General features: G+C 42.1%; 2 protein-coding genes across 5 annotated transcripts; both read right to left on the bottom strand.

Moving 5' to 3' along the window:
* Positions 1 to 94,798: 94,798 nt before the first annotated feature.
* On the bottom strand, positions 94,799 to 184,166 carry nomo (nodal modulator). Its single transcript, XM_072560172.1, has 31 exons — positions 183,792 to 184,166; positions 180,552 to 180,641; positions 179,542 to 179,587; positions 175,665 to 175,765; positions 174,744 to 174,847; positions 174,580 to 174,652; positions 172,603 to 172,755; positions 171,480 to 171,617; positions 166,896 to 166,985; positions 165,306 to 165,411; positions 159,597 to 159,747; positions 159,289 to 159,466; positions 158,208 to 158,349; positions 155,061 to 155,192; positions 154,823 to 154,959; positions 149,566 to 149,653; positions 140,264 to 140,327; positions 140,073 to 140,168; positions 135,970 to 136,179; positions 133,010 to 133,092; positions 126,276 to 126,432; positions 124,914 to 125,040; positions 123,415 to 123,528; positions 122,692 to 122,819; positions 120,601 to 120,742; positions 111,921 to 112,004; positions 108,775 to 108,885; positions 106,817 to 106,918; positions 106,564 to 106,683; positions 101,394 to 101,486; positions 94,799 to 96,777 (listed from the first exon to the last, which is right to left on the bottom strand). Exons 1-31 carry the CDS (start codon positions 184,149 to 184,151, stop codon positions 96,646 to 96,648), a joined length of 3,852 nt encoding a protein of 1,283 aa, XP_072416273.1. The 5' UTR covers positions 184,152 to 184,166; the 3' UTR covers positions 94,799 to 96,645.
* Positions 184,167 to 187,538: 3,372 nt separating this feature from the next.
* On the bottom strand, positions 187,539 to 287,299 carry abcc1 (ATP binding cassette subfamily C member 1 (ABCC1 blood group)). Of its 4 annotated transcripts, none has more exons than XM_072560168.1 (32): positions 286,989 to 287,292; positions 266,135 to 266,311; positions 264,601 to 264,726; positions 258,025 to 258,162; positions 252,425 to 252,550; positions 247,798 to 247,859; positions 246,084 to 246,215; positions 245,737 to 245,961; positions 241,489 to 241,666; positions 240,457 to 240,618; positions 238,305 to 238,397; positions 236,204 to 236,407; positions 232,253 to 232,399; positions 231,053 to 231,140; positions 229,514 to 229,583; positions 227,682 to 227,808; positions 224,061 to 224,237; positions 221,517 to 221,684; positions 221,258 to 221,423; positions 219,550 to 219,579; positions 215,810 to 215,870; positions 214,447 to 214,594; positions 211,988 to 212,195; positions 206,399 to 206,709; positions 200,321 to 200,520; positions 199,919 to 200,045; positions 196,851 to 196,952; positions 194,684 to 194,830; positions 193,752 to 193,910; positions 193,472 to 193,638; positions 191,775 to 191,969; positions 187,539 to 188,014 (listed from the first exon to the last, which is right to left on the bottom strand). In XM_072560168.1, the coding sequence occupies exons 1-32, from the start codon at positions 287,028 to 287,030 to the stop codon at positions 187,906 to 187,908; spliced, it is 4,572 nt and encodes a 1,523-aa protein (XP_072416269.1). In that variant the 5' UTR covers positions 287,031 to 287,292; the 3' UTR covers positions 187,539 to 187,905. The 4 variants fall into 4 exon arrangements, 3 of the variants coding, with proteins under 3 accessions (XP_072416269.1, XP_072416268.1, XP_072416272.1); XM_072560167.1 differs by having other exon boundaries at positions 245,737 to 245,964; positions 286,989 to 287,291; XM_072560171.1 differs by lacking the exon at positions 219,550 to 219,579 and having other exon boundaries at positions 245,737 to 245,964; positions 286,989 to 287,291.
* Between the last annotated feature and the right edge of the window lie 1,059 nt (positions 287,300 to 288,358).

The following is a 288,358-nucleotide window of genomic DNA, read 5'->3' as shown; positions in this document are numbered from 1 at the left end:
TAGACTATGCACCAGGAGCAAAATGACCTGTCACTCTCTGCATGAGTTGGCTCCATTATGTCTAACTAACAATTCAAACAGAATACAAATTATGGATTAAAATTGAAATATTTCTGATTTAATTAGAAATATTTATTTCATGTGGTTAAAACAAGCTTGATTTGCTTTGCAAATGAGAAATGCTCAGCTATTATATCCCCTGTGGATGACTCTTCCAATACTTGACTTTGTATGAATTAGGAATTTACATAATAAGGAATATGAAATTATGTGAAAATAGCTCTTCAAAAGAAGCATTGTAAATTATTGTTGAACATGAAATTCGATCCTGCTTTTCAGTTTTAAGGAAACAATGCTACATATGAAATTATTCTACAGACTAAATGATGGCAGCAGTAGTGAACAACGCAGTTTGCATACAAACACATAAAAAAACAGCTGAGATTCAGAGTGATGTTCCAAGTTATATTGCTATGATTAGAATGGTAAATCTATTTAGATTAGATTAGATTAGATTCCCTACAGTGTGGAAACAGGCCCTTCGGCCCAACAAGTCCACACCGACCCTCAGAAGAGAAACCCACCTAGACCCATTCCTCTACATTCACCCCTGACTAATGCACCTAACACTATGGGCAATTTTAGCATGGCCAATTCACCTAACCTGCACATCTTTGGACTGTGGGAGGAAACCGGAGCACCGGAGGAAACCCACTGAAAATTACTTTTAAATTGCTTTACTTACTTTTGTCGAAATAAGTTTTCCCAATGAAAGACTCCTGTCATTTCTTTGTTCTCCTAACTTTGAGATTAGGCACTTTTCATGCCCAACATTTGACACTGAGAGAGTCATAGAGGTGCACAGCACAGAAACAGACCCTTTGGTCCAACCCGTCCATGCTGACCAGATATCCCAACCCAATCTAGTCCCACCTGCCAGCACCCAGCCCATATCCCTCCAAACCCTTCCTATTCATATACCCATCAAAATGGCTTTTAAATGTTGTAATTGTACCAGCCTCCACCACTTCCTCTGGCAGCTCATTCCATACACACACCACCCTCTGTGTGAAAAAGATGCCTGTCAGGTCCCTTTTATATCTTTCCCCTCTCACCCTAAACCTATGCCCTCTAGTTCTGGACTCCCCCACCCCAGGGAAATGACCCTGTCTATTTACCCTAGGCCAGATGCTAGCAGGTGGGACTAGATTGTTAAAAATCACACAACACCAGGTTATAGTCCAACAGGTTTAATTGGAAGCACTAGCTTTTGGAGTGCTGCTCCTTCATCAGGTAGTTGTGACCACAATCACCTGATGAAGGAGCAGCACTCCAAAAGCTAATGCTTCCAATTAAACCTGTTAGACTATAAACATTTTTAACATTGTACACCCCAGTCCAACACTGGCATCTCCAAATCGGGACTAGATTAGGTTGGGATATCTGGTTGGCATGGGCGAGTTGGACCAAGGGGTCTGTTTCCCTGCTGTACATCTCTCTGACTCTATGACAATGCCCCTCATGATTTTATAAATCTCTATAAAGTCACCCTTCAGCCTCTAATGCTCCAGGGGAAACATTCAGCCTCTCCCTATTGCTCAAACCCTCCAACCCTGGCAACATCCTTGTAAATCTTTTCTGAACCCTTTCAAGTTTCATAACATCTGCCTGATAGGAAGTTTTTTTTTATATTAAGCTACACATGTAGTATCAATGCATTCTATTTCTTAAAAAAAATCATTTATATAACACCTTTGACTACCACCAGATATCTCAAAGCACTTTATAGACAACAAAATAATTTCTGAAATTGCTATGTTCCCAGTTGATTTTATTACTGGGCAGGTCAAATCTCAGAGTGAAATCTTTAGATTTGTTTTGGTTTTAACAGCTGGTCTCTCACTAACACGTAAGCATGCCTTCTGTCAATTTTGTATTAACAGTAAAACAGAAGTTTATGAGCCAAAATAAGTTAAAACAAGAGAGTTAACCAATCTATTTACATGAAACCCAAAGTTAATGATTTTTATCATAATCCCACAAATCCCAAAAACATCCATCCAATACTCAAACTGCTCTTGGTCAGAAGTCACACCACACCAGGTTATAATCCAACAGCACTCCAAAAGCTTGTGATTTCAAATAACCCTGTTTGAAAAATCTGGTGTCATGTGACTTCTGACTCTGTCCACTCCCGTCCAACACTGACACCTTCATATCAAAAGTACTCCATATACATTACTCCATATACTCCATACACTGTACTCAAGTACGGAATCCCTTTCTTTAACATCTCAATAGGCATAATTTAACAATGAATTCAACTCTTTGTCGAGAAAATTTGTTAGCCTTTTCCTAGAGCTTAAATATACCTGAGCTTAAATATTCTCGGCTTCAAATAACCTCTTCATGGTTTTATCGAAACACCTCTGTTCTGAGATGATCAATAAATTCCTTATTCTAAGCTAATCCAGTATTAACGAATTTAACTCTTCTCCCATTTTCATGATTTGGAGATGCCGGTGTTGGACTGGGGTGTACAAAGTTAAAAATCACACAACACCAGGTTATAGTCCAACAGGTTTAATTGGAAGCACACTAGCTTTCGGAGCGACGCTCCTTCATCTGGTGATTGTAGAGGGCTTGATCGTATGAGCCCATTTTCATGAACTCAGCTGTACACATCCAAGAAATTCAGCAGAAGTGCCCAAAGCTGAAACTATAACTGAAAGATCTCTCTCTAAGATGAGAGTGTCCCCTTTAAAAACCAAGTCCAGAAATTTGCAACAGGCTTTGATGCACAGTTGTTTACCTTACTCAGTCGTTATCATTCCTAATGTGCTCAAAAAAAATATTATTTTTGAAGGCTACCCCACACAAGCTACTTTAAAAGAAATCAGCATGGCTACAGAAATACTTAGTTAATTATTGTCTTCAGACACATAGAAAAACCCATATGCCACTAATTCAAAATCCAAGTTTAAAATAGATAATATTAAAAATATATATAAATTACACAGTCTATAATCACACAGCAGGCACGTTAGCAACAGTTAAGGTGTATATTGACAGGCATATGAACAGAAAGTGAACAGAGGATTAGAATCCATGCATGGGCAATAAGTACCAGGTCTAAATAAGGAATAAGAATTCATGCAGGCTTGGTGGGCCGAAGGGCCTGTTCCTGTGCTGTATTATATGGTATTATATAATGCAAAGTGTAGTCATTATTGTAATGTAGAAAACATAATTAATTTGCACACAGGAAACTCCCTCAGTAATGAGATCAAAGACTTTTTGTGTGATGTTGATTGAGGGATCAACATTAATGGGGACATTGTTCCTCTTAATGGGCAATATTTCATTATTGAAAAAGAAACTTCCAGTCCTATTTATTGGGTTCTAGATGACTCTCTGATGTTGAATTTAAATGGTTTTTACTTTTAAAAGTTTTACTTCTTTGATAAGCCCCAAAACCAATGGGCAAATGAATTGGACCTTTATCAATTCAGGACAGAGGTTATCAATGAAGTGATTCCTCTCGTCCCTTCCTTGACTTTACTTCCACAAAGCTCTGGGCAGAACTGGGAGCTCAATACAAAAGCAGACAATTTCTCACCTCTGGTATCTCACTTCAGGTATGTCATCCTGGAGCTGCACTGCTCTATCACCTTGTCCCTTAGTCAACATGACTAACTTAATGTCTGGTGCAAGTTGCTGGGGATGTGATGTCTCCAGCTTGGCCAGCATTTATCACACAATCCCAACTGTTCAGAGGGAGCTAATATGGATCTAGAGTCACATGTAGGTCAGACCAGGTAAGGACAGCAGATTTCCTTTCCTAAAGAGCAACAGTGAACCAGGTGTGTTTCCCTTCCACAAAACCAATACAGTGCAGATGATTGAAAGAAACTGGAAATACTCAGCAGCTATCTGTGCAGAGAGAAACAGTTACTGTTTCAGGTGAATGGGCTGTTTCCAGCAATTTCTATTTTGATTCCATCTGCCTTTAGAAACGCAGAAACAGAGAAAACAAGAGCAGAAGTAGGTCATTAATAGGAGTATTCACATTCATTTATACATTGTAACTACACTTCATAAACAGTCTCAAGAACAGAGTGTAGGACCTCACTGAGTGACTTCTTTTCTCCTTTCTTAAAGGAGCTACTGAAGGACTCCAGGATCAGATACTCAGTTTCATGTTTCGGAGTCAGCATCCCTTTAAAGAATGCACGCAAGAGACCAAGGTGACAACTGACAAGCTGTGCCATCTTACCAAAGGGAAAAAGGCAGCTATCTGTTGATGGCAAATTTAAAACAAAAGACAGGGCTTTAGAAATTGAACGTTCCTTTTTTTCAAAAACACCTGCTTGTTCAAACCGACACAGAACCAATTTTGAGCAGCAAATAAAAGATTCCATTCCGCAAATCAAGTGGGTAAAAATGCCAGTGTGGTTGAAATGAAATGAAGATAAAGAGGGAGTCATGAGGCGGAGGTTTCAGTTGAACAGACAACAACACATGACTATGCAGGAAGCTGACAAAGTCAAGTGACCATGAAGAAAAGGACAAATAATTTTAGATTCTTATTTGTTCTAGAGTTTGCATCGGGTACTTTTAAAGAAGATGAGCTATCCATACATGTCAGTATGTGTCCATCAGCAGAAAGAATAGTTCAACTCATCCATGTAAAATCCTGATGGCCAGTGAGAACAAAGCAGTAATTTAACAAATATGTCTGAAACTGCTCAAATATTACTTTTATTAGCACAATTATATAATTACGACTAGAGGAGAGTAAATGTTTTTAATCAATCTGCTCTTTTAATCAATCTCTCTTTTAGGCCAGAACTGATTGAGACATATAAGATTATGAAAGGATTGGACACTCTGGAGGCAGGAAACATGTTTCCGCTGATGGGTGAGTGCCGAACCGAGGACACAGCTTAAAAATACGGGGTAGACCATTTAGGACAGAGATGAGGAGAAACTTCTTCACACCCAGAGAGTGGTGGCTGTGTGGAATGCTCTGCCCCAGAGGGCAGTGGAGGCCCAGTCTCTGGATTCATTTAAGAAAGAGTTGGATAGAGCTCTCAAGGATTGTGGAATCAAGGGTTATGGAGATAAGGCAGGAACAGGATACTGATTAGGGATGATCAGCCATGATCATATTGAATGGTGGCACAGGCTGGAAGGGCAGAATGGCCTACTCCTGCACCTATTGTCTATTGTCTATTGCTTGTATATAAATACAATACTTACAGACTCCCTATAGGGCTGAAGCAGGCCATCTGGCCCATCAAGTCCACACTGACATCCAAAGAGCATCCCACTCAGACCCACCCCATCCTCTGCAATCCCACATCCAATCCACCCTAACCTGCACATCTTTGGACTGTGGGAGGAAACTGGAGCACCAGGAGAAAATCCCCATAGACACAGGGAAAATGTGCAAACTCCACACAGACAGTTGCCCAAGGCTGGGATTGAACCCAGGGCCCTGGTGATATGAGGCAGCAGTCCTAACCACTGAGCTACCATACCACATGATAAACGTGATATGATTTTCTATGTTTCTGCAAAAATGAAATGGAGAAATTATATTTTCTTCTGAAATTCTAGATTTTGTTTTATGAATGGATTTATGAATATCCTGCTCAATAGTGTAACTGTGAGGACAATCCTGGATCTATTTTTGAAATAAGCATTTCTGAAATATACTTTGGTGGTTCATTTCACAATCTGATCTCCCTCACTGAAACCCAAGACACTGTTCCTGAACAGAAATGTCTTAACTCATTCACCAATTAGCATTAATTTCTGGCTGTAAGATATTGCCTTTAGTTCAGATGTACTCTCCCCAACCATGGGTCTTATGGAGGTGTCGGTGTTGGACTGGGGTAGACAAACTCATGTGATGAGGGACTAGTGTCTCAGTGGTAGTGTCCCTCTGGGCCAGCAAGCTAGGGTTCATTAAACAAAGAACTGGTGATGATGCAGACCAGAAACTAACAAAACCAGTCAGTGTTGGAAAAACTCAGCAGGCCTGGCAGCTGCTTATGGAGAGAGAAACAGTAAGTCCTGTGTCTATTGAAGAAGGGTCATTGAGCATGAAACGTTAAAACTGTTTTTTCTCTCCACGGAGGCTGCCAGACCTGCTGCGTTTCTCCAGCAATTTCTTTATTATATCATATGACAGCAAATAGGAACAGGAATAGGCCACTCAGCCCTTCGAGCCTGCTTTGACGGCTGACCATCCAGCTCAGTCCCCTGCATTAAAGATTTTGTACAGCATGCAAAATTCCTCAACTTACTTGATTTTCAGATCCAGATTGAATGAAAGCACGAGTCAAAGAGTGTGGTGCTGGAAAAGCACAGCCAGTCAGGCAGTATCCGAAGATTCTCCTGCTCCTCGGATGCTGCCTGACAGGCTGTGCTTTTCCAGCGCCACACTCTTCAACTCTGACCTCCAGCGTCTGCAGTCCTCACTTTCTCCTGATACAAAGCGTGGACCAGGTTTCTGTACTGAGTAAGAATCACTTCTTCTTAAGTAATTAGACTCTAGCAATGGGTAAAGGGTTTCAGGCTATTGGCATACAACACTACTGATTAAAACTCTAATCCCTTTATAGACTCTCCCTTACACACACACACACCCACACACACACCCACACACACAAACAGATACACATAGACAAAGCCTACACACACACTCACAGAAACAGATATGATGTGGAGATGCGGTGTTGAACTGGGGTGAACAAAGTTAAAAATCACACATCACCAGGTTATAGTCCAACAGATTTATCTGGAAGCACTAGCTTTCAGAGCGCTGCTCCTTTATCAGATAGTTATCCTGATGAAGGAGCAGCGCTCTAAGAGTGAATATTTTCAAATAAACCTTTTGGACTATAACTTGGTGATGTGTGATTTTTCACTTCACAAACAGATAGGCGCACACACACACATACATTTTCAATTTTTAGCACTACTAATTGACCTGATCTTGTCTGGGGAGTGTGGGGACTATTCCAGAATATCCTCTGCCGTTCAGTGAAAAGGTGTTCCTGTTAATTTCAGATAATGCCCCCTGTATCTAGAGCCCCACTGTCAGAGTTAACCAAATAACCGTAAACTTCTGATCAGGTCTTAACACCAAACCAATGACTGGCTGCTTCCTTTCAAAACAATTAGGAATCTTAATTATGTCATTCAATATCTTCATTTCCACAAAGACAAAGGAACTCTCTGGTTGCTCAAAGACAGTTGATGTCCATTGGCATCCCATTGACTTTTCCCTAAACTAAAAACAAATGTCAGCTTCTTGTAGCTTGAATTCATTTTTATCAAAGGCCATTAATCCTACAACAAAATCGCTTTATCCAAATCGGATCAACATCCATCATCCATTCTCTTCACAAATTGGATTTGTGACCTTTCCTCCTGACTTCTGGTATCCAAAGTTAATTATGGTTATGCTCTATCATACACTTGTCACTTTACAGATAAATCCAGAAAATAGTCTTCCAGCTGTGATCCCAATAAGATAGGGGGAGTAACACGAGGCAGCAGGGAAGAAAGAAAGTCAATACTTTTGTTATGATTACTGCTGAAGAAGTAGATAGATTGACAGTGAGAAAGCAGATTACCCCTGTACCAAATGATGAATAAATGACAATGACCTTGAACTGCCCACTGTTCACACAGATTAATCTCTGCAAGTTTGTAAACATGTGAGATTAATAAGACAGGATGTACATTTGACTTTACACACTAGAGCTTTGTACAGCCAGATGGAAATGAATCTGATGAAGTTCAGAGATGCAAACATTTACCTTCAGTCACTACAACCTAAATACATATAATCTCGATGTAGCTGCTAGTGACAGTATCTTCCTTGTAAAGTTTAATCTCACTGATCTGAGTTTCTTTGATTGTTACAGTACTCCATTTAAAACAACATTTATGCAAATTATACAATTGTTGAAGCAATTCTGAGATATACAAACCGGTAGGTAGCTGTCTCATGGTTTTACAAGTCTCACTCCCTCGCTCTTTCTGTTATCTCCTGTGCTGCTCAGCAATGCTCCAAGATCTCTGCACTCCTGCACATCACTGAGTCTAATCACTCCACCAATGGTAACTGCATCTTCAGCTGCCAAGGCTCAGAGTCTGGAATTTACTCTCTGAAGCTCCCTCTCCATTGTTAAAACTTACCTCTTTAATCTAATGTTCCCGAATTTGTTCCAATAGCTCCTTTTGAGACTTGACACCAAATCTTGTTTAACAATCACATTCCTGTGTGCACCTGATCTTGCCTGACTATGTTAAAGTGCACATAGTTATTGTAGCTGGATTCCTTTGGTTGCGGTTCTGTTGGTGGTAGATTTAGAGATTTTGAACACCATGAACAGGGGCAAAACAGAATCAAAGTGAAGGGGAAACTAGCTTTAAATCTGGTGAACACCGCATGATTAATACTTACACTGGGAGGGTTGTCTTACGAGGAGAGGGTGGACAGGCTGGGTTTGTATCCACTGCAGTTTGGAAGAGTCAGGTGCAACATGACTGAAACCTATCAGATGCTGAGGTTGACAGGGTGGACGTAAAAATGATGTTTCCCCTTGTGAGAGAATCTAAAACCGGGGTCATGGTTTAAACATAAGAGGTTATGTGAAATAAGTCCACAGGGGGTGGTATCCCATCACCAAGACCTACATTATTAACACATGGAGAGGCCCTGACACGGATCCAGCTCTCTCAGAGCCTCCCCCTGACCCTCCTGTTTCTACCTGTCAGCCAGGGTTCCCTGATTGGATCAGGTTAACAGCCCCAATCAGGGAACTTGTACTTTATGAGATCCACCTGGCTGATCTCATTACAAACACTACATCACCCATTAATGAAAGAATAAGGAGAAATCTTGTTCTCACAGCAGATCCTGAGCCGTTGGAATTCTTTACTTTGAAAAGTGTTGGAAACAGAATCTTTGGCCCCTTTTATGGCAGAGGTGAATAGATTCTTTCTAAAGAAGGAGATGAAAGGCTGCTGGGGATTAGATCAGATCATCTGTAACCTTATTGAATGGTGGAATAGGAGTGTAACAACCTGATCCTGATTCTAATTTGTTTTCCAGGATGCAGATATAGTGATAAAGGTCATAGAGTCATAGAGATGTACAGCACGGAAACAGACCCTTCGGTCCAACCCGTCCATGCCTACCAGATATCCCAACCCAATCTAGTCCCACCTGCCAGCACCCAGCCCATATCCCTCCAAACCCTTTCTATTCATATACCCATCCAAATGCCTTTTAAATATTGTAATTGTACCAGCCTCCACCACTTCCTCTGGCAGCTCATTCCATACACGTACCACCCTCTGCATGAAAAATTTGCCCCTTAGATCTCTTTTATATCTTTCCCTGCTCACCCTAAACCCATGCCCTCTAGTTCTGGACTCCCCGACTCCAGGAAAAACACTTTGTCTATTTATCCTATCCATGCCTCTCATGATTTTGTAAACCTCTATAAGATCACCCCTCAGCCTCCGATTCTCCAGGGAAAACAGCCCCAGCCTGTTCAGCCTCTCCCTATAGCTCAAATCCTCCAACCCTGGCAACATCCTTGTAAATCTTTTCTAAATGCTTTCAAGTTTCACAACATCTTTCCAATAGAAAGGAAACCAGAACTGCACGCAATATTCCAACAGTGTCCTAACCAATGTCCTGTACAGCCTCAGCATGACCTTCCAACTCCTGTACTCAATCCTCTGCCCAATAAAGGAATTATCAATCTTGGAATTCAGATTTTCAAAATAGGGGCACAGGGAGTTTGATTTCACTTTTCTGAGAGTAACTATTTTATAAGAGCTTTGAAAGTCATTTAGGATAGTGATATAAATATATCATTTACAAAAAAGTACACGATCAAGTTAAGTGGCTAGCAGGTACCTGTGGTGTTAATTGATGAAATGCTTATACTGCTAAGTTTATGATCGATGGAGAAAATAAACCCAGGGCTGGTAGTGTAGTTTCCACTTAGGTTCAGAGGCATGAAGTTTTCAGGTCAGGAGTATAGTGTCCTCCTAGCAGGAGATGTTAGTTTGTGAGTCAGTTGGTTAGTTGCCAGGGTTGGAAGATTTGAATTATCAGGAGAGGTTGAATAGGCTGGAGCTGTTTTCCCCATGGTGGCAGTCCAGAACTAGAGGGCATAGGTTTAGGGTGAGAGGGGGAAGATATAAAAGAGACCTAAGGGGCAACTTTTTCACACAGAGGGTGGTACGTGTATGGAGTGAGCTCCCAGAGGAAGTGGTGGAGGCTGGTACAATTGCAACATTTAAAAGGCAATTGGATGGGTATATGAATAGGAAGGGTTTGGAGGGATATGGGCCGGGTGTGGGACTAGATTGGGTTGGGATATCTGGTTGGCATGGACAAGTTGGACCGAAGGGTCTGTTTCTGTTCTGTATATCTCTACGACGCTATGATAAGTCGCCAAGCTGTGTGAAGTTTTCAAGTTGTCAAAACTGAAATGTGGTTCAGGGCCACAGAGTGAGAAAAAAGTCATGAAACTGTCCGGCAGTCCAACAATTGGAAAGAGTCAGTTGAGTAAGAAATTAAAGAGTTAAGGTGGGAGTAATTGTGTGGAATTAAGTATCTGTAAAGAATAATACTGTGTCACTTTAATTTGTTGTTTGTATTAAGATCTTTCTATGCTGCCATAGCTATGTATTCAGCTTTCTTTGGGTTTTTTTTCTCCAATAAACTTTTGTTCTCATGCTAAGTAATTTTGGCAGCCTCTTGTTCAGTGACCCATCACCACAGTGACCAAATGAAAAATATTACATTTATAAACTGGAACAGGCACAAGCGGCTAATTGGTCTATTCATGTTCTTGTGTTCCTATGATCTATCAAATCAAGTTTCACTCTGGGATCTGATTCTCCCAGGTACCATCAGGTTGGGATCATGACAATACTCATTGGAAAATGTATTCTGCATGACCGAATGACATCTTCCAGAACAGATTCTTAATTTCCATTCAATCAAAGTCAGAACGAAACACAATTGCATCAAGCCATACAGTTCTTATCCGCATTTCCGAGCCAGGGCAGGTTAAATGAAGACAGATTTAATCATAGATTGCTCTTTGTGCATCGTGCAGCTATTAAGAGTATTAAAGCCCTCACCTTATTGCAGCTGCCCTGTTTGCAACGCTTGCCTGTAAATCTCACTTTATGCTGTTCACTATTTTCATAAGTAGACTTCTGAATTTCTAATCTTGAGATTCAGCCCAAAAGTTTTAAGGTCAAATAATACTACTGTTACTTTCAGTAAAGTTTTAAATTTATCGAATTCTCAAACATTTTAAGCCCATCGTCCAAGATTCACGTTCTGTCTCTGTTTGCCCCTCTGTTGTGTAAAACAGGAGTGATGATTAAGATCAGTCTGACATCAGAAAGTCACAGGAGGTACAGATAGAATTTTGAACATGGTTGGAAGAATCAATTTCGAGTTGATATTAAGTGAAATCATTTAGCACAAGGTTGAGATCATGCTTAATGAAAAGTCATTTGCAAAACAGTTGGATATTGATTTAGAGGGAGGATGAAAAATTGCAAGTCTTTCAGGATGATTAATCCATGTTTGGCTTAACGTTCAACCTTGCCATGTATTTGTTTATGTACAGTTTACATTTTTCATTTGTTTGGTTGGTCTTAAACTACTGTGGCAAACGATTTAATATTTAACTATTTAGTAGCCATTAATAAGTTGCAAATCTCTCTCTCTTCCTTCCAGCTAATGTGGATGAAGAGCAATAATTATAATGTTAGCAGGTCTGGCAATATCTGTGAAGAGAAATCAGAGTTAAGGTTTCATTTGCTAGCAGCCAGATCTGAAATTCTGCTTTCTCCCCACAGACGCTGCCAGACCTACTGAGCTTTTCCAGCAATTTCTGGTTTTGTTTCTGATTTACAGCATCTGCGGTTCTTTGGGTTTTAAATAATTATAATATGATAGATAATTGCCTCAGGCCTATTGGAATCTATTTTTGGAATGCATCCTCTGTAGTTTATTTTCCTTAAAGGCAATTAGGGATGGGCAACAAGTACTGGGCTAGGCAGAGACACCCACATCAAACAAAAGTATATTTTTAAGAACAACATGAGTTGGTAATTGAGTTGGTGTAAGTTCCATGGCGAGCCCAGGCATAAACCAGGAAGTTTTTTTGATTTTCTACATGTACAGAGGTATCCATGTTTTGCCTGAGTAAAATACGTGGCTGAGACAAGACAAGGTGTGCACCTCACTTTAGCAGGCCCTTTATGTTGCAATGTTGTGAACAAAATGGGTGCAACACAGATATGTAACAAAATCAGAAAGTGCTGAAGAAACTCAGCAGGACTGGCAGAATCCACGGACAGAAAGCAGAGTTAACATTTCGTGTCCAGTGACCCTTCATCAGGACTGGACCCGAAACATGAACTCTGTTTTCTTCCCATGGTTGTTGCCAAATGGCCTGTTCCTAGGCTGTAAATTTTCTTTGTTCTTTGCTCTTTCTTCGATAGTATCCCTTGGAATCGATCTGATTCTACCATAACATGATAGAATTCACCCTGTATTAGAGAGGGAGAAGCTGGAATCAGGTTTAACAATTGAGTATAGGTAACTACAAAGGCATGATGGAGGAGCTGGCCAGAGGTGATTGGAAGGGGAGCCGAGCAGGGAAGATGGTGGAGCAGCGATGGCAGGAGTTTCTGGGAGTAATTCAGGGGCACAGCAGAAACTCATCCCAAGGAAGGAGATACATACCAAGGGAGGACAAGGTAACCATGGCTGACTTGGGACAGCATAAAACCAAAAGAAAATGCATACAATGTGGTGAGGGTTAGTGGGAAGCCAGAGGATTGGGAAGTCTTTAAAAACCATCTGAAATAAGCAATAAGGGGAAGAGATGATGAAATATGAAAGTAAGCTAGCTAGTAAAATAAATGAAGATTGCAAGAGTTTCTTAAATACCTAAAAGGTAAGAGGGAGGCAAGAGTGGACATTAGACTACTGGAAAATGATGCTGGAGAAGCAGTAATGGGGAATAAAGAAATGGCAGTGGAACTTTGCATCAGTTTTCACAGTGGAACACATCAGCAGCATACCAGAACTTCAAGAGAGGCTGGGGGGCGGGGGGGGGGAAGGTGGGTGATGGGCAGAAGTGAGTGTAGTGGCCATCACTAAGGAGAAGGTGCTGGGAAACTGAAAGGTCTGAAGGTGGATAAATCACTCAGACCTGATAGACTACAGCCCAGAGTGCTGAAGGAGATTGCTGAGGGGATTGCAGAGGCGTTGGAGTCAGGGAGGCCCAGAGCACTGAGAAATGGCTAATGTAACATTGTTGTTTAAGAACAGAGGAAAGCAAAAGAGAGGAAATTATAGGCTGATTAACCTGACCTCAGTCACTGGTAAGATTGTAGAGTCTGTTCTTAAGGATGAAATTGTGTGGGACTTGGAAATGCAGGGTAAAATAGGACTGAGATAGCACAGCTTCATCAGGGGAAATCAAGCTTGACAAACCTGTTGGAATTCTTTGAGGAGGTAACGAGCAAGTTAGATAAAGGAGAGTCAGTGGATGTGATCTATTTGGTTTTCCGGAAGGTCTTTGATGAGGTGCCGCATAGGAGGCTGCTAAGTAATATAAGAGCCCATGGTGTTAGGGACAAGGTACTGTCATGGATAGAGGATTGGCTGACTGGAAGAAAGCAGAGAGTGAGGATAAAGGGTCCTTTTCAGGATGGCAGCCGGTGATTGGTGGAGTTCTGCAGGAGTCAGTGTGGGGACCACAGCTGTTCACATTATACATTAATGATCTGGACAAAGGCAGTGAGGGCAGTGTTGCTAAGTTTGCAGGTGACACAAAAGTAGATGGAGGGACAGGTTTGTTGAGGAAGTAGGGATGGTGCAGAAGGACCTGGAAAGGCTGGGAGAGTGGGAAAAGAAGGAATATAATGAGGGAAAGGGTGAGGGTAAGGGAGGAAGAATAGAGGCACAGACTATTTTCTAAATGGGGAAAGGTTTCAGAAATCTGAAGCACCAAGGGACTTGGGAATCCTGGTCAAGGATTCTCTTAAGGCTAACCCGCAGGTTCAGGTGGCAGTCAGGAAGGCAAATGCAGTGTTATCATTCATTTCAAGAGGGCAAGAATACAAGAGTAGGGATGTACTGCTGAGTTTGTATAAGGCTCTGGTCAGACCGCAGGAAGAACATTGTGAACTGTTCTGGGCCCTGTATCTAAGGAAGGATGTTCTAGCTTTGCAGGGGGTCCAGAGGGGATTTACAAGAATGATCTCGAGGATGAAGGGTTACTAACATGAGGAGTGGTTGAGGACTCTGGGTCTATACTCGATGGAGTTTAGAAGGATGGTGGGGATCTGATTGAAATCTACAAAATACTGAGGGACTTGGATAGAGAGGATGTGTAGAAGGTATTTCCACTACTTGGAGAAACTAGGACCCGGGAGCACAGCCTCAGAGTGAAGGGATAACATTTTAGAATTGAGATGAGGAGGAATTTCTTCAGCCAGAGGGTGGGGAACCTGTGGAACTCATTGTCGCAGAGGTCCGTGGAGCCCAGGTCACTGAGTGCCTTTATGACAGTGATAGATAGGTTATTGATTAGTAAGGGGGAGCAGGGGTTACAGGGAGGAGACAGGAGAATGGGGTTAAGAAACAGATCAGCCATGATCGAATGGTGGAGCACTCTCAATGGGCGGAATGGTCTCATTTGCTCCTTTATCTTACGGTCTTATGGCCTTTATATTCAGAGGACTGGAGTACAGGAATGCAGGTGTTAAGCTGCAGTTATGCAAAGCCCTAGTTAGACCCCACATAGAGCACTGTGAGCAGACCTAGGGACCACACCTTAGGAAGACCTTGGAGGCAGTTCAAGGTCGGTTTACAAGAATGATACCTGAACTTCAGGGGTTCAGCTATGAAAAGAGACTTTACAAATTAGATCTGTTTTGCTTTGAACTAGAAGGTTAAGGGGTGATCTGATCGAAGCTGATAATGTATTAACAGGAAAAGACTGGGTAGATAAAGGTAAACTATTCCCACAGGTTGGGGATTCCAGAACTATGGGGCATAGTCTGAGAATAACAGCCAGACTATTCAGGAGAGATGTTAGGAAACACTTCCACACACAAACGGTGGGGCAGGTTTGGAAGTTTCTGCCACAAACAGCACTGATGCTGGATCAGATGTTCATTTTAAATCTGAGATTGATAACCTTTTGTTAAATAAATGTATTAAGGGATATGGTCCAAAGGCAGCTATATGGAGTTAGTCCATAGATCAGCCATGATCTCATTGAAGGGTGGAACAGGCTCAATGGCCGAATGGCCTCCTCCTGTTCCAGTGTTCCTCACAGTTTATAACCTCATTATCGGATCAGTTGGAGTGCACCAAGCAGCCTCACTCTAGGAATCATTGGGATTGGGACTGCAGCAGTTTATTGTATTGACTGGAATTTTGCCAGATTTGGTTTGTCATGTTTTTATAACAGCAGAGAAACAAAGAGAGTAAGGAAGAAATACCGTTGACAAAGAAAGTCTTTGGAGCGTCCTCATCAACCTTCGAATGACATCCATTGACAAAGACTGAGTGAGAGGATCTGGCAAAGCAGACAATCCTAGCTTAGAGGTAGACTGAAATGTTGCAAGTGATTTCAAACTTCAATTAAATCATTCCGTTTTCACCCCCTCAATCTGCATTAGTGTTATGGCATGATTGTTGTCATGTCAACAGCAGGATTTGATGGGGCTTATCTTCAATGGCCTCAAGTTGTTTCAAATCCCTCACTTCGTAATCTGGAAGCTTGGGGCCACATGTTCAGAAATGAAAGTCAAGGCCTTCAGAATACAGAAGGACATTTTTTTAAAGCGAGTTTGTTCATAAACAAGCAGAAGACACTGTCTTTCATGCCCTCCCCCTCCCGCCAGTGTAAATTTAAACACACAGAAAGATTGCAGCTTTATCTCATCGTGTTCCATTGCGAAATGAACACCCACCTGAGTCCAACTTCCATCGATAGGAGATGTGGAGATGTCGGTGTTGGACTCGGGTGGTTAAAGTCAGAAGTCGCATGACAGCAAGTTATAGTCCAACAGGTTTATTTAAAATCATAAGTGTTTGGAGTGCTGCTCCTTCACCAGCCAGCCAATGAGAAAGAATACCTCTCCACTTTGAGCCAGATGTTGGTGGTATTGATGGTAGCCGTGATGTGGAGGTGCCAGTGTTGGACTGGGGTGGACAAAGTCAAAACTCACACAACATTGGGTTATATTTTGTTCACAAAGCACACAATCTGTAGACAGTCGGTCAATGTGGCATTTTATAAATTCCTACTTTGGAAATAAAATCAGTCTGGTTCCAGTTTGAGACACAAACAGACTCGAAACATGACCTCACAACGAAAACGCATTGCCTGATCTGAGGTGTCACCCTAATTCTGATAAAACCTGAACTTATTTCGGGACAGTGACTTGAATGAAATTCTGGGATTTACATATTAATCAATTGAAACCTGCACCTCCATTCCAAATGATTAAAGACTTAATAGCCATCTAGGCTTGTTCAATACATTCACATCAGTTGGATGACCCTTTGATCTTTTACTATAAATTCAGTGTCCAATGTATTCTCACTCACGAGCTGCCTGAGGAAGGAACAGCGCTCTGAAAGTTTGTGGTTTCAAATAAACCTGTTGGACTATAACCAGGTGTCATGTGACTTCTAACTTTGTCCAATAGGAAATTAAACCTCATGACAGGAGATGCCAGTGCCCTGAGTGATACTGTTACAGATCCCAACTCAATATGACCGGGAAAGTCAGAATGTACGCTGTTTATTTCCCTTCAACGTGGGAAAATTGCAAATCCTTGAAAACAGGCACCTACCGTTTTTTCCCAAAGAAACTGAACAGCAAAATGAAAACAAAATCATAAACACTGGAGAAACTCAGCAGGTCCGGCAAAGAGAAACCGAGTTAATGTTTTGGGTCCAGGCACTGAAGACACAAGACGCTAACTCTGCTTCTGTCTCCACAGATGCTGCCAGACCTGCTGAGTGTCTCTAGCCCTTTCTCTTTTTGCTTCAGATTTCCAGCACCCACAGTTCTTTGCTTTAGTTTGTGGAGTGCATCTGCTGACCTTGTGCTAACCTCAGCGATAAAACAGAGAGTACCAGAGAAACTCAACTGGTCTGCCAATGTCTGTGGAAAGAGAAACAGAGTTGTTAACGTTTCAAGACCAATAAAACCAAAAGGCACAGGAGCAGATGCAGGCCACTCAGTGCAGCAAGTCTGTTCCACCGCTCAATGAGATCATGGTTGACCTGATAATCCTGAACTCCACTTCCCTGCCGTTCCCCCATAACCCTCGACTCCCTTCCTGATTAAGAATCTGTCTATCTCAGCCGGGAATATACTGAATGACCCAGCCTCGACAGCCCTAGGTGATAGAGAATTCCACAAGTTCACTCCCCTCTGAGACAATACATTCCTCGTCATTTCTGTCTGAAAGGAGAGACTCTTTATTCTGAGATTATGCGTTCTGATCCTAGGCTCTCCCACAAGGAGAAATAACTTCTCCACACCTACCTTTAATACACCCTTAATACACCTAAATACACCCTTGATATACCCTAAATAGACCCCTTATACACTCTAAATACACCCTTAATACGCCCTAAATACAGCCTTAATACGTCCTAAGTACACCTTAAATACATCTTACATACACCCTAAATACATTGAATGGAAGAGGTTAACCAGGGAAAGAGTAGGGCCGTTTAGGGACCAAGGAGGAAATCTGTGTGTGAAGCCACAGAATATTGGAAGGGTGTTAAATGAATGCTTCTTTTTGATCTTCACTCTGCAAAAGGAGAAGATAGGTACAGAATTCAGGAAAAAGGACTGTGAAGATATTGCACAGTTTGACATATGAAATGGGGAGGTTTCGGAGGCTCTGTTAAGCTTAAAAATGGACAAGTCCCCAGGCCCAGTTGAACTGCATCCCAGGCTGGTGTGGGAGGTGAGGCAGGGGCGCTGACACCAGTTTTGAATTCCTCTCTGGCCACTGGAGTAGTGCCAGAGGACTGGGAGATGGCTCTTGTGGTTCCAGTTTTTAGGAGGGTTAGTAGAAATGAATGAGGAAATTATAATCGGGTGAGTGTCATGTCAGTGGAAGGGAAATATTGGAGAAAATTCTGAAGGAGCGAATTAATACCCACTTGGAAAGGCATAGGTTAATTAGGGATAGTCCACATGGCTTTGTCAGAGGGAGATCATGCCTAACAAAGATGTTAGATTTTTTTGGAAATGTGATCAAGTGTGTGGATGAGGAAAGTTCAGTCAATGTAGTTTATATGGATTTTAGCAAAGTTTTTGACAAAGTCCCACCTGGGAGACTGATTGAGCAGGTTAAAGCCCATGGAATTGTGGGAAAATTGGTGAGATGGATCAGAAACTGACTTAGTAACAGAACATAAAGGATCATGGGAGAAGGCTGTTCGAGCGACTGGAGGCTTGGGTCTAGCGGTATTTATATCAGTGCAGATTCAATGGGCCGAAGAGTCATTTCTGTGCTGTATAAATCAATGAATCTATGAACCCTGTCAATCCTCTAAGAACCTCCTTTATAATTTCTCTCTTTCTGCACAGATGCTGCCAGACCTGCTGAGATTCTCCAGCCCTTGTTGGTTTTATTTCAGAAATCTCCACCATCTGCAATACTTTGCTCTTACGTACACTTACAGTTGGTTGAGGCCACGCATTTTTTTTTCCTCTCTTCTTGTAAGCAACAGCTGGTGATGAGTGCCAAGTGCTTCCTGATGATAGAGCTCACCATTGGTTATTGTATTGGCAGGAACTGCCTCACCTCTGGGCAATGTTCCCCACCTCCCCCCTCCTTCCCACTGACTCTTGGAAAGGGTTGATCTCACTCTCATCAGCAACCAGACTTCAAACAGTTAATTACACCGTTTGCCGTTTCTCTCTGATCAATCCATAAAATCCGCTATGCTCAGATGGGGCTAATTTTCAGACACAGTGAAATACAGTTGTCACTTGGCCCCAGCTCTTAGCTCTTATTAATCCAACTGTGACTCTGAAGATTGTGCCCAAATCCCATGGAGTTTGTGCTTGCTGCTGACGAACAGTGACTCGACACTAAAAGTGAAGTAACTGTAAATGCAATTATTGTCTTTATTTTTTAAATTAAAAAAACCCATCTTCGCAAACGCGGAAGAGTGAAGGCTTATTCTTGACCTCAGTATTTTGACTTTTAGACGTCAAGCTTTTTTTAAAATAAAATTCAAACAACGACTGATCATTGGTGAGCTTGGAGCTGACCTTATAATATTGCCGACCTTTCCGGATCATTCTGTAGCGCTCGACCAATGAAGCAGCTATTTTGTAAGAAATTGCCCACCAAGGTAACAGAGCAGGCTTCTGGATTAGTGGTGCTGGAAGAGCACAGCAGTTCAGGCAGCATCCAAGGAGCAGCGGAATCAAATGCTGTCTGAACTGCTGTGCTCTTCCAGCACCACGAATCCAGAATCTGGCTTCCAGCATCTGCAGTCATTGTTTTTACCTAACAGAGAAAGCTTGCCCTGCCTTTAATCAGGTCATGGAAGATCCATTTGTAACTTTAAATCCACATCCCCACCTCCCGCTCATAACCTCTCACCCCTTTACTTGAACAGAATCTGACTTTAAGATATTCAAAGACAATATTCAAAAGCGGTCCTTCCATAGGTTTTTCAGGAAGAGCGCTCCCAAGTCACATGATGCTCTGAGAGAAAGGTATTTACCTCATCTCTGATCTAGATGACCAGAAGAAAGAGGGACAGAGAAGGCCATTCAGCCCCTCAAGCCTACTCCACCATTCAAATGGATCATGGCTGATCCTACTTTCCTGTGTTTTCCCCGTAACCTTCAGTTCCCTGACTGATCAAGAATCTACCTCAGCCTTAGTGTATACCCAAGGAACTATTTATTCAAAGTTTGTGAGAAGATTTGTAGCTCGGGTGCTCGTTGTTGTGGTTCTGTTCGCCGAGCTGGGAATTTGTGTTGCAGACATTTCGTCCCCTGTCTAGGCGGCATCCTCAGTGCTTGGGAGCCTCCTGTGAAGCGCTTCTGTGATCTTTCCTCCGGCATTTATAGTGGCCTGTCTCTGCCGCTTCCGGTTGTCAGTTCGAGCTGTCCGCTGTAGTGGCCAGTATATTGGGTCCAGGTTGATGTGTTTGTTGATAGAATCTGTGGATGAGTGCCATGCCTCTAGGAATTCCCTGGCTGTTCTCTGTTTGGCTTGTCCTATAAATGGTAGTGTTGTCCCAGTCGAACTCATGTTGCTTGTCATCTGTGTGTGTGGCTACTAAAGATAGCTGGTCGTGTCATTTTGTGGCTAGTTGGTGTTCATGGATATGGATGTCTCCAGAGTTGAGTGCCATGCCTCTAGGAATTCCCTGGCTGTTTGGGTTTAGGTTCAATTTGCGGTAAGACTGTTGCATTACCGCTTCTGCTATGAGTCCAGAGATGGGTGAGCCCATGGGTGTGCCGTTGATTTGTTCATATATTTGGTTGTTGAATGTGAAGTGTGTTGTGAGGCACAGGTCCAGTAGTTTGAGTCTTTGTTGATAGGTTCAACGTCCTGTTGTCTGTTCTGTATGTCCAGCAGGTTGGCTATTGTTTCTCTGGCTAGGGTTTTGTCGATAGAGGTGAACAGTGCGGTTACATCGAATGAGACCATTCTTCCTTGTCTATGTGTATATTTCTGATGATGTCCAAGAATTCCTGTGTTGACAGTATAGAGTGTCTGGATCCGCTGATCAGGTGTTTCAGTTTCTGCTGTAGTTCTTTAGCCAGTTTGTGTGATGCTGTCCCATGCAAGGACTGCACAAAACATTACATAGGACAAACAGGAAGGCAGCTAACGATCCGTATCCATGAACACCAGCTAGCCATGAAACGACATGACCAGCTATCCTCAGTAGCCACACACGCAGATGACAAGCAACATGAGTTCGACTGGGACAACACTACTATTATAGGACAAGCCAAACAGAGAACAGCCAGGGAATTCCTAGAGGCATGGCACTCATCCACAGATTCAATCAATAAGCACATCGACCTGGACCCAATATACCAGCCACTGCAGCGGACAGCTGGAACTGACAACCGGAAGCGGCAGATTCAAACCACTATAAATGCCGGAGGAAAGATCACAGAAGCGCTTCACAGGAGGCTCCCAAGCACTGAGGATGTTACCGAGACAGGGGACGAAACGTCTGCAACACAAATTCCCAGCTCGGCGAACAGAACCCCAACTATTTATTTTTAAACCGAGACCCCTGGTGCTTGATTCTTCCACAAGAGAAAGCTTCCTCTTTATGTTCAAACTGTCACGTTCCCTCAGATTTCTGTGAAGTCGTCCCTTACTCTGATACGAGCTCAGTGTGTCCAACCTCACCCCTCTAAACACATACAGCCCAGTCCAGGTCAGGCAGTATCCAAGGCACAGCAGAATCAACGTTCCAGGCATGAGCCCTTCATCAGAAAATGTGGTGGGGGGAAGGGGCCTGAGAGATAAATGGGGAGCAGGATGCTGGTGTGAGGGAGCTGGGAATGCGATAGGTAGGTGAAAGTGAGGGGGGGTTGAAGGTAATAGGTCAGAGCAGAGGGTGGAGCGGATAGGTGGGAGTGAAGATGGACAGGTAGGATAGCTCAAGAGGGCGGTGCCGAGTTGGAGAGTTGGATCTGGGACAAGGTGGGGGGAGGGGATTGAGGAAACTGGAGAAATCCACATTGATCCTGTGTGGTTGGAGGGTCCTAAGGCGGAAGATGAGGTGGTCTTCCTCCAGGCGCCGGGTGGCTAGGGTTTGGCGGTGGAGGAGGCCCAGGACTTAAATGTTCTTAGCAGGGTGGGAGGGGGAGTTGAAGTGTTCGGCCACAGGGCTGTGGGGTTGTTTCGTGCATGTGTCCCAGAGATGTTCCCTGAGACAATCTGCAAGTTGGCATCCTGTCTCTTCTCTGTAGAGGAGACCACATCGAGAGTCTCTTCGACATTGGGGAGACAGAACGCCAACTTGCAGAACATTTCAGGGGACATCGGATAAAAGCAAATTACTGTGGATGCTGGAATCTGAAACCAAAAGAGAAAATGCTGGAAAATCTCAGCAAGTCTGGCAGCATCCGTATGGAGAGAAAAGAGCTGATGTTTCGAGTCTAACTGACCCTTTGTCAAACCTTTGACACCTGACGCCTGGAGGAAGAACGCCTCATCTTCCACCTTAGGACTCTCCAACTGCACGGGATCAATGTGAATTCACCAGTTTCCTCATTTCCCCTCCCCCCACCTTATCCCAGATCCAACTCTCCAACTTGGCACTGCCCTCATGACCTGTCCTACCTGTCCATCTTCATTCCCACCTATCTGCTCCGATGTATCACCTTCACCCCCCCACCTTCACCTATCTAACACATTCCCAGCTCCCTCACCCCAGCATCCCGCCCCCCCCATTTATCTCTCAGCCTCTTACCCTTCCCCCCACCCCCCTGCTCCCCCCGCCACATTCCTGATGAGCTTATGCCTGAAATGTTAACTCTCCTGCTCCTTGGATGCTACCTGACCAGCTGTGCTTTTCCAGCACCTCACCTAACAAATCAAACCGCAAACTGGAGAAACAACAGCTCATCTTCTGCTTGGTCAGCCTGCAGCCTGGAGGACTCAATAACTCCTTCCCCATCCCCCGACTCCCTTCCCAGCCCCTCCCCCCTCCGTTCCACTCCTCCCAGCCACCAACCGGATTCATTCCTCCCATTGACCAATCAGGTTATACTCTCTGCCTGTCTTCACCAATCCCCACTTCAGCACCCTGCCCCCACCACCCCGTTTATCTGCAGCTCCCCCCACACCCACCCCCAGTCCTGAAGAAGGGTCACACCTGAAACATTGCCTTCTCCACCTCCTGATGCTGCCTGGCTTGCTGTGTTCTTCCAGCCTCCTGCCTGTCTACTTTGAGTTGGATGGTCAGCCATGATCGTATTGAATGATGGAACAGGCTCAAAGGGCCGAATGGCCTACTCCTGCTACTATTTTCTCTCTCATTCTCTCTCTAGACCACAAGACTGATGCTTCTAATCCCTGGTGTCAATTCCCTGGTGTCTTCAAAGCTCATCACTGACTGAAGTCACTCCATTTAAATTGAAGACTTGCGTTTGCATAGCACCTTTTTACACAGCTATTGGACACTTCAAAGGACTTGACATTTTTTATTTCAAAAATATACTTTTTCATAAAATAATTTGATGGTCTGTACAGTTGGTCATGCCATACATATGTAAACATTTACATACAGAGATCAGAATTTATCATTTTTATATACAGGTCTGTACGTTTATCAATCATATGTCCATATATTTAGCTGAGGTGTCAGCAGAGCCTAACTGACTGCGTGGGCCCCCTGTTCTTCTTTAGGCAGGCAGATGTTACACAGTGGTCTTTCCCCACCGTGTCTTGGCTGCAGCTGCCCCAAGCTTCAGCGCGTCCCTCAACACATAGTCCTGGACCTTGGAATGTGCCAGTCTGCAACACTCAGTCGGGGGTCAACTCCTTCAGCTGGAAGATCAACAGGTTTCGGACCGTCCAAAGAGCGTCCTTCACCGAGTTGATGATCCTCCAGGCACAGTTGATGTTCGTCTCGGTGTGCGTCCCAGGGAACAGACCGTAGAGCACGGAGTCCCACGTCACAGCGCTGCTCGGGACGAACCTCAACAAACACCACTGCATTCCTCTCCAGACTTCCTCTGCATAGGCACATTCCAGAAGGAGGTGTGTGACAGTCTCGTCACCCCCACAGCCACTTCGAGGGCAGCGTGCGGTGCAGCTGAGAGTCTGGGCGTGCATAAAAGACCAAAGGACTTGACTTTTTTTTATTTCAAAAATATACTTTATTCATAAAATGATTTGATGGTCTGTACATTTGATCATGCCATACATATGTCCACATTTACAAACACAGATTCGAATTTATCCTTGTCATTTACAATCCTGTGCATTTTTCAATCTTGTACATATACATATATTTGGCTGAGGCATCAGCAGAGCCCAAAAAAAACGTCCGCATGGGCCCCCTGTTCTTCTTTCGGCAGGCCGATCTTACACGGTGGTCTTTCCCCACCGCGCCTTGGCGGCAGCTGCCCCAAGCTTCAGCGCGTCCCTCAACACGTAGTCTTGGACCTTGGAATGTGCCAGTCTGCAACACTCGGTCGGGGTCAACTCCTTCAGCTGGAAGATCAACAGGTTTCGGACCGCCCAGAGAGCGTCCTTCACCGAGTTGATGATCCTCCAGGCGCAGTTAATGTTCGTCTCGGTGTGAGTCCCAGGGAACAGGCCGTAGAGCACGGAGTCCCGCGTCACGGCGCTGCTCGGGACGAACCTCGACAAACACCACTGCATTCCTCTCCAGACTTCCTCTGCATAGGCACATTCCAGAAGGAGGTGTGTGACAGTCTCGTCCCCCCCGCAGCCACTTCGAGGGCAGCGTGCAGTGCGGCAGAGAGTCCGGGCGTGCATAAAGGATCTCACAGGCAGAGCCCTTCTCACCACCAGCCAAGCCACGTCTTGGTGCTTGTTGGAAAGTTCTGGCGATGGGACTTGACAGCCAATGAAGTTCTTTTTGAATTGTAGCCAGTCTGGTCATGAAAGTAATTAGGGTTGTATGCATAGCAAGATCCCACAGGCTTTGAGGTACAAGTGACTGGGTAACCTTTGTGTTCCTCTCTAGGACCAGACTGCAGAGACAGGAAAGGCAACACACACCGAATAATTCGACAGCCTGAGGTTTAAAGTTATTTCTGAAAGGTTATCTACCATGTTTGAGAATTCCGATTGGCTCTAGAGATCTCATACTGTTTTATTTTACAAATCTATATCAAAGTGTGGACTACTTCCTAATTGTCGGAATTGATTTTAATCATGGCCTAACGGAGATTTGTGCAGCTATTTATGCTGGAGCAGTGTGAATGTGTCATCTTTACAATCTGAGTTCCTTTCCCAATGTATTCCGATGCAAATCCTGTCCAGCTCAGCTGCAACATCTGCTTCTCTTCGATAAGATCCAACTTCCCGATAATCACACCTCACCTCCATTATTCATGGGACTGCCTGCTTCCCTCAAACCTGGAAACAAAACACTCACATCTCGGAACACTGCCAGTGTTTTACATTTGTTGAAGTTTTCTTTTTTTTGAAAAAGTTGTCTGAAGAACAGTGGTCTAGAAACCTAGAAACATCCATCATTGCTTACACAGGTTTTTGGGATGGAGGAGGAGAGAGGTCAGGAGCAGGGTGCACAGATTGGTTTCTTTCTGTTTGAATCAGGATTTTAACATTTTCTTCAAAACCGAGCCCAAAATCCCCTTCAAACAACGGGACACATGACACCCCTCCAGACTCACTCACACGCACACACAGACACACACAGATATACACACACAGACACACACACACACACACAGATACTCACAGACACATATATCCACACAAACTCACACACATATACTCACAGATTCACACACACACACACAGATACTCACAGACACAGACACATACACAGATACTCACAAATACAGACAGACAGACAGACACACACACACACAGGTACTCACAAACACAAACACACACACATACACACACTCTCCCACACACAGATACACACAGACAGATACTCACAGACACATGCACACACACATACACACACTCTCACAGACACACACACAGATGCAGGCACTCTCACACAGTCACACACACACACACACACTCTCAGACACATACACACACACATTTACACACACAGACACACACAAACACAAACACACATAGACACATACTCACACATACATAAACACACACAGACACAAACACACACACATCCACCGACACAGATACGCTCCACACTGCTCCACCCTATTGGATGAAAGTGGGTACTGTAGATGCTGGAGATTAGAGTCAAGATTAGAGTGGTGCTGGAAAAGCACAGCAGATCAGGCAGCATCCGAGGAGCAGGAAAATCAATGTTTCAGGCAGGACCTCTTCATCAGGAAACTCTCCACCCTACTGGAGCTTAGAAGACTTAGTAGAGCACAAATACTGGCACCATATGCTCCGTACGATTGCTCGGGTTTAATGGCTGTGGATGACTTAGTCCTGCTGTCTTTGGCATTTAGTGGTGAGGACATAGCCCTATAATGGGACTCCCTAATGGGACTGTGGGTGTACTTATCCCCTTGCCCCAGAAATGATGAAGGTACAGACCTCTATGATCCTCTGCTGATGAGAGCAGATGTTTTGGGGTTAGACGACTCTGGGTACTGTCCCAGTGCCCTCACGGGCACTCAACAATTTTTGGGAGGTTGATATAATCTAGGACAACATTCCCACCTTCACTCCAGTCAAGGTGCACTTGCTGTCCAGTTGGAGGGGCTTGAAGATTGAGGGGTGGGGGGGGGGGGGGGGGAACAGAGTACAGGGGGATGATGTCAGATACTGCTCAAGGGGAAACAGCTCTGAGCATCTTTGAAGGGTCCCCTTTTCCCATATAGAGGACCACCATTTAGCAGCTCCTATCAGTTCCAAAGAAGGGTCACACTGGACTCAAAACGAAACGTTACCCCTGCTTCCCTTTCCCCAGACCTGCTGAGTTTCTCCAACACTGTTCTGAGTTCCTCCTTTCACCAGGAGCCCTGACTCCATTCCCTTTAAAGTTCTGCTGTCTTCCCCCTGTGAGTGTTCCTGAGACCCTGGCTCCCTCCTCCATCAAGACCCCAATGCCCCCTTGGTTCTCCCTACCCTGGCGATGGCCTCAAGCCCCCTCCCCTCCCTGATGATAGCCCACTCCCGCATGGCCTCAGCCCTAACCCCCAGGCTGTAGCTCCAGGGCTCTGCTTGTAGTTCCAGACTTGGCCACTGCTGGCACTGGCACTGCTGGGTCCACAAAGTCACTGACCATTCAGATCAACAGGGGCAGGATGTCCACCCCATCCCCCACCAATTAACAATCCCTGGGAGCAGTACACACAAGGAGACATGACTTTAAAGTAAATGGCAGGAGGCTTAGAGGGGATTTGAGGAAGACCAGAGGGTGGTGGTGGTAGTTTGGAATGCACTGCCTGGGACGGGGCTTAAGCAGGAACCTTTAAAAACGACTTGGATGAGCACTTGAAATGTCACAGCATTCAAGGCTATGGTCCGAGTGTGGGGAAGTTAGATAGTGTCGTGTAATGTATTTTCAGCAGTACAGACTTGTACTATATGATTCGAAGATTCTATGAAAAGAATTTGCAGTGATTGACACAGGCATGTTGTCTGCCAAGTCTTTGGTTGGGAAGATGGGAAAACCCACCATCTAAAGTATCTCGCCCATAGGTCTGGATCAGGATGAGGACCTAGTGAGGAAACTAACAGCGGTCGAGTTCCCAAACTCTTTGGTTTCAGATCCTTGATGTGTCCTGTCTTGTCCACACTCACACAGGAGTCATGTTGAGGATGCCATGCTAGACCGAAGGAGCTGGCTATCAGAGAGGTGAAGGGCTGTTTCTTCACTATTGACCACAACATGGGCAGCGCGGTGACTCAGAGGTTAGCACTACTGACTCACAGCGCCAGGGACCTGGATTTGATCCCAGCCTCGGGCGACTGTGTGTGTGGAATTAGCACGTTCTCCCGTGTCTGCGTGGGTTTCCTCCGAGTGCTCCGGTTTCCTCCCACACTCCAAAGCTGTGCAGGTTGAGGTGGATTGGCCATGCTAAATTGCCCGTAGTGTTCAGGGATGTGTAAGTTAGGTGCATTAGTCAGGGATACTTGTTGGGCCAAATCCACTATAGGGATTCTATGAAAATCTTAACTATTGTTGCAAATAGTTGTGAGCACAGGAAATTTCCACTGCAGATTCATCATTGACATTCAAGAAACAAAGCATTGAAACTTAGCTTTCCTGATCAATAATACAAAGCTTAGAATTACCCAAACAGAACTGAAATCTCCAATGGATTTCAACTCAACTTCCAGCTTTTTTCCCTAATATTTACCCATTAATCAGCAAAAATTGAAACCGAGCACAAATCCATTTACACGTTAAGCTGCGTACAAACTATAACAATTTTCTTTTCAATGCAGTAATTTTACTTGATACCATTTCACATACAATACTATGCATTTCCAACTCCAACAGCTCCAACTCCTTCCTCATCCCTTTGCACTCAACTCATCCCCAATCTTATTTTACTCCATGTTATTGGTTTCAAATCTCCATTGTCCCTTTGTTGTGTGATACACTCAGCCACCTCAACAATATAACACAGGATCAGGCCCTTCGGTCCTTCTAGCCTACGCTGACACATTTTGCCCGTCCATACTAAAACAGTCTTCCCTTACAGGATCCGTATCCCTCTATTCCCTTCCTATTCCTGTATCCGTCCAGGTGCTTCTTGAATGCTGCTGTTGTGTCTGCTCCCACCTTCTCCTCTGGCAGGGCCTTCCAGACACTCACTACCCTTTGTGTGAAAACCTGCCTCGCACACCTCTTTTAAACCCCCTCTCCCTGCACGTGGAACCTGTATCGTTCAGTAAGTGACCCTGGGGAAAAAGCATCATACTTCCCACTCTATCCCTGCCATTCACAATCTTATAAACTTCCATCAGGTTGCCCCTCAGCCTCCTGCGTTCCAGTGAAGGTGTGGTACTGTAAATTGATTTCTCCAAATTCTGTCTTCCACAGTTGAGCTCAGTTGGGTATAGGAATAGGAGGGTTTAGAGGGATATGGGCCAAGTGCTGGCAAATGGGACTAGATTGATTTAGGATATCTGATCAACATGGTCAAGTTGGACCGAAGGGTCTGTTTCCTTGCTGTACATCTCAATGACTATGACCTTTGTATAGAATGTATAGAATCCCTACAGTGTGGAAATAGGCCCTTCGGCCCAACAAGTCCATACTGACCTTCCGAAGAGTATCCCATGCAAACCTGTTTCCCATTACTCTACCTTTACCCCTGACTAATGCACCTAACCTACGCATCCCTGAACACTATGGGCAATTTAGTTTCTGAGTTGCTGTAATTAAATTCCAAAGGGAGATCTCTGAGCTAAAGTTGGACATGAGAGAGGAGTGTTAGGTCAGCCTAATATTCAGCTCCTTAGCCTTCAATGCCATTGGACAGGATTTCCAAGTATCGCAGTCACCAAAGATGTGTCTACCTAATTTGTGACCGCACCCCCACCAAAGAGCAATTGCATCTATTCTGTATCTGGGCAGTGGCAGTTAATGTGGTGCAGTGGTAGTGTCCCCATGCCTGGACTGGGATGCCCTGGTTCAAGTCCCACCTGTTCCAGAGGTGAGTAATAGCATCTCTGAACAAGTTGATTAGGATAAATAGGTTAAATAAAAACGGTTTAAAAATCACCTGGAGTTTGGTTTGAGGCTGCAGTTCTGAAAGTATTAAATTGCTATTAATTATCCTCCATGGACAAGGTACTGAGTAACAAAATGTAAGATAACTTCCTGTGTGAAAGATTGTGAACAGAAACTCCACCTTACAGATTGCTGGGTTAAAGCAATGTTTATGAGATTGTGCTCAGTTATACCAATAATGTTAACCTGAAGAAAGCTGAGTTAGGGAAAAGATATTTTAGTTTTTGATTTATATTCTCTAATTTTGCATTCATACAATAATCCAGTGAACTCATTTATATGTAAATTATGTTTTAGTTTTACAGTTGCATCTAAACAAGCATTAATAGCCCTTGAGATTAGTATTATCTCGCTCTCATGCCTCAAAATTATTTCGTTAACAAGTAATTATCTTAAACCACACTTTACTAAACAGCTCCCAAAGGAAGGCCCAGCAAGAGAGAGCCATGATTAGTCTGGCAGGCACCAACTGCTGATCATGGCATTTATTTGTTTTATTTTTGCCATGTAAACACTAACAAAGCATTAACACTAATGAAAATTAAACATGCATCTCACGTGTGTGTGTGTGTGTATCTATGTGTGTGTGTATGTATCTGTGTGTGTGTAGGCATGTATGTGTGACCATGTGTGCACACCTCCACATACATCATCTACTTTATCCATTGCTCCTGATGTGGTCTCCTCTAGATTGGGGAGACAGGATCCCAACTTGCGGAATGTTTCAGAGAACATCTCTGGGACACATGCGCAAATCAACCCCATCATCTTGTGGCCAAGCACTTCAACTCCTCCTCACACTCCACCAAGGACAGGCAAGTCCTGGGCCTCCTCCATCGCCAAATTGTAGCCACCCAGCGCCTGGAGGAAGAATGCCTCATCTTCCACCTGGGGACCCTCCAATCACACAGCATCAATGTGGATTTCACCAGTTTCCTCATCTCCTCTCCCCCCCAGCTCATCCCAGATCCATCCCTCCAATTCAGCACTGTTCTCTTGACCTGTCCTACCTATCCACCTTCCTTCCCATTTATCCGCTCCACCCTCCCCTCTGACCTATCGCCATCATCATCAACCTATTGCATTCCCAGCTACCTTCACCCCCAGCCGCAACCCCCTCCCATTTATCTTTCAGCCCCCTTGGGCCTTCCCCCTCACATTCCTGATGAAGGGCTCATGTTTGAAATGTTGACTCTCCTGCTTCTGACCTGCTGTGCTTTTCCAGCATCAGTGTGTGCGTGTGTGTCTGTCTGTGTAGGTGTGTTTGTATGTGGGAGTGTCTGTGTATGTGTGTGTCAGTCTGTGTGTGTGTACGTGCATGAGTGTGTGTGTATTTGTGTATGTGTGCGCATGTGTGTATGAGTGTGTGTATGCCTGTGTGTATGTGTCTGTATGAGTGTGTGCATGTGGTGGGCAAAGAAGAAAGGATAAGGTTATGCTTTTGTCAGAATTTTCCATTAAGTTTAAAAATGATGTCATTCAATTTGAAACTAGGATCTTAAGTCTAGACAAATAGCAAGTCTGAAGGTTTGGAGGTAACATTGGCTCTGGTGGACTAGGAAATAACATTAAGAAGAATGAAAATACACAGGTGATGGTCATTATTTAAAGAATTAATATTCGTTTTACCGTAAACATGCCTTCCTTTTCAGCACAGGAAGCCAGCTGGACGTGTGAGTCAGCCTTGACTAACAAACAACATTAAAAATTGTATTGGATTAAACAAGGAGGCTTTTAAAGTCACTAAAAAGTAGAAGATTGGGAGTATTTTAGCATTCTGAAATGGTGAAGTGAAGAATAAAATTTGAATGTCAACTGAAAACATAAAACGGGTTGTAAAAGCTTATATTTGTAAAAGGGAAATAATCAGCAAAGTCAAATGTGCGTTCATTGCAGGTAGAGTCTGGAGAATTTATAATCTCCTAGAAATTATAGAGAATTTGGGGACCACTCAGAATGAGAAACTGAAAGAAAGTGCTATTAGTACTTCAAAAACTCGTTTCCACGACAACGACCACATCTCAGTGACTGCCTCCAGCTCTGCCCTCTCCCAAATGGATTCCACCTGACATTTCAGCCATCATCTTTCAAATCCACAAAACACACTCAGTGCCATGGGCTACCACATACTCTCAGTCTCTCTCTTCGTCAGCCTCACACCATCTCAAAACTTCTAGCCCCCACTTCCATTCCACTCCTCCCTCTCATTTAATGTTTCACCAAGAAAGATGTTCGCCTCCCTTCCAGATGAAGAGGAATGCAAGTTCCAAAAACTGAAAGGTACCCATTCCCCTGGATTCCTCCTCTCCTCCCCCTCTCCCTCCCTCCCACTCCCTCCCATATCTAATCCCACTGCTTGCTGTCTGTTCACCATACTCTCTGACCTTTCCCTTGTTTTACTCCTTTACACAGGGGGAAGGGTATGGGGACTGAGTGTGGTGGTGGGGGGTGGGGGTGGCGTGAACAGTGGTACACTGGCTGCTGAAAGCTCTCAGTAAGTGTAGATCACCGGGATATGATCGATCCCTTTGCGATCCTGTAAAACAAACAACCACCAATCAGAGACCCCCTCCTGAAAATTCATCCACCTGTGAAAAGCCAGAGTGAGGGGTTTGAGGAGTGGCAGTAATCTGAAGCAGTTGTGCCAATTTGGGGGGCACAGGGAGATAGGATAACGACCATCAGATGCCATGAGGTTCTGTGACGGGTGTTCCTAAGATTGAAAGGTGTGGGCTGACTCCAGTTAATAATTTAATGAGACACTTTGTAAATTCCACTTGTTTCAATCAGCCAGATTACAGCTGGCGAGTTTGAGGCGGTAAAATAATGCTGTTTGTTTTATGTTCCAATCCCCCTTGCAATTATTTAAAAAGATAACAATCCCCGTAAAACAACTAAAAGAAACCTGCTGTAGGAGCAAATTACTGCAGCCGCTGGAATCTGTACTGAAAACAACAAATGCTGGAGCTCACAGTGGGTCAGGAAGGATCCATGGAGAGAGAGTAAACTAACGTTTCTAGTCTCAATGACTCTTTATCAGAGCTGACATGAAGTGTGGTGGGGAGCAGTGTTCCTGCTCTAGTTGTGGGGGCCGTGGTGGTAGGGTGAAGCGTGCTGGGGGAGAAAGGGTGTTGGTACGATTGTGATCGGAAAGTGAGAATGGCAGAATGATTATGTGTCTAATTGCCAGACTGGAAAGAGCAGACAGTCGCACTGCAGTGGCAAGAGGGGAGAGAGGACACAGTGACAAAAAATGTAACAACTAAAGCTACAAGAAAGGGAAGAAATGGGAGTCGATTCGCAATTTTAAGGTGTTCTAGATTTCATTCATTTAAATCTTATGAAACAAAACCTTTTAAAATCATTATAATTAGTCATTAATTAACAAATGAAGAATATTTTAAATAAAAAATGTACCATTTGCAGGAGTCTCCAGGGTACAAAAACACCCCAGGTATCCACAAAGTCTCACATTAGCTCCCACATGGTGATGTAACCAGCTACAACCTCACAATCTTCTCAGTACAGCCTCCGACCTGTAGAAATCTTCATTTCCTATCCAACCATTTCAGTTTTTCAGTCAAAGAACATATTTCATCCAAGGCCCCAGAGTTAATCCCAATGGGATGAAGTTTAGGAATACTGCTTCCAGGCCCACTCCAAAGAATCCCCAGAGACTTCCTTATCTGACCCCTTAAAATGATTTGGTTGGGCCTGGACAGCAGCAATGGGTTATATTGATTCCACAATCCCTCACACACACACACATACACAGACACACACATACACAGACACACAGACACACACCACACACACACAGACACACACACACACACACACACAGACACAAAGACACACACCACACACACACAGACACACAGACATACACACAGACGCACACACACACAGACAGACACACACACACGCATAGACACACAGACACACACCACACGCACACACACACAGACACACAGAGACACACACACAGACACACACAAACAGACACACACAGACACACACAGACACACACACACACAGACACCCACCACACACACAGACACAGACACACACCTCATACACAGACACACAGACACACACACACACACACACACAGACACACCACACACACACACACCACACACACACAGACACACACACACACAGACACACACACACACCACACACACAGATACACACACACACACAGACACACACACACACATAGACACACACACACACATACCACACACAGACACACACACACACACACACACACACATAGACACACACACGGCTGAACCAGACATCCTTCTGGCGACGTGCAAGATATGGCAGAGGTTTGGGAAGTTATTCACCTCAGGGCCCGTTGTGTTTTCTTACAGTATCTTACCAAATTCACTTCATTAACTACCAGCCCCACCATCTCGTCCGATATTAGGGGCACCCTATCTTACCACACAGCAGATATCCCAGAACTCAGCGGCACCCTAATCCCACACGGTCTATAAACCCCCACCCGTGGGTGCAGAGGGGCTCTGTCACAGCAGGCAGGGGGGTATTGGTGCCCACTTTGGGGGCAGGGACCTAGAGCAGCTGCTGGACAGGGAGGGGCAGAGGGTGGGTTTCCTCTTTCCCCAGGGACCAGCAGAGGAAACCCCGACACCAGCCCATGGTCAGCCTGGGTCCAGGGTACTCCCCCCACCCCGAGGTCAGGGCAGTCTCTGTGTCGGGGAAATGGCCAGCGCTGGAGGTCACTGACCTTCCCCACTCCCCCCAGGGGCAGTGCCATCATCTTCTCTCCTTCACCCCAATCCCTCATTCTGTCCTCGACCCTTCGCCCTCATTCTGTCTCCAACCCCTCACCCCTCACCCCTCACCCTCACCGTCACTCTGTCTGTGACCACACCCACCTCCCAGCAAGCCTCCTGCTCTCCCCTTCTCACTGCCTCCCCCACCCCCCCCTCAGTCCCTCACCCACCCCCTGGCAACCACTCCCCCTGCCTACCCACTGTGCTGCCCACTCACTCACTCCACCACCCCCCCCCCCGACCTGCACCAACCTTCACAGCTGGACCCATCGCCCACTGACACTGCCCTTAATACCCGCCTCTCTCTAAGCCGGAAGGGGCAGAAGACTCAGGACAGGGAATGGGCTGTCCAACATCGTCCCTGAGCACTGCAGCGTTACAATGAGAGTTGCGGAGGCAGCCCGAGGGGCAGCATTGAAGGGCAGAGTGGCCTGTAGGTGGATCAGAGATGGGCTCTGAGGGCTGATGGAGGCTGGCACATGTTAGATACCGATGTCCGTGGGTGTGGGGTGGGTCTGGCTGGTTCCCATGGATTGGGCCCAAGATCGTAGAATCCTGACAGTCTGGAAGCAGGACATTCAGCCCATTGAATCCACACTGACCCTCTGAAATGCATCACACGCAGACCCACCTTATCCTTGTAACCCTGCATTTCCCACAGCAAACCTACCTAACCTGTGGACTGTGGGAGGAACCCGGAGCACCCGGAGGAAACCCATGCAGACACGGGGAGAATGTGCAAACTCCACACAGACAGGCACCCAAGGCTAGAATTGAACCCGGGTCCCTGGCGCTTGTGAGGTAGCTGTGCTAACCACTGAACTACCATGTGGCCCAGTGATTCTGATGTCCAGTGTCCAACATAGAGGCTGTGTGGAGCAAATTGCACATTTAAGTATACTCAGTGACCTGGCCCCACAGCATGGCAGTGAATTCCATAGATTCCCTCCTTTCTGGCTGAAGAAGTTTCTCCTCATCTCCGTTATAAAAGGTCTTCCCTTTCCTCTCAGGCTGTGCCCCCGGGTCCTAGTCTCTCTGACCAATGAAAACATCTTCTGTCCCACTCTGTCCAGGCCATTCAGTATTCTGTAAGTTTCAATCAGATTCCCCCCTCATCCTTCTAAATTCCATCAGGTATAGACCCAGAGTCCTCAAATATTCCTCATAAATTATAGTGACCTCAATCTGCAACTCACTTCTGCCTCATCAGAATCTCATCTCGACACTCAGCAGATATATAAACAATGTTGTGTGTTGATCTCAGCACCAAGACTGACCTCAGCAGACTTCTGCTGGATCCTTACCCATCCCACCCTTGCCCAGGTCACTCAGGCACCTATACAATTGCGCCTACATCCTCAGCTCTATGTCCAGAGACCATCTTCAACACCAGGAGCTGTTCTGAGATTACCAAACAGAAAAACTGTTCCAGCAAAGGTCTTTTCTCGAGGGTTGAGGAGTTCAAAACCAAGGGGCGTAATTTTAAGGTGAGAGGAGATAGCGGATTTCACAAAGATTTGTAGCTCAGGTTGAGGTTGTGGATGTAGGTTTGCTCGCTGAGCTGGAAGGTTCATTTTCAGACGTTTCATTACCATACTAGGTAACATCTGAAAGTGAGTCTCCTGATGAGGGCTCACTGAAGATGTTACCCAGTATGGTGACGAAACATCTGAAAATGAACCTTCCAGCTGAGAGGTCAAAGATTTAAAAGGGACCTGAGGGGCAACGTTTTCACACAGTGGGTGCCAGAAGAAGCAGTAGATACGACATTTAAAAGATATTTGGACGGGTACATGAATAGGAAGGGTTCAGAAGGATATGGGCCCAACCCAGGTGAGTGAGACTAGATTAATTTGGGAAATTTGGTCAGCATGGATGAGTTGGACTGAAGAGTCTATTTCCATGCTGTATAAGGCTATCATTTGACAACTTTGCTTGTTTTATAGAACATGGAACAGTACACACAGGCCCTTCAGCCCTCGATGTTGTGCTGACCTTTTATACTACTCTAAGATCAAACTCACCTAAATACCCTTCATTGTACAATCATCCATGTGCCTATCCAAGAGTCACTTAAATGTCCCTAATGTCTCTGACCCTACTATCACCACTAGCAGTGCATTCCACGCACTCACCACTCTCTGTGTAAAGAATCTACCTCTAACATCTCCCTTAAACCTTCCTCACCTTAAAATTATGCCCCTCATGACAGAAATTTACGCCCTGGGAAAAAGTCTCTGGCTATCCACTCTATCTATGCCTCTCATCATCTTGTGTATCTTGATCAAGTCACCTCTCATCCTAAGACCATAAGACATAGGAGCAGAAGTAAGGCCATTCGGCCCATCGAGTCCACTCCGCCATTCAATCATGGCTGATGGGCATTTCAACTCCGCTTACCCGCATTCTCCCCGTAGCCCTTAATTCCTTGTGACATCAAGAATTTATCAATCTCTGCCTTGAAGACATTTAGCGTCCCAGCCTCCACTGCACTCTGCGGCAATGAATTCCACAGGCCCACCACTCTCTGGCTGAAGAAATGTCTCCACATTTCTGTTCTGAATTGACCCCCTCTAATTCTAAGGCTGTGTCCACGGGTCCTAGTCTCCTCGCCTAACAGAAACAATTTCCTAGCGTCCACCCTCTCCAACCCGTGTATTATCTTGTAAGTTTCTATTAGATCTCCCCTTAATCTTCTAAACTCCAATGAATACAATCCCAGGATCCTCAGCCGTTCCTCATATGTTAGACCTACCATTCCAGGGATCATCCGTGTGAATCTCCGCTGGACATGCTCCAGTGCCAGTATGTCCTTCCTGAGGTGTGGGGCCCAAAACTGGACTCAGTACTCCAAATGGGGCCTAACCAGAGCTTTATAAAGTCTCAGTAGCACAATGGTGCTTTTATATTCCAACCCTCTTGAGATAAATGACAACATTGCATTCGCTTTCTTAATCACGCACTCAACCTGCATGTTTACCTTTAGAGAATCCTCAACTAGCACTCCCAGATTCCTCTGTACTTTGGTTTTACGAATTTTTTCACCATTTAGAAAGTAGTCCATGCTTGTATTCTTTTTTCCAAAGTGCAAGACCTCGCATTTGCTCACATTGAATTCCATCAACCATTTCCTGGACCACTCTCCCAAACTGTCTAGATCCTTCTGCAACCTACCCACTTCCTCAGTACTACCTGCCTGTCCACCTAACTTTGTATCATCGGCAAACCTCACTAGAATGCCCCCAGTCCCTTCATCCAGATCATTAATATATAATGCGAACAGCTGCAGCCCCAACATTGAACCCTGCGGGACACCGCTTGTCACCGGCTGCCATTCCGAAAAAGAACCTTTTATCCCAACTCTCTGCCTTCTGTCAGACAGCCAATCCTCAATCCATACCAGTAGCTCACCTTGAACACCATGGGCCCTCACCTTGCTCAGCACCCTCCCGTGTGGCACCTTATCAAAGGCGTTTTGGAAGTCTAGGTAGACCACATCCACTGGGTTTCCCCGGTCTAACCTACTTGTCCCCTGTTCAAAGAACTCCAACATGTTTGCCAGACACGACCTCCCCTTACTAAATCCATGTTGACTTATTCTAATCCGACCCTGCTCTTCCAAGAATTTAGAAACCTCATCCTTAATGATGGATTCTAGAATTTTACCAACAACCAAGGTTAGGCCAATTGGCCTATAATTTTCCATCTTTTGTCTTGATCCTTTCTTGAACAAGGGGGTTACAACAGCCATCTTCCAATCATCCGGGACTTTCCCTGACTCCTTCTTCACTCCTAAGAGAAAAGCCCCAGCTCCCTCAACCTTTCTTCATAAGACACACCCTCCAGTCCAGGCAGCATCCTGGTGAATCTCCTCTGCACTCTCTCTAAAGCTTCTACATCTTTCCAATAATGATACGACCAGAACCAAACAAAATATTCCAAGTGTGGTCGAACCAGGGTTTTATAGAGCTGCAGCATAACCTCACAACTCTTAAACTCAATTCCCTGCTAATGAAAGCCAACACATCATACGTATTCTTAACAACCCTATCAGCCTGGGTGGCAACTTTGAGGAATCTATGGACATAGACTCCAAGATCCCTCTGTTCCTCCACACTGTCAAGAATCCTGCTTTTAACCCTGTATTCTGCATTCAAATTTGACCTTCTAAAGTGAATCACTTCACACTTTTCCAGGTTGAACTCCATCTGCCACTTCTCAGCCAAGTTCTGCATCCTGTCAATGTCCCATTGCAATGTACAACAGCCCTCCACACTATGCACAATGCCATCCACCTTTATGTCATCAGCAAACTTACTAACCCAACCTTCCACTTCCTCATCCTAGTCATTTATAAAAGTCACAAAGAGCAGAGGTCCCAGCACCGATCACTGCAGAACATCACTGGTCACCAAATTCCAGGCTGAATACTTTCCATCTACCACCACCCTCTGTCTTCTATGGGCCAGCCAATTCTGTATTCAGACAGCCAGATTTCCTGGTATCCCAAGCCTCCTTACTTTCTGCATGAGTCTACCGTGTATACCACGCTAAAATCCATGTATACCACATCCACTGCTCTACCTTCATCAATGTGTTTTGTCACGTCCTCAAAGAATTCAATAAGGTTTGCCCCTAACAAAGCCATGCTGACTATCTCTAATCAACTATGGTTTCCAAGTAATCATAAATCTTGTCTCACAGAATCCTTTGCAATAATTTGCCCACCACAAATGTAAGGTCTGTAATTCCTAGGATTATCCGTATTCCCTTTCTTGAACAAGGGATTAACATTTCCCACCCTCCAATCATCTGGCACTACCCCAGTGGACAGGGAGTATGCAAAGATCATCACCAAAGGTGCAGCAATCTCTTCCCTCGCTTCCTGTAGCAACCTAGGGTATATATCATCTGGTCCAGGGGACTTATCTCTCCTTATGTTTTTCAAAATTTCCTGCACATCTTCCTTCCTAACATCAACCTGTTCTAGCATGTCACTCTGTTTCACACTGTCCTCAGAAACATCAAGGTCCCTCTCAGAAGTGAAGACTGAAGCAAAGTATTCATTAAGGACCTCCCCTACCTTCTCCGACTCCAAGCGCAAGTTCCCTCCACTATCCCTGATCAGTCCTACCCTCACTCTGGCCATCCTCTTGTTCCTCACATAAGTGTAGAACACCTTGGGGTTTTCCTTAATTCTACCCAAGGCTTGTTCATGCCCCCTTCTAGCTCTCCTCAGTCCATTCTCCACTTCCTTCCTGGCGACCTTGTAACCCTCTGGAGCCTTGTCCGATCCTTGCTTCCTCAGCCTTAAGTAAGTTTCCTTCTTCCTCTTGACTAGATGTTCCACATCTCTTGTCATCCAAGGTTCCTTCACCCTACCATCCCTTCCTTCCCTCAGTGGGACAAACCTATCCAGCACTTGCAGCACTTGCTTCCTAAACAACCCCCACATTTCTGTCCTGCATTTGCCTGAGAATATCTGCTCCCAATATATGCTCCACAGTTCCTGCCTAATAGCATTGTAACTCCCCCTCCCCCAGTTAAATACTTTCCCATACTGTCTGCTCCTATCTCTTTCCATGAGTATAGTAAAGGTCAGGGAGTTGTGTTCACTCTCACTGAAATGCTCTCCCACCAAGAGATCTGACACCTGATGTGATTCGTTGCCAATCACCAAATGCAAAGTGTTTTCTCCTGTTATCTCGATTCTTCATGTGTTCTATCAGTAGAAGATGCAGTTTGAACAAACATCACTGTATCTGGGAGAAAGAATGAGCTTGCAAGATTTCAGACTCCACCATCAAGATCTTTTCAATAAACTCTGTTTTGCTTTATTTTTGACAAGTTGGAATGATGAACCGAAGAATTAGATTGATATACTAGCTTTGTCCAACACAAGTTATTTGTTCTTGAGTTAAAGTTGAAAGATGATTTCTGATCAGTAATGGAATTCATTAAACAGAAGCACAGAGAGGTATCATCAAATGGCATTCAGTCAGATACAGTTTGCTCAGAACTGAAATAGGAGATTGCTCAGATAATTTCACAATATTGCTAAAAGATGAATTTACTTCTGTCATAATTAATAAATTGACAATTTAGTCATTTTTTGGATACAATATCAAATTATATTGAAAACAAGACACAAAACATTAAATGTCTTATCGCTGCACAATGAAATTTATGTGTAATTATGCAACATAAATGTATGAATTGATATGGACACTAAACCAAATCTCCTGCATACTGATAGATCAGATGCAAACTTATTTGAGTGCGACAATGACACATTACATACATCAACAAGACTTGGAAACAATACTGGATCAAAATTGTATTTCACTACATGCCTTTCTTCACATTAGGGTTTTTTTGTTTATCTGAAACATCTACAGTCAGGAACAGCAGCATATATTCCTGTAACCTAGCAACTGAATTTATGAGCCAAAGATTATTTCCATTAGTTGGATTGGCAGAGGATTGTAAAAATGGTTTTACTGATGAACTATTATACTGAGGAGAAGTAAGAGATAGTTTAAAAATAAAAGCATGGGCCTGTATGAATTCAAAGAACAATCAAGATTCTGCCAACTGCCGCAGATAATGGAATATATTCTCTTGAAAATGTAATGGTGACTGAGAGACAAACCTGTTATTAATGCATAAACTGGCATGTTCCTTGCAGTGAGAAAGAGAGAGAGAGAGACTCTGTGAATCATGGTCAATTTGTGCTTCACAAAAATTACATCTTGCATCGAACTGTTTTGTGATTTTCACACACGTTATCGCAATCGACCATTAAAGTCACCACAGAAACAAAAGTCTGCCAACTAACAGTGTAAGCTTTCTTTTAACAATATCGTAAGTGTCCATGACTATCTGCTAACCTCCCTTAGCTAGAATGTAAACAATTATAAACGTGGAGTTCTTACATCTTCTGATGACGAATTGTTCATGTGGAATTTTAAAAATATCATATTTTACATTTTGAAATACTTTCCTTAGTTTTGCTTTTAGTCTATCTTCCCTTTCTTTCTTTCTTTTCTGATTTCACCTCCTGCCTGACCTTCCTCCTGTTTATTTCTTAGTCCCTTATAGAAGTGGATATAGAGTTTGTCTTGCTTTTCCCCAGTCTCCCAGCTGCTCTGTTATCCCTGCAGTATTTTCATGAGTTCACAATTCCAGCAACTTTGTCAGTGCAAGGATATCAAAAACTTGAGCATGACTGAGAGTAGTGTGGACCTATTAACAATGGAGTCAAGATTAGAGTGGTGCTGAAAAAGTTCAGCAGGTCAGGAAGCATCCGAGGAGCAGGAGAATCAATGTTTCGGGCAAAACTGTGCTTTTCCAGCACCACTCTAATCTTGTCCCTGATCCCCAGCATCTGCAGTCCTCACTTTTGCCTATTAACAATGGATGTGAGTAATAGTGAAATTGCAAAATCAGAAAATAACAAACTTACTGAATGCCTATTTTGCATGAATCTTCCAAGAAGAAGATGAGAATCATGTCCCAGAGATAGAGGAAAAGCTAAAATGAATTCAAGGTGGATGAACCCACTGAGTTCAAAGAATGTTAAAAACTTTAATAGAAATGATAATGGGTGAAGGTGATCAAATCTCCGTGACCTCTAACCCCAAGTATAAAATAATGAGATGACACCTTTATAGATATTTGTGTTAGGATTACTGTTTTTAGCTTCCCAAACTCTCCGGATTCAGGAAATGTCCTTTGGATTAGAGCTGGAGAGATCAACCAGTCATATAATCCTCTTGGCCCAATATCTGTCATGGTGAAGATAGTACAGGGTCAATGCTGGGAGGATGTTCCCCCTCATGGGAGATTCTACTACCAGAGGGCATAGTCTTAGAATAAAGGGCATCAATTTAAGGCTGGGATGAGGAGGAATTTCTTCTCTGAGAGGGGTTGTGAGTCTTTGGAACTCCTTGCCACAGGGAGCTGTGGGGGCAGAGTCCTCATGGATATTTAAGGCTGAGATAGATTCTTGCTTAATTGAGGAATCAAGGGGAAAGGGCAGGAAAGTGGCCATGAGGAATGGGGGTCTGACAGAGATGACGTCTGGAACCATAGCTTTTCCATTCACCATATACATTCATCAGCTGATGAAGGAACTGAGGGTATTGTTGCTAAGTTTGCAGATGACAAGAAGATAGGTGAAGGGACAGGTAGTGTTGAGGAAGTGGGGAGGCTACAGAAGGACCTGGTCAGGATAGGAGAGTGGGGAAAGAAGTGGCAGAGGGAATACAATGTGGGAAAGGGTGAGGGGATCCACCTTGGGGGCAAGGATAGAAACATTGTCTGTTTTCTAAACAGTGAAAGGCTTCAGAAATCTGAAGCACAAAGGGACTTGGCAGTCCTGGTTCAGGATTCTCTCAAGGTTAACCTTTGGATTTAGTTGTTCGAAAAGCAAATACAATGTTAGCATTCATTTCAAGACAGTTAGAATTTAAAATCAGGGATGTACTGCTGAGGCTGTATAAGGATCTGGTCAGACTGCTTTGGGAACATTGTGAGCAATTTTGGCCCCTATCTAAGGAAGGATGTTTTGACCTTGGAGAGGGTCCAGAGGGGGTTGACAAGAATGATCCTGGGATGAAGGGCTTGTCCCATGAGGAGTGGTTGAGGACTCTGGGTCTGTACTCGTTGGAGTTTAGAAGGATGAGGGGGATCTTTTTGAAACTTAGAGAATACTGAGAGGCCTGGATAGAGAGGATGAGGAGAAGGCATTTCCACTAGTCGGAGAGACTAGGACCCAAGGGCACAGCCTCAGAGTGAAGGGGTTTTACACTGAATTGAAATGTGGAAAAATTTCTTCAACCAGAGGGTGGTGAATCTGTGGAACTCATTGACAGTTAATAAGGAACTCAGTGGCCTCAGCTTTATTAATAGGGGCATACGTTACAGGAGCCGGGAGATGAAGATCAACTTAAAGATCAATGTGGGAGAAAGTAAGGACTGCAGGTGCTGAAGATCAGAGACGAGAGTGTGGTGCTGGAAAAGCACAGCAGGTCAGGCAGCATCCGAGGAGCGGGAGAGTTGACGTTTCGAGCATAAGATCAATGTGATGCGTCTATATATGAAACTACAGGAGATGGGAGAGATACTAAATGAGTACTTCACGCTGGTATTGTCTGTGGAAAAGAGGAGGTACTGGAGATCTCAAAAAGCATAAATCCCCAGGACCTGATCAAGTGTATCCTCAGATCTTGTGGGAAGCTGGGCTCCAGCAGAGATATTTATATCATCGACAGCTACAGGTGAGATGCTGGAAGATTGGAGGGTGACTAATGTGGTGCCTTTAATTAAGAAAGGCTGTAAGGAGAAGCCAGGGAACTATAGACCACTGAGTCTGACATCAGTGGTTGTTGGAGGGGATTCTGAGAGACAGGATTTACATGCATTTGGAAAGGCAAGGACTGATTAGGGATAGTCAACATGGCTTTGTGTGTGAGCAATCATGTCTCACTAACTCGATTGAGGTGTTTTGAGCATGTGACCAAGAAGATAGATGAGGGCAGTGCAGTAGACATTGTCAAATTGAATTGAATTGAATTGAATTTATTGTCACGTGTACCGAGGCTTTGACTTGAGAGCAATACAGGCAGGTCACAGAGTTAAGCAGCATAGATAAGTAAATAATAGGTAAACAGCAGCAAAAACAAAAACACAGGGACAGGCGAATGTTAAGAGTTTGTGAGTCCATTCAATATTCTAACAACAGTAGGGTAGAAACTGTTTCGAAACTGGCTGGTGCGTGTTCAGGCCATAAAGTCTATCTGGACTTAGTAAAGCCTATGATAAGTAAGGCCTATGTAAGGCCTTCAGTAAGGCCTATGATAAGTATCCACATGGTAGACTCGTTAATAAAGCTAGATTACATGGAATATGGATATAAAATTAGCTTGAATGTAGGAGACAGAGTTTGGTAGTGGAGGGTTGTTTCCTTGGACTGATGGTTTGTGACCGGCAGTGATCGCAAGGATCAATATTGGGTCCACCACTGTTTGTCGTTTATATAAACGATTTGGATGAGAATTTAGGAGGCATGGTTAGTAAGTTTGTGGATGACACCAAAACTGATGATATAGTGGACAGTGAACAAGGTTATGTAATAGTACAACGATCAATTGGGCCATTGGGCTGAGGAGTGGCAGATGGATTTAATTTGCACAAATACGGTTGTTGCATTTTTGGTAAGATGAACAAGGCAGGGCTTACACAGTTAATGGTAGGGCCCTGGGGAGTGTTGTCGAACAGAGGGACCTAGAGATTCAGGAGCATAATTCTTTGAATGTTGCATCACAGGTTGATGAGGTGGTGAAGAAGGCATTTGGCAAGCTTGTCTTCATTGCTCAGACATTGACTATAGGAGTTGGGATGTTGTAATGCAGTTGGTGAAGCCACTTTTAGAGAACTGTTGACAAGAAGGATATTATGAAATTGGAAAGGGAGCAGAGAAGATTCATAAGGATGCTCCTGGAATTAGAGGGATTGAGTTATAAGAAGAGGCTGGGACTTTTTCACTGGAGTGTAAGAGGTTGAGGGGTGACCTTATAGACGTTTATAAAATTATGAGGGGCATAGATAAGGTGACTAACAAAGGTGGTTTCCCCAGGGTAGTGGAGTTCAAATGGTTTAAACAGAGGTGGGCCAAATGCAGGTCAATGACATTAGTCCAGTTTGGGAAACCTGGTCAGCTTGGATGAGTGGGACCGAAGGGTCTGTTTCCGTGCTGTATGATTCGATGACTTTCTGAAGGTGAAGTTGAACTTACACAAGACAGTGTATGGACCCCTGGCTGGAGTATCGTGTACAGTGTACGGACCCCGGCTGGAATATCGTGTACAATGTATGGACCCCCGGCTGGAATATCGTGTACAGTGTATGGACCCCCGGCTGGAATATCGTGTACAGTGTATGGACCCCGGCTGGAGTATCGTGTACAGTGTATGGACCCCCGGCTGGAGTATCGTGTACAGTGTATGGACCCCCCGGCTGGAGTATCGTGTACAGTATATGGACCCCCGGCTGGAGTATCGTGTACAGTGTACGGACCCCCGGCTGGAGTATCGTGTACAGTGTATGGACCCCCGGCTGGAATATCGTGTACAGTGTATGGACCCCCGGCTGGAATATCGTGTACAGTGTATGGACCCCCGGCTGTAGTATCGTGTATAGTGTATGGACCCCCGGCTGGAATATCGTGTACAGTGTACGACCCCCAGCTGGAGTATCGTGTACAGTGTACGGACCCCCGGCTGGAGTATCGTGTACAGTGTATGGACCCCCGGCTGTAGTATCGTGTATAGTGTACGGACCCCCGGCTGGAATATTGTGTACAGTGTACGGACCCCCGGCTGGAGTATCGTGTACAGTGTATGGACCCCCGGCTGTAGTATCGTGTATAGTGTATGGACCCCCGGCTGGAATATCGTGTACAGTGTATGGACCCCCAGCTGGAGTATCGTGTACAGTGTACAGACCCCCGGCTGGAGTATCGTGTACAGTGTACAGACCCCCGGCTCGAGTATCGTGTACAGTGTATGGACCCCCGGCTGGAGCATCGTGTACAGTGTATGGACCCCCGGCTGGAGTATCGTGTACAGTGTACAGACCCCCGGCTGGAGTATCGTGTACAGTGTACAGACCCCCGGCTGGAGTATCGTGTACAGTGTATGGACCCCCGGCTGGAGTATCGTGTACAGTGTACAAACCCCCGGCTGGAGTATCATGTACAGTGTACGGACCCCCGGCTGGAGTATCGTGTACAGTGTACAGACCCCCGGCTGGAGTATCGTGTACAGTGTACAGACCCCCGGCTGGAGTATCGTGTACAGTGTATGGACCCACGGCTGGAGTATCGTGTACAGTGTATGGACCCCCGGCTGGAGTATCGTGTACAGTGTATGGACCCCCGGCTGGAATATCGTGTACAGTGTATGGACCCCCGGCTGGAGTATCGTGTACAGTGTACGGACCCCCGGCTGGAGTATCACGTACAGTGTACGGACCCCCGGCTGGAGTATCGTGTACAGTGTATGGACCCCCGGCTGGAGTATCACGTACAGTGTACGGACCCCCGGCTGGAGTATCGTGTACAGTGTACAGACCCCCAGCTGGAGTATTGTGTACAGTGTATGGACCCCCAGCTGGAGTATTGTGTACAGTGTACGGACCCCGACTGGAGTATTGTGTACAGTGTATGGACCCCCGGCTGGAGTATCGTGTACAGTGTATGGACCCCCGGCTGGAGTATCGTGTACAGTGTATGGACCCCCGGCTGGAGTACTGTGTACAGTGTACAGACCCCCAGCAGGAGTATTGTGTACAGTGTACGGACCCCCGACTGGAGTATCGTGTACAGTGTACGGACCCCCGGCTGGAGCATCGTGTACAGTGTACAGACCCCTAGGCTGGAGTATCTTGTACAGTGTATGGACCCCCGGCTGGGGTATCGTGTACAGTGTACAGACCCCCGGCTGGAGTATCGTGTACAGTGTACAGACCCCCAGGCTGGAGTATCTTGTACAGCTGTAGATGCCACATAATCGGAAAGATGCGAGCATGTTGGAGAGGGTACAGAAGAGATTTGTAAGACCGGTTTCAGGAATGAGGCACTTCAGTAATGAGGATAGTTTGAAGATGTTGAGATTCTTACCCTGTGGAGGGAAGGAAGCTGAGGGGAAGATTTGATGGAGTTTTTCCCAATCATGTGCAGGCTGGACAGTGGGTAGGGAGAAACTGTTCCCACTCGTAAAAAACATGAAGGGCAGATATTCAAAGTGATGTGAAAATGAATCCAGGGTGTATTTAAGATAAAAAAAACCTTTTCACCCAACAATTGGATAGAATGTGGAAATGTGGGGGAGGCAGGTTTGACTGAGGCATTCAAGAGGGGCATTGGATGGTTATTTGGGCAGAAATGGTGGGCAGGGATTTGGGGAAAGGCAGAATTGGCTCTAGGGAATAGAACTACTGCAGGTACAATGGGCTGAATGGCCTCCTTCTGTGCTCTCACAATCCTGAGATTCTGTGATCAACTTCAGTAAAAAGTATCTAGAAACTGCAGTTGTGGTCCAGGGCAGGTATCAGATAGATTTGCCAACCCAGCTCTGTCTCAGCTCTCTGCGATTTCATCCTGTTTGATTCAGAAGTTGTTAGGTCCTTCAGCCCTCTCACACTCCTGAACCTGCACCCCCCCCACCTCTCCCCGCATCAACCCACGCCCAAGAGTGCACCCACCATCCAACCCCATACCCCTCACACCCCAATCCCACCTCCAGGCCAAATCTTTAACCACCCCTCCCCCCACTTGACTCAACCCTCTTATCTCTAAGACACCACTTCCCTGGTGATGCTGCTGAGTACAGAGAGCTGCTGGCACCTGCCTGGCAGCAGTCATACTGGAGTCCTTCATTCCTGACTGGCACAAGGTGAGGTGGCCCTTCCTGAGAAGGGGTAATACTGGGGGTGGGGGATCTCACCAGCACTCCAGCGGGCATGTGAGACCCCCTATTACCCTGGAAGATTCAGTCCAACTTTTCCTATTTGGCAGGATGAGGTTGAAATAGGGAGCTCAATCTGACGCTCCAGGGAGGAGTCTCACAAACGTCATTCTCAACTGTATCTGCCGTGTACTCCCCCCACCAGTAGGCAGCCCAACATTAATTTACTGAGTGATATAGTCTACTGTTTCTTCAATAGTGCAATCCAACAGACCACATTGTAGAGCACAAAGGGTTCATCAAAACCAACTGCTCTAGCAGTTAGATTGCCAATAATCGCTCTCTGAAGAATTACATTAATGTTCCAGAACACAAAATAATTCACTTCTTGTTCGATCGACTTCTGTCTTTCCTTATTCCCCAAATGTCAGAGCCCTGTGATGGCATAAGGACTTTAATAAGGACCAGAAACAGAGAAGGAATTGTCAAACAAAGAAAGATGACCTCAAGAGAAGTGGGAATATTAATTTAAAGGAGAAGCAAAAAGACAGATGTGGAGGACAAGCGAGAGAGTGAGTTGTTTTAAAACAAGGAATCATCTTGTACAAGAAATTTAGTTTTAAATCCATTGGAACTGACTGTTGTTGTATTCAAGAATTAGACCATAAGGAGCAGGAGAAGGCCATTCTCACCCTCGAGCCTGCTCCACCATTCAATAGGATCATGGCTGATGCAACATTCCTCATGTCTATTTTCCTGCCCTTTCCATGCAACACTTGATTTCCTTGATTGATCAAGAATCTCTCTAACTCACCCTTCAATACACACAAAGACTCTGCCCCCACTGTTCTCTGTGGAAAGGTGTTCCAAAGACTCACAATCCTCTGAGAGAAGACATTCCTCCTCATCTCAGTCTGAAATTGGTGCCCCTTTATTCTGGCACTGTGCCCTCTTGTCCTAGACTCTCCCATGAGCAGAAAACATTCTCATAGTTTGTATCTCTCTCTGCGCATTGAAAATGTCTTCAACAGTGAACCAGCAGAAGCACAATTAAGGGGCACCTTTAGAAAGATCATCATAAATGCAATTAACAAAAACAGTGAAAGCAACACAAAAAGCTAACATTCAATTAGTCTATACCTTAAGCGAAGCTTTATTTCACGAATCTATGTAAACACTCGATATTCATTCCCAGTCACCTTACCAAAATCCCCAAGGTGCAAAGTGAACCAAAAATAGCAAGAATAAATTTCTATCTCATGCTGTAGATCCACAAAATTATTTTGACTCATTATGATTTGAGTTTTGCACACAATTACATTTTCAGTGGGTGGAAAGTGATGTGTAATTAAATCATGTTTATAATTCAGGCAGAATATAGACACAAAGTAAATAGCATTGCAATAAATTAAACCCTTACCTTTTGTAATGGTATTGAAATTTGTAAAATGTCATTGTTAATTCAAATCTCCTGTGCACACTCAAATGTACAAAATAAAGTTACTGAAATAGAGGTGCCACAGTCTATTAAAATTGTACAATTAACATAAAATCAATAGATTCATCCAGATAATAGATCGTTTGACTATATCCTGCATGACTGTATAGAGGCTTCATTTGGAATACAAGTTGCTGACCACTTTTTAACTGCTGAAATAAGTTAGACTGTCAAACCTTACACTGGATTTATAGTGTTTTTTAATGAAGATAAGCTATCAGGTCAAAGAGTCATATAGCATGAAAACAGACCCTTTGGTCCAACTCACCAATGCTGACCAAATTTCTCAACTCAACTTATCTCATTTTCCTTACCCCAGACCCCACACACCAGGGGTTATTATCATTTGGTCTGCTATTACAAACCACCCATTGTTAGTCACTAATTGTCTACTAACAGCTATTCATTCTCCCATTGACCAACCAGGTTGTACCCTCTATCTGTCTTAGTGGCTCAGTGGTTAGCACTGCTGCTTCACAGCATCAGGGACCCAGGTTCAATTCCAATCTCGGGTGACTGTCTTTGTGGAGTTTGCACATTCTCCCCGTGTCTGTGTGGGTTTCCTCCGGGTGCTCTGGTTTCCTCCCCCAGTCCAAAGATGTTCAGGTCAGGTGAATTGGCCATACTAAATTGCCCATAGTGTTAGGTGCATTAGTCAGAGGGAAATGGGTCTGTGTGGGTTACTCTTCGGAGGGTCGGTGTGGATTTGTTGGGCCGAAGGGCCTGTTTCCACACTGTAGGGAATCTATTCTAATCTATCCCGCCCCTACCACCCCGTTTATCTGCAGCTGTCCTTACACCCACCCCCAGTCCTGAAGAAGGGTTATGCCTGGAACGCTGATGTCTCCACCTCCTGATGCTGCTTGGCTTGCTGTGTTCTTCCAGCCTCCTGCTGGTCTACCATCCATTCTCCTAGGCAGATCGTTATCCACTCCCTTGTCTGCCCTACTATTCTTCCCTCTCTTTGGGCTCGATCCCCACCTATCATTGACTCCTCACCCCCTCCCTTCCACTCTATCTTCTGCATAAAAACCAACTTTTTCCTCACTACCATCTGTTCTGAGGAAGGGTCACTGAACCCAAAATGTTAACTCTGCTTCCTCTCCACAGGTGCTGCCAGACCTGCTAGTCTTTCCAACAATTCCTGTTTTGTTTCCCATTTGCCAGCATTTGGCCCAAACCCCTCTAAACCTTTTCTATTCATGTAGCCATCCAGATGCCTGTTAAATGTAGACTTGAGATGTTTAGACTGAATTAGTGCTGAAGCGTGAGTCAGAACTATGTTGTATTGAAACATTTTCTCTGTGCAAAAGGTTTTAACCACATAAAGCATAATATTGAGTACAGTTCTGATTTCTTATCAGAATTATTTAAAATAAAAACATTGTAAAATTGCCATGAGTGCAGTTTGCAAGTTAATGCTTGTGCAGAGCTAAGAGATGAAGTGTAGACAATAAAACTCACTGAATGCCAGTAGAGCTTTAATGCTCCTCAAGACAAGGATTAAGGGTGAAAGCAAAAACAGAAAATATCGGAAATTCTCAGCATCACAGAAATGGAGTGAGCACGTGATGATTTCAAGTGTCATGTTTTGACTCATACTCAGATTGACAAAGAGAATGCTGGAGGAACTCAGCAAGTCCACTAGCAATTACGCAGAGAGAAAAACAGTGTCAATGTTTCAAGTCCAGCTTTGTTGTATCAGACTCAAAACATTGGCTCTGTTTCCCTCTCCCCCGGATGCTGCCAGACCTGCTGAATTTCTCCAGCAATTTCTGACTTTGTTTCCAATTCTCGAACAGAATCAACTGTACTCAACATTATACTTTGGCTGTTAACGAACAGCAGAGATGACTTCATGGTAACCCTCTCTCCCTCTCTCTCTCTCTTCTGATATTGCCAGACCTGCTGAGTTTCTCCAGCATGCTCTGTTTGTTTCAGATTTCTAGCGCCTGCAGTATATTGCTTTTACTCAAGTCAACAACAACTTCAGTAATTTGTCTCTCTCCAGTCACCTCCAGTCTATTAGCTTTCCGAACTATTTGCTGGACCTGTACTTTTCGCAATTCATGCACTAGGACGCTCAGATCCCTCTGCATCTCAGAGTCTGATTGTCTCTTTGCCATTTCAAAAAGGAGCCTATTTCCTAAATAATAGGTTTAATGGGAAAAGATGTCTAGCCTGCCTGTCCTGAGTTGCTGAGTGGATGGAGAAGGTACCTGTTGTTTCAGATGGAAGGGAGCGGGTTGATGTGATTTGTTCAATGCTGTGGGACTCAGGGCCACAATGGAACCCTGGACTGTGCTTCATCTTTCACTTGCAGAGTGAAGGGAGTCTGATGCCAGGGGCTTCTCCTGTTGGTACAATAATGCAGGTTGTGCGACATTACGTCCATGTCCATGAGTTTGGGTTCAGGACAGATTGATCAAGAAGACGGAGTTGTCTTCTGGCTTGGGCTTCTTTCTAACATTCTTTCTTATATATTAAGACTCAACACTGCAATACATAGTCATCAGAAAAATACCACCATCTAATCTTACTGCTACATTACTGAATGACTGTTAGACAAACACCACCTCCTAACGCTGATCGGTTCACTCTAACACTTCTCCCCATGTGGCTCGAACCTTGACATGGCTAGGCCTCTGCTTCAATCTCTTCTCCTTGACTCTAACCACACTGGAAAAGCGCAGCAGGTCAGGCAGCATCCAAGGAGCAGGAGAATCGACATTTAGGACTCATGCCCGAAACGTCAATTCTCCTGCTCCTTGGATGCTGCCTGACCTGCTGCGCTTTTCCAGCAACACATTTTCAGCTCTGATCTCCAGTATCTGCAGTCCTCACTTTCTCCTCCAACCACACTGTGCTATTTACACCCAGTGTGCACCATGACATCATCACAAAGTTGGCCCAAGGTCCTGAAGCCCAAACAGAATTTGATGTGGGCTATTTATGTCTCATTTGATGCAGGATTCCGATCATCTGACAGTAGCTTGATGATAATCTGCACTTGGGGTCTTTGCTGATGTTAATTCATCAACAACGTGTCCAGCCAACATCATCAAGATGATGATCAAATGCCCAAACGTGGTCTCTGAAAAGCTCTAAAGCCCTGAATGAGGTTGATTAATCTAAAGTGTGACAGGGGTAGCTTCATTGAAACATGTTTAGAAACAATTAGTGGCAATAATTTGGGGGAGTGTTCGTTGATCAGGAGAGATGAATCATGAGGAGTCAGATAACCCTCTCATCTGTAAGTATCTTGTCATTCTGTCTTAACTCCAAAGCCCAGAACAGCGTATGAAGCTTTCTGGTACAGAACTAATATCACGCCTCACTTTAGTCATACCATTCACCTATTACACATCAGAATGACTTGCTATTCAAAGTACATTTCTTGTTACAAATATTTCTACTTGAAATACTCTAGCTTTCTAAAAGTAACCAGTTTCAATCCAATAGGTTAGCAAATTGATTATTTACATCAAGATCCTGTTGCGAACAGAATTAATTAATTAATTAAAATGACGAGTCCTGCTTTAATTTCTGCAGCTTTTCAGTGAATCCTGCATGTAAAGCTGAGACTGGAGCAACTGCCTCCTATGGGTAGAATAATGGAATACAGTCCTCTGTGTTGATTTTTGCAGTTCTGGGTCACAGCTACAGTGTGGAACGTAGCTACAGAACTGTGACCTCCAGGGCTGGGGCATTATCTATCTGTTACACCCAATCCTGTCTTCAAACAAACATACATCTTGCTGGTCAGTAGGTAGCCCAGATCAGGTGAAGGGTCAGTGGGCAATCGTTGAAGGGTCAGGAGCAGTCTTTGTTGGTGAATTGGAGGCACTTGAAGCAAGGATCGCTAGCTCAGAGCTGCTGGTCACTTGGTATTTAGGAGCAGGAGAGGAACCCTCCCCCAGAAAAGTGCTGCTGTCACAGGCTCCGACCAAGGGAATTCCAGGAGACAGTAAGTGCAGGGAAGTGTTGGGATTTAGGCTGAGGATATCGCTGCACAGTTGGGAGACTTCAATTACAGCAAGGAATGAAAACAGCTTAAGAATTCAAGAAAAAGGAGCAGGAGTGGGTCACTCAGCTCCCTGAGCCACCTCTGTCAGTCAGTGAGATCTTGGTTGGTTTTCTAATTCAACAACATTTCCTGGCATTATCCTATTTCTTTCAATGCTTCTGGTCTTTTGAAAACTATTGCTCTCATTCTTAAACACACGAAATGACTGACTTTCCAATAGCCCTCTGGGGCAGAGGATTCCAAAACCTCACCACTTTCTGAGAGAGGAAATTCCTCCTCATCTCTGTTGTAAATGGCCTATCCTTTACTCTGAGGTGGTGCCCCTGGTTCTAATCCTCACCCCCCCCACCACCCAGTTGGGGGGAGGTGGAGTCTTCCTGCTCCTAACCCCGAATATCCCACATTTCAATGAGATCACCTTTCATTCGGAACTCTGAAGAATAAAGACCCAGTCCATCTCATTGTTCCTCCTCAGCTGATCCCTCCCCCTCAGGCATTACATCCCTGACCCTTTGTTGTAGTTGAGGTAAAAACAATGACTGCAGACGCTGGAAATCAGATTCTGGATTAGTGGTGCTGGAAGAGCACAGCAGTTCAGGCAGCATCCAAGTAGCTTCGAAATCGACGTTTCGGGCAAAAGCCCTTCATCAAAGTCGCTCAGTGGCAAGTATATCTTAACATAGGAAGGAGAGCAACGCTCCACCCACTGCTCATGGAGTAGACACATCAAGACTCTATATAATTACATGATGGGGAGATGCTGGTGTTGGTGTGGGGTGGACAAGGTCAAAAATCAAATGACACCAGGTTATAGTCCAACAGATTCATTTGAAATTGCAGAGTCCCCTCCTTCCTCTGGAGTGGTTTGATAGAGAGGAATAAGACACAGTCACCTGACTTCACTGATAATGAATCCAAACTTGTATTTAATCATTGTTTCATTTTTGCATATCTGTAGAAGCTCTCACAGTCTGTTTTTTAATTTCTCACTAATTTGATGTCACCCTATGACCATTGTTAAAAAAAATTAGTGACTGTAACCTAAATTTGGCGTTCAGGTGGAGGATCATAACAACGGTTATGTTAGTCTTGTTACACTGCAGCATGCCTTTGATCTGACAGTGAAACAGACCCCGTGGCAAGGGACTTTTATAGCAATGTGCCCCACCTGCCCTATTCATTTTTAATCCAAGCTTCCACACGAGTTGTCATTAAAACTATCCCAGACAAAGTTTTCGAATTTCCTAATTAACTGCAGTTGACACCTTTGAATTTTCTTAAAATAAAATAAAAGGAAGAAAGATAAATGCTGCAGATCTGGGACAAACCCAGAGAATATTGGAGAAACTCAGCAGGTCTGGCAGCATCTGCGGAGACAGAAACAGAGCTAATGTTTCAAGTCCAGCAACTCTTCATCAGAACCGTTACAACTGAGAGAAAAAGTGACATGTTCACTGAAGATGAAGTTGAGGAGCACGTGGTGGGGAGAGGTGAGTGGATATGTGGAGATGGAGCCAGAGAGAGAAAGAGAGAAAGAGAGATGAAAGGTATATGTGAACAAGGAGATCATTAAGGTGGAAGTGGGTACTGCAGATGCTGGAGATTAGAGTCAAGAATGTGGTGCTGGAAAAGCACAGCAGGTCAGGCAGCACCCGAGGTGCAGGAAAATCAATGTTTCGGGCAAAAGCCCTTCATCAGGAATTCCTGATGAAATGTCGATTTGCCCGAAACATTGATTTTCCTGCTCAGTGGATGCTGCCTGACCTGCTGTGCTTTTCCAGCACCACTCTAATCCTGAAGGAGATCATTGAGGCTGCCCACACGGGTGGCACTGTTGGTATCTGGCAGACTATGCTCTACATTGTGCCAGCTCTCAAATACCTCCTCCTGTCTTCCCCTGACCATGACCCCACCGTGACACATCAGGCCACTAATAAAGTCCCCCCGTCCCGCACAACTCACGTCTACCTCCTTCCCAAAAAGCCACAAACAGCACTGCCCAGGCTGACCTGTTGTTTCTGCCTGCTCCTGCCCCACACCACTCATCCTTTCCTACCGAAACGCGGCCTTTTCTCCCTTGATCCAGGCCCTTCCCACTTACATCCGTGATTCCTCTGGTACTTCACGCCAGTTTGCAGGCTCCAGCTGTCTCCTCTTTCCCATGGAGGTGCAATCCCTTTACACGTCCAGGATGGTCTCAAGGCTCTCCTCCACTTCCTGGAGCAAAGGCCTGAACATCCCCACCCACCACCACCCTCCCCCCGCCTGGCCGAGGAGATCCTCACCCCAAACAACTTCTCTTTTAACTCCTCTCATTTTCTTCAGGTCAGAGGGGTAGACATGGGTACGTGCGGGAGCACCAGTTAATCCTGTTTCTTTGTGTGATATATGGAATATTCCTTCTTGCAGTCCTATTCTGGCCCCCACCCACAATTCTTTCTCCAATGTAGCAATGTCATCATCGGTGCTGCTTCTCTTTCTTGTTCAGAATTGAAAAGATTCATCAATTTTGCTCCCAATTTCCACCCTGCCCTCACCTTCACCTGGTCTCTCTCTGTGATTCCTCCCTTCCTTTCCTCGACATCTCTGTTTCTATTTCTGGGGATAGACTGGCCACTAATACTCACTATAAACCCACTGACTCCTGCAGTTACACGGACGATACATCCTCACACCCTGCCTCTCATAAAGTCTCCATTCCATTCTCCCAATTCCTCCGTCTCTATCACATATGTTCTGAAGAGGCCAACTTCGACAAGGGAGCCTCTGAAATGTCCCTCTTCTTCCTCACCCGAGGATTCCCTAGTGCTATTGTTGACAGGGCCCTCAGCTGGGTCCGACCCCATCTCCCACACTTCCACCCTCACCCCCCTCTTCCCTCCCACAATAGCGATAGGGTTCCCCTTGTCCTTTCCTACCATCCCACCAGCATCCAGAGGGTCTTTAGCTGCTGTTTCCACCACCTCCAGCAGGATGCCACCATCAGACACATATACCCCTCCCTTCCCAGGTCCACCTCCTGCAAGGACCATTCCCTATGGGACACCCTGATGCACTCTTCCTTCACTCCCAACACCCCCATCCTGCACACAGCCCCACAGCACCTTCCCCTCCACCCTGAAGGTGTAACAGCTGCCCATTTCCCTCCTCCCTCCTCAGTATCCAAGGGCCCAGGCACACCTTCCAGGTGAAGCAGTACATTACCTGCACTTCCCACAATCTAGTCACAATGTGGTCTCCTCTACACTGGGGAAACAAAGTGGAGACTGAGGGACTGCTTCCCAGAACATCCACGTCCTGCCCGTGAAAAAGACCCTGAGCTTCCAGTTGCCGCCCCTTCCATACCCCACCCTGTTCCCCGGCCAACATCTCTGTCTCAGGCTTGCTGCAGGGCTCCAGTGAAGCTCAGCACAAACTGGAGGAACAGCACCTCATTTTCCACTTGGGGATCCTTCAGTCTCTGGGATTGAGTTCAATACCTATACAGCCTGATTCCCACCTTCCACCCTACACCCAGTCCTATCTTGACATGGGTTGCTTTTTGCACAGGCACCCATTCTCACCTACCCCTTGGCCCAGTTAATTCATCAAATTGACCTTGTTTGTTAAGTCTCTGTACCTTGGTACTTGTACCTAAGGCGGGGTAGTGTCTGGTGATATTATACACTTTTCACAGTACTCCTGTCGTTCTGTACTTGAGTACAAGTGACAATAGAAACCCAATCAAATCAAATCAGTGTCACAGCCGCAGGGAAGATGCAGAGAGGGAGAGGGTGAGAGAGATCAACACTAACATGTGAAGGGTCCATTCAAAGGTCTGATAACAGCAGGGAAGAAGCTGTTCTTGAATCTGTTTGTACACGTTTTCAAACTTCACAGGAGGCTCCCAAGCACTGAGGATGTCACCCAGACAGGGGACAAAACATTTGTAACACAGATTCCCAGCTCGGCGAACAAAACCACAACAACGAGCACCCGAGCTACAAATCTTCTCCCAAACTTTGATTTCCACCTCTGTAAGTGCTTGTGTCAACTCCTCCGCCAAGTATCCCACCCTTACCCTTTTTAACTTGACACTCAACTACTCTAACATATCGGAAAAGTGAGGACTGCTGATGCTGGAGATTAGAGGCAAGATTAGAGTGGTGCTGGAAAAGCACAGCAGGTCAGGCAGCATCCGAGGAGCAGGAAAATCGACGTTTCGGGCAAAAGCCCTTCATCAGGAAAATGATGCTGAGGGGCTCCTGCCCAAAACATCGATTTCCCTGCTCCTCGGATGCTGCCTGAACTGCTGTGCTTTTCCAGCACCACACTATCTTTAGTCTAACATATGCCTGGCTGGACACTGTTGGAATATTGCGTGCAATTCTGGTCTCCTGCCTATCGGAAAGATGTTGTGAAACATGAAAGGATTCAGAAAAGATTTACAAGGATGTTGCCAGGGTTGGAGGATTTGAGCAATATGGAGAGGTTGAATAGGCTGGGGCTGTTTTCCCTGGAGCATCGGAGGCTGAGGGGTGACCTTATAGAGGTTTATAAAATCATGAGGGGCCTGGATAGGATAAATGGACAGCCTTTTCCCTGGGGTCGGGGAGTCCAGAACTAGAGGGCATAGGTTTAAGGTGAGAGGGGCAAGGTATAAAAGAGACCAACGGGGCAACCTTTTCACTCTGAGGGTGTTGTGTGTATGGAATGAGCTGCCAGAGGAAGTGGTGGAGGCTGGTACAATTGCAACATTTGAAAGGCATCTGGATGGGTATATGAATAGGAAGGGTTTGGAAGGATATGGCAGGTGGGACTAGATTGGGTTGGGATATCTGGTCGGCACGGACGGGTTAGATCAAAGGGTCTGTTTCCATGCTGTACATCTCTATGACTCTGTGATAGCCTCCAGGAACTGGAGATCACCCAAAGCGCTGCTGACCACAACTTCACTTGGAGGCAAGTTCCATTTCCCATCACTCCTTTGCTCAATGACCAATAATTACTGGTCAGTGCATCAATACTGCAGTTGGGAGCTCATGTTGTGGCTGCACAGGACTTTAGTTCGGCCACTTTTGGAATATTGCATGCAATTCTGGTCTCCCTACGAGAGGAAAGATGTTGTTAAACTTGAAAGGGTTCAGAAAAGATTTACAAGGATGTTGCCAGGGTTGGAGGGTTTAAGCTACAGGAAGAGGCTGAATAGGCTGGGACTGTTTTCCCTGGAGCGATGGAGGCTGAAGAATGACCTTACAGAGGATTATAAAATCATGAGGGGCACGGATAGGGTAAATAGACAAGATCTTTTCCCTGGGGTGGGGAAGTGCAGAAACACGGGGCATAGATTTAAAGCGAGAGGGGAAAGATATAAAAAGGACCTAAGGGGCAACCTTTTTACACAGAGGGTGGTACGTGTATGGAATGAGCTGCCAGAGGAAGTGGTGGAGGTTGGTACAATTGCAACATTTAAAAGGCATCTGAATAGGTATATGAATAGGAAGGGTTTGGAGGGATATGGGGCCAACTGCTGGCAAATGGGACTAGATTAATTTAGGATATCCGGTCGGCATGGACAAATTGGACCATAGGGTCTGTTTCTGTGCTGTACATCTCTATGAATCTATAACTGGCTCCCACTCACATGACATCTTGAATTCCCACCTCTCAAACCTGCCTTTGTCCCTCCAAGGCCCTTCCTTATCTCTGTAACTTCCTCCATCTCCCCAACCCAAGTCCCTCGGTGCTCCTCTAATCCTGGCTTCTCAAATGTTCCCAGTCATAATCACTCTGCCACTGGTGGAACTGCTTCTGGATTAGTGGTGCTGGAAGAGCACAGCAGTTCAGGCAGCATCCGAGGAGCAGTAAAATCGACGTTTCGGGAAAAAGCCCTTCATCAGGGATAAAGCCTGAAGCGTGGAGAGATAAGCTAGAGGAGGGTGGGGGTGGGGAGAGAGTAGCATAGAGTACAATAGGTGAGTGGGGGAGGGGATGAAGGTGATAGGTCAAGGAAGAGGGTGGAGTGGATGGGTGGAAAAGAAGATTGGCAGGTAGGACAAGTCCGGACAAGTCATGGGGACAGTTACTGAGCTGGAAGTTTAGAACTAGGGTGAGGTGGGGGAAGGGGAAATGAGGAAACTGTTGAAGTCCACATTGATGCCCTGGGGTTGAAGTGTTCCGAGGCGGAAGATGAGGCGTTCTTCCTCCAGGCGTCTGGTGGTGAGAGAGCAGCGGTGAAGGAGGCCCAGGACCTCTATGTCCTCAGCAGAGTGGGAGGGGGAGTTGAAATGTTGGGCCATAGGGCGGTGTGATTGATTGGTGCGGGTGTCCCGGAGATGTTCCCTAAAGCGCTCTGTTAGGAGGCGTCCAGTCTTCCCAATGAAGAGGAGACCGCATCGGGAGCAACAGATACAATAAATGATATTAGTGGATGTGCAGGTAAAACTTTGATGGATATGGAAGGCTCCTTTAGGGCCTTGGATGGAGGTGAGGGAGAGGTGTGGGCGCAGGTTTTGCAGTTCCTGCGGTGGCAGGGGAAGGTACCAGGATGGGATGGTGGTTCGTAGCGGGGTGTGTACCTGACCAGGTAGTCACAGAGGGAATGGTCTTTGCGGAAGGTGGAAAGGGGTGGAGAGGGAAATATATCCCTGGTGGAGGGGTCTTTTTGGAGGTGGCGGAAATGTCGGCAGATGATTTGGTTTATGCAAAGGTTGGTAGGATGGAAATGTGAGCACCAGGGGCGTTCTGTCCTTGTTACGGTTGGAGGGGTGGGGTCTGAGGGCGGAGGTGCGGGATGTGGATGAGATGCGTTGGAGGGCATCTTTAACCACGTGGGAAGGGAAATTGCAGTCTCTAAAGAAGGAGGCCATCTGGTGTGTTCTGTGGTGGAACTGGTCCTCCTGGGAGCAGATATGGCGGAGGTGGAGGAATTGGGAATATGGGATGGCATTTTTGTAGGAGTTAGGGTGGGAAGAGGTGTAATCCAGGTAACTGTGGGAGTCGGTGGGTTTGTAAAAAATTTGAGTGTCAAGTCCGTCGTCATTAATGGAGATGGAGAGGTCCAGGAAGGGGAAGGAAGTGTCAGAGATGGTCCAGGTAAATTTAAGGTCAGGGTGGAATGTGTTGGTGAAGTTGATGAATTGCTCAACCTCCTCACGGGAGCTCGAGGTGGCGCCAATGCAGTCATCAATGTAGCGGAGGAAGAGGTGGGGAGTGGTGCCGGTGTAATTACGAAAGATCAACTGCTCTACGTAGCCAACAAAGAAACAGGCATAGCTGGGGCCCATACGTGTGCCCATGGCTACCCCTTTGGTCTGGAGGAAGTGGGAGGATTCAAAGGAGAAATTGTTAAGGGTGAGGACCAGTTCGGCCAAACGAATAAGAGTGTCAGTGGAAGGGTACTGTTGGGGACGTCTGGAGAGGAAAAAACGGAGGGCTTGGGGGCCCTGGTCATGGCGGATGGAGGTGTAGAGGGATTGGATGTCCATGTTGGGGGCCGGGGAAACGGAAGTCTTGGAGGAGGTGGAGGGCGTGGGTGGTGTCTCGAACGTATATGGGGAGTTCCTGGACTAGGGGGGATAGGACAGTGTCGAGGTAGGTAGAGATGAGTTCAGTGGGGCAGGAGCATGCTGAGACAATGGGTCGGCCAGGGTGGTCAGGCTTGTGGATCTTGGGAAGGAGGTAGAACCGGGCAGTGCGGGATTCCCGGACTATGAGGTTGGAAGCTGTGGGTGGGAGATCTCCTGAGGTGATGAGGTTCTGTATGGTCTGGGAGATGATGGTTTGGTGATGGGGGGGTGGGGTCATGGTTGAGGGGGCGGTAGAAAGAGATGTCCTCGTGTTGACATTTGGCTTCAGCGGTGTAGAGGTCAGTGCGCCAGACTACCACTGTGCCCCCTTTATCTGCTGGTTTGATTGTGAGGTCGGGATTGGAGCAGAGGGATTGGAGGGCTGCGCGTTGTGAGGGTGAGAGGTTGGAGTCGGGGAGGGAGGACGACAGGTTGAGGTGGTTAATGTCCTGGCGGCAGTTGGAAATGAAGAGGTCGAGGGCAGGTAATAGGCCAACGCGGGGTGTCCAGGTGGATGCAGTGTGTTGGAGGTGGGCGAAGGGGTCCTCGGAAGGTGGGCGGGAGTCCTGATTGTGAAAGTAAGCTCGGAGGCGGAGGCGACGGAAGAATTGTTCGATGTCACGTCGTGTATTAAATTCACTGATGCGTGAACGGAGGGGGATGAAGGTGAGTCCTTTGCTGAGGACTGATCGTTCATCCTTAATGAGGGGGAGGTCTGGGGGGATGGTGAAAACTCGGCAGGGCTGGGAGCTGGGATCTGGTGTGGGTGTAGAGCTGGGAGTGGGGGTGGAACCTGTAACTGGAGTGGGTGTGATGGTGGGGGGAATGGGGGTGGAGTCATGAGCAATGGTGGTGTTCCCCTCAGGGTTCTGGGGGGTGGGGATAGTGACAGTGGGGTCTGTGGGGGGGCGTGTCAGCAGAATGCAGGTGACTGCCTCCAGTTGCCTGTACCCCAAGGTCTGTGCCTATTACCCTCTCCTGCCACCTCTCCCACCGTCCTCCACTTACCTCGCTGTCACTCTCCTCTTTCAGGACACTCCTTAAAGCCTACTTCCTTAGCCAGCATGATGGCTCAGTGGTTAGCACCAAGGGACCTGGGCTTGATCCCACCCTCGGGTGACTGTCTGTGTGGAGTTTGCACATTCTGCCCGAATCTGTGTAGGTTTCCTCCAGGTGCTCCGGTTTCCTCCCACAGTCCAAAGATGTGCAGGTTAGGATGGATTGTCCATGGGAAATTGCCTACAGTGTCCAGGGACGTGCACGCTAGGTGGGTTAGCCATGGGAAATGCAGGGTTACAGGGCTAGCATGAGGGTATGGGTCTGGGTGGGATGCTTTTCAGAGGGTCAGTGTGGACTCAATGGGCTGAATGGCATTCTTCCACACTGTTGGGATTCTATAATTTTAAGTTGTTTGTCATCTGGCCTGAAATCTCCTCAAGTGACCCAACGTCATACTCTGTTTAACACCTGAAGACAGTTCATTACATAAAGGTGTTGTATAAATATAAGTGGTGACTGGAAAGCATTGTAAATGGTTGCAGAGTGTAGATTGAAAGATGTACATGAACAGAACAGGACACATTGATTGAAATACTACACAAATTTACATGAAACTCAACAGCTCTGATATTCAGAATAATTAATCGGTCTGAAATTCTGTAATTTTCTCCTAATTCCATCTTATCCTTGGTGAAGAAACAGCATGTGACAGAAGATTTGCAAAAATGGAATTGAGAGTGATTTGTTGCTGAGTGAACGACTTTCCAATACAAGGGCTTCCAACACAAGGACAGAGTCCCAGCTGGGAAAATGAAAGCTCTCTTCAGTAGACTAAGAGAAAGAAAGATTAACCTATTTTCACTTTGCCTCTGGCTATTGTCATCACTCAAGAGCAAACACATTTTCACACACACTCAACATTTCTCCTTGGCCAATTTGCCACTCAATCCACAGAGAATGAAGAAATCTGTCCTCAGGGAAGATCAAACGCAACTAATCTTGTTTTGTTTGGAAAAGAGATGACTTTAAGATTACCTCATTCATAGCTTCCAAATTTCCAGAAAAAAAGATTGATCATTGTGCTTCAACACAAGAACTATAGTCAGTTCTCCTCTTATGTGACGGTTGTGCTCTTGCGCAAACCCACATTATAGAAAAACCGCGCTTTAGAAACAGTGTTTAGAGTGTTGGTGATGTAATCGTATTACGGCCAATAAATCTTTTAAAGTTTGCACTTTAGAAACAGTGTCTCCAGTTCTTCAATTGCGTTACAGCAAATTTGCATTGATAAAACGTGTGTTAAAGCAGAATGCCCTGGACTGGTGAAGCGTTTAAATGCAGGGAGACATATTAAAAATGGGGAAGTAAGGAGGGAAATGGAGGTAACTTTTCCACATGGAGGTAACGAGAACACAAATAATTGCAAAGATCAACATGGAACTTTGCTAGGCACTTGCATGTCATAGAGTCAACCAGCCCATTGTAATGCAGAGGAACATCTATATTCCTGAGTGGGCTGTGGCTAATTACTTACAACCATAGAATCAGACAGTACAGAAGAGGCCCTTCAGCCCTTTGAGTCTGTACTGCACAAAAAATACACTACAACCTTCAGAACTCCCACTTTCCTACACTAGACCCATATCCTTGAATGTTATGACATTTCAAGTGCTTGTCCAAGTACTTTTTAAAACTTGTGAGGTTTCCCATCTTAACTCTCCTCCCAGGGAGGCGAAAGTGAGGACTGCAGATGCTGGAGATCAGAGTCGAGAATGTGCTGCAGCATCCAAGAAGCTGGAGAGTCGACGTTTCAGGTAAAAGCCCTTCATCAGGAATGAGGCTCTGAGCCGAGGGGATGAGATAACTGGGAAGGGGTGGGGCTGGGAGGAAGATATCGCACTGTCAGCTAACCTCACCCTAGCCCCACACCCCCCTCCCATTTATCTCTCCCCTCCCAGGGAGTACATCCCAGACTCCCACCATCTTCTGGGTGAAAATCCTTCCCTCAAATCCCCCCTAAACTTCCTGCCTTGTACTCTAAACATCTGCCCCATGTTCTTGAGTCTTTGACTTGTTACTGATCTATAGTCTGGTGAGGCCTTGCGCTGGGAGCACAATTTTACCAATATGTGGTGGAGGCTGGTACAATTGCAACCTTTAAGAGGCATTTGGATGGGTATATGAATAGGAAGGGTTTGGAGGGATATTGGCTGGGTACTGGCAGGTGGGACTGGTCGGCATGGACAGGTTGGACTGAAGGGTCTGTTTCCATGCTGTACATCTCTATAACTCTATAAGACCATAAGATAGGAGCAGAATTAGGCTATTCAGCCCATTGATTCTATTCTGCAATTCGATCATAGCTAATATGTTTCTCAACCCCATTCTCCTGCTTCCTTCTTGTAACCTTTGATCCCCTCACTAATTCACGAACCTATCTATCTCTGAAATATACTCAGTGACTTGGCCTCCACAGTTCTCTGTAGCAATGAGTTCCACAGATTCCCCACCCTCTGGCTGAAGAAATTCCTCCTCATCTCAGTTCTAAAGGGTCGTCCCTTCACTCTGAGGTTGCGCCCTTGGGTCCCAGACTCTCTTATTGACAGAAACATCTTCTCCACATTCACTCCGTCAGTATTCTGTAAGTTTCAATCAGATCCCCCTCACCTTGTAAGCTCCATCAAGTATAGCCCCAGAGTCCTCAACTGCTTCTCATGTGACAAGCCCTTCATCCCCAAGGTCATTCGTGTAAACCTCCTCTGGACTCCCTCAAACCCCAGCACATTCTTCCTTAGATACGGGACCCAAAACTGCTCACAATATTCCAAATGCAGTCTGACCAGAGCCTTCTCCAGCTTCAGCGATACATCCCTGCTCTTGTATTCTCGCCCTCTTGAAATAAATGCTAACATTGCATTTGCCTTCCTAACTGCTAACTGAACCTGCAGGTTAACCTTAACAGAATCAGAAACTAGGACTCCCAAGTCCCTTTGTGCTTCAGATTTTTGAAGCCCTTCCCTGCTTAGAAAATAAACCTCTAATCTTCCCACGAAAGCACATAACCTCACACTTACCCATCTGGCCCTTCTTTCCCCACTCTCCTATCCTGTCCAAGTCCTCCTGCAGCCTCCCCATTTCCACAACACCACCTGTCCCTCCATCTACCTTTGTGTCACCTGCAAACTTAGCAACACTGCCCTCACTGCCTTTGTCCAGATCATTAATGTATAACGTGAATAGTTGTGGTCCCAACACTGGCCCCTGCGGAACTCCACCAATCATCGGCTGCCATCCTGAAAAGGACCCCTTTATCCCCACTCTCTGCCTTCTGCCAGTCAGCCAATCCTCTATCCATGTCAGTACCTTGCCCCTAACACCATGGGGCTCTGATCTTATTTAGCAGCTTCCTGTGTGGTACCTTGTCAAATGCCTTCTGGAAATTCAAATTGATCACATCACTGGCTCTCCTTTGTCTAACTTGTTCATTATCTCCTGAAAGAATTCGAACAGATTTGTCAGGTGTGACCTCCCCTTGACTAACCATGCTGACTCAGCCCTATTTTCCCTGCACTTCTGAGTACTCCACAATCTCATCCTCAATAATGGACTGTAAAATCTTACCAATGACCGAGGTCAGGCTAACTGTGTTCAGACTGAGATCAGTTTCCTGTCTTCTGCCTCTCTCACTTCTTAAACAGTGATGTTACATTGGCCACTTCTCAGTGCTCTGGGCTCCCCGCTCCCTGACTCCAGTGATTCCTGAAAGATCACCACCAATGCCTTTACAATTTCTATTGGTATCATTGCTGGACTATTAACCCAGAGACCTGGATAATGTTCAGGGACCCAGGTTCAAACTGTGGCAGGTGGTGGAATCTGAATTCAATACAAACCTGGTATTAAAAGTCTAATGATGATAATTAAACTATTTTCAATGTTGGGGAAAACCCCATCAGAAACCGCCTTCTCAACCTGGTCTGTACTATATGTGACTCCAAACACACAGCAACGGGGTGGACTCTCAACTGCCCTCTGGCAATTAAGGATGGGTGATAAATGCAGTCAGTACCACTTACATCCTGTAAATGAATTAAAAATCCCTTTCTTTGGGCACATGTTTAATGCCAGCTAATGTGACATCCACTATAACACTTGACATTTTTACATCTAACCACGATGTATTTCTGAAGATTAGATTCGATACAATTCCAATTACATTGGAGAGCTGTTAAATACTGTAATTGCTAAATACCATGAAAGGTTCCTGAAATACATACAAAGAATTAGCTTGACATTTCGTTTGCAGTTAATTTGCAGATCTTAGAAGGAACATCAAAATATATTTCAGATTTCAATTTCTAATGCAATATGCGATGTCAATGCCCTTTGACAGACAACTGGCTGCACCCATGATTAATTATTAGAGAATGTCAGAATCTGATTAGCATCAAATATGGGCAGGCAACTCGAATCCTTGCAATTAAAATCACTGCCTCACGGCACCGGAGACCCAGGTTCGATCCCAGCCTCAGGCGACTGTCTGTGTGAAATTTGCACATTCACTATGTGTCTGCGTGGGTTTCGTCCAGGTGCTCCAGTTTCCTCCCACAGTCCAAGGATGTGCTAGATGGGTTAGCCATGGCAAATGTGGAGCTATAGGGATAGGGTGGAGTGCTGTTTGAGGGTCAGTGCAGACTCTACCTGCACTGTACAGATTCTCTGATTCTAAAATCCTAAATGTAACTAAAGACCTGAGGAAGTATTTGTAGACAGAGCAACTTGTATTCTATCCAACAGATCAACACTTCAATTCCATCGATGTTGATTCAGCGAACCTTACTCATTCAGGTCCGAAAGCCTCACAGTTCTCTCTTAAAGAAACTGAAAGGCAAACAGAAGCAATTGAAATTGAAGGAATATCATTGCTGACCTAAGACAAGCACATTGGCCACTATAGGGAAGAGTTTGTAATTTGCACAAACTTATGTTCAAAAGTTTCCCTTTTCTTTTATATACACATCAACCATTCCCTTTAGTCAATGACACAGATAGGACAACAAGCAGAACAGCTTGGAAAGGAACTCTCTATATCGTTTTGGAGCCTAGCATTTCCAAATAAAGAGAGCCAGGAGGATTATGTACAGTAATTGCACAGCAGGGAACAAAGTTTATTACAGTTGTGAAAAAATGCAATTCTCACAGGCACCAGGGATAAGAAGAAACGAGCTGATTTGTGAAAGCTACAGTTGCAATTTAACAGCAAACAGATGCTTTCAAGCCATATTTTAAACAAATGAGTTGGTGACATCTAAAGGCTGTGTAAGTGTTGTTTTGTAGTTTGGAATAAAATTTGACAAACCATTTGTTAAACATGGGGCTGTTTTAATTGTTGTCTGCAACTCAAATATCACAAACAAGCCTTTTGCCCTTTAAATCTTTTCTAAAATCTGTTTCCACCCTTTCCCAATAGCCTTGAACCATCCAGGGAACAGGTCCCTGGCTACTTACAACTGTCTATCATTTGCTTGGGTGAGTTTAGACAGTGACAGCTACCAGATTCAGATTGGCAGCACCGTCCAGAGCTGCTATCTTTCAAATGAAGTCAGACGACACCAGGTGTTATGGATGAGGCCAGACCTCTCAAAACATTCTTAGGTAGTCAGCCCTAGACCTAACATCGCAATTTGCTTTGGTAAGTGCACAGTAAAAATTACCCGGAGTAACATAGCTAGTCTGACTACGAGATTTTAAAACAGACGAAAAAATGTATTTACAAAATTACACAATGAAACGCAAAGAACAGAATAAAGAGCCTCTAGAGGACTCAGCCTATCCAACTCGACTTAATTATGCTGTTCCGAATACACACAACAGTCCCAATAAGCAAACTCCCTTTAAAAACCAGTATAAATGGAACACATTCTTACAGGTTAAAGTTGAAGAGCAGAAAGAGAGAGAGTTTCCACACAGCTCACTATTGAGCTTCCCAATTCAAGACTGAACTAAAAACCTGCACAACTCAGTTAGAGAGCTGACCACTCCCCTCTCATTATACAGGTCACTTCTAAAGCATGACCACTTTGGCCTGAAGTCTCATCTGTTTACATATGAACAAAAGGCCTCTCAAAATCCTTTCCATCTCTGTACCAAACCGGACTGATTGGATTCCGGCCCTGGTTTATTGCCCCTCTGAAAAAAAATCACGTTCAGAGTCTCCCTGAGCCAAGGAACAGCTTTTAGAAAAAAAAGGGACTAGCTTTGTGACACAGATTATAGTCCAACAGCTTTGTTTGAAATCACAAATCAAATAAATCTGTTGGATTATAACCTGGTGTCGTGTGACTTCTGACCCTGTCCATTCCAGTCCAACACTGGCACCTCCACAGCATGTATTTCAGGTGATACTTCTGTCCAGTATGGAGGGTAATGATGACACGGGCTATTTGAAGGAGAATTGAGTTCTTTCTCTCAGCCCCCTAGTGAACAGCCAATACCAATAATGCTGATGAATTATCCATTAATCTTCTCACAGTTTTGCCGACTATACTGCCTGCAAATTAGCTGTCACACATTTCTACATAAACAGTGATTATATTGGTTTAATTAATTAGCTACAAATCATTCTGAAGAAGTCATGGGCATTGCCTAGATGCAAATTCCTTCTCTTTTCTCGGCTTGAAATTCGATGTTTGACAAGTGAAGAAGTTGAGAAAAGTTCATTCCCATTGATTTTAAACAACTTAAAAAGATGACTGAAGATATGAGTGATTACAAGTCAAAAAATGAACATCTCCACAATGAAAGGGTTTGATGAATTGCACTGTGGAATAATTTAACCTTTCCATTTTTCCAATTCATACTGAAATTCCTGTTAAGAAGAAACCCCTCATTGTTGTTCCAGTGTGCACACGGGATGAACATTCACACTGGGAGTGTTATTACTCAGCACCAAGAAAGCACTGAAGCTTTGAGCACATCCATTATAGGAACATGATCAATCACATTTATAATGTTTCTGCTTGTCTAAAGTTACAGAACCAGTGAAGAAAAGAAATCAAAAGAAAATATATCACTGGAGTTCAAACCTTGAATAACAGAAAAACAATGTTCAGTCTCTGTTGCCTAAAACAAAGCATGAAAACTATCAAATTTATTTCATAATTTAAGTAAATAAACTTTGGCTCATTTGAGACCCATTCACATGCATCAAGTACACAACTTCAAACTAAGCCATTGAGCAACTCTAGACAGAGTCATAACTCTCTCTACCACCACCACAACTGCTGCTATTTATCTCATCGACTGTTCCTCAGTTTTGGCAACTCAAATTCAGAACCATTTTCCAATCCAGCCTTTCCTACCATTCAGGGACCTCCTTCACCCTCTTAAATTGGACAAGTTCACCTGGTGTATGACTGAGATTATCTTTGTCAGAACTGACTCCTCCGTCTAAAACTCTACAATGTCCCCAATACATTAACTTGGATCTGATTTACCACCCTCTGAGAAAAAGAACAGGAAATGGCATCACCAACCCAAGGAAACTCAAACATATAAATAGAGGTCATGATTTGGAGATGCCGCTGTTGGACTGGGGTGTACAAAGTTAAAAATCACACAACACCAGGTTATAGTCCAACAGGTTTAATTGGAAGCACACTAGCTTTCGGAGTTACCACCTGGTGAAGGAGCGTTGCTCCGAAAGCTAGTGTGCTTCCAATTAAACCTGTTGGACTATAACCTGGTGTTGTGTGATTTTTAACTATATAAATAGAAAGTGGGCTACACCACCAGTGCTTCATTCGGAGGCTCACTGAAGATGTTACCTAGTATGGTGATTGAAACATCTGGAAATGAACCTTCCAGCTCAGCGAGCAAACCTACATCCAGAACCTCAACCTGAGTTACAAATCTTCTCAAAATTCGCTCTCCCCTCCCTTGTTTGACCTTCCCAGAGTTACCCTGAAGTGCAAGGTTCAGCACATAAAACATCGTCCTAAAGTCATCTCAGCCCCAAGGTGTGAGGAACTAGGGGAATTCTCTGCTCCAAGATTGAGGAGCCAGATCAGTCACTATCCCTCAATCCTCCCACTCTCCACTCCCAGCTTCCCCTCATTCATCCAACACTGACTCTCTCACCCCATGCTCCCTCCCATCTGCCCCACCATCATCTCTCCTCCCCCTCCACTCTCAATTCACTCAATTTCTGCATACTCAATAATTGGTACTTACCTCGCATGTTTGTCAATTTCATTAATGATTTGGAGATGCCGGTATTGGACTGGGGTGTACAAAGTTAAAAATCACACAACACCAGGTTATAGTCCAACAGGTTTATTTGGAAGCACTAGCTTTCGGAGCACTGCTCCTTCATCAGGGAGCTGTGGAGCAGGATCATAGGACATGGAATTTATAGTAAAAGATCAAAGTATCATGCAACTGAGATCTTGTCCTATAAATTCTGTGTCTTATGATCCTACTCCACAGCTACCCGATGAAGGAGGAGGGCTCTGAAAGCTAGTACTTCCAAATAAGCCTGCTGGAGTTAAATCTAATATCATTAATGGCATCCATTCTGGTATCTAAGTAAATTGAGAATTCCCATGGTCATATACAATTTACCTTATCATAACCCTGCAATGATTTCAGTCTAATAATCTTATGTTTTGCATTTTTCACTCCAGTATTTCAATCTCCTTCTCCTTTCTCCCCCCATTCAGTTACTCACTCCTTTTCAGCTTAACCTCAGGAACTCTCTCTCTCCCTCTCTCAACCTCACCATTTCATTTCATCTTTGTTTACCTGGAAAAGTCCTCATGAAATCCTTCATTTTTGACAAAGCTCACAAACACAACTCTCCCACAATGACTCTGAAACATTTGGAGATAGCAAGGTCATTCTGCCCATTGAGCCTGTTCCATGTTCACTGGGATCATACAGAGTTCTGAGGAAGGATTGCTGGACCCTTAAACATTAACTCTGTCTTTCTCTTTCCACAGACCCGCTGAGTTTCTCTAGCATTTTCTGTTTGTTTCAAATTTCAAGCATCTATAGGATTTCATTTTTATTCATGAATAGTATTCATCCTAACTCCATCCACTCACCTGAGCTCCAAATGCATTCATACTGTCAACTAGTTAAAAAAAAGATCAAACTTAGGCTGAAGGTTTTCAATGGAGCTGGTATCTACACTTTCCATGGCAGAGAGTTCCAGGCTTCTACAACCGTTCACGCTCTCCACAATGTTCTAGATTGAGTTTAGGGTTCTTTGTCCTAAGGCCAGAATTGATTGCAGCTGCGAAGCTGTACGTATTGTTACTCTGTGCACGTTGGTGAGACCACAGAACAGCCTGCTCCAGGTCAAAGTTAAAAATCACACAACACCAGGTTATAGCTCAACAGGTTTAATTGGAAGCACTAGCTTTCGGAGCACCATTCCTTCATCAGGTGGTTGTGGAGGACACAATTGTAAGGCACAGAATTTATAGCAAAAGTTTACAGTGTGATATAACTGAAATTATACATTGAAAAATACCTTGATTGTTGAATCTTTCATCTGTTCGAATACCATGATAGTGTCACTTCTTTCATGTGTAAATCACAAAACGTTTTTTTTTAAAGTTGCATTCTCAGGTTAGCTGTTAACAATGGTGATAGCTAGACAACATGTTGAAGGTTCTGGATTAGTGGTGCTGGAAGAGCACAGCAGTTCAGGCAGCATCCAAGTAGCTTCAAAATCGATGTTTCGGGCAAAAGCCCTTCATCACGAATAAAGGCAGTGAGCCTGAAGCGTGGAGAGATAAGCTAGAGGAGGGTGGGGGTGGGGAGAGAGTAGCATAAGAGTACAATGGGTGAGTGGGGGAGGGGATGAAGGTGATAGGTCAGGGAGGAGAGGGTGGAGTGGATAGGTCGAAAAGGAGATAGGCAGATAGGACAAGTCCGGACAAGTCATGGGGACAGTGCTGAGCTGGAAGTTTAGAACTAGGGTGAGGTGGGGGAATGGGAAATGAGGAAACTGTTGAAGTCCACATTGATGCCCTGGGGTTGAAGTGTTCCGAGGCGGAAGATGAGGCGTTCTTCCTCCAGGCGTCTGGTGGTGAGGGAGCGGCGGTGAAGGAGGCCCAGGACCTCCATGTACTCGGCAGAGTGGGAGGGGGAGTTGAAATGTTGGGCCACGGGCCGGTGTGGTTGATTGGTGCGGGTGTCCCGGAGATGTTCCCTAAAGCGCTCTGCTAGGAGGCACCCAGTCTCCCCAATGTAGAGGAGACCGCATCGGGAGCAACGGATATGTTGAAGGTGTTAGCCCTGTGTTCTCTGTCTATGCCATGATGTTTAGATTGATTCTAATCTAAGAAGTGAGTTATCAGAGTTTTACATGAATTCATGCAGTTTTTGAGCAAAGTACAATGTAACTCTGCAAGTACAAATTCACCCCACAAAATATTTGTTTATGTGTGGAACATGGGTCACTGCATCTGTGTGTGTGTCTGTCTGTCTGGGTTGGGGGGTTGTAAGTGTGAGAGAGAGTGTATATGTGTGTGTAGTGAGTATAGCGTGTCTTAAGTCTATGAGGGGTGCATGTGGGAGTGTGGGAGTGTGTGTGTATGTGTGTCTGGGGTGGGGGGTTGTGAGTGTCTGTGAGAGAGAGTGTATATGTGTGCGTGAGTGTAGAGGTCTCAGTCTCTTGAGAGGATGTCTGTGTTGAGTGTGGGAGTGTGTGTGCGTGTGCGTGTCTGTGTATATGTGTGTCCGTGTGTATGTGTGTGTATATAGGGGTGTGTGTGTCTGTGTATATGTGTGTCCATGTGTATGTGTGTGTATATAGGGGTGTGTGTATGTGTATATGTGTGTCCGTGTGTATAGAAAGGGGTGTGTGTGTGTGTGTGTGTGTGTGTGTATACTGCAATGGTGGTCACATGAACTCAAGGTCCCGGTTGGACTATAACCTGGTGTTGTGTGATTTTTAACTTTGCACACCCCAGTCCAACACTGGCACCTCCAAATCATGCTCTAGGTCAGACAGAGTGCAGCCCCTTAGCACATCAAAGGCCTGAGGCCACAGTAACAACATAGGTTCACCCAAGAAGTTCATTGACATTACCATCATCACTACCTCGACACTTTCACACCTATCAACTCCTTTTGAAAATCCAAAACCCTGAATCAGAATCCCCCTTTGACCTTCTAAACACATCAGGACGAAAGCATTTTATAAATATGATTGTGTGATTCTATGAAATATAAATTACTGCTTCTCAGAGTCAAAACTTCAGCCATCCATAAATCAAATTGGATAGCAATACTTTTTTCATTTTTCTTACATTTTTGATTCTTTATTTCGTGTCCTTTTGTATGTTTTTCTTTTTAAACTGTTTATCATTTGCATTTTTCCGATCATTGATTCAGCCATGGGCTTTTATCCCTTGATTTGTAACCGACTGTAGGCAGAGGTGGGTACTGCAGATGCTGGAGATGAGAGTCATGATTTGAGTAGTGCTGGAAAAGCACAGCAGGTCAGGCAGCGTCCGAGGAGCAGGAAATTCGACATTTCGGGCAGATTTTCCTGCTCCTCAGATGCTGCCTGACCTTTTCCAGCACTACTCTTAACCTTGACTTGTACCTGACTATGTTTGGGTTTTCATTCTAGCTGTGACCTGGTCGGTATTTCTAGTTTTTGTTTAAGCACCATAGAATCCCTGCAGCACAGAGGAAGCCATTTTGATCCATCCACTCTGCACCAACCTCCAAACAGCATCCGACCCAGACACACCCTATTCCTGTAATCCTGCACTCCCATGGTTAATCCATTGGCCATGAGCATACCCCTGGACACTATGAGCAACTTCCCATGGCCAATCTACCTTAAGTGCACAGCTTTGGACTGTGGGAGGAAACTGGAGCACCAAGAGGAAACCCACGCAGACACGGGGAGAATGTGCAAACTCCACACAGACATTCGCCCGAGGCTGGAAGTGAACCCGAGGGGTCCTTGGCGCCGTTTTGTTTATTACTGCTATGGAAAAGAAGACATCTTGGATTTATATAGCATCAATTATGACTTTGTGCCATTTGAAATCTCTTGGCAAGCAATGAAGCCATTTTAGCTTCTGGCAGCTGTTGTCATGAAAGAAACACAGCAGCCAATTGTTAAATGACAGGCTCCCACAGACAGGACTGCAATAATGACCTGCTAATATGATGAGTACTTGTCAAGGCACCAGGGAGGACTGAATTAGTGCTGGGTGTAATGATATTATAGCTTGATTTGATTCGTTGTGATGTGGAGGTGCTGGTGTTGGGCTGGGTAGACAAAATCAAAAGTCACATGACACCAAGTTATAGCCCATCAGGTTTATTTAAAAATCGCAAGCTTTCGGAGCATTGCCCCTTCTTCAGGTGAAGACTTTGTGTTGTGTGACGTCTGACTTTGATTTGATTTGTCATATATACTTGAGAACAAAACTACAGGAGTACGGTGAGAAGTAGATAATGCCACCACACAAGGTACAAGGTAAAATCTTAGGAACAAAGTTAAAAGTTAAATATTGCAATCATTATATTATAGCGTAAAGCATATAAAAAAATGCACCAAGCAGAGTGTTATGAAACAGGGTAAACCCCTCTGTTAATTTTAACTCAGCCACACAGAAAAGATTTACCCCATGCAGTAATCTGTGGAAATTTGAGAGGCCAAGAACTAATTAAAGTAAAAAGTAACAAATTTATTTTTAAAAGTATAACAGAGAATAATTAACTAACAACTACTTACAACTCCTTCCTCTAACCTATTCTTTGCTTTCCCTTCTATAATACTAGTCCGATAAAACCCCTGAGTAAGATTTACCAAAAATTCAAATTTCAAAACCAGGCAGCTGTCGAATTTTCACTTTGTATTTTCCTCTGAAGAATTTCTTCTTAGGATTTCTCTTTCACAGGTCATTGATAGATAAAGGTACCTTTAAGAGAGCTGTGTTTTGGGCAGTCTGTACATAATTGGCAGTTCTCCCGCAGCTGTTCAGGTTTCCCCAGTCTTATATCCCCAAACGATCGGACTGTGTCATTGGCTTTTAATATTGTCAATATACTAAATTCAAATGGGATTGGAGTCTGGTATTTTTTGGGGTATAATTTAAACTGAATGGTCCAATTCAAATTTGTTTTTGTCTCCTGGCAAACAGCTACTCTAGCTGCTGGATCAAAAGGTTACATTGTTCAGAACACTTGGTGCTGTCAGGTAGCTCTGCTAGCTTTTAACTTTCTCAAAAGTACAGTACGCTTCTATAACTTCATAACAAGAGTGACTGCTTCAAAAGCAGTCCCACACCATCACTTTGAAACACCTCTTGATATTTTGTCTGACAGTATTTGGGAATTTGCATGAGGAACCTAACTACATTATAAAGCTTCAGCTTAGCAATTCACTTATTCCAGAAATTGTAAGGATCTTCAGATAACTCATTGAATTTGGTTATTAACGACGAGACCCTTTTTTGTTTAACCATGGAACAGCATTTCAAACAATTAAGCTTCCCAATAATTATCTATGTCATCTATTTCTATGCTTATGTATTATCCTCTATAAGGCCATTAATGTTAGTAAATTAAGTTATATTTTTATATGGCAAGCACAAGAGTTGCTTCACTTGCCTTCTGCAATCCATTTGAAAATGGCCAAAATATCTGCACTCTTAATACCAGACTGTGTGATTCACTATATTTAATTCCAGGGATAAAAGGATTATCTTATGAGGACATATGGAGCAAGTTAGCCCTATTCTCAATAGAGCGTAGAAGACTGAGGGGAATGCTAATAGAGGTATATAATATGCTAAGTGTAAGTAACTGGATGTAAGTTTGCTCAGTGAGCTGGAAGGTTAATTTTCTGATGTTTCGTCATTATACAAATCTTCTCAAAAATCACTAATGCTAAAGGGAATTAATAAAGCAGATGTAGAGAGGGGGCATTCCTTCATGTGGGTCAATTAGAATGAGAGATAATCATTTTAGGAATAGGGGTGGCAGATTTAAAACAGAGAAATTGCTTCTTTCAAAGGATCATGTATCAAGAGATTTCACAACCTAGAGTACAGTGGACACCAGGACAATAAATACATTTGAGGAGGAGATAATTTTCTAATTAGTAAAGGGTTATGAGGAGCGGGCAGGAAGGTGAAGAAGAGATTAGTCATGTTTGTATTCAATGGTGGAAGAGGGTGAATGGCCTAATCCTCCCCCTGGCTCTTATGTTCAATTGTCCACGAGGGTGGATAGTGATCACCCTGTATCACTGAATCCAAAGATAGGTTGTGCCAATGTGTAAACAAGAGCTGAGCAAGGTTATGTCTAATGGACACGGCCATGTAGCTGTTCAGAGGGCCTGTGCACGCCTGGTGTGCCAATGTTACACTTTGGGAAACCCCCAACCTTGTGCACATCCCTTGCAGAGCTGCACAGCCATCAAAATAATCCGAGGGAATGTTGTAAACAAAACCTGAAAATATTTAAGGCGGCACGGTGGCACAGTGGTTAGCACTGCTGCCTCACAGCGCCAGAGACCTGGGTTCAATTCCCACCTCATGCGACTGTCTGTGTGGAGTTTGCACATTCTCCCCGTGTCTGCGTGGGTTTCCTCCGGGTGCTCCGGTTTCCTCCCACAGTCCAAAGAGGTGCAGGTCAGGTGAATTGGCTATGCTAAATTGCCCGTAGTGTTAGGTAAGGGGTAAATGTAGGGGTATGGGTGGGTTGCGCTTCGGCGGGGCGGTGTGGACTTGTTGGGCCGAAGGGCCTGTTTCCACACTGTAAGTAATCTAATCTAATCTAATCTAACTTCAGCATTAAATTACAATATAGCATAATCTTACTCACTTCAATATTTTGTCACCATCATATCAATTTCCTAAACTTTCCAAAAACTACAGCTACACAGCAATGTATCATGTTAGAATGGGAGAGTGTGAACACTAAAACCTGTGGTAAGTTTGTTCGCTGAGCTGGTAGGTTTGTTCTCAAATATTTCATCACCGTGCTAGGTAACGTCATCAGTGAGCATCTGGTGAAGCACTGGTGTTCTGTCCTGCTTGTCTCGGTCTGCTGTGGTCGGTGATATTATTTCAAGTTCATTTTCTGAGAGATTGGTAAATGGGGTTCAAATTAATATGTTTGTTCATGGAGTTCCAGTTCGAATTGACAAATCATTAACAACCAGGGTGCAGACAGTCTGGTGACTTCAGGAAGAAGACATGAGGAAAACTATGGCAAATATTCTATCAAATGCACATTTATCCTCATTTACATTCGACTTGATACTTTTCTTGTACATCCAATCTGTATGCAATGTAAAAAATAAATAATTGTTTAGTACTACAGAATTTAAGCACAACTGAAAAAAGACAGGAGGTTGAAGCTTTCCATTCAGGGTAGAGGAGTTGAAAACTAGAGGGCATAGGTTAAAGGTGAGAGGGGAAAGATTTAAAAGGGACCTAAGGGGCAACTTTTCATGCAGAGGGTGATGCATGTATGGAATAAGCTGCCAGAGGAAGTGGTGGAGACTAGTACAATTACAACATTTAAACAGCATTTAGGTGTGGATATATTACTAGGAAGGGTTGAGGGGATATGGACCAAATGTTTGCAAATGGGACTAGATTATTTGGGATAGCTGGTCAGCATGGATGAGTTGGACCAAAGGGTCTATTTCCATATGATTCTATGATTTTGTTTTATCAGGACACTCATGCAAGAACACCAACTGGGAAAGGGACCAACAATGAGAAAAGGGTGCTGACTGGTTGGACTATAGTCAGCTTGATAGATTCAGAAGCAAGTGAACTCAAATTTTATCAACCCTTTAAATTATTGCTGCTTTTAACATGTAACAAAATGCCAAACATTTTTGCAAAGGAGAACATAGAATGGTAAGATGTCATGACATGGGGGTGAACCCTTCTGCTAATTAAAGCACCACCCAGAAAAGCTTACCTTGCTGATTGGGGGCAGAATGGGCCCTCTATTTTTTGTCATTTACATAAATGATTTGGATGCGAGTGTAAGAGGTACAGTTAGTAAGTTTGCAGATGAATCCAAAATTGGAGGTGTAGTGGACAGCAAAGAGAGTTATCGCAGATTACAACAGGATCTGCACGAGATGGACCAGTGGGCTGAGAAGTGGCAGATGGAGTTTAATTCAGATAAATGCGAGGTGCTGCATTTTGGGAAAGCAAATCTTAGCAGGACTTAAACACTTAATGGTAAGGTCCTAGGGAGTGTTGCTGAACAAAGAGACCTTGGAGTGCAGGCTCATAGCTCCTTGAAAGTGGTGTCGCAGGTAGATAGGATAGTGAAGAAGGCGTTTGGTATGCTTTCCTTTATTGGTCAGGATGTGGAGATGCGGTGTTGGACTGGGGTGTACAAAGTTAAAAATCACACAACACCAGGTTATAGTCCAACAGGTTTAATTGGAAGCACACTAGCTTTCGGAGCGACGCTCCTTCACCAGGTGATTGTGGAGGGCTCGATCGTAACACAGAATTTATAGCAAAAATTTACAGTGTGATGTAACTGAAATTATACATTGAAAAATTGATTGTCTGTTAAGCCTTTCATCTGTTAGAATACAGTGACAGTTTCACTTCATTCATGTGTAAATCACAAAACCTTTTTTTTAAGTTGCATTCTCGGGTTAGCTGTTAACAGTGGTGATAGCTGGACAATATGTTAAACGTGTTGGCCCCCTGTGTTCTCTGCTGAAAATGTGTTGCTGGAAAAGCGCAGCAGGTCAGGCAGCATCCAAGGAACAGGAGAATCGATGTTTCGGGCATAAGCCCTTCTTCAGGAATGAGGAAAGTCTTATGCCCGAAACGTCGATTCTCCTGTTGCTTGGATACTGCCTGACCTGCTGCGCTTTTCCAGCAACACATTTTCAGCTCTGATCTCCAGCATCTGCAGTCCTCACTTTCTCCCCTGTGTTCTCTGTCTATGCCATGATGTTTAGAGTGATTCTAATCTAATCTCTGTTATCTTACTTTTTAGATTAGAATCAATCTAAACATCAGGTCATAGACAGAGAACACAGGGGGCCAAAACCTCAACGCAGGTCCTCCACCTCCGCCGTTTACATCTCTTCCCACCCTACCTCTTGCAAAAATGCCATCCCATATTCCCAATTCCTCCGCCTCCGCCGGATCTGCTCCCAGGAGGGACCAGTTCCACCACAGAACACACCAGATGGCCTCCTTCTTTATAAGACCGCAATTTCCCTTCCCACGTGGTTAAAGATGCCCTCCAACACATCTCGTCCACATCTCGCACCTCCGCCCTCAGACCCCACCCCTCCAACTGTAACAAGGACAGAACGCCCCTGGTGCTCACCTTCCACCCTACAACCTTCACATAAACCAAACCATCCGCCGACACTTCCGCCACCTCCAAACAGACCCCACCACCAGGAACATATTTCCCTCCCCACCCCTTTCCGCCTTCCGCAAAGACCGTTCCCTCTGTGACTACCTGGTCAGGTCCACGCCCTCCCTACAACCCACCCTCCCATCCTGGCACCTTCCCCTGCCACTGCAGAACTGCAAAACCTGCACCCACACCTCCTCCCTCACCTCTATCCAAGGCCCTAAAGGAGCCTTCCACATCCATCAAAGTTTTACTTGCACATCCACTAATATCATTTATTGTATCTGTTGCTCCGATGCGGTCTCCTCTACATTGGGGAGACTGGACGCCTCCTAGCAGAGCGCTTTAGGGAACATCTCCGGGACACCCGCACCAATCAACCACACTGCCCTGTGGCCCAACATTTCAACTCCCCCTCCCACTTTGCCGAGGACATGGAGGTCCTGGGCCTCCTTCCCCGCCGCTCCCTCACCACCAGCCGCCTGGAGGAAGGAAAGCCTCATCTTCTGCCTCAGAACACTTCAACCCCAGGGCATCAATGTGGACTTCAACAGTTTCCTCATTTCCCCTTCCCCACCTCACCCTAGTTCCAAACTTCCAGCTCAGCACTGTCCCATGACTTGTCCGGACTTGTCCTACCTGCCTATCTCCTTTTCCAACTATCCACTCCACCCTCTCCTCCCTGACCTATCACCTTCATCCCCTCCCCCACTCACCCATTGTACTCTATGCTACTTTCTCCCCACCCCCACCCCTCCTCTAGCTTATCTCTCCACGCTTCAGGCTCACTGCCTTTATTCCTAATGAAGGGCGTTTGCCCGAAACGTCGATTTCGCTGCTCCTTGGATGCTGCCTGAACTGCTGTGCTCTTCCAGCACCACTAATCCAGAACCTTCAACATATATTGTCTAGCTATAACCATTGTTAACAGCTAACCCGAGAATGCAACTTTAAAAAAAAGTTTTGTGATTTACACATGAAAGAGGTGAAACTATCTCTGTATTTTAACAGATGAAAGGCTGAACAGATAATCAATTTTTCAATGTATAATTTCAGTTACATCACACTGCAAATTTTTGCTATAAATTCTGTGTTACGATCGAGCCCTCCACTATCACCTGATAAAGGAGCGTCGCTTCGAAAGCTAGTGTGCTTCCAATTAAACCTGTTGGACTATAACCTGGTGTTGTGTGATTTTTAACTTTATTGGTCAGAGTATTGAGTACAGGAGTTGGGAGGTCATGTTGCAGCTGTACAGGACATTGGTTAGGCCACTGTTGGAATATTGCATGCAATTCTGGTCTCCTTCCTGTCGGAAAGATGTTGTGAAACTTGAAAGAGTTCAGAAAAGACTTACAAGGATGTTGCCAGGTGTTGCCAGGGTTCGAGGATCTGAGCTACAGGGGGAGGCTGAACAGGCTGGGGCTGTTTTCCCTGGAGCGTCGGAGGCTGAAGGGTGACCTTATAGAGGTTTACAAAATTATGAGGGGCATGGATAGGATAAATAGACAAAGTCTTTTCCCTGGGGTCGGGGAGTCCAGAACTAGAGGGCATAGGTTTAGGGTGAGAGGGGAAAGATATAAAAGAGACCTAAGGGGCAACATTTTCACATAGAGGGTGGTACGTGTATGGAATGAGCTGCCAGAGGATGTGGTGGAGGCTGGTACAATTACAACATTTAAGAGGCATTTGGATGGGTATATGAATAGGAAGGATTTGGAGGGATATGGGCCGTGTGCTGGCAGGTGGGACTAGATTGGGTTGGGATATCTGGTCAGCATGGACAGGTTGGACCGAAGGGTCTGTTTCTGTGCTGTACATCTCTATGACTCTATTAAATGGTCCCAAGAATGTAAGTGGTTTGTGTTCCGTGTACATGGCTGTCTCCGACATATTGTTTATCACATAAGGGCGGCACGGTGGCACAGTGGTTAGCACTGCTGCCTCACAGCGCCAGAGACTCGGGTTCAATTCCCGCCTCAAGCGACTGACTGTGTGAAGTTTGCACATTCTGCCCGTGTCTGCGTGGGTTTCCTCCGAGTGCTCTGGTTTCCTCCCACAGTCCAAAGATGTGCAGGCCAGGTGAATTGGCCATGCTAAATTGCCCGTAGTGTTAGGCAAAGGGTAAACGTAGGGGTATGGGTGGGTTGCGCTTCGGCGGGTCAGTGTGGACTTGGGCCGAAGGGCCTGTTTCTACACTGTAATGTAATCTAATCGAAACATTAAAATGTTGTAAAGCCACTACCAAACTCAATAATTCCTTTTGATGGCAGAGTATCTTCTCTGGTGGGTGTTGAGCTTCTTTGGAAAGTAGCCAACTGGCCGTTCAATTCCATCATCATCTTCCTGTAGTAGTACAGCCCCAACTCCTATATCACTAGCGTCAACTGCAACTGTGAAGGGGTTTAAAACCTGATGCGGTGGTTAATCCTGCTTCTAAATTCTCAAATACATTGTTTTGTCTTCCAAAATTTTGTGTTCTTCTTCAGTAGAACATCGAACGTTACAACACAGTACAGGCCCTTCAGCCCTCGATGTTGTGCCGACCTGTGAAAATAATCTGATGTCACTGTTCCAGTATTATCCATATGTATGTCCAATGCCCATTTAAATGCCCTTAACGTCAGTGTGTCAACTACTGTTGCAGGCATGCCATTCCATGCCTTTTACTTCTCTCTGAGTAAAGATATGACCCCTGATATCAGTCCTAGATTTATCACCCCTCATTTTAAAGATATGTCCCCTCCAGTTAGCTTTCACCATCCGAGAATAAAAGGCTCTCACTGTCAACCCTACCTAACCCTCTGATTATGTTATACATCTTGATTAGAGAGAAGGTTGAGAGGTGACTTAATGAAAACAGCCTCAGTTCCCTCAGCCTTTCTTTGGAAGGCCTTCTTTCCATACCAGGCAACATCCTGGTAAATCTCCTCTGAACCCTTTCCAAAGCTTCCACATCCTTCCGATAATGCGGTGACCAGAACTGTACGCAATATTCCAGGTGTGGCCTTACTAGTGTCTTGTACAGCTGAAGCATCACCTCGTGGCTCCGAAACTCAATCCCCTTACCAATAAACGCCAACACACCATATGCCTTCTTAATAAGTGCTGGAAGAGCACAGCAGTTCAGGCAGCATCCAAGGAGCTTCAAAATCGACGTTTCGGGCAAAAGCCCTTCATCAGGAAAGCCCTGAAGAAGGGCTTTTGCCCGAAACGTCAATTTCGAAGCTCCTTGGATGCTGCCTGAACTGCTGTGCTCTTCCAGCACCACTAATCCAGAATCTGGTTTCCAGCATCTGCAGTCATTGTTTTTGCCTTCTTAACAACCCTATGAACCTGGGTGGCAACCTTCAGGGATTTAAGCACCTGGACATCGAGATCTCATTGCCAAGAATTTTACCATTAGCCCAGTACTCGGCATTCCTGTTACTTCTTCCAAAGTGAACTACCTCATACTTCTCTGCATTAAACTCCATTTGCCACTTCTCAGCTTAGCTCTGCATCTTATCTATGTCCCTCTGTAACCCACAACATCCTCTGGCACTATCCACAGCTCTGCCGACCTTAGTCTCATCCACAAATGTACTAACCCATCCTTCTATGCCCACATCCAGGTCATTTATAAAAATGACAAACAGCAGTGGCCTCAAAACGGATCCTTGCAGTACATCACTAGTAACTGAGCTCCAGGATGAATATTTCCCATCAACCACCACCCTCCGTCTTCTCTCTGCTAGCCAATTTCTGATCCAAATCGCTAAATCACTTTCAATCCTGAAACTCAGTGTTTTGTGCAATAGCCCACCGTGTGGAATCTTGTCAAACGCCTTACTGAAATCCATGTACATCACATCAACCGCTTTACCTTCATCCACATGTTTTGTCACCTTCTCAAAGAACGCAATAAGGTTAGTGAGGCACAACCTACCCTCCACAAAACCGTGTTCACTATCCCTAATCAAATGATGCCTTCCCAGATGATTATAAATCCCAGCTCTTATAACTGATTCCAACACCTTACCTTACCTTACACCAAGATCTATTAGCAATGCCACCACTCTGCTAAAGCTTGGAACAAACATCCGGTAGAATTTGTTTTGTCCCAAAAATTGAAGCACCTTTCTTTGAGGATGGTCAATGGCCTTTGTCTTGGCATTCCTTGGGGTCAACCTTCCATGACCGACATTGTGTCCTAAAAACATCACCTCTGCCTTCGTGAATTCTGTTTTCTTTAAGTTTATTAACAGTTTTGCTTCTCGTAATTGTTCAAATAGCTCTGCCAACTGTACCATGTGATCTTTCCATGACTCGTTAAATATCACTATATCATCCAGATAAACTGCACAGTTTGTTAATGCTGCCACAGCTGTGTTCATGAGTCTTTGCAATGTGATTTCTTCATTCCGAAGGACATTACTTTGAATTGACATAACCCATTTGGGGTTAAAAACGCAGAAACTTCGTTTGCCATCTCTGATAAAGGCACCTGCCAATAACCATGTAGTAAGTTCAACTTTGTGATCTAGCTGGCTTGCCCAACTTGCTCTATACAGTCCTCCAATCTTGGTATGAGGTCTCAGTCCAATCTTGTTACAGCGTTTACTTTCTGATAGTCCACACAAAATTGTTGAGTCCTGTCAGGTTTGGGAACTAACATACTTGGCAAAATCCACTCACTCTGACTCAGTTCGATGATATCTTCATTGAGCATTGCCTCCACCTCCTTCTAGACCTGTGTGGCTTTGAAAGGATTAAGTCTGTAGAGGTGTTGCTTTATCGGAACAGCATTCCCTACTTCCACCTCATACACAATAGAATTACTCCTCCCCATCCTATTCCTGCATATGTTCTCATACTGCTGCAAAACCTTTCAACTGGCTTCATTGCTCCTGAGACAGATAGTTCACTAACCTATCCCATTCCTCAAGGACTTCCTCATTGTTTAACATATTTTGAGGTACATCAAACTCCATGACATCTGGATTTCACTCTCTGTGGGGCAGTAACTAACACGTGTTTCTCTAGTTCCCTGTCTCTATTGCAACAAGGTTTCAACATATTCACATGACATACTCAATAGTTTTTTTTAATATTCAGCATCTACCAGATAGTTTACCTGACTTAACCTTTTCTCAATTGGATAGGGACTACTAAACCTTGCTTTGAAGGGACTTCCTATCACTGGTAACAATACTAATACATCATCACCAAGGGAAAATGTCCAAATTTTAAAGTATTCATCTGCCACACACTTCATTCTATGCTGTGCTCTCTTTGGGTGCTGTTTAGCTAACTCATCTACCAGATTTAATCTTTCCCTCACCTCAGATACATAATCCAAGTATGAGATTTCTGACTTTGATCCTATTAATTTCAAAGGCCCTCTCACTTCATGTCCGAATATTAACTCAAATGGAGTAAACTGATTTATTTGGGGCATATCTAATGACAATACGAATGGGATACCCTTTCCTAATCATTCAGGTAATCCTGACAGTATGCTTTTAAGGTCTTCGGGGTCTGATGCCACCTTTCCAAAGCTCCCTGGGATTCAGGATGATATGCACTTCATTTAAAGTGCTGTATACCTAAGTTATCCATGACTTCCTTATACAGCCTAGCAGTAAAATTAGACCCTTGGTCCGACTGAATCTCTCTGGGTAGCCCATATCGAGTGAAGAAAGCTACTAACTCCTCTACCACTCATTTTTTTGTCGTAATACTCTGTAATGGAATTGCCTCTGGAAATCTAGCAGACACATCCATTATGGTTAGCAAGGACTGGTTCCCACTTTTAGTTTTAGGAAGGGGACCTACACAATCAATGGTAATCCATGTGAAAGGTTCTTTGAATGCAGGAATTGGCAACAAAGGGGCTGGTTTTATTACTGCCTGTGGCTTACCTACCATTTGGCATGTATGACATGTACAGCAAAAGTTAACATCCTTGTGCATGACAGGCCAATAGAAGTGCTTTTGTATCTTAGCCTGAGTCTTCCATACACTTGGGTGACCTCCTACTGGTAGTTCATGTGCTACCCATAATACTCTTTCTGAATGCTACTGGCAAAACAATCTGGTGCACTTCCACCCATTTCTCCTCTGCACTAACCTGCTGTGGGCTTAGGATTCCATCTTTAAGATAATAACCCTCAGGAATAAATCTGACTCCTTTTCAGAGTATGCATATATATCTTTTATTGTCTTGTCTTTCTGTTGTAAGTCCATTGACCTTTCAGGACTAAACATTTCTGTCTCTCTGCTAGTTCAGGTTTTTCCTGCACCATTATGTCAAACAGAGTGTCCGCTAACTGAATCTCAACTCCTTCATCTTTCTCTTTAGTTTTTGCTTTGTCCTGTGACAAGTGATCGTGGGATCTTGTTACTACACAATCTGGGAAAACTCCAGGGTATTCTTCTTTTAACTCCTCAGTTCCCTGGTCTTCCTTTGGCTTCTCCATAACAAGGGATGTCACTCCCACCTTGGATCCTGCTAAATCATTCTCAAGAACAAACTGTACTCCTGGAACTGACGCTCTGTCAATGACTCCCTCTGCTACTTCCCCAGTCTTGAGTTGGCACTCCAACCTGATCTTACATAGGGGAACAACACATTTGTCTACCTATCCCACAAATTACCACTCTCTCAGGTAACAGGTCAGAAAAAGTGCAAATACGTTTACTTCTCACTATTATAGACTGGTCAGATCCTGTATCTCTCAAAATTGTAACTTTTTTTCCCTTCGCCACCTGTGCTTTCTGAGTAAACTTTACCCACAAGAAGTGAAGTCTTTAAAGAGATCAGACATTAATTCAATACCCAGCCCCTACCTAGGATGTGCACTCTCCTGCAGTCCGCAACTTTTCTTGGGGTTTCCTTTGCTACTTTCACTAATGCCACTGGCTTAGCCTCTTTTACCATATCTTTTCCCACAGTGCTTTTCCTTAACGACCAGCACTGTGACTTTACCTACTGGCAGTGAAAACACCTTTTCCCAGTGTCCTTCTTAAACCACCAGCACTGTAATTTTCTGTGTCCCACTCCATTACGTGGAAACACCTGAGGCCCTTCAACTCCTTTCCACCCTTTGGGCTTCTTTTGTAACCTGTGGCAAACTGTTATCAGTGTTCTCTACTCTTTGTTTTGTAGTATGGGATCTCCCCTTCTCCCAATTTCTATCCCTCACAGGATGACGTTCTTGCCCTAAGCTAAACTTTGCCTTATGAACCAATGTATATTCATTTGTCACCTAGGCTGCTCTTCTAACTTCGTAAACTTTCTATTCATCTACATGAATTCTGATCATCTCTGGGTGTGAGTTTTTAAACTCCTCCAGCAGAATAATCTTACAGCCTCATAGGTTTTTATCTATTTTTAAGGGCTGCACCCAACTATCAAAATTACTAAATTAAAAATCACACAACACCAGGTTATAGTCCAACAGGTTTAATTGGAAGTGAATTGTCAATCACTTGATGAAGGAGTGTCGCTCCGAAAGCTAGTGTGCTTCCAATTAAACCTGTTGGACTATAACCTGGTGTTGTGTGATTTTTAACTCTGTACACCCCAGTCCAACACCGGCATCTCCAAATCATCAAAATTACTATATTTGATTATTAATATTTAATTCTTTTGAACTCAACATAAGCCTGACCTGGTTCCTTATGTTTCTGAACCGTTGTCTATACACTTCTGGTACATTTCATAAGCATTCAAAACAGTAAGTTTGACCTCTGCATAATCTCTTGACCCTTCATCTGACAGCACAGCAAATACCTCACTAGCTCGGCCTACCAGCTCAGTCTGAACCAGCATTACCAGCATGACCACTACATTTGCCTCACCAGTTTTTCAAATGAAATAAAGAAGGATGCAACATCTTTCTCATCAAAACGTGACAATATTTTAACCTACTTGTATACATCACGAGCTTCTCTCTTCATCTCCATCCTGTTAACTTGACTTTTCTCACTAATTTGCAACTTCCTTCCTCCTCTTTTTCTTTGCTCATCTAAGAACCTTCTCTCCCTTTCCTTCTCCTCTCTCTTCTTTCATTACTCTTTTTCCCCTTTCTTTATCTTCTAACTCCATTTTCCTCAATTGTATTTAAGTTTTTCTAACACTACTGCACTAGTCCATTTCTGATACTCCTTAGTGCTTGACTAACTCCATTACAATTTCAACATTCCTTTTGTCCCTGGTTAGACCCAATTCTAACCTATGTGCTAATTCTAAAGGAATGACCTTTCTCTGTCTTTCTAAACGTTCTTGGCAAATTTGGCAATCATCTTCAAAGCCTAGAACCTTTTTAGCAACCTTAAGAGCCATTTCCCTCACTTTTAATTTAAGAAACCACAAGCAACCAAAATTAAACAAATTGTCTAATCTATGTTTTACTTAAAGATCTAAGACACTAGTCGGTGAGTGTTTAAATCTGCTGGAACTTTTGTAGCCCAAATCTGTTCAACTCTGTCCAAATCCCAGACTGGGACAGTCTAAATCTGTCCAAATCACAGAGCAGAGGCCCCAAACGGTTACCACACAGGAGTGAGCCCTTCTGTTAATTAAACCTAACACCCAGAAAAGCTCAGAGTAGAGTGTGGGATGCTGGAAAAGCACAGCAGGTCAGGCAGCATCCGAGAAGGAGAATCGACGTTTCAGGCATAAGCCCTTCATCAAGATTATCTGCATAATGAAGGGAACATTGATTTTCCTGCTTCTTGGATGCTGCCTGATCTGCTGTGCTTTTCCAGCACCACACACACATCTCTGATCTCCAGTATCTGCAGTCCTCACTTTGTCCACCCAGAAACTGATGGCCAAGTTTGGTACCCATGGGAATGGTCTCAACTAGGACCTTGGGTTCATGTTACACTACAGGTGATCCCACTGCACAATACACACTCTCTCATACACTCCTACCTACTCACACACCCATGCAGACCCTCCCTCATACACAAGCTCTCCCTCATATGCACACACATACACACCTCACACTCAAACCAACACACACACACCCTCACACATACTCCATCACACACTCACTTAACCAAGCTTACATAATCACATATTTACATACCCACTCTATCACGTGTACTCACATGCACCAATCCGTTGCTCCTACATGTGCACACATATAAGCTTATGGGTGAATTTGTTTTTGCAGAATTACATTTTATTTTGCTCAAAAAATGCATGAATCCATGTAAAAGTCTGTAAAACTATACAGAGGGATTTGTCAGTCTGACACAGATTTGAGACACAGACAGACTTCACATCTATTGTTTACAAAGCTGAGCTGTCTTGAAAATGTAATTTAATAGTTGTTCTGGGATTTACATAGCAAAGAACTGAAACCAGCATATCCCACAATGAAAGATGAAAGTTTTAATCTAAGACTGTTTACTGTATCACATCTTCATGACACTGGATTCCTTTGGCTATGAATTCTGTGAGCATGATCTTAACCTCCACAACTACCCGATGAAGGATCAGCGCTCCGAAAGCTAGTGCTTCCAAATAAACCTGTTGGACTATAACCTGGTGTTGTGTGATTTTTAACTTTGTCCACCCAGAAAAGTTCATCTCGCCTGATAATCTGTTAAAACATGAGTGGCAAAGAACTCCCAAATTCCAATATTTAAAGAAAATGTCAATTTATTCTTTAACTCTAAAAGTGAACATTAAAACAACAACTATTCACAATTCTTCCATTAACTGATTATCTTCCTCCAACTCTGTTACAATATGCTGTTCCAATAAAACTCTTATTAAAATTACATCAAATTAATTTCAAAACCACACAGCGGCTGTCATCACTGGTATCTTTCTTCTGGCTGAGTCTCCCAGGGTCCTCGTCTTGCTTCTTACTGTGAAGTTGTTGCATATGGAAAGGTACCTTTGACAGAGAGGGTTTCAGTCTTTTGGGTCTCTCTCTCTCATGATGGCAGTCACACATATCCCCCTCTTTTCAAACATTCACTTTACGAAAAACCTACATTAGTACCTGTTTTTGCGAATCCAAAGAGGATTTTCACTTTTAAGAAAAATGGTGATACTTTTTCCCACAAAAATCATGCACCTTCACTTTATGTCATTTTCAACTTTCGAAAGGTTTCCTGGGAACGCTCTACTTTCAGTAGCGGGGACTACCTGTATTCTGATTGACTTTCAAACTGCCTGCCTTTTTTTATACCCCTAACATCGGATTGTCTCTTTGGTTCAACGTTGGCAAATGATAAATTCAAACTCCACTGGGTTTTAGTATCCTGAGGCATAGTTTAAACTGGTTAAATTTGAATGGTCACAACAGCAACCAACTCAGGTGTCTACTTCCCAGCCAAATTTCAATTTTCCATTACACTGAGACTGCTAGCTAGTCAAATGACAGGTGCTGGTAAGCTCTCAGTGCAGAACAGCATTCACTTTCACTTAAAAATACAGTGCACACCTTCAACTTCATAACAGAGATATAGAGGCAAGCCAGATTGCATCTACCACGGCAGCTCAATGGTTAGCACTGCTGCCTCACAGCACCTCGAATCCGGGTTCATTTTTAGCCTCGGGTGACTGTCTGTGCAGAGTTTGCACATTTTCCTCACGTCTGTGTGGGTTTCTGCCCACTGTCCAAAGATGTGCAGGTTAGGTACATTGGTCACATTAAATTGCCCATAGTGCCCAGGTAAGTGCAGGTTAGATGAATGAGCCATGGAAAATGCAAGGGTAGGAGGTGAGGCTAGGTGGAATGATCCTCAGAGAGTTAGTGTGGGCTTGTTGGGCCAAATGGCCTGCTTCCAGCTGTAGGAATTCTAGGATGATGACTTTAAAGTATCAAATCTTTTAAAAAATTCTCATCATGGTTTTCATTCTGCCCCATTTGTTGGTACCTACACATAGCCTTGCCACTGCCCAGGATATATTGTTATAGTCAAGCTTTGGTGAGTATAATCGGTAAATTATAAAACTTATACTGAGACGTGACATACCTGCAACAATAACGTGTAGTGGATGCCGGTAATTTATACTAACAGGCTCAAAATCCTGCACAGGGAGAAAGTGAGGGCTGCAGATGCTGGAGATATGTGTAAGCTAGAATCCATGAAACATGTGCCTATGGCACACTCAGCCTGTGCCCCACTCAGCCTGTGCCCCAGATATGACAAGCATCATTAAGATTCCAAAACATGTAAAGGATGGAGAGTCCAATAATATTGTGACAATGCAAACACTCAGCCCCATTATAAAATGAGCACTGCATGGTAGACTCCTTTAACCACTTTGTCCAATTTCTGTCCACTTCAGTTATGTAGCAACAGATGCCTTGTTTACCCAGACATGTCACTTTACAGATTTCCCATTTGTAAATGGTTAGCAGAACAAAGGAGCACTGCATATTTGCCATCTGGCCAGAATCCCCAAAGAGCAGGGCATTATCGATTGACTATTCAACCACACCATTTGGGGCAGCAGAGTGGCTCAGTGGTTAGCACTGCTGCCTCACAACACCAGGGACTCCGGTTCAATTCTCCCCTCGGGTAATTGTCTATTTGGAGTTTGCACATTCTGCCTGCGTCTGTATGGGCTTCCTCTGGTTTCCGTGGTTTCCACAGTTCAAAGATGTGCAGGTTAGGTGGATTGGCCATGAGAAATTAGGGATTGGGTGGGTGCTCTTTGGAGGGCTGGTGTGGACTCAATGGCCGAATGGCCTGCTTCCACACTGTAGGGATTCTATGCTAAACATTTAGTGCTATCTTCAAATATTACCAGATCCCCTTGACTTGTCAATGCACCTGAACCTCTGGATTCCTTGGGACCAGCCTGTTAAAACAAAGTTGGCAGGTTAAAGAACTGATGAACTCAAATGTTACCAACCCTTCCAGTTCGTGGTATGTTGTGATCTACATCAGTGTATTGTGCTGGCTATCTCTAGGCCAAGTGTTTTCCTGCTGGTTGACTGTTGAATCCTAGTGGTCTACCTCCAAGGACAGATATGAGTGCAGTTTTGGTTTGTGCCAGGTCAGTCAATACAGACTTCCAATGTACTGATGCAATTACACTATCCAACACCCCTGTAATCAACACAGCAGGACTGCTGGATTGAGCAGATATGAGTTTGCCAACTTTAATCACCATAAATCTACACTTTCTCATTCTATTTCTGTATGTCTGTCCTCAACACGGCCAGTGATTTAAACACAGCAGGTTTCTTTGGAGTCCTGCATTCATTCTGGAAGCTATTCTGGAGCCTCGAACCTTGGATAAGGGATCCCTGCTGCAGAGTGGCCACACATGCGCACAATGAGGATCTACAGCTCCATTATGCACAGTGTCTTCATCATCTATAGCAGCTGCTCATCTCTCAAAATTTGGAAGTGTTGTGAGATCAAATTTCTGATCATTAGCTGAAAATGACTTCAGGTTGGCCAGTTGGTATGTAGATTATGGCTCTTCCAACCCCATTTCCCTCCCTAAGGGCATTGAGAATCTACTGACAGCACGTGGACTGCAACAGTTCAAGAAGGCAGCTCACCCCCACCTTCCTGAGGGCAATAAATGGTGGCTCAGACAGTGACATTGACAACCCATGAATATACTAAAAGAAATACCTGCTTTTAGTCTTCATTCACATTCAGCATTTCTGGCATCATCCCTGTAAATTTCGTCTGCATGCTTTCCAGTTTAACAACATCCTTCCAAAGCAAGGTGACCAAAACAACACAATACTCCAAGTGCAGCCTCACCAATTTCCTGTAGAACTGAAACATAATTTCCCAACTTCTATACCCAGTGTGCCAAAAGCCTTCTTCCCTACCCTGTCTACCTGTGACTCCACTTTCACAGCACCGTGCACCTGAATTCCAAGGTCCCTCTGTTCCACTACACTCCTTAAGGCCCTACCATTCACCATGATACTCTTCTCCTCATCACTATTTACAATCCATTTTTGAATCATTTATGGATGTACTGATCAATCCCCCTGCACTCAAGTCTCAAGCGTTTATATATTTCTCAAACAGCAGGGGCCCCAACACTGACCCCCTGTGGGACCCCACTGGATCCAAGTCACAAAACCGTCCCTCAGCCATCACCCTCTGCTACCTATCACTCAGAACTGTGGATCAATTTTCCAATTTTCCAAATTTCCTTGGATCCCATGGGCTCTTACTGTCATTATCAGTCTCCCATGTGGGACTTTATCAAAAAGCTTGTGGAAGTCCATGCAGACTGCTCTGAATGCATTGCCCTCAGCTCTAAGTCTGGTCACCTCTTCAAAAACTTCAATCAAGTTGGTCAGACATGACCTCACCTTAACAAAACCAGGCTGACTGCTCTTGATTAATCCCTGCCTCTCCAAATGCAGAGTAATTCTATTCCTCAGAATTACTTCCAATAGTTTTCCCCACCACTGAGGTTAGACTGACCGGCCTGTAATTTCTTGGTTTATCCCTTGCTCCTTACTTGAATAACGGTCCCACGTTAGCTGTCCACCTATCCCCTGGTACCTCCTCTGTGGCCAGAGAGAAACTGAAAATTATTGCCAAAACCAGATCTCTCTCTCAAGGTCACTCCTGGCATCTGAGTGATGATTAAATCCCATGCATTACTGCGTCATCCTTGCTGGAAGATACAACCACAGAAATATAGTGAAGATATAACACAGCAACAGTGAGGTTATGTCAACATCTATACTCCACATAAACCAACACTTCTAGTCCCATTTACATATTCGATTCCCAACTACCCATCAACCACTCTTCCTTCATCTACTACGTTAGTCAATTTTATCTAAAATGTTGACATTGTTTATGCTTTACCTGCAACCATAGAAGTGAATTATACAACCTCAAATTTCTGATGAAAGTTTCTCCTGCCTTTTGTGCTAAATTGCTTCCATTTAACCTTTTGCTGATGCCACCCAACTACAAAATGTCCGTTGGTATCATGTTTGAACCTTTCAGAACGTACATTTCTCTCATGACAAAGGACTTACATTTTCCGGTCTATTTCTTGATACCAGGCAGTATTCTAGTGAATCTGCATTACACTCTCTCTCACCTTGCAATGGCAGAAAAAGACAAAACAGGACTTAAAGTTATTAAATTCTTGGCCTTTATATTTCACAGTTCTTCAGTTAGAACCTGGCACACCATTGACCTTTTATGGCTTCTAAGTTAAGTGCTGCCTTTGATGTTCTGTAAACCTCTATAACCAAATCTCTCTGTCCTTGGAGTGCTAAGATTCTTCCGTTAAAATAAATACAAAATACCCCCCACGGATGCTGGAGACCCAAAATAAAACCAGTGCATTGGAAAAACTCTGCAGGTTTGGCAGTATCTGTGGAGAGAGAGAGTTAATGTTTCAAGTCGAGTTTGACTCTTCTTCACTGAAAGGAGCTGGAAGACCGTTTTTTAAATATATGTGCTGTAGACCGAGGGAGAGGAAGAGTGTGTGGAACAGACTGCAGGGTGGCCTATTCCATTCCCCATTTAACCAACAGATGTTCACAGTTTACACTCATTCTCAAGAATGGTTCTGGTAAAACCAACCAATCTGACACCATCCTTTCACATTCCATGAAAATGAATGCACCCAGACATTACAGAAATAAGCCATTTGGCTCATTGAGTCTGCTCTGCCATTCAATAGGACCATGATTATGATTATCCTCAACACTACTTTTCCCCGTTACCCAAGTTCCCTTACTGATCAAAAATGTGTCAATCTTGGCCTTGAATATACTCAATGGCCCAAACTCAACAGCCCTGTTTTGTAGCTTCACTAGATTGACCCTTTGTTCCCCATTATATCTGATGCTGCTTCTGTCATGCCCTCCTGCGCTCTTTATTACACCAGGGATCGACTCCTGGCCTGATAGCGATTTAGGTAAACACTGTGCCATGAGGTTGCTGTGCTGATGCTGCTGATGGTACCCATAGCTGACCAGGTGAGATGTTAAATCGGTCAACGTCTGTTGAGAAGGTGCTGTTGAACATGGAGGACAGTGATTAATCAGCTGAGGGAGGCTGTGACAACCAGCAGACATCTCCTTTCTGATGTTCGAACTGGAGCCATGAGATTTTATGGGGTCTGCAATCAATGCTGAAGACTCCCAAGATAACTCCCTCCCAACTGTATATTATTGTGCTGCCACTTCTGCAGTGGGACCGGACAAATCCAGGGATAGTGATGTGTTGCATAGGAACATAAGTGCGACTGCATGTAAGGTATGATTCCCTGAGTATGACTCGGTCAGGCTGTTGTTTGCCTAGTGTGAGAGACAGCTCTCCACATTTTGGCAGATGTTTGTAAGGAGGACTTTGCGGGATCAACAGGCCATGGGCTCCCGTTGTTTTAGTCAAGGCCAGGCAGTTCATCTTGTTTCAGTCCCTTCTTTACCATGGTCCATACAATGGAGTGGCTTTCTCAGCTATTCCAGAGACAGTTAAGTATCGACCACAATGCTGAGACTGGAGGCTTCCTGAGGAACAACTAGATAGGTTTTCATGATAATCAACAATGATTTCATCATTAGACTTTGAATTCTGGAGTCATTTTTTATTTTACACCATCTGATACAGTGAGATTCAAACCCGGGTTCCTGGAACATGGATCTCTGGATTATTAGTCTAGCAACAATACAACTGGGCCATCACCTGCCCTTATTCAAACACAATAATTCAAAACTCGGCTACCCATATCTGGACTCGCAACATTTCTGCTCATCAATCACCTGTGTTCACTGGTTTACATTAAGTCTACATTTTAAAGTCTGCATCTACGTTTTCCAAACCCTCAAAAATGTGGCACTCCTTATCTCTAATCTCCTCCAGCCCTGCAGAACTCCAGGATATCTGCATTCACCTAATTCTGGCTCTTGGGTATTTACAAATGCAATTACCCACCATTGATGGCTGTGCCTTCAACTGCCTCCTTACACTCTCAACCTCTCTCAAGACTTTCTTAAAACCATTAGCAACAAATACTGGCCTTGTTTTTGACCAGACTGATCATCTTCCTGTGTGACTTGATGTCTTATAGATAAGAGCAGCTCAAATGTGGCTACCCAAAAACTGACAGCATCTGAAAAGCTGATAATTTTATAATCATCCATGCCTCAATTTTAATTGAATGCATTTTCTTTCAAAAAATACTTAACTGGACAATTGCACAAAGTGTCTCCAGGCTAGTTAGTATCTTTGCCATATTACAAACTGCTCCATCCCCCTCACCAAATGACCTCTGACCTCCACCTTACCTACTCTAGTCCAAACTAGCCAACCTGAAATCTCGAAATATCCAAAATCTGGCACTGGCCCGGTCCTGAGGGTGCTGGATGAATTGTAAATCCCTGTATTTTGTTTTATAACACTCCTGTGAAGCACCTTATGATGTTCCAGTACACTAAAAACGCTGCACAAATGCAATACAAATACAAATCCCTGCTCCTCACCTTCTCAAGCATTTTGCCAGCAAACTAAAATGCAAAGAATTTCAAGATAAAATCCATTGCGTGGTCTTCAGTCACAGGCTCGGTTGTGTAACAGAATAAAACAGATTTACAATAAACCAAGAGGCCAGTGGACACTTCCCAAACAGACAAACTAATATTTCAAAAGATTTCCTGTGTCAAAGTGAGATAACTCTTAAGGTTTTAACTGAAGTGAGGTGACAACCCTTGCTAAATTGAGAAGAATTGATCCAGAATCTCACTGTTCACCACGGAAGCAAAACTGTGACTTTTTTTAATGTAGGATTTGACTCCTTTCAGTTTGCTTGTGTGTTCAATAAAGCACCACAGCTGTTTGTCAAACACTCACATTTTACCACATATCAAAATGGCTCAGTTCAAATATACAGTACATTATAAAACAGGCATCATTGATTGCATGGCTTTGCTTTTGATTGAGTTTGAACAACAATGAAAATAAATTAACATCTTTTCTGATCAAAATTCAGCCCAACTAATGTGTTTCTTAAATCTTTAAATTCCGATCATGGATCAAAAACATACATATGTAATCCCAAATTTTAACATAAACAAATTTTAGTTCAAATCAGCAGAGGTTAGCAGTAAAACTCCAGACTCGAAACTTGTAATGACGAACAATTAACAATCCCGGAGGATAGGTGAAGTAAACAAACCAGATAATGAATGACAGACCTTATAAACGTGCAGATCTGACATAAAGCCCAGCCACTTCGTTCACACGTATTCATCTGCATCTGGTCTTTACAGGTATTCATCTGCATCTGGTCTTCACACGTATTAATCTTCATCTGGTCTTTACAGGTATTCATGTGCGTCTGGTCTTTACATGTATTCATCTTCATCTGGTCTTTACAGGTATTCATGTGCGTCTGGTCTTTACAGGTATTCATGTGCGTCTGGTCTTTAGCCTTTTGGCTTGTCTCTTTGCATCCTCCTGGCTTGCACCATCTAAACCACCCTGACTGAGTGCCCTCACACCCTGTAAGCGATTTATCAACTGCGTTAGCAACGGGATCAGCTGCAGAGGAAAAGGGAAAGGCACACCTGTTATTACTTAATACAACTCAACTGATATAAATGAGAATGAAGTTTAAATTATGAAATTATAATTTAAATCATACTTCAAATAAAGAGGAAGGTTATCAAGTAATGAGTTAACTTACAGCAGATTAAGTATTAGCAGGAAATCCTAATGGTAAGCCAGGATTCAATAAAAACTTAAGTAGGATTCAGCTCCTCAAGTCTGCTCTGCCATTTAATACAATCATTGCTGATCTTAATTCAGCCTCAACTCCATGCTTTTACTCATGCTTGGTAAGAAATGGGCTTGTTAGGGAAAAGCAGGGCTCACAAATCTATCCAGTCTTTGAGAGACTGGTAAAGATGGTTGATGAGAGTACGGCAGTTGATGATGTCTCTGTGGACTTGATTGAAACATCTAACAAGGTCTGTTATGATAGGCTGGTCCAGAAGTTAAATTGTATAAAATATTGGCTTGGTCATAGGTGACAGAGGTGAGCTGTGGAAGAGTGTTTTGCTGACTGGAAGTCTGCTGCCACTGGTGCTCTGCAAGGATCAGTACTGGGACCTCTGTTGTCTTTAATATATATAAATGATTTGGATGAAAACGTAGGTAGTCGGAGTAGTAAACTTGCAGAAAACACAAAGTTTGGTGGAGCTGTGGGTAATGAGGAAGGTTATCAAATGATACAGCAGTATATAGATCAGTCGGAATGTTGGGCGGAGAAATGGCAGATAAAATTTAATCCAGGCAAGTGTGAGCTGATGCATTTTGGGAGGTCAAATTCAACAGAAAAGTCTACAGTAAATGGAGGGCCCTTAGAAGCATTAATAACAACACAGGGATTTGGGGTCCAAGTGCATAGATCCTGAAAGAGGCAACACAAACGGTCAAGGCATGCTTCCCATTATCGTTTAGGGCTTGGAGTATAAACATTGGCAAGAAATAATAAGCTGTATAAAACTTTAACTAGGCCACATTTGGAGTATTGTGTGCATTGAAGAATGTGGAAGGTTTCAAGAAGGTGCAGAAGAGGCTTACCATGATGTTAGGTGAAAGTGAGGACTGCAGATGCTGGAGATCAGAGCTGAAAAATGTGTTGCCGGAAAAGCGCAGCAGGTCAGGCAGCATCAAAGGAGGAGAATCGACGTTTCATCGCATCATCGCATACATCGTATCATCCTTCATCATTTCCACCACCTCCAAACAGACTCCGCCACCAAGGATATATTTCCCTTCCCTCCCCTATCAGCGTTCCGGAAAGACCACTCCCTCCACGACTCCCTCATCAGGTCCACACCCCCCACCAACCCAAGCTCCACTCCCGGCACCTTCCCCTGCAACTGCAAGAAATGCAAAACTTACGCCCACACCTCCCCCCTCACTTCCCTCCAAGGCCCCAAGGGATCCTTCCATACCCGTCACAAATTCACCTGCACCTCCACACATCATTTACTGATCCGCTGCACCCGATGTGGCCTCCTCTATATTGGGGAGACAGGTCGCCTACTTGTGGAACATTTCAGAGAACACCTCTGGGACACCCGGACCAACCAACCCAACCACCCCGTGGCTCAACATTTCAACTCCCCCTCCTGCTCCAGCAAGTGCATGCAGGTCCTTGGCCTCCTCCATCACCAGACCATGGCAACACGACGCCTGGAGGAAGAGCGCCTCATCTTCCGCTTAGGAACCCTCCAACCACAAGGGATGTATGCAGATTTCTCCACCTTCCTCATTTCCCCTCCCCCCACCTTTTCTCAGTCCCAACCCTCGGACTCAGCACCACCTTCTTGACCTGCAATCTGCTTCCCGATCTCTCCGCCCCCAACCCCTCTCTGGCCTATCACCCTCACCTGAACCTCCTTCCACCTATTGCATTCCCAACACCCCTCCCCCAAGTCCCTCCTCCCTACCTTTTATCTTAGCCTGCTTGGCACACCCTCCTCATTCCTGAAGTAGGGCTTATGCCCGAACGTCGATTCTCCTGCTCCTTTGATGCTGCCTGACTTACCATGACGTTGCCTGAATAGGAGTGTATGAGCTATAAGGAGAGGTTGGACAAACTTGGGTTGCTTTCATTAGAACATCAGAGGCTGAGGGGTGAGATGACAGTAGTAGACAAAATTATGAGAGGCACTGTTAGAGTGGATAGTTGGAGGCTTTCACCAAGGGTGGAAACTTCAATTACTAGGGAGCATAGGTTTAAGGTGAGAGGGGGAAAAGTCTAAAGGATATATGTGAACAAATCTTTTTTATAGAGAGGGTGGCTGGTGCCTGAAATGTGCTGCTCGGGGAGCGGTAAAAGCAGAAACGATAGCAATATTTAACAAGCATTTAGACAGACATATGAACAGGCAGGGAATAGAAGGATACGGACCACGTACAGGCAGATAGGATTAGTTTAGAATGGCATCATGTTTGGCACAGAGATGGTAGGCCGAAGGGCCTGTTCCTGTGCTGTGCGAATCTATATTCTTTCATTCCAGGAAAGAGTACAGAATCTCACAGCACATGAACATACCATAAACTTTCCATAAGCCTTTAACCCATTACCAATTAAAAATCTGTCCATCTCCTTAAATTGACACAATGTTTCTGCATTCCATCACACTTGAAGTTGTAGTAACCTCCACAAAATAATGTAGAGGAAAGATCTCAGAGGGTTCCTTACGTATGACAAAATTGCATTTCTTGCAAATAATCGTGACAAGAATTCACTATTGTGACCATGGCAACACTAACTAAAATAATAAGCCTAACGGAGTGAGTAAATGAATTAAAATGCTATGAATTTATTTTTCTGTGGCCTAAATATTCACCAAACTATGGAGAAGGGTTAAAAAAAAGCTCACTGAAACAAAACAGCATAATGTATTATATGAATTTATGACTGCACATGACACAGTAGATAAGAGCTCCATGGTTTGCTAGGAAAATTAATGCCACGTGAAATTAGACTGCACACATCGGTTTTTTTAAGATCAAATGTGGTACAAATGAAATACATCCACCGTGTGCAAGATAAGATTACAACAAAATCCCCTTTTCTGCCACAAATCAGCAACAAACATTTTAAAGCCCCATCACTTCACAATCCTGAAAATGCTTTCTCAATCCTTGTACAAAAAAATGTGAGGAACTGTTATTAAGGGTTCATATGTGGCTCACCAAACCAAGCAACTGTATTAAATTAACAATTTCGCAGATCTTTGTGCTAATACCATTATTTGGGGATAGCACAACACATCATTTTGTTGATGTTTTTTTGAAGACGGTGGTCAGATATTGATAGAGAAATAACCGGGTCACAGCTCCAATGCTGCTGCCATTGTACTTTGAATGATTCCCACTAAAAACAAAAGTCTTGCTAAATATATTCTTAATCCTACCCTGTCAATGAAATTCACAAAGAGAAAGGGAAAGTCCCAAACTTTTCTGTTATTGGGCACACAAATATTTGATTTGATTTATTATTGTCACGTACCTAGGTACAGTGAAAAGTTTTGTTTTACGTGCCGTGCAGGCAGATCACACCATACAAACTGCATCAGGGTAATAGAACAGAGCGAAGAATATAATGTTACAGCTGCAGAAAAGGTGCACAGACAGCGAAATCAACATGAAACTAAAAATTTGACAGATCCATTCAGAAGTCTAATGTCAGCGGGGAAGAAACTGTTTTTTTCACAAGTAGGGTATACGGACTTCAAAATAACTGGTGCTGGAGAAACTTAGCAGATCTGGGAGCATCTCCCTACGCTCTCTTCACAGATACTGCCAGAGTTTCTCCAGCACTTTCTGATCTATAGCAATGGTAGTACTTTGTTTTTATTATAGCCTATACTGGCTGTAGTATTATTTGCCCACTCTTCTGGTAAATAGAACTTTCCAATTTGTTAGAAATCGGAGATAATCCAAGCAAGCAGACACTCATTTCATCAATAAGAACTTGGTGCAAATTAGTTCAAATATATTCGCCAGTTCGGATGTGAAAGAGTCAGTAGCAGAAAGTCCAAGTACAGTGTAATATTATCTGTTATGATGATACCTAATCCACTACATCAGTTCCTTGTATTATTATATCTCTGCCTTTTGTGCAGAATCAACTCCCACAGAGTCTTTTTTGGAATAATTCAAGCGAATGACTGAATTAATAAACCTACCAACTTAGGAAATTTTTTCAATGTCCTCCCAACCCACACTCACGGGTAAAAAAATCAAGAGAATCTGACATTTGATGACAACGTTAAAATACTTATTTTGTGACCCACGCTTTAGTCGAATAAGCTCCAGTCATACTTAATGGAATTACTCCCAACAGATTATACATTTGTCAACCTACTGTGGAAAAGCATTTGTTTCCTAATATTCTGGACTAATTTGGAAAATTCATATTCCTATTTGATTATTTTATGCAGCTAGCTTGAAATTCTATTTGCATTATGTCATGAATGATTTGCATAATACTTGTGTACAAATGTTAATAATTTCCAGTAGTAGCCTTTTTAAAAACAAACATTATTATTTTGTACATGAAAATACTGAATAAAATGGTCATGTGCTGTCCCCAGCTGCATACAGCCCCGATATAATTTGATGGGAAACTTTACCTTGTCATGATTGTAACCAGCCAGAAGCAGGAGCAGAGTAAGAGGCAAGGCAATGTATGATCCCTGGGCAACATCCTGCTCAGCAAGCCTTCTCTGCAACAAGACAATGTCGCACAGTCAGATTACCTCCTTTCTTCTTCTTCATTAGAGTTATGCAGCACAGAAGCAAACCCTTCAGTCCAACTCGTCCATGCCGACCAGATATCCTAACCTAATCTAGTCCCATTTGCCAGCATTTGGCCCATATCCCTCTAAGCCCTTCCTGGACGTATTCCCATCCAGATGCCTTTTAAATGTTGTAATTGTACAGCCTCTGGCAGCTCATCCCATACATCTAACATACAAAATAATCAGAGGGTTAGACAAGGTGGACATGGCAAGCCTTTTTCCAAGTATGGGGATGGCAAACACAAGGGGACACAACTTTAAAGTGAGGGGAAATAGGTATAAGACAGACGTCAGAGGTAGTCTCTTTACTCAGAGTGTAGTAACGGTATGGAATGCTTTGCCTGCATCAGTAGTAGATTCGCCAAGATTGAGTGCATTTAAGTCGTCATTGGACAGGCAAATGGACGTACATGGAATAGGGTAGGTGGGATGGGCTTCAGATTAGTATGACAGGGCGGCGCAACATCGAGGGCCGAAGGGCCTGTACTGCGCTGTAATGTTCTATGTTCTATTTAACACGCTGAAAAAGTTGCTGCTTAGGTCCCCTCTAAATCTTTTCCCTCTCACCTTAAACCTATTCCCCAATGATTTCAAATAAAATTACACTGAGCTAGTTATAAGCCTGAGATCCTAAAAGACATTTTTGCTTGTGTACATGAGAGATTTAGTTGCACAGCATAAAAACAGGCACGGAACTACCAACTAAAGAAAAGTGACTCTCATAATGTTTCCTCTACATATACACCAAAAGTAACAGCTTTAAAAAATGCACAGAGACCTGTCCAAGTGGGAGAATGAAAGCATAGTTACACAGATGTCATTATAAATCAAAAATCCATTTGTGTAATGTGCAGTGGAACTGATTTACTTTGACTGTCATAAACTCACATTAAAGCACAATTCCTTCACAGAATTTCAGTAATTCCCACAGAAATTCAGCACTTTTCCCTCAGTGACACAATTACTTAGTCAGGCCACCACTCCAATGATGGAAAATGTCTCCAGAACTATTCTCGTTGCTTCCAAACCAAATCAGACTTAACAGCTCATCAAAAAGAAAAACTCCAAAGTTTAATAACAAAATCATAGCTGCAACCTCATCAATTCTTCCTTAAAATGGAACGTACACTGGCAATAGTCTACACATTTTGACAATGACAATAAAAACAAATTATAATCATAGCTAAAGATGACAGTTCATGGCTGTTTACGGACTTCAATATAACATAAATCCAGTTTGTTGATGTCGTTTTAAAGTCTGTTCTCAGGATATAGGTCTCGCTAGCAATTATTGCCCAGTCCTAACAAACCCCTCACAAGGCCCATCAACCCCAAAATTTGTTTCCCCCACCACTGCTTCCATCTCCCTCTCTAGTCACTGACTCAAGCTGCATTGTACACAAACTTAGCATCCCAGCTGAAACAAAAACAGAAACTGCTAGGCAAACTCAGCAGGTCTGGTAGCATCTGTGGAGAGAAAGCAGAGTTAACACTTCAGGTCTGGTGACCCTACTATCTGACCCTGGTCTGAGATTCCAACTCCAAATCATTTCAATTGCCACAACTATGCTTTCTCACTTCTGAAATATTATTTTCTCTGCTTGTCCCTCAGCTTACCTGCTGCTCAAACCTTCAAATCCTGGATTTGCTTACCTCTAAGCTCCAATGCTATCCAGCTTACCTATCATTCTCCCTCCACAAACCTAAACTTAGCAATTCCTTTGATGCTAAAATCACCACATATTCGGTTGAACCAGCACTGCTGTTGCTCAGTACTAACTCTTGCCTCCTAAATGCTTCCAATTGAAAACACAGTTGGCCTGAAATTGGTTTGTTTTCCCTTAACTGTAGAAGATTAATTTGAAATGTAGGTAAGACAAATGCTAACAATGGCATTGACAGTCTGTAAGACAAATTAAATGTGTTTGAAATTGCAATATCAAAAAGCACTCTTACAAAGTAACATGGAAAAAAGCAAATGTCAGTATTCCAGCCACTTAAGAGCTGCGAAGAGCTGCAGAGATCTCGAAATAAAAACTGGAAAAATGCGGATGCTGAAAATCAAATAAAAAACTAATTGCTGGAAAAGCTCAGCAGGTCTGGTAGCATCTGAGGAGAGAAATCAGAGTCACTCTGACCTGAAAACTTTAACTCTGATTTCTCTCCGCAATGCTACCAGACTTGAACTTTTCCAGCAATTTCTTTTTTTTTGCCGAGATCTCTTCTGGAGGGCAGCAAAAGAAGGAGTGATTTAGACATAGTTGGATAATAGATGTCACAGAGCGGCTGCAGGAAAACTATAGTGGTTATGTGAGGACAATTCAGGTAAAACAAGGGTTATACTGTGACAGCAACCCCCGAGCAGGATCAATTGCTGAAGATTTAGAGGTAATTTGATTGAGGTGTTTGAAACTCAAAAAGGATTTTGATAGCTTTTCAGAACCCACCCCATTTTGTCTCATGGGATAAATTGAAAACAAAGGGACACCACTTCAAATTTGAGCTAGACCATTCAGAAGAGAAATTAATAAACACCTTTTCACAAATTGTTGTAAAACTTAGGAACTCACTCCTGCACAATGGAAATGGATGGGAAGGCACAGTTGGCGCTTTCGGCAAAGGTGACAAGGGATATTGACCAAAGGCAAGTCGATGGAGCTAAGATGGACGGGTAAAATAATTTGGGAGCAAGCCTGATTGGTCTGTTTCTGCACGTGGTTATCCTGAAATGTTTATCCTCATGCTCAAGCCCCTCACCTCCCCATCTCTGCAACTCTGAGAAATCTGTGCACCTTCAACTGTGGGCTCTTGTCCATCCCCTTTGTAGCTCATTCCACCACTCAGCCCATAACCTCTGTAACTCTCCTCCCTCCCCCCACCTACACACACACACACACCCCTCTTTCTCTCAAACTCACCAGGATTTAGTCATATATTCCAATGATTTCTTTTGGCTCAGTATCAGAGTGTGCCTGCTTAGGATCTTCTGCAGGACTTTGGGATGTTTTACTGTGATCAAGGTGCTAAATAAAGTCAGAGATGTACAGCATCTTCGGTCCAACCCATCCATGCCGACCAGATATCCCAACCCAATCTAGTCCTACCTGCCAACACCCGGCCCATATCCCTCCAAACCCTTCCTATTCATATACCCATCCAAATGCCTTTTAAGTGCTGTAATTGTACCAGTTTCCACCACTTCCTCTGGCAGCTCATTCCATATATGTACCACCCTCTGTCTGAAAAAGTTGCCTCTTAGGTCTCTTTCCCCTCTCACCCTAAACCTATGCCCTCTAGTTCTGGACTCCCCGACCCCAGGGAAAAGACCTTGCCTATTAAACCTATCCATGCCCCTCATAATTTTGTAAATGAAGGCAAGTTGTTGCTGAAGGTGGTACTGGATCTTCTTCTCGAGCAATCCGATACCATGGAATGACTTCCTTGGTCAGCACAAGAGGATAGCTAAGAGTCAACCTTGCTATAACGTAGAGCTGCAGTCAAATGCAGAGCTGATTGGAAAGCTGATTAATCTTTTTCTACAGGACATTAGTGAACTACATGTTTTCTACAACAATCCTGCAGCTTCCTGGACACTAATTCAAATCAGTCCTGCTGAATTGACCATCAAAGTAGATCAGGAAGAATGAGCAAAGTGAATGGTCAGGACTTGGTGCACATTTGAGGATACAGACAGGAGTGATGTAAATGAGCTAAAATTTATGGAGGATGGAAGGTGGGAAACTGGCTAGGAGAGGACTGGAATAGTTGACTCATTGGTATCTTAGAGTTTTGGAAATAAGATTAATGTCTGAGCCTCCTGGCATTAAATTTAGTCTGTACAAACTCACAGCTTTACCACAATTGACAGTCACTTTCTTAACTGCTACTTTTAAGGTGGCACTATCTGAAACGGTTTCCTATGCTCAAGAAGAAAACAGCAGCATAAAGCCAACATAAAACTATTTAAAACTACTGTAGTGAGACTAACATTTATTACGATAACTGAATCATTTGCCGAATGACCTACTGACAAGAAATGAGATTCTGCTTAAAAAACACTGCTTACTGAGTTTAGTAAAATTCAATGCGGTGTGTTAAAGTTAATTAGGTGACAGCAGATTCAATTAAAATAAAACAGGACAATTTAGCCTTTACAGTCTGCAAAACAGATTTCAGTTTTAAATTTAAAAGTGAAGAAATGCAGTGTACACCTAGTTAAAGATCACAGCTCAGTAATTATTGCAATAGTTTGGATTCAATTAATTTTGTCCTCATCAGAGTGCAATGCTTCAAAGTAACACATAAACAAGTATAATTATCTGTCAATGTTAACTCAAAAGCATTTCAAAAGTTTTCTACAATGAATTGCCATGGATGTCGCCATTAAATATGGATTCATGTGTTTAATGTTGGTTAGATAGAGGCCAGGCAAAGGTTTTTACACTAGTTTGATTCCATCTCACACACCACCAACTCTAACCACACGGATTACCTGCTCCTAACCCTGCCATACCATAGATTAGAAGCATAGAATCCCCAGTATGGAAGCAGGCCGTTCAGCCCATCGAGTCACACCAACCCTCCAAACAGCATCCCACACCAACCAACACATTCCCCTACACTATCCCTGTAACCCTGTATTTCCCATGGCTAACCCACCTAACCTATATATCTCTGGACATTATGGGCAATTTAGCATAGCCAATCCACCTAGCCCATACATCTTTGGATTGGAGGAGGAAGCCAGAGCACCCAGAGGAAACTCACGCTGACACAGGGACAACGTGCAAACTCCACGCAGAGAGGTGCCTGAGGTTGGAAGCGGACCCGGGTCTCTGGTGCTGTGAGGCAGCAGTGCTATACACTGAGCCACTATGCCACCCTAATAGGTAACGACACCCTACTGTAACACAATATCAATACAATATCATACTAGATAACAACGGGGAAACAAGTTAATTCACATGTTCTTAAAAACAATTATCTTTAATCACTGACTTACCGAAGGGCTGAACATAAGGGTAATGTGTTTATGGTAGCCAGTTGCACTAAAGGATATTTGAGGTAAGATGTACTCATACAGTGACTTGGGCAACGTCGACTCCAAGGCCACTACGTAGTTCTGCAACAAATAAGCAATAATTTCATTCCTAGATAAAGTTGGACAGAAATGCGTTTCTGAGGCCAAAAAAAGTGTTTGCATTCATTTACACAATTTAGCTAAATACTGTTCACTCGACAGAAAGCAAACATACCTCACCATCTCTTAACAATGGTGGGAAATGGAAAAAAAGTGACTGTCCCAGCGATACCGTTTGAATAGGGTTATCCAGGTTTTCACTTTTATACAGCACCACCTGAATAAATTAGAAATATACTTTATAGCCCATGTTTAAAAAAGATTACATTTCAAATATTTGTATCATTTACAATACTCAAGAGCAACTCGGGATGGGGAGTAAGTGCTGGGCTGGCCAGCAAGGCCCACAGCCCATGAGTGAATTTCAAAACACTATGCTATAGATTTTTAAGATCTATTAAGTTGGACAAACTGACCTATCAAAACGTAGCAATTTAGGTTAGAACAACAGATTGGACACTAGATGTGCGATAGAGATAGCACCTCAACCTGAGCTACAAATCTTCTCAAAAAACTCACTAGATGTGCAATACACAATGCCACCGGAAATTTCACTCCATATCTACACAATACACCCTCTGTCACCCACTTTTGGACATCATAGATCATGAGACAGATCATAAGACATGGTCATAGAGCATGGAAACAGACCCTTCGGTCCAACTCATCCATGCCAATCAAGTTTCCCAAACTAAAACCAGAATCCCTCTAAACTTTTCCACTCATGTACCTGTCCAAATGTTGTAACTGTACTTGGCAGTTCATTCTGTTTATGACTAACCCTCTGTGTGAAAAACTTGTCCCTCACATCTCTTTTAAATCTTTCTCCTCTCATCTTAAAAATATGCCCTCTAGTTTTGAATTCCCCTACCCTATTCATCTTATCCATGCCCCTCATGACTTTTTAAATCACTACAAGGTCTCTCAGCCTCCTACGCTCTAGTGAAAAACTTCCCAGCCCATCCGGCCTCTCCTTTATAACTCAAACCTGCCAGCCCTGGTAACATCCTTGTAAATCTTTTCTGCACCACCCCTCCCCCAACCCCATGAGTCTGCTCCACCATTCGATCATGTTATTGATATGTTTCTCAACCCAGTCTCCTGCCTTCTCCCTTTCGCCCTTGATCCCCTTACTAATCAAGGACATGTTTATCTTTGTGTGAAATACACTCAGTGACTCGGCCTCCACAGCAATGAGTTCCACAGATTCCACACCCTCTGCCTGAAGAAATTCCTCCTCCTCTCAATTCTGAGCAGTTCTCCCTTCACTGAGGCTGCCCTTGGGTCATTGTGTCTCCTACTAGTGGAAACATTTTCTCCACATCCACACTATCCAGGCCTCTCAGCATTCTCTAAGTTTCAATGAGATACTTCTAAACTCCATCAAGTACAGACCCACAGTCCTCAACTGCTCCTGATATGACAAGCCATTCATCCCCGGGATCATTCTTGCAAACTTCCTCTGGACCCCTCATCCTGGAAAGTGGGGAGAGAAAACCAGAAAACAGCAATCGTAAGTTCTCTGTATCCTGTCTCTAAGAAACTAAATAAAAGAATTCCTTTGATGAAAAGATAAGACCGGGTTGTTTAATTAGCTGAGTTAAATCCTACACAGAAAGGAAAACTTGCCCAGACCTCTGGGGAGAAGTGAGGAAGTGGTCCAGGCGAACCGGCTCTTCAAAGCATCAGCAAAAATATGATGGGCCAAATGGCCTCCTTCTGTGCTGAAAATGGGTAAAGTTGCCACAGTTTTATCAGACCCTAGGGCTGCTCTCCTATTAGACAGAAATGACTGGTGCTTTTCATACCCAAGAGTCACCAAGCCCCAGAGGGAGTTTTGGGGGGGGGGGGGGGGGAGGAGGGAAGAGGAGGAGGTGGGGGGCAGAGGGTGAGTGAGGTTGAGAAGCAGAGTTCCGCATGATAACCTCAGCTGGTGCAGGAGTTGAACCCACACTGTTGGTGTGACTCTGCATCTCAAACCAGTCATCCAGCCACTGAGCTAACCGACTCCCAACCATTCTATGATTGCGAACTGGAGGAATCAGAAGAGAATGCAGCAGTAATCTGACATACCCGTAACGTAGAAAGGTGTTCAGGTGAGGTGATAACATTGCCACTTAAATCAAACTGATTAATCTGTCGGAACGCTAGAATATTCACACCTTCAATATCACTGCTGTCAACCTGAACAAAGGAAATACAGAGAAAGTAGAACAGCTGGGTTAATGTTGTTACTATTGTTTTTCAGCTTCAGTATGATTAACAAAACAAAACTTTATCCACAAAAGCACATAAAGGCAATATTTATTCTGAGAGTAATCTCCTGTGGAAACTTTTAAAATTAATGATAGTAATTAGACAGGCATCGTTCTACATTTTAAAGTAAGCATTTTGAACAGATTTATAAATCTAAATTTTACATCTAATGAAAGTAAGATAATGCGGATACTGAAAATCTGAAACAAACGCAAAGTGCTGGAGAAACTCTGTTTCTCTCTTCACAGTTCTGCAGAGTTAACATTTCATGTCCAATATGACTGGACTTCAGAACTGCTTTTTACTGGAACTGAAAAGTTTACTGTTTTTCTCTCTCCACAGAGGCGACCAGACTTGTAGATTTTACATCTACAGTATTTATCATGGATCTTCAGATTCTGGTCAGGTTAGAAACTGTGCCAGTCCTCAGCCAGGAGGTGGCAGAAGTGAGAAACTGCACAGATCCACAACAATAATATGGAGATATGAGGGCCACTCCCGGCACCACATTAAGGAGCGTTTCAAAAAGAACCTTACGTGGAAGTTTCTTCAGAAGCTTCCAACAATCCCGAAAGCACCAACGGTTCTACAGCTGCAGCACATGTGTTAATTTCAGGATGCTTGAATACAACTAATGCAACTTCTGGTGGAGTCGGCCTTAAAGCCAGATACGAAATAGCTTCGGTGTGAGTTTTAATCAGAAAAGTAAGTGGGACAACACGGTGGCTCAGTGGTTAGCACTGCTGCCTCACAGCAACAGGGTCCCAGGTTCGATTCCAGCCTTGGATGACTGCCTGTGTGGAGTTTGCACATTCTCCCTGCGTCTGCGCAGGTTTCCTCTGGGTGCTCTGGTTTCCTCCCACAGTCCAAAGATGTGCAGGTCAGGTGAATTGGCCATGCTAAATAGTGCTAGGTGCATTAGTCAGAAGGAAATGGGTCTGGGTGGGTTACTCTTTGGAGAGTCAGTGTGGACTAGTTGGGCTGAAGGGCCTGTTTCCCCACTGTAGGGAATCTAACCTAATCGAATCTAACATTTAGGTCAGTCCAAGTTCAGACGAACAATGGGGAGGGTTAGCACTGATGTCTCACAGCGCTAGAGATCCTGGTTCAATTCCAGCCTTGGGCAACTGTCTGTGTGGAGTTTACACATTCTCCCTATGTCTGCTTGGGTTTCCTCTGGGTGCTCCTGTTTCCTCTCACAGTCCAAAGATATGCAGGTCAGGTGAATTGGCCATGCTAAATTATTCATGGTGTGGAGATCAGGTACATTAGTCAGGAGAAATGTAGAGTTATAGGGTAGTGGAATGGGTCTGGGTGGGTTACTCTTCGGAGGGTCGGTGTAGACCTGTTGGGCCAAATGGCCTGCTTTCACACTGTGGGGATTCTATGATATGTTATGATATTCCATGAATACAGAATCCCTACAGTGCGGAAAGGGGCCATTCAGCCCAACAATTTTGTACTGAACCTCCGAAGGGGCATCCTACCCAGAACCCCCCACCAATCTATCCCTGTAATCCTGCATCTACCAAGGCTAACCCATCTCGCCTGCACATCCACAGACATTATGGGGAAATTTAGCGTCGTCAATCCATCAAGCACAAAACTTAACATAAACAAAAACAGAAATTGCAGGAAAAACTCAGGAAACCTGGCAGCATCTGTTGAGAGAAAACAAAGTTAACATTTTAGGTCGAATTCTGAAGTGAAGAATTGAAGAAGGGTCTCTGGACCCAAAACATTAACTCTGATTTCTCTTCACAGATACTACCAGACCTGCTGAGCTTTTCCAGCAATTTCAGTTTTTGTTTCTGATTTCTATCAACCGCATACCTTTGGACTGTGGGAGGAAACCAGAGCACCCAGAAGAAACGGGTAGAATGTGCAAACTCCACGCAGCCAATTGCGCGGGTCCCTGGCACTGTGAGGCTGCAGTGCTAACCACTGAGCCACCATGCCATTAGAGAAGCAGAAACCTGTTGCCAAACGGTTATTATCAGCAGATCTTTGTTTTTGGAAACGCAGCAGTATATGCTGACTAATGTTGCTATTCAGTGGGAAGGAAGGTAAAAGTGCAAGTTATTCATCAGTCACATGTCATACATATGTGGGCAGTATGATAATAGCAGCTAATCCCCTCAGGGAAAGTGGAAGTGGGAGTACAGACAATTATAGTCAATGGACTGCAGGTTGGCTGCAGATGTCCTTATAGCCAATGGCACAATTTCTTAACTGGCTTCCTAGTTGGACAGCACAGACAGACAGTGAGACCATCACCATTGTCACTGTCAGGCAGCTATGACAGGGCCTGGTGCTATAATGGCAGAGGTAACAGCCCATTCTGATGCGTGAAAATTCCTGTGACAGGCTTTACAATCTTGCATTACAGCACCATGGTTCATAAACAATCTCTCTCTATCAATTTATTCAGGTCTGTGGTGCAGGACACAGCATAGCGAACACAGAGACTCCCTAAGTTCCAATGCCTGCATAATGAGGATTCTCTTTTAATATTCTCTCATTTGTGTCCAAAGTTGCAATTAATCAGAATTTTGAGGAATTAACATTTGCAAATCTTTTAGAATTCAGATGATTACATTTTATGAGCAGAATTCTTCTCGTGTTCTTTAAAAGATTAATTGACAAAACAAGATCTGAAATTTCAGAGAAAGAAATGGCTTAAAACTTCAGGCCCAGTCCAGATATACAGTTCAATTCCATCCTAAAAAAGGTCAGCTTATGTTTAAATAGTTCATATAACTCTAAGCCATTTTGTCTGCAACCACTATTAAGGGATCATGTATAACAGCAGGAATACATGCAGCACTGCAGATCTCTGCTCAGTTCTCCGGTTTCCAAAGATCCTTTTCACTCAATCACTACAGCATGAAACCAATCTCAGAACTTCAAAAATGTGGTTAAAGCCTTAAACATAAACACAAGAAATTCTATGCTCGACTAACCTTGACAGCACGATACTGGGGTAGTGCTCTCTCTATGTGGTCATTGCCTTCAACTTTCAGCTGAATGTGGTACACACAACTGGGCTACAGAGAAAAGACAGGCAAAGCATTCAATCATTCAATATTCTTTTCAAAAGCTTTCAAAACTAGGCATTTAACATCACTAACTAATTCAATTGATAATTCACGGAAGAAATTTTAAAATGCTAAAGATGCAGGGACATTTTCACAATGCATTTAAGCTCCAACCTACGTGATTTATATGCATACTAATTATATTAACTTATTTATTTTATATAATTTATCTTTAGAGTTTGGATTCTTGAATTTGAATGAGTAGCATTGGGTTTTCTGAGTGTCTGAAGGTATTTAATGATTAACTTGTGTGTATTTCTGTAGCTAGAATTTTTTTTAATTGAAACCCAGTGAGAGAGAAAGGCTTCCTGGAGAGCAATGGGGTTTTGTGTACATTAGGCGAATTTTACAAGTAAACAAGGTAAACTGCTGTGCATTAGGCTCCAGTTGGAAGGTCAGGGCTGATTATTTCCCTTTGATTAGGAGAAGCACTGATGGCTTAAAAATATAAAGGTCTTTTTACACAGTTTGAGCAGTTCATAGAACATAGAACAATACAGCACAGAACAGGCCCTTCGGCCCTCGACATTGCGCCAACCTGTGAACGTTTCTCAGCTCGTCCCCCTACACTATCCCAAAATCATCCATGTGCTTACTTAAGGATTGTTTAAATCTTCCCTAATGTGGCTGAATTGACTACATCAGCAGGTAGGCATTCCACACCCTTACCACACTCTGCGTAAAGAACCTGCCTCTGACATCTGTCTTAAATCTATCACCCCTCAATTTGTAGTTATGACCCCTCGTACACTCTGACGTCATCATCCTAGGAAAAAGACTTTCACTGTCTACCCTATCTAATCCTCTGATCATCTTGTATGTCTCTATCAAATCCCCTCTAAGACTTCTTCTTGCCAATGAGAACAGACCCAAGTCTCTCAGCATTTCCACATAAGACCTTCCCTCCAGACCAGGCAACATCCTGGTAAATGTCCTCTGCACCTTTTCCAATGTTTCCACATCCTTCCCGAAATATGGGGACCAGAACTGTACACAATATTCCAAGTATGGCTGCACCAGCGTTTTGTATAGTTGCAGCATGATATTGCGGCTTTGGATCTCAATCCATCTATGAATGAAACCGAACACACCGTATGCCTTCTTAACAGCACTATCTACCTGGGTGGCAACTTTCAGGGATCTATGTACATGGACTCCAAGATTCCTCTACACATCCACCCTACCAAAAATCTTTCCATTGACCCAGTACTCTGCCTTCCTGTTATTCTTGCCAAAGTGCATCTCCTCATATTTGGTTACATTGAACTCCATTTGCCACCTCTCAGCCCAATTCTGCAGTTTATCCAAGTCATCCTGCAACATATAACATTCTTCCAAACTGTCCACTACTCCACCAACTTTAGTGTCATCGGCAAATTTACTAATCCATCCACCTATGCCTGTGTCTAAGTCATTTATAAAAATAACAAACAGCAGTGGTCCCAAAACAGATCCTTGTGGCAAATCACTAGTATCCGGACTCCAGCTGAATATTTTTCATCAACTACCACTTGCTGCCTTCTCTCAGAAAGCCAGTTTCTACTCCACACTGCTAAATCACCCTCAATCCCATGCCTCTGCATTTTCTCCATAAGCCTACCATTTGGAACCTTATGAAAGGCTTTACTGAAGTCCATGTATACCACATCAACTGCCCTACCCTCATCTACATGCTTGGTCACCTTCTCAAAAAACTCAATGAGGTTTGTGAGACATGACCTGCCCTTGACGAAACCATGCTGACTATCTGAAATCAAATTGTTGCTTGCTAGGTGATTATAAATCTTAGCTCTTATAATCCTTTCCAAAACTACAACAGAAGTAAGGCTCACTGGTCTATAATTACCTGGGTCATCTCTACTGCCCTTCTTGAGCAAGGGCACAACATTTGCAATCCTCCAGTCCTCTGGTACCAAACCTGTAGACAATGACGACTCAAATATCAAAGCCAAAGGCTCTGCTATCTCCTCCCTAGCTTCCCAGAGAATCCTCGGATAAATCCCATCCAGCCCAGGGGACTTGTCTACTTTCATTCCTTCTACAATTGGCAACACCTGTTCGTAACTAACCTCAATCCTTTCTAGTCTAATATTTCGTATCTCATTTTTCTCCTCTACAATGTTCTCCTTTTCCTGAGTGAAAACCAATCAGAAATGTTTGATTAGCACCTCTCTGATTTCCACAGGGTCCACAATCAATTTCCCACTTCTATCTTTGACTGGCCCCATTCCTACCCTAATCATCCTTTTATTCCTCACATACCAATAGAAAGCTTTAGGGTTCTCCTTTATTCTATTTGCTAAAGACTGCTCGTGTTCTCTCTTTGCTCTTCTTAACTCTCTCAGTAAATCCTTCCTAGCTGATCTGTAACTCTCCCTCACCTCATCTGAACCATCTTGTCTCATCAACACACAAGCCTCCTTCTTCCACTTAACAAGAGATGCAATTTCTGTAGTAAACCATGGTTCCCTTACCTTATCACTTCCTCCCTGCCTGACAGGGACATACCTATCAAGGACACGCAATATCTGTTCCTTAAACCAGCTCCACATTTCCATTGTCTGCATCCCCTGCATTTTACTACCCCATCCTATGCATCCTAAGTCTTGCCTAATCGCATTATAATTGCCCTTACCCCATCAATAACTCTTGATCTGTGGTATCGCTAAACTAAACGTAACTGAATTATGGTCACTCTCTCCAAAGTGCTCACCTACCACTAAATCAAACACCTGGCCTAGTTCATTACCAAGCACCAGATCCAGTGTGGCCTCCCCTCTTGTGGGCCCTTCGACATACTGTGTCAGGAAACCCCCCTGTATACACTGGACAAAAACTGATCCATTCAACACACTAGAGTTATAGCATTTCCAGTCAATTTTGAGAAAGTTAAATTCCTCCATAATGACCCTGTAGGGTTCTACAGCTCAAGCTGGGTGTGTAAAGCAGTTTTTCCTGAGAAAGGGAGCAAATAGTTTCAAACTGTCAAAAATAGGTTACCTTAGTATAAGAAATTTAATTTCAAAGTTCCAGACCAGAAATCATAGAATCATAGAGCACAGAAACAGACCTTTCAGTCCAACCAGTCCATGCCAAACATAATCCCAAACTAAATTAGTCCCACCTGCCTGCTCCATATTCCTCTAAACTCTTCCTATTCATGTACTTATCCAAATGTCTTTTAAATGTGCCCACATCCACCACTTCCTCAAGCAGTTCATTCCACATGCGAACCACCCTCTATGTAAAACATTTGCCGCCCATGTCTCTTTAAAAATCTCTCCCCTTTCAACTTAAAAATGTGACCCCAAGTCTTGAAACCCCCCACACTAGGGAAAAGACACCTACCTTTAACCTTATCCATACCCCTCATGCCTTGAAGATTATTTGAAGCTGAGAACATTTAACCTAGGTTACATGATGAATCATGAAAGAAGTTATCAGATTTTTGTGACTGGGAATTAAAGCCACAGCTAAATCAGAGAAGAACATTTTCGTCTGGTGAATGAGTACTGCAGTGGGATGCTGCTAGGAATAATGGAGTTTTATTTTTACAGTGTGTGTCTAAATCTTTAAATGTGTAGTATACGTAAATAGTTTGGTTTATTCTATTAATTATCTTTTTGCAAAATAAACTTCTGCTTGATCGTCAAAACCAAATCTGCAGCATTGTGTGTTAATGTTTCAGTGAGAAAAAACCCTGTTAAAACCCTAAAAAAAAAATCAAGCTAGATTTTCAGTCCGGATTCCAACTTGCCCAGTAGTAATATCACCCAGTATCACAATAGTAATACCAATGCTAATTTGGAGAATTGGGAAGCAGGCATAGTCATTATTTACAACAGCTTTTGCTCCTGCTGCTGGGGAGGTTTTAAAATAATGTGGCAGGTGGCTGGGAACCAGAAGAGAAGACAAATAGACAGCAAAGTGGAGAGTGGAGACTGTAAGAATCATGAAGATAGCATTAATAAGAGGAAGAGTAGGCAGACAGCGTGTGAACGCAAAAGAACTGGTGGCCTGAAGTACATATACTTTAATGCAAGGAGTATAGTGGGTAAGGCAGATGAACTTAGGATTGGTGCCTGGGAGTATGACGTTATTGCAATCACAGAGACTTGGTTGAAGGAGGGGAATGATTGGCAACTAAATGATATAGATGCTTCAGACAGGACAGGGAGGGAATAAAAAAAAAGAGGGGGGGGGTGGGGCGGGGAGTTGCATTGCTGGTCAGGGACGATATCATGACTGTGCTAAAGGAGGACACTATGGAGGGCTTCAGTTGTGAGGCATTATGGGTAGAGCTGAGCAATAAGAAGGGTGCAGTTACATTGTTGGGACTGTATTACAGGCCTCCCAACAGTGAGCATGAGGTCGAAGAAGAAATAGGTAAACAGGTTATGGAAAGATGTAGAGACAACAGGGTACTGGTGATGGGAGATTTTAATTTTCCTAACATTGACTGGAATACACTTAGTGTCAGAGTCTGGATGGGGCAGAATTTGTAAGAAGATTACATGAGAGTTTTCTCGAGCAGTATGTCAATAGTCCAACAAGGGAAGGGGTCATATTGGACCTGGTACTGGGGAATGAGCCAGGACAGGTAGTAGATATTGCGGTGGGGGATTTCTTTGGGAACAGTGACCACAATCCTGTAAGTTTTAGGATACTCGTAGACAAAGATGAGAGTGGTCCCAGGGAAGAGTACTAAACTGGGCCAAGGCCAATTACATCAAAATTAGGCAGGAGCTGGAAAATGTGGATTGGACACAGCTATTTGAAGGGCAGTCCACTTTTGATATGTGGAAGGCTTTCAAAGATAGTGCAGGATAGGCATGTCCCTTTGGAAAGACAAGATTCGTGAACCGTGGAGGACAAGCGAAATCGTACAACTAGCAAGAGGAAAAGGGAAGTGCACATAAGATCCAGGCAGTTAAGAACAGAACGGGCCCTGAAGGAATATTGGAAGAGTAGGGCCAGTCTACACGAGGAATCAAGTGGACTAAAAGGGGTCATGAAATAGCTTTAGCGATCAGAATTAAGGAGCATCACAAAGTCTTTTATTCTTATATAATAAGCAAGCAGGTAACTAGAGAAAGGATTGGTCCATTAAAGGATAAGGAAGGAAGGCTGTGTATCGAACCTGAGAGAATGGGGGAGATTCTGAATGATTACTTTGCATCAGTGTTCAATGAGGAGACGGACATGATGAATGTTGAGATTAGAGATAGAAGTTTGATAACTCTGGATAATGTTGACATAAGTAGGGAAAATGTGTTGGGTAGGCTGAGGTTACTAAGGTGGACAAATCCCCAGGACCGGATGGGATCTATCCCAAGTTGCTGAGGGAAGTGAGAGAGGACATAGCTGGGGCCCTGACAGATATCTTTGTAGCATCCTTAAACACAGGTGAGATGCCAGAGGACTGGAGGGTTGGTCATGTTGTCCCCCTGTACAAGAAGGGTAGTAGGGATACTCCAAGTAATTACAGACCAGTGAGCCTGATGTTAGTGACGGGAAAGTTGCTGGAGAAGGTACTGAGGGATAAAATCTATTTATGTTTAGAAAAGAATGGGCTTATCAGTGATAGGCAACATGGTTGTGTGTGGGGGAGATCGTGCTTTACCAACTTAATGGAGTTCTTGGAGGAAGTGACCAAGTTGATAGATGAAGGAAGGGCTGTAGATGTCACATACTTGGACTTTAGTAAGGCGTTTGATAAGGTTCCCCATGGTAAACTAATGGAGAAAGTGAAGTCACATGGTGTGCAGGGTGTTCGAGCTAGATGGATAAAAAACTGGTTGAGCAACAGGAGACAGAGAGTAGTAGTTGAAGGGAGTTTCTCGAAATGGAGAAAGGTGACCAGTGGTGTTCCACAGGGGTCAGTGTTGGGACCACTGTTGTTTGTGATATACGTAAATAATCTGGAAGAGGGCACTGTGGGTATGATCAGCAAGTTTGCAGATGACACAAAGATTGGTGGAGTAGCAGAAACATAAGGGACTGTCAGAGAATACAGGAGAATATAGATAGACTGGAGATTTGGGCAGAGAAGTGGCAGATGGAGTTCAATCCAGGCAAATGTGAAGTGATGCATTTTGGGAAGTGTAATTCTAGAGCAAATTATAAAGTAAACAGAAGAGCCTTGGGAAAAGTTGATGAGCAGAGAGATCTGGTCCATTATACCCTGAAGATTGCTGCACAGGTAGATAGAGTGGTCAAGAAGGCATATGGTATGCGTGCCTTCATTGGACAAGGTATTGAGTATAAGAGCTGGCAGGTCATGTTAAAATTGTACAAGACATTGGTTCAGCCGCATTTAGGATACTGTGTACAGTTCTGGTCGCCACATTAACAAAAGGATGCGGATACTTTGGAGAGGGTGCAGAGAAGGTTTACGAGGATGTAGCCTGGTATGGAAGGTGCTAGCTATGAAGAGAGGTTGAGTAGGTTAGGTTTATTTTCATTAGAAAAAAGGCGATTGAGGGGGGACCTGATTGAGGTCTATAAAATCATGAAGGGTATAGACAGGGTAGAGGTCACGCTTTCAAAGTGAGAGGTGAAAAGTTTAAGGGGTAGACACGCAGCAAGTGCTTTACACAGAGGGTGGTAGGTGCCTGGAAGGTGTTGCCAGCAGAGGTAGTAGAGGCAGGTACTGTAGATTCATTTAAGATGCCTCTGGATAGAGCATGAGTAGGTGGGGAGCAGAGGGATACATAGGCTTAGGAATTGGGCGCTGGTTTAGACACTGGATTTGGATTGGCTCAGGCTTGGGAGGGAAGAAGGGCCTGTTCCTGGGCTGTAAATTTTCTTTGTTCTTTGTACATCTGCAAAGTAACATATCTCAAAGCTAATTTTGCCATGAAGATCCTGCGAATCTGCTCAGCTGTTATTCCATTTCTTTCATGACAACCAGATATGTTTGGCAAGTCTCAGCAGGGAGACAGCACTCTATGAGGTAGAGTTAAATGATTCTGAAAAGAACTCAATTGAACATTTTCATATTTTGAAGATAGTTTAAAGTAATGCATTAGTCGAGCATTTGATTTCCTTATTACTCTGTTGGATTCATTTTCTTTGTGTGTGCTCATATCCATGTAAACTTCACCATTAGATTCAGCTTTACAGCTCATCTGATATACATCACCTTTTCAAAGAAACAGAGGTACAATAGCAGGACAAACCAACTTCATTAAAAATGTATTTATTAATTCTCCACACGCTATTTGTTATCAGTGTACAAGTTTCCAAATTTTTGATCAAAAAGGACATAGGTTTATTTCTGGAAATGATTGACAAAACACTATGGTAACTGGAAACCTGAAACTTTTTTTTAAAAAAGGTGGAAATGAAGCAGGTTGAGGAAAATATCTGGAGAAAAAATAAATATTTAATGTACACATCTCTAGACCTTTTTTGAAGATCTGCAGGAAATGAGCAATTAGCAACTTATCAGCAAGAAAGAAAGAACATCTTTTCTCCTTTTCCGCACTCCATGGATGCTACCTGACCTGTGTTTTTCCAGCATTTTGTATTTTTAATTCTTATAGAAACGTCAATTTGCTGTGAATTCAATAAAAGAGATAGGGAGAGAGAGCCCAAACCCAAACAAACATTCTTGGTAGTGTAGATGAGCAGAAAGATCTCGGTGTTCATGTACATAGATCCCTGAAAGTTGATAGAGTTGTTAAGAAGGCATACAACGTATTAGCTTTTATTGATACCAGGACAGAGTTTCAGAGCCACGAGGTCATGCTGCAGCTGTACAAAACTCTGGTGCAGCCGCACTTGGAGTAGTGCGTACATTGAGTCACCACATTATAGGGAGGATGTGGAAGCTTAGGAAAGGGTTCAGAGGAGATTTACTAGGATGTTGCCTGGTATGGAGGGAAGGTCTTATGAGGAAAGGCTGAGGGACTTGAGGCTGTTTTCATTAGCGAGAAGAAGGTTGAGAGGTGACTTAATGGAGACATATCAGATAAACAGAGGGTTAGATAGGGTGGACAATGACAGCCTTTTTCCTCAGATGGTGATGGCTAGCACGAGGGGACATAGCTTTAAACTGAGGAAAGATAGATGTACGACAGATGTCAGAGGTAATTTCTTTACTCAGAGAATAGAAAGGGCATGGAACACACTGCCTGCAAGAGTAGTAGCCTTGCCAGCTTTAAGGGCATTTAAATGGTTACGGATAAACATAAGGATGAAAATGGAATACTGTAGGATAGATGGGTTTCACAGGTCGGGGGCAACAGAGAGCCAAAGGGCCTGCACTGCGCTGTAATCTTCTATGTCACAGAGTCCTTCCCTATAGGTCAACATTGTCAGGAGGTTCATGTGATCAAGTTCCACAGCCGGTCCCCATATAAAGAACACTAAGAAAGCAGTGACTTATGTTACTGTGTTCATTTTGAAACACACAAACTTGTCATTATTTTGACACATTATCAAATTGGGCAATACATTTTCCAGGTGCATAAGAAAGTGCTCTTTCATAAACATTTTCATCATTAAATAAACCTATGAGAGTTAAATAGTTAACTCTTACCAGTAGACCACGGAGACGGAATTTTCCATCTTCATCAGTCACTGTATCCTCTCCATAAATGCTACAATCATTCTGGCCAACAGCTTCCACTGCAATTCCTTGCTCAGGTTCCCCATTTAATGAGGATACTGTTCCATAACAGCTTTAAAAAAAAAGATGTTTATTTTATGGTAATATTTCAGATTACTGGCTGCACAGAACTGAATGCCTTTTTCAAATGCTATTATACACCTTAAGAAAAAACATCCCAAGATCACTGTTCCTGCAATTTCTTTTGAATCCTTTACAGAGCTTTTTCACAAGCTGGAACAAAACTGCGCAACATGCAAATCAACACACCATTTGAACATCTTGCTACAAAAGTCAGGAATAGAACTGGTTATTTTCCTGGGTTTACTTAATTTTGTTAGTAATGTACTTTGACCAGGTGTTTTAATGCTGAACAGAGGCTTTCAAATTGTAACAAGAGAACAGTGATCAACATAACTACTACAAACATTACTATGTCGATAGTAATGATAATTTAATTCGACCCAAAACTAATCATTTGCTTTTCTTTATTCCTTCATGAGATGTGAGTCACACCAATAAGGCCTGCATTACTCATTACTAACTGACCTTGGGAAGGTAATCATAACAGCCTTCTTAAACCACTGCAGTTCATCTAATGTTGACATGACCACAGAGCTCTAAGGGAGGAAGTTCTATGATTGTGACTCTTTTGATATGGAGCCTTTAACACTGTTAAACACCCCAAGGGAGCATTACCAATCAGAATGTGACACTGAGCCACATAAAAAGTTAACAGGACAAACGAGAAAAGCTTAGGCAAGAAGATAGGTTTCGAACATCTTGCTGGTGAGGTTTAAAGAAAGAAATTCCATAGGATAAAGCACAGACAGTTGAAGAAAGAGCTTTCAACAGGTGTACTAAAAATCTAGAATACACAAGGGGTCAATTTATTTATTCTGTAGCTAAATGGGTTCAGCTTTCAAAGGTGAACTTGTCAGAAATTATTTTCTCATCCTGTTTAAGCGTACTACAAACCTTTCCCACATGAAAGACATTCCCCAGGCTTCCACTGAAGATAAGTACTCAGCAGTTCATGACAACAGCTTACAGTGATTTTCCAGCTCATCCCCACTGGATAAGATCTCCGTTCTGCACAGCAGAGATCACTGTACACTGTGCAGAGCAGCAGCCTGTGGCCCTACTGATTGCTGGTATTTCACAGGGATATACAGGGTTCACTTCTATTCATACAAAACAGAGTGTATCTCTCAGACAAAGCACAGAGTTGCATTTATTTTAAAATGTTCCACTCCAGCCCAGCTCTAGGAAATGGAGGTTAACAATCATTTTTATGGAACATATTTCATGGTTTTAACACATTAGAAACAAAGATTACATCAAGTTCAATCATAAAGCATTAAATAAATTCTGCAATGGATGTAGTGTTAGCTTAATGCTTATAGCTAATTTTCACTATAATCAGTAATGTAATTCACTTTAATATTAGGGAATTTTTCATAATGAAATGTAAGTCTAGATTAGATTCCTTACAATACGAAAACACACCCTTCGGCCCAACAAGTCCATACTGACCCTCCAAAGAGTAACCCACCCAGCCCCATTTCCCTCTGACTAATGAACCTAACACTATGGGCAATTTAGCATGGCCTATTCACCTGACCTGCACATCTTTGGACTGTGGGAGGAAACCCATGCAGACACAGGGAGAATGTGCAAACTTCACACAGCCAAGGCTGGAATCGAACCTGGGACCCTGGTGCTGTGAGGCAGCAGTACTAACCAGTGAGCCACCGTGTCACCCTACAGCACTGTGTTTACCTACAGCATTTTATTTTTTTAAATCTTATTCTGCATGAAAATTTGCATTAGTGCAGCAGCATACCAGACTGCACCCCTAAGCTGTTCTAGTTGTTCCTTATTCCTTTACAGAACACACCCACAAAGGTCTGTGCACTAGAACCAACACACCAACTTCTGACAACAACTTGTCTATCATACAGGAAACATGTCCAAAAAGACATTCAGATAGAGAATATATTTCTCCCTTCCCTGACAAACCTGTACGCAGTCCGATAGCCCGTAATCTTGATTTTAAGAGTTTGTCCCTCTTGTATTTCGATCATTTGTGATGCAGGCTCAAAGCGAAACTCCTTCATCATGGGTTTGAAGTAATACTGACCAGGACTCTAAACACCAACACAGAATACAATTACAATATGCAATTATTTAGCATTTGAATGGAAAAAAAATTAAAGAACAGTGGTAGAAGTTTGCATTTTATGTCCAGTACTGATCAGGCTCCATGGTATACGAGCCAACGGCTGTTACAATTTCATTTACACAAATACACTGAAAAGAGAATGGGTGGTAAAGTGCGCTAGATGATTTTGCAAAAAACATTATTCGATTTTTAAGATAATGATTTTCTCTCTCTTATAGAGTACCAAGTGAAATTAGCCCATATAGACTCAACTCAGTCCTTAATAAGCCACAATTAGACAGACAGACTGGCGTTGTGAGAGAATTGGTGAGGTGTACTAATGGACACTCCTCTGAGGCTGGAGAAGGCACAATGTCACACCAATGTAATGGGAGCTTCATTGTACACCTGATCCAGGCTGTACACCACTTCAAACCCTCAATTGGACTCTGACAACAGAAGTAAAACAATTCTCCATTTCCTACCTCCATCAAAATGTTTACATAAAATATAGAGAATAATCTCTAACCAAATTTAGAATTGAATAACTTCACTTTCTGATGAAATAAATTAAACATTACCAGGTTTGCAAAAGTGAGCATGCCATTCTCTTGGGTGAGCAGGTTAGAACGGAATTGTCCTCCACTAAGAGACAAAAGAACTCCGGCAAGGGGTTGATCATCTTCAGTTTTTATCTGGTTATATAAGAGTATATTCCATTTGTATCATTTTAAAATGGCAGTAAAAAGAAAATTCACAATTCCAGGAATACTACTGACGTTACAGTAAGAGTTATGCCAATATCACAATTAATCACTTGTATTAGTCATTATCATTAACATTATCATTATCATAATCTGGTCATTATCATTAACCAGATTAGCTCGAGAAGACACATTTGTTTGTTAAATAGGTTGACAGAGTCTGTTGGCACTAATCCCCACATGATCTTTAAATACAAGTTGTTAAAATTGAATGCAAAAACAATCTAAAGAAAGTTGATTTTATTTGGATCAGGATGTCCCAGGATGTGCTTTACAGTCCCTAAGCAGATGCTTCTTTTCAATAAAACCGGAGCACCCACTGGCTTTAATACTGATCCAAATAGTGCACAAGAAAATACATATCCTAGCTACACTGAGCACTTCAAAATTCAAACATTTAAAAGCTTATACTAAGTGAGCTCTACTATTAAATGTAATTCAAATGATTTTAACTCGAGATGAATCTGGAAATTGTGAAACATATTTATGGAGAGTTCTAGAAGGGAAATCAGGACAGCACAGTGGCTCAGTGGTTAATAGTGCTGCCTCACAGCGCCAGAAACCCGGCCAACTATTTGTGTGGAGTTTGCAGAGTGTCCAGCATAGGTTTCCTGCCACAGTCCAAAGATGTGCAGGTTAGGTGGATTGGCCATGCTAAATTGCTCATAGCGTGTAGGGATGTGTTGGTTAGGTGGGTTATCCACAGGAAATGCAGGATTACAGGGACAGGGCAGCAGGGTGGATCTAGGTGAGCTGTTCTTCGGAGGGTCGGTATTGACATGGTGAGCCATGTGGCCTGCTCCCACACTGTGGGGATTCTGTGACTCTTCACAATATTGTAAATAACAAAAGCGGAGTGATGCGAAAAAAAGTGTGTCATTCCCATGAAAGTCTGTATGAAATAGCATGCCATGTGACCGTGACTGGCAAACTGTAGTAACTAGATATAACAAATGTAATCCTATCCCTTTTATGGTTCACTTTCTTAATAAAATTATCAAATGATCAAATTTATATGCACAAAAATGTCTGCAATATTGGAATGGTGTATTGGTTTGTCATTTTAATTCAACACTCCTCTTCATTTAATTTTGGCTATTTTTGGTGCTGCAGGACGACCACACATTTTTAACCTGATTACTTAATCCATGTATGGATTTTTCAATGTTAACCACAGTGCCTTTGGTGCGAGAATGTGTTTATTTATAAAATATCTTTAACAGACATACTAATTAAACAAAAACAAAATAGATCAAAGTGAACTCAATGATTAGTTAAAATGTACAATTTGTACACAGCACTTAATATTAAATTACCTCAAAAGTAACTCCTGCCAATGCAAACGCTTTAAAATCGCCAACTGTTCCCTTTAATGCAGTCAAAACAAAACCTTCCTTTTGGGCAGTTACAGAATACTCCTGGTCTCTATGCAATGGTCCAACTCTTGTAAATACAAACAAAAAAGATGGTTATATTACTTCTGTGAATCCCAATGGTTTAATAATGTACGTCGCTGGAAGAAACAGAAAAGAAACAGTACTGCTAACACCACATAAATTGATTAGATTTTCACAGCTCCAAACTATCCCTTTATAAGCAAAATACCACTTAATACGTTCAGCTGACCAAGTACAACCAAGTTGTTTCAGATTTTGTACAAAGTTAAAAATCACACAACACCAGGTTATAGTTCAACTGGTTTATTTGGAAGCACTAGCTTTAATTGGGGAGACTGGACACCTCCTCGCAGAGCACTTCAAGGAACAATCAACCCCACTGCCCTGTGGCCCAACATTTCAATCCCCCGTCCCACTCTGCCGAGGACATGCAGGTCCTGGGCCTCCTTCACCACTGCTCCCTCACCACCCGATGCCTGGAGGAAGAACGCCTCATCTTCCACCTCTGAACACTTCAGCCCCAGGGCATCAATATGGACTTCACCAGTTTCCTCATTTCCCATCCTCCCACCTTGCCCCAATCCCAACCTTCCAGCTCAGCACTGTCCCCATGACCTGCCCTACCTGCCAATCCCTCTTCCCACCTATCCACTCCACCCTCCCCGCTGACCTATCACCTCCATCCCCCACCCCCACCCCACCCCCATTTATCTCTCCACCCTGGAGGCATTCTGCCTCTATTCCTGATGAGGGGCTTTTCACCAAAACGTCAATTTTCCTGCTCCTCGGATGTTGCCTGACCTGCTGTGATTTTCCAGCATTACTCTGATCTAAACTCTGGTTTCCAGCATCCGCAGTCTTCACTTTTGCCCAAAATAAAAATATTAAGCATTGCTCTACCCGTAGGCTCACACTGCCCCCATGTGTCTCCATCTGGCATTTTCCTCGGCCTCCTTCTGAAAAAGTCTGCTCCAGCAGTTTCCTCTTGAAATCACTGCCCAACATTTACCCTTTTGTGTGTCTTTCAATTTCGTAAAATCTACTAAAAATCTGTAAACCTTTATCAGATTGAAACATTTACCTGCCAGTGTACATGAGTCCAAATGTAAAGAAAACAACTTTGAGCTTCAGTGTCCACAATGTAAGCTACATGATGATCAATTTCTTGGGTGCAAATTGAGTTGCAATCAATTTTCTTCACAATCTTAAATTCACAAAAGGAGATGCAGCCAAATGATCTTCAAAGCTATGGCACAGATTTCTAAACCTCTTTTCACGTACCTGTATGACCCCTCTTCATTAGTGAATACAGTGATCAATGGTGTTGAGGTTTTCTCAGTGATAATAATCTCAACACCCTCTAAGGCCGGGTATATCTGTCCTTCCAGAAATAGTCCAACTTTCCCTTGAATCTCTATTAGTTTTCCTGGACAACTATCTGTAGCAAAACACAAAGATAAAACAGAAAACTTCAGATGCTGGAGATCTGAAATGCACAGCCTGAAGAACCCTTTAAATGGGTTAACATGGATTGTGGAATCACTCTGTTGTGCAAAGGCTATTTCAAAGCACCTCAGCAAACAGCAAATGAAAATATTTACCAAGTTTGCTCAAAAAAACCTTTCACATTGATAGTTGGAAGCACAGTGCAATTTTTGTTGCAAGAGCAAAGAATCCAATTAGTTTTTTCACCTGGCTAATGAAATACTCTGCACATCGAATCAAAAGTTACAAGGTATTTTTAGAAAAGTCGATAGCATTTAGGTCACCATAACATTAAAGGAGCTTCATTTAAAATTCTGAGAATTAATCATGTCAAAATCAAGTACTACACACAGATTGAAATTATATGAAACAGTAAACACAATTAGTCAGGTCAAAATGATTACATTAACAACATTAACTGAACATACCCAGAATCTATGAAATATCTTTCTAGGCTTCATCCTGGAACATTTCTACTTAATTGCTCCAATATATATGCAGTGTACAACTCTCAATGAGATGATGATTACAATGGCTGATGATTAATACATGAATTAGTTCTGTGCCAGTAATAAAACTGAATTTGTGACTGCCTAAATCGGATAGAAAAAATTGTCACAGACACAACCTCCACAAACAAGGCTCCTCATCAAAAATGTTTGCAGACTCATTATCAAATGCAAATCTGATAAGTAAAACTATCACCTTCATAGTCAAGCCTAATGTTAAGCCTTTCTTCACAAATGTAACCAACATTGTCTAGTCTCACTTCAAAGATGCAATGTGTCTAGTTTAGACCAGTCCTCTTATCTTCCCAATAACAGAGTACCATGCTTATGGAGCACCAATGCTTCCACATATCACAAAATTGTTTCAGTGGAGGAGTCAGCCATTCGGTCCATCATGTCGCTACTAGTTTATCAAATGAGTTTTTACTTCATGCCACTCTCTTGCCTCCTTCCTGTAATCCTGTTCAGTGTTCTCTGTCAAGTAACAATCTAATTTCCTTGCAAAGACTCAAGTGAACTTGCCAAAACCACACACACAGGCATTTCAGGTCCCAACCACAAACTGCATGAAAATGGTTCTCCTCATATTGCTTTTCCTCCTTTCATTAATTACTTTAAATCATTGTCCTCTTGTTTCATGTTTCTTCATTTTATATGTGGGAACATTCTCTCCCCATTTTCTCTGGCCAGACCTCTCATGATCTTGAATATTTCAACCTGATCTTCTTTCAGCCTTCTGTTCTCCAAGGAAACAGTTCCAGTTCTCCGATTTATCTTCATAGTGGAAATTCCTCACCCTGGAACATCCTCTCCAGTACCTTCACACCCATGCTGGATTGGGTCCAGCACCAGAGATGGACCCGGTACTCCAAGCTGAGGCTGAACTAACATCTTATAAAAGTTCAGCATCATCTCTTTGCCCCTTCCTACTCCACCAAACTCGATTGAGCAAGCCTGGAAAACTTCATGTTGTTGACCACTCTCACAACCTGTCCCGCCATCTTTAATGACTAATGCACATATACACCCAGCTCTCTCTGCTCCTGCCCCCTCCTCAGAGGTGCATCTTCGGTTTTATATTGCATTTCCATGTTCTTCCTTCCAGAAAGTATCACCTCACACTTCTCAATACTGAACTTCATCTGCCACCTGTCCACCCACCCAACCTGCTTGCCTCCTCCTATGTCCTCTTCAAGCTCCACTATCTACCTGTTGGGGAATTTTGCCCAGTTAATCAGAGATCACAGACACACAGATCAGACTGAGAACTGACAAGGATTTATTTAACAAACAGCGATATCGTGGAAGAGACTTGACCCAACTGAAACAATCACTGATGGGCTGTTAAGAAGGAACCACAGCTTCTTCCCCGAACAGAGAATACCATGGAGTTTTACACCCTTATAACAATGAAGTGAGAGTTATGAGACAATGGTGCGAGTTGTAAACAAAGAGAAATAAAGTTCATTCATTGAAAAGATTCAAGTGTCCGACAATGAGTTAATTGACTCAGGAGATTCCGATCCTTGGCTGGGGCAGGTGTTAGTGGGCTTCATGTGGTATCAACGTGTTCATATTTTGAGGTTAGATTAGATTACTTACAGTGTGGAAATAGGCCCTATGGCCCAACAAGTCCACACCAACCCTCCGAACAGCAACCCACCCAGACCCATTCCTCTACATTTACCCCTTCACCTAACACTACAGGCAATTTAGCATAGCCAATTCACCTAAGCTGCACATTTTTTTGGACTGTGGGAGGAAACCGGAGCACCACGGGGAGAATGTGCAAACTCCACACAGACAGTTGCCTGAGGCGGGAAATGAACCCAGGTCTCTGGCGCTGTGAGGCAGCAGTGCTAAGCACTGTGGCATCCACAATTGTTGAGGGGGGCAAGAGAAGTACCTATGGTGACTCCTTGTCTGGTACCCTTTGCGAAGGCTTGACTCGTAATGGCAGCAGCTGTACCCTCGGGACATCAGAGGTAGCTGGGCTATTGTGGAGCACGAGGCTCATTATCAGTTAATCTGTAGTAGTATATTCTCATGGTCTGGGGCCTGATGAGTCATGTCCTGAGGTATGTGGGATGTCTGGGGCAGCTGGTTTAGCCAATTTGAGGCATTGTGGGTAGGATCAGTGGCTAGGTGCAGACATTTAGTGAAGTCTATTTTGTGGCCATGTCATGGGAGGCCGGGACATGTATTTATACCAGCTTCCACCACATCCTCTGGCAGCTCATTCACCACCCTCTGCATGAAAACGTTGCCCCTTAGGTCTCTTTTATACCTTTCCCCTCTCACCTTAAACCTATGTCTTCTAGTTCTGGACTCCCTGACCCCAGGGAAAAGACCATGTCTATTTATCCTATCCATGCCCCTCATAATTTTGTAAACCTCGAAAAGGTCACCCCTCAGCCTCTGACCCTCCAGGGAAAACAGCCCCAGCCTGTTCAGCCTCCCCCTGTAGATCAAATCCTCCAACCCTGGCAACATCCTTGTAAATCTTTTCTGAACCCTTTCAAGTTTCACAACATCTTTCCGATAGGAAGGAGACCAGAATTGCATGTAATATTCCAACAGTGGCCTAATCACTGTCCTGTACAGTTGCAACATGACCTCCCAACTCCTGTACTCAATACTCTAACCAATAAAGGAAAGCATACCAAACGCCTTCTTCACTATCCTATCTACCTGCGACTCCACTTTCAAGGAGCTAAGAACCTGCACTCAAAGGTCTCTTTGTTCAGCAACACTCCCTAGGACCTTACCATTAGGTGTAAAAATCCTGCTAAGATTTGCTTTCCCAAAATGCAGCACCTCGCATTTATCTGAATTAAACTCCATCTGCCACTTCTCAGCCCATTGGCCCATCTGGTCCAGATTCTGTTGTAATCTGAGGTAACCCTCTTCGCTGTCCACTACAGCTCCAATTTTGGTGTCATCTGCAAACTTACTAACTGTACCTCTTATGCTCGCTTCCAAATCATTTTTGTAAATGGCAAAAAGTAGAGGACCCAGCACCGATCCTTGTGGCACTCCACTGGTCACAGGCCTCCAGTCTGAAAAGCAACCCTCCACCACCACCCTCTGTCTTCTCCCTTTGAGCCAGTTCTGTATCCAAATGGCTAGTTCTCCCTGTATTCCATGAGATCTAACCTTGCTAATCAGTCTCCCATGGGGAACCTTGTTGACCGCCTTACTGAAGTCCATATAGATCACATCTACTGCTCTGCCCTCATCAATCCTCTTTGTTACTTCTTCAAAAAACTCAATCAAGTTTGTGAGACATGATTTCCCACGCACAAAGCAATGGTGACTATCCCGAATCAGTCCTTGCTTTTCCAAATACATGTACATCCTGTCTCTCAGGATTCCCTCCAACAACCTTCCCACCACCAAGGTCAGGCTCACTGGTCTATAGTTCCCTGGCTTGTCTTTATCACCCTTCTTAAACAGTGGCACCACGTTTGCCAACCTCCAGTCTTCTGGCACCTCACCTGTGACAATCGATGATACAAATACCTCAGCAAGAGGCCCAGCAATCACTTCTCTAGCTTCCTACAGAGTTCTCGGGTACACCTGATCAGGCCCCTGGGATTTATCCACCTTTAACCATTTCAAGACATCCAGCACTTCCTCCTCTGTAATTTGGACATTTTGCAAGATGTCACCATTTATTTCCCTACAGTCTATATCTTCCATATCCTTTTCCACAGTAAATACTGATGCAAAATATTAATTTAGTATCTCCCCCATTTTCTATGGGTCCACACAAATGCAGCCTTGCTGATCTTTGAGGGGCTCTATTCTCTCCCTAGTTACCCTTTAGTCCTTAATATATTTGTAAAACCCCTTTTTGCCAAAGCTATCTCATGTCCCCTTTTTTGCCCTCCTGATTTCCCTCTTAAGTATACTCCTACTTTCTTTATACTCTAAGGATTCACTCAATCTATCCTGTCTGTACCTGACATATGCTTCCTTCTTTTTCTTAACCAAACCCTCAATTTCTTTAGTCATCCAGCATTCCCTATACCTACTAATCTTCCCTTTCACTCTGACAGGAATATACTTTCTCTGGATTCTTGTTATCTCAATTCTGAAGGCTTCCCATTTTCCAGTTGTTCCTTTACCTGAGAACATCTGCCTCCAATCAGCTTCCAACAAGTTGGTTCAAATGGGCAGCACGGTAGCTCAGTGGTTAGCACTGCTGCTTCACAGCGCCAGGGCCCAGGTTCTATTCCCACCTTGAGCGATTGTCTGCGTGGGTTTCCCCCCGGGTGCTCCGGTTCACTCCCACAAACCAAAGATGTGCAGGTTAGGTGAATTTGCTATGCTAAATTGCCCATAGTGTTAGGTGCGTTAGACAGGGTAAATGTAGGGTAGGGGAATGGGTCTGGGTGGGTTACTCTTCGGAGGGTTGGTGTGGACTTGCTGGGCCGAAGGGCCTGTTTCTAAACTGTAGGGAATCCAAAAGCCTTTAAGAAATTCATGCTGACTCTGTTCAAATAGCCTGAATTTGTCCATGTGACTATTCATTTTATCATAAATGAATATTTCCAGAGGTTTCTATACCACTGATGTTAAACTGACTGGTTTACAGTGGCTTAACTTACCCTTGCAGTGTTTTTTGAACAAGGGCATAACATTTGCAGTTCTCCAGCCCTCTGGCATCAACTGAGAGTTTAAGCAAAACTGAAACATAAGGGCCTGAGCCTCTGCAATTGTCCTCATTGCACCCAAGGATACTGAGGGAAGTACCTAATGAGTTTGTGCTTTCTCAACGTTAATACAGCCAGGCAATCCAATACCTCCACATCAAATTTAAACCCTTCTAATGACCAAACTTCTCCTTTCACCATGGCTGGGTACATTCTTCTTCAAATACTTATACATGCAAGACAAGTACAAGACAAGCTCTGGAATTTAGATGAATACAAACCTTAACTTTCCAATTAGTTACTTCTCATCCTTTCGTCAACTAAAGGAAGTCACTGCCTTGAGTCAGGCTCCTTCTGGTTCCATCAGCACTTAACCTTTTCCCTTACTAGAACTTCAGTCATCTTGAATTTTGCCTCAAATATTACATAGGCCATTTTTAAAAATAGCATTATAAGTGAAGAAACCTTTTCTAAGAGGTACATAAGATTAACTAGATCAGTGTGTCAAAACTAATGCATGAATCAATTCTGGTCCATACATCTTGGCAATTCACCTTGCACATTCAAAACATCTAAATTAGCTACTGAACTGGACTTGCCATATAAATACTGTGGCTAAAGGAGTAGGTCAGAGGCTGGGAATAATGCAGCAAGTAACTCACCCAAGCCTGTCCACCATCTACAAGGCATGAGCCAAGAGTGTGATGGAATACTCTCCATTTGCCTGGAAGGGTGCAGCGCCAACAACACACAAGCTTGACACCATTCAGGACAAAGCAGCCTGATTTGGAAATATGCCACTGTTTCTGCCTGGTCAAAACCCTGGATATTCCCCCCCTCTCTAATAGCAGCATGAGTGGTCAGGGACTGGAAACTGGCTATCATATTCATGTTAACGCAGGATCCTAAGAATTTGCATGCTTTTTATAATTAACATAGGCATTCAAAATTCAGTGAATTAAATGAGTGTAAAACAGTCAAAACTTCACAATTAGATTACATTAGATTACCTACAGTGTGGAAACAGGCCCTTCGGCCTAACTAGTCCACACCGACTCTCCGAAGATCAACCCACCCAAACCCATTTTCTTCTGACTAATGCACCTAACACTATGGGCAATTTAGCATGGCCAATTTACCTGACCTGCACACCTTTGGACTGTGGGAGGAAACCGGAGCACCCGACCCAGAGGAAACCCATGCAGACACAGGGAGAATGTGCAAACACCACACAAACAGTCGCCCAAGACTGGAATTGAACCTGGGTTCCTGGTGCTGTGAGGCAGCAGTGCTAACCACTGAGCCACCGTGCCACAATCTTTTAATCTGTAATATTAAGTCTTCAAATTATGTAAAAGGTTACCTCCAGTAATGACAGTCTCCACTGATGGAGGGTAGAAGAGAAGTTCCTTTGATGAGGGTGTGACTGTAATCTTTTCTCCAGCTCTATCAGAGAAAACAAGAGAGGTTTACAATCAGTAGTGGTATCAATACTACCACCCATCGACCATGAAAACGGAGTGAGACTCTGTCCTGTAAAACTGAACAACCAAACAGACAAAAAGAGATAGAAATTAATTTTAGAAAATACAAACACTGCAGTGGAAGAAAAACATGCATCAGATTTTTAAACATAAAAGCTAAACATGATATAATTATAAATCTAAATTCCAAATGTGGTTTAATGCATTTCAAACCAGACAGTTCAGGAGGATTAATGTACAACAATAGGGGAATAGCCCCAAAAACAAACTCCTGATACCCCGTGACACAGAAATGAGTGGAGAACAAATGTTGAGATAGATCCAGAAATGTAACTCCCATTCACAGTGTATCTTTGTAACATTATGGTAACGTGGTCTGTAAAATCTTAACACAGTGATTAATCAGAACGGCAGTCTCCTTTTTAACCGCATAGATTTTATCAAATATTATAACAATTGACAACCTGCAAATTTGTTGCACAAGACGATCACAAAAGCACACAGCAGGATTAGGAGGTGACAAGAAAATTGACCATGAAATTTGGTGAATGTGCGACAAAACACTTCAAGGCTGCTGCAGCAGCAAGTGAGCCTTTGGTCACAAGTCATTTATAGGCCTGTTGACGTAATGAGCATTCTTGTTTTGAAAGTAATCCGGAAGGAAAAGAAAATGGTCAATTTTCTAATTCTGAAGGATCTTCTCAGAGCCAAGAGTGTTCCTTATGAGTACATTCTCAGAGCTGAGACTAATGAATGGGAGACATTTAAAGAATTTGGTTACAACCTAATCAGGTATTTAACTTCATAAAGTAACAGAATTATGTTCATAAATTACAGCCCAACCCAAGTTAATTTCAGTGAAAATTAAAACATTAATATTGACCATAGTACAAAGGAACAGGAGGAGGCCATTCAGCCCCTCGAGCCTGTTCCATCGTTCAAGGAGATCATGGCTGATCTGATGATTAATCCCATGTACCTGCCTTTGGCAGTTCCATATCACTCAAAACCTTTGTTAAACAAAAATTTATCTAAGTTAGATTTAAAATTACAAACTGATCCAGCATCCACTGCCATTTGTGGAAGAGACTCCAAACATCTACTATCATTCATCTTCTAAATGCCATAAAATTAATTATTGGGTCTCTGTATGTAACTTTCCTAAAAGTAAAAGTGATCAGTGACTTTCTTCACCAGTTTTACATTTTTGTGAATTATCTAAGAATACTGAACTCAATCTCTTCCTTAGTACTTTAAATAGCTGTAAGACATTCTAAGTTACCTTTTAAACTGTCTCTTCTAACTCAAGGTAAAATGGAGTAGTGGAGACAGACTTGTGACTGACTAGTTCTGTCTAGCGACTGGCCCATGGGGGCAAGAAGCCAGGGCAAGTCCCGTTGAAAAGCTTTCACATGTGGACAAAGGGCAAAGCATTAAGCATTGTTACAGACACTCGGGCTCTCATAATCTGTCAGATTGGTGCTGCTATGCCAGGCAGAAGAAAGGGCTGCTGGATTGACCAACGGAACCCGTGTTTAAGGAAACAAGGATTTTCGAAAAATTACAGACCATGGAATCATCAAACAGAACCTAACAATGAGGAGCCCATTTTGAATATGCTTAAAGGATTGAGTGAAGGGGACTTGGTTTAAAAGTACACTGGAAGATTCACCCAAGTGAAGCAGGGATAATTTATTGATATGTTGGGAAAAGTTGGACTTTCAATTTAGGACATGTCTCTAAGAATGTTAAATAACATTAAACACAACATGGGGTAGTCCATCAAATTTACTGTTTGAAGGGAAAATACCTGTTCCTTGTTTATTATATTAACTTGTTATTAAGTAATGTTTAGTCAATGTTGATTTTAGGTTATGTATTACAGCATAAACCTTAAAACGTGTCATTTTGTCACATGATCCAGAGCAGTGGAGGACTCTGCCTGTACTCAATGAGAGTTTAGAAGGCTGAGGGGGATCTCATTGAAACGTACAGAATACGGGAGGCCTGGATACAGTGGATGTGGAGATGATGTTTCCACTACGAGGTGAGACTAGGACCCAACAGTACACCTTAGTCTGAAGGGATGACCCTTTAGAACTGAGAGGACGAGGAATTTCTTCAGGTAGAGGATAGGGAATCTCTGGAACTCATGCGGACACACAGGGCAAAGCATTAAGCATTGTTACAGACACTCGGGCTCTCATAATCTGTCAGATTGGTGCTTGCTACGAAGGACTGTGGACGCCAAGTCATTGAGCGTATATAAGAAAGAGATAAGTAGGTTCTTGATTAGTGAGGGCATCAAAGGGGAGAAGGCAGAAGAATGCAACTGAGAAAGACATCAGCCATGGTAGAACAGATCCAATTGGTCAAATGGCCTATTTTACTCCTATATTTTATGGTCTTATGGGAATTCAGATTACATTAGATTCCCTACAGTGTGGAAACAGGCCCTTCGGCCCAACTAGTCCACACCGACCCTGCGAAGAGTAACCCACCCAGACCCATTTCTCTCTGGCTGATGCACCTAGCACTATGGGCAATTTAGCATGGCCAATTCACCTGACCTGCACATCTTTGGATTGTGGGAGGAAACCAGAGAACCCAGAGGAAACCCACACAGACGCCAAGAGAATGCGCAAACTCCACACAGACAGTCACCTGAGGCTGGAATCGAACACGGGACCCTTCCGCTGTGAGGCAGCAGTGCTAACCACTAACCATGCCACCTCTGTTTAAACCTGTTAGCCCACAATAACTTGCTTGCATAGTTATGCTTCTTTGCCTGCAACCATGGATTATTTAGCATGTTCTAATAGGCATCCATTAACATTACCTTGCCCAGTATGAAAATTCATAAAGAAAAGGCCCTTCAAGCTCCTCCACAATTTCCTGGGCAGGCGGCTCTCCCTCCACTTCCTTTTGACCCTTCTTCTCTCGCTCCAGTCGGCGAGCCTCTATTTCTGCCAGCTGCTGTTCCTGCCGCTGCTCCTGAACGGATTTCAGAGGGCCTAGTACTAAAGCTGGCTCACTGTCAATAGAAGACCTAGGGAAGGGAAGAAATCGGTACAATTAAATCAACACAAACATGAGCAACTGTTTCAAATCAACACAGGATACTGAGTTGCAGCAGACAATTATTCTGCATTTGCTGAAGATCTTTGCATCTCTAATGGCTGTATAGCTAGTGGCATTTCAATACCGAAAGACTGTCGCACTCAACAGCACTTAAATTTAATCAGGATCAAGCATGTAGAGCTCTTCAGTCAAGTGAGCAGAGAGTTCCATGCCCTCTTCACCCATTTGACTGAACAATGCTACACACTGATGTAATAGCATCTGGTCTTATCATCAAGATATACTCTGCAATGTTCATATGCACAAGTTACAATTAGCCTGAGTTAAAAGGCCTGTTATCAGAACACATGTTAATTCTGAGATCATGTAGCAGCTTTTTTGACTATCAGGTAGAGGCCAAGCATCTGTGCTCTGAGCTGTAACAGGAGGAATTCCCACTTATCTAACATTAACAGGGATAAATTCGGTGCAAAGGGCAAGAATAGCACAGAATTCTTACAATGCATTCAGGAGAACTTTTTGTTTAAATCCACTCAGAGACAGACTGGACAAAAAAGGACAGTGTGGATTTGTTAAGGGAAGATTGTGTCTGACTAAATCAAGTGATTTTCGTAGGAGTAATCAAGGAGCATTGATAAGGTCAGCACATTTGATACTTCTACTTGGAATTTAGCAAGACTTCTGACAGGGTTCAACATGGCAGACTGACCAGAAAGTTAAAATCTAAAATCTCATGGGAACCAGTGCAAAGAGGCAAGTTGAATCCAAAATTGGCTCAATAGCAAGGAACAAAAGGCAATGACCAACAGGTATTTTTGGGACTGAAAGGCTGTTTCTCATGGAATTCCTCAGGAGTCAGCAAAGTGTCTTTTGCTTATCCAAGTATTTAACAACAACTTTCAAATAGCTTGCAGATGATACAAAAATTGGCCACATGGTTAATCATAAGGAAGCAAGCTGCAAACTGAGGCAAGATATCAATAGACCATACAGGTGGGCAGAAATCTGCTTTTTTAAAAAAACTTATTTATGGGCTGTGGGCATCGCTGGCCAGGCAGCATTTATTTCCAATCCCTAATCGCCCAGAGGATAGTTAAGAGTAAACCATATTGCTGTGGGTCTGGAGTAAGCCAGACCAGGTAAGGATGGCAATATCCTTCCCCAAAGGATGCTAGCAAACCAGGTGGGATTTTCCAACAATTGGCACTGGATTCACGGTCATCATCAGACTTGTAATTCCAGATTTTTACTGAATTCAAATTCTACCATCTGCCGTGACAGGACCTGAGCTTGCGCCCCCAGAACATTACAGGGGTCTCCTGGATTAACAGTCCAGCAATAATATCACAAGGTCGTCACCTTCCCTAGCAATCTGGCAAATGGAATCCAATCTAGTAAAGTGTGAAGTCATTCATTTGAGGAGGTTAAACAATACAACAGAATAAATACCCAATGAAGGATAAGATTCTGGTTAAGGAGGTATACAGCATCATTTACTCTAGTGGTTAAGGCACAGAGTATAACAGCAGAAGGATAATGCTAGAAATGAATGTAACATCAGGTAGACCATAGCTGGAGTACTCCACATTACACAAAGGACCTACTCACACTGGACTGGGTACATCGGAGATTGATAAGGACACTGCCAGGAGTAAAGAATTTTAGCAATGAGGAAGGATTGGGATTATCTTCTTTGAAAAGTTGTGGGGTAATTTGACTGAGGTGAATAGAATGACGAGGAACCTAGATAGAGGGGACATGAAGGAATTGCTTCTGTTAGCAGTGAAGTCAATGACCAGAGGCACTAGATTTAAAAGAACTGGTTGAAGGATCTGAGGGAAATTAAGAAATGCTGTTTTCCATCTGAGTGAGGTGATTCTCTGAAACTGATGCAAGGTGGAGAGTTAAACTTCTATCTCACTTCAATAGAATTTTTGGGCATGCACTTGAGGCACTAGGATGCACAGGGCTGGAGAAGGTGAAGAGATGCTGGATAATGCTTTGTCAGACAGCATGATATAATAGATGAAATGGCTCCTGCTGTGCTGTAATTCTCTGTTTTTCAGGGATGCTCCTAGTTAGAATTATCTTGCCAACGTTTGAACAATGAGGAGCATCACAATTCAAGATGAAGTCAGCCCTCTTCATCTATACTTGCTGCTGTAATGAGCCCGACTAGGGATAGGACTCATCTTAGATCTTTTTAGTAAGGCATGGGTTAACTTAACAATCCCTTTTATCGAAAAGAAAAGTTGAACTAATCAATATGTAATGGGAGCAGCCACAAACTCAAATGTAATACTGATTTGCGTGTGCATATCTGAAATGCTAATTTCCAATTCTAATAATGCAACGCAGTCTGCAATCTGTTAAAAATATCCCACTTGAAACTAAATGTGAGATTTCCTGCCAAGCCAAAGCATTGTGCAGAGTACAAGTCCTGGCAGCCCTTCACCTGGTTTAATAGGATATCACAGTTCACATATGAGCAGTGGAAATCATAACATTTTCCATCAGCAATTCTCTCCACAGTGGAAACAGCACAAAGGTTTATCGTTTCCAACAAGGCACAAAGTTGGCTTGATGGGTTTGCACTGGAATGCTATAAAACCATGGGCCTGCAACATTTATAACACTGAAACCTACAGCAAAACCTTCAAAGCATGCCTAGGTTAGCTCCCCAATATTATACCAAGCACCTTTTGTCATAGCAAACTCTTTTTAATACAATATTCGACTGTTAACTCTTGCATAATGAAGTTAGTCATCACACTGACAACAGATATAATCCTAAACATATCTTAATCGTTAACACACAACTTGTCTTTCCTCTTTACTGACCCCAATTAACCGGCTTTGTTTTCCTAGCATCTTCTGTTTTTAATTCCCAAAAACATACATTTAAAAAAAAGCTTTAGCAATTCATTTCTCAGCAAAACCTTATATTTCTGATATTTCACTGATAAAGCTTGCATAATATATTTACAATTCAGACAATGAAGAACTGCAGAAGCTGGAGATCTGAAACAATCAGAAACAGATATTGCTGAAGAAACTCTAACAGCATCAGTGGAGAGAAAACAGAGTTAGCATTTCAAGTCGAGTGACCTTTCCTTCAGAATGATTCTGAGTGTCACTGGACTCAAAACACCCTTTTTTGCCACTCATTTACAATTCACAACTGGTGCTATTAATTGCTTCTTGACCAATTTGCATTTGCTGCCCATCCCAAGGTCTCCTTGAGATGGTGGATCTCAGCCTTCTTCATAAACCAACATTGTCCTTGTGATGAAGATACTGACACAATGCTGTTTGAATTTTGACCCAGCAGCAATGTAAATTCTCTGCTCTAACAACAGTGCAAAAATGTCAAAATGCCAAATGTATACTAAAAGGCAAATGTCTACTCCTCTGACTTTTCAGCTACTGTACTGACTACACACTTCTCCTCTTAAAGTTTAATTTATTTTAACTATTCAGTGTTTACGTACAGTTTCAGCAGGTTTAGAGATCAAGAGTACACACAGAAATGAGCCAGATATGAAAAAGACAGATGAAACAGGGACCATTACACATTTAGCTGCAACACAAGGACAAAAATATGGACATCACACTAAAATATCCATTAAATAAAAGTAAAGTATTGCAGATACTGGAATTCTGAAATAAAAGTGGCAAATGCTGGAGAATCTCAGGTCTGGCAGCATCAGCAGAGAAGAAACAGAGAACGCTTCCAGTCCAACAGGATTCTTCTTCAGAACTCAAGTTAAAATATCTTATTATTTTTCTCAATATCATTTTTTTAAGGTAAGAGTAATGGCATCACATAGTTTGACTACACTTGTATTTGGGCACTCTTACCTGATAGTAACTGTTACATCCATCAACTTGTCTGTCACTATAGCACCTAATGCACGATGTCGAATTGCTGTTAAGGTTAGAATGGTAGGGGCCGCTCTAACAAAGAACAGAATGGCACTCATGAGATCTAATGCAAAAGCTCATTAATATAGTTGATTTTGCACAAGAAAGAAAAGGGCTTAAATGCTTACGTATCATAGATGTAATGCTCATGTTCAAACTGATGGCAGGAACGAGGAGTCACTTTATAGACACCTGATGGAAGAAACAATGTTCTTTGAAATCAGAAATTCTTCCAATTCTCACAGCATTTTCAAACAAACTATTTTGTAGCAGTAGCAATATCAATCTGTATGACATCTAACATGTTATCAAGGCTGATGGTTTATCACTTCTGATTTTACCAGATCTCCAATCTGGAACTCAATGAGTAAACGCACAAGAATCTTAGATAACTTGACAGGGTAGGCATAGAAAAGCTGTATCCCTTCTGGGAGATACAGATTAGGAGATTAAGACCAGAAGTCGTACTCTAAGAATAAGGACTGCACACTTAATAGAGAGATGGGAAGGAATTTCTTCTCTCAGATGGTAGTGATCTGAGGAATTCTTTACCAAGTGAGTGACACAGTGGCTCAGTGGTTAATACTGTGGCCTCACAGCACCAAGGACCCGGGTTTGATTCCAGCCTCAGGCAACTACCAGTGTACAGTTTGCACGTTCTCCCCATGTCTGTGTGGGTTTCCTCCAGGTGCTCTGATTTCCTCTATGCTAAATTGTCCATAGTTTTCAGGGATGTGGTGGTTAGGTGCATTAGTCAGGGATAAATGTAGAGTAATAGAGTTGGGGAATAGTTATGGGTGGATTACACTTCGGAGGGTCGGTATGAACTTGTTGGGCCGGAAGGCCTGTTTCCACACTGTAGGGATTCTATGGTTCTAGAGCTGTAAAATGTCAGTTGTAAAGCATATACAAGATTAAGATAACAGATTTTTAATCAGTCAAGGGAATCAAGGATATGTGGAAAAGGCAGGAAAGTGGAGTTGAGGATTATCAGATCTGCCATGATCTCACCAAATGGCAGAGCAGACTTGATGGGCTGAATGGCCAACTTCTGCTCCTACATCTTGTGGTCTTCTAGAACACAGTCCAGTACAACACAGCACACCATGTCTGCACTGACCACAATGCCATTCTAAACTAATCCCATCAATTGCACACAGTGCATATCCCTCTATTCTCTACCTGTTCATGTATCCTTCCAAAAGCCTCTTAAATACGGCTATCATATCTGCCTCCACCACCTCCCCTGGCACCGCATTCCAGGCACCTATCACCCTTTGTATAAAAACATTTGCCTTGCATATCTCCTTTAAACTTCCTCCTCTCATCTTAAACCCATGCCCCCCAGTATTTGACATTGTTACCCTCAGAAAAAGACTCCCAACACCCACCCTATCCATGACCCTCACAACTATATTAACTTGATTCAGGTTGTGCAATAGCCTCCAAAGCTCTAGTGAAACACAAAGTTTGTCCAACTTCTCCTTATGGTGAATACAACCCAATCCAGGCAACATCCTGGTAAACCTCTTCAGTACCCTCTCCAAAGCAGCCACATTCTTTTTATAGTGTAGTGACCAAATTGCAGACAATTATTCCAAACATGGCCTAACTAAAGTTTTATAAAGCTGCACCATGACTTGCCAACTTTTATACTCAATGCCTGACCAATGAAGGTGAGCATGCCATATGCCTTGTGGCTGATTTGGAGAGGGTGCAGAAAAGGTTTACCACTTAATCATACCATCCACCATGTCCTTCTCTTGGCGAATACTGATGTGAAGTACTCATTAAGGACCTCACCCACTTCCGCTGACTCTATGCATAAATTTCCTCCTTTGTTCTTGAGTGGACCTACCCTTTCCCTAGCTATCCTTTTGCTCCTAACACTCACGTAAAATACCATGGGATTCCCCTTAATCCTACTTGCCAAAGGCATTTCATGGCCTCCTATAAGCCTCCTAATTTCCTGTTTAAGTTCTTTCCTCCTTCCTTTATATTTCTCAAGGATCTTGCCTGATTTTGGTTTCCTAAACCTCCTTCACGCTTTGATTTTCTTTTTGACTATATTTCCATATATGTCTTGGCATCAGGGTTCCTAAATCTCACCATCCTTTTCTTACATCCTCACAGGAATACACTGGTCCTGAACTCTAATCAACTGTTCTTCAAAAGATTCACACATAGCACACATAGAACTACCCTCAGACAGCTGTCCCCAAAATACTTTCACCAGTTCATGCCTAATACTGTTACAATTAGCCTTCCCCCAATTTAGCACTTTCACCCAAGGACCAATCTTACCCATAACTGTCTTAAAACTTGTGGCATTACGATCACTGTTTCCAAAATGCTCCTCCAATGAAACTTTGATCCCTTGTCAGACTCATTCCTCAATACAAGGTCTAGTATGGTACCTTCCCTTGTTATCTACATATTGCTTCAAGAAACCCTCCTGGATGCACCAAACAAATTCTGCCCCATCTAAGGTCCTAGCACTAAGGAAGTCCCAGTTAATATTGGGGAAGTTACAACCACCCACTACAAAAACCCTGCTGTTTTTTCATCTTTCCATGAAAAGGTGATAAATATTTTATCTAGTATTTGGGAGTGTTAGCAAGTTTGACTGGGGAGCTAAATACTTCTATTCCAGGAAGGGATGAAATTCTGGCATTTGGCAAAATTAGAAGACAGCAAACAGGTATGGATGAGAGCTTCTTGAAAAACTGGCGAATAAATTGGGGTCTGTTGGCTCATTATAAAACAAACTGCATATCTAATAACCTGTAATGCATACATTTCTTAAGAAAATAGAAATTCCACATTTTTCAGCTTTTCCACAATTGTGAATGAGAGGAGAACAGCATCAAACAAAAAGTGCAGAAACGTAATCACGTTCCTCTAGTTTGCTCTTGCAAATAGTGTCTCTCTCAGGAATTAAACTAAGTATGTCACACGTTTTTGTTTTGGAAAGTTTGAATCAAAGTTTCCAAACTTCAGTGCAGTTGAGAGTACTGCAATGTTGGACATTGCAGCCTAAAGTCAGCCCTAACAGGTGGTCATAAAATATACCCACAACCTTATTCAAAGAGAGCAGGGACCTCTCCCACTGCAGTGCTGAGATTATCCCTCAAACAGCACAACCAGTCTCGTTACAGGTTATGTAATTTTCCTGTGTGCAAACAGAACTGTAAATACATTACAGGTGAAATCATTTTTAAAATTACTTACCGGTAGCGGACAGCGGTGTTTTCCCTGACAAGGACCAGAGGGGCAGCCGGGAAGGAAAGCAGCGACCATATATATCAGCAAGGCGGCTAAACCGGAGACTCTACTACTGTAGTGTCTCCCACCCGCCCTTCTCCTCTAACCTAGTTAATAAGGTAAGGTTCATTCTAAACTTCCTCTATTGAATATAAGTTTGTTATTAATTTTATAGCAACTTGAACTAAGCTTTCTACTTTAGTACTGAGTGGGTGTTCAGATAAGCCGGGTATGGATGCTGGGGCAGTTGCTTGCTCCTCCTGCAGAATGTGGCAGGTGAGAGGCATGACACACGTCTCCGCTGGCTACATCTGTGGGAAGTGCACCCAACTCCAGCTCCTTGAAAACCGTGTTAGGGAATTGGAGCTGGAGTTGGATGAACTACGGATCATTCGGGAGGCTGAGGGGGTAATTGAGAGGAGTTACCGGGAGTTAGTCACTCCTAAGGCTCAGGACAAGGATAGATGGGTTACAGTCAGGGGGAGGAAAGGGGACAGACAGACAGTGCAGAGATCCCCTGTAGACATTCCCCTCAGCAATAAGTATATCGTTTTGGATACTGCTGGGGGGATGACCTACCAGAGGAAAGCCATAGTGGTCAGTTCTCTGGCACTGAGCCTGACACTGTGGCAAAGAAGAGAAGGGAGCAGAATAGAAAAGTACTCGTGGTAAGGGACTCGATAGTTAGGGGAATCGACAGGAGATTTTGTGGTCAGGATCGGGATTCCCAGAAGGTATGTTGCCTCCCTGGTGCCAGGGTCCGGGACGTCTCCGATCGGGTGTATAAGGTTCTAAAAGGGGAGGGTGAACAGCCAGAAATCGTGTTATATATTGGCACCAATGATATAGCCAGAAAAAGGATCGAGGATATAAAAAGTGATTTCAGGGAGTTAGGGTGGAAGCTGCAAAGCAGGACGAACAGAATAGTGTTCTCAGGTTTACTACCGGTGCCACGAGATAGTGAGGCGAGGAACAGGGAGCAGGCGCAGCTTAACACATTGCTGCGCAGCTGGTGTAGGAGGGAGGACTTCAGATATGTAGATAATTGGGATGCCTTCTGGGAAGGTGGGACCTGTACATGAAGGACGGGTTGTATCTGAACTGGAAGGGGACCAATGTCCTGGGTGGAAGGTTTGCTCGTGTAGTTTGAGAGGGTTTTAACTAGTATGGCGGGGGGGGGGGGGAACCTGAGCTATATACCGGAGGTGAGAGTTGATGCAGATGAGGCAATAGCAAGAGGTAGACCAGCTAGTGGGAAGGATTTTCCTGGGAAGGAACCAAGGGAGCAGTTAAAGTGTGTTTGATTTAACGCAAGGAGTATCAGGAATAAAAGTGATGAACTTAGAGCATGGATCAGTACCTGGTCCTATGATGTTGTGGCCATAACAGAGACATGGGTTTCTCAGGGTCAGGAATGGTTGATGGATGTTCCAGGGTTTAGAACATTTAAAAAGAAGAGGGAGGGTGGAAAAAGAGGAAGGGGTGTAGCACTACTAATCAGAGAGGGTATCACAGCTACAGAAGCTTCCATTGTCGAGGAAGATCTGCCTTCCCAGTCAGTATGGGGGGAAATTAAGAACAGCAAGGGAGCAGTCACCTCGTTAGGGGTTTACTACAGGCCTCCCAAAAGCAGCAGGGAGATGGAAGAAAGCATAGTTCGGCAGATTTTGGAAAAGTGTGGATGTAGTAGGGTTGTTGTAATGGGTGACTTTAACTTTCCCAATATTGATTGGAACCTCCTTCGAGCAGAAGATTTGAATGGAGCTGTTTTTGTAAGGTGTGTTCAGGAGGGTTTCCTAACTCAGTACGTTGATAGGCCGACGAGGGGAGAGGCCATTCTAGACTTGGTGCTCGGAACGAGCCAGGGCAGATATCAGATCTTGTGGTGGGAGAGCATTTTGGTGATAGTGACCACAACTGCCTTACATTCTACATAGATATGAAGGAGGAGAAGGTTAGGCAAAATGGGAGGATATTTAATTGGGGAAGAGGAAACTATGATGCGATTAGACATAAGTTAGGAAGCATGGATTGGGAGCAATTGTTCCATGGTAAAGGCACTATAGACATGTGGAGACTGTTTAAGGAACAGTTGTCGCGAGTGATGAATAAATATGTCCCTCTGAGACAGGCAAGAAGTGGTAAGATAAAGGAACCTTGGATGACGAGAGCGGTGGAGCTTCTTGTCAAAAGGACGAAGGTAGCTTACAAAAGGTGGAGGAATCTAGAGTCAAGCTCAGCCCTGGAGAATTACAGGTAGGCGAGGAAGGAGCTCAAAAATGGTCTGTGGAGAGCCAGGAGGGGGCACGAGAAAGGATTGGCAGAACGGATTAGGGAGAACACAAAGGCATTTTACACTTATGTGAGGGATAAGAGAATGGTCAAAGAAAGAGTAGGGTTGATCAGGGATAGCATAGGGAATTTGTGTGTGGAATCTGAGGAAGTAGGGAAAGCCCTAAAGGAGGTTTTTGCTTCTGTCTTTACGAAAGAAATGAACTTTGTAGTGAATGAAACCTTTGAAGAGCAGGTGTGCATGCTGGAATGGATAGAGGTAGAGGCAGCTGATGTGCTGAAAATTTTGTCAAACATTAAGATTGACAAGTTGCCAGGCCCGGACCAGATTTGGGAAACGAGAAATGCAATCGCTTCGTCATTGCAAAGATCTTTGCATCCTCGCTCTCCACTGGAGTTGTACCTGAGGACTGGAGAGAGGCAAATGTAATTCCTATCTTCAAGAAAGGAAATAGGGAAATCCCCGGCAATTACAGACCAGTAAATCTCACATCTGTCACCTGCGAGGTGTTAGAAAGGATTCTGAGGGATAGGATTTATGACCATCTGGAAGAGCATGGCTTGATTAAATGCAGTCAACACAGCTTTGAGAGGGGCAGGTCATGCCTCACAAACCTTATCGAGTTCTTTGAGGATGTGACTAGAAAAGTTGATGAGGGTCGAGCTGCGGAAGTGGTGTATATGGACTTCAGCAAGGCATTTGATAAAGTTCCCCATGGTAGGCTCATTCGGAAGGTCAGGAGGAATGGGATTCAGGGGAACTTAGCTGTCTGGATACAGAATTGGCTGGCCAACAGAAGAAAGCGAGTGGTAGTAGAAGGAAAATATTCTGCCTGGAAGTCAGTGGTGAGTGGTGTTCCACAGGGCTCTGTCCTTGGGCCTCTACTATTTGTAATTTTTATTAATGACTTGGATGAGGGGATTGAAGGATGGGTCAGCAAGTTTTCAGGCGACACAAAGGTTGGAGGTGTCATTGACAGTATAAAGGGCTGTTGTAGGCTGCAGCAAGACATTGATAGGATGCAGAGATGGCTGAGAGGTGACAGATGGAGTTCAACCTGGATAAATGTGAGGTGATGCATTTTGGAAGGTCGATTTTGAAAGCTGAGTACAGGATTAAGGATAGGATTCTTGGCAGTGTGGAGGAACAGCGGGATCTTGGTGTGCAGGTACATAGATCCCTTAAAATGGCCACCCAAGTGGACAGGGTTGTTAAGAAAGTATATGTTTTGGCTTTCATTAACAGGGGGATTAAGTTTAAGAGTCATGAGATCTTGTTGCAGCTCTATAAAACTTTGGTTAGACCACACTTTGAATACTGCGTCCAGTCCTGGTCGCCCTATTATAGAAAGATGTGGATGCTTTGGAGAGGGTTCAGAGGAGGTTTACCAGGATGCTGCCTGGACTGGAGGGCTTATCTTATGAAGAGAGGTTGACTGAGCTCGGACTTTTATCATTGGAGAAAAGGAGGAGGAGAGGGGACCTAATTGAGGTATACAAGATAATGACAGGCATAGATAGAGTCAATAGCCAGAGACTATTTCCCAGGGCAGAAATGGCTAACACGAGGGGTCATAGTTTTAAGCTGGTTGGAGGAAAGTATAGAGGGGATGTCAGAGGCGGGTTCTTTACACAGAGAGTTGAGAGAGCATGGAATGCGTTGCCAGCAGCAGTTGTGGAAGCAAGGTCATTGGGGGCATTTAAGAGACTGCTGGACATGCATATGCTCACAGAAATTTAAGGGTGCATACATGAGGATCAATGGTCAGCACAACATTGTGGGCTGAAGGGCCTGTTCTGTGCTGTACTGTTCCATGTTCTATAACTTCCTTCAGCTGACTGAGTGACAGCTGTGAAAACAAACTCCAAAGCCCCTGGTTTGAACCAGTTGTGGCTCACAAATAGAAACACTAATAAAAAGGCACAAAAATGTACACCTAAATTGAATCATGTCAGTTGAAACAGATAACCTCTTCTGTTATGTTGAAAATCATATTTTGAGCCTTGCAAAATTGAAAAACAGGGGATAAAAGGCAGGAAAAATTTGATTTTTAGAAAGCACATTGAGTGATTTGATCTGCTTGCCTTCTCCTCTTTAGGAAGAACGCATGCTTGACAATCAGTGGAAAATGTATGCACAGAGCTGAACAAATCTGCAGCATGATCAATAGGCTGCGAATATGAAAAGTGCCTGCACAGAACAAAGTATATGCAAAAAAAATGGGAAGAGGAGAAAGGTTCATAGCCCATTATTCAAACATAAAAGCATCCGATTTTAATAAGATCAAGCAATTGCTAGCATTTTGCTTTCATAAATGAAGATGAGATTAGGATTATTGAATTAAACAATGCTAAAAATTTCCATATCATGAGCTGAGTCTTGTATAACACTCAGATTTTAACCTGTTTCCAAGAATGACTTTTATAAGTAACTGTACTGCGTAATGTGTACTAGTCTTCTCCAAACACTATGTGTGGTTCCTCACTTATCTGTTCTAACACAAGTAATTTTCCAACAATTGTTTCTTTAGCATTGCTGAAAAAGAAGTTTTGTTGAAGATTTTCATCTTGAATTTATCAGGACAATTGGCAAGAATTCCCAAAAAGGGAAAAACCAGCATTTATGTTGTTTGAGAGGATTAGTTGACGAGTGAATTGAGATTGGCAGAGGTGCTGCCATAGAGAATATAGCAATTAATGATGATTGACAGTTAACTGCCAGGCATTGGTTAGATTTCACACGAGGCAGTTTGATTCTGATTGGTCTGACCAATGCCCTGAGCAATTAACCAGTGAGTCACCTACTTTGCTGAGTTAAAAATAGACATAATCTGAGCCCATATTCCTTCTTTGCAAAGAGTGGGAGACTGTATACGTGGCACACCACAAAAAGCTGTCTGTCAATCTTAAACTGATTATTATTATAATTCCTCAGGATGGCTGATCTTATCTGAAATGGCCAGCTCTGGGGATTTCCAGAAAATCATCCTGAGCTCTCTTCTCTACACTTTGCTCTTCAAAAAGCTAGGCCACATGCATCAGCCTCCATTTTTATCGAACTTTTGGTGTTACGTTCAATTCAGCAATCTAAACTGATTGCTAATTTATTGTGTTTAGATCCTGAGGTTTCTGTGCTGCAAGTTATCGCGATTCACTTCCATAATCACATCTGAACAACAACTGTGAAGGAACTTAAAATTCTTCAGTTGAACACAGGGAGAACTAAGGTTATTTGTAGCCCAATCAAACGCCTCACTGTTCATTTATGACTAGACTATTTTATATTCAATTAACTTTGTGCCTGTAAACCCAGCATCCATTGCCAACATATTTCTGCAATACTGTCAATTATCACATTCACCTTACTTCCATTGATGCTGAAACCCTTCACAATTCCTTCATTGCCGCTGGACTCTATTTTATTTAATGCTCTCTTTCCAATATTTACCTCAAACTCCAATCATCCAATATTCTGAGAACTATGTCCTAATATATGTTAAGTGCCATAGCCTCAATTGACACACACTCTGATCTATTTTTGTTTTAAATAACCATCCAGTGCATTGGCCTCCTGTATTTCCACTTGCTCTGCCCCAAGATTGGTGGTCAGCTTGTATTTGCTTTGGCGACATTATCTAATTAGAATCCCTTACCTTCTACACTGCTTCCATCCATCTCGTTAGCTAAAACTTAACCCTTCAAAGGTCTCCTTCCTCTGTGAAGTGCCTTGGATTATTTTTCGATATCAAGCACACAATATCAATGGTCATTTTGTTATAACAGCCTCAGTGCAAACTTTGGGCAATGCGCAGCATTAAGGAGTTGCACAGCCAAGAACTAAACAAATAAAGTAAACTTCACTCAGATTTTGTACCTGGTTTAGAAAGGCAAAATCTATTCACGCCTTTTGTGAGGTTGTATACACCGACATTTTCTGGGCAACTTCCATCCTGGTAAAATTCCTGAATAGCGATAGAATGAACAGCATTTTCAAACATATGAGTGATGACAATATGATGTATTACTTCTAATATACTCACGTTGTAGCAAAGGCAAATCAATCTAATACAGTGCCTCAGAAGTGACAGTCTCACCTACTTAAATCAGACATACTCTCAATGACTGCTATCAAATGTATACACTACAGATTTATGAAACACCTTGCATTGCTTTGCTGTTCTTTCAAATTAATACATTTTAATGGGATGCGAAGGAAGGGGAACATTTCATAACTAATAAATTATCATTGAGGTATTAAAACATAAACAAAGTCTGCTTTTAATCAGTTTGTCTAAAACAAAACATTTGAGGTTCTATTCGAGTAATTTGTAATTAGACCAAAATCAGTTTATTTGCAAAGGAACTGAAACAGCTTTGTAAAAACCTTCCTCAAAGGATAATGCAAATGAGTACTTAAAAAAAAAGAAATTAAACAGAGACTCATGAGAAAAGAAACAGAATGACTTACAAAATGCTTGAAACTAGATGTGTGTGCGTGTATGCCCTTACAGTGTTTCCCGCTTTATTTTCTAAAATGGTTCACCAAATTAGAGAATATAATCCGGGACAAAATTAATTTGACACTTTGACAAAAACACACTCAGTTTAAAAAAAGGCCGCATGAACTTAATTTTAATATTGTCATAAAAATGTTGATGAGGGTAGAGTAGATAATGCAGTCTGCAGGGACTTCCAAAAAGCTTTTAACAAAGTGCCACATAATTGGATTTTTTTCAAAGTTTGCATTCACAGAATTAAAAGGGGTAGTGGTAGATTTGATACAAAGTGACAGGAATCAGACAGTGGTGAAAAGTTGGAGGCAGAACAGAGAAGGCCTGTTCCTGTGCTGGACTGTTTCATGTGCAATGATACTGGGCTGATATCATAAGACAGTCTCTCTGTACATGATGACAGGTTGAGTAGATAAGACTTGTAATCATTGGAATGTAGAAGAACGAGCAGCAACCTCACTGAAACACACACATTCTTGGTGTACCTAACAGGGTAGGTGCAGAAAGGACGCTCAATTTTCTGGGAGAATCATGGAAATAGACCCTTCAGTCCATGCCAAATATAATCTCAAACTAAACTAGCCCCACCTGCCTGTCCCTGGCCTATGTCCCTCCAGACCTTTCCAATCCAAGTGCATTTTGAACTTTATAATTGCACCTACATCCACCACTTCCTCTGGAAGTTCATTCTGAATGCGAACCACCTTCTGTGTAAAAAAATTATCTCATATCTTTTTAAAAATCTCCCTCCTCTCATCTCAAAAATGTGTCACCTAGTCGTACAAACAGAGCACGTAATCTTGGAATAAGGGGCCACACTTTTAAGACAGAGATGGAAAGGAACTTCTTCTCTCAGAGGGTAGTGAATCCGTAAAAATCTTTACCACAGAGGGCTGTAGCGGCTGGGTCATTAAGTCAAGGTTGAAAAAGACTGGTTTTTAATCAGTAAGGGAATGAAGGTTTAAGGAGAAAAGGCAAGAAAGTGGAATTGAGGATGATCAGATCAGACATGATCTTGAATGGCAGAGCAAGGAGCTGATTGGCCACTTTCTGCTCCCATGTCTCATAGTCAATTTATTTTTAAACTGGTCAAGAGTAAATGAAGGGATTCCCCAGGGATCGGCATTAAGACCCTTACTTTTTTAACACAATCAATGACCTAGACATTGCAGTACAGGATGCTATTTCACAATTTGCAGATTAACACATTTGGAATCATGTGTTGTGCACAGGATCGTGGAAGATTTCAAAAGAGCACAAATAACCAGGCAGAATGTGTAAACAACTGGCAGATGGAATTTTTGCAAAGAAGGATTTACAAAATGCAGGATAGCCAAGCTAAGAGGAAAAAGGAAGCATACACAAAGTCTGGGCGACTGAAAACAGACGAAGCTTTGGAAGAATGTTGGGAAAGTAGAACCAATCTGAAACAAGGACTAAAGAGGGCTAAAAGGGGTCATGAAATATCTTTAGCCAATAGGGTGAAGGAAAATCCCAAAGCCTTTTACTCGTACATAAAGGGCAAGGGGGTAATTAGAGAAAGGGTTGGGCACTCAAGGACAAAGTAGGAAAGTGATGCATGGAGTCAGAGAAAATGGGTAAGATTCTTAATGAGTACTTTGCATCGGTATTCACCAAGGAGGGGGACATGACGGATGTTGAGGTCAGGGATAAATGTTTGGTCACTAGATCAAGTCGGCACAAAGAGGGAGGAAGTGTTAGGTTTTATGCATTATCTGAGCTGACATGGCACCTATTGTTGAAGTTCACTTGAGAATGTAACTTTAAAAAAAGGTTCTGTGATTTATATATGAAAGAACTGAAAGCAACATGGTCATTCTAAAAGATGAGACACTTTACAAACAATCCAGGTCTTTTTCAATATATAATTCAGTTACATCACACTGTAAACAGTTGCTCTAAATTCTGTGTCATACAATCTTATACTCTGCAACCACCTAACAAATAAGCTTGTTGGACTAAAACCTGGTGTTGTGTGATTTTTAACTTGGTATTCTAAAAGGCATTAAGGTGGACAAGTCCCCAGGTCTGGATGGGATCTATCCCAGGTTACGGAGGGAAGCAAGAGAGGAAATAACTGGGGTCTTAACAGATATCCTTGCAGCATCCTTGAACATGGGTGAGGTCCGGAGGGCTGGAGAATTGCTAGTGTTGTCCTCTTGTTTAAGAAAGGTAGCAGGGATGATCCAGGTAATTACAGACCAGTGAGCGTGACGTCAGTGGTAGGGAGGCTGTTGGAGAAGATATTGAGGGATAGGATCGATTTACATTTAGAAGAAAATGGACTTATCAGGGATAAGTAACATGGTTTTGTGCAGGGAAGGTCATGTCTTACCAACTTAATAGAATTCTTTGAGGAAATGACAAAGTTGATTGATGAGGGAAGGGCTGTAGATGTCATATACATGGACTTCAGTAAGGTGTTTGAAAAGGTTCCCCAGGATAGGCTGATGGAGAAAGTGAAGTCACATGAGGTCCAGGGTATACTGGCAAGATGCATAGAGAACTGGCTGCACAGCAGGAGACAGAGAATAATAGTTGAAAGGATTTTCTCAAAATGGAGAACTGTGACCAGTGGTGCTCCACAGGGATCCAGGTTGAGAGAACTGTTATTTGTGATATACATAAATGATCTGAAGGGAGGTATAGGTAGTCTGATTAGTATGTTTGCAGATGACACGGAGATTTGTGGAGATAGTGAAGGGGACTGTCAGAGAATGCAGCAGAATATATATAGATTGGAGAGTTGGGCGGAGAAATGCATACAAAGTTCAATCCGGGCAACTGCAAGGTGATGCATTCTGGAAGATCCAATTCAAGAACGAACTGTACAGTAAATGGAAAAGTCCTAAGGAAAATTGATGTACAGAGAGATCTGGGTGTTCAGGTCCATCATACCCTGAAGGTGGCAACAAAGGTCAGCAGAGGGGTCAAGAAGGCATACGGCATACTTTCTTTCATCGGTTGCGTCATTGAGTACAAGAGTGGACAGGTCACGTTACAGTTGCACAATACTTTTGGTTCGGCCACATTTGGAATATTGCATACAGTTCTGGTTGCCACATTACCAAAACGATGTGAATGCATTGGAGAGGGTGCAGAGGAGGTTCACAAAGATATTGCCTAGTATGGAGGGTGCTAGGTATGAAGAAAGGTTGAGTACATTAGGATTACTTTCAATAGAAAGGAGGTGGTTGTGGGGAGATCTGATTGATGTCTACAAAATCATGAGAGGTATAAGACAGGGTGGACAGCAAGAAGCTTTTCGAAGAGTGGGGGAACCAATTACTAGGGGTCACGAGTTGAAGGTGAGAGGGGAACAGTTTAAGGGAATGTGTGTGGAAAGTTCTTTACACAGAGGGTGGTGGGTGCCTGAAAAGCATTGCCAGCGGAGGTGGTAGAGGCAGACACGATAGCGTCACTTAAGTTGTGTCTAGACAGATACATAAATGGGCAGGGAGCAGAGGGGTACAGATCCTTATAAAATAGGTGACAGGTTTGGATCTGGATCAGTGGAGGCTTGGAGGGCCGAAGGGCCTGCTCCTGTGCTGTAATTTTCTTTGTTCTTTGATACTATTCTAAAATAGGTGCAGGAGTAGAGGTTGTATTTATGGATGAGTCATTGAAGATGGTAATAGAGCACACTGGATCCTGAGCATTATAAAGAGGGCCACAAAGCGCAAAAGCAAGGACTTTATCAAGCCTGTACAAGACACTGGTGCAGGTTCAACTGGAAGACTGCCTCCAACTCTGGGCAATAGACTGTCGGGAGAATGGAAGGCATTAGAAAAAGTGCAAAAACGATTCACAAAAAATGGTTTCAGAGATGAGGAACTTCAGCCACATGGACAGATTGGAGAAACTAAGATTAGTAATCTTCGAAAAGAAACAATGAAGAGGAGATCTGATAAAGATGTTCAAAATCTTGAGGTCACTGGGCAAGAGTAGACAGGGAGCAACTGTCCCCATTAGGACTGTGTTGCTTACTCCTGTTCTTATTTTGTTTGTACATTTGAAAAATCAAGAACCACGGGATACTGATATAAGGCGACTGGCAAAAAAAGTAATGGCCAGATAAGGAAAACCTCTTTTGCACAGTGTGTGGGGTTCGAATCTGAAATGCATTGGCTGCAGGTATGGAGGAGGCGGGGTCAATCAGGACTTTCAAAAACTGTGGCTATAATGAAAAAAACAACAGGAAATTTGTAGCAAACAACTGCCGTCGCAGATGGCTAGCATGGACACAAAGGGTCAAATGGCCTCTTCAGCATAGTAACCATTCTGTAATTCTAAGGTGAGCTTAAAAAGATAAATAAATACAATTGCTTTTTTTTTTGATTTATAAACTTTGAGAATCACGCATGAGACTAGCATTTATTGCCCATTCCTAATTGCATTTGAAACCACAACATATAACCAAGAATGCACACGATCTAAAAGCTGCGACTGGTACTCAGAATGAGTAGGACGCATTTCACAATGACAATAATTAGAAAGATGGAATGCACATGATTGCTAAAATTAACAGCAGTTTCATTGTGAAGCAGGTATACAGGCTTTTCCCAACAACCACCCTCCTTTGCATTACGTTTCTCTTACCAACGTGATTGCATGAGAGAGTGAGCATCGGAGCATGTAACCTGTCTGTCTAAATTCTATCCCAGTCAAATCTTGATCCACAACCTCCAGCTCAAACGATCGGTTTTTCCAGCACCATTCTTCATGGATAATGTTCACTATAAAAACCGACATTTTCAATCAGATTCGTTTGATTAAATCTGATGCTCATTAACATCCATAAAGAAATAAAAGCATCTCAAAAGTATGAAGTTATTACCCTTGTATTTGCCAGGCAAAATATTATTAAAAATGAACGATGCGGAGTCTGCACCTCCAGTGAGCTGCATGCTTTGTTTGTCACTATGACGACTCAAAGGTTGAAGGGTCACAGCAAGATCACTGCAGGAATCTGAAGAAAGAAAATAGTGAGAGGCCAGATCATTAAAAGTATTACAAAAAGCACATAACAAAACCTTCACACCCAATGCTGAACATTTGGTTAATCCATTAAAAAATTTAATTTTTTTCTGTTCATTAACATAGGAGAAACATAAATTCAACACAAACTCAAAGATACTACAACCTCCAAATCGCGACAACTAATGCTAAAGTATATCAGGACAATCAAGACCTGGATGGCAAGGATACCTGTAAGTTTCTGTATCAGCTCATTATCCACCATTCTTGCCCTGTACACTCAATGGTGTCTCTGTTTAGCACACCAATACAGGGCTTTATGAATACCTGACCGCCTGCTGTAACCGAGAACTATAATAATGTTTTAAACATTTACAAATCCATGAATCACTTGTTTATTCACAGAAATCCTTTAAAGGAAAAGCAAGTGAAACAAAGCTGTACAATTTAAAACAGAAATATGAAATGACAGCAACTCCCACTGCTTGTCTTGCTATTGTACAATTCCATATTGTCAGTCTGCCCTTGTTTCTAATCTAACTATGTGGTTAAGTGGTAAAATTAGAGAATGTGTAAATATTTTCTAGTCTTTAATGCATTACATTTTCTGCCATAGAGAGGTGGGCAAGGCAGAGCTGTCATTTGGAGAGGGTAACAAAGGTAACATTCCGAGCCAAACATGACTCTTCTTTGGATCAGTTTGCCAGCTCTGAAGAGTCATAGAGTCCTATATCACAGAGACAAGCCCTGTGGTCCAAACTGGTCCATGCCAACCGAAACGTTCCTCAATGCTAACCCTATTTGCCTGCAATTGGCCCATATCCTTCTAAGCCTTTCCTATCTATGTATTTGTCCCAATGCCTTTTAAATGTTGTTAAAGTACCCGCCTCAATCACTTCCATTACTAGCTCATTCTATTGGTGTATCACCCTCTATGTAAAAAAGATTGCCCCTCAGGTTCCCTTTTATTCTTTCCCCTCGAATCTTAAACTAATGCCCTCTAGTTCTCAATTCCCCAACCCTGGGAAAAAGACTGTGTGCATTCACCCTATCCATACCTCTCATGATCTTATATACTTCTATGAGATCCTCCCTCAGTCTTCGATGCTCTTAAAAAAAGAAACCTGAGCTTGTCCAACCTCACCATATCACTCAGATCATTGAATCCTGGCAACATCTTTGTAAATTTCTTCTGCACTCTTTCCAGTTTAATAACATCCTGCCTGTAGCTAGGTGACCAAAACTGAACACGATACTCCAAGTGCAGCCTGACTGACGTCCTGTACAACTGCAACATAGCTTCCCAATTTCTATATTCAATGCCCTGACTGATGAAGGCCAGTCTGCAAAAAGCCTTCTTTACCACCTTGTCTACCTGTGGCTCCACTTTCAGAGAACCATGCACCAGAGTTCCACCACACTCTTTAAGGCCCTATCATTCACCATGAAACCCCTACCTTGATTTGACTTTCCAAAATGCAAGACCACACACTTATCTATATTAAACACCATTTGCCATTTCCCAGCCCACTTCCCCAGCTGATCAAGGTTCTGATAACCTTCTTCACTGTCCACAATACCGCCCATTTTAGTGTCATCAGCAAACTGACGAATCATGCCTTGTATATTCTCATCCAAATCATTGATGTAGATAACAACAGCAATAGCCTCAGCAGTGACCCCCTGAGGCACTCCACCAGCCATACTGAACCAAAACATCAATTCTGGCTGTTTTTTCCACATGCCACCAGGCCTGCTGAGTTTCTCCACCAGTTTGTCTTCATTTCAGATTTACAGCATCCAAAGTATTTTGCTCCGTCAAAAACATCTGCATAGTTAAGAGCTTTGTATCTCTGTCTTCTTAACTTTTAATTTGGGAATTTTATTTTAATAGTCAGTTAAACAACAGATACAAGAAAAACAAAAAGTTAAAACCACCTAAAGTGACAAACGTACTAGTGCTAGTGACTGGATTAAGCCCATGCCCTTTCTTAAAGCAAGTCTCTTTCACCCGCTTTTGTATCTCTGTATGTGATGTGCTGTCAGATTTTGTTTTATATTATTCTCTTGCATATTTTATGTTACTGTTAAATGTAAATATAAACACAAGTTGTTGCAGCTTAGTTCTGTTTAGTATTTTCTCGCTAAAGCTGTAAAACCTGGGACAAAATTGCCAGTTCAATTTGTTATTGTTTGCTGGTAATGGAGATGATGTCAATCAATATCAGAACAGTACCCACCAAAGTTATCACAAGTCAATCTCAATAAGTAAACACATACAGCAGCCCATTAGTACCAAGGTAGGTATTTTCTAATCAACCTATTCAGAGATGTTACACACCTCTAAAGTATGTTAGACTTGAACTTGAATCACCTAGCTCAGAGGCAGGGACACTACCACTACACTCCTTGGTATCAAGGTCAGCGAATCAGGTTCTCCTCAGACCCAAGTGTGATTGAACAATTTTCTGAGACAGCAGCATTTATGTTTAGAAAAAACATTATCAGTAATTAACTTAAGAAAACAGCAATTATCATTTTCAAATAATCCACAGCTTTTTCAGTTTCATCAGGATGAGAAGAAACCTGTGAGGAAAACCCACTGCCAGTTGCATTTGAACATATACAGCAACAATCTCCAACTACTGATTGTACAGCTGAACGGCATTTCAAATATCTTATCACTTGTAATGCGAAGGTTTACAGCATTTGTGGAGATGTCAGTGTTGGACTGGGTGGACAAGGTCAGAAGTCACAAAGTCACTTGACGCAGGAGCAACGCTCTGAAAGCTTGTGATTTCAAATAAACCTCTTGGACTATAACCTGCTATAATGTAACTTCTGACCTTACACCAGTGTAGGTCTGAAAGAAGGGGAACAACACTGACCAAAATATAAAAGGAAAGAGTAGTTTTAATTACAGGTGAAGCTCTGTTCATCAAAACAAATACTGAAATCACAGGAGGCTAATTCAACCAACACTCATACCCGGCAAACACCCACTTACCCAAACAGAGTACTTTCCCAGTCACTGATGCCATAAACTGGGTGAAGGACAGATCCATAATGGGTGCATCTATAACTGTGACAGGTTGAAACTTCGGTTTCAGTGCAAGTCCTGCTTTTGCTTCAATCTCGCTGACCATCACCTATGTAATTCATAACCAGTTAGACCAATACAAATACTATGTCTAACGGTGGATATGTGCAATTCTTCATCCACCAGTAACGGTATTTCTATAATCTCAATCTTACTGTTTTCCCATTCCTCAAATACTTTGTAACAGGCAATATGCAAAGTCAAAGTGAAACATCTAAACTAAGAATGAAAGAAAGTAGAATGAGCAAAAAACAGTCCTATTTATTCATTAGATCACAGTTATTTTAGAAAGAATCCCTGCTCTTTTGATGGCTTGCGTTGGCCAATATATAAGATTCTAAAGCTTCAATTTCAAACAGATACTGAGTTAGCGCATTGCATTTGAGTGTCAGTCAGGGTGTTATATTTGGACCTTGTCCCTGAACTTGGGAGGGTACAAGCTGTGACTGTTCCTGCTTCCAACTTTGTCTAATTATCTCTATAGAAAAGTACATTTCTGTGAACAGCAGGGCAGGAAAGGACAAAACTCCATTATGATATCTACACATGGAATTTACCAACTACTCAAGCTTCAAAAATACAGACAATGTAGCACTGGAAATATTTTCAACACTAAATGTTTATCACACGTGCATGGATGAATATGCTAACAAAGCAGTTAGAACGTTAGGCATACACTGATTCCATCTAGATGATTATATTAAACAGTGCAGCACTTTTAAATTCAATCAATATATAATTGTGGCTTTTTAACATTCTCATATACTCCAATGGACATGATGTTCCTTGTAGAACAGACTGGTTAAGATTCTAAAAAAGAACAGACCTACAAATGAAAAGAACAACAACATTTTGACAATAAATAAATAGGGTTCCTAAATTTACAAAGCAAAAATAAAGCTCCCAAAATCAAGTTGTCCCTTTTCATTGAAATACATAAATAATTTCAGATAATAACTGAATAGGTTAAATAATATATTAATTTCACCTGAATGATATAGGTTCCTGCTTTTGCTTGGAAACAGAACAATCCATGGGAATCCGTTTCTGTTATAACTGGTGAGGCTTTATCCTTACTTTGAGCGACCATTGCTAATTTATATTTCATGATTGGTTTTAATCCTTCAGGGAACCGCTTGACAGCTACTTGCCCACAAACACTAAAGCTGTAGAGTAATGGAGAAACAATACAATGTTTTGTTGCAACTAGTTTTGAGAGAAATACTACAGTGATGGAAAAGCCAGTTCAATATTTATGCATATAATGCATCTTCCATCAGCTCTGTTGTCTCCTACCTTGTCGCTATGATATCTGCCAATTGAGGAGTATTTGGGGCAATCTTCACAGTAACTGGTTCAAAGAAGATGTGCTCCTTCTGTGTATTAATGGTGTATGTGCCAGCTGTCATGTTTTCAAGTCTGAATGAACCGTCAGCTTTTGTGGTTACTGTACAATAAAGAAGAAAATGGATAAACATGTGAGCAATGCAGGGCCTGGAAGAAACAGTCTTTGTAATTTTCTTCTAGAAATGTCACTCTGTCAGCTTTATTTCACTGATTATCACACCACAGCAGAAAATCACTCACTTTAAACCTGCTGATATAGAAAATCTAAAGCAGAAATCATCACACCAGCACTTTAAACATGAACAGGCATCAATTTCGACATGATGTACAGCCACGTCACTGCAGTTGCAGCAAAATATTTGGGATAATTTAATTTGGTGTTTAAGTGTAATCTGGAGCCCAGCTTATTCCCTATCATTTTATGCAACTGAGTAGTGTTGCTTACAAAAACCCTGTGAACAGCACACACATGACATCACTCTTTAACTCACGCTTGATGAATCACAGAACAACTAACAGGAACAGACCGACAGCTTCCTGAGATATAACATCAATCGTGCTGCCCCCCAACTAATTAACAAGCAATGTGCAGACAATTTGCTGACATTATCCATGCAAAACAACCTTCAGAATTAACTATTTCAATTTTTATTCATATTTTATTTTCTTAATACCTCTACGGGTAAAGGGAAATATCACTAAGTTTATCTCATACTAAAATGTCATAAGGGGAGTACCATTTGAAGGTTGAGAGATAGAGGATTCTTCCACATTTGTCCTTTGCCCATGTGACTGCAATATTTTACATCTTAAACATATTTCGACCAAAAAAAATGAATCATCTCTTGTAGATTCAAACAATATTGGTCTTTAAATGTCAAAGCCAGATTGCTGAAGTTCAGAACCATCATCCTCACTAAAGAAAGCAATTGTCTGTGTGTGAATACAGATTACAAACATAACTTTACTGAAGTTCTAACAATATTGGGTGGCATAATGGATTAAAATTATTCTTTATAGAAATTGTGAGACGGAATTCAACCAGCATATAGAACGAAAGGGGAAAATTTTAATCCATTCAGAGCACACATCAATCCCAAGGTCTCAGCCATAAGAGAATTCATTCAGTTTGAGTAGTTTTAACCTGGAACAAACAGGCATGCTCACTCACTGAGGGGCCACATTGTATGATCAAATAGAAATAACAGAGTGATGGAATTAACAATGTTTTCTAACATTCATACTTCAGACATTTATAGAAAACAGAAACATTTAAATTTGACGGCATAACCCATGCTTCCTGAGAAATCTGTTACTGTGCTACCTTTTCAGGATTAATGATTAATTGAAGGATATTCTTGCCCTAGAGGGAGTGTAACAAAGGTACACCAAACTGATCCCTGGGAAGGTGGTATTGTCCTTTGAGGAGTGATTAAGGAGATTATATTCTCTAGAGTTTAGAAGAATGACAGGTGATCTCACTGAGACTTACAAATTTCTTACAAAGATCATCAGAAAAGGTGAAGGAAGTGTTTCCCTCTGTTTTTGGGCATGTTTCTACAACCGGGGCACAGTCTCAAAATAAATGGCAGGTCGCTTCAGACTGGAAGTGGAGAAATTGCTTCACTCAGTGGGTGGGGAATCTTTGGAATTCCCTACTCCAGAGGGCAGTGGAAGCTCCCTCATTGAGAAAACTTGAAACTGAGATCAATACATTTCTTAGTTGAATTAAAAATATTAAGGGATATAGGGATCATGCAGGGAAAATGTCATTGAGGCAGAAGATCAGCCATGATCGAGCTAAATTTTGGAGTGCAGGTTCATAGTTCCATGAATTTGGTATGCTTTCCGTTGGTCAGTGCATTGAGAATTGGAGTTGGAAGGTCACATTGCAGCTGTACAGAACATTGGTTAGGCCTCTTTTGGAATACTGCGAGCAATTCTGTTCTCCTTGCTACAGAGGTGTCATGTAACTTGAAAAGGTTGCGAGGGTTTGAACTATAGAGAGAGGCTGAATAGATTGCAGCTATTTTCCCTGGAGCATTGGAGGCTGAGGGGTGACCTTATAGAAGTTTATAAAAACATGAGGGGCTTGGATAGGGTAAATAGATATGGTCCAGAACTAGAGGGCATAGGTTTAAGGTGAGAGGGGAAAGATTTAAAAGAGACCTAAGGGACAACCTCTTCATGCAGAGGGTGATGCGTGTATAAAACTTCTTCCAGCAGCTCATTCCATATGCATACCACCCTCTGGGTGAAAATGTTGCCCCTTAGGTCTCTTTTATATCTTTCCCCTCTCACCCTAAACCTATGCCCTCTAGTTCTGGACTCTCCCATTCCAGGGAGAAGACCGTGTCTATTTATCCTATCCGTGCCCCTCATAATTTTGTAAACCTCTATAAGGTCACTCCTCAGCCTCCGACGCTCCAGGGAAAACCACCCCAGCCTCTCCCTATAACTCAAACCCTCCAACCCTGGCAACATCCTTGTACATCTTTTCTGAACTATTTCAAGTTTCACAACATCCTCCCGATAGGAAGGAGACCAAAACTGAACACAATATTCCAAAAGTGGCCTAACCAATGTCCTGTACAGCCGCAACATGACCTCCCAACTCCTGTACTCAATACACTGACCAATAAAGAAAAGTATACTAAACACCTTCTTCACTATCCTATCTACCTGCGACTCCACTTTCAAGGAACAATGAAACTGCACTCCAAGGTCTCTTTGTTCAGCAACACTCCCCATGACCTTATAATTAAGGTGTGTAAGTCCTGGTCTGCTTTGCTTTTCCAAAATACAGCACCTCACACTTATCTAAATTAAATTCCATCTGCCACTCCTCAGCCCATTGGCCCATCTGATCAAGATCCCAACGGACTCTGACGTTACCTTCTTCGCTGTCCACTGCACCTCCAATTTTGGTGTTAACTGCAAACTTACTAACCATATCTCTTATGTTCACACCCAAATCATTTATATAAAATGACAAAAAGCAGCAAACCCAGTACCAATCCTTGTGGCCCACCACTAGTTACAGGTCTCCAGTCTGAAAAGGTGTGACAATGCTGTGCCTTTAAGAGGTGTGTTTTGCCCTGGTTTCCTTTACAGAGGGATTGGAAGACTGATGCTGAAAGTCTATAAAAAAGTAAACTTTGTGAAGCTTTGGGCGTTTTTCTTTCAGTTGGAACAATAGAAGCAGCCTAAATGGGTGTGGTCAAGCCTCCAACCACAGAACCAGGGAGTTCAGGTTTAGCTTTTATCAGTTCCTGTTGGGGTCTTGAAGAACTGAAAGCTATTTATTCCTTTCTCAATTACAGACAAAAGCTGAGGGTTCGCTTTCTTGGCTGCTGGATTCCTTGTGAGACAATCCTGTTTTCTGAATTTGCCTTTTGTCAAGGGTGTGTTGGTGGGATGTTACTTTATTGGAGCAGTTACTGTTTAGTAGTAATCTAATTTCGATCAGGTTTTCCAATAGAATTAAGTTATTCCACATTCTTCTTCCTTTTGTTGTATTTTAACTCTAGTGTTCGAATAAATTATGTTTTGCTTAACAGCAAGAAGTTTGACCAATCAAATTGCATCTGAAGCAAAGCACCTGATGCTTACATTTAAAATAAGAAAATGTTAGTTTAGGCTATCATCTTAATATATTTTGAGGGGGTCTGGCCTGGTCCATAACATAGGTCAGGAATGAGACATTTCAGAGGGGATAGAAAATACCCTTTTCAGGTACATGTTATGATTAGATTAGATTCCCTACAGTATGGAAATAGGCCCTTCAGCCCAACTAGTCTACACTGACCTTCCAAAGAGTAACCCACCCAGACCCATTCCCCTATATTTACCCCTGACTAATGCACTTAACACTATGGGCAATTTAGCATGGCCAGTTCACCTGACCTGCACATCTTTGGACTGTGGGAGAAAACTGGAGCACCTGGAGGAAATCCACGCAGACACGGGGAGAATGTACAAACTCCACACAGACAGTTGCCCAAGGCTGGAATCAAACCCGGGTCCCTAGCACTGTGAGGCAGCAGTGCTAACCACTGAGCCACCATGCCACCCCAACTGCTACACTGCAACTAGTTCACTTGGACATCATGACAGTCCATATTGTTGAGTCTCAGATAATTAGAGATGCACAACAGGAGATTCACTTTGGACCCTGTGGAAGTCCCAATGCACTGACTCCATGGGAAATGCTTAGGTAGTCTAAACTTGGAAAGTATAACTCGCTTACTCCCCAGGAACCACTGCAAACGTCTAAGTCCAGGTAGGAGCTAGAGTTTTCAGATAGTTCAGATGGACTCATGTCAATAGTCACATTTACTGAAAAACCCAGTCTAACCCGATACCTCAACCACTCAAACTCCCACTTGCACAAACCCCAACCATCCCACTTAATTGCCCTCACCCTAAATACCTACCGCGCCTGAATATCTCCACAGCCCCTGACGAATCTTCTAAAACGCCATCTAAGTCCCAACTCCCATCTTCTCAGCCAACTGATTACACGCCCCTCACCTAAATGACTAGGCCCAATCCATCTTGCTGCCTCTCCCCCTCCAGCCTGCCTCGTCCACCCTTCCCCTCCCCCCCCCAGCCCGCCTCGTCCAACCTCCCCCTTCTCCCCCCCAGCCCACCTCGTCCACCCTCCCCCTCCCCCCCCCAGCCCGCCTCGTCCACCCTCCCCCTTCTCCCCCCCAGCCCACCTCGTCCACCCTCCCCCTCCCCCCCCAGCCCGCCTCGTCCACCCTCCCCCCACCTCATCCACCCTCTCCCCCTCCCCCCCAGTCTGCCTCGTCCACCGTCCACCGTCCCCCTCCCACCCCCAGCCCGCCTCGTCCACCGTCCCCCTCCCACCCCCAGCCCGCCTCGTCCACCCTCCCCCTCCCACCCCCAGCCCGCCTCGTCCACCCTCCCCCTCCCACCCCCAGCCCGCCTCGTCCACCGTCCCCCTCCCACCCCCAGCCCGCCTCGTCCACCCTCCCCCTCCCACCCCCAGCCCGCTTCGTCCACCCTCCCCCTCCCACCCCCAGCCCGCCTCGTCCACCCTCCCCCTCCCACCCCCAGCCCGCCTCGTCCACTCTCCCCCTCCCACCCCCAGCCCGCCTCATCCACCCTGTCCCCGCCTCATCCACCCTCCCCCTCCCCCCCAGTCCGCCTCGTCCACCGTTGCCTCGTCCACCCTCCCCCTCCCCCCCCAGCCCACCTCGTCCACCCTCCCCCTCCCCCCCCAGCCTGCCTCGTCCACCCTCCCCCTCCCCCCCCAGCCTGCCTCGTCCACCCTCCTCCTCCGCCCCCACCCCAGCCCACCTTGCCGACTGTCCTGAAACCACCTCGCCCTCCCTACCACCCCACCTGTTCAGTAATATTTACACTGGACCTTTAAAGCTTACAATCTGCCAGTCAGTGCCATGTACATGGTGGGGCAAGTGATAACAACTCTTCCCCAAACTCTCCAGGAGCACTGTGCTCCATGCTTTTGGGAAGCCAGGTTGAAAGGAAGTGCAGAGCAGTGTCAAGGCAGCGACTAAGCCAAGGAGAGCAGCAACACAATGGTAACTGCCAGGCCCGGGAACTCCGGAGTAATAAGGCACCAAGTGCATCAAAACTACATTGTTGCGGCTGCCACCACCTTTCACATACCTTTGATTTGGTTACTGAGAATAACAGTAGCATGATGAACTCCTCGTCCATTTGGCCCATCCAAAACTCGGCCAGTAACAGAGAATCCCATCACTCGAAAGACAGGCTGCAATAGATGACTTTGATAAGGAAACGCATACAAACAAAAGAAAACTATACAATGTTTTAAAGATAAACTCTGCTTCATAAACTGACTTTTCATTTACAGAGTAAATGTTGTATACAGCAATTAATGAAAATCTTTATTTCAGCCAATCAATTCAGAACTGAATGGATTTGAAATGTTAATTCTGTTGTTCTCTCTCTCCACAGATGCTGCCAGACCTGCTGAGTTTCTTTATTTCAGATTTACACCATCCACATTATTTTGCTTTTACCCACAAGATCATGTTAGGAGACAGATAAATGAAGTTCAGGTACAAATCAACTAGCATCTGCCAAAATTGTCTCACAGGTTAATCTTATTCTTATTAGGGTCTTAGGATGTGCAAGGTCTCTGTGAGATCTTATATGATGCCATAATGTACAAAGTTAATGTGTTACTACCCAATGCAAATAGCTGGTTTCAAACGTACAGCTTGACAGTTATTAAATTTGCCAATTCCGCTGAAATGGAACTCAAAAATTAGGGAAGTCATTCCAATTAATTTTTTTCCCTTCATCGGGCAGCGTAGCGGTTCAGTGGTTAGCACTGCTGCCTCACAGCACCAGGGACCCCAGGTTCGATTCTAGCCTCAGATATCTGTGCAAACTTCACACAGACGTTCACCCTGTATTTGTGAGGCTTTCCTCCAGGTGCCCAGTTTCCTCCCACAGTCCAAAGATGCACAGGTTAGATAGATTGGCAGTGCTAAATTGCCCATAATGTCCAGGGATGTGCAGGCTAGGAGTGGGTTAGCCATGGGAAATGCAGGGTTACATGGATAGGGCAGGAGGGTGGGATACTCTTCAGATGGTCAATCTGGACTCAATGGGCTGAACGGATTGCTTCCACACTGTAGGGATTCTATGATTCATACAATTTCGACTGCCAGTATGCTACTCCAACTGAGATAACACACAGGCAAGCCAAGAAATTATGCTCAGAAATCTCTGCCAAGAACAGAGTGCTAGAAACATTTGCCAACATAAATGCCTTCCTAATTTCACTTCCCTTTCTACAGAAGTGTTTAATTTTCTTGTTATCTCTTGCAGACTATAGGTACACTGTTAACAGTTCAGCATGCTTGGTCTAGCTCTTTAACAGTATCTCAGTTTGATGGATACACTATGCATACGTAGGACACAATTATCATTTAACAGTAAATCCAGGCCTTTGCCCTGCACTTACTGAGAAGCTGTACATTCTGAACTGCAGAATTCTATCAACTGCACTGCCTTTAGTTAATTACTCATTAGAATTTATCAGCAAACAGTTTCCATCATTGCATGGCCCCACATTAAGATCAGATGACATATCCTGCACGTGACCTTGCAACACACTAATGAATGGTTACACAGCAGCCAAGGAACACAAGAGAATCTGCTAATTTATAACCTTCTTAGTCATTCAAACAAACTGGATTCATGGTAATTTTTACAGAAGTGTACCTCAATCCTTAAACTGTTATGTGCCACAGAAAAATCGAGTCTTGATGGGGCCACATCAAATGTGATTCTCTCACCTCTGTAGAATGGTACCTAGAATTTAAAGAATTAATAATATCACAACATAAAGAATCCAAAGACACTCCCTGGGCTTTCAAATTTGACAAACCAAAAGCCATATGTCCATCAGAACAAATACTTGAAAAACAAAAAGGGCAGTCTTTTCACCAAAGTTTACAAGCTAACTTTAATAAACTATCTAGTACTGATGTTTACCTCAAATAACTTATAAAATTTAAGCTGCATTTATTTCACTAATTTAAAAGAATACAGCAAAGAAACAAGGAACAAAACCAGCTCGACATAAACCATCTGGAATAGATGAGCTGGTAACACTATCTTCAAAAAAAAACACCAGTAAACCATTCGTTATGCAGCAAAGGTTAACACGCATGCAATGCTGAAACAGATTTAGATGCAAGTTTTAAAGTCTTTCCCACAAATACTGTTGCATTAAATAATACAAGGATGTCTTGGTAAAAGACTGTCAAGAGGAAATCCTAGGTGAAGCAGCTATCCACTTTTCATGCATCATTGCAGGAAGGGAGCGATATATTTCCAAGTCAGGATGGTTTGGGCCCTGGAGGGGAACTTGCAGATGGTGGCGTTCCGATGTATCTGCTACCCTTTTCCTTCGAGATGGAAGTGGTCGTAGGTTCAGAAAGTGCTCTCCAAGGAGCCTTGGTGAATTTTCGCAGTGCATCTTGTAGATGGTATACACTGTTGATACTGTATGTCAATGGGGAGGGCATGAGTGTTGAAGGTGGTAGACAGACTGCAGTTCATTAGGCTGCTTTGCCTGGTGGGTATTGAACTTCTTCAGTAATGCCAGAGCTGCATTCATCCAGGCAAGTGGAGGTTATTCATCACACCCCGGTCTTGTGCCTTGAAATTGGTGGACAGCAATTGGAAAGACAAGAAATAAACTTCCCACTGCAGAATCCCCGAAATCTGACCTGCTCTTGTAGCAACATTATTAAATGTCTAGTCCAGTTCAGTTTCTGATCAATGTCAACCTCTAGGATGTTGACAGTGGGGGATAAAGCAATGGTAATGATTAATGAACACATAACCAGGCACTCCTCCTAATGCAGACTTTCACTCTTAAACAGCATGACAGAATACCACTTAGATGATATTCTGGGGATTTTTCACATTTCTTCAGTAACTGCTCACAGACTTTAATCTTGTCATTTCCAGTTTGACAGCAGCAACAGAAATGCAGAGAGCTCAAACTAATGAATGATCAACTCCAAGAAAGATTTAAAAATTTCACTAAATTGCTTGGGAGCTCCCCGTGGAATTTACCCTTCCATCACACTTCTTCAACACCGGCTCTGCAACTTTTCAATGATATTATTCCCCTTTTCTCTAAACTTCCAACCTTTTCATTTCTCTCCACACCTAGCTCCATGACTCGGTTTAATTATCTGCCTTTTCCCCATCCTTGCATGGCCTGGAAAGTGCCTTTAGTTGGATTTCTCCAATGCAACAATTTAGGAGATTTACTTCTATTAAAAAAATGAATAGAAGTTGTAAATGGAGAAGAAGGGGCAGCTGATTTTGGCCAATAGTCAGCTGCAGATTACTTCAGTAAAGGTGAAAATGTGAGGTAATGAACTTTGGTGGAAAGAATAAAGGAGCTGAATATTATTTAAATTGAGAAGGACTGCCAGAAGGTTTTGGGTGTCCTTGTACATGAATCACAAAAAGCTAGCATCTAAGCACTCCATATATTAGGAAAGACAAATGGACTTTGCTTTTATTTCAAGGGAATAAAGTATAAATATCGGAAAGTCTTGCTGAAACGATACAAGGCATTAGTCAGACCACATGTAGAATACATGTGAAGAGTTTTGGGTCCCTTATCTACATACTGGCATTGGAATTAGTCCACATAAGGTTCACTCAGTAGATCAGAAGTATGGAAGGATTTTTTTGAGGAGAGGTTGAGTAGGTTTGACTTGTCATCGTCAAAGTTTAAAAGAAGGAAAAGTGATCTTATTGAAACCTATCAGATTCTTAGGAGATTGACAGGGTAGATGGGGAACTACACGTTCCCCTTGTGGGATAGTGTAGGATCAGAAGATCAAAACAAGGGGTCACTCATTTAAGACAGAGATGAGGAGGAGTCTCTTCTCTCAGAGGTTAGTGAATCTATGGACTTCTTTGTCACAAAAGGCTGTAGAGGCTCTGTAATTAAATCTACCCAAGACTGAGATTGACAGATTTTTAATCACTAAAGAAAACAAGAGTTATGGGGAAAAGACAGGAAAGTGGAGTTGAGGATTATCAGATCAGCTATGATCTCACTGAAATGGCAGGCAGCCTCATTGGGATGAATAGCCTCCTTCTGCTACTATATCTAATGGAGTATATCTGCTATTATATCTAATGGCAGTGCACGGCAAAACCACAGAAAGTGGCTAAAAAAACGCACAGGGCCAAGCAGTGCTAGGCTAGTCAGCAGAGGCGGAAGGAGAGCACCAAAAAAAAATTAAAATGTTAAATAATTAACTTGCATCAACAAAATTAAAATTGTCCTGAGTGGGATTTCTGAAGGTAAACGCAGGCCTGCAGGGCCACCTGGTGTCCAGAGTTCGGAACTGCAAACAGATAAGGATTTTCTTGTAAAATGGCTATGTTTGCTGCCATCAAGGATCACACTCTCATGAGAAACTTGTACACACACTAGTGAATGAGATTTGTTGAAGTGTTTCAATTTTCACACGTGCAGCTTTACTGAAGATCAGGAACCAGGCAGGCTGGGGATGGGAGTGAGAGATCAGGAATTAGGGAGGAGGCAGGTTGGAAACTGGGTGATTAGTAGACATTAGTGCCCAGAGGTGGAGGATTGGGAACCAGGGTATGAGAAGATGGTCTTCAACTAAACATCCAGAAGACAAACATGCTCTGCCAGCCTGCTCCCTCCACATGACACTGCCTCTCAAGGTCCAGGTTAAGTTACTAGGCAACATGAATCAATTCTCCAATCTCAGGTGCCTCCTAAAAAACGAGGGCAGACACTGACAATGGAATTCAACATCGCCTCCAGTACGCCAGCACAGCCTTTGACCCTCTGAATGATTGGTGCCAAAACCGTCAAACCAGGCTCCAAGCTCACGGACTGCAGAACAGCAGTAATGGCATCCCTTCTCAACCTGTTGGAGATAGGGAGCATGTACAGCAGACACCTCAAATCCCGAGAAATATCTCATAAATAACACCTCCACAAAATCCTACAAATCCATTGAAAGGATTAGCACTCTAATATCAGACTAGTATCTTCAATATTGAAGCACAGGTCATGGTTAATCTTGTAGGCCATACATTCTGTATTCCTGACATAAGAGAAGATGTCTACTCTACAGGCTCATCACAGGCAATGGTTATCAGGCTTACAAAGGAAACACTTCAACAGCATCCTCGAATCCTCTAAGTTAAATTGTAATATCCCAAGCAATTTGTAGGGATCTCTTGTCAAAGACTGTCCAAGCTGAAGAAACACCTGCAAAGATACCTACCATCCAAATTATCTCCAAAAGGCCCAGGTAGGGGCAAAGTTATATAAGCTGACTAGAGTTTATTGCTCATCCCTAATTACCCAGAGGACAGTTAAGTCAGCCATATTGCTGAGAGTCTGGAGTCACATGTAGGCCAGACCAGGGAAGGTCCTTCCCTAAAGGACACTCGTGAACCAAATGGGTTTTCTAATTATCAGCAGGGGTGGCCAAGATTTGAGCAGCTTACTATTCTTTCATATTTTATTGAATTCAAATTTCACCATCTGCCTGGGGCTTTGATTATTATTCCAGTGAAAGGTTCATTTCACCGCAGCCTTCCCATGAGATGAGGCAGGATGATACCTACACAAGTGAAAAGCAACTAACTTTAACCATAATTATTACAGACTATAAAACTAGAAAACAACTTCTGTAACGTCCAGCAGACCCAGGCTCCAGCTCCATTTATGACATCAGTATCATTTCCTCTAGTCTATGTAGTCAGGTTAATGTTCTATTTTTACAATCTCCCACTCTATTTCTTGCATGTAAACGCACAGCTTTACAAAATGTATTCTTTTGTGGGATGTAGGTATTGTTGGTTAGACCAGCATTTGTTACTCATCCTTTGAGCAGTGTCTTGCCCTTTACACGACAGTGAAGAGATAACCTGTCTGATCTGCTTTTTCCAGCACCACAGACTTTGACTTCTCCAGCATCTACAGTGCTCACTACCTCCTAACCACAGTGAAGACACATGCAGACCAGACCAGGTAACAATGGCAGATTTCCTTCCCGAAGGGACAATCGACTGTGGTTTCCTGGTCAGAATTCCAAGTTAATTCATTGAATTTACCATCTGCCAGGGTGGGATATGAACCCATGACCTCAGGACATTAGCATGAATTACTATCCAGTGATGATATCATGATACCACTGTCTCTTCCTCCTTACCTCTTGTGTAAACCCAGAAGTGACACCTCAAACCTTTCTGATGCAGCCTAGATTAAAGTCACTTACTCACCACTGTATATTCTCCACTGGGGAGGGATGGGAAAATGAACGATCCATCTTCTCCTGAAACAACGCTGCACAGAAAAGACGAGGCTTCCTCTGCTGTTTGAAATCCTTCAACCGGAGAAAAATTACAGCCAAAGGTATCCTAGCAGTAAAAATCACAGCATTAATTGTCAGACAGATTTCTTCACTAAATGAAAAATAATGTCAACTTAGCTTCCAAAGGGACTAACTAAACTTGCGACCATCCCATGGTACTCCTGCACTTTTAGCTGTCTCAAAGACATTTGATAGAGAAAAATTACATACAACAAACTTCGATTAACAGGCACCTATGGGACCAGAGTCAATAAATGTGAAGCTGGAAAAGCGTAGCAGGTCAGACAGCATCTGAGGAGCAACAAGGGCAACGTTTCTGTCTGAAACAGTCATCCAGTCCTGATGAGGGGTTTCGGCCCAAAAACATTGACTTTCCTGCTCCTCAAATGCTGTCTGACCTGCTGGGCTTTACCAGCTTCACATCTGAATTCTAGCATTCGCAGTCTTTACTGGCTCCAAACCTTTGGGTCTTGCAGTGTGCTGGTTGACCATATATTTCACATAATCAATGTACAAACTCACACTGAGTAATAGAACATCATGCAGCCAGCATACACATCACTGTTAGACCCTATTTACAGCATGAATCACAAATAAAATGCAAACTTCACCTTAAACAAAACTTACCAGCAGAGAGCCTTCTCAGTCTCACCCTCAACTGACTACTTGGACATTGCGGTATTTGAGGAGAAATTGACTTAAAATTGAATCAACTGTTGATATTTTGTGTGGTCATTCGACTGAACAACAAATATATTTGCATTAGGGTAAAAAAAATAACTATAATAATTGGACAGAATAGTACATCAAACTTCACGGTATTTGAGAGATATAATATTTGCCAGTTTATCAAATGTGCCAATTCATAAGGAGCTGATTAAAACAAAGCTTGCTGTGCACACATTTTTAAAAGGATAAAAAGCCTTAAAAGAACTGAACCCAAATTGCAAACAATTCAGAAACTTTAAGTAAAATCCCTACATTTCTGCTAATTCAGCTATCTATACAAAGATCGGGTCATTCACACTCACCTGCTTGGTGACCAATGACGAAAACAGTAGGAACACTACACCTTTCATTGGTTCGCCATCACTACGCACAGAACCCAAAACCTCATACCCAGCAACGATAAGCGAATCAAGTGTATTTGCATTAGAATTCAGCACCTGTACTGAGGTAGATGCCTAAAGAACAATAGAAAAAATAATATCTTACAACTCAAACCTTGAAAGGGTGCAGAAAGGATTTACTAGGACGCTGCCAGGACTGGAGGGTTTGGGCTGTCGGGAGAGGCTGAGTAGACAGGTGCGATTTTCCCTGGAGCATCAAAGGCTGAGGGATAACCTTAGAGAGGTTTGTAAAATCATGAGGGGCATGGATAGGGGAATAACCAAGGTCTTTTCCAAGGGAAATCTAAAACTAGAGGATGCAGGTTTAAGGTGAGAGGGTAACGATTTAAAAGGGATCCGAGAGGCAACCTTTTCACACAGAGGGTGGTGCGTGTATGGAATGAGCTGCCAGAGGAAGTGGTGGAGGCTGGTACAATTGCAGCATTTAAAAGGCATCTGGATGGGTATATGAATAGGGAAGGTTTGGAGGGATATGGGCCAAATGCTGGCAAATGGGACGAGATTAATTTAGGCTATGAGGTCTGCTTCAGCAAGTTGGACCAAAGGATCTGTTTCCGTACTGACAGCTCTACAAATCTACGATCTACTATAGCTAAACAACTTCAGGCTTCATATGATAATTCCGATGAATAAGTTCAATTCACTGATATAGTGCCCCGCCCCGCCCAAACAAGGCACATGAAACGCCAATATTCATGATATAATGTGGACAAAACAGGTAGGAGCATGGAAAAGGTCCCCTTTCAGACCCCTCATGGGGCTGATCCCCCTTTCAGACCCCTCATGGGGCTGATCCCCCTTGCAGACCCCACATGGGGCTGATCCCCCTTGCAGACCCCACATGGGGCTGATCCCCCTTGCAGACCCCACATGGGGCTGATCCCCCTTGCAGACCCCACATGGGGCTGATCCCCCTTGCAGACCCCACATGGGGCTGATCCCCCTTGCAGACCCCTCATGAGGCTGACCTTTTAATCTCTTTGCCATTTTCCTGCTTTCTCCCCATTACCCTCAATGCCTTTAAAATCTAAAAGTACATCTATCGCGTTTTGGAATATATTCAATGATTGGGCCTCCATAGCTTCCTGTGGTAGAGAATTCCAAATGTTCATGACCCACTAAGTGAAGAAACAGTTCATCATCTCAATCATAAATCCTCTACCTGACTGAGACTGTGTCCCCTGGTTCTAGATTCTCCAACCAGGGAAAACATCCTCCCTGCATCCAGCCCATCCAGCCTTGTAGGAATTTTTTACATTACAATCAGATACTCCCCCATCCTCCTAAACTCCAGGGAATACAGTCACAGTCAAACCAACCTCGCCTCTCGTAGGACAGTGCTGCTATCAGCATCATCAGCCTCGGGAACCTCCACCATATTCCCTCTATAGCAGGTATATTAGGTTGGGAGACCAAAACTCCATGCAACAATCTAATTGATGGGCTCAGACAGGATGTGAAGGACATGTATATACTTCCAATGGTTTACATCCATGTTAATTTCAGCCAGAAGTTCAAATTTCTGATTTATTACTAAACATTATCTTCCAAATGCAATCAGGGTATTTTCTATCTTGCACTGGAAGTGTGTGTACATACTGAAGCTAATAGACAATAGCATCACTGCTGTGTGACAATATTTGTTAATGAATGACATGGTATGGTTACACTTCATTGATAGTTAATTGACAGGTCATTAGGGTCCTGTATGGCTGCTACACAACTACAGCCACACCATCTGAGCCCAGAATGGATAGATGATGCATATTTATGTGAGACCACATTAAAGTGCCCACTGAAACACCAAAACTATTCACCTTCAAAATTAGCCACATCAGCAACTACAAGCTATTAACCAATTATCATAAGCAAACCTACTTTCTGTAGAGTCCAGGTGGGGTGGGATGCAAAGATTTCATAGTCACCAGGCAGCACCTTTGTAAATACATATCTGCCAAAGAAACACAAGGGAGATTTCTTTCAGTGAGAAAGTGAACTCCTCCTCTTCACGACGGTGAAGTCACTGATAAGAAAGTACATACTTTCCTCCAGTTTGAGTCAATGAAGTCTGGTCAACATCTGTTCCAACTTTCTTTAAGGTAACATGAACTCCAGCAGGCCCTGAGGTTTGACCTTTGCTTAAAACCTGATAAAATAAAAATAAAACAAAATCACAATATTTCAAAATCATGAAAAATGTACTTTGTTTATACATTCATTTACAGGATGTGGGGTGTTGCTGGCTGCCACAGCATTTATTGACCATCCAAACATCGCTGTGGGGATGACGAGCTGCTTTCTTGAACCCTTATAGTCCATGTGCAGACTTTTTTTGCATCAGTTATAAAGTTTGGATAGCCAAAATCCCGTTGGGAACAGAATTCCAGGATTTTGACCCAGCGACACAGTTGGAAGGAATATATTTCTAAGTCAGGATGGCGAGTGGCTTTGAGAGGAGCTACAGGGGGTGGTGCTCCCATGTATCCACTGCCCTTGCCTTCCAGGTGGTCAAGTCATGGGTTTGGAAGGATCTATCCGAAGACCCCTGGTGAGTTGTTTCGGTGCATTTTGTAGATGGAACACACTGCTGCCTGATGTGGAGAGTGAATGCTGCTGATGGTGCATGGGATGGTGCATGAGTTATTCACTGCACAATTCCCAGTCTCTGACCTACTAGTGTACTTTATCTACTGGCAATTTTACAATATGATATGTAAGTAATCAATGGCAGATGCTTAGCTTTAATAGCAACATGGCAACTTGAAGATGGAACTCCTGTTAATGGGCTGCTTCGTAAGTAATCTTTTCTCTAATGGGTCTGAAATGTCATTGATTTAATATGTTTGCTGGAGTAAGCCAATCATTTCCAATGAGGCACTGAACTAGTTCTACAGTAGATGGAACAGTCTAGAAAGAAATGTATTGCTATACGCTTCTCGAACGGCCGGAAGATTCACTCCTACCTTTCCAGAGACAGAAAATCCAGTGAAGACAAAATTGATGTCCTCCCCTTTGGTGCAAATGTCATTAATACCATCAATGTGAAGATCCACATTTGTAGGTTCTGTTTTTAAAATGAAACAATTGTTCTTTTAAAAAGAGTGAATATTTATAATCTGCTAGCAGATTTCTCATGGCACTGCTCCAGTTCAGGTGAAATAGCATTTCCACAGATAGAAGTATGACACAATAATCGGTGCAATGCAAAGTTCTACGGCTAAAATGAAGACATTTCCTTTCATGCTGAAAAGGGCTGATCACTGCCGAGTAAAATATAGTTTCACATCAACGTATAATGTCGAGTGCGGGTACTCCTTTTTTAAAAGCACGAAATTTTTATCTTCAAGTCAGATTCACACAATATACCAATGACTTGTCTTTTTTAAAAAAGACTTTTTTGCATTAGTTATAAAATTTGGAGATCCAGCATTTGACCGGTATACTTCAAAATTACCTACATTTATTATTTGGGTTCTAAACCACACATAATCCAGAGTGTTTAAAAGATATAACCAGCATCCACATTTCTATCACAGGATCATAGATTGGTTACAGCACGGGGCCATTTGGCCCATCATGTCCACACTGACTCTCCAAATGAGAAACTAATCTAGTGTCACTCCTGTCTTTTCCACGTAATCTTGCATATTTCTCCTCTTCAGATAATGATCCTATTCCCTCTATAGAAAGAAACAATTGACGCTTCAAGTCTGATGTAATTCAGGGAGGAAGTCATACCAGACTCAAAACATTAAATGGGTTTCTCACTCCACAGATGCTGCCAGACCTGCTTAGTTTCTGCAGCATTCTGTTTATTTAAGATTTCTGCAGGATTTTGCTTTCATCGCCTCGATTGAACCTGTGTCTACCACACTCTTGGGGAGCTCATTCCAGATGCATGCGCTGCATTAAAAACATTTTTTCAAATATCCTTTGTTTCTTTCTCAAGCATCTTCCTTCCTCAACTCCCTCCAAACAAATAATTCCCAGGTCAAAAAGTGGTTCAACATTATAAAAGCCAATTCCTTACCAAACTGGTTACTCTCGCTGGGATAGCTGCAGTATGAACACATGGTCCTAGTTCAGGGATGCAGCATTCTGATACACTAAACACAGCTGAGAGCTGCCAGTACTCCATGACGATGCCAACCAAAATTAAAGCAAATGTTTTCAAAAGATTCCTTAGAAGAGTACAAGGGCAGTAGGAGTATACTTAAGAGGGAAATCAGGAGGGCAAAAAGGGGACATGAGATAGCTTTGGCAATTTGCCAAAGAGTTTTTACAAATATGTTAAGGACAAAAGGGTAACTAGGGAGGGAATAGGGCCCCTCAAAGATCAGCAAGGCGGCCTTTGTGTGGAGCCGCAGAAAATGGGGGAGATACTAAATGAGTATTTTGCATCAGTATTTACTGCGGAAAAGGATATGGAAGATATAGACTGTAGGGAAATAGATGGTGACACCTTGAAAAATGTCCATATTACAGAGGAGGAAGTGCTGGATGTCTTGAAACACATAATGGTGGATAAATCCCCAGGACCTAATCAGGTGTATCCTAGAACTCTATGGGAAGCTAGAGAAGTGATTGCTGGGCCTCTTGCTGAGATATTTGTATCAATAGTCATAGGTGAGGTGCCAGAAGACTGGAGGTTGGCTAACATGGTGCCACTGTTTAAGGGTGGTAAGGACAAGCCAGGGAACTATAGACCAGTGAGCCTGACCTCAGTGGTGGGCAAGTTTTGGAGGTAATCCTGAGGGACAGGATGTACATGTATTTGGAAAAGCAAGGACTGATTCAGGATAGTCAACATGGCTTTGTACGTGGGAAATCATGTCTCACAAACATGATTGAGTGTTTTTCAAGGAATACTGGGAGAACTAGCCATTTGGATACAGAACTGGCTCAAAGGTAGAAGACAGAGGGTGGTGATGGTGGAGGGTTGTTTTTCAGGTTGGAGGCCTGTGACCAGTGGAGTGCCACAAGGATAGGTGCCGGGTCCTCTGCTTTTTGTCATTTATATAAATGATTTGGATGCGAGCATAAGAGGTACAATTAGAAAGTTTGCAGATGACACCAAAATTGGAGGTGTAGTGGACAGCGAAGAGGGTTACCTCAGATTACAACAGGATCTGGACCAGATGGGCCAATGGGCTGAGAAGTGGCAGATGGAGTTTAATTCAGATAAATGTAAGGTGCTGCATTTTGGGAAAGCAATTCTTAGCAGAACTTATACACTTAATGGTAAGGTCCGAGGGAGTGTTGGTGAGCAAAGAGACCTTTGAGTGCAGGTTCATAGCTCCTTGAAAGTGGATTTGCAGGTAGATAGGATAGTGAAGGCGGCATTGCGTATGCTTTCCTTTATTGATCAGAGTATTGAGTACAGGAGTTGGGAGGTCATGTTGAGGCTGTAGAGGACATTGGTTAGGCCACTGTTGGAATATTGCGTGCAATTCTGGTCTCCTGCCTATTGGATAGATGTTGTGAAACTTGAAATAGTTCAGAAAAGATTTACAAGGATGTTGCCAGGGTTGGAGGAATTGAACTATAGGTAGAGGCTGAACAGGCTGGGGCTGTTTTCCCTGGAGCAACAGAGGCTGAGATGTGATCTTATAGAGGTTTATAAAATTATGAGGGGCATGGATAGGGTAAATAGACAAAGGCTTTTCCCTGTGGTGAAGTCCAGAACTAGAGGGCATAGGTTTAGGGTGAGAGGGGAAAGATATAAAAGAGGCCTAAGGGACAACTTTTTCACACAGAGGGCAGTACGTGAATGGAATGAGCTGCCAGAGGAAGTGGTGGAGGCTGGTACAATTGCAACATTTAAAAGGCATTTAGATGGGTATATGAATAGGAAGAGTTTGGAGGAAAAAGGGCCGGGTGCTGGCAGGTGGGACTAGATTGGGTTGGGATATCTGGTCGACATGTAACATTCTGTGGATTAACTGATCAATAAGATTTCTCTCCTTTCAAAGAAGATATTTTTGTAACTCCGTTACTGCTTTGGATCTGCACTGGACAAAGTGACATTCTGTCTGGAGACTGTCAGAGCATGTTAGTATAGGTACACAATCCTTTATCCAAAATCTGACATTTTTCATGGCGTGCGGAGTGTCATTTTGGTGTGTGAATAGGTGACCCAACTCCACACCCACTCGAACCACGTCACTCAGATGTGATGTGACAGCATGGCCCTGCACTGGCAGGCAGTAATTGTGTCTCAGCGCTCATACTATTCACAGATGAGTCTGCTGTTCGATAATTGTTTTATTTCATTGTGAAAATATCATGTATTCTGAAATCTGCAAAATTCCAAATTCCGAGAAGCAACTGGCTCAAAGGATTTCAGATAAAGAATTGTGTACCTGTACGTTAGCTGTCCAGGGCGTGGTTCAACATAGAGATGGGTCCCACATGTTTTTGAATTTCCTATTATATTCCTGGAAACTAAATGGCAGAATTTGCAGTTTTTTTTAAGTATACACACAATTGCAACAATTTTGCATCTACACAAGGGATAGAGATTGGCAGGATTTCAAAAACAAGATCCATCCACAAGTTTGTAATTCATCTGTAATCAGCTGTTCTTTTAATAACAAATAAGCCATTGTACGATTGTAACGGCAAAGAATTTAGATCGCAATTGAGATGGTGATCGTGGACAAACAATTATAGATCTATTATTCTGCAATGGTGTGTCCCTAACATTTCAGTATCATCACTAATGCACCATGGTAATTCATTTAAAAGTCATTTCACATAAGGTAGTAACAATCAGTCAACAGTGTAGATATTTCAAAAAGACGCATTCACTTGTGTCAGGCTGAATAATGAGGTACTCACCAAAACTCCAGCCAAGAGGTGGCTCAATCTTTAAAATGAAATCTCCCTAAAGAGCAAAGAAAGACAGTCTGACTGCACACAAATTATAATAGACCTGATGGATGTGGGTACATTTATCAAAACATTGACTGCTCACCAATGGAATTATGAATCTGCAGATGTCTTTAACACTGTTTTTAGTACAATGTTCTAAATCAGTGTGTTTATTGAAATTTAAACAATTAATTCTACAGAATTTGATTTCCAGTTAAACTCTCATCTGTTTAGAGTCATAGAGAGGTGCAGCACGGAAACAGACCCTTCAGTCCAACTCATCCATGCCAAACAGATATCCTAAATTAATCTAGTCCCCATTTGCCAGCATTTGGCTCATATCCCTATAAAACTGTTCTAGTCATATACCCATTCAGATACCTTCAAATGTTGTTGTACCAGCCTTCACTACTTCCGATGGCAGCTCATTCCATTGACTCATCAACCTCCGTGTGAAAAAGTTTCCCCTTAGTTCCCTTTTACATCTTTCCTCCCTCGCCTTAAACTTATGCACTCTAGTTTTGGATTCCCCTACCCTGGGGAAAAAACTTTGGCTATTCACCCTACCCAAGCCCCTAATGATTTCATAAACCTCTACAAAGGTCACGGCTCAGCTCCAGGGTATGAATACAATAAGTCAGGAGGAGTAAGGGAGGACTCCTGCCGAAGAGCTTATGCTCAAAACATCAACTCTCCTGCTCTTAAAGTGCTGCCTGACTGGCTGTGGTTTTCCAGCACCACACTGGTTTTGACACTGAATACAATAAGTCACCCTAGTTTAACAAATTAAGTCAGCTTCCATTGTTCAAATGACTGTAGGTGGCTTGTCTCAAAAGTGGGATGTCATTAAAAAGGTTTGGATCATATGAAAAGTTTTAAATCTAAGAACTGGCTTTGTCTCACACTAACAAGTCATTGCAAGTACAAATTAATTTTACGAACATAAAATGTACAAAGCTGCTTTTAATACAAGTTACCTTATCATACAGTGGAATCATGAAGTAACCATTGTTGGGTGCACAGTCAGTCTGGTATTTCAGTGTGCCTTGCTTTGTGTACAATTTAATCTGTAAAGCAAACAGAGATTTCCTTTAATGCTGCAGAGGATTTAAACTGTTGATCTTAAATATCAGTTCAGAAAATAGTATTTAGAGTCATAGAGGTGTACAGCACGGAAACAGACCCTTTGGTTCACTTGTCCATGCTAACCAGATATCCCAACCCAATATAGTCCTACATGCCAACACTTGATCTGTATCCCTCCAAACCCTTCCTATTCATAATCCCATTCAGATGCCTTTTAAATATTGTCATTGTACCAGCCACCACCACTTCCTCCAGCAGCTCATTCCATACTCATACTATCCTCTGTGTGAAAACATTGCCCCTTACATCTCTTTTATATCCTTCCCCTCTCACCCTAAACCTACACCCTCCAGTTCTGGACTCCCCGATCCCAGGGAAAAGACTTTGCCTATTTACCCTATCCATGCCCCTCATAATTTTGTAAACCTCTAGACATTCACCCCTCAGCCTCCGATGCTCCAGAGAAAACAGCCCCAGCCTATTCAGCCTCTCCCTATAGCGCAAAACCTCCAACCCTGGCAACATCCTTGTAAATCCTTTCTAAAGCCTTTCAAGTTTCACAACATCTTTCTGATAGGAAGGAGACCAGAATTGCATGCAATATTCCAACAGTGGCCTAACCAATGTCCTGTACAGCCGCAACATGACCTCCCAACTCCTGTACTCAATAGGGTCTAGATTAGAGTGGTGCTGGAAAAGCACAGCAGTTCAGGCAGCATTCGAGGAGCAGTAAAATCGACGTTTCGGGCAAAAGCCCTTCATCAGGAATACAGGCTTTTGCCCGAAAGTCGATTTTACTGCTCCTCGGATGCTGCCTGAACTGCTGTGCTTTTCCAGCACCACTCTAATCTATACTCTGGTTTCCAGCATCTGCAGTCCTTGTTTTTACCTCCTGTACTCAATACTCTGACCAATAAAGGAAAGTATATCAAACGCCTTCTTCACGATCCTATCTACCTGCAACTCCACTTTCAAGGAGCTATGACCTGCACTCCAAGGTCTCTTTGTTCAGTAATACTCCCTAGGACCTTACCGTTAAGTGTATAAGTCCTGCTCAGATTTGCTTTCCCAAAATGCAGCACCTTACATTTATCTGAATTAAACTCCATCTGCCACTTCTCAGCCCATTGGCCCATCTGGTCCAGATCCTGTTGTAATCTGAGGTAACCCTCTACACTGTCCACTACACCTCCAGTTTTGGTGTCATCTGCAAACTTACTAATTCTACCACTTATGCTCACATCCAAATCATTTATATAAATGACGAAAAGTAGAGGACCCAGCACCGATCCTTGTGGCACTCCACTGGTCACAGGCCTCCAGTCTGAAAAACAACCCTCCACCACCACCCTCTTTCTTTGCTTGATCATTTACTCCCTCAATGTGAATTTATTCCCTTGCCTCTTCTCAACCTCTCCCCTCACCTGAGGCATAGTGACCCTCAGGTTTAATCACCACAGCAACAACAGAGTAGCCCTATCGTCTGGGAGGACTATGGTGATTTTAACATTAGAACTCAATTATTTAAAGTCCAGGATGTCGTGCTCTTTATTAGTTGCTGTCCCATTGCCTTCAATGAGTTATACACATTTACTTTTCTCCTTTGGCTGAGTTGCCATCAAATTTATATCCATATTCAACCAACATTGATGACTGAACCCAACATGACAAGGACTCATGAAGACCCATCTCCATTTATTAACTTGTCAAGATTTCCATTCCCAGGGCAATAGACAGTTTGCTCCAGTGTGGGATTTTTCTTCGGAAGAAAAATCGCTTAACATATGAGGACTCTGGGTCTGTTCTCAATTAAGTTTAGAAGGATGGGAGAGATCTAATTGAACCTTACAAAATACTGAATGGCCTGGACAGAATTGATATTGGGAAGATGTTTTCATTGGTAGGAGAGGCTAGAACCCGAGGGCACAGCCTTAGAGTAAAGGGAAGACCTTTTAGAACAGAGATAAGAAGAAACGTCGTCAGTCAGAAAGTGCTGAATCTATGGAATTCATTGCCACAGAAGGCTGTGGTCATTGAATATATTTAACACTGAGATAGATAGGTTCTTGAGTATCAAGGAGATCAAGGTTTCATAGAGTCACAGAGACATACATCATGGAAATAGACCCTTTGGTCCAACTCGTCCGTGTCGACCAGATATCCTAACGCAAGCGAGTCCCACCTGCCAGCACCCAGCCCATATCCCTCCAATTCATATTCATATGCCCATCTTTTAAATTTTGTAATTGTACCAGCCTCCACCACTTCCTCTGGCAGTTCATTCCATACATGCACCATCCTCTGAGTGAAAAAGTTGCCTCTTAGGTCTCTTTTATATCTTTCTCCTCTCATCCTAAACCTATGCCCTCTAGCTCTGGACTCCCCACCCCATGGAAAAGTCTTTGTCTATTTATCCTATCAGTTCTGTATCCAAATGGTAAGTTCTCTCTGTATTCCATGAGATCTAACCTTGCTAATCAATCAGTCTCCCATGGGGAGCCTTGTGGGGAGAAAGTGGGAGAATGGGGTTGAGAAACTTATCAGCCATGATAGATTGGAATAGCAGACTCAGTGGGCTAAATGGCCTAATTTCTGCTCTTATGTCTGCGTGGGTTTCCTCCCACAGTCCAAAGGTGTGCAGGTCAGGTGAATTGGCCATGCTAAATTGCCTGTAGTGTTAGGTGCATTAGTCAGAGCGGAATGGGTCTGGGTGGGTTACTCTTCGGCGGGTCGGTGTGGACTTGTTGGGCCGAAGGGCCTGTTTCCATACTGTATGGAATCTAATCTACTCCCAAAATTAATTACTGCGAGGTTCTATACAAATGCAGTGTCTCTCCAGACTGAATGAAGAATCACTTTGCTGGTGCTACATGAATGCAGAGCTCGCTCCCTATTCTGAATGACTCTGACATCCCCAGGTACTATATCAATGCACTTGTGAATAAATTAAAACACTCCAAGGTGGTATATTAACGCAAACTTTGGAGTTTTATCCCACTGATTAATCGAAATATCTAGGCGCTATGTCAATGCAACGTTTGCCTGAGAACCAACTAAATGAGTCACACACATGACTAGGCGCCACAAGAATGCAGTCAGGCTTTTGCTGAACGTCCCGTGCCCGGACTCACCTCAATCAACGAGTAATTAATCTCCACGTCGGATTTCACGAAGCCGCCGCAACCAACCACGATATCGTCGGCGCGGGCGGCCAAACCGAGGCCGAGGCCGAGTCCAGTCAAAGCGAAGACAGTGAGCAGAGGACACAGTCTCAGGCCCGCCATCACTCCCAGCCCAGTGCGCAGCCGCTCACCGCCGGCCACCGGCACACAGCAATCAGTGCGCAGCCGCTCACCGCCGGCCACCGGCACACAGCAGTCAGTACGCAGCCGCTCACCGCCGGCCACCGGCACACAGCAGTCAGTGCGCAGCCGGTCACCGCCAGCCACCGGCACACAGCAGTCAGTACGCAGTCGCTTACCGACGGTCATTAACAAGCAGCAGTCAATACGCAGCCGCTAACCGCCGGCCACCGGCAAACAGCAGTCAGTGCGCAGCCGCTCACTGCCAGCCACCGGCAAATACCAGTCAGTGCGCAGCCGCTCACCGCCAGCCACTGCTTGTGCGCAGCCGCTCCCTCCAGCCACTGGCAAGCAGCAGTCAGTGCGCAGCCGCTCACTGCCATACAGCGCCAAGCACCACTCAGCGCGCTGTATCACCGCCTTCTCCTCCATACGCATCGCCACCTAACGCCCGGCGACCAGGACTGCAACCCTTCAGGAGGCACTGCTAATCATGAAGTCAAAAACCACACAACTCCAGGTTACAGTCCAACAGGTTTATTTGTGAGATGTTTAACTTTATCCACCCTAATCTAACACCAGCACCCCCACATCATGTCATAAGGAAACTAGAGCATGAGCTCTAGTTCTAGCTAACTAACAGAGGTCAGTTAGCTCAGTTGGCTAGACAGCTGGTTTACATGGTGGCTCAGTGGCTGGCTCTGCTGCCTTCACAGCCCCAGAGACCTGTGTTCAATTCCAGCCTCAGGCAACTGGGAGAAGTTTACACATTCTCCCAGTGTCTGTGTGGATTTCCTGCCACAGTCCAAACAGGTGGGGGGTTAGGTAGAATGACTATGCTAAATTGCCCACAGATGTGTAGATTATGTGGAAATTAGCCATTGTCAGTGGGTGGGATGCAGTTCAGAGGGTAGGTGTTGACTTGTTGGGCAAAATGTCCTGTTTCCACTCTAGGGCTTCTGTGGATCCAACTGTGTGTGTGTTGGGGGAAGAGAGGGGCTCCATTGCTGCAGTGATGGAGGTAAAACTCTCACATGGTGATACTGCCTCTCTTTCTCCCTCCCCACTCTCATGGGAGAGCAGCCCCCATGGTCCACTTGTATCCTTTTCCACACACCAGTTATGACAGAATTAAGAATGGCAGCCCTTGACATCAAGGCAATATTTGAAGAAAGAGTAGGGTTAATATTAACCCTTCTTCAGCATAGTATCCACATTATTTTATTTGGCAGTAATGTTTACTTGCTTCTTAATGTTTTGTTCAATTTTTATTCACTTAATAGGTGCGATAGTTCAGCATTCCAATATTTGTTGAAGGTGAGTGAAGAATAGTATAATGACATGGGGCTGTTCTAGCAACTAAAATAATTGAAGAGCTTTCCTCCTGCTCCTTATGCTGGCTGGTGCATTACTGAGATGGCAACACTATTGAAGGGATTCACATGTCAAAGATACAAGACTGAATATCACTGCTGCAGGGACAATGTTATGTGTAGTTCGCTCCCAACACCAATTCATTAATTTCAAGTATGAGGCTTCTAAGTAAGCACTCCATTGCAATAATCAGGACTGGCAATTTCAACTCACTTAGAGATAGGGAAAAAAAGTTGGAAGTTACTCATATCTACTGCAATTATGGTTTAACGTATACACTTTTTTTTTCAAAGAACAGAATATAACTAAGAGCAGGACTAGGCCATTCAGCCCCTCAACTTTGCTGTGCTGGCCTCTTCCTCCTCATCTGTTTTAAATCTGCTACCCATTATTCTAAAACTATGATCTCTCATTCTAGATTGACCCACAAGGAAACATCCTCTTAAAGTATTTCTAATTTATCATAAAAAGTGAGAACAAGACTTTGGGAAGAGGACAAAAAAAATATTTTTGAACTTTTAGGTAAATAAATCACACCTATATTACCAAAAGGCCCGCAGCTTTCAGTACCAATACCTCAGAACAATTTTACCAGATCAGATCAGCTGTATGTGGGATTAATACATTTGTCATCTTTTGTTGTAGAACACATCACTTTTTAAAATCTATTCCTGCAATATGGGCATCACTGGCTGGGCCTGGAATTGTTTTCCATCCCTAAATGTCCCTTGAGAAGGTGCTGGTGAGCTGTCTTCCTGAACCACTGCAGTCTTTTGTTGCTGACACCCAAAATATGATTAGATTAGATTCCCTACAGTATGGAAACAGGCCCTTCCACCCAACAAGTCCACACCAGCCCTCCGAAGAGTAACCCACCCTGACCAATGCACCTAACACTATGGGCAATTTAACATGGCCAATTCACCTGACCTGCACATCTTTGGACTGAGAGGGGAAACCGGAGCACCCGGAGGAAAATCCACACAAACACGGGGAGAATTTGCAAACTCCACTCACAGTCGTCCGAGGGTGGAATTGAACCCAGGTCCCTGGCTCCATGAGGCAACAGTGCTAACCACTGAGCCACCGTGCCACCCCCTATTCCAGGTTTTTGACTCTGAAACACTGAGTGGAGAGATAGTTTCATGTGAGGATGGTGAGTGGCTTGGAGGGAACTGGTGGGCAGTTGTGTTCCCAGATACAGAGGAACCTCAATTATCCAAAGGATATAGGCGGGGAATATTTCATTCGATTAATCAAATTCTGGATAATAGTTTAGCTGAGCATCGAGACCTTGCGATCTTGCTGGATAATCTGATATTCGGACAATCGAATGCCGGATAAAAGGGTTCCTCTGTATCTGCTTTTTTTTTTGTCCTTTTATCTGGTAGAGGTCATGTGTTTAGGAAGTGCTGTCAAAGGAGGCTTGGCAACATGTAGCAGTGTATCTTGTCAAGAGTTCACACTGCTGGTACTTACACCAGTTGTGGAAGGAATAAACATTTATGGTACCCATCAAGTAGGATGCTGTGTCCAGGATGGTGTCAAGCTTCACGTATGATTAAACGATAGACAGTGTTCCTAAGTTCTTGAGAAGATTTGTAGCTCAGGTTGTGGAGGAGTTATTGACTTGCTTACTGGGCTGTTAAGTTTGTTTCCAGATGTTTGCACCTCAGCAAACCGGGACACACAAACAGCAAGTGGGACAGAACATCAACGCTTCACCGGAGGGGCACCGATGACGTTACCTAGCACGGTGACAAAACATCTGCAAAGAAACTTACCAGAAATGGTGTGCAGGGAGATGAGGAAAGGCAGGAGATTGGCTGAAGGGGGTGAACTGGTGCAGGCAAGATGAATCGAATGGTCTCCTTCTATGGCACAAAATCCAAGTGATTTTCAGATGTTATTGGAGCAGCAGTAATCTATGCGAGTGGGGAGTAATCCATCACATTCCTGCCTGGTGTCTGGTAGATGGTGGGGCAGGCTTTGGGAAGTCAGGAGGTGAGTTACTCACCGCAGTATTCCCAGCCTCTGACCTGCTCTTGTAGCCATTGTTTATGTGGCAAGTCCAGTTCAGTTTCTGACAGGATGCTGACACACTGAGGCTGATGTGAGGTCGCACTAAACAGCAAACAAACGATGTGCCTCAAGACCCCAAACTTACAGAAGATCTATTCACAATGATAGCGTGAGAATCTGTTCAAATTCAGGCACCTACAATTTTATTAATCATTCATGATTTATAATTTGTGAAATAACAATTGTCAAAAATAAATGCAGTACCATAATGCACTACAACTTCAATATTTTGATGCTTTGCACCTATCATTTTGATCTTCATACTTATAGGTACTATAAATATTTAAATAAGCAAAAAATTATCACCTGAAAAGAAAAAAGAAATCAAATCTTTAAAAAGCAGAGGTATATGAAAATATTTTGTTTTATACAAAATTTTATAAACAGGTGCCAATTGTCAACTTAAAGGATTTTACATTCAAAGTTCGTTTTGATGTAATGTGTGTAACAACTCCAACTTGAAACAACCCTGAAAATATAATTCCAATTACAAAAGTCCAGAATCCTTTGCCATTTTGTAGAAGGTTCCCTTTCTGTGGAGAAGGTCAGATACAGTGTCAAACTCCACAATCCGGCCTTTGTCTAGAACCATAATCCTACAAAGACAAAAAGACAGGTCTTTAAAAAGTGCCCATGTTCTAATATCAGCTGCAGTGGAAAATATTTTCACTGTATAAGGCATGCACAGTCCCTGTCCAATGATTTCCTCTTTCAGTCACAAACAAATTACATCCCATTTATCATTATGAACATGGTATTGTATTATAACAAACATTGTTTTAATCAGCACTCTGGTTAAAACAGCAAAAATTTATATACCTCAAATATTAGATCTCTGCAATGTCTGAGTAGTCAGTTCAGGAAGCAAATGAGAAGGCTCTCTACCGGTAAGTTTTATTTAAGAAAAAGCTGTGTTATTATTTCAGTGTTTTATGCTGTAAATAAAGAATAACAAAGGTGCATACCCCCTACATTATGTATCTACTTAAAGTGTCTTTTTACAATGATTATATGTTCAATGGTACACTCCCGGTCCCTTATCAAGGAGAATGAATTTGGCATAACTTTCTTTTTTTAAATAAAGGTTCCCCAAATACCACTTTGAATGAACAGGATAGGTAAGGTTTATTCTGCCTAAAAAGGCAGAAGTCACACAACAACATTGCAGTTTAGGAATGGATAGCCGGAGGCAGTACAGGATGTAGAGGTGCTGGTGTTGGACTGGGTGGACAAAGTCAGAAGTCACACAACATCAAATTATAGTCCAACAGGTTTATTTGAAATTACGAGCTTTGAGCGCTGCTCCTTCATCAGGTAAGTGAGCAGCTTTCCAAGAGCTTGGAGATTTTAAAATCAGTTCCTCAACTACAACTTTCAAACACCACATTATTCGAAACCAGAAGTTACTGGAGAAACTCAGGTGGTTTGGCAGCATCTGTGGACAGAAAAGCAGAGTGGACATTTTGAGTCCAGTTGCACTTCAGAGCCATAGACCAGAAACACTAATTCTTCTTCTCTCCACAGCTGCTGCCAGACCTGAGTTTTGCCAGCAATTTCTGTTTGTTTGTTTCAGATATCCAGCATACATAGTCCTGTTTTATTTTGTTTTCTGTCAAACCACATTATTCAAAGTGGGACAGCAGGATGCAAGTGGAATCCCGGGCTGCTGAAAATGAGGTGGAAAACACTTTCTCCATCATCCATTATTGGAACCAAACCAGCAGAGAAGTGGTTTATGCTTCAGCACCATGAACACAACATCTCAATTCTGACATATAGGCCAGCCCCCAGCTGGTGGCAGTGTGATTTTGTTTTTGTTTCCATTGTGAACATGAATAGAAACCTTTATCTGCTGAATCTGAGTTAGTGCATGTATTGGCTTGATTTTGTGCTCTGACTAAAAACACAAGCCATAGCAACAATTGGACTACCCAATTTTCCCGTTAATCATTTCAATTTCTTTTTTGAAAATCACAAGAGGCATGAAAATAGTTCTGAATATCCCAACAAGTAATTTACCATTTTCAATCTGTGAAACATTCAGCCCAAGGGAATTTGAACATGCAATGCATTTATCTCCATGTGCAAATACTCCCTGAATACACAAGAGGAGAAAATGTTTTCAAGAATAAAGACTTGCCTATCAGAACTTCACTTTTAAAAAGTAATTTAAAAGGATACATCTCTACCTCAAAACTTTGGAGATGCCGGTGTTGGACCGGGATGTATAAAGTTAAAAATCACACAACACCAGGTGATAGTCCAACAGGTTTGATTGGAAGCACACTCGCTTTCAGAGCAATGCTCCTTCATCAGGTGGTTGTCCACAATCACCTGATGAAGGAGCGTCACTCCGAAAGCTAATGTGCTTCCAATTAAACCTGTTGGACAATAACCTGGTGTTGTGATTTTTAACTACCTCAAACTGTTTTCTTAAAAACTGAAGTTTTTTTCCCCTTGTCAAGTTTCACTCTGAAATGATTTGTTCACATGCTTTTGTGATGACACTTTATTAAGAGATGTCACAACATGAATTGGCAAAGTATCACCAAAGCCCAACCCTTGTAGATGGAGCAGAAACCAGATTCCCAGTCCTTCCTGCACTGGGCAACTTTTTCACACAGAGGGTGGTACGTGTATGAAATGAGCTGCCAGAGGATGTGGTGGAGGCTGCTACAATTGCAACATTTAAGAGGCATTTGGATGGGTATATGAATAGGAAGGATTTGGAGGGATATGGGCCGGGTGCTGGCAGGTGGGACTAGAGTGGATTGGGATCTCTGTTTGGCATGGAGGAGTTGGACCGAAGGGTTTGTTTCTGTGCTGTACATCTCTATGACTCTAAGTAACAAGACAAGGTAGTGCTCAATGAATGGCAAGACACTGGGCAACTCAGAGGAACAGAGGTTGCTGTCCACAGATCCTTAAAGCCAGGTTAATAGGGTAGTTTAGTTTAGTACTGCTAATAAGCAGTGTTGAGGCAGCATAAGGGGACACTTGCCTTGATCAGTTGTGGCATAGACTACAAGAGTGGGGAGATGATGTTGAAGCTGTACAAGGCTTGGTTAGACCACAACTGGAATACTGTGTGCAGTTCTTATCCCCTCACTGTGGGTGCAGGGGAAAATTCACCAGGATGTTGCCCTGGAATGCAGCATTTCAGCCACCAAGAGAGGCTGGATAAGCTCAGGTTGTTTTCATTCGGAGCAGAGAAGGCCTGGAGAGAGAAGGGACCTGATAGAGGTGTATAAGGGTCTGAGGGGCATGGTGAAGGTAGATAGATAGATGGAAAGCAGCTCTTCCCTTTAGTCCAAGCGTCGATAACAAGGGGGCATATACAAAATAGGGGTATAATTTTAAAGTAAAAGGCAGGAGGGATTTGAGGTATTTGTTTTTCACTAACAGGGTGGTGGGGATTCTGGAATGCACTGTCTGGGAGGGGAGTTGAGGCAGGAAACCTCACAACCTTAAAACATACTCGGAATGAACACTTAAACTGTCATAACATTGAAGGCCATGCACCCAGTGCAGGAAAACGGGACTAGTGCGGACTTAGTGTAGTTTTCATAGAATTTCTACAGTGTGGAAGCAGGCCATTTGGCCCATCAAGTCCACATCGACCCACTGAAGAGCATCCCACCCTGTACCCTAACCCTGTAATCCTGCATTCCCCATAGCTAACCCACCTAACCTACACATCCCTGGATACTATGGGCAATTGAACATGGCACATCTTTGGGCTGTGACAGGAAACCAGAGCATCCAGAGGAAAGACTCTCAGACACGGGGAGAATGTGCAAACTCCATACATGCAGTTGCTTGAGGCTGGAATTGAACCCGGGTCCCTGGCACCATGACGCAGCAATGCTAACCACTGAGCCACCGTTAGTACAAACTCAATGGGTCGAAGGGCCTCTTCTGTATTTTATTATTCTATGATAGATCAGATTATTGGATAATTTAAGTATTAAAAGACTTCTAATAAAAGGGAGTTAGAATCAACTCCTGATAAACAAGGTGATTTAAGAGGTGATTTTAGCTGCAGTCCACCCAACAGACACAGCATCAGACTGGGGACTGACCAGATGATGCCCCATCATTCCCCCGCTCAGGGTTCAATAACAACCTGTTCTCATCAGACAAGGAGGACACAAAGAGGAAACCAGAGACAGAGACTGAGCTCCAATGATGTCACCCCAGAGAAGTTACAGAAGATCAACTTGATGAATTGTAACTGGCCAGATGGACAAACATTACTTCCTTTGATCCTCAGTTAATGTCATAAATCAGAAAACATGGACTCATTACAATGTAATTTGCAAATATCCATAAATTTCAAGATAAATGTGACATTACCGTGTGTAATCCATAATGGTTTTAAGACGATGGGCTATTGTGAGCACTGTGCAGTCAGCAAACTGGTTTCTTATTGTTGACTGGATGAGTTCATCCGTTTCTAGATCCACTGCCGCTGTAGCTTCATCAAGAACTAGTATTTTCGATTTCCGAAGGAGTGCTCGTGCTAAACAAAGCAGCTGACGCTGTCCAACACTGAAATTACAAAACATTGCAATGTTGGATTTCATTCAATGCCTTGATATGACATTCATTCCAAATCTGAAAATAAACGGTGCTTTTCTGACTAAAATTAGAGGGGGAAAGCAAAACACTGCAATTTTGGTGGAGAATTTCCAGAGTTCCTCCCACTCATCCACTGGAACTTTAACACAAAAACTGCAGAAACCAAACACTTAAATCACATCAGTTTTGTAGCTCAGCACATTACAGAATCATTACAGGACAGGAGGAGGCTATTTAGCCCATTGTGCCTGCACTGCATGTGACATCAAAACTGGAGGTATAGCAGACAGCAACGGTTACCTCCGAGTACCACGGAATCTTGATCAGATGGGTAAGTGTGCCAAGGAGTGGAAGAAGGAGTTTAATTTAGATAAATGTGAGGTGCTGCATTTTGCAAAGGCAAATCATGAAGGGCATGGATAGCATAAGTAGACACTGTCTTTTCCCTGGAGTGGGGGAGTCCAGAACTACACCACTTTGGTTTTAGGGCAAGTGGGGCAAGATTTAAAAAAGGAACGTAAGGAACAACATTTTCGCACAGAGAGTGGTGCATGTATGGAATGGAGTTGTCAGAGGAAGTGGTGGAGGCTGATACAATTACAACATTTAAAGGAATCTGAATGGGTATATGAATAGGAAGGGTTTAGAGGGATATGCGCCAGGTGCTGGCAAATGGAACTAGATTAATTTAGGATATCTGGTTGGCATGGACCAGTTGGACCAAAGGGTCTGTTTCCGTGCTGTCAACTCACGGTTCTAGTATTGTGCAAAATCTTCTGCCTTTTCCCGATATCCCTGCACAACATGTCTATCTAAATAATCATACATTGCCCCTCTTGAATGTCTGAACTGATCCTGCCTCTAGTACATTTCCAGGTCATGCATTCCAGCCACTAACCACTCACTGTATGTAAAAGCTTTTACCTCACATCATCCTTGCTTTAAATCTATGTCCTCCTCATTCTTCTTTTCTTTTACAAAATGCCAATTTCTTTGGCTCACCCAAGTAGACAGGTATGTTTCCATTAAGCTATCGGAACACGATGCAGTGTCTCAACATTTCTTCACTTCAAAGATATATAACTTGACTCTTTCCCCAAATGCCAAAAGATTAAAATAGACAGAATGCAGGACTTCAAGGTGTGCACAATCAGGAGAGAAGTGGCAGTGAATTAAAAACAGTTAATAAAAGCAAAATATTGCCCATGCTGGAGATCTGAAAATAAAAATGTGCTCTGTAGAAACATTAACACAGTGATTTGGTTTCTCTCTCCACAGATACTGCTAGACCTGTTGAATTTCTCCAACACACTGTTTTTGTTTCAGATCTCCAGCATCCACTATTCTTTGTTTTATTTTCATAAAATCTGCAAGTTTTGTTCAACGGCATTTTTAATAAACTTATCTAATTCAAAATGACTTGGGAGGAATTAATTTCTACTTTCTTTTTAAAGCACATGGTTGCATTTTACCTGAGATTCTCTCCTCCTTCAGAACATTCGTGACTCAATGTATCAGGAAGGCCTGACACAAAGGTTTTTAGGTGAGCCAGTTCCAAAGCTGTCCATAAATCTGCATCAGAATACTGGTCAAAGGGATCCAAATTCATTCGAAGTGAGCCAGCAAACAAGACTGGGTCCTAATATAGTTCAGATTGCACATGATCAGTTGTAAGAACTGCTATAGAACACTTTGTAGGTCAAATTTACTAAATAAAACTATACCCCATAAATTCAAACTGTAATTACATACCTGAGGTATGATAGTAATCTGAAACCTGAGATCGTGAAGGCCTATGTTTGCAATGTCAATTCCATCAATACGGATTTGTCCTTCGGCGGGTTCAATTATACGAAACAGACCAAGTGCAAAAGAAGATTTACCAGCTCCTGTTCTTCCAACTATTCCAACCTGCAGAAGATGTCTAGTGAAAGTTCAAACACTACAGCTACAAATAGATTTGAAAATCCAAGGTAACTTTGAGAGTTGTAACAACATATTTAAATCTTATTCAAGAAAGTAAACTTCCTGGAATCTAAACTGTAACAATAACACAACAGCAACCTTGTAGTTAAAGAAAAAATGGCAGTATTCAAATATATGCTATCCCTTCGAGAGTTAGTATCAGATCCATGTTCTTGTTTTCTGAAATTGTTTTCAGAATTTCAGTAATTCATTAACCTTCCTCTCTGCGCAAACATTGCCTGTTTTAAATTTGTTAGAATTTGCAAGCATACTTTAGAGCTATTTACACAAGGGGAAAATGTATCCTTGTAAGGAAAGAAAATACAAACCACTTTCTAGGAACTACTAATAGCATGATCTGAGCAGATTACATAGGGGTGACTGAAATAGACATGCAATGTGAATTGTGACAGATTGCAACTCTTCATTAAGCTGAAAAGCTTCTGTTAAAAAAGGCCCAAAACATATACATTTTCAACAGAATTTATACTATACAAATAGAGTTGATGCAAGGTAGCAATTAAAACACTTGTCAAGAGAAAAAATATGCAGATGGTAAAGATGAATCAGAAGTTGAATGATACCAGTAATTGCCAAATCCAAAAAGTTAGCCTCCTAAGAATGGTGTCTACAATCAAAAACAATTTAAGCACTGTCACTAATTCAGCTAAATACTGCTTTTACTGAACATTGTTGGTGATCAGAGTTCAATCTCTCACCTTTTCCCCTCCATTTATGGAAACAGTAATGTCTTTCAGTGCCAAGTCAAGATCTTCTCTATATCGTAAACCATAGTTTACAAATTCTATCTTGCCTTCCCAAGGCCATGTTTGAGGTGGTCGATTACTTCTGTTAATCCAACGTGCCTACATGGAATTGAAAAATAAAGACAGCCTGGATTTCCAACAAGTATAAATGACCAATACGCTTATATGAAATACATTTAGTTTTGAGAAAAGTGTTCCATGTTGAACCTGCAAATCGTTAAAGATAATACTAATTAAATTTCAACCCACGACTACAAAAAACTGGAAGACAATAGAGTTAAAATACACAGGCTCGAATCCCATCTTGACCGATGGCGAGGTTTAAATCTAATTAAAAAGTCGAACAAAAATCTAGTGAATGGCAGCCAGGTAACCATTGTTGATTGTTGTAAAATCCTAGCCGGTTTACCAATAATAACCTTTCAGCAACTTGTCAGTCTTACCTCGTCTGGTCTACACATGACTCTAGATTCATCTCCATGTGGTTGACTCTCAATTGCTCATATCCCATGATCGAATAAATTTTATCAATACTTTTATTATTGCTTTCTCATTATTAAAGCTGCAAAGTGGTGAAGGGAAGGCAATGGCCAAGTGGTATTATCACTGGATTGTTAATCCAGAGACCCCGGGAATGTTATGGGGACCTCAGTCTGAGTCCCATCACAGTAGTTGGTGGAATTTGAATTCATAAAGATCTGGAATTAAAAGTCGAATGATTGTTGGAAAATCCCATCTGGTTCACTTGTGTCCTTTCGGGGAAAGAAACAGCCATCCTTACCTGGTCTGGACGATATGTGACTCCAGACCCACAGCAACATGGTTCTCTCTCAACTGCCTTTTAGGCAATATCTGCTGGCCTAGCCAGCAATGCCCTCATTCTTTGAATTAATGAAAAAAAAATGACTATAATTTATGACTTCAAGCTTCCTGTTACAAAGCATTCTGGGGTGTATTTAAGATTCATAAGATGGTGAATCTACTCACCTGTCTGGACTCTGGGAAGTTTTATTTACTTGAAGCAATACCATTAACATAAACAGGGCACATACATTCCTGACCTTTCTGAGCAGGCTGATGCAAACACTCCCATACATACACACACACACACCCACCCACACACACACCATAAAAATCAAGACTGCTGTCTTTGCATTCACCAAATCTCTCTACAACACAAGCTAATGTTCAGCAGAACACCTTTGTTTTATCACTCCCACACTCAAGTGTAAAATCATTATCTTTAAGAAAACAGAATTTCTGATTTTATCAATATTCTACATTGGTAGACACATTTAGGGTAGTGACTGATCACCAAAAATACCTCAGTGTGAACGGTTGTCAGGACAAACATCTGCAGACCCTGCAACTTACTTTGTGAAATCAACACCCTATCTGACATCCACAAACATTCACTCCCTCCACCAAAGCTCAGCAGCAGCAGCATGTAAGATGCTAAAGTCACCACTGTCTTACCACACAATGTCGCTGCTCTCTCATTAGACAGAGATGGCTGGTGGTTGTTTAACCCAAGAGTCACCATGCTTCAAGTGAAGGGAGAGGTTGGGATGGAGAATCCTTCATGGGTGACCTCAACCAGTGTGGGAATTGAACCCACATATTTGGCATCATCCTGCATTGCAAATAAGCTGTCCAACTAACCAAGTTAACCAAACCTCTGGCATTGTATATTATCTACAATGCACTGCAGAAATTCACAAAGAGTATTTAGACAGAACCTTCCAAACCCACAACCACCATCATCTAGAACAGCTTGGACAGATTAATAGGAACACCATCCCCCTAAGCCATTCACCATTCTAAGTTGGAAATATATCACCGTTCCTTTACTGCCACTGGGTCAAAATCCTGGAATTTCCTCTCTAACAACATTGAGAGTCAACCTAAAACATGTAAACTGTAGCAGTTCAAGACAGCAGCTCACCACCACCTCCTCAAGGGCAACTAGGGACACCCACAGCCTGGCCAAAAAAAAGAGAAACATATACACACCATATACTGAGTTAGTATCTGAAATCTACAGACAGATTACAATGTCAGCATCAGTGTCGCTTTACCAGCTCATCCAATCTCAGACATAGATCAATTTGAACCTCACCTCTTTGGGAGTATGACTGTACTCTTGCACTCTTTCCACTGCAACAATGTTTGTTTCTACTTCAGAGGTCATGCGTACCATCCAGTTTAACGTTGATGTTATCTAAATAATAATGAGATGCTCTTAAGAACGTGGGAACAGGAGCAGAACATTTAGCCCATTGTTCTTGTCTAACATTCAGTTTAATCAGGGTGATCTGAACCAACTACACTTGAATGTATAAAAGGATACATTTAACTCTTGAGGAGCAAGCTCTTGATTACTTTCACTTTTTATTTTGCCAAAAATGGCAGATCTGGTGGAAGTATGTTCCAGAACTTTGCTGGGCACCTTGCTGAGATATTTATATCATCAATAGCCATGGGTAAGGTGCCAGAAGACTGGAGCTTGGCCAACATGATATTATTTAAGAAATGTGGTAAGGAAAAACCAGGGAACTATATGCCGATGAGCCTGATATCAGCGGTGGGCAAGTTGCTGGAGGAGATACGGAGGGACAGGATTTTCACATTTGAAAAGGCAAGATTAATTAGGGATAGTCAATATGGCTTTCTGCATGGGAAGTTATGTCTCACTAACCTGATTGAGCTATTATGAAGAAATAACAAAGAGGTCTGATAAGGGCAGAGCAGTGGACATGACCTATGTGGACTTCAGTAAGGAGTTCAACAAGGCTCCACATGGTAGACTGATTAGCAAGATCATATCACATGGAATATGGGGAGAACTAGCCATTTGGATACAAAGTTGGCTAAAAACTTGGGGAAACAGAGTGCTCATGGAGGGTTGCTTTTCAGACAGGAGGACTGTGACCAGTGATGTGCCACAATGATTGGTGCTGGGTCCACAGCTGTTCATCATTTATATAAATGATTTGGATGTGAATATAGGAGGCATGGTTAGTAAGTTTGAAAATGATACAGAATTGGAGGTGTACTGGACAATGAAGAATGTTACCTAAGAGTACAACAGGATCTGGAGTCGAAGGTAGTCAGAATAGTGAAGATGGTGTTTGGTACACTTGCCCTTATTGGTCAGTGCATGGAGAGTGGGAGTTATGTTCTGGTTGTACAGGACATTGGTTAAACCACTTTTGGAATACTGGGTTCAATTCTGCTCTTCCTGAAAGGGTTCAGAAAAGATTTATGAAAGTTGGAGGACTTAAGCAATAAGGACAGCTAAATAGGCTTGGCTGTTTTCCCTGAAGCATCAGAGGTTGACATGTGACCTTACAGAGGTTTCTCAAGTCTAGAGGGGCATGGATAGGGTAAATCAACAAAGGTTTTTTTTCCACTGAGGTGGAGGACCGAAAACCAGAGAGCCTAGGTTTAAGGTTAGTGGTGAAAGATTTAAAAAGGGACCTAAGAGGCAATATTTTCATACAGAGAGTGATGAGTTTATGGAATGAGCTGCCAGAGGTGGTGATGGAGGCAGGTACAATTACAACATTTAAAAAAGGGATCTGGATGGGTATATGAATAGGGTATGAGTTACAGGAACATGGGCCAAATGGGACAAGACTAATTTAGGATATCTGGTGGTATGGACAAGTTGGACCAAAGGGTCCATTTCCGTGCTGTACATCTCTGACTATAAATTGGAATGTTGGTTAAAAAATGTATTTACAAATGTGCATGAATTTAATGCTATATAAATTCTGAGAGTGTCAATATTAGCAATTTTTGAGAAGATTTGTAGCTAAAGGTAGTTTAGTACATACATTAGCTCACTGAGCTGGAAGGTTTGTTTTCAAACATTTTGTCACCATGACTAGGTAGCATCATCAGTGAGAGTTTCCAGTGAAGCCCTGGTGGTACGTCCCACCTCTCTATTGATAGGCCTTGGTTTCTTGAGGTGGGTGATACCATTTCCAGTTTTTGTCCCCAAGGGAAGGTAGCTGGGATTGAAGTCGATATGTTTATTAAAGAGAGTTCTGGTTAGAATACCAGGCCTCTAAGAATTCTCATACATGTCTTTATTTCACCCATCCTAGGATATGTGTGTTGTCCCAGTCAAAGTGGTGTCCTTCTTTCCCTGAATGTATGGAAATTAGTGATAGTGGGTCATGTCTTTTGGTGGCTCGTTGGTGTTCGTATATCTTGGTGGCATGTTTCCTGCTTGCTTGTCCAGTGTAGTATTTTTTTATAGTTCTTGCATGGTATTTTGTAAATGACATTAGTTTTGCTGGTAGTGTCTAATGGATCCTTTAGGTTCATTAGTTGCTGTTTACCAAAGACTTATTCTGAAGGAAACCCAAACACGCAAATAGAAAGCGGGCCATGCCAGCAGTGCTTCACCAGAGGCTCACTGATGATGTCACCCAACATGGTGACGAAACATCTGAAAATAAAACCTTCCAGCTCAGCGAGCGAACCTACATCCAGAACCTCAATCTGAGTTACAAATCTTCTCAAAACTCGCTAATATGCTTCAGTTACCGAAAGCCACTGTGATATCGGGATGGCAGCTTTACAAAACAATGGATCCATTAACGTTATCGTACTTTGCTTCAGGACAGAAAGATATTTTTCGCCTTAGCAACTCAAATGGTGTAGAAGAGTAATGGTGCTCTGTTGGATCTCAGTGTAACGGAGGCTGGGTTCTTCGTGACATCACTTCCTCACCTCCTTGGTAACCTACCACCATTCAAGAGGTTTCAAATTCAGGCACACAATGGAATAGGCCCTTACTCTGCTTGTGGAGTGACCATACAATGTACACTACTCAGTAGTCAGTTATAGCTGAATGGACACCTATCACCAGGCTCATTATCCATCCTTGCCATCTCTGGTGTCCTGCGACTGCAGTCTGTACCAGATAGAGAACGCTGCAGCAACCTGTCAAGGACACAAGCAGCAACATTGTGGGAATATGCAAGTCACACCCTACCTTCTCAAGGTAGTTAGAAAGGGATAGTAAATGTGATCTTGCCAGCACTCCAAAGTAAAATTTTAAAAAGGACAAAAAAGGACAGGAAAGTTTTAAACTTGCTACAATTCTAAGGAAACAGCCAAAATCACAATGAGTGATAGCATAGGTATTGCAATGATAAACTTGATTCTCCATACCTGTAAGGCATATGATACAGACAACCCAACAATTCCTGGACTGACTGCATCTCTGTAAACCACAGCAAACAGGGCAGCAAAAAGTACAATGCAATTGCCAACAAACTCCAGTCTTACAGCCAGCCACCTGGTGGGACGTTAACAAGATAAAAATAGTTAATCTTAATATTATTGGATCGGTTAAACCAGCTCTCCTGCTCCCTCAGCTGTGATTTTTGAACATTCACTGTTCAAGGTCAGTGCACAAATAATAAGCATCACTTGCTCTCACTAAATCTGGTTTGACAATCAGAGCTAATTAAACTAAAGCCTTCAAGTGAATTCACTTTTAATGATTTCTGCATTCCTAAGACACAATGGTGCGAATGACCCAAATGTAGAAGCACAAGATTATTGGATTACCTGTTGGCAACAATACTGGGGTAATAAGCCTTTTGGTTTTCATCAACCCTGGCATCATTTTGATATATAAAACGTTCTTGCTCTCCAAAAGCTCGGATAACACTGACACCAAGTAGTGTTTCACTGAAGTTTGTAAAGATGGGGGATCGGCTTGCTGATTCCAATCTTTTCAACTGACGTGAGGTAGCCACATAATATCTCTGAAAATAGGAAGAAATATCAACAAGTTCAGAGTTTTATTTCTCAGACAAAAGGCATTTTTGTTTTAGTTTAAAACAAAGTCTCATTTTTCACATATCCTCACCCTAGACTTGTCACAGGAGGTATTATCCACACCTTTCAGTTTGCTTTACCAAAACATACTCAGCAAGTGCACCTCCACTTCCAAATTCATGCCCACTATCAAACTGGAAGTCTGCAATGTCAAATTTAAGTTACAACTGATCCATTAGTGTTGGAGAGATAAAAGGTAAAAAGGACCAGGGAGACCGATAACAATTACAAAAAACAAACATACACGTTTTCACTATCTACTATATATGATGCAAACTTGTTAGGCTTTAGTTTCTCATTCCATAAAATATGAAATACAAAAGGAATCACAACCTAAAGGACACAGTAATATCTTTATTCTTCTCTCTGTGAGGAAGAGCTAGTCTGAACTGATTGTACATAATTAATTAAAAATAACTCCTTTGTTGAAAAAAATAATACCATAACATTCTCCAACATTGGAGATGCTTAGTGTCAGTGGATCAAGAAACAATCAAGGCATCATTGATTAGACAAGCAGATACAATGTGTATGGAAGGTTCATTAAATGGACTAGTTGAAAGGAAGGTAAAAGGTCAGGAAAGGGACTGAAAATACATGTGCAGCATAGGATAGACTGGAGCTGAAGAATAAACAAGAAACTCCAAGTAGGAAAGCTCTGTATGACACAGCAAAATACAAAACAAAAAGTAGAGTCATCACATTGGAGTTTGTTTTACCACTGACACTATTACCTTAAAATAATCTGAACATAAATATAGACATTTCTATCTGTTTACGTTTATTTGCTGTAGAACAATAAATATTTTCACATCAGGAATAACATTAATTACATTAACATTAAGCTAGGTCAGATCACTTCCAAAACCTGATGCTATTTCTTCTCATAACCTCTGCAATTAAGTGAATATTTTAAAATAATTGCCAAAAACATATTTAAAGTATTTTTCTCCGATTGGTCAGAATTTTAGAAATCCCATAAGCATGGAGTATAATCTCTAGCATGATGCGACTACATTTCACATTTTGATTTTTCTTTAAAAGTGCCCATCTGCATATTTGGAATTAACAAAGAAGGAAAGCCACCTTCTCTTTAAACTAAGCTACAGGTAAATGCTGGATGAGTAGCTGGGTCAAAAATCCAGTTAACATTATGGTATGTAATAACATGCACCTAAATTCCAAATTATTTTTACTGTGTCATATTCTGAACAGAGGTTGGTGGCTTCTCTTTGAAAATCTCAAGTTTACATTACTAAATATACAAATCTTCAAAAGTAAATTAATTTTTACATGGCAAATGATTTTTGTGAAATTAAGTATTCCGTGCATTAAATAGAGCACAGCAAAACAGAACAAAAGACAATTGTTTTCATTATAATGATTGTTTTCTGTCGGTTTCAGAAATCCACCTTCCACCTAGTCCAATTTATGAAATCTAGAATGTGACACATTATAAAATTATATAATCTCTTGACACCAGTGCCTATGTAATTATTTAGAATGATAAAGATGATTTTATTAGTCGACCGGACGTGGGCATCACTGGCAAAGCCAGAGTTTATTTCCCATTCCTAAACCACTCTTGAACAGAGTGGCCTGCTAAGCCATTTCAGGGGACAGATTGCATTCTGAATAAAAGTACATTACTGAACTAGACCTTTTTCTAAATGAAGAATCACCTGTAGTTTTGCGGCATCACTGAACCTAGCTTTGTATTCCAGATTTATTCATGGAATGTTGAAATGCCATCACTTGTCAAGGTCGAATTTGACCCAATGTCCCTCAGGTGTAATCCAGAGTCCCAGACAGACACGTTCAGAAACAGTGCTATCTTCCAACATCAAGGAGGGTGGCAGGCTGGCATTAATCATATTTTTCAAAACAGACATTCAGAAAATTATCTAAGCAATAAATGACAAACTATGTCTCAGTCTCAAAGCTGCTGCAAGGAAACTTTGCAGTTGGCCGGTTATTGTAGACATTAGAGAACAGCAATTTTTAATGTCTTTGAAAAATCAGGGGTCATTTTGGTTGAGGTAAGTTTTTGAAACGTTTTTCTTTAATTAGCACCTGTATCAATTGCTGTATTCCAAAGTTTCTTTCATTCAATTTCAGATCATAAACAAATCACTCAAATCAGAATGCTTAACCAATATACATAATCCTGTCAAACAGGTAACTGAAAAAATAGCATTGTTAGTTGCAGTTAGATTCAAACTAGATGGTCAATAGCCAGAATGTCATGTAGAGTCATACAGCACAAAAACAGACCATTCGGTCCAACCAGTCCATGCCAACCATAATGCCAAACTAAATTAGTCCTCCCTGCGCTTGGCCCAGATCCCTTCAAACATTTTTTATTCATGTACTAATCAAAACCAATTCCTCATGGAAGTTTGTTCCACACACAACCACTGTGTGTAAACAAAAAATGCATATATTTTTAAAAATTCTTCTCCTCTCACCTTAAAATAATGCCCCCCAGTCTTGAAATTCTCCACTGTAGGGAAAAGACATTTGCCATTCACCTTACCTATACCCCTCATTATTTTGTGAACTTCTATGGAGTTCATCTCTCAACTTCCTAAGCTCCAGTGTAAAAAGTCCCAGTCTATCCAGCCTCTCCATGTAACTCAAACCCTTTATTCACAGTAATACCCTGGTAAATCTCTTCAGAAGCCTCTCCAACTTAATATTATCCTTCCTATAACAGGGAGACCAGAATGGGACACAGCACTTCAGAAGCCTCACCAACTTAATATTATCCTTCCTATAACAGGGAGACCAGAATGGGACACAGCACTTCAGAAGCCTCACCAACATCATGTCCAACCTCAACATAATGTCCCAACGCCTATACTCAAAAAAGGTATGAGCAATGAAGGCAAGCATGCTAGAAGCTTTAACAATCCTATGTGTGATACAAACTTCAAAGAATTATGCATCTGAACCCCTAGGTCTCTGTTCTACAGCACTTTTAATTGCATATGTTCAGCCCTTGTTTGTTTTGGTAAAACACAATGTCCCATGTTTATCCAAATTAAACTCCATTTGCCATTTTTCAGACCATTGATCAAGATCTCTTTGTAATCTTAGATAACCTTCTTCACAGTCAAGAGTGTCATGCTGGAAAAGCACAGCAGGGCAGGCAGCATTCGAGGAGCAAGGGAATCAACATGTCGGACATAAGCCCTTCAACTCTTGATCTCTAGCATCTGCAGTCCTCACTTTCTACCAGGTGATTATAACCTTCTTCACATTCCATTTTACCACCAGCCTTGGTGTCAGAGTCATACTGTCAGTCATACAGCACTGAAATGGACCCTTTGATCCACAAATTACTAACCACATTTTCTATATTCTCATCTAAATCATTTATATAAAATGACAAACAAAATGTGGACCCAGCACCAATCCCTGTGGAACATCACTGATCACAGACTTCCTATCTGAAAAATATCCTTCCACCATCACTGTCTCCTGCCATTAAGCCAATCTCGTAGCTAATTGACAAGCCCACCCTGAATCCCAAGTGATCTCACTTTACTAATTAGTCCACCATATGGAACCTGGTCAAAGGTTTTACTGATGCCCAAGTAAACAATGCCTACCGCTCTGTCCTTGTCAATCATCTTGGTTATTGCCTCAAAAACTCAAGTTGAGAGACATGATTTCCCTTGTACAAAACCATGCTGACTATCCCTAACCATTCCTTGCCTCTCCAAATGCATATTAATCCTATCTTTCACAATCACTTCCAACAACTTTGTTTGTAGTTCCCAGGCTTCTTCTCATATCCCACTTGAGCCCACAAAGGCACAACTTTAGCCACTCTCCAATCATTTGGCACTTGACCCATATTTATGAAAAATATCAATATTTCTGCAAGAGGTCCCACAATTTCCTCCCTAACTTCCCACAAAGTCCTTGGATACACTTGATCAGGTCCCAGACATTTACCCACCTTTACATTTTCTAAGACCTCCAGCATCTCCTCTTATGTAATGTGAACGGTTTTCAAAACATCAATATTTATTTCCGAATACTCTAGCCTCCATTTATTTCTCCACAGTAAAACCTGATGTGTAATATTCATTTAATATCTCTCCCATCTCCTGAGTCTCAACTCAAAGACGACCTCTTTGATCTTTAAGAGGCCCTGCTCTCTAGTTGTTCTCTTGCTCTTAACGTGCCTGTAAAATCTATTAATTAGAATATGAAAATTAAAATGTACCACAAAACAATGCAACTAGTGGTGCACAAAAGTTGCAACTTCAGTTGATTGTGTATATCACTTTATTTTTTCCATCTGCCAGGCTGAGAGATATGAATCCATACTAGTTTGAAAAGAGTTACATTGGACTCAAACTGTTTGTTCAATTTTCTCTCCCCATAGATGCGGCCAGACCAGCTCGGTTTCTCCAGCACTTTATTTTTATTCCTGTCTCCAGCATCTACAGTTTTTCACTTTTGAGTTTTAAACAAAATCTTTCAAAAAGATACCTCAACAGAAATATACAAGTCCTATTTTTTTCACTATTTTACAAAAAGGTTCTGTCATCTATCAATGCCTACTAATGAACTTGGCTTCATGTTGAGTTATTTGTAACTCTACATGAGATTCTGTATTTGTAAAATCTTCCTTCTTGTCCTGTTTTGACACCACCACCTTGATAAATTATGATCTCTCTACCTTAAAGAGTTTGTACAGTTTTGGATAACTTGTTATTTTGGTTAGACCCTCAGATGTGTCTCTTAAACCTATCATGTTATTCTAGCCATTTGGTTTGTCTCCAGCACCATCTTATGTTTAGTTTTTTGTAATTATCTCCCTGCCTCAATTAATCAGATCATGAGTGATCCCTTCACTTGCTATTCAGCCTGTCATCATTCCACTCTCACCATTTGTATGATTGTTTGATCTCTCTGCCTATAAATTCGGCGTCTGTGTGCTCTGCTTCACCTGACAAAGGAACAGCACTCAGAAAGCTTGTGATTTCAAATAAACCTGTTGGACTATAGCTTGCTCTGTGTGACTTCTGACCTACAATAAAAAAATAAGGTCACCATAGACCTACCGGATCAATCGCACTCACGAGAAATGACGAGTGGCAGTTTAACCTCAGGGTCACCACGCCACACGTGAGGGGGAGGTTGTGGTAACCTCAGCCGCTGCAGGAGTCGAACCCCACTGCTGACATCACTCTACATTGCAAACCAACTAACTGAACTAACCAATCTGCCAATGTCTAAAACAATAGGCCAGCTAGCAAGATTTCCTTCCAACAGTTTGGAGACTGAGATATAGTTCACCTATTCATTTCAGATAATATTTTTCAAATTTCTAAATTCACAGATCAGTAATTAATTTTAAAAAAACAAAATTTTAAACTAAGGCAGTCAAATAAATGAACTGAATTGTTTTACATGATCAGAAATCAGAGCACTCCAGGGTTCCACATGCAGAGCTGACATGAATTTCCTCTTCTGAACAACTCTCGAGTGGGATAAAGTACTTGGTATTCCAAGTTCCAATGATGTCAACCTACATGAATGTCCTAATGATTTACAGCTCAAGGATTCTTTTAAAATCCATTCAAATCATACCTCCTTCGCTGCACAATACAAACTTTTAGTAGTTGCTGAACCCAGCACAAAAAGAGTCACACCAGAGAAACTTACTTTCCATTCTGATTTGATATTTTATCACTGTAATTAATGAGCAGATAGAAAAGTTCTGAATAATCCTGCAAAGAAATGACTTCTACACAATTTTTTTGTTCTTAAGTATTTAGCACTAACCTGGATAAATACGTAGAGAAGTCCCAACGGAGGAATGATTACTGTAGCTATTGGAGTAGCTATCAGAATCACTGTGCAAGAAACAAGAACATTTAATAGTGATCCCAGGAACATTTTAATCACCATTGGAATCACCGAGTCTATTGTATCAATATCTTTGGAGAAGCGGTTCACTAAGTTACCACTAGGGGTACGCTCGAAAAAGCTCATTGGCGACATCAGAATATCATACAGCAGATGGACATGGAGCCAACGTGAAGCTGATATTCCTCCAACACTCATCATCAATGAAGAAAAGAGCACAAAAAGACCTGCAAAACATTAATCAAAATTTAATTCTAGACCTAGAAGCAGCAAAACATAGCACTTTGGTACTATTAACGTGAAAATCATCCCAATGTCATTCAGAGAGGAGTGAAAAAAATGGACCTATCAAGGCAAAAGAAAACACATTAGGAATGGTGACCAAACGCTTGGTCAAATATGTCAATTAAAGGAGAATGAAATAGGGGAAGAAGAGTTTAAGGCAATGAATTCCAGCCAGCTGAAGTCACGGCAACCAGCAATGAGCGTGGGAAATTGCGTATTAAAGAAGCTGTAAAGCTAAATTAACCGACAGAGAGAGAGAGAGAGAGAGAGAGAGAGAGAGAGAGAGAGAGAGAGAGACGGAGAGAGAGACGGAGAGAGAGACGGAGAGAGAGACGGAGAGAGAGACGGAGAGAGAGACGGAGAGAGAGACGGAGAGAGAATGTGTGGGAAATCCATTCTTGAGCTTAAATAAAAAAATAAAAAAGTTTGGACAGCTATGAATCCAATTCATTTGAAATAACAAAAGTCTGGGCAAATCAGCAAATACAGAACTGAATGCAAGTTTGGACATGAGGCTTCTCAACGTGCTGAAATTTGTAGAACAGGAGCACTGATTGCAGCCAACTCAGCACAACAGTAAATCAAGTCAGGGTGACAAAGGCAGGGAAGAGTGTTTTATGTAGCAGAGGGCTGAGATAGACTCAGAAAATGGGAAACTGAATTGTAATTTCACTGTACAGGAGGTCAAGAGTAGTGATGTTATAAATAAGGTTTCAAGGTCACAAGAATGTATCTGCAGGTGGTTTGAAGTATATCTACTTCAATGCCAGGAGCATCCAGAATATGGTGGGTGAACTTGCAGCATGGGTTGGTACCTGGGACTTCGATGCTGTGGCCATTGCGGAGACATGGATACAGCAGGGACAGGAATGATTGTTGCAGGTTCTGAGGTTTAGATGTTTCAGTAAGAACAGGGAAGGTGGTTTAAAAAAAAAGGGGGGGGGGGGGGGGGGAGGTGTGGCAATACTAGTCAACGACAGTATTATGGCGGCAGAAAGGATATCTGTTGAGGACTTGTCTCCTGAGATAGTACTGACTGAGTGTAAAAACCAGAAAGGAGAGGTCACCCTGTTGTGAGTTTTCTTTAGGCCTCCGAATAGTTGCAGAAATATAGAAGAAAGGATTGCAAATAGGATTCTCGATAGGAGCGAAAATAACAGGTTAGTTGTTGTCCCCATAACAACTTTGCAAATATTGACTGGAAATGCTATAATTCAAGTACCTTAGGTGGGTCAGTTTTTGTCCAATGTGTGCAGGAGGGTTTCCTGACACAGTATGTAGACAGGCCAACAAGGGTGAGGCCACATTAGATTTGGGACTGGGTAATGAACCCGGCCAGCTGATGGATTTGGAGATAAGTGAGCACTTTGGTGATAGTGACCACAATTTGGCTACGTTTACTTAAGCAATGGAAAGGGATAGGTATATACCACCGGACAAGAATTATAGCTGGGGGAAAAAGACAATTATAATGCGATTCGGCAAGATTTAGGATACATAGGATGGGGCAGGAAACTATTGGGGATAGGCACAATTGAAATGTGGAGCTCATTCAAGGAACAGCTAGTGCAGATCCTTGATAAGTATGTACCTGTCAGGCAGGGAGGAAATGGGCGAGCGAGGGAGCTGTGGTTTACTAAAGAAGTTGAATGTCTTGTCAAGAGGAAGGAGGCAGCTTATGTAAAGATGAGACATGAAGGCTCAGTTAGGGCACTTGAGAGTTGCCAGTTAGCCAGGAAGGACCTGAAGAGAGAGCTAAGAACCAGAAACGGACATGAGAAATCTTTGGCAGGTAGGATCAAGGAAAACCCTGAAGCTTTCTATCAGTATGTCAGGAATAAAAGAATGGCTTGGGTAAGATTAGGACAGTAGTGGGAAGTTGTGCATGGAGTCCAAGGAGGTAGGAGAGGCGCTAAATTAACATTTTTTGTCAGTATTCACACTGCAAAAATACAATGTAGTCAAGGAAAATACTGAGACATAGGCTACTAGACTAGACAGGATTGAGGTTCATAAGGAGGTGTTAACAATTCTGAAAAGCGTGAAAATAGATTAGTCCCCTGGGTCGGCTGGGATTTATCCTAAAATTCTCTGGGAAGCTAGGGAGGAGACTGCAGAGCCTTTGGCTTTGATCTTTATGTCATCATTGCCTACATGAATAATGCCAGAAGACTGGAGGATAGCAAATGTTGCCCCCTTACTCAAGGGGGCGAGTAGAGAAAACCCTGATAATTGTAGACCAGTGAGGATTACTTCAGTTGGAAAAGGTTTATAAGAGATAGGATTGATAACCATAAAGAAAAGGAATAATTTGATTAGGGATAGTCAATACTGTTTTGTGAAGGGTAGGTCATGCCTCACAAATCTTACTGAGTTCTTTGAGAAGGCGACCAAACAAGTGGATGAGGGTAATGTGGTTGATATGGTGTATATAGATTTCGGTAAAGTGTTTGATAAGGTTCCCCACAGTAGGCTATCGCAGAAAATACAGAGGTATGGGATTGAGGTGGATTTAGCAGTTTGGATCAGAAATTGGCTAGCTGAAAGAAGGCGGAGGGTGGTGGTTAATGGGAAATGTTCATCCTGGAATTCAGTTACTAGTGGTGTATCACAAGGATCTGTTTTGGGGCAACTGCTATTTGTTATTTTTATAAATGACCCGCATGAGGGCATAGATGGATGGGTTAGTAAATTTGCGGAAGGCACTGAAGTCGGTGGAGTTGTGAACAGTGCCAAACGATGTTGCAGATTACAGATGGACATAGATAAGCTGCAGAGCTGTGCTGAGAGGTGGCAAATGGAATTTAATGTGGAAAAGTGTGAGGTGATTCACTTTGGAAGGAGTGGCAGCAATAAAAAGAATACAGGGCTAATGGTAAGATTCTTGGTAGCGTGGATGAGCAGAGAGATCTCGATGTCCACGTACACAGATCCTTGAAAGTTGCCACCCAGGTTGATAAAGGCGGCATACAGTGTGTTAGCTTTTATTGACAGAGGGATTGAGTTTCAGAAACATGAGGTAAATGTTATAGCTGTACAAAACTCTGGTGCAGCCACATTAGGAGTATTGTGTACAATTCTAGTCACCGAATTATAGGAAGGATATGAAAGCACTGGAAAGGGTGCAGAAGAGATTTACCAGTATGTTGCATGGTATGGAGGGAAGGTCTTGAGGAAAGGCTGAGGGACTAGAGACTATTTTCGTCGGAGAGAAGGTGGTTGAGAGGTGACTTAATTAAGACATACAAGAGGTTGAGACAGGGTGGACAGCTAGAACGTTTTTTCCTCAGATGGGGAAAGCTAGCACGAAGGGACAAAGCTCTAAATTGAGGTTTGATAGATATAAGACAGAAGTCAGAGGTAGTGTCTTTATTCAGAGAGTAGTAGGGGCATGGAACACCCCTGCCCGCAAAAGTAGTAGACTTGCCAACTTTAAGGACATTTGAATGGTCATGGGATAAACATATGGATGATAATGGAATAGTTTGATTAGATGGGCTTCAGATTGGTTTCACAGGTCAGCACAACATGAGGGCCAAAGAGCCTGCACTGTGCCATAGTGCTCTATGCTCTATGTTCTAGGAGAACAATGCATGGCGATGGTAGAGGTTGCAAGACTGGTATTATTCTCAAGTCTTCTCAAAACCCGCTAACAGGCTTTATTATCAAGACAAAAGTTGGTACACTTCATGTTCAGGAGGGTATGGAATCAAAAAGCTCAAGTTGGGTCAAATATGACACTACAGCTGCATCAACATCAAGTTACACTGCAGAAATTCACCAAAGCTCTTCTGACAGCATTTCTAAACACAATTTCTCCCACTTCAAAAGGAGAAGGGCAGCAAATATGTGGGAACACCACCACCTCCAAGTTCCCCTCCATATCCCTCACCATCCTGACTTGGAAACATCTTGCCATTCCTTCACGGTCGCTGGGCCAAAATCCTGGAATACCCTCCCTAACAACATTGTAGGTAAACTCATAGCCTAGGATCTGCAGCGATTATAGAGTCATAGAATCATACAGCATGGAAGCTGACCAACATCCACACTGACCAGGCTTCCGAAACTAAACACAGTCAGAGTCATACGGCTTGGGCATGCAACTTATCATCACCTTCCCAAGGGCAATTAGAGATCGCAATAAATTCTGACTCACTCACATCCCCTAAACATATGAATAAACAAACAAACAGCGTGTCAACACCTGTGGCCAGAGGGAGACCTGGATGGGGCACAGGCAACGGTTAAATCTGGGGTGGGATGGATGCACAAAGGCAGCTAAATGGAAAATCCCTTTCTGTGATGAACAAATTCATGAACCCTCCATACTTTCTTTTAAAAGCCTGAAAACAGGAGAAATGAGGAGTTTGAAGAGAATGGTAGTAATGAAACAGAAACAAAAATCAATAGTTGTCTTTACTGCCTGGGATGATTCTAGGATAGAGACGGGTTTGGCAGACAAAGGACAGTGGGGCCCAGTAGAACTCTATATCTCTTTTAACCAAAGCTGGCAATGAATGGTTAAGCAAGTTGTGAGCCAAAAAGTTTGCATTCTCAGATTTGAAGCTGTGAAGACAAGGGCCATTAGAAGGGAAACAGTGGAATTCTTTCCCAGAAAAAATCATCAAGAATGGAGCAGAGGATGACTATATGGTTGAAGAAACAAACATCTGCAGATGCACCATTAAAAAGGACAGGAAACTAAAGAGCAGGGGGTTGCCATTTTTTTTTCAAAACATACAATGGTGGTCTACAGTGGGAGGGGGAGATTATGAGATTTCAAGAAAGTTCCTACAACAAGGACTGCATCAGTTTAAGAAGGTACCTCACTACCACCTTCGCCATGGCAATTAAGGATGGACAACCAATAATGAGCTAGCCAGCAACATACTCATTCTATGAACAAATTATTAAAAATTAATTATCCTACTTTGGAAAATGTAAAAATGTGCTGCTTCGAATTTTGTGCAAACTAAAATTCATGGGTTCATTACTGGTTAGGATATTATTACGGGTGTTATTAACAGAATCCATGCCTCAAAAGCAACAAGTTATGAAAATAAAGTACTAATAGTATATGCAATTATCCAATCATGGTCAAAATGCCCTGGATTATAACACAAAATTGAACTCAACACATTTTTCAGAATTAGTAACGTTTTTGACATACTTTATATTACATTGCAAATCAAAGATTTTTTTACTTTTTAAACAAACCTTGAGCAACTCCGAGTGCACCGTACACTCCCAGTCTGAGTGAAGTATGCTCCTGGGTCCCATTAATAACTGGATCATCTGTCCATAAACTCAACCAGTAATTAGAGGACAAGGAGGCTATATGTTGGCATAAGTAGAAAAGGACAATGCAGAAAGAAATGCAGATTCCAATCGCCTTCATGTATGCCCAGAAAACAGAGAGTTTTACCTGTGATTTTGAAAAAAACGAAAAAAATTTAGTGAAAGGGATAAAAATTATAAGTGAACAACTATTTACGAGAAAATGTAAAGTTTAAAAATAAAGGGTACTTATTAAAAACCTTAAGTTCACACTCAAGATAGACAAATACTTCACTGCACCTGAAGAATTCCGTTAGCTTTTAGTTTTACTGCTGTGAGGAAGTGAAAATACAGTATCTCGACTTTATCAAGCACAAAGAAGTTACAACACACATACTTGGAAGATGCAAGTATGGAGGAAGCAAAATGTTAACGAGACATAATATGATAAATAGTGACTAAACTGCCTATCCCAATCCCAGGTTTTAGTTAGTTGAAAATAAAGCCATTTTACCATCCTCTTAGTAGCAACTGACATTTCCAAGTTAAATGATATCCACCTCTGCCCACCAGGAAATAGACTGAAATTACCCAAAACGTTTGGAAGGCACGGTGGCTTAGTGATTAGCACTGCTGCCTCACAGCTCCAGGGTCCCAGGTTCGATTCCAGCCTCAGTCGACTGTCTGTGCGGAGTTTGCACATTCTCCCAGTTGTCTGCATGGGTTTCCTCCCACAATCTAGTTTCTTCCCACAATCACAAAGATGTGCAGGTCAGGTGAATTGGCCATGTTAAATTGTCCATAGTGCTAGGTGCATTAGTCAGAGGGAAATGGGTCTGGGTGGGTTACTCTGAGGGTTGGTGTGGACTGGTTGGGCCGAAGGGCCTGTATCCAGACTGTAGGTAATCTAATCTAATCATTTCTGAAACCAAACAAGGCCAATTTTCATCGATCGCTCGGAACAAGAAAGACCAGCATCCAACATATTATGTCATCCCAGTCAGCCAATGTAAAAAAAAAACAGGTGCCTATTTTTGTGAAGTTTGAAGGTAAATTGTAAAAATTTGATGCTCGTTTCTTCTTTAACGTTAAAAAGTGTACTATTTGGCAAACCCATCAACAAGTATCATTGACAGCATTGATTAGATGCTCATGGGTTAGACCATCTTCCTCACCAAGGTGATGGATCCAGACTTAATTTTTTTTTTAAAAAAACTTTTTTTAAAAAAAAATGGTTGATGGGATGTGGCCATCGCTGAATAAGCCAGTATTTTTGCTGTCCATCCCTAATTGCCATTAAAGTAGTGGCAAGTTGCCATCTTGAAGCACTTTTGTTTTTGAATGCAAGGAGGATTGTGTTCTTCATATTGAGTACTGATTGTGGGGCTTCCCACCCCTCCCCAATTTGTTCACCAGACTTGGGCATTGCCGCTGAGCGAAGCATTTACTGCCAAAGCATGACTGCTTGAGACAAGATGGCCTTGAGCTGCCCTCTTCAACTGCTGGCATCTTTGGAGTGCAGGGACACCAACAGGGCCATTAGAGGGGGAGTTCCTAGATGTTAACCCAGCAACAGTGGAATGAATATCAAAAAAATTTCAAGTCAGGATGGTGTGCCATCCGGAGGGAAACTTACAGATGATGGAGTTCCCAAGTACCTGCTGAAATGCAAATTGAATCATTGGACTATTGTTAATGTTCAATAATATTACCATCTTCACTCACTTATGCAGCAACTAAATAGAGTCACAGAGATGTACAGCATGGCCACAGATCCTTTGGTTCAACCCGTCCATGCCGACCTGAAATCCCAACCCAATTTAGTCCCACCTGACAGCGCCCGGCCCATATCCCTCCAAACATTCCTATCAAGGCTGCCACATTGGATTCATAACCAAATTATCCAAAATTGGCTCATGCAGGAAAGCAACAGAACTATGTCCTTATCTGGAAAGCCCCAAGGATATATCCCAGTAAGGCCTTTCCACGAGAAGCCCAACCAACATGTTGTGACAGTAGTAGCAGTAGCAGTCCTATAACTGAATGAATCTCAGGGCAAACTATTGAAACTGATACAGAATTTTCAGTGGTTATAGTATGCCTCTACAGCTGGGTACGCAATCCAAAGGGAAGTCAGACATATGTTGTAGACCTAACAAGATGCTGCAGGATCTGTCCACAAACAGTAGATTTTCCCCATCAGCCAACCCTGGGCAGTAACCACATACAAAGCCAAGGAATATATTGTGCACCCACACAGGCTACCATCTACAGCACAGTGCATCAGCAATGTCAACCTTCTGCTTAGAACCGAGCCAATCAGCAACTGGATTTACTTGTTAGTGTTTCTCTCATCGTATATTGAGAAATCAGATGTAATCATTGATAAGTTTCCTTACCCTACCAGTCAGAGCTTTATCAGCTTCTGTCAGTTTCACACCAGCTGCTTGCTTTGCTGCTTCTCTGGCTCCTAGCAGATTTGGAGCGTTTTTCTGCTGGGAAGGTGTGGCTTCCGCATCATGAGTAACTGAGTTTATTTTGATAAAACTGCAATCATCAAAAGAGAAACTAAAATTAGAGTGGTCTTTCTTTGGTCATCTATTCTTAAAAGTGATAATGAAGGACTTGACTGAATTTAATGGAAGAGAAACATGGGAAACTGATGCTAATGTAACTTTAATTCCCAATGTCATACATAATTAAAATCACTTACACTCTCGGCCTTTAACCCTGATCCAAACTGAGCTATCAGTGAAAATCTGATCTTCAAGTGTCATTCTCTGGATTATTCTTTGTTTTAAAGATTTTGGGGATAACATCAATCACCTTTTGTGATCATGTGCTTAAACATTTCTGTAGGCATTAACTTCGCCTTTATATAATGTACCATTGAATAAAAGCAAAATACTATAGAAACCTGAAATGAAGGTAAAATGCTAGTGAAAGCAGGTCTGGCAATGCCTGGGGGTGATGCGAAAGTGACCAAAAGCTAACAAAAGTTCTGACCGGTAAAGACATTGCATCAATTTTTATATTGGATTTTTCTGCAAACAAATAAGAGAAACATTTCTCTCTTCACAGATGTTGCCAGACCCATTGAGTTTCTCCAGCACATTGTTTTTAACTGCCTCATATCCTCCTCTCTTGACTTGCTTAGAAATTCATTGGGGTATGACACTAGCATCCAGGTGGATGCATACAGACATTTCTTCTAGATACTAGAGACAGAGGACTGACAGGCAGCCACGGAACTGTCAGTTTGATACAGATGTTAGGAAAGATACTGTAGGAACGTAGGAAGTTGGAGCACAGGCCATTCAAGCCTGCTCTGCTATTCAACAAGCTTGTGGTTGATCGGATTGTAACCTCTGGCCGACATTCCTGCATATCTCCAAAATCTACCTCTGCCTCAAAAATACAAAGATTCTGCATCTACTGCCTTTGAGGAAGAGAATTCCAAAAGGAGAAAAAAAAAGTGTTTCCTCATCCCTATCTTAAATAGGCAACCTCTTATTTTAAAATTCTGACCCCTAGCTCTGCCTCATTCAAGTTTCTATGTCTCGTATTCGGCAAATCATTGGGGAAATGAGAACAAGAAAAATTTCACACCACGCCTGCTGTTTCATTGCATTAGGCAACAAAAAGCTTAGTAAATTTGATATTCCATACCATTAACAAATATTAATTACACTTGAATCAATGTTTCAAAGACGATTCATTTCAGTATACAGCGACAGCTCAAAATGTGAAGAGACAGCATACCTTCGGAGGAAATTTTGTGGTGACTTGTGTGGACTAACAGGGCTGAGACTTTGTCCCATTTCTGCTTGATCATCAAATCCGAAGCATGAAAGAGAGTTCAAAATTGAAACATTTAGCATCACCCCATTAGGTTGACAGGTGCAGAGCAATTATGGTAACAAATTACATAAATCCAAAAATGCAGTAACACCTGTTTGACAGAATCTACCAGCAGCAAGCGACAGGCAGAAGCAAATTTCTATTGTATTTTGAAATAGAGCAATCTTCAGATACACACAAATATTTAAACTGCATGCTTTTTCTTAAAATACGAGTTTACAAATAAAAAGTTTTGTTCTCCATTTACCTACCAACCACACCAACCTCCAGAATGCATAAAGTGGACACAATATTATGTCGGAGTTTAGTAGACCACAGATATTAACCAGTTGATTACTGACATAGTGAACCTACATTGGTTACGTCAACAGGGAGGATCATTCGGTGAAGGACACAGGAACCGAAAAAAATGAAAGCAAAGCAAAACTGTCTCACTGCAAATAACGGCAACTTGTATAAAGTACCAAGCACCTCACTTTCAAATCAGAAATGCTGACCAACCCTTTACTATCAGAGTGTAATGGAATAAAGAAGCTGACAGCCATTGCATGCAGTCACTCAAGGTGGAGAATGCGATTAGATTGATAACCTGGACTTCAGTTCCTTGGTTTTAGAAACAAGAAGAATCTCCTTAGCTCGAAAGTCTCACCAGTATTTATTGCAATTTGCAAAAACAGCAAGTCAATTTGACACACTTTGTTCAAACAGGCGAACTTTCCAACTTTCTGTTATGTTCTCAAACAACATTTAAACCAATTTACATCAATTTAGGTGACACACATTTAACTCAGCAAATTTTAACAATTTTCTACAAAGAGGAGTACACCACAATATTTCCACGCAACTACAACTGAACAAGGATGCAATTAAAAATACTGCAAAACTTTGTGCACAATGTTAAAAATTCATATTTATTATGCATTTCCCTTGAACATTGCAGTGGGGAGGGGGGGGGGAAAAAGGGGGATAAGAATAACTGGCCATTCCAAAATGGAAGACTGCTCAAAAAGTGCTGTATTATAATGTCAGGACAAAACAAATGAATCCAATTCAGGAAAAAAATTCCAAGCAGGTTATGAAGAGGGCTGCCACTAAATTAAACATTATGCAGCCAAAGTAAATTAAAGTTGAATAGGAATACGAACAGCTTAGAAGTCATAGTGGTACTATGTCACTTTAAAAGACATTGAACAGAAGTATTATTTTGTACCTGAGTAGAAACAGTTTCCTCAAGTTCAGAAAAAGCTTTTGTCTTGCATTCATCAGGACAAATGCAAGAATTCCAAATTTCAAACGATCACAACAGTTTATATCAGGGAAAAGAAAAGTAAAGGCTGAATGATTGACAAATCTATTGGTTGAGGCATTGCCATGAGAAAGCATCAAGGAACATGGCTATGACTGAAATACAGAGTCAACTTATCAATCATAGCGTCCTTTTCTCCTGTAGCATTACAGATTGCATTGATCATTTGAAATTTGGCATTCTTGTATTTGCCCTGATGAGCGCAAGATGAAAAGCTTCAACAGTTGACGCCCTTTTCAGCAAGTCTCGAGTTAGTGATGTACAGCACAGAAACAGACCCTTCGGTCCAACTGGTCCATGCCAACCAGATATCCTAATGTGATCTAATTCCATTTGCAGCACTTTGCCCATATCCCTCCAAACCCTTCCTCTTCATGTACCCATCCAGATATCTTTTAAATGGTGTAATTGTACCAGCCTCCACAACTTGCTCTGGCAGATCATTCCATACACACACCACCCTCTGCATGAAAAACATACCTCTGCAGTCCTTTTGCATTTTCCCTCTCTCACCCTAAACCTGTGCCCTCTAGTTCTGGACTCCCCCACCCCAGAGAAGAGACCTTGTCTATTTACCCTATACATGCCCCTCATGATTTTGTGAACCACCATAAGGTCACCCTTCAGCCTCTGACGTACCAAGGAAAACAGCCCCAGCCTATTCAGCCTGTCCCTCTAGCTCAAGCCCTCCAACCCTGGCAACATCCTTGTAAACCTTTTCTGAATTCTTTCAAGTTTCCTGTAATACCATATGAATGCAACAGTGTTATACTGCAGTCATACTTCACATCATCAGACTGAGTCTTAGAATAGCTTGCTTTAAATATATCAGATCTCAAGCACTGCGTGAGTTAAAGTAAATCATATACTTCATATTTACAGTCCTGGCTTAGTGACAGAGGTTTTACTGTCATATTCTGCTACGAGGTTGAACGGACATCCTAAACAGTTTTCAATCATGGCTAATGGAAGAAGTGCCTTTGCCGGATATGCTAAGAAAATGGTACATCCCTTTCCAATTCATTACACTGTGCTCCATTCAAGTGATTAGAGATCTTCAATAAGTAATTTTTGTGTTAAGATTTAAAAAAAATCAGGCTGTTTGAATATCCAACACAACAACATAATTTTTTTTAATTGTTAGAAATGAATACAGAAAATGCTAGAAATAGGACTGAAACAATAGGGATTGACCATTCAGTCCCTCAGGCCTGCTTAGTCATTTACTTAATTAGGGCTGATCATCTTCACTTCTTTTAAGTTTGTAAATGTATTACGGACATAATAACTATCTACCATCTCCGTTCTTAAAGCTCCTATTGTTCCTAGTATACATACCATTTGGCTGAGTTTGACATTGCTACTATCCATTGCAAGAAAAAAAAATATACTTCCCGATTTCAGTAAATTCAAATGGATATGTAGCACAAAGCAAACCATTCATCCGAATTAATCCATGCTGGTGCATATATTCTACACACGTTTCTTCCCATTACATCTCACCCCTCCACACTGTTCTATTTCTCTTTCTCATTTACTCACCTAGATTCCTTTCAAAACTATCCAAGCTTTTCCTGGAGCCAGTAAATTCCATAATCTAACCATATTGAAGAAATAAATTACTTATTACTTCACTGCTGGAATTAAATGGTGCTTGCATTTTCAGTGTAAGTGGGGGAGGGACTGGGAAGAGAGAAGTGCAGACACGGAGCAGGAATGGGAAGGGAGATTACTCCTCCCATGGTCCATACAGCATTTGAATAGCTTAGTTCTTGGTCCCTTGTTTCAACTCTCCCGCAAAAGGACATCATTTCTCCAAATCTCTTTCAATCGGATCATCGTACAATTTCTGTTACTATGGCAAATACAAGCTAAGGATCAATCGCCAATGCAGATACATTAATGCCCAACTAGACAGGCTAGGTCACATTTTCAGATATGGGCAGAATGATTAACTTTCGCCACTGTACACAACTCACTATATTTTGTTTTCTCTTTTGCACCAGTTGGAAACTATGAATCCTGACCCTTCCCAAACTCAAAACATCTTTCACGCACTGGAAAATTCTAGCTGTTTGCTTCACTTTGAATTTCCAGCACCTTCATGTTTTCCTCTATGTCATTCGAGATCATTGTAGAAGTACAATTTTAGTAAAATTGGTTTATAAATTATTTAATAATGAAATATCACTATGCCATGTCTTGAAGGTCAAATTATTTTCACACGCAATTGCCTACATGAAAGTTGGTGTGTTGGATATTCTTACTTCAAAACTCATGCATCTACAGGTTTCTTTCCTGCTATGCAGCCGGATATTAAAAAGGCAATACAAACCTTCCTCCTCTTCCACACTTTTGTCAGTAACTGCATGATGACAGGAAAGCAAGTCATTGATCATTCAGAGAAAGATAATCTAAACTCCAGCAGTTTAAATTAAGACAAGTATCAAGTGTTTACAAATTGACATTAAATCATAAGAGCTTTACGTATCTACGCCATGCTAAATTACTTTGAGACAAAAATTTATATTCCATAAAGTCAGCCACTTGCATCTAAAATCATTGGTCCAGTTCCAACATAAAAGGTGTCTCCAAAGAACTAAATCATTTAAAAAGAAAAAAAAAGTGACTTTAAAAAATTTTAACAATACAAAAAGAACACAATAAATTAAAATAAAAAAATTTCAAAAATGAAACTGACTGAACCTCTCTGACCCAAATTCTCACTGAAATATGGCAGATTCCAAATATCACCAATCAATCAACTCCCCAAGGCCTGTCCATCTACAAAGGTCCAAGTCAGTAGTGCGATTGACTACTTTCCACTTGCCATAAGTGCGCCTCCAACAACAATCAACAAGCACAATGCCATCCAGGACAAAAGCAGCTTGCTAAATGGGTATCCCCATCCACATCCTTCAATATTCACTCCCTCCATACCAGCATTCACTTCCTCAGCCCCACGAACAGTCGAGTGTACTATTTACAAAATACACTGCAGCAACTCCCCATGGCTCCTTCAACAACTTCCATATCCACAACATCTACCTGCATAAAGGACAAGGGCAGCAGATACACAGTACATCACTGCTTCAAACTCTATGCTTCCCAACATCCCAATTTGAAACTAACCACCATTCATTCATTCACTGTCACAGGGTTAAAAACATGGACCTCATTCCTTAACAGAACATGTGGGTGTACCTATACCAGATGGACGAAAGAAACACTGCAGCGGTGACATCATGAGAAGTATGGAACCAATCACTGGACTAAGAATGCAGAATCCCAGCCTTGTGTCTTGGGGACATCAATTTGAATCTCATCAAATAGTGAAATTTGAATTCAATTAAACAAAATAAACACTAGGAAAAAACATTATCCACTGTCAATTGCAGCAATGCCCTGTCAGAAAGGGAATCTGCCTTATCTGATCCGTCCTACATACAATTTCAGACTCATAGCAATGTGGTTGACTTCCAACTGCCCTCAGGCAGTTGGCACAACCAGTGACATCCGCATTCCATGTAAGAACTTTTAGAAACCAAGATGACAGCAAATCACCATCACCATCACCATCACCATCAAGACCAATTAGGGGTAGCTGGCCTTGCCAAATGACACACACATCCAGGGAACAAAAAAAAATTCAGTTTCCAAACATGAAATTCACTCATCTAACTGACTGTAAAATTTCAGCAGGATATATTTACAACACCTAAACAAATAATCTCTGGCTTTCATAGCAGGTACTTCTGCAGTATTAGTTGCAACTTGCATTCACAGCACCTTCGACACAGTAAAAGATCCTAAGTTGCTCCCTGGCAACAGAATGTCACAAAAACATTTGACACTGTACTAAACCTTTGATTTAAGTACAGATGTTGAAGTCAGACGAACAACAATGCAGGAATGTAACGTCACCAATCATCTGACACCTAGCAAACAGCTGTCCAGATGAAATCAAAGAGTTTAAAGTTACATTAAACAGCACTGGTAGGAGTCAATATTGAAAAAAAGTGCTTTTGCACAGCACAACTAACCTTCATTTTCTGTAGGAGCATATGTACGTAGGAACTCTGCAAATGCTCCATTTTGCATTAAGAGCTCCTTGTATGTTCCTGACTCTGAAATTTTCCCATCAACCATCACAAGAATCCTATCCATTCGAGGCAGGAAGCTAACACTATGTGTCACCAAAACACGGGTCTGTAAATAAAGATATTTTTAACCAAATGCATTTATGAAATAGGTGGAGGAGAAAGCATGTAATGGAAATACCAAGTTTCTAAGGTTGCTCACCTTGCCATGGAGTAAACCTTTGGGTCCAATGACTTTATCAAAAATATGTCGACCAACATGTGCATCAACTGCAGAGAGTGGGTCATCCAGAAAATAAACAGAATTTTTGCTGTAAACTGCTCGAGCAAGACTCACCCTTTGCTTCTGCCCACCTGATAAATTCACCCCCTGTCGAGGAAACCAAATTAACTAATGAATTGATTGTCGCTGAAAGGTGCAGCTGGCAGTTAAGAGAAACTGTACATTAGGATTCAAGCACAGGAGCAAGAATGTCTTTCTGCAATTATACAGGGCATTGTGAAGGCCACATGGAGAATATGGTGTGCAGTTTTGGTCTCCTTATCTGAAGAAGGATGTTCTTACTATAGAGGGAGCGCAGTGAAGATTTACCGATTGATTTCTGGATAACAGGACTGATGAATAAGGAGAGATTGAGTGTGCTAGGATTGTATTTACTGGAGTTTAGGAGTATGAGGGGCATCTCTTGAAAACCTGTAAAATTCTAGACAGGTTAGATACAAAAAGGTTGCTTCATTTGGTGGGCAAGTCCAGAACCAGGATTATGTGTTTAAGGATAAGGGGGTAAGCATTTTAGAATTGAGATTAGGAGAAATGTGATCGAGATCGAGAGAGAGATGGAGAGAGAGAGATGGAGAGAGAGAGAGAGATGGAGAGAGAGAGAGATGGAGAGAGAGAGAGATGGAGAGAGAGAGAGATGGAGAGAGAGAGAGATGGAGAGAGAGAGAGATGGAGAGAGAGAGAGATGGAGAGAGAGAGAGATGGAGAGAGAGAGAGATGGAGAGAGAGAGAGATGGAGAGAGAGAGATGGAGAGAGAGAGATGGAGAGAGAGAGATGGAGAGAGAGAGATGGAGAGAGACAGAGATGGAGAGAGACAGAGATGGAGAGAGACAGAGAGAGAGATGGAGAGAGAGAGAGAGAGAGAGGGAGAGAGAGAGAGAGAGAGAGAGATGGAGAGAGAGAGAGAGAGAGATGGAGAGAGAGAGAGAGAGAGATGGAGAGAGAGAGAGAGAGAGAGAGAGAGAGAGAGAGAGAGAGAGAGAGAGAGAGAGAGAGAGGGAGAGAGATGAGCCTGTTGAATTCACAACCACAGAAAAGTGGCTGAGGCCAAAACGTTTTCAAGAAGGTAGTAGACATATTTTGCAGCTAAATGGATCAGGGATATGGAAGAGGAGCTGCATTAGGGTATTGAGCTCAATGAACAGCCGTGATCTTTTGAATAGAGCAGGCGCTATTTCTATTCTTATGTTTCTGTGTAATTCCAATTTAGACATTTAAATATCTTATCCTGCTTAAGAAAACCTTTGGTTTTGGATGCAAGTGTATTATTCATTTTGCAATAGATCACCACACTAACATCTGGTGTCCTTCAGGGTAATAAACCGATGGTTGTTTTGCATGTATCTGGACTGTAATTCCTGGAAGCCTCTACACCTTGCATTTCGTTCATTACAGACTGAAGAATTCTGCATTCTGCAGCGGAAAGGGACAAGTGAAAACAGAATTTTTCTTTCTCCAAAGTTACCAATGTCAATCATTGTGCAACAGAGCTGTAAATGACCAATCAAATACTTTTTTGGAAATTCAAATAGATTTAGGACTCAGTAAATAATGAGAACTAAAAGTGCTGCTTTTGGTGGCCAAATCCCTCCATTATCATCTCAGCAAGTTGCTCACAAACACAGACTCCTTCAAAAGCATGTGCCAAACCCACAAACTCCACTACCCAGGAGTAAGGCAGCAGGCATATGATAACACAACACCACCAGTTTTACAACTACTAGGCTAAAATCCAAAAATTCCCTCTCTAACAGCACTTTAAACACTCCTACACCCAAAGATTTGCAGTGGTTCAAGAAGGTAGCTCATCACCATCTTCTCCAGGGCAATTAGGGATGGGTAATAAATGCTGGCTGAACCCAGATTCCACGTACAAAAGAAAGCAAGAAACACAAGGAATACTCAACATGAAGAATGGAATTCTCATATTTCATTCATCTTAATTTTCATTCCTCTTTTTAACCTTCCAGTCATGATAATGTTCAGGATATTTTATATTTGCTAACCAGACAACAACCTGCTAATACTCAATAACTGATTTATTCATATCCAATCCCTGCTAGTTCTTGCCACAGACCCCAAGTACTCCAACAAAAAAATTCAAATTCACCTTGTGGCAAATAGTAGGCACAAATTCCTCTGAGCTATTAAATGGAGCTATGTACAGATTTGCTACCAGCACAGTTAAGAGGCTGGAAGGCCCATCGCTATCCCTAATGTTCCTATACATGTACTGAAGTAATTGCCATGCACTGTGCTTATTATATAACACTTTTAACTATTCTCTTTCATTATAATTCTATGGGGTGCAATACAAGATTCACCAATACTGATCAATCCATCAACCTACACAAGGAAAATCACTGGCCTACAGTCGTTTTAAACCATTAACTACAGATTGACTGTATAATAACCAGATCTCAGGAGTACAGAGTTCAGTTATTTATTGAAAATGCATACTGCACCTTCTCGCCTATTTCTGTCTCATCGCCTGCAGGCAGGGTCTCCAGATCAGGTAGAAGTGCACAGCCTTCAACCACTTTTCTGTACCAATCTCCCATTAATTCCTGACCAAAGATAATATTCGCTCTTAAAGATGCATTTTGGATCCATGCTTGCTGTGGGACATATGCAACTGAGCCCTGCAAATGAACAGAAGTAACAAAAGAGTAACTTTGTCAGTTTAGTCCTCAATGTAATAAATATACTTGAATAAACAAGCATTACAGCTAGTACTGCACAATAAATGTTTCAAACAAGGAAATGTTTTTATTTATAGATGTTCCTATTTATCTATAAGTTACACCTTTAAAACAAAACCTGTTAGCAAGCAAAACAAAATAAAAGAAAATTATTCCACATGGCATGACACAGGACAGATGGTGGATTCTTTCACCCAATAGTTTTGTTTGTCCACAGGGACATTCAAACTTCTGGGCTTTTGATAAAGGTTGGTTCATGTGGAATTAGAAATCAAATGGCTGAATGAGTAGAAAACTGGCTGAACTCAATACAGGTGAGCAAGAGTAAAGGATTATTTCCAAAATGTGGAGAAAGCAAGCAGTGTTTGAAAAAAAAATGTCAGTGCCGAAATCACAATTATTCAAGAGTTAAGTTAACGAACTGGATTGATACACACCATTTGCAGATGACAAACCAGTAACAGCTAACTCCAAAAGACAATATATGATCCATCAATACCGATCAATCTATCATCCTATAGACATTATAAACCATTAACTACATACCTTTATTTTACTTTAAAATTAGTCAAATCTCAGGAGTATGCATCAAGAGACAATAATGCATTGGAAAACTTGCAGACTGGGCAGTTTAGTACCAAATAAACTTCAGCATTAATAAACTGGAGGTTTGGTAGGAAAAAGAAGCAGCATTACCCACACCCTTACAAAATAGTCATTGGCTTGGGATACAAAAGGCAAATGAGCCTCAGGATACAAATGAACAAATCATCAATAGCAAGTCAGTTCTGCAAAGCAAAGTACTAATAAGACAGTATTTCCAGGAGAGTAGAATTTAAAAATTGATAGATATGTTAAACTTGTATAAATCCTTGGTCAGACTACACTGGAGATTACAGTGCACAAATCTGCTATATAAAAATGATGCACTTTTCTCCATTGTTACTGTAAGAACTATTGACAAAGATGACACCATCCAAGAAACTGCAATGATTGGGAATTTGATTTTTGTTTTGAGTAAGGAGCATCACTTCCTAACAGCACTGTAGAAGTATCTACACCAGACAGACTGTATGATTCAAGACAGCAACTCATAACCACCTTCTCCACAGTTACAATGGTTGAGCAACAAAAAATAATGCGAGGGAATAAGAGAAAGAATAGCATAGTGATTACAAACAGATCACCCAACTGGACTTTATATGGGTACAAATGTCCTGATTGGAGTAGATTAGCAGCCCCAATCAAAGGCTGACATAAAAAGGGATACTAACACTTTGGTTCCCGACTCTTATAGAGGCCGTATTATAGTCAAGGACCGTGTGTAACTAAAGAGTGACTTGGTGATGGATACTGGTCTCTTAAGAGTTATTACTTCAAGTGAATATTCAGCCCTTTGAACGTGGTGTCTCATTTAAATGAGATCATGGCTGACCTTTGGCTTCACACCACTTTCCTGTAATATCATCAGTTCTCTTCATATGTTTAATCTGGAGAAATTTAGCAATCGCAGTCTGGAAAATACTCAACGACTGAAACATCACAGCCCTTTAGAATAGAGAATTCAAAAGATGTAACACTCTCAAGGGAAATCAATTCTGTCATCTCAATTTTAGAAGATCTGCCATTATTCTGAGTCTATGTTTCTAGATTCTGTTCCTTACTACCTTGGGGCCACAGTCATTCAGCTCAGCCACACTATAATCCTCACTCCTGTCCATACTAGCTGCAAGAATTTCAAACCTATTGGACGATTTCAAGATTTGAAGCTCCTCCACTCCCACGCACTGTAGACCTCTTTACCTTCCTGACTGTGCTGTCCCTAACAGCTGGTAGCACAGTGTGGAACAAGACCATTCAACTCATCATGCCTGCACTGGCTGAACATTGAAAGTCACAACCCCCACCCCACATCACCGCATGCTATTGCTATTTAAATAATCTTCCAATGTCCATTTCAATGCTTCAATTGAAGCAGTTTCCACCATGCTTCCAAAACATCATATTCCATACCTTAACTACTGTGTGGAAAAAAACCTCTCATCCTGCACGTACCTCTTTTGCAAAGCACTGCACCCTCTGGTTCTCGACCCTTTTACAAGTGGAAACAGTTCCTCTCCATCAACTCTGTTCAGATATCTTGATTTTAAAAAAAGAGTCTATCAAATAAAGTCATTGCAATGTGACTGTCTTCTGGAACAAAACATCCCTCTCTGTCACATCACAACGTCAATAACTTGAACTTCAGTTCAAAAACCTGAGCTGACGATCCTTAAACCACAGGCAATTACTGCAGATGTGGTTGCTATGTATTGCCATCACATCCAGGAGCTCACACATGCTGCAGCTGTGACACATTAACATAATAAAGGTGATAGGAGAAGTATCGAAATGTATCTCTGTTCAATCCATTTAAGGTTCACAACTCACAGCTTCGCACACTGGGCACTCAAGCAGCAACTCAGTGTAGAAAAGTATCATTGAGTAAACCCCTGTATTTATACTCTGTCAAAACCAAGTCACAAAATGCTGGCTTAGCCAGTGAACTTTCATCTGAAATAAATTATTTTTCCAAAATATCTGACATGCACAGACATAAACCAGTACGTTGAACAATGTCCAATTACATGCTGGAGAAAATCATCAATTTTCACCGTACAACAAATAGCTCTTTTTACCAAACTTCAGTCAACATAGATGCAAGATTACAAAGCTGAAGCTTACAGACTCCCATGTCGGTACAGTGGCTAATACCATTACACCAACATAGCTACTAGAATGGAACACTAATAAACCTGTCCACCCATTAACATTTTGCTCCAAAGGATTTTCAGATACCAAGTAACAGTAATGCCAGCCCACAGTGGTAACTATACACCTAGTTCCAACAGTGAGCCAGGCTAGCTGACTAACCATTGATAATGCCCTGGAGTACTACTTAGATCTAATGCTCAAGTATTGATTACCATAATGGACAAATTAGTACCAAAGTATTATCAAACATGTTGTCAAAATGCATCTATTGTTCTCCCACCTGATGAAAACAGTCATGGGTAAATAATTAGAAAATTGACAACAGGGCATTTGAACTGGGTGAGATGCAGAACAGCTACCATGAGCAGCAGAACCCATCACAGAAGGAATCACTGCATTTACAGAAGCCTCCTGACCACAATATGGATACATGTTATACCCACTAAATGACAGTGACAGGATTAGGTGTGAGAAACAGCAGTAATCCAATCATCGTTGGCACCAAGCCTTGAAATTTGTATTTATCAAGCCTCATCAAGCCTTCAGATTACACCTACACTTCTGCTTAAGTCTAACATGCAAGTTCCCTGGTAACCTGGAATTTTGAGACACAACAGCAAGACGCTTTACCTTAACAGCAACATAGCCTTCTTTTTTCTGCATTTCCCCAAGCAACGCAGAGAGAAGGGAAGATTTTCCACATCCAACATGTCCCACAATAGCCACAAGAGAGCCTTCAGGAATTTCAATATCAATGCTGTGAGAAAAACATTAAAATAGAGCAATAAATGTTTGTACAAGGTAAGAAATTAATATGAAATGGTATTAAAATAAAGTTAGCTCTTTATAAAAGTAGCATTATAAAGAAAAGTAAATTAATTGATCAAATGTTATCCAACTACTAGTATTTCTTTAGCTACAATTTCCTGTGAATTATTTTGCTCTCTGTATAAATGAAGGAGAGCAATATTAATTGATCATACACCTGATCTGGCATAGCATACTCATGTAATTGGTTAAAAGTTACAATTTAAACAATCCGAAGAGCTACATTATAATAGTTAAATCATACTTACTAGATTCTACATCATTTATTTTACATGCTCAGTATTCAATCATGGTTAATACGGTCAAAGTTTTTAATCAGTTACTCAACACGAGACTATAATTTATGCTCTGCTCTGTCAACAGACAATATCACACTGTTGAATGCAGTCATCAGTCATGGAAAGTGTAACAGCCTGAAGCAGTCTAAGTGCAAATGAAGTTAGGCCTGCACAATATCTAGCATCGGGCTGGCAAGTTGCAAGTAACGCAAGATTTTACTTCAATTTTTATCTAGTAAGAGTGTATATTACTCCTTGTTTCGAATTTGAGACAGTCATACAATATTCTAATAAGCTAGATTACAATGGCAAGCATTCTCCAAAACATCTGTACTGATCTCCCAGAAGATACTACAACCCAGGACAGGTTCACTCTGGTCCCCTTAGGGCACACAAACTGCTCTAACAAAGTTAAAAATCACAACACCAGGTTATAGTCCAATAGGTTTAATTGGAAGCACACTAGCTTTCGGAGCGACGCGCCTTCATCAGGTGATAAACCTGGTGTTGTGTGATTTTTAACTTTGTACACCCCAGTCCAACACCGGCATCTCCGAATCATGCTCTAACAAAGCGAGCAGTGATGCTGGTTCTGTGGACACAGTCTCTGTCCATCTAACACATAACATTGTCTAAGAAAACAAAGTGAGGCAGACAAAAATGGTGTGATCATAAACAAACAAGGAGGCTTGGCGGTGGGTGGGGGGGGGGGGGGGGGGGGGGGTGCGGAACCTTCTGGATGGGTATACGAATAGGAAGGGTTTGGAGGGATATGGGCCAAGTGCTGGCAAATGGGACTAGATTAGGTTAGGATATCAGGTCAGCATCGACGAGTTGGACCAAAGGGTCTGTTTCCGTGTTGTATGTCTCCTTGACTATGACTAAATGTCTATATGGCAAAATGGCAGAATAGCATGTCTTCTTCAGATTAACAGATTGCATCGCAGACACCAACAGAAAGACATGGTTGCCATAGTAGCTGTAATTTAAAAAAGGAAGAAGTGTATACTGGACAATATAACCGAGATATGGGACAGCAATACAGGTACTATACGTAAGTTTTGAAGACTGCCTCCTCAAAACTATTCCCCACAACCCCTCCAACATTACAAACTAACACACCATCTGTCACCTCCCAAAAATCCTTGTTATATACAATTCTCTCCCAAGCCACCGCTAACATAACTTGAAATATTGCATTACTCAGTAGTACAAACCAGACATCTTTAGTAAATATAATGTTGTTTTTTAAATTGCCAGTATTAGCATTCTTTGGAATAAATTACAACATCTGCTTAAAACTCAAGAGATACATATAATACTGCAAGGTAGAAATCTATTTGGTTCGCTCCTTACTTGTTCAGGCATGGGGGATCTTCATTGGACCACCTGAAAGTTCCATCATGCATAATGATACTGTTCCATGCTGCATAGACAGAAATATAATTTAACTTGCATGGAAGGAAATTGACAATTTCTAGTCCCAGCCGCTTAATTAATCTGCATAGTGCATATGAACCCCAGGTGTAGTTCTTGATAGTTCCTGTGCTAACCAACATAGTCAGGACATTACAAAAGATATTAAGGTTCTTCTATCATCCATGAACTTGGGAGAAAGGCTGTCTGCTACTCCAGAATCTACTTAGAAATAATTCTCAAATTTTTCATCATTAGAACAAAATAATTCTGAGGAAGATAACACCCAATAAATTGAAACAAGCATATGTGCACACAGCATTTCACAAGCAGTTAATTGACCAAGAACAATGGAATACTGGAGGATCTGAAATGCACGATACAAAAGCAAGTTTATTTTTTGTAATTGAACTAGTATATCTATCTTTCCCATCATTGCACTATTGTGTACAGTAACAGTCAAAAGAAAGGAGTTTGGGGACTAAGCTATCTGCTCCTAAAACCTTCGCCAAAATTGGCGTGACTTCCAACACCCAAAGCTTCTGAGAATGACCCAGGGAGGGCACTGCATATTTTGTTTGCCTCCTTTTAAAAGCAGCAAAAATTGAAAACATGCAAAACATCACAGCTTACTCAATGCATCTGCCAACAGAAAAGACAGATTGGAAAGTTGCAGGAGGAAGCAGATATTAATATTTTGCACCACCACTTTTTACACCAGTTTTGTCTAACTGGGAATCTATTCAATTGTTAAGATTATAAAATTAATTCTAAACTGAGAAAACATACCATTGAAACTGCTAAAGGGAGAACAGTTTTAAGTGCATTTAAATGGCATTACACAAAACTAGGAATGAGTCAAAAACAAAAATACAGAGCAGGATGTAAAGCAGAGATCCATTTCTAGCTTTTGGTTGGTGCAGAACTTGAGTATTGATGAAAAAAGATATTTTATATTAGCTTTCCACCTCACAATCATCGGGACAATTGACAGGAAATATCAATGTAAAAGGGGAAGACAAACAAACAAACTTCCTGCCTTACAAGAATGCAAATTGGTTAAGTAAATGTGCTATGAATGTTAGAGGTCTTTTGATGGAAGGTAATGGCTGACTTAATACCATACTTTGATTAAATTTCAACTAGAGTAGAAAAGCGTGGCACTGGAAAAGCACAGCAGGTCAGGCAGCATCCGGAAAGCAGGACGGACAATGTTTCAGGCATAAGTCCTTCATCAGGAATGTGATGAAGGGCTTCTGCCCAAAACAGACTGTCCTGCTCCTCAGATGCTGCCGCTGCCTGACCTGATGTGCTTTTCCAGTGCCACGCTTTTCGATTGACTCTTCTGCACCTGCCCTCACTTTTGCCATAAATAGATTCACTCTTGCAGTGAAACTGTGGGCCAAATATCCCAAACCTCCTCAAAATGTACCCTTTCAGTAGTATTAATTGCCGTTCAGGAGAAGGTCCACTACTCACAAGTATGGACTGAATGTCTGTCCACTGTGTCTAAATCCAGTTCCTCATGAGACAGAAATGTTCCCAGGCGCTTCAAGGAAACATTGGCCTGAAGAAAAACAGAAATGCCATTTAGCTAACGTAGTAACTTTGAAATAAATCTAAAAGAAAGCAGCATAAAGTGCTGCTTATTTATATTTTAGCGCAGATAACTGGAGATAGTTTAGTATTTTGGTTACAATACTTCAAGGTTGATGATTTATTCATAAGACTCCAAATGTTTCAGCTTGTCAACCTTCAGTCCTATTAGTTTTCCTAGTATTGTTTCATTTAGTGATAATTTACCTTTCTTTATTTACTCATGGGTTGTGGGCCTCGCTGTCTGGGCCAGGATTTACTGCATGACCCTATTTGCTCTTGACAAGGTGGTGGTGAGCTGCCCTCTTGAACCGCTTCAGTCCACCTGCTGGGTTGACCTACAATGCCATTAGGGAGGAAATTCCAGAAGTTTGACCCAGCAACACTAAAGGAATGGCGATATATTTCCAAGTTAGGATAGTGAATGGCTTGGAGGGGAACTTGCAGAGGATGGTGTTCCCATGTACCTGCTGCCCTTGCCCTTCTCGATGCAAGTGGCCATGGGTTTGGAAGATGTTCTCAAAGGACCTTTGGAGAGTTTCAGCAGTGCATCTTGTAGATGGCATATATGCTGCTACTGAGTGCCAGTGATGGAGGGAGTAGGTGATTGTGGATGTAATGCCAATCAAGCTGCCTGCTTTGTCCTGGGCAGTGTCAAGCTTCTGGAGAATTTATTGGAGCTGCACTCATCCAGGCAAGTGGGGAGTATTCCATCATACTCCGGACTTATGCCTTGTAGATACTGGACAGGCTTTTTCTGGAGAGGAGTTTCTCACCACAGTACTCCTAGCCTCTGATCAGCTCTTTTGGCTACTGTGTTTGTGGCAAGTCCATTTGAGTTTCTGGTCAATAGTAACTCCTAGGATATTGATAGTGGAGGATTCAGTGATGGTAACACCACTGAATGTCAAAGGACAGTAGTCAGATTGTATCTTATTGGCGATGGTCATTGCCTGGCATTCAAGTGGTGTGAATGTTACCTTCCAGGATAGTGTCTTCAGTCAATACCAGACAGACACATACACTTTATCAGGAGATCATTGATATAAATACATGTTTACAACAATAGAAGCATTTACTTACTTGAACTAAACTGCTAATGACCATAGGGAGCATGTTGAGTGGAAATCTAAGAATGTTAAAAAGTGCCAATGAAACAAAAGCTTTCTGGGCATCCAACACATTCTTCTCATCTATAAGTACGTACACTGCAAAAGTAGACAAAGCAACCTATACAAAACAAAAGGGAAACAAGATGCAAAAGATTAAGTTCATACAATCCTATAGATGTTGAGATATTGCATGAAAATTAATTGGACTTAATTTACAAAACATTGAAATGTTTCTATTGTCAGGAAACCTTGGGCATAAAATTGTTGGTTATCTGATACAAATCTACTTCTTGATTGGCAATGAGTTGCCAAGTACTTGAGGTCAGAATATCATAGAAGTGTAACAGTGCAAAAGGAGACTGTCCAACCACTGTAGCTACAACAGCTCTTCAAATGGGTATTAACTACAAACAATTTCCTGTCTTTTCCCTATACCACTGCAGATTATTTGGTTAGAATTAATCACCCAATACCCTCTGGAATGTCTCATATCTTAATTAGCAGCATACTCTAACAAAAACAAGCCAGTAAATTATTGCTCAATGTTAGTTTTGCTTTTCAAGATGTAATCCTAAAACAAATTATGTCTATTAATAAACTTTACAACAAAACTAGAATTTGATCTCGGAGCACTAGTTACAAAGTTCAGTCTGGCATTTTAAAGTCGTAGCCATTTACTCTCAAGTTACAGGGATGGTGATGGTGGTGAATTGGATACAGTCACACTCACTAAATCATATCTCACAGTGTTTCTTGTTCAACTGCTTTCCAAATGAGTTTCCATCGTCAACGCACGATTGAGTGTGCCTTTATAGTTTACGGTGCTGGTCAATTTTGACTGGCCTATCCAGTATCATTCTTTTCTGATGTTTCTTTTGCAGTTTGGCAGTTAAGGGCAACTAGGGAGGAGTTATAAATGATGAACCAGCCAGCAGCACCCACATTGCATGAGCAAAAGAAAATGCAAAAAGTTAACCACACTTGGGCATAGGTTTATGGTAAGAGGGGAAGGTATAAAAGGGACCCAAGAGGAAACTTTCATGCAGAGGGTGGTGCATGTATAGAATGAGCTGCCAGAGGAAGTGGTGGAGGCTGGTACAATTGCAACATTTAAAAGGCATCTGGATGGGTATATGAATAGGAAGGGTTTAGAGGGATGTGGCCAGGTGCTGGCAGGTGGGACTAGATTGGCTTGGGATATCTGGTCAGCATGGATGAGTTGGACCAAAGGATCCGTTTCTATGCTGTAGATCTCTATGACTGTGACTTTGCAAGTCCAGAATCACATCGCAGCCAGACAGAAGAAGGATAGTAGACTTTCTTCCCTAAAAAGGACATTGGTAAACCTTGCAACAATTAATTCATGGTCATTATTATTCGGACTGGCTTTAATTTCAATTTAGGTTCTATCTCCTCCCACAGCATTAACTGCTATATTAGTAATAAAATAACATTATCAATAACACTTGCAGAGGATAATGATTTAGTGCAAAGGTCAGTGAACTAGGAATCCAGTAGCTAAAGTTACAGGAACTGGTGGTATCTGAACTCAATCAATCTGGAATTGAAAACCAGTTTTAGGAGATGTGACCATCAGACCTAATGTGATTCGTATAAAAACCCTATCTGATCCATTAATCTCCTTAGGGGAAGGCCATCTACTGTTCTCAGTCACTCTGGTCCACATTACCCCAGACCCATAACAAACATGGTTGACTCTCAAGTCCCCTAGAAATGAATGGGTTGCTGGGCCATGTCAGTGGTTAATTAAGAATGGGCAAAAAATACTGGCCTGGATTCCCACATCCCATGAAAGATTATTAAAAAAAAATCAACAGCACCACTTCCCCTCAACGCTGAGTGAGGACACAATCAAATCCATCTAACGATACCATGGACAAATAATTTGTAACTTAAGTACACTGGAGCTGCTGGGTGCAAGTTTCAAAAGTCTCATGTTAAGAAAGGAGAAAAGAAATCTTAAGTATAAATGTTGAAACCACGTGCAAAATATGCAGTTCAGAAGAACTCAGATTAATGCCCCCACATAGGTAAATAATCCCCAAGACCCAGTTTTGCTCCTAACATAGTCAGTAAAAAGTGCGTAATCAGTCCTGTCTTACGTAAACCTTGCTACATCTCTTCCGATTTATTGAACAGAACTCTGCTGTATAAACTATATTAGACAGTAATTAGATGGTCGGAATCACATCAGTTATTTTAAAAGTCAAAGCAACACACAGGCACACTGCTGCAGAGCCCACTGATTTTAACATTTATCCTTCATTATGTCCCCTATAATAAACAAGCTCTTAAAAAAGGTCTAGAATTCTTTCCAGTCATAAATTCATTGCTCAAGACAACACTTTACCAGTATAATATATTGCAGGCAGTGACATATCTCTGCTGTGCATACTTTAACCTAATGTAGACATAAAATCTCATCAGCTTTTATACAGGACATCTCTTATTGGTTTTGACAAATATATACAAAGATTATCTAATCCTTTGCCACTTCTGTTGCGTTAATAGAAAAAAATCAAACTGGAAAAATATATTATAAATACATTAGAACTCTCTCTTCAAAAGAAATTTTTTAAACAGTCTTTATTCTGAGACACTTCACATTCCAGAGGTGAATAAGATCACCTTAAGGGATTACATTAACTAAATTATGTTGCTTAACATTACAAAAGTGGCATTTGAAAATGTGCGGCACAAAAGCAATCGACGAGATTTAATATGAATGATTTAACTTTTGCAGTAACATGTAGCACAAAACTCAATCAAGTAAAAACACTCCATAAGTCAAAATAGATTCCTGTGCCCGTCATTGTCCCACTGTTTCAATGCAATTCATATGCACGGAAAGTACTTCGAAACAGAATAATAACTCTGATTTCCAAACAATTTACACCAAGTTATAATGCCCTTATGCATAAAATATTTTTGTTCAATATTCATCATCATATTTTTATACATACAACAAAACCAATGGTCTTATGGTAGTATTCAGAGTGAATTCCTAACTGTAATTTAAAAGGGAGTTTGATAGATACACTGAAAACATTTAGGGACACCTTAATCAGTTATGACTTCTATTAATTTTTCTCTGCACTTTTGTTAGCTGTGGTTAGCACATCTTCAAACTGCAGCTATTCCAGCACAAATGTAATCATCCCTTTGTTACGGACAAATATTGTAACAATACCTTGGGGAAGCTGTAGGTTCAAGTGGGCATGTAGTCAATATGGCATCTGGTTTATTTAATTATAGGCGTCATGAGGCATAAGAGAGGTCTGACATTTTTATAGTTAGGCTGTCTGTAATACTGAAGATGGCAGGAGTGGGTTGCATTATTCAGATATAAACAGCCTACAGGGATGGAAACAACTTCAGTTAGCCAGGAAGTCTTTGATAGTTTGTGAATTTCTATAACTCTCCGGCCTAAGGATTTGATTGTCAGAGTAATTCAAAAGGTGTAAAACTGAAGTCATGGATAAAAGGACCACGGAAAAAAGAAATCAAGTAATATTTAAAATAGATTGGAAAACATCGCACATGCCAATTCTTAGAACAAAACCATGCAAGTTTATCTAAACATTGTTGAAAAAGTGTCTATTTAGTTCTTGTCAATACTGGTTATCAACCTTAAATAAATCTGATTACAAGTATTTTGAAGGACAATCTTAAAAAAAAAATAAAAGTTGTTCAGTACTAATTTGTTGGTTTTATCAATTTGTGGCTTTCTTGATTTTTAGTTAACATTTGTGCTACTCCTATTACAGATCTAACCAATGATATAAAATAATGGTCTTGGAGAAACATCAATGCCATACAGTTTTCCAAAAAAGCAAACCATTTTTGGATAAAATAAAATCTGGCCCAAAGTCCAAACAATCAAAAAATGCAATGTACTCACCAGAAATGGTGCACAGACCCAAGTGAAAGTTGAAACTGCTGAGAGATAGGCAGCATTTTTGAGCACTTTGAGCTCCTTCTCCCTAATTTGCAGCACCTTTTCCTTGAACGCCAGCTCCCAAGCATATAGCTTTAACACTCTTATTCCATTTAGAATCTCATTCATCAGTTTGATACGATTGTCTTTCTCTTTCATCTGCGTGACCTGGTATTAAAACAATACAGTTATGCATTTAATCAGACGAAATAGCTCACCTTTCTATTTTATGAAACGTTACCAATGTGCTGAAAATACTTGGGCATGGCAATAGAGAGAGAAACACAACTAACATTCCAAGTTGAATACGACTGTAATTCAGAATTGAAAGCCCATCACATTTCTACTTTGTTTGCCACTGAAAGCAGTTGGGAAAAAAATATAACAAAAGGTTGGAATTCTGTACAAGTGCAAGAGATAAAACCATAAAAGGTATAACGCAACAAAATGCCTTCTCATGCAGAGAGTTTTTAAAATTTTACCCATTTCATATATTAAATGATTTTCAGTAATTTGAAGAATCCCCATGCATTACTCAAATATCTCGGAACTAGAGCATGATTTGGATGTTTTAGTGTCAATCTGGTCTAGTTCAGATTGGCAAATCTGGGCAAGTGTAGCTAGTTATAAACTCTTAAAGTCAGGGGGCAGTTCCAATTGTTTTAATAACCGGCTTTGGGCTTTGACAATGTGCAATCTTAACAGCGCAACAGAGCAGTGCAGAAAGAAAGAATCTCTTCATACACCACATCCTCAGTGATTTTATATATCTGAGCTCCAGTTATGGTAAAGATTTGTGAAAGTACTTGTTTGCATTGCAAAGATATCAGAAATGCAATAAGAACATAAAATACACACATCAACTCTTCCAAAAAAACACGGACGACTCCAGATTCTATGACGTGATTAGCTTCATATGAAGATAATGCACTGATGACGCACTCAAGTCATTTACAATGTAAATGGAGCTGTTAACCTGAAGTCCAAGATGAAATTAGCAGTTCCATCCACATTAATGTTAGTATGGTAAAAATGTGACATTCATTCGAGTCATAGAGATGTACAGCACGGAAACAGACCTTTCAGTCCAACTCATCCATGCCGACCAGAAGTCCTCACCTAATCTAGTCCCATTTGCCAGCACTCAGCCACCTAAAATCTCCTATTCATATACCCCTCCACAAGTCTTTTAAATGTTGTAATTGCACCAGCCTCCACCATTTCCTCTGGCAACTCATTCCATACATGCACTACCCTCTGCATGAAAAAGTTGCCCCTAAGGTCCCTTTTAAATCTTTCCCCTCTCACTCAAAACCTATGCCCTCTAGTTCTGGACTCTCCCAATCCAGGGAAAAGACTTTGTCTATTTACCCTATCCATGTCCCTCATGATTTTATAAACCTCTATAAAAGGTCACCCCTCAACCTCCGAAGGTCCAGGGAAAACAGCCCCAGCCTGTTCAGTCTCTCCTTATAACTCAAACCGTCCAACCCTGACAACATCCTTGTTAATCGTTTCTGAACCCTTTCAAGTTTCACAACATCCTTCTGAGCGGAGGGAGGCATAATGAAAGAGAAAGCACAATGGGGCATGAAAACAGTTAACTATTTAACTTAGTTAAATAAAACATTTTCTCAGAAGGCTTTGCAGAGGTCAGAAAGCTTGTAATAGGACACAAGACATTTGCAGTCCACTATTTCAGGTTAAATTTTAGATTTTTGTTTTATTAGTTACACTGTTATGGAATGTAAGAGTTATATTATCAAACAAGGTAAATGTAAAAAGATAGTAAAATAAATAAATTTGACAAAACTCAAAACTTCATTAAAAGCAGAAAATCCTGGAAATACTCAGCAAGTCCAGCAGCATATGTGGGAGACACAAAGCTTTTTGTTTTTCTTGTCGCCTCAACCTCTTCCTGTTGATTAAAACTGAAGTTTCTACCTCTGTTCAAGTCTGAATAAGTCATATTGACCTGAAACCTTAACTCTGTTTCTCTCCACATCTGCTAAAAAGACCCAAGTATCTCCAGCATCCATAGTATTTTGCAATTGCATCGTTGTACCTGGAAGTTTTTAGTTTTCACTGCAATCACACCATTTACAGGGACAAGGAGAATCATAACTGCCACACCTGCTAGCACGGAAGGCCCCAAATTCTGAAGTACAAAAATATTAAAATTGTCAGCAATATTTACATAACTTTTAAACAAGTGTAGAAATCTTGTATTATATTCTGCAGTGAAAATCAACACATCAGTTTTGGAATCCATACGATATCATTTGGTAAAACATGAGGATTTCATTTCTAAATAACTGCTAGTATTTGAAGAAAAAGTGCACAACTGAAGTTGTTACATAACATCAGAACTTCATTCCTTCCAATTTAGATTAATCTAATCCAAATCTTCTTTCCTAGAAATTAGGAAGTTATAAATATTTCCCCAAATCTCACAACCGGTAGAAATTTTCGCATTACCCATACATTTTTACCAAACTTGATTTGCAAAACACCACAGATGTTGTTGTGACTCTTTAAAAGTAGATTTTCAGTAAGGTATAAGAGAAACCTTGTATAAGGACTCCAGTTATAATTCCATGATAGTTTTCAGGTGAGCTTGTCAAATACACACAGGAATGGAGTAGGACTTCAGAGGTCATTAATTCTAACAATGTCATTCCCAGAAGGAATGAAGTGCAGAAAGTTTTGATTATAAAAATAGATCCAGTCCAGTTGTTGAGACAGAAAGCTAAGATATATTCCTTTGCAGATGTATAGTAATAAATTGACTATTCTGGTCTTAGAGCTCCTTTGGCCCCCATGTTACAGGTGTTCCCTATACATTTGCACTCACACTACTAATAGACACATGTTCTTTTTTAACCATTAAAAAGATATTAACAGTGCGATTACCCAGACACTAACTTCAACTACTTCACAGAAGAAATGATTACTACCTTTAAATTTATCTTTCTCTGGAAAACAGGGCAACAGCCCCTCAATTCTTCCCCTTTTAGATTCAATCATTTTGTTCACTGCTTCCCTGAAGAGGGTCCACAATAACACCTTCAAAATCTCATTATCTCCCCACTTTATTTCTCCTTTCATACCAGCCAGCATCTCCCTCTCCTTGATTACACAATCAGTAATTTCTCTTAGGATTCTATCCTCACTTCATAGTTCATGCACTTGCTTCCCATACTATATTTTGCTCACGCAGCTTGTAGTTGGTTTCTTTTCCCTCGAGGGATCTGCAATTTTATCTTCACAATTCAGCACCTGCCATTACAGCGATTGTCTCAAATCCAATGCCAGCAGAAGCTACACCCACCTTCATTTTCCATTTCAGTAGCAACTACCAACTTTCAACCCCTCGTTGGGCACAATAAACAATGGCCAATAATTGTGGTAGCAACAGGACAAGGGAGGGCCTACTCACCTTATGATCCTCACTGAGCTTTTTTTCCCTCTTTTCATTCATGGGGATGAGGGCATCACAAGCTAGGCCAGCATTTATTGCCAGAGGGCAGTTAAGAGTCAACCACATTGCTGTGGGTCAGGAGTCACATGTATTCCAGACCACTAAAGGATGGCAGATTACCTTCCTTAAAAGGGCATTAGTGAACCAGATGGTTTTGTTTTCCAACAATCATCAATGGACTTGTGGTCATCATTTAGCTTTTAATTTCAGATTTTCACAATTCAAATTCCACCATTCACAGTGGTGGGATTCAATTGGGTGCCCAGAACATGAGCTGGATTGCTGGATTAACATTCCAGCAATAGTACAATCGCTTCCCTTGTAAGATGGAGGCCCATCTAAGCCAAGTTGCATCTTTCAAGAATTTCAAAGCTGGTAACAACAAAACAAGATTTCTATTATAGAGCACTTTATATAGCATGCACACGTGCACGAATACAAATTAAACATCACAAATAAACATGCAGGAGCAGCACATGGTAAAGAACCTAAATCTATGTCAGTCTTCATAGCAATGAGGATTTGGTCACAGGAGCAGGGATGCTTTGCTGCAATTGTACAGGGTTTTGGTGAGACCACACCTGCATTTCAATGACATAGTAAGTGATTCTAAAGAGTGAAGTTGGTAAAACAGAAACTTCATCTATCCAAAAATATAAATAATTTAACAACTCTGGGTAAACGTTGTTTTAACAAATAACTGTCTAAAGGACAGAAGGAACACCAAATTAATTACCTGCCACAGAAAGTACATAGCCAGGATCACCTGAAGTGGTGCAGACCAGATCATGTTTAAGTATGTTATCAAATCCATGAACTTCTGTGCATCCACAGACATCAAGTTTACAATTTCCCCAACTGTGGATGTTTTCCTTGCTGCATTGGAAATTACTAGTGCCTTTGTACAGGGGAACAAAAACTGATTACTCAAAAAATCATCCTTTCAGTGATTCAAAGAACATTTGATATGTACAATGAAATGTAAACAATTCTATTTAAACAGCAATCTAAACTAATAAGTTCAACCAGTTAAAGCTTTATAACTAACATTTCGAGAAGTGTAATAACTATTCTGTAGAAGTAAATAGATTCAAATAAAAAAAGGTAATTAGCAGATTTCTTTACTCAGAATTTCTCTGTTTAAAGAAACTCACTTTGTCTGGGAAGCAAAATAAACAGAGCTTGACAGCATTTATAAGTTATTTGCTTCATTATCTTTACTACTCTTTTTTAAGTGTTTTCAAAAAGGTTAACTGCACTAATTAATTTTGAATTCCTTGTAAGAAAAAAATAATACAAGATTGGATTGGGAGCCTTGCACTTGAAGATGCAGTTTTAAAAATACATGGTTCCATACAATCTTAGAACATGATTTTCCACAGTAAACTTGAAATGTATTTGTTACCGGGTCAAGAAACTATTCATGTCTCAATAACTAAATGCTATAAATTCTGTGTCTTATGATCCTGTTTCAAAACCACCTTATGAAGAAACAGTGCTTCAAAAATGCTCCAAATAAACCTGTTGGACTATAACCTGGTGTTGTATGATTTTTAACTTTGTCGAATAATCACAAGTGGTGAACTTACTTATATCAGAATATATAACAGAACTACAGATTTCCTACTCAGAATAGCTGCCTCATTACTGATTAATAATTCTGCCAACAGTTTAACATTTTCGGATTATTCTAAATTTATCAAAAGGGACTATTGGCATGGTTTTTTTCACATTTCTTTCTACCCAAAGTTGCATAACAAACCTGTACCTTTCTATAAACAGCTCCAATAATAGCAGTTTTTAGTCTCATTCCAGTGACAAAACAAATTTGGAAGTATTGATGAAGAAAGAGAGTCTGGATAAATGCACATAAAAATAGTAGCACAACATAAAAGTAGCCTTGCCAGCTTGGCGCCTTATCATTATTGATGAACTGCAAAAGCAACCTATCAAAAAAAAAAGGACAAAAAAAAGATTAAATGCCTAGGGTTATATCCAGCTTCACAGCAATTAATTTAATATTACATTATGTCACTATGTAGTGATAATTTAAAACAATTATGAATAGCAAGAGCCAAATTTCAACTAAAAATATTGCAGTCATCAAGAACAAAGGCACATAAAGGATTAATTCAGATTATACTGCTTGGATCACAGAACAATGACAGAAGATGCTTAAATAAGTTACTATCTACCTTCCTTGTCAATGGTGCTATGCACTCCCAGGCCACTAACTGAAAAAAGCATCGACTGTGGATATGCTGTTCAGTGTCAGGCCAAGCTCCAACTCATGTCTACTTATTTCCTCCTGTACAACAATATCCCTCATGACCCCACCTCAACTTAAGAGCCAAAATTTATTATCTGGGCTTCTATACCAGCTAGAATCCAGTACTTCTAATGTTCCCCTTTCTAATTTCCCCAATGCTTGCAGCAGCTCAAGAACAGTGCTAGTGTCATATCCCATCTCAATAACACATTAATCCTGTGCTTGCTAACTTAGTCGTTCTCTGGTAGTTTACACGATTAAAATTTAAAATTGTTATAAAAACAGAAATTGCTGGACAAACTCAGCAGGTCTGGCTGCACCTGTGGACAGGGAAATGAATTAACATTCAGGACCAGGGACCCTTCTACAGACGTACTTCTTCAAAATGGTTATCTTACGTTTGAATTACTTTTTCAGCCTTGCCTTTCCCTACAATTTTGGTCTCCTTCACACTTCCATTTGACACATTGCGGTCTTGGGAACTTGTTTTTTTGTTCTTTAAGTATATCACCGGTGTCAGAGCATGCCAAGTAACTTAGCCTTACCATTTGGAACTCCTTTCCTTAGTCACTCTGCCTCTCTACCTCTCCATTTTTCTTTAAAAATGTTCTCAGCATCCGAGCATTCACTAACTTCTCTAAATTGTTTCACTAATAGCTTGGGATTGATCCATCTTAGTCATTCCTTTCTAAACTGCACTGGGTAATATTGTATAGGAAAAGCATTCCATAAATGTAAGTTAGTTATGTCTGATACATCAGTTGGAGCTTAAACATGTTGTTCAAGTGCACGGGCAGGGCAAATAAACTTGAAAAGCAGGAAGAATAACTCAAAGCAAATAGTATGTTACATTTCAATACAGAGTGATTAGAGTACAAAAGTAAAAGATGGCATTAGTGAAGTCACATCTGTACAGGTGTGTGTAAATTTGATCTCCTTGTCCAATGTAAGACATACTGCCTTAGAAGGAGAACAACAAAAGCTTACTAGCTTGACTCTTGGATTGAGCGGGTGTATTGAGTAAATTCCCTGGAATTTAACATTGACGTGATCTAATTTACATATACAAAACATTAAAAGGATTAATAGAACAGAATTAGAGAAAATGTTTCTTCGACTGAGATATTTAGAACTTGGGCTCAAAGATCTGCAGTCAATAATGTCCACCCCCAATAGGGCGGTCTCAAAGCTCTCCACTTTTTCCTGGAGAAAGGGTCTCCATCTACCACCAACCTCCTCCACCTGGCCAAGCTCATCTCACCCTGAATAGCTTCTTTTACACTCCTCTTTCCTCAGGTCAAAAAGGTAGCCATGGATACCCGCATGGGCCTAGTGACACCAGTCTCTTTGTGGGTTACGTGGAACATTGTTTGTTTCAGTCCTTTCAAGCCACCACCCATAACTGTCTCCACTATAATCGATTATATCATTGTTGCTGCTTCCTTCTCTCTTTCAGAATTAGAAAAGATTATCAATTTCACTTCCAATTTCCACACCACTCTCACCTGATCCATCTGACTCCACCCATTCATTCCTTGAAATCTGTTTCCATTTCTGGGAATAGGCTGGCCACCAGTATCCACCATTAACCCAGCGACTCCCACAGTTACCTTGACTACATATCATCACACTTTCTTCCACTCTCCCATCATCTCTGCCACATCTGAATTGATGAAGCCAACTTCAAAAAGGGGATTCCAAAACATCCACCATTGTCTTCAAAACGAGGATTCCCCAGCACCAAAGATGACAAGGCCCTCAGCCAGGTCCAAACTATCTCCCACACTTCAGCCCTCACCTTCTCTCTTACCTTCCACAACAGAAATAGGGCTCCCCTTGTCCTCATCAACCATCTAACCTGCATCCGCATCGAGGATCATTAGCCGCTATATCTGCCACCTCCAGCAGGATGCCATCACCAGACACATATTCCCTGTCAGCGATCTACAAGGACAATTCTCTCCGGGACACTGTGATCCCTCCTCCTTCACTCCGAACACCCCAAAGGCACCTTCCCCTGCAACTGCAGAAGGTGTAACATGTGCTTGTTTACTTCTTCCCTCATCAGCTGAAATATACCTTCCAAGTGAAGCAATACTTTACCTGCACTTCACTCAAGGAGGAGAAAGTGAGGACTGCAGATGCTGGAGATTACAATCAAGAGCAGAGTGGTGCTGGAAAAGCACAGCAGGTCAGGCAGCAAAGGAGCAGGAAAAAATCAACGTTTCGGGCAAAAACCCTTCATCAGGAATGAAGCTGAGAACCTCGGGGATTAAGAGATAAATGAGAGGGGGATGGGGCTGGGGAGAAGGTAGCTGAGAGATAGCCCAGCCCCACCCCCTTCCCATTTATCTCTCCATCCCCGAGGCTCCCATCCTCATTCCTGATGAAGGACTTTTGCCCAAAACATCAATGTTCCTGCTCCTCAGATGCTGCCTGACCTGCTGTGCTTTTCCAGCACCACTAAATTTGACTGCACTTCATGCAAATCTAGTCTACAGCACTCACTGCTCACACTGAGGAAAAGAAGCGTTGACTGAGTGACTCCTTCACAGAATACCTACATCCCACCCCTAAAAAAAAGACCCAGAGCTTCCAGTTGCCTGCCATTTCAACACACCCTGTCCCCTGGCCAACATCGCTGTCTCAGGCTTGGTGCAGTGTTCCAGCGCAGCTCAGTGCAAGCTGGAAGAACTGCACCTCATTTCCCTACAGCCTTCTGGACTCAATATCAAGTTCAACAACTTAAGGCTTGAGGCACCTTCCTTCACCCATGTCCTTACCCCAACCCCCACACACCAGGCCTTGTTATCACATGGTCTGCTATTATACACTACCATTGCTATACACTAATAGTTCCCATTAGCAGCCATTCTTTCACCTAGGCTGACCATTATTCACTCCTGAGCCTGTCCAACAGTTCTTCTCTCTGTTTGGGCTCTAATCTCTAACCCCACTTATCGCTTACTCTGTACCCCCCACCCCCGTCAATCCTCTGCATAAAAATCAACTTTTTCCTCACTATCATCAGGTCTGATGAAGTGTCACTGGACCCGAAATGGCACAGTGGCTCAGTGGTTAGCACTACTGCATCACAGCACCAGCGATCTGGGTTCAATTCCAGCCTCATGTGTCTGTCTGGAATTTCCATCCTCCGGGTGCTCCGGCTTCCTCCCACGGTCCAAAGATGTGCAGGTTAGGGTGGATTGACCATGCTAAATTGTGCAAGGTGTCCAGGGATGTGCAGGCTAGGTGGATTAGCCATGAGAAAATAACAGGGATTGAGGGGGTTTGGAGGGTGGGCAGGAGGGAATGCTTTTCAGAGGGTCGGTGTACACTCAATGGTTGGAATGGCCTGGTTCCACATTGCAGGGATTCTATAAAACACTAATTCTGCTTTCTCTCCACAGATGCTACCGGACTTGCTGAACCTTTCCAGCAGTTTCTGATTTCTAGTATCCACAGCTCTTTAGGGTTTTTAAGTACAGTCGGTTCTGCTATAATGCGGTAGTTCTGTTCTCGTGCAACCCCGTCTCATAAGAAAATCATGTAATAGGAGCACCATTTAAATTAATGGGACCAGAATCGCATTATAACCAATACATACTTTAAAAGTTTGTGCTTTAGAAACAATGTCACCAGCCATGTTATAGCAAATTTGCAATAACGAAACGCGCTTTATAGCAGAACAACCTGTATAGAAATCAATTTGCCTTTTATTGTTTTTCTTACAATTGTGCAACTTACTTCAGAATTTCAGGGCTGGCAAACATCAGTAAATCATGAATAACCTTATACAAAAAGCTGATCATAAAATAAGGGCCAAAGGTTCTACATAATGCTTTCAGCAGTGAAGGCTGCAAATTCTTTCTCTTCTTTAAAATTAGAACTTGCGTTTCACCAGGTTCCTCTGAACTCTCAGGTTCCTTTTCGGTTCTGTTCTTCTGAGGGGAGTATACCATTTCACTTTGTCTACTTCAAATGAAAACAAAATTTCTTAAACATTACTTGGCACATAAGAATTCCATTTACAGAAATAATAACTAACAATTTTAGTCATGAACAATATTTATAAAATACTCTTTACCCATTACCTGGTTTTCTTAAAACATTCCTTCTCCCATTCTTCAACTAACCGTGGCACAATAATTTTAGATTTATCCTTCTTTTTTAAGGACCATAAATCATCTGGTTCCAATGGCCGTTTATATCCCAAAACGGTCATCCTGAAGTAATGCAAGAAGTGTGTTAAATAGGTCATCTTTTCTCCAAAAAAACGATAAAGAATCAAAGAATCAAGTGTCATCGAGCATGACATTTTCAAGATTGAAAATATGTTGAAAGATGAGAAAGTAGCAATTAAAAAGGACACAAAAGTAGTCACATACAGCATAGAACTGAAACAACTAAAACAGATGTTCTTTCAGCAGAACCAGGAAATTAGATTCTGCAGTGTCTACAGACTGACAAATTAGATAATTAAGTGATATAGGCATAATTAAAATTATGTATTACAAAAATCAGTTTTCAATTCTTTACAATGAAGAATTTTCTGAAAGCAAAACCAATTTGATTAAACTGAAACATATTTGTTCATTGCTAAGTAGTGAGCAATGATTAGAAACCAACAAAAAGGTGTTATGATTTTTCTGCAAGCAAAAAATGTTATTTTTTTAAAAAGCTTTGGGCAAGAAACTGATACAGGTTTTCCGGCCTTCAATATTGACTTCAAAACACAGGAAATTAACTTATTAATGCATTTGTCATTGCTGACAAGTCAACTGATATTAGAAAATTTATTTTACTTGATTCAACATTGTTACTTTAGCAATAGTATCTACTGTCTATCCAAGGTCATAAAAATTTATTTCTACATCTCATTTCACAGCAATATTCCTTACAAAACTTGACTATTGCGAGTGGCCAGTAACGCCACTTCAAAGATTGCTGTGAGTGGACAGAAGGAGGACGGTGCAGGACCATCCACTGCTGCTATGTAGCTCCAGAAACACACAGTTTAGCAAGAATGTAGGTTAAGAAATTCTGTCGGCTGAGGATGATTCTACAGAAGATCAGAACAGAATGGGACTACAGCAGTTTAAGGCAGCAGGGCAATTATGGTGGTCAATAAATGCTGGCTCAGCCAATGATGCTCACAGGCCCTGACTGATTCAAAAACAAAAGGGATTCCATTACCATCAAGTGATAGGCTTTATCTCTCTAAGGTTTCCTTTGTACCCAAAACAAATAACTCCTGATGGACAAACAATGAAAGAGATGAATTGTTTGTATCTGGTAATAACCTCCCATGTTAAAACTGTTATTCTTGCCATTCCATAATGGTGTAAAGACCAAGCAATGCAACATAATCATTCTACTGTTAATGTGAAACCTCATAGCTTTAAAACACTTCAATGTTAAATATGTATTCAATAAATATAGCTTCAAGTAAATTAACAACTAATTAGATCATAAGGAAAAACAAGATTGCTCTCATCAAATTTAGGTTCTTGACCAGAAGCATCTAGTATTAAAAAGTGGTGATTAGCAGCATTTTGCCAAAAAAAAAACACAAACTTATGAATCATTTTTGATTAGGTTTCATTTCTTGACCAACATAAATCATATTCATTTAAAACCTTTTAAAATGGATCTCTAAAGAAAATTAAACTTATTTGAAAGAAAACATGGCCAAAACAGAAATGAGTGATACTGTAAAATAAAGTTCTTCCAGGTTATCGTGTTAATTTCAGGAAAAGTACCCCATCATGAATACAGCAAGTACAAACACGTCATATTTCCACATACCCTGTAAACCACCAGAATGTTATCTTGGACAGGAATGAAGCATTTAGTTCAGGGCACAGATTCTAGAAGAAGAAGAAGTTTTTTAAAAAAGTTACGGTCTTTAAAAAAATTAAATTTAACTAAGCACTGAATACGAGAAATTTGATAAAGTCCTTAAGAAAAAACATATGGGAAAGACACTGGCTTAGAATATTGAAACAGCAGCAAAATGTTGGCTTCAAACAAGTTACACAATAATAGATGGATCGTGCTTCTGCTGAACAGCAACAATTTGCAGAATTTGTTTCCATTTCTATTTTCTCACTAAATGAATTAGCTAAAGGTACAATTCTACAGCAAAGGTAAGGGTATGAAATGACTTGCTAATACTCAACAGGGAAAAGGCATACTTCAAAAACTGAACGTTAAGTAATCCAAACAGTATTAAATAATTTTGTTTGAAAAATAGAAGCAGGGAAAATACTTTGATTCTTTAAAGTCTTCTCTCCAATCTGACAATTAATAAACAGAAGACCGAACAGTATTCGAGAAAGTGGACAACACATCTGACAATTACAATTCAACAGAAATCAATTAAGGCAGTTATAGAGAGTCAGTCAGAGATGTACAGCACAGAAACGGACCTGTCGGTCCAACTCATCCATGCCAACCAAATATTCTAAATTAATCTAGTCCCAAAAGCCAGCAGTTGGCCCATATCCCTCTCAACCCTTCCTAGTCATATACCCATCCAGATAGGTTTTAAATGTTGTAATTGTACCAGCCTCCACCACTTCCTCTGGCAGCTCATTCCATACACTCACCACCTTACACGTGTAAAAGTTGCCCCTTAGGTCCCTTTTATATCTTTCCCCTCTCACTTTAAACCGATGCCCTGCAGTTCTGGGTTCCCAAACCCTGGGAAAAAGACCTTGGTTATTCACCTTACCCATGCCCCTCATGATTTTATAAACCTCTATAAAAGGTCATGCCTCAGCCTTGAATGGTCCAGGGACCAAAATAAAAAAAAGAGTCCCAGCCTATTCAGTCTCTCCCTACAGCTGCCTTCAAATACACTCTCCTCATCATTCATATTACATTTACCATTGAACATTCGTAAAACGGTTTAGTGATTTCTTCATTTATTTGTTGTATTAGACAGTAATTGAATCATAATTCAAACTCTGCCCATAAAGATATAAAAAGTCTGCTGCTGGAAGGAGCTACCCAGTTCTGTGCTGGTTACTAAAGCAGTGAATGTTTTAGCAGCAGTAATACGAATTTATTTTTAACTTGAGCCTGATGTTTCATAAGAGACCATAATTCATGAAATAATATTTTCTAAACCTATTTACTGTTCAAAATTAAGCCTGTCATCTTCTTCCAAAGACTTTGCATGGGCATCCTGTTTTACACAAAATCAGTGGCTTAGACTAATACCATCAAGGAGGATGGGGCAGTAAAACTGCCTGAAGTCTTTCAACTCCTCCTTTTGATCATTCACGATTTTATAAAAACTGAAATTTTAATAGTTTTATTGTGCCCTTTGTACTAAATTGGATTATTATAAAAGGAACACTGAGCATCAGAAAAAGGATGGAGGTAGCAACCTTTACTCCTTGGCTTTGCCCTTAGAATCTTGTTCTCCTTTGTTAGGAATGTTCATCACGAATCTATGTTTAATCAAGCCACATTTATCTGACTCTTCAGCATTTGTGAAATGGCTACTTCTATGGAGAATGCAACTTTCCAAACTCGGAGCTCAAGTCCTTTAATATGGTAATATATTGTTTTTTGTGCTTTATTTGATCTTCTCTATAGCTTTATCAAGAGCAAATATTGGCTTTTGGTGACATCAAATAATCTTTCAAAAAGGCTTCATTCTGGTCAATCATTTAACTTTTATCATTTGGGCTTAGCTGTTTGTTCTGATACGAAGCTGAAAATGTGTTGCTGGAAAAGCGCAGCAGGTCAGGCAGCATCCAAGGAGCAGGAGAATCGACGTTTCGGGCATGAGCCCTTCTTCAGGAATGGAGAATCGAATCAGAGTCCTCCTGTTTGTTCGGATAGTCAACACTAGGGGCTCAACACTTGCCACTGATAGGACAGCTAGTGCCAATGATCACCAGACTTTAAAACAGAAATATTTGATACTTCATCTATTTAACAGATATTTCCATCTGTGAAAGTTCTGGTAATCCAATTCTAAAATTCAATATAAGATTAGTACAAGAAATGGAAATCTGCCTCAGGGTTGGAACTAGCACAGTACAGAAAGTGATCAGACAACAAGTACATAGCCCTAACTTTTATATTATTGCAGAGGCCACAAGTAGCATACTCCAACAGCAGATCAGATTTTCATGCACCGGCTCATGATTTCCCTTAAAATGAGAGGCTCAACTCCTACATTGTGCAGGATACATTAAGTAAAAGCTAAACTTTGCGACAAACTGAAAATTCTAACTGGTAGTCTTGGAAACTATTTCCTTCAGCTTTGCACTAATGCATTCCACTGTGTATAAAATACAATTTTTCCTCATGTTGCCTCTGGTTCTTCTTACCAATTACCTTAAATCTCAGGTCCCTGGTTACTGGCCACACTACTGGAAATAGGGCAAATAAGGAAAAGCCATCAAACCTATTCATGATTTTTATCAATTCTCTTAAACGTCTTATTAATCTCCTCTGTTCCAAACAGAGCTCCAGTGTCTCCAGTCTCCCTGCATCAGGCAGCACAGTGACTCAAGGGTTAGCACTGCTGCCTTACAGCGCCAGGGTCCTGGATTTGATTCCATCCTCGGGTGACTGTGTGGAGTTTGCACGTTCTCCCTCCCACAGTCTAAAGATGTGCATGTTAGATGGATTGGCCATGCTAAATTGTCCAAAATGTCCAGGGATGTGAAGGATATCTTAGCTAGCCATGGGATATAGGAGGTATCAGTGATAAATTGGGGTGGGGCTGCTTGGAATACCCTTCAGAGGATTTGTGTGATCTCGATAGGTTGAATGGCCTGTTCCCACTCTGTAGGGATTTTACCATCGCTGTAGTCATGCCTCCCTCAAATATCTTTTATAAACCCACCAATGCCTTGACATTCTTCTCAAAGTTAGCTGCCTATGTTCAACACAATACTCCATATAACCAAACCACAGATCTATCAAAAGTTCAACATATCTTCCTTCTTTTTCTCATACTATTATTTTTCTACTAATAAAGCCAATGTTCATGTAAGCTTTTCTAACACCTTCTCAACTTGTGTCATCTCCAGTGATTTGTGCTGAAATACACCAGATGTCCCTGCCCTTCCATTGCCTTTAATTTGTATGGCTGCTCTTCATTCTTCCTACTAACATACATTTTCACACGAGTGTTAAAAAGATGACATAACATTTGGCTGCCATTTTAACTGTCCATGTCCTCCTGAAGTCCATTACTATTCTCCCCCTTGGATTACCTTATTACTGACCCAGACAGTAATTCGAAGTTTAGAATTATTACCAGATTCTCAACAAATTCTACCTTTACATCCCATAGTCACCCACGATAAATTTATCCCAACCATTCAGGCTAACTTTTCTGCTTCAAGGATTGGTAATCTATTAAATAACACCCTTTATCTCCTTTTACCCAATTCAATATCACTATTTCGTGTTCCATGATTGCTACTTTAGGAACCCTTGAAGTTTGTTTTTCCTGGACAAAATTTGTTGCCCTTTGTATCCATGTGGTCTCCTTTTGATCCTTAAGTTGGCCTCCATCTCCTGTTATTGATGCAAAAATGCAAAAAGTGCAGATATGGTGGGCCGAATGGCTTCCTTCTGAACTGGAAAATTCTGTGTAACTCAAAGATTATTGGATGCCATGTGCAACATAGAATACCTGTGGTTTATTTTAGCTGCTAATCTATTCATATCTCTCTTCTTTCCAAGTTATTATATCTCCTCTAGATTCTCTAGAATAAACATGATTCTCTTCTGGAGTATGAATCAGATGTCATCACCCACTGAGGTACTCAGTTCTATAAAAAAAAAAGGTTAAATGTGTTACACTCCTGGGTGATTCCTACCAAGTCTGCCTCTGCCTACCCCAACAAATGGCCACACAATTACTATTCTCCAGGACTCTGCAGATTAGGGGTGACTATACCCATGACCCCCAATATCTTTAGTAACCAGAGATCTATTCTTGGATTAAAAAGTAACAATTGACCTAGAATAGAAATTACTCTTGATATGGCCAGGCTCCAATTTTAGGGTTAATCACTAATCCTACAACTCTCAACAGTTTCCCTCAATCCACCTCAATATCTTGGCAACTCCCCACGATACATGCAGTGCAAGCAGTAGGTTACAATTTCTGATCATTTTGTTTCATTGGATCGCAAGGAATTTAATTAATTGCTGAATGTTTAAGTATGTCCCATTGCCTCTTAATTTACCTTCTCTTTTAACGCAAGAACCTCTTTTCGCACTCTGCACCAAGTTCACACACAAATTCCTGTTGCCACTTTGAGATGATTCCCAACTCCTTCAATACCTCCTATTTTCTAGAAACAAGCCTTTCTTTCATTTTATGACGCACTTAACATTTTATTTTGCACCATAAAAGATCAGCAAACTTCATATTAAAAAAATTAATACTCACAGTATCCTTGTCAGGTTCAGAAAAGAGGGGAGGCTGATCGGTCAAGCAGGAAAGTATAAACTCTATAAACACTCCAATCAAATATAAGTAAAAGGTTGTATTCCGAAAAACATCAACGTTCGGATCCTAAAGAGAAAGACAAGAAATTATTACATAGAAGTTGTTTTATTAAAACAGTAAGTTTCTTTATGCTGAAAAGTTTCAGGTAGCACAATAAGAGAACTGGGAGACTGAGAACCACAGACCCAATGGATTTAAACAACAGCATAAGAGAAAAAAATACGAAGTAACTCAACAGCACGAGGAAGCTCAGAAAGGGTCATTTTTACAGGTCAATTAAATGAATCTACCCTTTAAATCAGTCAAGATCAAGGAGCTAGAATAAAATAAGCTAAGTTGAATCTGAAAGCCCAGAGTTAAGGGAGTGCAGACATTAGAGACAGACCAGTTGAAAAAGGAACACAGAGACACTAGCCCAAGGGAAACTGGTGAGTGCCTTTTCTTAAACATAATAGTATAATCAGAAGTTTGAAACACAAGGGAGTCAGAAAGCAGGAACAGGATACTGAGCTTGATGATCAGCCATGAACATGTTGAACAGTGGAGCAGCCTTGAAGGGCCAATCGAATTACACCTGCTCCTCTGTTTCTATATTAGTAGGGGGGTTTGGTTAGCTCAGATGGCTGGACAACTGGTTTGTGATGTAGACCAATGCCAACAGCACAAGTTCAATTGCTGCACCAGCGGAGGTTATATGACAACCACTCCTTCACAACCTCTCTTGTCTGAGGCATAGTGACCCTCAGCTTAAATAACCACCAACGAAAGAGCAACCAAACAATCTGCTAAGATTATGGCGATTTTCTTTTCTTTAATTGATACCAACAACATAGGCAGAAAGAGGGATGAGGTCCTGAAGGTAAGGAGTTAAGAAAGAGATAGTTTTTTTTGTTCATTCATGGGACATGGGTGTCACTGGCTGGCCAGTATTTATTGTCCTTCCCTAGTTACTCCTCAGGTGGTAATGGTCAGCTGCCTTCTTGTACTGTAGGCCAACCCACAATGCCCTTAGAGACCAAATTCCAGGATTATGACCAGTGACAGTGAAGGAACGGCGATGTATTTCCAAGTCAAGATAGTGAGTTGCTTGAAGGGAAGTTGCAGGGGTGGTGTTGCCCTTGTCCTTCTAGATGGAAGCAGCCCTGGATTTGGAAGATGTTGTCGAGGGTTCTTTGGTAAAATTTTGTAGTTCACCTTGAAGATGGTACATACTGCCGCTATTGCGCTTCAGTGAGCAGGTGCTGCTTGATAGTATCGTTGATTATACTTTCCATCATTTTACTGATGATCGAGAGTAGACTAATGGGACAGCAACTGGTCAGGTTATATTTGATGTATTGTGTCCACAGGACATAATAGAGTACAAGACTTCAGTACCATTGCCGGAATGTTACCAAGGCCCAAAGCCTTAGCAGTATCCAGTGTTTCCAACCATTTCTTGATATCACACAGAGTGAATCAAATTGACTGAAGACTAGTATCTAAACTGGAGACGACTGGAGGAGGCCAAGATGCATCATCCACTCAGCACTTCTGGCTGAACATTACTGCAAATCCTTAAACCTTTATCTTTCTCACTGTTATGTTTGGCTCTTCCATCACTGAGATGGGGATGTTCATGGAGACTCCTCAAGGGAGTGGTTTGATTAAGCAGAACATCAAACAATGATTTGTAGATGATACCTGATGCCATACCCTAGCAAGTAAAGAAATGGGAGGATAAAGCAGAGAGATACAGAACTGAAGAAATATCACAGGAAAGAAGTCTTCAGATTTCCTGAGTATTGGGATCAACAGTTTGAGGTAGGGCTTATACATCCTGATAGTCCAAAGCAGTTGAGATGCTGCCTTATAGGTCTGCAGAATGGTTTTTATTGCTGTTGGATAGGGGCATGGACACCAGGCTGTAGCATGAGAAAGACAAATAAAATGCAAAGAGAGAACTTGGACAGACAATGCTAGGATTGAAAATAGAAAAGTATTAGATGGAATTAGAGTAAGAGGGAACAGAAGAAGGTCTAAATTAAGCTTGCAGTAGATGCTGCTACAGCCATATGTTTTTGGATCGGTTATCTTGGGAACTAAGATCTTCTAGCATTTGATATACGATTTTTAGTAAAACAATCATACAATTAGATTGAAAAGAAGATAAACAATAGCAGAAAAAATGCCAATCATAAGGCATGATTCACTCTTAAAGTGGTTTAAGCTTTTTGTTTAGAGAATAGCCTGGCTGCAGAAAACCTTGTTCTCAGACAAAGCTCGGCTGAAACATGCCTTGGTTAAAAGAGTCAAAGTAGAGTTTAAGAGCCCTCAGATAACAAGTGAGCTAAGCTTTGGCTATAGCTGAGAACTTGTGCAAGTGTACCCCAATTGAGGCTTGATTAGTTTCCCTGTAGGTTTAACATAACTTCCTTGCTCTTATGCTCTCTCCCGCAAACGATCCAGCCCAGGATAGTGTGTGCATCACTAACTATTCTTTCAAGTTGTCCTGCCATCTTCAATGAGGTGTGCAGGTCTACAGCTAGGTCCTTCTGCTCTTGCATTCCTTTAGGATTGTAGCCTTTATTGTGTCTATGTTCTTCCTAGCAAAGTGAATCACTTTACACCTTGCATGGAATTTCACTGCTCTGTCCATTTCACCAAACCATTCCCATGCATTTGAAATTCCACAGCAGTCTCATTATCCACAAAATTTCCAAATTTTAAAACTTCACCCTACACAAAAGGTCGAGGTACTTAATGTGCATCAGGAAGAGGAGGGGTCCTTGCTGGAGCCACAGAGAACTCCAACAGAAACCTTCCTCCAATCTGAAAAACAACTCAACACTATTCTTTATTTTTATATCACTCATTTCCATATTGTAACTGTCTTTTATTCCAGCTGTAACTTGGGTGACAAATCTCATGTGGCAGAATCAAATGTTTTCTCGAAGTCCTGTTTATCATAATCAACAGCAATACCCTTATCAACCTTCTGTTACTTAAAAAAAAACTCCAACAAAAGTTAGCTAAATACAATTTAGCCTTAAAACAAAACCTTGCTGTTTGTTGGTTAGTCCATATTTGCCCATAATGTTTCTTTAAATGCAAGTGGTTGCAATCAAAATTGTACTGCCTGAAAGGGCAATGGAGGGATATCCAAATGCATCTTTCAAAATGAAACTAGATACATAGTTGAAGAATTTTTTTTTAAAAAAGCAGAACCAAAAACAGAAATTGCTAGAGAGAAACTCAGTAGGTTGGGCAGCATCTATGAAGAGAAAAGACAGTTAACGTTGAATCCAGTTCTGAAGAAGGGTCACTGGACTTGAAATGTTAACTCAGTTTTCTCCCCACAGATGCTGTTAGACGTGCAGAGTTTCTCCAGCAACTTTAGTTTTTGTTATAGATCTTCAGCATCCAGTTCTTTGTTTTGTAAACAATAGCAAGTTTACTGTGAAAGAGCAATGCAATTATTGTCGTGAAGTCAGTCAGTTTGGACATCATAGCCCCTGACTGAATGAGATTAACAGCCCCAATCAGGGAGCCCTGGCTGACAGATAAGAACAGGAGTGTCAGACATCCGGTTCGCTCAGACCTGGCTCTGAGGGAGGTGAATCAGTTTCAAGGACTCTCCACGTGTAAACAAAGGGGGACTTGGTGCTGGGATACTGGCCTCTGTCGAGTTATTTCAGGCAAAGGAATGGAATTAGCTAAATTTCTCTTGCAGCGAGCAGGTGCAGCCTTTACAGGCTGAAAAGTCTTCTTCGGTACTGTAACTATTCTACAAATGCATAAAATGCAAAGTTCATAGTTAGGCTTATTTTTAAATAAGTAAATAAATATTGTCGCAGTTGTTCCATAGTCATTATTCAATAACTTATAATAACTTTCACATATCAAAACATTTGACTTGGAACTATAATCACTGTTCTTTCAGTGTCACTGGGTCAAAACTCTGGAACTCCCTTCTTACTTGTTTTTAAGTCTACCTACAGCACAAAGACTGAAGCAGCTCACCACCAGATTCAAAAAGGTAACCAGGGATGGGCAATAAATCCTAAACCTGCCAGCGATGCCCAAGTCTTAAGAATGAATTAAATTTAATATACTAGTGTACATCAGAGAAGGGGATAAAAAGGCAGAAAGGGAACAAATGCCAAGCAAGGAATGGCAAAACGGGAAAGTCTCATCAAAAGATCAGGTTTAAAAAGACATTTAGAAAAATCAGCATATATTAAGGGACAATCTGGGAGGGGTGGTAAAAGGATGGGGTGGGTCAAAGTCATTAAGGGATTTGGAGACAAGGTTCAGAATTTATACTTTAATGCATTGAGAGACAGAAGAACAACATAAGAAAGGAAATGAATCAGGGTTTTCCTGGACTTAATTAATGCAAAATTGTACTTGGCATAAAGTGCGCCATGTGAATACAAATGATCTTGGCATTAATATACCCTTTACACCATGGTCAGATTGTCTGTAAATATACTGTTTGCATTGACACCAGAATGATCAATTAGACAAGATTTCAAAAAGATGCACTTCACAGAACATATCCAGTGCAGATTACAACAAAGGCAAACATAACCACTACATGAACGTCAACACTTCATCTTAATAGCCTGACACAACCGCAAGCAAGTTCAAAATGTTTGCAGTAAAACGATAAAGATTTCCACGTGACTTTGCCTTTGGAAGCGTAAACAAACTAAGTGCAAAAACCACAAAGGTCCTGCACTGATACCTTAATAGAAACCTCGATATTACACCTAAAGTTCAAAATTTAACCAATATTATTAATTTGTCAAAGCACTAACAAGAGATTTACCAATCAACAGATGTTCAATTTAAAAAGTCAATTGGAAGGGGCAGGTTTACAACAATTTTACACTGTCAATTTATTTTTGATCATTTTGATGATATTGATAATACTTTGTTAATTCAACAAAGCCTCTTAAACGTACATAATAGTGAAACGTTGGATTTTTCTTAACTGTTGTCAGCGTATCTGATAACATTTAGGATGCTTGTGTCCCAGAAGTAGTGTCCCTACCTCTGGACCAGAAGCTCCAGGTTCAAGTCCCACCCAAATTGGAGAGGTGTCATCTCATGCCTGTTCAGGCACAAGATTAAAAATAGTTACCAGGTAACAATTCAAAATTAAGAATTTAAATGATTTAATGGATAATACAAGGCATTTGGAGCATTAGCTTCATCCATTGGCTATAAGACAGAATAGCCAACACGCAAGTCTGTGGAAAGTAAAAACTTGTCAGAAAGGTAGAGGTGAAGATGTGACTACATTTAACTATTATGCCCTCCACAAATCAACAACCTGTCAGAAAAACACGCTGCATGAAACTTCAAAGTGCTACCAGAATTCATCGAATCTTATCTAGTAACAATCTTTGACAACATGAAAGAGACAGTTTGAGGTGGAGACAGCAGGGGTAAATAAAATTATGTTGAATTTAGGTTTGTCATAAATACATGTAGGATGATTAAAAACAATTTAAAAATCACACCAAACAAGTAAATGTTTTAAATGTTCTTACCTGGTCAATTGACTGCATTATTTTGGATCTCAATGGTGGGATGGCACATAACAACGCCAGCAGCCAAAAGATCAAAAGAATAGCAGAAGATTGGACACCCTTCAGTCTTTCATACTGGATGAGGAAAACTGCAACCAACTGATAAGGATTAGAACTGGTTTTAAAATGTTATTTTGGCAGTGACAAGAAAAACAGAGAAACTTCACAGCTAACCTTGAAGAGACCTCATCACCAGAATTATTCATAGCTGGGAGTGGCAGCAGCAGCTAACTGTTTTTAAAAGAGTTATAAATCTTAACTTAAAACTTACTGTTTTGTAAGTCTGTAATAGGGAATAGGAAGACAGTTTTTCAATATTTTACTGAGATCTGTCTCTTGTTTAATTTTTAAGAATATATAAAACAAAGGTTTAAGTTATCCTGGAGCAGCATCTTCTGGGTCTGTAGTTTAAGGTCCAGAGTTGGTCTTAGTAGAGTGATGTGCTCTTCCTGTAGGATGTGGGAGTTTGGGGAGAATTTCAATGTTCCTGATGATTATATCTGCAGGATGTGTGTTTGGTTGCGAATCTTATCAGACTGTACGGATTAGTTCCAATGGAATTTACGTTGGCGGGGGGGGGGTGAGTCAGGTAGATGGGTTACCACTAGGAAAGGTAAGAGAGGTAGTACAGGAGTCTCCTGCAGCTATCTGGTCTCAAATAAGTATGCAGTACTGCAAAAGACAGGGCATGAGAGACTAAGGTGAATGCAGCATTGACAGCGAGATTACTGTAGATCAATCACAGTACCAGTAAAGAGGGGTCAGGTTCCACATGTGCGATGGTGATAGGGACTCTAGTCAGGGGTATACATAGATGTTTCTTTGGCCAACAACGGGATGGTGTGCTGCCTTCCTGGTGTCAGGGTCAAGGATGTATCAGAGAGGGTGCAGAATATTCTGAAAAGAGAGTGTGACCTGCAGGAGGTTGTTGTTCAGGTTGGCACCAACAACATAGCTAGAGAAAGGGCAAATCTCTTTAGAGTCTCCTAATCTCTTGCAAATAGCATTCTCTCATATCCTCTTTCTGCCCTCCTGATTTCCCTCTTAAGTATACAACTACTGCCCTTATCTTCTGAGGGAGTCACTTGATCAGAGCTGCCCATACTTATATGTGCCTCCTCTTTCTTCTTGACCAGGACCTCAATTTCTCTGGTCAACCAACCTTCCCTATAACTACCAGCCTTGCCTTTCACACTAATACTGCCTGTAGACTCTTGCGTTCTCATTTTGAAGGCCTCCCACTTTCCAACTATCCCTTTGCTTGCTAATAACCTCTTAATTACCTTTTGCAAGTTCTTGTCTAATACTAATGAAATTGGCCTTACTTCAACGTAGAACTTTATCTTTTAGATCAGGTCTATCCTTTTCCATAGTCATTTTAAAATTAATAGAATTATGATCACTTGCCCCAAAAAATGCTGCCCCACTGATACCTCGCTGTCTTATTTCCCTAAGAGAAGGTCAAGTTTTGCTCCTTCTCTCATACAGGTCATTCTGCTATAACGTGCATTTCGTCAGAGCAAATTAGTTATAACAATTGACGAACTGTGAACGTGGTTTGGATAACCCAAACTTTCTACTAATGGGTACAGCGATTTTCTATTAACAATGTTCTACAGTGCGATTTTCCATAGCGCAAGATTGCAGAGGAACAAAACTGCTGCATTATAGCAGAACAACCTGTAGGTACATCCACAGTGGAGTATAGGAGTTGGGATGTCATGTTGTGGCTGGACAGGACATTGGTTATGCCACTTTTGGAATATTGTGTACAGTTCTGGTCTCCCTGCTAACGTGGAAGTAAGGAGTAAGAAACTGTAAAGACTAGACAGCAAGGAAAGCAAAGCAGTCATAAAAATGCAAGGCCATAGGTAGTTTCAGAGGTAGGGAGGGGAGAAGCAAAGTACCATTGGAATTGTTGACTTTTGCTATTGACAGAAGTCTGGGTGAGGGCATCACCAACGAATCTGCTTCGACAACAGTGGACAATGTTACAAATAGTGGAAGCAGGAGATCTTTGCAATCATAAGGATGCTCAGCTTGATGTCAGATAATACATCACAGGTTGTATAGAGTTTCAAGCAAAACTATCAGTCAGGGAAGGGAAGGATGGTATCAGTGGCAGTAAATGAAGTTTGTGAATGGAGCATACACACTGGCTTGGAACAGTGCACAAGCCTTACATTAAAAACAAAGGTTTTTGATTTATTCAGATAAAAATTGAAGATCAAAGTCTACCTGGCAATGATTGTAATATCATGTCTTTATAGGAGAGATACTTGAACAATCTATCACACCACATAAAGCAACCATGAGCATTCCACATTCACTCTAATATCTTGATGCAACAGCCAGCGGCAGGACCAACTCCTAAGGTTTTTAACAAGTTACTGCATCTCTGGAAGCAACAGCATTATCAGACCTTCACAGTTTGGGGTCGATTACACGTTTCGCTTGGTGGATTCCTAGATGGCCAACGTCATTCTCTACAGCCAGCTGAGCATGGAAGCATTCACCACAGCATGTCCCAAATTTAGATATAAGAAGGACAATCTGAAATCCAACCTCACAGATTCCAAAATCAATCCCAATACTTGGGGAAAACTCAAACTTTGTACAGACCCAAGCAGAGAGGACCTCAGGCGATTTCAACATTAAAAGATCAAGTCAACAGCCTCTGCACAGGTGAGCATGGCACAAAGTCACTGCCTCAGTCCATCCCCCAATAGCATCATATACAGTACTGGCAAATCAAGACCTGGCCTTATGCTACAAGGGTGACATCAAGTTAATCTGATTTTTTTTTAACCAAACACTTCAATCACCGAAGCAACAGTAGAATCATCACCAATGTCAGTTACTTTGGAAATTTATATAAACCTTTTAGTTTAAGAAATCTTAAGATTTCTCTAGAGTTTCAGCTTTTATCTGTTGGTGGCAAATCAAAAGAATCTTATGAAAGTCCTAGAAAAATATCTTTTGGTGAAGCTAGCTCACTACCACATTGTGGGTAGTGACAGAATGCAAATTGCAACAATATGAATTTGTAAAATGACTGAAATGGTGCATCCTACAAACCTAAAGCCACTTCCATACATGGAACAAGCTCATTCAAACAGACATTTTTCACCCTGCATATCTGCCATTTTTGCATTATTCAATCTAGATGTGTAACACTTCACTCATCACCAAATAAGTCCTGAGAGAAGAACAAATAGGGGAAAAAAAACTCCCTAAAAGATAAAAGAACATTTCCCTGATAAATGAATTTTGCATAAACTGTTGACTCAATACTTGTGCTTTTCATGACCTCAAAGTTCTTCAGTGTTCACTAAAAGTGCTCACATTTGTTATTTTGAAACAATGAAGATTTGTTCTGGAGCTTTAAACAGTGGATCAACAGGCATACCACAATTCTTTATTTGCATTTACCCATTACTACCAGTAAACAAACTACCAAAAAAGATTACTGCTTATCTTCACCTTTTTTGGTAGGGGAGGGACTATTTAAAGCATATATAAAACAGAAATTAATTCTGTAATGAGTTCTGCTAACAGAAAGCAGTGTAGAGGAATTAAATAGATGCTTTAATTAAATACTTCCCTCTGGGAGCTGACAAAAACAACAGGAACTCTTACTTGTACAGCACTTGTATTCAGATATTCAAATACACAAGTGTTATCAATTAAAACTTGACACCAAGTCAAAGGGAGTTTGGTCAAAGAAGCAAGCTTAAGGGAAAGGAGAGAAATAGATAGGCTGAGATCTAGAGGGGGAAATTCCAGGTCTTCAAACCTGAGCAGTTAAAAATATATAGCTGCAAAAAGGTAGTGTGATTAAAATCACAGATGTGCTAGAATTGAAGGAGTTCAACAGCATGAAGGCATAGAATTACTACAAAAGGATAAGTAGGTGTGGGGCATGGAGCAAGTTGAAAAAAATGGACAAAACATGTGATCTGTTTGAAAATGAACCATTTCATGTTTCATGCCTAAGAAGTGACCTGATTTAATATAAACATAGGACTTACGCTTTTTGGGCCTAGCTACTTTTATTTTTAAGTACCTACTAGACAATTTATTAATTACTGGGACAACATGCACAAGTCTGTTAAGAAGGATAATTTCTTTTGTTACACAAAGTGTCAGTTAAGCAATCACCCAAGGCAATATTGAGAACACATTTAGTTTACACATACAGCTCAGACACTAAATTCCCTGTCTCAGTGGTGGTTAAATGACATTCTAAGGACTGGAAACTATTGGAGAAAACAAAAGAAATTCAATTTTTTTTCTTTCTTCCTTAGCAGGTGGGTGGAGACCAGAGGGTCTGGCACTTAATTCTGAGTTGGCATGTAGTAGAATACTGGCAGGCAGAAGGCCTGTGGAATCTCAAAATCCTTTCAGCATTGAAGGGCATCCATCCTGATGGGAGAGACATTTATTGCCATGGAAAGGAATAGCATGATACCCTATCAACTTGCTAATTTCACATCACACCACTCTCTAGAGGAGAAAACAAAGAGTGTCCAAAAGTACAAAAAAAACCCAAAATCCCATCAGCTGATTCAAATCTAGGGGGAAGCTTCCTGGTTGGAAATGTTCACCTGACTGACTTGAATTATACAAATACGAAAAAAATCATTCATTTTTTTTGCATTTTTTTTTAAGATAGTAGATAGGAATCCTAAGTTGTAACCTCTGAAAATTGCACTAGTGTACAGCAGCTTTTAAATGTTAGTTATCACTGAATGTTTGAACTGCAATAGACCCCTTACAGAAGGTTACAGAAGAAGTAACCATCTGTTTAAATCACATTGCCAACTATGTTCCAGATTTCAGGTGAATTTTGATCATCGAAGTTGAACCAAGAGCATTAAAAAGAGTAAAACAATGTCTTCTTAATTAAGGGTCTTACAGTGTTAGAAAAATCAGCTAGTGTTGAAGGTACAAAATCAAAAGGCAGTCTTATAATTAAGGTTTCATTTGTTGAATAGTAATTATTTCTTAAATTCCTTTCTCATTGCATATAGAGTTTACAAGTTATATCAATCCAGTTGGTCAAACCTAAAGGGTTATTTATTAAGGAAATCAGCTTAACTAAATTTATTTTTAAAAAGGTGTGGCTGTCAGTTTCTTCTTCCTCATGTTATGCTTTTATTTTATTACCATCTTACATGGTAGTATCATATGCCAATTGCCACATAGTGGAGGTACAAGTATAAAATGGTCTTGAGATGCAGTTAAATTAGTCTCCCTATCCTGTGCCAACAAGTCCTGGCTCAAGTCCAACCTGCCTCAGAAGTATGTCATAACATGCCCAAGCAGCTTGGAAGTGAAAAATTAGAGTGAATATTTAAATTTTAAAGGTTCAATTACCTGAATACTTAACTTAGAACAATAACACACTTGTTGTCTCAGTTTAGGAAAAGCTGAAGTACAATGAGACTTGGGTGTCACAGTGGAACAGTTGCTGAAGGCTGACATGCAGGTGCAGCAGGCGCTGTGGAAAGCTAATGGCATGCAGACCTTCATAGAGAGAGAGGATTTGAGTATCAGAGCAAGAATGCCTTGAATACAACACCTTGGTGACACCACACCTTCAGTATTGTGTGCAGTTTTAGTTTCCTAATCGGAGGAAGGACATTCTTGCTACTGAGGGAGTCCAGTGAAGGTTCACCAGACTGATTTCTGAGATAGCAGGACTGACGGATGAAGAAAGACTCAATCGATTGGGCGAAGAGAGAGAGGAAGGAATCTCATGGAAATATTATAAAATCCTTCAATGGGACTAGACAGGCTAGATGCAGGAAGAACGTGCTGAAAATGTGTTGCTGGAAAAGCACAGCAGGTCAGGCAGCATCCAAGGAGCAGGAGAATCGACGTTTTGGGCATGAGCCCTTCTTCGGGAGCCCTTTGCAGGAAGAATGTGCCCAACATTGGGGAAGTTCGGAACTAGGGGTCACAGTCAAAGAATAAGGGCTGAGAGGAGGAAGAATTTCTTCACTCAGTTGTGAGTCTGTGGAATTCTCTCCCACAGGAAGCTATTGGGGTCAATTCATTAGATATATTCCAGAGGGAGCTGGACAAGGTTCTCGTGACTAAAGGGATCAAGGAACATGGAAAGAAAAAATGGGAATTGGATACCATGAGCGTACCAAATGGTGGTGCAAACTTAAAGGACCAAATGGCTAATCCTGCACCTATTTTCTATGTTTCTAAATCATTAGGTATGGTGGAAGTCTTAAGTGTTTTCAAAGCTGCTAATATTATTTTTGTAAAGATCAGATTAAGAATATTTAAGTTGAATTGATCGCAAATGTTATCAACATGTAAAGTCACATGCATAATCAGCAAATCAGAGAGGAGTTAAATGTGTAACAGAGAGCCACAGGGTGATTTTTATATATATTAAAAAAAAAATTTTTTTGCAATAGTTCTCCTTTCCAAGGAAAGGAAGCAAAGCTTGTATCACCTGACTGACTTTTTACAAGTCTGACAAAAAAAAATCCCAAGTTAAAAATGCACTGTAATTACCATTGTAACACCAAGTATTGAAGGGCTGACTATGAAAACAGGAGCTCGCCCAAATCCTTGACTTCTTTCCCAGAAAGCATAGAAAAGATCTGTCCAGCAGATTATCCACAGTACAATTCCCAAAGCCTGAAAAGGAAGAAACAAACGTTGCTTAAAAAAACAATTGAACTTCATTAAGGCTAGAAATGAGATGATATTAAAATATCCATAGATGGGTTATCGAAAATGATCTGAACAATATCTGCAATTATAGTCCAATCATAAAGCATAATACATAAACAATTTTAATAACCTGATACTTTCCCTGAAAAGTTTGCAATGAAGCGATAGCCACCCAATTTACAATGATTACTTGATTCTCAAATGGATTCACATCTTCAGTGTAGTGTGAACCCTAAAATTGCTATATTGCTCTAGTGACATATTTTTGCCCTCCAGGCAGCCCTAGGAGATTGCAGAATTTAAGTGCTTGAGAGCAAAGAAAAGAGCAGAGAAGGGGAAAGAGACTGTACATGCAAATGGGATGAACATAACAATGAGGCAGTATTAAAAGGTTATAGATAAAGATCAAACAGAAATGAGAAAATACAACTCAGATTCCTCTAAAGCCCAAATTCACAAACTGATAAATTGTGTTCACAAAGTATTGCTCAATGATACCCTTGACATCCAGAAGCATTTAACCAAGTATGACCAGAATGAGCCCTCACAAAACTAAAGTCAGTGGGAATTAGGAGAAAGATTCTCCCCTGGCAGGAGTCATACTTAGCACTTAGGAAGGTGGGTCTGGTTGTTGGAGGCTAATCTTCTCAACCGTAGGACATCGCTACAGGAGGAGTTTTTTAGGTGCAACATCCAAACACCTTGTTATTCCGTATTAAATGCAAAAATGGAAATGTTCACTGATGATTACGCATTTCCATTTGTAACTACTCAAATAAAGTCATTGGTGCCAATAAGACCACTACTGTTCCTTTGACATTGTTTGGTTAAAACCCCAGAACCCCCGTCCTAATAGCATGATGGTGTACCTTCACCACACAAATTTCAGCAGTGTAGTTCACCACTTTTTTTTTAAAGCAATTAGCAACGGTCAATAAATGCTGCCCTTGCCAGTGACATTTAATGCCTACGAACAAGCGGAGAAAATATTGGTGGTATGGTGACTCCGTGGTGGGGTGGCACAATGGCACAGTGGTTAGCACTGCTGCCTCACAGCGCCAGGGACCCAGGTTCAATTCCTGCTTTGGGCGAATGTCTGTGTGGAGTTTGTACATTCCCACAGTGTCTACGTGGGTTTCCTCCGGGTGCTCCGGTTTCCTCCCACAATCCAAAGATGTGCACGTTAAGCGAATTGACCATGCTAAATTGCCCATAGTGTTGGGTGCTTTAGGCAGGGGTAAAAATGAAAGGAAATGAGTCAGATGGTCGAAGGGCCTGTTTTCACACTGAGGGAAGCTAATCTAATCTGACAGGTGAAAGACAATGTGCACATATGTATATGGAAGCATGATTGAGTAGCCTTGCTTCTTACCGTTTTAATTTTATTGAGAAGTGACATTCTAATATAACCTCGGTCATGATAACGAAGAAACAGAAGGTAGAATGGAAAACAAATCCAGATGTAGATGCAAGGGATCCAGACTAAGATGGTCATCTGGAAGCAGTGTGTAAAATCTGGATTGTCTGTATACCACGTTTTGTTTAAATCCTGGAATATACAAAAATGAACAAGTTAACAGCTAAAACAAAACAAGTAAAATCATGGCACATTTATGTTTGCCTGTCTGTTCATCACAGCATGGGGAAAACACTGTTTTTGCTTAGAAAGGAGTCAGATATTGCAGCTCCAGCAGAAATAGGACAGAAGAAAGCCAAATACTTAATCGTATTCTATTATACTGAGATCATACTGAACAGAGTAGCATTAACTTCTTGCACTTCAACACAACCCACAAGGTCATAGCTTGAGAGCTTTAAATTTGAACAAAGTAAAAGAGAAATGTTGATTTGATCAGCATTTGTAAAGAAAAAGATGTAAATTGAACTACTGAGATTCAAACCCTCTGCCAGTGCTGCAAAGTCAAAAATAAACAAACAAACATTCTTCTTGATAGGATGACACAAAATGAAAGATGGGAAGAAATAAGATGAAAGAACGTAACTCATCAAATACCAAGTGACACCAGTAATGCATCATTTTAAGGCAGGAAAATTGTTTTCTAATGAAAAGCAAAATATAGCATTCAAATAGCAGAATATTGAGAAAATAATAATGTATGGCAGTAGAGAATGACAAAAGAAAATGTAACATGCACCTGGAAAGAAAAGTTAGCTGTACAAGACCAAAAAGCCTACCTCTGCAATTGGCTGAAGTTTATGTGTAGGTCAGAGTACCCAGTAGAAAGATATAGTGCACATTTGCAGAGATGTTGTTCTGAATAGCATTGGAAGAATGGAGGAATGGAAGAGGTGATTGGAAAAATCCTCCATACTCTTCAAAGAAGTTAAAATTGCGAGCAGCAAGGAAATATACTAGATGTCAGGAAACATACACAATCACTCTCTTATTGAAGGAGTGTTTGGGACTCTAGATAATGGCACAGAGAACTGCTGGGTGCTGAATGCACGGAGATTGTATGGGAAACTTTTGCAAAAAGAAAGCTCAAAATCATATTGGTGGAACAGTGACAATGTTTAAGAATATCTTTAGAAAGCTTAAGGCAAAGACAACAGATGCTCAATTATGGGACCACTTTAGAAATATCAAACAATGAGCTGGTGAATGCAAAGACTAGAAGTCAAGCATCAAGTCAATATCTCAGTCATCATAAATGGAAGGGTAAAGGGTATGACCAAAAACATTGTGAAATATGACAAATAATATCAACAGGCAAGAAAAACTGACATTTATGGAAAATGCAGTCAAAGTATACACTACATTATTAGAAAGAGATGCAAGTAGATGTATAGAAACAAAATCTGGAAAAATACCGTCTTAGCATTAGTTAAAAAGGGAAGTCCAGAAAATGTTGGCCCAACAGAAATAGATTATGTACAAGTGACAGGAGATGGAAATTAGACAAAGAGTTGAATAAATTATGGGAACAATGCCACTAGAAATTGCCCGAAGGGTTTCCTAAACATTCTAAGGAAAAACCCCTTAGACTGAGTTTTTTTTTAAATAGTGATCCGTGGAATGTGGGTGTCACAGGCTGGGCCAGCAGTTATTGCCATCCCATTGAAGTGAGTGCTGAAAAGTCAGTCAATCACTTCTTTGTCTGAAGTAACAATCTTTCTCCACTTTGGTTTTTACTTCCTGTATTTCACAAGAACATTTAATTAGCATTTGTAAGACTATCTTTACTGGTACAAACTACCTCTTGATGTCTTTCGATCTGAGGGGTGGATATTAAGGAGTGCCATAAGCACCACTCACTATGAAGTCGGTCAGCATGGACGGGTTGGACCGAAGGGTCTGTTTCCATGCTGTGCATCTCTATAACTCTATGACTGGAGGCCAGAACAGATCTCGGAGGAGGAGTAAGGTTTACCATTCCAGGTCCTCCTCAACAAAAAATCTATCATATCAACCCAACTTGTAAATGGTTGTTAAAATGAAATAAACTATTTATAAAATACAAAATGATGTAATTTATATAAATGATTTGGATGTGAACTTACAGTTAGTAAGTTTGCAGATGACACCAAAATTGGTGGTGTAGTGGATAGCGAAGGAGGTTACCTCAGAGTACAACAGAACCTTGATCAGACGGGCCGAGGAGGGGCAGATGGAGTTTAATTTAGATAAATGTGAAGTGCTGTACTTTGGTAGGGTAAATCAAGACAGGACTATACACTTAGTATAGGTATAGTAAGTGGGTAGTATTGCTGAACACAAGACCTTGGGTTGCAGATTCATAGCCCCTTGAAAGCAGAGTTGTAGGTAGTCAGGGTAGTGAAGGCAGTGTTTGGTATGCTTGTCCTTATTGGTCAGTACATTGAGTATTAGGCTGTATAGGACATCGATTAGGCCACCTTTGGAATACAGAGGAACCTCAACTATCCGAATATCGATTATCCAAAGAAATCTCAAGGTCTTGATAGAAACATTCCAAAGAGGCGTTCCCAACACTGGTCACGTCTTTTGTTTACAATGATTAAAAGTAAACCCGACTTACTGAAATGCTGCCGAGAACAGTTCTGGACATCAATGGGAGCCCAGACAGTCTCTTCCACTCCCCCCGCAACACTTTCCCTAAAGTTCTACACAGGGGTGTATTCTAACACCTCCCCCCCCACCCCACCACCACCGCCGTCCCGACCCAGACAATCTCTCCAACATTTAAGGTAGAAGTTGTCAAAAATTGCAGTAAGAATGTTGTGTGCGGTCTATTTTGAGACTCACCCCCTCAAAGGCAGCAGCAGTCTTAGTGGGGGAGGGGGGCAAATGGGGACTCACGCGTACTGTGCTGCTGCCTAGTCTCCTGAACAAGGAGCGGACTTAGCAAGTGCTTGCTGTGTTGTTAATCCCATCGAACTGATGGGGTTGTAGGGAGGGGGGGCTTCAGCAATGCTGCAGGTCCCTTACACAAAAAAAAGGCGTGTCCTGCTCAGAAACAAACCCTGAGACAGAGAGGGGGAGCAAGGTAGGCAGAGTGAGGCAAAAAGGAAACTTCAGAAAACTTTAAGCCCCAGAGGAGAGGCATTGAATCAATTATCCAAATGAAATACTGCCCATCCATTTCATTCAGCTAATTGAGGTTCCTCTGCATTATATTCAATTCTAGTCCCCTCCTATAGGAAAAATATTGTGAAACTTGAAATGATTTACAAGAATGTTGCCAGGATTGGAGCATTTCAGCTATAAGGAGAGGCTGAATAGGCTGGGGGCTGTTTTGCCTGAAGCATCAGAGGCAGAGGGGTGACATTTATAGGAAGTTTATAAAATCATGCAGGGCATGGATCGGGTGAATAGCCAAAGTCTTTCCCCGTGGGTAGGGGAGTTCTAAAACTACAGGGCATAAGTTTAAGATAAGAGGAAGGATTTAAAAGAGACCCAAGGGGCAATTTTTTCACAGTGAGTGATGAGTGTAATGAGTGAGCTACCAGAGGTAGAGGAGGAAACTAATACAATTACAACATTTAAAAAGGCATCTGGATGGGTGTATGAATAGGAAGGGTTTAGAGGGATATGGAGCAAATGAGACTAGATTAATGTAAATATCTGGTTGGTCTGGATGAGTTGGATCGAAAGCCTCCATTTCCCTGCTGTTCAGCTTCATGACGGAGTCTCTTCTAGTCAGATCACATTGTGGTTTTCCTCTGCAATACTACACTGAGTACACCCTGTAGATCACTATCCTTAAATAGAACAGTAGCACAAACCTACCATGTGGTGAGGTACACAGTTTGATTTTGGTATACACCTTTAAAGGACACATACCAAAACTTCAAGTGAGACAGAAAACCCAGCACAGATTCCATTGACTCAATACTCCAGAATTTACACCAATCAGAGAAAGATGGCTCACTATCACATCAAGAGTGAGGATGGAGTCCTACAAATTCTGGTCATCATTAAATCACTCTACTGGAGTGATTTAATATACTGACTGCTTTAAGCCATTATACTTAACAAATTAAATAGAAGAAAGTGTTAGAGCAAGGTCAGGAATTTAAACCTCAGACTCCAATCATTGTTAAAGTTTACACTCAGCATCTATTTGGCATCAATTAGAGTGATGCAGATCTAACTGTGTAATATTTTCGGCTCATTGTTAATTAACTCTTCATTAAAGATTTGCTTGGTGATTCTGATCAAACATTTATATGGCTAACTTTTAAATGGAGAATGTGTAACCAACAACATACCTCAGCAGGACTGGTGTTTTGGCCTTGTGACAATTTAGAAAGAAAATCTTTTAACAGAATCAGCATTAGAAGACAGAATCACGATTGTTACAGTGCAAAAGGCAGCCACTTGGACGGTCACATTCGTAATGACTCTGACCATCATTACCTAGTGCCAATCTGCTTTTTTCCATGCCCCTGCACATTATTTCTATCCAAATAATCATCCAATGCCCACTTTTCTCTCACCACAATTTCAGGCTGCACATTCCATATTCTAATTATTCATTCTGTGGAAAAAAAACTTTTTCTCGTCACACATTCACTTCTTTTGCAAAAAAACTGAGCAAGTGCCTCACATTCTCACTCTTCTTACAAATGAGAATATTCCTCCCCGTGTACTCTCTCAAAGTCGTGTGGGGTCAGAACAACTTTCTCTGATACAGTGCGAACCTAAGCGGTGACTGCCTTCTGGAACAAAACATCCAAGGAATTTTCATCCTCACCTGGGCACATTGGTATCTGCAGCTTGGCATCCAGCTCAAAACCTCTGAGCTGATGTTCCTCAAACTACAGACAGTTACTACTGGCATGTCTCCCACATGCTGCAGCTATAACACATCAGTTATCCTCCCATCTTCATTGTATTAGGTTTATTTTTTGTGCAAATAATTTATAGTTCCACATTTCACCCAACTCAACTTCACGCTACACTCAAGCACCACTGTGTGTAGAAAAGCTATGCTAAGAAAACCCTGTACTTTCATTCCACCTTTTTGGAGTGTAAATGCTGGCCTAGCAATGATGCTCACATCCCAAGAAATGATCTTGTAAAAATATTTGACATGCACAGACAAGTCAGTGCTGAATAATCTCCAATTACAAGTTCTGAGAAAATCACATTTACCTATTAAGTCTGTTCGAAGTGTACCAACCTTTACCACAAAAAGGTTCAACATCCCTTTTACCAGAGGTCAGGCGACACGGCTGCAAATTTGCAAAGCTAAGGCTTAAAAGGTTCCCAAGTAGGTACTATTGCTTCTAAACAGATATAGCTTACCTGAGCAGAATACTGGTAAGCTTGTCCAGCCATTAAGGCCGCACTTCACATGGTTATCAGCAATCAAATGAGATGAATCCCAGCAGAAGGAGAACATGCCCCCAACGAAGAGGCGGCACTGGGAGCAACAATAACCAACATGTCCTGGACCTCCCACATAGACGCGATGGTCAAGGAGGCACAACAACACTTCATCCTCAGGCAACTCAGGAAATTCAGCTTGTCCACAAGGACCCTCACCAAGCTTTACGGATGCACCATACACTGCATACAATCAGAATGCATAACAGCCTGGTATGGCAACTGCTTTATCCAGTAAATTATATTGGCACAATTAAGTGGTAAAAAGCAGCAGCAGCAATCCAATAATTGTTGGCACCCAACCTTAAAACATGACTGTGATCTTTTATTCAGCTTCCAGGTTACACCTCTATTGCTTAATTGTACCCTGATTAAATTGCTTGCATTCAATTTCCTTGCTCGAAATCAGTTTCCCACAATTTTCACAAAATGCACAGGTAATTAAGTTGAGACTGCTTTCTCAGAATCTAAGCAAGAGCAAGCAATGGAGAGGGAGCAGTTAGCATACCACTCAAGGGAAAAGCTGAAAACCTGGAAGACCAACTTGATTAGAAACAGAGGTTTGGAGGACTCTGACCCTGGCATTGCGCATAGAAGCTGTGTTGGTTCTGAATTCACCTGAGCTGCTGGATGTCTATTCTGAAAGAGAGAGTAAGAGAGTCTCTCAGCCTAGATATGCATTCAAAATTTTTAAAAATTGCATAACTTGGTCTTAAACGCTTGACAAGTCTTCAAAAATTGTAAGTGAGAAATATAACATTGAAAGAGATCTAAGTTTAAGTGAAATAACAATTTTGCATCCAAATAGGATTTTATTCTTCATTCAACCCACCTTGTAACTGATAAGGTGTGCCAAAATGAGTAAAGCATTCCTCTCTCAGTGTGGCCGGTAGCAAACTCGAATTTGTTAAACTCCCCTTGCACCAAAATGAACTGTCATACTGTAAATTCCAGAACTTTAATAACTTTATTATAGAGTGAAAGAATCAGCAATAACTCTGTCTGGAATAAACTATTAAGGGAAAAGGGACAAACTGTTATTCAGGAATTGAAAGCAATTGGCCATGCTCTGGGAAAAAAAAAGTTGAAGCTATATAAACAAAACTGTTTTAGTGTGCTCCCTTGTGTCACAAAGGCAAATGATTGCCCTGCAGAAAATTTTAAAGGTGTTAAATCACAGGTAAGTTGTGTGTTCAAACAGAAAAGCCAATGTGAAATGTAGCAAGGGACAGGAAAGCTACTTCTGATAAACATAGAAAAGCAGAAACATAGAAAAGAGCTGCAGGAGGCCATTTAGCCCTTCGAGCCTGCATCACCAATCAATATGATCATGACTGACCATGCAATCTCCGTATCCCATTCCTGCTTGCTCTCCCACATCCAGCTTCCTCTTAAATATATCTAATGAACTGGCTGCAACAGTTTCCTGTGGGACAGAATTCCACAGGTTCACAACTGAGTGAAGAAATTCTCCCCTATCTCAGGTCTGAATGGCTTACCCACTATTCTTAGACTATGATCCCTAGTTCTGGATTTCCCCAACAATGGGAATGTTTTTCCTGCATCTAGCCTGTCCAGTCCCATCAAGATTTTATACACATCGGAGATTCAACCACCCTCCCCCACCATTCTAAATTCCAGCAAACTTTTTTCCTCATTTGTCAGTTCTACCATCATGGGAACTAGTCTGATTGATGAACCTTTGCTGGACTCCCTCAATGGCAAGAACATCCTTCCTCAGACTAGGAGACCAAAAATGCACACAAAGGAAGCAAGCTTAATAGCTCTAAAGGAGGAGTCAATATTTTAAATGAATCTAAACAATCAATCATCAATAATTTCACACCACAAACTTGAAAGAGAGAAAATCACATAAGAATTCAACTCTGGTCTCTTCAGCACCAGAACTTGAAAGAGTGACACTGTAGAAAGATCAAAGTGTAGACATCCAGAGGCAGGCTTTGTTGGTTAGAATCGTAACAAAATTATACAATTAATAATACTCTGGATGTAGGTTTGCTCACTGAGCTGGGAGGTTCATTTCCAGGCGTTTTGTCACCCTACCATGTAATATTTTCAGTGGGCCTCAGGCGAAGCAGTGTACACGGTTCCCGCCTCAGGCGACTGACTGTGTGGAGTTTGCACATTCTCCCAGTGTCTGCATGGGTTTCCTCCGGGTGCTCCGGTTTCCTCCCACAGTCCAAAAATGTGCAGGTTAGGTGAATTGGCCATGCTAAACTGCCCGTAGTGTTAGATGTAGGGGTAAATGTAGGGGAATGGGTATGGGTGGGTGCACTTCGGCGGGTCGGTGTGGACTTCTTGGGCCGAAGGGCCTGTTTCCACACTAAGTAATCTAATCTAATTTATATGTTTGGGTTTCTTTGGGTTGGTGATGTCATTTCCTTTTCTTTTTCTCAGGGGGTGGTAGATGGGGTCTAACTCAATGTGTTTGGTGATGGCATTCCAACCGGAACTCTATGCTTCAAGGAATTCTCGTGCATGTCTTTGCTTCACTTGTCCCAAGATGGATGTGTTGTCCCAGTCGAAGTGGTGTCCTTCCTTATCTGTATGTAAGGATATGAGTGAGAGAGGGTCATGTCATTTTGTGGCTAGTTGTGTTCATTGGACAAACAGACAGAAAACTAGCCACCAGGATACATCAACACCAACTAGCCACAAAACGACATGACCCTCTCTCACTAGTGTCCTTACATACAGAGAAGGAAGGACACCACTTCGATTGAGACAACTTATCCATCTTAGGACAAGCCAAGCACGAGAATTCCTAGAAGCATGGTATTCCAACTGGAACTCTATCAACAAACACAGAATTAGACCCCATCTACCATACCCTGAGAAAAAGAAAAGGAAATGACATCACCAACCTAAAGAAACCCAAACATATAAATAGAAAGCAGCAATCATGTACACTGCTCCGCCTGAGGCCCACTGAAGAGGTTACCTAGTAGGGTAACAAAACGTCTGGAAATGAACCTCCCAGCTCAGCGAGCAAACCTACATCCAGAACCTCAACCTCAGCTACAAATCTTCTCAAAGCTTGCTAATTCATAATACTATTAATAGTTAAATTCAGTTGAGGGGTTTAACTTGCTTACTTGAGGGGACTTATTTCAACTGCTATATGCAATAAAGTTTAAATAATTGTTTCTGTATTTGATTGTCTGAGAGGTGTCTCAAGTAGCCGGATTCAAGGTAGCTCAGGGTAATTTACCTGTAACAGAACAAATACAGAAGTACATTCAGTTAAAAATCACACAACACCAGGTTATAGTGCAACAGGTTTAATTGGAAGCACACTAGCTTTCGGAGCGCTGCTCCTTCATCAGGTGGCACAGTGCTTAGCACTGCTGCTTCATAGCGCCAGAGACCCAGGTTCAATTACCGTCTCAAGGCAATTGTCTGTGTGGAGTTTGCACTTTCTCCTGTGTCTGCGTGGGTTTCCTCCGGGTACTCCGGTTTCCTCCCACAGTTCAAAAATGTGCAGGTCAGGTGAATTGACCATGCTCAATTGCCCATAGTGTTAGGTGAAATGTAGGGGAATGGTTATTGATGGGTTGCTCTTCAGAGGGTCGGTGTGGACTTGTTGGACCGAAAGGTCTGTTTCCCACACTGTAATTAATCTAATTAAACTTGTTGGACTATAACCTGGTGTTGTGTGATTTTTAACTTTGCACACCCCAGTCCAACACTGGCATCTCCAAATCATGAAGTATATTCAAACCAGTATTAAAAGATGCAATGAATAGTTGTCAGGGGAGCACTGCAGGGGGTCAGTTAGCTGGTTTGCAATGCAAAGTGACACCAGTGGAGATTCAATTCCCACACCTACTGTTGTCACAAATGAAGGTCTGCATTCTCAACCTCATCCCTTCATCAGAGATGTGGTGGTTCTCAGATTAAACTCACCATAATCATCGCTCTCTAATAAAAGCACTCTAGAGCTACGGTGACTTTACTTAATGGATCCAAAAGAACCAAAAAGTTAGAATACTGCAGAGGCTGAAAATCTGAGACAAATTCAGAAAATGCTGAAAACACAAGAGGTCTGACTCCACTGCAGCAAACAGTTATTGCATATGAATGGCCCGACACCAGGGATGGAAAAAGTTTGAGATGTAACTGGTCCTTTCTGTATGCTTCTGTAAAACCTAAGGACAAAAACTGCAATCATGCAAGGCAAATTCTTGTTCTCCCCACCCCACCTTTATTCATTGAGAGATGCAGGAGTCACTGGGATGTGTCCATTTTTTAAACCATCCTTAATGGTCAAGATAACATTTACAAGTCAACCACATTGCCGTTGGACTGGAGTCACGTAGGTCAGATCAGGGAAGAACAGCAAATTTCCTTCAGTAAAGAACATTATTGAATCAGATGTTTTATTTTTAAAAGCATGTTTAATCGACTGTGGTTACATGGTTATCATTAGCTTAGCCTGTTTTTATTTCAGATTTTTAACGAATTCAAATCATCTGTCATGGTGGAATTCAAATTTATGTTCCCACCTCCCAAGAATATTGGCCTGGGGTTCTAGATTACTAATCCAGTGACATCAGCAATGCTCCACCCCCACAACATGAATGGTGATGTGATGCAAGAGTGAATGATAATGGATAAGTACTGAAACAAAGATGAGTCTGTAGGTGATGTAAATGCTACAACTGCTTTGAGAGAACCAATTCAACTTTCAAGCAACACTGGTAAGATCCCACTGGGAATGGTGCCTGAAAGAGAAAGTTGCCTGTTTTCCAATATTATCAGGTGCGCAACTTGACTATAATGACTGGCATCTTCCCATGTCTACACATACCCAAAACATGCCACTTTCCACAATGGTGACTTGAAGACATTCTGTTTTCCTCAAATCAAGGATTTTCTCACCAGACCCACAACCCAAACAACCAAATTAACTTACACGAGTTCGACTATTCCAGTTCCCACTCACCTGCATTCAGCCTTTCCATCTTTCTCAAAGCCATGATTTTGGGGGGGGGGGGGGGGGGGCAGGGGCAGGGCTACTTGCACTCATCCTCCACCCAATTGCTGTCAATTTCCACATTAGTGATCTACGAATCATATCTTCCCCTCCCATTTGAACATCCTGAAGATACCATTTTCTCAACACCTTATGAATCACAGAGCTATTACAGCGCAAATGGAGGCCATTCAGCCATCGTATCAACAATCATCCAAAGCCCTCCTGAATGCCTCAATTGAACCTGCCTCTGTATATTCCATTCCCTAACAACTCAACTCATTTTCTTTTGTGAAATATTTGAAAACCATGTCATGCATTTCTCCATCCATTTACAAGTGATAGTTTCTCCCCATTCATTCTGTTCACAATCACTTTAAACACAAAATCTCCTTAGCTTTCTATTTTCTAAAGAAAACAGACAGCTTCTCCGCACAACTGAATTATTTTATCTGTGGAATCATTCTCACAACCTTCTTTCTCACTCTCTCCAATGCATTTAAATCCTTCCCATAGTCTGGTACCAAGAACTGTACACAATACTCCAGCTGAAATCTAATCAATGTCTGGAGACAAGTTCATCATAACTTCCCTATTCATGAAACTTAGAATACTGCATGCTTTATTAATAGTTCACTCAGCCTGTTGTCAACTTTAATAACTTATGTACATATACAGCCAGCCTCTTCAGTCCTGCACATCAGTTAAAATAGTATATTTTATACTGTTGCTCCATGTTCATTGTACAAGAGTAGCACTTCACACTTCTCCGCTTCGCACTTCATCTGCCATTTTTCATTCCGCAACTTTAACCACAAACTCAAGGTTACCTGTCATTTTGACCACCCCAACACCACACTGAACTCCATCTCCAATACTCAGTTTGGCTTGAAATTTATGTATTCAAACGAGGCCTTTTTAAAAAGAAAATGCAGCTCATTTATTTCTTAGCATACATCCCTCAAATTCATGCATTTACTAACCTTGTGGGATGCCTTCCTCTCTGCGACATTAATGCCTTGTTTGTGGAGCTTTTATAGCTTATGAACTTTTAAGCCACTCAACTTTTCTTCTACCCTGTTTTAGAGACGACAAAACTGCATCATTGATGTTACAGACCTTTTTCTCTCAGGATAACTTGCTTCTCTCTGACAAAAATCTGCACACTACTGACCTTCCATATTGTTTTCTTTCTAAAAGGAAATTTGATTCCCTCTCTGCTTCTGTATCATAGGACTCATTGTTAGACAACAGCCCAATTTCTTTGCTTTTCTGGCCTTGTTTTCTAAAGCGCTGAATCCACATCCAAAATAATAGAAGTAGAATGTACAAAGTCAACAGTTTCCATGGCTTTGAAATTGCTTGGGCTCAAAACTGAATTTCTTTTGCTCTCCAGCTAAAGAGGATATGCTGTTCCAGACAGTAGTCTGGGCACATGCTGTATCTATGGAGCAGGAGAATCGATGTTTCAGGCATAAGCCCTTCATCAGGAATTTCTGTTGAAGGCCCTATGCCTGAAATGTCAATTCTCCTGCTCCTCAGATGCTGCCTGACCTATTGCGCTTTTCCAATAGCACACAACTCCAATCCCCAGCATCTGCAGTCCTCACTTTCTCCACACACTGTATCTGGCCTAGCTGCTAGGAACCTGTATAATGCTGCAAATGTTAGCCTCCTGGCCACAATTCAATGTAGCCAGACAAGATGGCTAGGCTGGTACACAACAGAACTGAAGAATGGCCAGAAGAATGAACTGACATGTCTCTGTAAAAGTTTAATTTGGACTATCAAATACTTTGAGTAATAGATCAAGCCATGCTTGGACACTAGTGATTGGAAGCAGGTGGATCTTATTGACTAGGAGCTCCTTGATTATGGTTGTTAACTGTGCCAGTGAGCCTTGGCTGACAGATATAAACAAGAAATTCCCATTGTCGAAAAAGGCACTGGCAACTCGGGTGTTTCCTTTCTTCCTGGTGGTGGAATATAAATAAAGATTTGCGCACTTGTTGTTCGTTACTGTACCCTACGCCTGCACACAAAATACATGGGTGCAGGGGAAAACTTAGCATTACCGCTGTTAGACAGTAGTGTGGGGGAAAAGAAATTTAAAAACCAGGAACATCAGAAGTGGCATGGTGGCTCAGTGGTTAGCACTGCTGCCTCACAGCGCCAGAGACCTGGGGTTCAATTCCCGCCTCAGGTGACTGACTGTGTGGAGTTTGCACATTCTCCCCATGTCTACGTGGGTTTCCTCCGGGTGCTCTGGTTTCCTCCCACAGTCCAAAAAAATGTGCAAGTTAGGTGAATTGGCTATGCTAAAATTGCCCATAGTGTTCGGTGCAAAGGAAATGTAAGGGAATGGGTTTGGGTGGGTTGCGCTTCGGCAGGTTGGTGTGGACTTGTTGGGCCAAAGGGCCTGTTTCCACGCTGTAAGTAATCTAATCTAAAGTCCTGAAGAAGGAAAAAAACCAAGAAATTCCTCTTATTAGGCCTAGTTTGTTACCAGTTCCCTGGCTACATGCACGCTTTTCCTGGTGGAAGTATGAATAAAATTATTTGAAGCATGATGTTTTCACTGAGTCCTTGCACTTTCACACAACAGTGCTAATATGGGGGAAAATAAGCACTACCGCCGTACAGCAATAGCATTGGTGGGGAAAAGAGGAAAGAAAAAAATTTCAGAAAAAAAATATAAAGAGGAATTTGCCCTTAACAGCTTTGCTGGTTACTGGTTCCCTGGCCACATGGGTGTTTTTCTGGCGATGGAAAAACTGAATAAAGTCTTTTGCACATGGTGTCTTCAGAGTCCCTGAATTTACACACACACACAGGAAAAATGAGCACTACTGCAGTAATGCCGGGAAAGAAGGGGAAAAAAAAAGAGAGAAAGAGTAAACAGGAGATTCAGAGTCCCGTCTTCGGGGGCCGACTTCAAGCTGGCACACATATAAATAAAAGTTGAGCTGGTGATGGTATACTGGCCTCTGTGCAGTTATTTCAGATACAAAAGTTCACAACCAACAGTACACTACCACCCACCCACCTCTCCCCCCACCCCTCAACCCCGTATGTCCTTTGTTATTCTCTTCACCTCGCAGCCACCCTCCACTGCCAAGAACAATTAAAGACAAGAACAACCTCCCACAAACTCTAATCCCCCTGCCCTTTAAAAAGACACATTTCAGGAAATCTATTGAACATCTTCCAAAATGAACATATCCAGCTCTACACAGCCATTGTGTATCCCTGTCAAAATTCTCTCATACAAGATAACAAGAAGAAACCTTTCCTAGCATCACAGATCTTTATATTTTGGCATGTACAATAACGTCACAAATATCTCAAAATTACAGTATTGTACAATCATTCATTTCATAATTATGTCCCATCAAGAACAATTTCTTCTAGTTATGACATAGCTCAAACAGAGTCTGCATAACCATAGTAGAAGCCAAGACTTAGATAAAGAACCAATACTCCATACAATAGGAAGAATCAGCCTATCAGACTGGTGAAACAAGAAGAGCGAGTTGGGTTACACGTGTTTATTACAAAACATATAGTCCTATTCAGGATTAGCAAGAATTTTATTTTGTCCAATTTTCTCAAATCTTTCTCCAAAACAGGAAAATTAAACTACTTGAATGTGTCAAATTAAATAGACAACAACATAGAAAGGCAATTCATCGATGTGTGTATATAACACCAATATACTAAACAAAGAACGAAAATATTTGGCCAAAAGAATCACATAGAAGAACCATATCAGACCAGTCAGGGATGTACTTTCTCCAGTTGTGGTCTACCAGCATTGCTAATTTGCTTATCTGCACAACAAACCTTATCTAAACACAGTTGTAATTTGCATGGGCAAACATTTCATCAGAACAACCATCAATTTATCTCCTAGATACACATCATCGGTCTCTAATCACAGGACGATAAAAAAAAACGACATGACACATAACAATCTATCCCCAATTTCTTTGGAGGAAAAACATATTTGCATTCCATGTACCACCAAATCATTTGCTAAGACATGTGCTTCGTGTCTCTAGCTTCACTGAAAAATTTGCCTTCACCAAATTCATCAAAACTGGAATCAAAAAACGTGCGGTACTGGAAAAGCACAGCTGGTCAGGCAGCATCCAAGGAGCAGGACAGTCGACATTTCAAGCATACTTTTTGGCTCTAATCTCCAGCATCTGCAAGTCCACACTTTTTCATATCAAAGTCTAACATTGTTTAACTGCTACTATAAGCAAAATGAGCGGAGCTCATCTTATGATCTTTATATAATTAGAAATTAAAATATTTCTGAAATCTTTTCTCAAGTATTTCACTGGAAAAGCGCAGCAGGTCAGGCAGCATCCAAGGAACAGGAGAATCGACGTTTCGGGCATCAGCCTTTCTTCAGTGGCTCATTCCTGAAGAAGGGCTGATGCCCGAAATGTCGATTCTCCTGTTCCTTGGATGCTGCCTGACCTGCTGCGCTTTTCCAGCAACACATTTTCAGCTCTGATCTCCAGCATCTGCAGTCCTCACTCTCTCCTCAAGTATTTCACTGCCATTTACACTGTTCTGCATTAGCTCCATAGACACAACTTATCAAAAAATTAAATAAATCGGAACAAAACTATGAAGATGGCCATGCATCTCATTAGTTATTTTAAATTCTCAGAAAGACAAACTTATTCAAGGATAAGATGGACAAGATCAAACCCCTCAGAGTTCTAATACATGGAGATTAGGTGTTTAATGGTGGTCAGTTAATTGCGATTAAATAAGTTGAGACACATTCAAAAACTAAGACTGCCTCAAGCAACAAGAGATTAAAATAATTTCCCAAAATCAGAACATTTGGAAGGCACCACCAGTTAATATAAATAAGACTGAGCGGCCTTTAATGATATTAAAAAAATCACTCAAAAGGAACATAGTCAGGCAAAACTGATCAGCTGAAAAGGAAGAGATATTTAAAAAGTTTGAATAAAAGGTTTTAAAGGTGTAAAATGGAAGGCAGAGAGGCTCAAGGGTAAGATTTCAATGCTCAGAATCTAGACAGGTGGAGACACAGTTACCAATGTTGAGGGAAAGGATGTGAGAGACGTACAAGAGGTCAGAATTGGAGACAGACTAACAGTTTTTTGATTAGATTAGATTAGATTCCCTACAGTGTGGAAGTTGTAAGGTTTGAGAAGATTAGAACAGTAAGGAAGAACAATGCACCAAAATACCCTTCAGAGGTCGTCAGGAAGTACTTAATGGTAGGTGTGTACTGATGCATAAAAAAAAATCTGGAAATCAAAGTCTGATGATAACTACTAATTCTCAAAATCCATTTAGTTCACTAACACACTTTAAGGAAGGGAAACTGCTATCCTTATCTGGTCTGGCTCAGTCACAACTTCATAGAGTCAGAGACGTACAGCATGGAAACAGACCCTTCGGTCCAACCCGTCCATGCCGACCAGATATTCCAACCCAATCCAGTCCCACCTGCCAGTACCCGGCCCATATCCGTCCAAACCCTTCCTATTCATATACCCATCCAAATACCTCAGACCCACAACAATGTGGTTGACTTTTAATAGTACTCAAACAGCCTACCAGGCTATTCAGTGGTATTCAGACTCTGACATTCAGTGGTATTATGATCATTAAATCCCCCATAATCAATATCCTAGGGTTTACCAATGACCAGAAACCAAACTGGTCTCACCATAAAATTGCATGGCTACAACAGCAAGGTCGAGGCTAGGAATCCTGCAGTATGTGACTCACCTGTTGACTCTGCAAAGCTTATCCACCACCTACAATAGAATACTCCCCATTAGCCTGGATGTATGCAGCTTCCACAACACACGAAGCTTGACACCATCCAGATCACAGCAGCCCAATTAACCAGCACCACATCCACAAACATACACTCCTTCCAACACTGATACTTAGTATCAGCAGTGTTGAATCCACAAAACGAACTCCATAAATTCACCACGGCTCCTTAAACAATATCTTCCAAACCTATGACCAGTACCATCTAAAAAGACAACAGCAAAAGATACATGAGACATGGCCACCTGCAAAGATCCTCTCCTGACTTTGGAATGTCTCACCATTCCTTCACTATCCCAAAGTCAAAATCCTGGAACTCACCATCCAGTGGCATTTAAACATACCCATAACAATTGGACTGCAGCAGTTCAAGACAACAGGACACCCTGCCTTCTCAAGGGCAGTTAGGGATGGGAAATAAATGCTGGCCCAGCCAGTAGTGTCTATATCCCATGAATGAATAAAGAAAATAAACAGGTCTGATTGTAGAAAAAGATGTAAAGACCATGATTTTTTGTGGACTGAAGTGAGAGAACACAGTTTTGGAGCCAGTGGTTTAAAAGATGGTTGTTTGTCATAACAAGGACAGAACACCCCATCCTCACTTTCCACCCTACCAATCTTCATCCGCCGACATTTCCGTCACCTCCAAACAGTCCCCACCACCAGAGACATATTTCCCTTTCCGCAAAGTGTCCCCTCCGTGACTACCTGGTCAGGTCCACGCTCCCCAACAAACCACCCTCCCCTCCTGGCGCCTTCCCCAGCCACTGCAGGAATTGCAAAACCTGAGCACACACCTCCTCCCTCACCTCCATCCAAGGCCCCAAAGGAGCCTTCCACATCCAAACGTTTCACCTGCACATCCACCAATGTCATTCATTGTATCAGTTGCTCCCGATGCGATCTCCTCTACATTGGGGAGACTAGACACCACCCCGCAGAGCACTTCAGGGAACGTCGCCAGTACACCTGCACCAATCAACCACACCGCCCCGTGGCCCAACATTTCAAATCCCCCTCCCACTCTGCCGAGGACCTATGGGAACATATTGGTTTATTAGTGATATTTAGCATGGCATTATGGAGGGGAGGTCATGTCTCAAACTTGATTGAGTTTGAGGAAGTAACAAAACTAGGTTATGATGGCAGGGAGGTGGATTTGTTCCAGGCACATGCCAAGCTCCAAACATTTACTCAGTTTCACTTCTCTGGCGATTGAGGTTGTCCTCTGCTGCCCTCTCCCTTCTACTTCCTGATTCACTGATTCTGGAATGCTCTTTGTCATGTTAACAATCAACTGATATTTGTTTCTGTTGGAGATCTTCAGTGTGGATGGTGTCTACATGGAGGTTAGCAAGGCCTTTAGCAGGCTACCCCATGGCAAGTTGATTCAGGTGAGATCACATGGGACAAGACTGGTGAGCTGGTAAGATGGATATAGATTAGTCATAGAAGACAGTGGTGGAAGGGTGATTTTCTGACCAGAGATCTGTGAAAGAATCAGAGCTGGGTCCCTATTGATACAGAAGCTTTGGAGTAGAGTAGATTTTATTTATCATTTTGCCCATATACAACTGATATTGTAAACAAGATGAGACAGGGGTCCCCCAGGACCAAGGTGCTACATGGACAGCACAAACTACACAATCATACAGACAAGGTTTACCAGGATGTTGCCTGAATTAAAGGGTATTAGCTATGAAGAAAGGGGAGATAAACTTGGTTTGTTTTCACTTGAACTTTGGAGGCTGAGGGCAACAAGAGAAGTTTACAAAACTAAGAGAGGTATGGATAGGGATAGTCAGAGTCTTTATGCTAAGGTTGAAATGTCAATTACTCAGGGACAGAGGGAAAGTTGGGGGGAATCTAAAAGGAGATGTGATAGGCAAGACTTTTTTTTGAAAACAGAGGGTGATAAGTGCCTGGAATGCATTGCCAGAGGTAGTGTTGGAGGCAGATACAACAGCAACATTTAAGAGGATCCTCAAGAGATACACGAATTGGCAGACGCAAAAGGTTTTTAGTTAAGAAAGGCATGTATCAGTGCAATCTTAGTGGGCTAAAGGACCTGTTCCTGTGTTGTACTGTTCTTTGCTCTTTCCTCACTACTTTCTTCCTTCAGTCCCTGCAACAAATGGCTTCTTACCTTCAGCAATTTCAACCTTCATTACAAACCATATTATTTTCTCTCCTCAGACTTCAGTGCCCTCCTGAGCTCCCTTGAATAATACCTCCCTGCAGATTAATTCACTTATATTCAAGGCCATCCCCTCCATTTTCCAATCTTGTGTGACCTTGCTACTCATATTACCCAAAACAGATTAAAATCCATCTCTGATCACTTTCTTACATTCCCATTCCAACACCACTGTCTCCTACATCTTAAAAAAGAAAAGACCCTCACCCAGTTCAACTTTCGAGCCATTGGCCTTGCATTCACCAAACTACTAGTGCCACTATCTCAATATGCTCATGTCCAAGCTTTACAACTCAAAAGGTTCCAGGCACTGAACCCGTACAGACAGATCATATAAAAATTACAGGACCCAGCTCACCTGTCAAAACTGCTCATTTCTCCAACTTATCCAAGATCACAAACACAATCAACCTACCTCACTTGCTTCTACTCCTCACTACCAACCATCATCAATACCTTGACCCTGCTAGAAGTTGCTTTCAACTATTAAAAACAAAATCTTTCACAGGATGGTGATTGGCACAGGCTGAACCAGCATTTCCTGCCTATCCCCAATTGCCCTGGAGTTGATGGCACCCAGTATCCTATAAGAACTCCATCCTGTTCTCCCAATTCCTCCACCTCCACGCCATGTGCTTGAACGAGGAGACATTCCACTCTCAAGCATCCCAGATGCCCACCTATTTCGCACATCATGCTTCCCACATCCCCCACTCCCCCCCCCCCCCCCAATCATCCAAACAGCCCTCCACCGCACCACCTCTACTCCCCATTCTGTGGCTCTAAAACATCCCTCCAAATGCAATAAAGACAGAATTCCCCTTTTCCTCACCTACCACCAGTCTCTGCATCCAATGCATCATCCTTAAACACTTCCGCAAACTCCAATTAAACCCCACCACCAAGAACATCTTCCCCTCCCATCCCTCTCCATCTTCCGCAAGAACCATCCCATTCGACAGTCCTTGGTTTGCGCTACTCTCCCCAGCAACCGCCCTGAACCCCAAGTTACCTTTCCCTGCAACCGGAAAAGATGCAAAACCTGCACCACCCACCCCACCTCCATCCAGGGCCCCAAACAGTCCTTCCAGGCGAGAGAGAGAGGTTCACTTGTCTCTCCTCTAACCTAGTTTACTGTATCAGGTGCTCCCAATGTGGTCTTCTATACATCAGGGACACCAAATGTAAACTGAGGGAACGGTTCGCCGAACATCTCAGCCAGACCCCAGGGACCGACAAGACCTCCTAGTCACCGCCCATTTTAATTCCCATTCCCTTTCCAACATGACCATCCTTGGCCTCCTCCATTGCCACAACGAACCAAACTGCAAATTGGAGGAACAACATTTCATCTTCCACCTGGGCAGCTTACATTCTGGAGGACTCAACATGGAGTTCTCCAATTTCAAATTACCTCCCTTCCCGAGTCCCTTTCCAGCTCCTCCCCCTCGCTTCCAGCCATCTGCCAGATTAATTCCTCCCATTGACCAACCAGGTCATACCTTCTGCCTATCTTCGTCAATCCCCACTTCACCACTCTGCCCCCACCACCCCTTTCATCTGCAACCACCCTCAGTCCTGAAGAAGGGTTACACCAAAAATGTCAACTTCTCCACTTCCTCATGCTTGCTGTGTTCTCCCAGCCTCCTGCTTGTCTACTCTAGAGTTGATGGCAAGCTGCCTTCTTGAACCACTGTCGTTCTTGGGTTACAGGGGCACCCACAGTCCATTAGGGAGGGATTCTGACCCAGCGCTGTGAAAGAGCAGACGATACAGTTCCAAGTCAGGATAGTGAGAGCCTGGACCTAACAACAAATATACTCAGGTAATTTAGAATTAGGAACGTCAGCAAAGGATTAAAAACAAAGACCGCTGGAGGAACTCAGCGGGTCTGACAACATTTATTGAGAGAGAAATAGAGCTGTTTGTTGCTGCACCTGCTGAGTTCCTCCAACAAAGGGTTTGTTTCAGATTTCCAGCATCGACAGTATTTCAGGAAAGGATTAATGGCACGAAGCCGACCCTAGGACTTTCCTTGTTCAGCACAGTAATGCTGTGTCACTTAACTAGGACATGCGTTTGACATGAGCCGCTCTCTAAAAATACACCCAGCCTGAAATGGGTATGAGAGCAGGCCACCTCTGTGTGTTGTAGTGGTTCAATGCCCGGGTTGGGGAACCAGTAAACACAGCGGGAGGGGGGATGGAAATGAACTCCATCTCCTACAGCCTTCCCTCTTTAACATGAAAGGGGCAGGCGGGCCACAGGAACCGATAGCGGTGACCAGGGCCGGGAGTAAGCGGTTCCCCCTCCAGCCCTCCCGGGTTACTCCATCTTCGGTAGACATGAGCCACACTCACCCAGAAGGCATCTGAGCCTCCTATGCTGCAGAAAGCCTCCATGCTGCCGGTTCCTCTGGCTGCTCCTTCCTGCTGTTAAAGGAATCGCTCTCCGGCGCTGCCAGCACCAGCCGCTCATTGGCTCCAGCCTCCGCTTCCCCGGGGGCTCTGCTTCCTCCTCCCACCGCTCCGACACATCCAACATTAACGCCCTGCGCTCTTCACAAAACAACAAAAACAAAAGCACAAAAGAGAAACGTTCAGCGAGGTCGCTTGCAACGATAAATCGCCAAGTTCACCCATAAGCATTATCCTTCCCAAGCCCGGCAAAGACCAGCCCAATTAACGAATGTGTGCAAACTACATTCTAAGCGTCTGATGCAATCAGCAAGGGGAACTTCAGTTTGCCCGATAAATTGTACCATCCTTTAGGATGATTATTTGCCTCTGCTTATTGAATACTTGTGATGCTTTTGCCATAGACACCTGCAATTCCAAAACTATATTGACTCCCCACCCACGTGCGTATATTTTTCATAGGATTCCACGAGGAACTAAGCCAAGTCAGTGCCTCTTGAAAGTAAAAAGCTAGTGCTTCCAAATAAACCTGTAGTACTATAACCTGGTGTTGTGTGATTTTTAACTAAAAGTAAAACATTGTAGTTGTGAAAACAAAATCTTTAAAAGTACTGCCTTACAGAAAAAGGAGAACCTAATGTAAAACAAAACTGATGAACAAACAAAACATAATTTTTCTTCATTGACCAGGGGTAAGGAAGAATTCCTTCTCTCAAGAGTGTTGAGAATCTTTGGAACACAGAGCTGTGGGGCAGAGTCCTTGTGGAAATTTAAGGCTGAGATGGATAGATTTTTGATCAGTTGGATTATCAGTGTACACTGCATGCTCCTACCGCAGAGGTAGTCATGTTACACTGATCCTGCTACCAAATAGAGGTGGGCATCTAGTCATTGCTTCCAGCACTTGGATCAGTTTAAGGAGTCAGATTAGGAGGAGATCCTCTCGCTATCCCATCTCCATCTGCACCATGTGTTAAAATTCAGGACCACTGGTACTGAAGTGAATCGAGATGCTAACAGAATAAGGATTGCATGTCCTTACTGATGTGATAAATGGACTTACCCAAGAGTTAAAGCTAGCCTGGAAATCCACAAATTAACAAATCTGACCTGGAACATTTGAGTGAAACATGCTCTACTCCAGATTGCATGCCCTTCACTAGGGACACCTGAATCTACGAGGTAACATTTTCAACTAGGAGACAAGGGCAAGGAAATAGACGCAAAAACAAAAACAGAAATTGCCGGAAAAAGTCAGCAGGTCTGGCAGCATCCGTGGAGAGAAAGCAGAGTTAACGTTTCAGATACCACGA

This window comes from Chiloscyllium punctatum, chromosome 40 (assembly GCF_047496795.1).
Source record: "Chiloscyllium punctatum isolate Juve2018m chromosome 40, sChiPun1.3, whole genome shotgun sequence".
NCBI lineage: Eukaryota > Metazoa > Chordata > Chondrichthyes > Orectolobiformes > Hemiscylliidae > Chiloscyllium > Chiloscyllium punctatum.
Note: the sequence above shows the minus strand (reverse complement) of the source record. Positions and strands in the feature narration are given on the sequence as shown.

Coding starts and splice junctions, on each gene's coding strand:
- nomo (XM_072560172.1), bottom strand. CDS start 184,151: ATGACCGTCGGTAAGCGACTGCGTACTGACTGCTGTGTGCCGGTGGCT. Junction 171,618..172,602: donor CGTCATTGGTCACCAAGCAG/GTGAGTGTGAAT, acceptor TTTTACTGCTAG/GATACCTTTGGCTGTAATTT. Junction 126,433..133,009: donor GGAGACTGTCATTACTGGAG/GTAACCTTTTAC, acceptor GTTTTGCTACAG/ATAGTTGTCCAGGAAAACTA.
- abcc1 (XM_072560167.1), bottom strand. CDS start 287,030: ATGGAGGCTTTCTGCAGCATAGGAGGCTCAGATGCCTTCTGG. Junction 224,238..227,681: donor AAGGCTATGTTGCTGTTAAG/GTAAAGCGTCTT, acceptor GTTCATTTGCAG/GGCTCAGTTGCATATGTCCC. Junction 212,196..214,446: donor ATAAAGCTCTGACTGGTAGG/GTAAGGAAACTT, acceptor TCAAAATCACAG/GTAAAACTCTCTGTTTTCTG.